General features: G+C 39.6%; 7 protein-coding genes and 1 long non-coding RNA gene across 19 annotated transcripts; 3 read left to right on the top strand and 5 right to left on the bottom strand.

Annotated features, from left to right (window-relative positions):
- The first annotated feature begins 37,274 nt into the window (after positions 1-37,274).
- Positions 37,275-40,733, top strand: LOC113026902 (uncharacterized). The gene is made up of 4 exons (XR_003272965.1): positions 37,275-37,386; positions 37,521-37,701; positions 37,887-38,337; positions 39,851-40,733. It is a non-coding gene; the product is annotated as an uncharacterized LOC113026902 (long non-coding RNA).
- Positions 40,734-67,491: 26,758 nt separating this feature from the next.
- Positions 67,492-232,831, top strand: shank3a (SH3 and multiple ankyrin repeat domains 3a). 9 transcript variants are annotated; one of them, XR_003272963.1, is made up of 29 exons: positions 67,492-67,869; positions 105,060-105,263; positions 108,930-109,001; positions 135,501-135,609; positions 136,123-136,274; positions 138,253-138,420; positions 144,499-144,615; positions 153,971-154,048; positions 154,373-154,439; positions 155,534-155,763; positions 155,896-156,065; positions 164,882-165,063; positions 165,514-165,537; positions 166,922-166,924; positions 168,463-168,534; positions 186,407-186,520; positions 212,921-212,996; positions 215,331-215,413; positions 216,501-216,625; positions 216,879-217,014; positions 220,813-220,893; positions 221,077-221,100; positions 221,464-221,591; positions 221,798-221,903; positions 222,516-223,042; positions 223,140-225,235; positions 225,785-225,831; positions 229,357-229,391; positions 231,445-231,474. XR_003272963.1 is itself a non-coding variant. In XM_026176174.1 (29 exons), coding segments are annotated over exons 1-28 (5,487 nt in total). In that variant the 5' UTR covers positions 67,492-67,563; the 3' UTR covers positions 230,199-230,233; positions 231,445-231,474. The 9 variants fall into 9 exon arrangements, 7 of the variants coding, with proteins under 7 accessions (XP_026031959.1, XP_026031958.1, XP_026031952.1 ...); XR_003272964.1 differs by lacking the exon at positions 231,445-231,474 and adding an exon at positions 230,197-230,214; XM_026176174.1 differs by lacking the exon at positions 225,785-225,831 and adding an exon at positions 230,197-230,233.
- A 5,233-nt stretch (positions 232,832-238,064) lies between these two features.
- On the bottom strand, positions 238,065-243,168 carry rabl2 (RAB, member of RAS oncogene family-like 2). Its single transcript, XM_026176175.1, has 9 exons — positions 242,760-243,168; positions 242,538-242,674; positions 242,424-242,453; positions 241,197-241,276; positions 241,007-241,086; positions 240,769-240,880; positions 240,503-240,600; positions 240,249-240,332; positions 238,065-238,681 (listed from the first exon to the last, which is right to left on the bottom strand). The coding sequence occupies exons 2-9, from the start codon at positions 242,642-242,644 to the stop codon at positions 238,604-238,606; spliced, it is 669 nt and encodes a 222-aa protein (XP_026031960.1). The 5' UTR covers positions 242,645-242,674; positions 242,760-243,168; the 3' UTR covers positions 238,065-238,603.
- Positions 243,169-249,248: 6,080 nt separating this feature from the next.
- On the bottom strand, positions 249,249-253,098 carry cimap1b (ciliary microtubule associated protein 1B). Of its 2 annotated transcripts, none has more exons than XM_026176165.1 (7): positions 253,016-253,098; positions 252,147-252,261; positions 251,845-252,048; positions 251,653-251,754; positions 251,440-251,558; positions 249,511-249,651; positions 249,249-249,421 (listed from the first exon to the last, which is right to left on the bottom strand). In XM_026176165.1, exons 2-7 carry the CDS (start codon positions 252,256-252,258, stop codon positions 249,329-249,331), a joined length of 771 nt encoding a protein of 256 aa, XP_026031950.1. In that variant the 5' UTR covers positions 252,259-252,261; positions 253,016-253,098; the 3' UTR covers positions 249,249-249,328. The 2 variants fall into 2 exon arrangements, with proteins under 2 accessions (XP_026031950.1, XP_026031951.1); XM_026176166.1 differs by lacking the exon at positions 253,016-253,098 and adding an exon at positions 252,830-252,991.
- Positions 253,099-253,352: 254 nt separating this feature from the next.
- Positions 253,353-257,862, bottom strand: LOC113026896 (protein tyrosine phosphatase domain-containing protein 1). The gene is made up of 13 exons (XM_026176164.1): positions 257,722-257,862; positions 257,260-257,451; positions 257,080-257,160; positions 256,717-256,835; positions 256,438-256,575; positions 256,077-256,348; positions 255,683-255,976; positions 255,310-255,564; positions 255,112-255,228; positions 254,930-255,031; positions 254,753-254,833; positions 254,541-254,651; positions 253,353-254,413 (listed from the first exon to the last, which is right to left on the bottom strand). Exons 2-13 carry the CDS (start codon positions 257,448-257,450, stop codon positions 254,291-254,293), a joined length of 1,884 nt encoding a protein of 627 aa, XP_026031949.1. The 5' UTR covers position 257,451; positions 257,722-257,862; the 3' UTR covers positions 253,353-254,290.
- A 1,684-nt stretch (positions 257,863-259,546) lies between these two features.
- On the bottom strand, positions 259,547-264,732 carry LOC113026895 (ADP-ribosylation factor 5-like). Its single transcript, XM_026176163.1, has 6 exons — positions 264,488-264,732; positions 263,769-263,849; positions 263,548-263,657; positions 261,732-261,803; positions 260,863-260,988; positions 259,547-260,747 (listed from the first exon to the last, which is right to left on the bottom strand). The coding sequence occupies exons 1-6, from the start codon at positions 264,552-264,554 to the stop codon at positions 260,661-260,663; spliced, it is 543 nt and encodes a 180-aa protein (XP_026031948.1). The 5' UTR covers positions 264,555-264,732; the 3' UTR covers positions 259,547-260,660.
- Positions 264,733-267,114: 2,382 nt separating this feature from the next.
- LOC113026894 (uncharacterized) lies at positions 267,115-272,515 on the top strand. The gene is made up of 12 exons (XM_026176162.1): positions 267,115-267,147; positions 267,273-267,316; positions 268,537-268,600; positions 268,717-268,848; positions 270,364-270,462; positions 270,537-270,586; positions 270,717-270,842; positions 270,959-271,004; positions 271,173-271,244; positions 271,342-271,495; positions 271,574-271,656; positions 271,748-272,515. The coding sequence occupies exons 1-12, from the start codon at positions 267,115-267,117 to the stop codon at positions 271,898-271,900; spliced, it is 1,056 nt and encodes a 351-aa protein (XP_026031947.1). The 3' UTR covers positions 271,901-272,515.
- A 79-nt stretch (positions 272,516-272,594) lies between these two features.
- On the bottom strand, positions 272,595-282,052 carry neto2b (neuropilin (NRP) and tolloid (TLL)-like 2b). 3 transcript variants are annotated; one of them, XM_026176159.1, is made up of 12 exons: positions 281,567-282,052; positions 280,378-281,364; positions 280,028-280,177; positions 279,440-279,688; positions 279,290-279,337; positions 279,011-279,138; positions 276,485-276,586; positions 276,099-276,225; positions 275,701-275,814; positions 275,086-275,216; positions 274,891-274,983; positions 272,595-274,802 (listed from the first exon to the last, which is right to left on the bottom strand). In XM_026176159.1, the coding sequence occupies exons 2-12, from the start codon at positions 280,463-280,465 to the stop codon at positions 274,356-274,358; spliced, it is 1,677 nt and encodes a 558-aa protein (XP_026031944.1). In that variant the 5' UTR covers positions 280,466-281,364; positions 281,567-282,052; the 3' UTR covers positions 272,595-274,355. The 3 variants fall into 3 exon arrangements, with proteins under 3 accessions (XP_026031944.1, XP_026031945.1, XP_026031946.1); XM_026176160.1 differs by having other exon boundaries at positions 280,378-280,734; XM_026176161.1 differs by having other exon boundaries at positions 280,378-280,434.
- Positions 282,053-288,358: the final 6,306 nt, after the last annotated feature.

Genomic DNA, 288,358 nt, shown 5'->3' with positions numbered 1-288,358 from the left:
CCCTGACTGGTTTGTCAAGTTAAAAGGAAATAACCCACACATCTGGAGTTCTTCAGTGCTAAACTTGACTGCTTGTTTAACCACAGGCATGAATGAAATTAATCTTACTTTGACAGCTCATGTTTTAATGTTTACAGGCTTGCTTTTTTTGTGTCACATATATCATCTTTGACTCTGTACACCATGGCCTAGTGTGTCTGTGTAGGGTTGAAGTCTCAGCAAAGCTTTATACACAGAATAACTGCTCTTGTTTTCAGATGGTCGAATTTTTCATCAACCTGATGCCCCCTTATTAAAAGCCCCACTAGTTAACATAATTAAATAGCTCAATTATAATCAGTGAGAGCTGGAACATTAGCCTGAGCTATCATGGAGCCGATGGAAGGCTCAGTAGCAGCTCCAACCTGCTGTTTACAGGCAGAAAGAAGTCACGGGCCTCAGTGTGGTTGGGCTCAGAAATGAAAAAAAAAAAAAAGCACAGTTGGACATTGATTGAGAGGCTGCAATTTACATACTGCAGAGATTTTGGACAAGTTCTCTGAGAATCTCGCAGCTTCTGCTCCTGAGGTTTCCATACATAGAAACAGGATGGAGTGATAGACAGACAGACACCGAATATGCTGGAAGGAAAGGACACACAAAGCCAGGTACCCATAGAAACAGACAAAGGAATAGGCAGACAGACAACAGTCGTGCATGATTGTGCACACAAACAAACTGGGAATGAAGTAAATCCAATTACAGAGAACAACAGGGGGGCACATAAAACAATACGGTTGTTACACCTTCAATATCAACAGTATTAACAATGCCTAGCCATTACAAATGGAAGAAAATCAGTAATAGGAATTTGATGATTGCAGACTGTTTCTGACTGAATTATTGTGTTTTGTTCATATGAAATGATCTTACTTAATTAACAGTGTTGAAGCTGAGTCCTGGGTGTTTGCCTTTGAAGTCTTGCCCTCTGCATAGAGTTGGAAAATGTGTCTCATCTTTGCAGTTTTCTACAGTCTATGCCTTGGTAGCACGCTCACTCTGATCACGATTCAGCTGTTGGCCAAAAACAAAGAAAACAGAGAAACTCATTACTGCTCTTCTGGCCTTCCAGTTGGATTTCTTTTCTCTTTTTTTAGGGTGGGGGCTGCACAAAGTTTTTTCTGCAAAAAGAAATAAAAACAACATATGACACTTAGTCATGTCTCATAGGGTGATATACATAAGTCTGACGTAGCTCTGGGAGTTGGCTGTTCATTAATATAGATTTGCCTTAATTCCTTTCACATCCTGTTTTTGAACAGTTTTTAATTTTTAGAACATTTTCTCCATGCATTTGTCTTTTCAGTGACCTTGAGATCAGTAAGTCCATTTTTACATTTATACACTGATAACAGGGTAATGCACAACTGACAGCTGCTTAGCTTTAGATTCTGAAATCTATATTTGGGCAGGTCAAATACAGCCCTACCTCCCTGATTAATCTGTCTCTGTCACATATCTCAGTTGTATTTCTCTTTATCAGATCTGGGCCCAAGTTGTGCCTTCATTGTCTGTCTCTGTTCTGCCAGAAGTGGCCACTGGACAGACATTGGTAGGCAGAGGTCTCATACTCTCTCATCTATAGCCAGGCAGAGGTCCAGATAATCCCTATAGAGGCAGCAGATCACTGTCTCTCAGTGGCTCAACAGCACCAAACTAGGAAGGCTGATAGGAGGAGTAATTAGTGCTTAACAGCACACTTGGTGTGTCTATGGGGGAGAGGGGGGAAAAGAAAAAATGAGACAGAATAGAAGCAGTGGAAAAGGACAGATGGAGAGAGAGGGCTTGTCCTTGTAAAGTCGCCATGCTCCCTTAGAAAACCTAGAAAAGTAATTGCATATAAGGTGGGTTTTTTTGCAGTTCTCATTAGCAAAATGGTCTCCCACAGGGTAAAGGTTGTGAAACAGAATTCAGGTTATAAGGCAATATACTTATAGTGGCTCTGCTATTGTATATTAGCCTTATCCTTATGCTCACATGCATGCATCTATGCATTCAGTTAGTCTGTCAGCCTGTTGACCTCAGCACATAGTTGCAGAACAGCTGTTCCTTCAAAAGTTTTGGTGCATGTGTAGGTCAGCGCTTACTGTGTCTTTTATTAAGTGTGTCCCTCAGTCTGATTCTGTCCTCTGAATGTCCTGTGCTGCATTTGTTACTAAGTGACAGCCCTGGACATCGAGGTCAGAACACCAAGGCCACTGAAAACTTCCTGCTGTCAGAAGTTTTAGACTTAGGACAAATTATAATTGGTGATGTGATTTTTGAGAGACACAGAGATCTTTTGTTTTAAACCAAAGCAAATATGTAAATGTGCAACATTTGGTAATGGGTTGTGTGTTTGGTTTGTCTTTTATTTTGTACACTTCCTTGTAGTGTTTACCTCTTTGTCCAAATACATGATGAATTTGATAGTAATAATCATGGTTAAGCTGTTTTGAGAAATTTTTTGAGTGTATTTTGAGTTCGTAAAACATTTCTTCTTATTAAATTTTAAAGAAAAAACTCTCAAGGGCTTTACTTTTCAGAGCAGCAGCTTTACTAAAATAATTTCTCCCTCATGTATTAACAGTTTTTTTTCTATAGTATATCAACAACTGCAAAATGTAATAAATACAAAACACTCATCTCCTTTTCCACTTAAGGGTGGCTGTTGATCAGGAGGTAGTGTGGGGGTGGATCGATGTCCTGTCTGCATATCTAAGTGTCCGTGAGCAAAATACTTGTGAGTGTTTTTGCTACTTGGACTGTATAAAAAAACGATGTTTGCAACCACCATTTATTATGTGAAGGCTGTGTGAAGGCAGGAGTGGTAGTAGGAGGACCCAATGTGCAGACACTCGGAGGCAGAACATGAACTCAAAAGGGTAGCAAAACTAAGACTCCAAGGTAAACTTTACACAAACAGACCACACAGCAAGATAAGGGTAGATCGCGACACCGACAAACTGAAACACAGGGAGGGAGCAATCAGGGAATGGGCAACAGGAGGGAAACACAGCTGGGGCAAATCAGGCCTAACAAGACAAAGGAAGCAAAACCAGATGCATTTACATGAGACATGGACTTTCAAAGTAAAACAGGAAACATAACACAGACTGAGCTTACAGACACAGACTCACAGGCAGGCACTACAACAGAGGGAACAGAGACGTGGGACCAGGGCAGACACAGACACTGACTGGACACGGGGATATAGCAACTAAGGATTACACAGAGACATAAACCATAAGACAGAACTCTAACAAAGAAACCAAAGACTAGAAATGATAAATAATATAATAAACTCAAAACCCTGGGTCAACAACCCAGGCATCCTAACACCATGATGTTTCAGATTGAGCATTTTTGCATTTTACTTCTCAAGTGAGAGGTAAAGTCTTTTTTTACTACCAGTCTTCCTCTGCTGCCCATGCATAAGAACTCAAGTTTAAGAGATTATTTTTTTAGACCTATAAACTATGCCCATCTTTTGGATAGTTTACGGTTTGTGTGACTAGGTGACTATAATAGTGTAAAGCAGTGGGTCACCCAAAATGCAAAAGATTCTCAGTTTGAGAGTGGGAGGAGACACACACCCGGAAAGCTTGTGTTGGGAATAGCATCCACCATAATAATATGTATCAGATCAAATATCTGGATCCATCCATTGTGGTGACCCCATGTGAATAAGGGAACAACTGAAAGATGATGAATAGTAGTATAAAGCACTTTAAGTGGTCAAAAATAGACAAGGAATCTATAATGCCAGACCTTTTATTTCAGTTTAAAAAGGCCAGTTTTCTGAGTTTCATGAACTGAAGTTGTGAAGCAACTAGAAGTTATTGTACTCTGTTGCAACACAGTCACTGACATTAAGGTCACTTGGTTTCGAGGGAAACAAGGGACAAGGAGTTTGATTTCCCTGTTGGAGTCAGGACCCTTGAGAAGTCTTTACCCTGGAAAACCAGTGAAGAGAAATGCTTTAATAATCACACTTTGATTAGACTTCTACTCCCAAAACATCTAACACAATTACACCGATTAACACAGGTAATTAAACTCCTAAAGGGATGCACACATCTGTTTGTTGTGGTTTTTATGAGTTGAGAAACAGAAGCGTACATGTTACTTTATCTGTAGATAAAGTCCATTAGTAGTTAGAATTTCTCACAAGTGAATACGGGTATGTGTTCAGGTACAAGATATTGCAGAATTGTCCACCAAAGGATTTTATTTAATCTATGTGGAGTTTATTAAACAGAATACACGCAACCAACTGATCCATTTTTGTGAGACAGGTGAGTGAAATGACTATTGAGGGATACCTGAGTTCAACTGATGTCAGCAGGAGTTTGAGGTGGATTACTTATACGACTGTCACTCTGCGACAACCAGGTGAATCATAGAGCGGTGAGAAGACGAAGAAAAGGCAGAGTGATGGACAGGGAGGGGGAAAAGAGGAAATGGAGAAAGGAGGAATGTCAGATCTGGTGCATTGGAAGTGATCTTGGCAGGAAACCCAAGTTACCATAGCGACCTGGTGAAAGCTCTGCAGCAAGAAGCAAAAGAAAGACAGAGAAAGAGAGGAAGAGAGACCTTGAGGTATTGTCTCTCCCGCTGCATTGATCTTTTATAGTAATATTTTGAGCATGTGTGGCACTTAATTAATGTGTATGAATACACGTGTTTGCCACAAGTGCACGACTGACTGTCAATACTCAATGCTTATTGACATCATTTATGTATTATTTATCATGACGATAATGGAAAAGCTTTCAACTATTACTTCATCTGTTCCATTATTAAAGGCCAGTGAAGTAAATCAGGGTCCCGTTAGGCTCATCAGTGCCTAGCTCCACAGTCTGGCAATCCCTGGTTGAAAGGATATGAAGCAGAACTACATGTCCATTTTATATGAGTGCAGGCTTTGTATTGTGGATAGTAATTGGTAGTCTTTGATTAGCTGGACTGCTAGGAGTGATGACTTTAATGAGCTTATTCACCAGCGTGAAGATTCAGATAGGGATTCTGCCATAGACAACCGAGGGGATAAATGAACAAATACACCCACCCACACACACGCACATATACACAGCATACAGTATATATCCGGATCACATCATATGAAGCTACATTAGGTATTTAGGTTGTTTTTCAACTTGTGGTAGTGTAGCTGTTGTTATGACCTTTAGTTAGTTTGTGTGTACATGTTTGTTCATCGTGGCAAAATGTGATACTGCAGCGAGAACTACTACTGACTTTGACAGGTGTTAAAACATCTGTTTTTGTTTGTTACCTGGCACATTTTGTCAACATGATTTCACCAGAATCGAGTAAGACGCAGTCGCTAAGGTTTACAGGTGTGTAGAAGCTCAAAGTAATAGCCTCTTTACTTTAACGCCCCTCCAGCATATTTTTTGTAGCTTAACACATTGAAACAGCACCTGTTCTGATTCCAACACAAAGCTGTTTTTGATTTACTCTTCTGCCACTATTTTCCAATGGTGAAAAAAGTATTCATATCAGTTACAAAGGTAGCAAAAATGCAAGTCTGCTAACTGTCACATAAATGCAGTCACCAAAAATGAAAAGCCTGGCACAATTAACCCCCAAAATTCTACCAAAGTACAGTATTTAGAGCGACGAAAAATAAAAATTTTAATCCAACTTAGCCACGTTCCTATAATTGGAGCTTAACACCTCTTCTTTTCAGGCTGAAAAACAAAAGCTTCTCTTGTCCAAGAGCACATTTTGGTTCAGAAATATTCCTTTGACAAATTTCCCTCTCTTTCTCCTTTATTCTCAAAGGACGTCCGGGTACAAAAAGCGTCCTTTGCCCTGTCTGTCACCCTACTTATCATCTAGGACTCTCGTGTCATTGCGCTTGCGTCTCTCTGTGATTGCGTGGCTGTTATTGAATGTGCTGGTCGACATTGCTGAAGGCTTGCTTTGTTTGTATGTTCTGGAGACGCTTAGGAAATGTCAATCAAATTTCAGTTGGCACTACATGACTTCATGTGAGCTTGTATTTGTTGAGTTACAAGAAGTCACCTTTTTACACAAGCAAGGATGGGTGGGTAATAAATCATTCCCTGTTCAATCACAACGATTTGAAATGATTTCCATTCGACTTCCTGTTCTCTTTGTGTGTCTGCATGGTCAAGGTGTTACTCATGTAGTACACGCCTTGTGTTACTCAAGGAATGTTTCTTTTTTTTAATGTGGACTAAAGTCCATAAAAATTAATCACGTTTTAAAAGGACTACCGCGTTTTCACAAAATTAAGATAAGTCAATGCAGTGTCCTCATAAGAATTGGATACACAGGTGCATACAAGTGTGTGTGTGTGTGTGTGTGTGTGTGTGTGTGTGTGTGTGTGTGTGTGTGTGTGTGTGTTTCTGTCAGTGTGTAGTGTAGTGACATCTGGCACCACATGTGAAAGAGATTAAACATTTCCCACAAAAATCTCATTTCTCTCCCGGGCTCTTTTCCAATGTATTTGTCACCATCGCAACAAATCAAACAATGCTGCTGAAGTTCCAATGAGAGTATTCAGTCCAGCCTTTGCCTATGTGTCTCTGTATGCTTGTGACTTTTCCAAGAAATCACTCAAAGTCCTCTTCAAACGTTTTTTGTTTTTTTTTGTTTTTTTTGGGAATATTAAATGGTTTAGACTGAGAAAGTGGGCATGGAAAAGAAATCCAAACAGAGCACTGGCAGAACAGAAGATCTATACAGAGAACCCCAAACTTGGTAAGCAGACAAGCAAATGTTACACTGATTAACTTATCACCACAGATATTACATTACTGTAATATATTAGTAATATATTGTATAGGTTACCCTTGTGGTGGCAAAACAGAGGTTTCATGTCTATGCTATGAGACCTATTATGGGTCCTGTTATGTCTGGTATGGGGTAGTTGGTAGCAGATTGTTTGGATCTTGTGTGGGAAATTATGGTTCACATGTGGTAGAACATGGGGAGTCTGTGACCAGCTTCAGATGCCCCAGTGTCCGATACAGTCCTGATCAAAAAGTTTAAGATTACTTGAAAATAAATAAAAAATTCACTGCGGCATGCTTGACACAAGCGTTTCCATGAGGTGAGTGGGAACATTTCTCCAAGTAGTGAAGACAGCCGCACCTACCTAGGGCATCTACTGTCTGGAACCATTGTCCATTTTTGTAAACTTCCTTTACAATCCATCCCCAAAGGTTCTCAATTGGATTTAGATCAGAGAAACATACAGGATGTCCAAAAGAGTCATCTTATTCTCCTGGCAGAAGTCCCTTGTCGTGCAGGCATTGTGTACTGTAGCATTGTCCTGTTAAAAAATCGAATCATTACCACAGAGACGAGGACCCCCAGTCATGAGGGATGCTCTCTGCAACATCTGGACATAGCCAGTGGCTGTTTGACCCCCCTGCACCTCCTGAAGCTCCATCATTCCACTGAAGGAAAAAGCACCCCAGACCATTATGGCTCCCCCTCCACTGTGGCACGTAGAAAACATCTCAGGTGGAATCTGTTTGTCATGCCAGTAATGCTGGAAACCATTAGAAACATCAAGGTTACATTTTTTCTCATCAGAGAATAAAACTTTCTTCAGCCTTTCAATGTCCCATGTTTGGTGCACTCTTGAAAAGTCCAAAGTTCTGTGGCGGTCAAGGAAAGAAGGCTTTTGAAGACATTTTTTGTTTTTGAAGCCCTTCAGTCTCAGGTGCCGTCTGATGGTTATGGGGCTGCAGTCGACACCAGTAATGGCCTTAATTTGGGTGGATGATCGGGTGTCTTGACGGACAGCCAGTTGGATCCTCTGGCTCACTGCTGGTGAAATGTTTTTGGGTCTTCCACTTGACTTTTTGTTCCATAACCCTCGGGATCATTTAAGAAATTCCAAATGACTGTCTTACTGCTTCCCACCTCAGCAGCGATGCCGAGCTGTGAGAGATGCTACTTATGCAGTTCAACAATCTGACCACATTCAAAAAGGGAAAGTTTTTTTGCCTTCAGAACGTCATGACAGTGTGAATACCTGACACAAAAGACAATGAATCCACATTTTTGCACAGATTTTGCCTTTTAAAGGCACGTGGTCCTAAACTTTTGATTAGCTGTAAAACAGCCTGTTTCACTTTAAGTGTAGTTTTCAATAAACTGCGTGCTCAAAAAAAATATTTTGTCTCACTCCCATTTCTTCTTCTTGCATATTGAAGCTCTACTTGGAATCTTGTTAAGATCCAACAATACAAAATATGATTTTCTTTTTGCCATTTTTCAAGTGGTCTTAACTGTATATGTGGCACAAATGGTTTGCGAGCTACACTTGCTTGTGTTCTTGTTTGTCCATCTGCCACCTACAGAGAAGAGCAAAGTTTTAAGTTACGAAAAACTAAAAGAGAAGCTGAAAAGTAACCACTGCAGCCACTGTCTGCAGTATTCAGCGTTCCACTGACACAACGTCATCCATGTCAAGCACCATGCACTTAGGATTTTGTAGGGCTAGGTGGAAGCACTATCTCCTGGGCAGATAATTCTACAAATGGATAGAACTGTGATTGGATAAATTAAGTATTATTGGCTGAAGGGCAGGGTGGTGGATCTGACTTGCTCCAGAACACCCTGTGGAGACTCAATTGGATTGGGATCTGGGGAGTTTTGAGGTCAAGTCAATGCCTTGGGCTCTTTGTTGTGTTCATTGAACCATTTTTCCACAGTTTTTGTGTAGCAGAGCCAAAGACTGTGTATAACCAGCCAATATGATGCCACACATTGCTTCTCAAACCCCCATTTTGAAGCCTCAAAATGTGAGTTCAGTCTGCCGCAATGTAGGGGTTTTTTTGTTGTTTGTTTTGTTTTTTGAAAGGGAGAAATGGGATATAGAAAAAGTAAAAAAGCTATTTAGAGACATTACTTGATTAGGGGCAGGAGTCATATCTAGAAATTCGCATCAGTGTCAATAACAAAAATGTGCAAATCTTCGTATAGAATATATGGCAGACAGTATAGGTGTTTCTGTATAGTGCTGAGAGGGTATTTATGTGGTGCAAGTGATCACTTATTTCCACTCAGCAATCATTACAACGCTCACTTTCATATTGCGCTGATAGTTAGTATTGATCGGGTCTTTCTGTGTGTGAGAGAAAGACTCGGGGTCATTTGCACTAGATATGAAACTAACAGAAAAGCTGCAGGGTCTCCATGGAAACTAGTAGCCATGCTTCTCCACCTTATGTTAAGGGGATTCTCATTCAAGAAAAAACACAATTTGACATATTGACCTGTGACTTCTAACTCTCAGCTTCACAGGAGCATAAATGCTTGTGTTTGTATTTTTGTCCCCCCGTAATACAATCACATAACCTGAAATTGAAATTGTTTCAACTGAAAGGTGGCTCAGCCAAGCTCTGAACGGTTACCTTAGAAAATAAGTCCAACTATCACACGCATCCAGTAAGCTATTGCTTTTTGTATGAATGAAATTCAAGAAGAGAAATTTGGGATGAATGACAGATCTATACAAAGTATGAATCTTCAGTCTGTTGGCTCTCAGTTACAAAGCACACACACACACACACACACACACACACACACACACAACACACGCACACACACACACACACACACACACACACCAAAACAAAAACATGGGGTGGAGACAGAAGATTACTGGCAGCTCCTCTTTCATGAGCGAGTGTTTGTTTTTATGTCAATTAACAAAACAAGGGTTCAGCATAATGAGGCTAATGAGGAAGCACATCATTTGGCCCAGCTACTTTAACGATCTGTCAGTGGAGACGCAAAACACACACACACATACACACATTTTCTACGCATTGCAAGTAAAGGTCAGTAGAAAAGCTGATTTGAGTTAAAGCTGAAACCATGTATTGAATTTGTTTGATTCGCTGAATAACACTCAAATCCCATTTTTCCACAGCCAATAGCAAACACTTGGACATGGTTTACAAAAGAAATGATTTCGAACCAATGACAATATATTGAGTAAAGATCGTAATCCACCAAGATCGAGCGACTTGATTATTTAAATTATTAATCAGTCTGAGTCATCATAACTAATAATGACTGCAATCAGTCTTTTTCATGGTTGGTGATAAGTACTCTCCATTTCCATTATCATCATCATGGGTATGGTTGTCTATGTTCCCTGTAGTGATGCGTTGAAGTCTGATGCTGGTGATAAGCCTAATCAGGCAATTATTACTGGTGTAGCAAGAGACTGTGTGTGTGTGTGTGTTTGCATAAGTGCATGTAACTGAATTTGAATGTGTCATTAAGAGTTTGCACAGACTTGCGTAAAAGCCTTTAGTGACAACCATGTCAGAGTTGGTTCAGGTCAGCGCTTACAGTGACGGTGGGTTTGCTCAGGAAAAACGAGCATACATTCTTGAAGCTCTTGTAAGAACTAAGAACTAAGAGAACCTTTAAAATAGTTCATAGAGCATAATTATTATTAATTAGTTTAATCAGTTCTAATTCATCTCTAAATTCAGTTCAGGTGGCTCTCAGAGGGGTCCAGGCTCATCTGCAGGCACCCCTTTTATGCATTTTTCTGCAAACCACTGATTTGCTTTTATGTGAAATGCAACTGATCTGGAAAAGGTTCAACAAAATGCTTTGTTCACCACAAAGTGAAAAATAGACTTTATTCATGTAACTAAACAATAAAATAAACTTAAAAAGCAAGATGACCAACAGTCTGTATTGCTTGCTAAACTCACAACCCACATGAATAGGGTTCTTTCATAGCCAACCATACTGTCAGGTTGCTACATATATTTACATAGTACATCCTTGATGTGGGCCAGACACTGAAATCTAGTCAAATGTGTGACAGCAGGTGTATTCATGGTGGTTTGTTCCTACCTTTCTGTTTGATTGCTGTTTCTGTGTTCTGCATGACTGAACACTGAGCCAAACAGTAACACCACTTTTCTATCTTTGTGCACAATACACACACAGGCACAAACACACACAGAGGGGGGAAAAAAGTACAGTCCAATTTATTTACACCACCAGCTGTTCTCACCTCTCAAAACGGGCTATCAGAAACACTTCAGTGTGTCGGAGACAAGATGAACACAAAATTGAATCTCTTTTGCATTAATTAATCCAAGCTCCTTAATAAATATGAAATGAAGTGACAACACAGATGGGAAAATGGCTGTTTAAACACAGTGAATATTGCAAAGTGAGTAAATGGTTAACATGGGCCCCTTTGGCCACACAGCAACAGTTGTGAGCCTGGGCATTTTTTCTGGGTCTGACCTTCATTTATCAGGTTGTTTATTCACCGAGGACTACACAGATTCCAGCCTGGCAGCATGGATGTGAGAACAGTTGATGATGGATTAACAGAGGAAGACACTTGGATCGGTTTAAAGCCAGGAGATGAACTCTGTGATTTGGTTCGTCCCGCTTCCCTCTAAAAGCTGCCACTTTCATTTCTGCTCCGGTTCTCATTTTTTGACACTCTATCCGTCAGCCCTCTGTTATTTTAAAAAAATTTAAGCAACACATTTTCCATATTTATTAGCCCTTTATCTTCATCCTCAGCCACATATTCACAAGCAACCAGAGCCCCATCTCTCTTCTAATCCTGTTATCTGACTTTATATTACTTGGTTTCTTTTCCATTATTTGTTCAATTTTTTTCTCCACCTTCATAAACAATTAATTTCTTCCTGCCAGGTGCAAGTCATATATTTCCTTCCATTTCTCCGCCCTTGTGTTCCTCATCTGCATGCTGTTCGCTCTTTATGCTCCTTTTCTTTCTCCATTCATTAATTCTTTCTTTCTCCGCGTCTGTGTTTTGAGTGGTTGTGTGTGGAATATAAACCTCACAGAGGAAAGATGTCATCTGATACAGTGTTTCCCCAGTTAGCTGTGATCAATGTGTCTTGTTGTCATGCTTGCTTCTCTTGACATCACAACAACTGATCAATATCTTTAGTATAAACACTCCCTGCTAACACTAACCTTCTCAATGCGTGTGCTCACAGATCAGTCACAGTTGTCCCACTCCATTTACATCCAACCCATTGACAAAAGAACCAGTAAAGAGAAATAATGCAACACGCCAGCTATAATTGAAACTGTAATGAAGGAGTAGCCCATTCACTAAAATGTAAAGGACTGAGGCTGCTGTATTGTTTGGTCTTAAATTGGAAGAGCTTGTTGAAGGGATGTTCAGTTTGGAGTCAGTTTTAAACTGTGTGAAATGTTTATATGTAACTATACATTTACTATAGACTAGTGTGCAAATGTTTTGGGCCACCTTCAATTGATTTTTATTTGAATGGGAAAATAGAAAATAGGTGCAATAATTTATTGAGAAGTGCAAACATAAAAAAGTGATAGTGTACAGTTCTACCAAGCTTGAAAGTCAGTATTTGGTATGACCAACTCTCCCACACTGTTTCAATACTGTTGAGGTCTGGGAAGACCAATCCATGATCCTACTGATCGGAAGGTCGGTGGTTCGATCCTTAGCTTCCCCAGTCTGCATGTCAAGTATCCTTGGGCAAGATACTAACCCCAAACTCCGATGCGTTCATCGGAGTGTGAATGCGTGTGAATGCAGGTTAGTTTGCACTTGTGTATAGAAGTGCTTGTACAAGTGGTGAATGAGGGTTATATATATGTTATAGAGCGCTTTGAGTACTCTGGGAGAGTAGAAAAGCGCTATATAAGAATCAGTCCATTTACCATTGTGTGTTTCTGCATCCAGATGTACTTTTACTGTCCTGGTTGTGTATTTGAGATCATTGTCATTCTGAAACATGAAACTGCTGCCAATCAGACCCTTCCCAGATGGCATTGCATGGTGGATCAAAATTGACAAGATCCCCAACCCCACTGGCTGACATACAGCCCCAAAGCATGACAGAGCTCTTACCATGGTTTATGGATGGCTGAACAGTAGACACTTTTTTACCTTCCTGACTTCCTCCCTATATACATGGCTTCTTGACAGCCACACTTCTAGAGAGACCATTTTAGATGAGGCTTCAGCAAAAAGCAGATGGATCAGCTCGCCAGATCTCAGGTCCTGTGTTAGGACTTTACTGTATTTTCTCCTATTTCCGAAGAACATGGCCTTCAGATGAGTTATTTTCATTTAAGTGGCTTAACAAACAAGCAAACAAAACATTCCTTTGAAAATGATCAGGTACAAGGACTAGACTAAAAGTGAGTGAAAAGAAAGCCAATGTCCAAAGAAAACTTTGGAAGACCTTCAGAAAGCCTGGGGAACTATTACTTTGCTTGTAGTGTGTCTACATATTTTCTTATAGCCATACTACAAGATAGTATATCTCTTTGAAAGTAAAATATAAAGACATGAGGGTGACTCATGACTTCTCCGTGGTAATTACAATAACTCGATTATATTTTTAAGGATATTCATGAGATCTTGTTTTTATAAAACCTACAAAAAAATTTTTTTGTTGTAGTTTCTTTTTTATATGTATTAGTAAACCATGCCTCTTCAAATCTGGTGCAGCACAGGACCACGCTGACATTCAGTAATATATCAGTGTGACTTTGATGTAATTTGGTTTCTTTTAAGCCATAATTTGCTTCACAGAAAATGACAGAAATATCAGAAAAATACAGGTTGTTCACTTTTTGAAACTAACTTTAAGAAGCAATTACTTAACAATTCATTTCTTAATTTTCAGTTATTTTACCAAAACGATATCCTTAATCCATCCATTAACAGTCAGCAGTTTAGATTCAAATATAACTTATAGGACTATGGTATAATATACAGAATCAGGCTGATACTTTGTTTTTCTCCCCTAAGTTCAGGGCATTGCTCCCAGTGATCTGAAAATAGACACGTCTGTGCAAACTCTGCTCCTCTCATGTAGCCACAGTTTGTTCTGACACTCATGTGATTGAGCGGCACTCAGCTTTGACATGTGAGGAAGCGTAGCATTGTTCAGAAGAAGTTTACAGCTGTAGATGAAAGCAAACAGTGAAGTGTGCTGGAAGAAAATTCTCTACTGTTGCAACACCATCAATGTGTATAAAGAAATGAAAGACCGTGAAACGAGAACAAGCAGCAAAACAAATGAAGAGAGGAGGAAGTAAATCCCTCGGATGGACCCAGACCCAGACCATCAGGTCAGAGACAAAGACAGACACATACAATCCAGGTCTCCAAAAAATACAAGTTAGCTAAAAGGTGTGTCTTATTGTGTTAACTAATTATTCTGGAAAGTGATTTAGTAGTCATTAAAATGTGTTCAGAGTTGGCAAATTGATGACGATTAATCTCATAAATCATGACACGCCACTCTCTCCTAGATAAACTACCATCATAAGTTGAATTATCTGTATTGGTATCGGCAATACTGGTCCTGTGTTTACTTGGCATCTGATTGATACCAAAAATTGCAGTATCACACACCACTACCATCTCTGTAACTGTATAAGTTGTTTTTTACAAGAAGCAATTTCAGTCAAATGGCAAACCATCAGTTCCCTAGTGCCAATTTTAAGTTAAATGTATTTCTTTAAATAAGAAAATTGATACACACATATTGTTCCACTGTGCCATTTAATATTATAGTTTATAGAATCTATGGTATATTCTACTATGTTTGATATATCACACACAATGTGATAAAACCAAGATTTATGATGTCATCTACTGATCCCTCAAATTCTATGGGAAACTGTCACATGCATAGATGCAATTGTGGAAGTGCAGCATCCATTCATTCATCTTTCAAGCTCACCAGTCGATAAAACTAACTTCAGACTATCGCACACATTTATTTCCTCTCCATTTGCATCTCCTCTCTCCTCACTCCTCAACTCCACAAAGTGCAATTAAGGAAATGGAAGAGCCCTCATCAGAGCAGAGTTGGAGCCATTTCTCCGTCATGGTGATAGACAGGATGAGAAGAAGCATGAGTTGGCATAGAAACAACCAAATGTGATCCATCTGTATCTTAACCACTTATTCAACTCAAGGTTGCATCCTAGTGTAACAAGCACGACAACTTCATGTTCCACACTCTTTTTGTGAGTACACTGAGTAGTTCATATCAGCAGAAAGGTACAAAGGTTTAGACACATCTTGTCTTTGCACTGCTTTCTGGGCAATGGTTCAGCACAGATCTGTAGAGATGACGAATCAGAGAGAGAATCGAGTACAAGAGGGGAAAGGAGGTGAATTGGTGGGGTGGAGGTGTCCTGTACAACTGCCCAGTGTGCTGCCCACACTGCCAAGGGAGCACAGAGGAATGTCTGTATCCGTGTTTATCTTAGTGGTCCCATGTGTCTAAATGAGCAGCAAAGGACCAATGTGCCACATCACAAGATCTGTTGTCGGGGTTCTGCAGCCAAGGCTAACACTGGGCTCTCAAAGCCATCTGTCTCCATATACTAACCACTCAGAGAGCAAACCTCTGCCCTCTGTTGCTTTATGCAGCCAGAGTTTAGCTGAATACTAAAGGCTTGATATGCTAATGTGACATGGTGTGAATTTCAATCATTTGAGTAGCTATGAGATAGTTGAGAGGGCATTGTACTATGGTCATTATTGTGTTTAAATGGCATCATATTCTCCTGCAACCCACCTCATTGCAGGCTGCCTTCAGGCCCAAGGCAATTATAATCGCTGGCAGAATCAAGCACATGCTTTATATATGACCCTCCAATAACCCCATGTCTACATCTGATAGTCAAGGTCATTCATTCTCATTGTTCTGCTCTGGTAAGCATGAACTAAGGCAGTGGCATCAGGCTTTTCTTCAGAGTATGTAGACCGAGGTGCATTGCTTTGAATAAGACGGTGCTGAATGTTGAATTCACTGTATCAATACAGTGGACAGGCTTTGATGGCACAGAAAATGTTGTTGTAATATATTTAGCTTGCCACATCTGTAATCTCTCCATTTAATGGTAGATTTGATTTTCTTGGTTCATTTTGAGTAAAAAGGATATTCAAAATTCAAAATAAATATTTTGTGTGCAAGTATGCTTACAAGATAACAGCTGGAAACCTCATTTTTGGAATGTCCTCTTTCTTGTTTTTGTAATATTGGCATAGGTATTATAAAACTATGTACAGGTAACACCTGGGAATTATTGACTTTGGGATGATCCATCCATCCATCCATCCATCCAGACATGCTTATCCTTATCAGGATCGCAGGGATGCTGGAGCCTTTCCCTTTGGCATCATCTTAAAATACAAAGATGTATTCATGTGTTCTCCTGTTTTACTTTGTCACACTCTTGAGCACAATATCACAGATACACACCCAGTCACCTGCTTGAAACAATACCGTGCATTCAAAATCTTTAGAGGCTAGTACATTTGTATTTTTCCAACTTAGTCTCTTTGATCTGACAGTAAGTTGAAGGAAGAGGAGATCAATGACTTAAGCTGTAGGGTGTACGGTATACAGACAGTTAGCTATTTCACTTCCTAAGGTGAATTTTATATTTATGAATCTTTTAGAGCAAACCACCTTCAACCTCAGGGAAAACAGAATGCTAAGTCAACTGTGAAGAAGGATCCGTTTTTTAAACTTTGATTTATTTATTTTATTTCAAGCTCACCCGGCTGCGGCGTTATATCTTTTTCATTCTGGGATGTTTTCGTAGACACTGTATTATTATAAATGAGAAGGAATTTGTGGATATGTTTAGACTTTACTGTTGCAGTATTGATGCAGAAATATTGGTAAAGAAATACCAAATATTAGAACAAAAATTCATATGAAAAATACGTAGTGAGGTAACTGTGACTGCATCAGCAATTCAAACTGATTTCTTCAGCTGGCACCAGTTGGAAGTAATGGTAATATAATGGGAAAACATATCTTTAGATTTGCTGGATGGTAATATGCAACTAAAACAGTTCTTCCGGGAAGATCCTGTAAAAAATCTGGGATAATTGCTGCATTAGTTTTCTCCTTTTTTTTTTTATTCACCTAAGAATTAAACTGGTGATAAATTAACTCAGTGATGTTATCCACTGGCTTTTCAAATTTAAAATGCCTCTGCTCTTATTCTGGTGGGGAGTGGGTCCATCAACAACTCTCATTTCTACATGCCTTTCAGATATAGCCTCTTTTTTTACTTGGTAAGGTTATTAGCTAATTTCAACTTCAAAGGCAAGATAAACAATTACTAATGCTGACTGTTTGGACATTTTACACTTATTTGGGAATATTAATCAACAGGTTAGCATCGATTGGTCAGCTAACCTTAAAGTGAAGATTAAAGTGAAGTAAACAAATCCTCAGTGTTAATGTCATAATTGTTTTTGGAAATGATGAAGGGGTTTAGTCATTTTGCACAGTCGTTTCAATATAAGACTAGCTGAAAGTAATTAATTTATTTAATGAAATGCACTTTGTTGTTCTAGAATGAATTGATATCACATTATTAGTTTTTACTGTTAATATTCTTACACTTTAAGAATGAAATAACACATATGTGTCAAAGTCAGACACAGTTCTAATTTTTTAAATTAGTGACAGTTGCAATTTGATACAACTTCATACAATGGTTTCTTCTGATATTTTGCATGTTGTCTTACTGCACAGCCAGCTGTCACTTCTCATTAGCAAGGTTGTTACTAAGATGACGGCTGCCACGCAGTGGCATGCATATTGGTTAGATCAAACGGTAGGAAAGTAGCAACGTTTACCAGGAATTTATAAAACAAATAACCATCGAGTAAAATAAATAAAGTTTAAAAAATTCCACAGCTCTTAATCTTGTTAAATTATTCTCTGTCAATTTTCAGCAGTTAGAGCAAAAAGCTTCACATCTTTCATGTACAAATTAGATCAGATTAAATATTTTGGACATATCTAGCAAGCAAAGCATTTTTTCTTGAATAATAACTGCGGACTTATTTATTTACTTATATGCTGAAAAGTAAATAACAACAGCCCAATAAATATATATTTAAAGAAGTTTAAATTAATCACTAAAAGAAACAAAAATATAAATATCTAAGTTTCAATCACACATCCCTAACAGCACTCAGGGAACAAGTAAATACCTCGATTCCATGGATCAATTAGTCCTTTTTTAAACGATTAGCCTATCACCATAAAATATTGTTTGCTTCACAGGGTACTTATAGACTAATTTGATTCGTAACATTATTTACTTACGTTTTTCGACGACTCACAAAATCCAGTCAGCCTCTGACCCCGCCTCCCCCCTTTCTATTTCATGATATGGTCTGGTCCAGGTGCACGCGCCCCTAGCAGACGCCGAGTGCTATAACGAAACCTCTCCAGGAGGACAACAGCATGGCTCAGATTAAAGTCTGGGTTTTAAAAAAGAAAAGGAAAAGGCAGGTTGGAAATTAAACTCACAGTAAACTAAGTCCACATGAAAGAAATGACTTGAATTTCCTATTATTAGTTAGCTTACTTCATTCCTAACAACCAGTTACAAGTTTAGCCAACATGCGGTGCCAGGCCAGGCAAATGGAACCTCTGGCTCAGGATTAGCTGTCTCTCTCCCATCTCTCCATACGTATACTTCTGACACAGGACCAGCCCCACTGATATCTGAAGGAGGAGGTGAGTTCTCTTATGTGAGCTTGTGAATAAAATTCAGGGACATATTTTAGTTAACTATGCTTTGCTTGAAAATGGATATCCAAAGTGTTATTAAAGCTGTATTTACCAATACCTAATAATATCAATAAAAATGTTTAAGCAATATTAATTTTCTTTACACTTTTTTATATTTGAGAATTTAAACGTTTATCCAAAAGTTTATTTTATACTTCATTTCTATTTGCATTTGGTGTACGGTACCAATCAATATAAAAACAAACAAAAGAAAATCAATAATGTTATAATGAAAAATATTAAAATGTAAACAAAAAACTTGCACATATCTCATCAACCTTAAGCGATTTTTTAAAACGTTTTTTTATAATGATAATAATAATGGATTGCATTTATATAGCGCTTTTCTAGGCACCCAAAGCGCTTTACAATTCCACTATTCATTCACTCTCACATTCACACACTTGTGGAGGCAGCTACAGTTTTAGCCACGGCTGCCCTGGGGCAGACTGACAGAAGCAAGGCTGCCATATCGCGCCATCGGCCCCTCTGGCCATCAACAGTAGGCAACGGGTGAAGTGTCTTGCCCAAGGACACAACGACCGAGACTGTCCGAGCCGGGGCTTGAACCGGTGTTGTGCCAAAAAGTGATTGTCTGCCAAAAACTGATTTCCAGTGTTTCTGTGTATTTTTTTATGTGTAATATCTTTACGTATGTTCGTAAATAGACTTCGGTGAACAGGGGATACAAAGGGGTTACATAAAGAATTAAAAAAATATCTGTTTTTTAAGTATCTTTACAACTTGTACTTACATCATAACCAATCCGGTCCTTTATCCCCACTTAAAATATTTTTACAGAACTATTGTAATATTTGCTGCCATTTCTGCTGTCCTGTTGGGCAACTTACTCTTACAAAATACATTTTTAATGTTAATGAGATTTTTTTTTTTACTGCATAAATAAAGGTTATATAAAAGTCGCTGCCAAAAACTGTTTGCGGCTTGTATCTTGCTACACGAATGTTGTTTGTGGCTCAAGATGACTTTATGTCATCCATAAGGGATGCATTTGACATATGTTTAACATATTATAGCCCAACAAGTTACTTATACCACTTTAAATATGAGCAATCGCTTTTTGGCAAATACCGGAAATCAGTTTTTGGCAGACAATCACTTTTTGGCACAACACCGGCAGCAACCTTCTGATTACAAGACGAACTGCCAACTCTTGAGCCACAATCGCCCCATTTATCTAAGCAAATTAGTGATCTATGTCTGCACAGTGTTATATTTTTAGTGTTGGTATGATTTACAGTGTTAAAGTGGTGGGGCCCAAATTTATATTTTTTCCTCAATCCCTGGTTGGCCCCTGGTTGAGAGTACCCCGTTATGTTACATAAACCTTATCTAACTGCTGTTCTTTACTCAAGCATCAGAATTATTCAATATTTTTAGATTTACTCTCACCATTAAAATGTGTGCCTACCTAAAGCTGTGAAGTGACCCCGATTTTTTTTTTTTTTTTTTAAAGCCATGTGCACAGGTGTATTCAAACATTCATAGACTCCTTACCATGGTTAATTTAAATAAGGCATGGTATTTGCTTTTTATGGATGTATTTGAATAGTTGCTGGATCTAAACCTTAGCGGAACAGCAGTAACAGCTCAGATGTTCTGTCTCTGTGTGTGAAGCATTAGATAACTGTTAGGTCACCCACATTTTGGCAACAAATGATACATTTGGCTCAAAATCGTCCCTGACATTCTATGTGTGTTGTCACTCCATGACACTTAGCTCCCTGCCTGCATTGATCTAGCTGAGCTTGTCAGCTGTTATTTGATGACTCAGAAAAATGTTCATAATTTGGGGCTGCCGTGTTCATTGTGACTTGCAGAACAAGGCACCGAGGCATGGGTTGACTTTTCGTTTATTATTAGATAGCTAGAAGGTGTGCTTACATTTTGGTTTCTGTAAACGTACGCAACTGCATTTCTTTAGATAGTTAGGCAGGTTAAAGGCAGAGTTTAAGGCAAAGGTGCAATCTATTTCTACTCTTCTTCCTGATCAATTAATTCGATTATTTTTGGCAAATAATCAATGATCTTTACCTTTTCCGACAAGTATAGATTAGCAGATATGAAGTAAAATAATGTCAGTGTTAAATGTTAATCGATACAGGGAATACAGTTCGCTGTTGAGTTTCCAGAAAAAGTGCACAGGGAGGAAACTTAATGGCACTATCAATCACTGTAACAAAATCTGCGAGACAATCTTTAGTCCTAGGCTTAGAGGGTTTTAATGAGATCATTGGACGGTGAACTATCACTAAATGCCAAATGCACTTTAGCTAAGCATATCATCACAGGACTGTGAATGTATGCTGCGGTATTCATGTCATGGTATGTCCTGTGCCAGGTTGTGTATTGTCACAGCCCAGATGAATAGCAGTACTGAAGTACAATGTAGGTAGGCAGCCATTCTGTCTATGTCTTATTAAATGGTTCAGTGCTGTGCTCGGCGTTTCTTAGCTCTCTTCTGTGTTTGATATCTCATTTGGCATTCCCTCTGTGCACAACCCTCGTTATCGTATTCCTATGGAGTGCACTGGCATTTGACACGCAGACACCAAAGACTCTAGCAGCATTACAGATCAACTGCCTTGCACAGCAATAGTCTTTCTCTGTCTCATTCGGTCTTTTCCTCTCCAGTCTATCTTGTCACATAGATCTCAAACAGGTGATGGACTTGAAGGGAACCAGAGGATGTCACTTTCCTAGGCCTTAATATAATTACATCATCCTATGTGTCTCTTGAGCGGTATGTGTCTACAGTCTTGAAAATGACCCTGAGGAGAGAAATGTATGCAGCTGTTAGAAAGTGAGCTCTTTGACATTTGAGATTTTTCTCATGTGTATATACTATGATGACATCTGTTGTTGCACATGAGGTTATATGACCCAGTTTCTACAGAAAATGTAACATCTTCTCACTATTACAAGTTGAATTTCTCACGGTTCAGTGCAGTCATTTTGAACTAAAACTAAAGGAAAAAATGTGTGATAAGTATGAAAATTTATTTTTGGCCTCATAATTATCAGAACTTTGTTTTAAAAAATTAGGTTAAGCCTTTAATGCAGGTCAGTTTTTTATACATCCCCGATTCCCAAATTTGTAAGTACAGGTTGTTAAATGAAGGCTAAATTACATTCAGTTTGTCTTTAATGCAATGCAATGCAATCAGCAGGCTATCCTATCCTGAAGCTTATTATCCATCAGACTTTGTCCATTTGTTATGGAGATGTCAAAGATAAGTGAAACTAGACAATATACTTCCACATGCAATCGATATTTACAGCAGCTATGTACAGTGTGCTAACCTTGTCCTCCGATTACACTTCTTCCATTAAGAGTCTTGGTGTTATTTTTGACAATGCTTTTAAACTTGATAAACAAATCAGCTCTGTAGTTAAGGGATCTTTTTATCATTTGCGGATTTTAGCCAAAGTCAAGTCTTACCTTTGCAGGAACGATCTAGAAAGAGTGGTCCATGCTTTTATTACTTCACGGCTAGACTACTGCAATTCCCTCTATGCTGGCCTAGATCGTTCCTGTCTACATCGCCTTCAACTGGTGCAGAACGCTGCCGCTCGCCTGTTGACCGGTTCAAAAAAAAGAGACCACATCACTCCGGTTCTCTGCTCTCTCCACTGGCTCCCAGTTGCCTTTAGGATTGATTTTAAAATCTTATTGCTGGCTTTTAAGGTTTTAAATGGCACTGCACCTTCTTACCTGTCAGAACTCCTTAGAACTTATCGCCCCAGGAGATCTTTGAGGTCAGCCGACCTGATGCTTTTAGATGTTCCCAGGTATAAATTAAAGACAAAGGGAGAGAGGGCGTTTGCTGTGGCTGCACCCAGACTGTGGAACAGTTTACCTCCTCACGTCAGACTCTCCAAAAGCCTAGAAACTTTTAAAACCGCTCTTAAAACTCACCTCTTTTCATTGGCTTTTAGAAAGGTTTAATTTATTTGTTTTATATATTTTTATTTTATTTTTATCAGCGAGGTGTTATTACGAAATTGTGTTCTATTGTATTTTTATCTGTATTTACTGTACAGCACTTTGGTCAGCCTTGGTTGTTTTTAAATGTGCTCTATAAATAAACTTGACTTGACTTGACTTGTCACCTCAGCTGTTATCTGATATCAATATTTATTATAGCTAGGCTTCTTACACTAATATTACCCAATGAACGCTACTTCTGGCATGAAAAATGACAGTGAAGATATCTGCCAGTTAAAATGATGTAAAAAAGGTCCAAAGGATAGCCAACCTTATGCTGTCGATGCATTGACCACTTAATGTATGCAGACGGGTAGGTGTGCCACCTGCTACAGATAGACTCTGATGATACTCTGGAGAGTTGAGGAGAGCTGAGGGCACCGTAGTCTAGTAGTCATTGAAATCCAGAGGTCTACATGCACCCTCACCCTCACTCTCACTGTTTGATTGCAAAGTTTACATTCCTCAGAGCCAAACAGACCTTTATGCACTTGTGGATGTGAAAACTATATCACCTGTTCAGTGCTGTGTGAGTCACAGGCAAAATATGAAGTTGAGTTTGTACTTTGGGATTGTGGCAAGTAGTACATCTGCATTTTTGCAGATGTTATCAGTGTTAACATCAGATGTTGACATGTGCACTTTTTGGTGGGGAGTTCATATATACTAGTCAGTAGGGCTGCACGATTTTGCATAAAATGGGAATCACGATTTTTTTTCTTAGAATTGAGATCACGATTCTCTCACGATTTTCTTTTCCAGTATAAATATTTATTGCGCTTATTAACTGCACATCAACTTCGTAACATTTGAGACTGAACATAAAAACAATAAATAAACATAAAAACAACAAATGTCTCACATTTTGTCGTTGCCGCAAAATGTTGTACTGCTTGAAATTCCGTCTCCACTGTTGCTCGACACTGCGTGTATAGAGCAGGTAGTGCAACAATAGAAAAATAGTTGCGGGACGGCACTGTGTAGCGTTTGTCTAGGGTGTTGATCATTTTCCTAAATCCCTCGTTTTGCACAGTGTTGATGGGAGCCATATCTTTGGTCAGGTGATAAGTAATAGCCTCCGTAATTTCTTTATGCCTGCGGGAGTTCGACGGGTATAGGGAAGCGCTGTATAAGGTTCCCGTTATTGATGTTTGGGTGGTTGACCGGGACGGATTTTCTCCAGTCACTTTCTCGTCATCCCTGACGTGCTCTCCGTTGTTTTTTTCCCTGCCACTTAACCTATACGGTGGAATATCTTAATTAGTGCTTGAGTTGATGTTGCATTAACACATCTTCAAGCATGTCACTTTGGTGATTGGATCTTTTGCGGCTTTAAAGGAAGAATTAACAGGATTATGTGAACTGCATGTCCTCACCTGGATAGAGAAAAATGTCGACATCATTCCTGTGCACTCTCATAACTCTCTCAAAACTTTGCCTTTCTCTCCTTAAACTCATATGCTTCTTATAAGTTCTCTTCACTGTACTTAACAGTTTTCCACCATAACCCTTTAAAGTATTAATCATGAAATAATTGCCATACAATTCTGTTTTCTTTAATGGAGTGTATTTTGAACTGTCAGAAATTGATTTACATATTTAACTATTAGCATCATATTTGCAACATCCAGCATTGTTTGGTTTTGTCTTGTAATACATTTTTCAATTTATTGCTTAAAAATGCGTTGTGCACTTTGATTATGGTTTTCAGTGAGAAACGAAATCACACTGATAATGTACAAATCTCAAAAACTCAAAAAACACATGTATCAAACATGCTTTATTACGCATTAAGTGTTAAGAGCGCTATTAAGGACTAAGATGCATTGTGAACAACTTTTATCTGCCACAATTAAGTCCTAATTCTTAGGAAATGTCAAAATGTTGAGTTTTGCAAAGCTTTGTTGTGGACTTCTGTATTGGTCAGATGAGATCATCCATTTTCCGGTGAAACAAATACTCAATGCCCCACTGAAATCTTTTTTCTGCTCTAATGATTCACTGCAAGGACATTCTAACCAGACCCTGCCAAAGGTGGAGAACTAGTTTTGCCATACCACATACCACACGGCTCTTTGGTCATGCAACAGTTTTTAGGAAAATCTCTAAATCTTGATGAACAGCAATAAAGAGTGTGGAATAAGTAAGAACTAGAAAGTTTTAATGTATTTATTGGAAAAGACAAAAAACAGCCTTATAAAGTGATCAGAATTGTTTGCTGTTCCTTAACGTTGATGGGTAGTGGATTGTGACAGAGTGAGGACAGAATCAGAAAACAACAGAATTAGCTGTGAGTTATTTAGAGCCTGTCGCGTGTCTTGGGATGAGGCCAGATGGACAACTGTGATCCTATTACCTCTGCTACACAGTTGTAGGTCTGCCTTCAGATCCTGAATTCCACAGTGAATGGGGTACACATGGACAGCTTCGGTTTTTCTGTTCATTAACTCTGAGAGGACCTCTGAGTGCCTTGCCTATCCATTCAGAAAACAGGACTGAACACAGTTTATGGTATGTGTCACTAAAGAAGGATGCTGTTGATCTTTGATGATGTAATTAGGTGCTTACATCAGTGCATTTTACTCTGTGCTGTTTGGTGCCTGTCTTTTAAGTGTAAAATATCTCTCTTTCACTGACATTAAACCCAGAAATATTCTGGTATTCATGACATGTCCTGAATAATTTTTACATAAAAACAGGTTACATGAATAATTAAGATTTTCAGAAAAGTAGAATAGAGTAGAACTTGTGCGTTATGAAAGCCACTTGAGCCAACGAAAGAGAAATGTTTGGATCATAATCCAATTATTTTGCATCAGTAAGGTTTGAAATGATGCGTAAACAAGTGCACAAAGAGGGGAGCAGGGTAGGAAGCAGTGCTGATCACTGGTTGGCTGTTGGCCATGCAGGCTCGCGGGTCAGTTGTGGTCATTCAAGCTCTGGTCATTCAACTGATTACGCCAGTGTCACTTGTAAAACATAAAACTGAGAATAAATGAAAAAGACTAAAGTAAACAGCAGTAATTTATTGGGCCAGAGGATGTTATGTTTTGCAGTTAAATTGGAGACCAAAATGTAGAATAACAAGAAAATATATATATTTAATTGAATTACATAAAACGGGCAGGGTTAGTCCTGAAAAGTAATGACTCAGAAGAGGCTAACAGAAAAACTAGACTGGATATACAGCATAGCTCACTGGGAAATGAGACACAGATGGAAAGTCAGCAAAGGGGGGAAAAAGGGTCAAAAATAAAAGCTCAACAAGGTACATGAAAAAAATCAGCCTGAAGAGCTGCAAACACGAAGACAGAGACAGCGAAAATTAGAAGCTGGTAAGAAATGGGAAACTAGAAAGACAAAAGAGCAGAATAAAAGTAGAAGATAACAAGGGGCATGAGAGAGACTGTTTTATTCCACATGTTGCTTTAAGTAAAATTATTCCAAAACTGCGTGTCACAATGATGGTTTTGTGCCTGAACTTGCATGTTTTTCCTCTGGTTGCTCCACTTTCCTGACACAGTCCAACTTGGCAGTAGGAGTGGGTGTGAGAATTTGTGGTTGTTTGTCTCTCTTTGTTGGCCCTGGTCCAGGGTGTGCCCTGTATTTTGCATTATCAAACCTGGGATATGTTCCAGCTGCCAGTCATTTTAAGGTGGATAAATGATTAGGCAAAAGAATGGGCAGTTTTGAGAACCTAAAAATGCAACGCAATACAGCAGCTCCCTACAAGAACAAAACTGTTTTTTACAAAAGACAGCTTTGACAGAAATCATTACATACATTAAACTTTTATAATATGCGTATGCCTATAATGCAAAAAAAATAGTAACACCACACCCTTGAACCCGCAAAGAAAGATGAAATGAAAGCATATAAAGATAAATGATGTGATATTAAACATTCTTTTTGTTATTTAAATGGATGGCTACACAATGACAACAATTGTCTTGAGGATTTTTTCTTATTTGAGGCATTTTTGTCATGTCCCTGTTAAATATTTATGATGACTTCATTTTGTTTTTTACAAAGTCTGTTTCATATTGCTTATGTTTTGCATTGTTTTTATTTTGTTGGGCGGAATGGGAGTAGTGATGAATGAAGGATAAAAGGTGTTTATCTTTGTTCCTGGGTGGGGGGTAGACAAATGGATGGCCTTAGATATTCAAAGCAGATTTTTTGAAAGGTAAAGATATGACTGCAGTAATTTTAATATAATTAGAAATGTATTTATTTATTTATTATTCATATTTATTTTTTATTATTAATAAGAATTGTATTAGTAATATTCACTTAAGTGATTGAAGCCTGAGGTACTGTATTTGAAATCTCTCTCTCTTTCTCTCTCCCTATATATATATATATATATATATATTTTTTTTTTTTATTTTAGGGGTGCAACGATACACAAAATTCATGGTTTGGTTCGGTTCGATACTTTGGTGTCACGGTTCAATATTTTTTCGATACAAAAAATGTTCATGCCTTTTTAATGTCATTTACTAAAATTATAAATATATATTTTAACTCAAAAGTACAGTTTTAAAATTTAATGTTGCTGAAACAACAAAATAAAATAAAAAAATTAATCTATCTGATCGAGAAATCACTCATCTTTGGAAAAGAGAGTTTATTACAGAGAAATGGCTCTTTCCAAAATAAAAGCTATACTATACACTTCTTCTGGGGTATACATATGCGTACCGAACCGAAAGCACTGTATCGAACTGTTCAATATCGATACGAGTATTGTTGCACCCCTAATGTGTTGTTGCACCCCTAATGTGTTGTTGCACCCCTAATGTGTGTGTGTGTATGTATGTATGTATGTATGTATATATATATATATATATATATATATATATACACATACATACAGTGGGGCAAAAAAGTATTTAGTCAGCCACCGATTGTGCAAGTTCCCCCACCTAAAATGATGACAGAGGTCAGTAATTTGCACCAGAGGTACACTTCAACTGTGAGAGACAGAATATGAAAAAAAAAATCCATGAATCCACATGGTAGGATTTGTAAAGAATTTATTCGTAAATCAGGGTGGAAAATAAGTATTTGGTCAATAACAAAAATACAACTCAATACTTTGTAACATAACCTTTGTTGGCAATAACAGAGGTCAAACGTTTACTATAGGTCTTTACCAGGTTTGCACACACAGTAGCTGGTATTTTGGCCCATTCCTCCATGCAGATCTTCTCGAGAGCAGTGATGTTTTGGGGCTGTCGCCGAGCAACACAGACTTTCAACTCCCGCCACAGATTTTCTATGGGGTTGAGGTCTGGAGACTGGCTAGGCCACTCCAGGACTTTCAAATGCTTCTTACGGAGCCACTCCTTTGTTGCCCGGGCGGTGTGTTTTGGATCATTGTCACCCAGCCTCGTTTCATCTTCAAAGTTCTCACTGATGGGAGTTTTGGCTCAAAATCGCACAATACATGGCCCCATTCATTCTGTCCTTAACACGGATCAGTCGTTCTGTCCCCTTGGCAGAAAAACAGCCTCATAGCATGATGTTTCCACCCCCATGCTTCACAGTAGGTATGGTGTTCTTGGGATGCAACTCAGTATTCTTCTTCCTCCAAGCACGACGAGTTGAGTTTATACCAAAAAGTTCTACTTTGGTTTCATCTGACCACATGACATTCTCCCAATCCTCTGCTGTATCATCCATGTGCTCTCTGGCAAACTTCAGACGGGCCTGGACATGCACTGGCTTCAGCAGCGGAACACGTCTGGCACTGCGGGATTTGATTCCCTGCCGTTGTAGTGTGTTACTGATGGTGACCTTTGTTACTTTGGTCCCAGCTCTCTGCAGGTCATTCACCAGGTCCCCCCGTGTGGTTCTGGGATCTTTTCTCACCGTTCTCATGATCATTTTGACCCCACGGGATGAGATCTTGCGTGGAGCCCCAGATCGAGGGAGATTATCAGTGGTCTTGTATGTCTTCCATTTTCTGATGATTGCTCCCACAGTTGATTTTTTCACACCAAGCTGCTTGCGTATTGTAGATTCACTCTTCCCAGTCTGGTGCACGTCTACAATACTTTTCCTGGCGTCCTTCGAAAGCTCTTTGGTCTTGGCCATGGCGGAGTTTGGAGTCTGACTGTTTGAGGCTGTGGACAGGTGTCTTTTATACAGATGATGAGTTCAAACAGGTGCCATTCATACAGGTAACGAGTGGGGCACAGAAAAGCTTCTTACAGAAGACGTTACAGGTCTGTGAGAGCCAGAGATTTTCCTTGTTTGAGGTGACCAAATACTTATTTTCCACCCTAATTTACGAATAAATTCTTTACAAATCCTACCATGTGGATTCATGGATTTTTTTTTTCACATTCTGTCTCTCACAGTTGAAGTGTACCTCTGGTGCAAATTACTGACCTCTGTCATCATTTTAAGTGGGGGAACTTGCACAATCGGTGGCTGACTAAATACTTTTTTTGCCCCACTGTATATGTATATATATATATATGATCTTTAACTATAAAATGTAAAGAGAAAGTCATCAAAAAAGAGAAGCAAGCGTACCATTAATTTACAATATAAATGTTTATTTTATAGCTGACATTGCTGCATTATTTGTATAAAGCAGATAACTCTGCTAGGTTAATTTTTGAAAGTGAGTTACTATTGCTTAGTTTTAACATTACATTTCATATCAAAATACATACATTTAATAGACATTCATAAGAGCAATAATTCTGAGGTAACAGCCACTCAGTGTCTTATGCTTGATAAATATCCTCTAGAGAAGATATTAAAAAAATCTTGTTCACAGGGTACTTGATATTACATGATAAAAATGAGGTGGTGGGTGATAAATGTACCCGAATACACCAGTGTGTTAATTGTGTTAATCAATGCAAGTTGGGGGAAAGCAGTATTGTAAAAAAACTGCCTCACGGACAATTTTATGAACTTAAAACCAAAAATTATTCGAAAATAATTAGAAATGACAATAACTAAGGGCCTGATTTACTAAGTAGAGTGAATTAGCATGATGTCACAATCTTAAAAATACACCAATATGAGAAAGTCCTGTAGATGAAATACTAAAAATGTAGTGTTTACATTTAAATCTATAGATACAGCCAGTTAATCTCAGTCATGACCAGCAATTTGCCAAGGGCTGCACATTAGCGGCACAAAACTAGCAGACCTGATGACAAAGTGAGCAACCAACATCCTTACAAAAATAATTCAGGTAAGCACAGGACTTATGTATGTGTTCCTCTCTGGAAACAGCGTGGCAATTTAGATCAATGAGAGGTAACTGAAGGAGAATCAATATGTTTTTGATATAAGAGCTAGCTGTTTTGTTAGAAATTGCTGGTCCTGAGGATTGGGACTCTGGAGGGAACACAGGATTTATCCAGAGGAAAGCTGTGTTATCATAAACTGTTCAACCATATAAACTTGAAATCTTTATTTAACAGATGGCCTCTATCATGCGTACAAGAACTCAAAACAATACTCGCTGTAAGATCTCTAGCTTTCCCTGTGTTAATGAAAAAACTGTTATTGTGCCACGTGTATAAATGCGTGTGTTTCTCTTGATTTCTCTGTAGAATGTGTGATGCTGTAAGTACATATCAAGTCAATATTACATGCAGTAACATGCTGACACTGTGATACACTGACACATCCCAATAATTGCTGTAGCTTGACAGACATCAATATGATGTGTAATAGCTCTGATAGAGAGTAAAAAAAAAAGGGGAAGAAATAAAATAAAAAACTACAGTAAATTAATTTTGTTTGTGCACACTACTGAGAAAAGACTGTGCCTGAAATACTGTAAACTGTAGTGCTCTGTGTGAAAAGTAGCTTGGCTGCCTGCAAACCTAGATATATCATCGGGATTCTGCTGCTTCCTCCCAACACTCCACCTTTTGTTTTGTTCAGTTCTGCTGCATTTGATCTAAATACAGGTAATATTGTGGGGCAGAAAGATGTGGTGCTTTGCTGTAAACTAAAGATGGAGTAAAGTGCATTATGTAAAAGCCAAAGTCTTGGCACCATACTCAGAGCTTTGAGCCATCTAGTTATACACTAGTTCTGATTACATCTCCCCCTTCTCATTCCAAATAATTGGACACTCCTGATGATTCACTACCACAAGGTAAAAAAAAATGACACATACTTCCTTGTTGGCATTAAATTTGGTGTCGTTTTCAGTCAGTGATATGCAATAATCCTTAGCAAATCATTTTTGTGGGTTACCTGAAACAATACCTCTCCCTGCTCATTTAATTTACAAAACTGATGCTGCATTTTTTTCAAATCTGACACGCCAAATGCAAGGGCATTATCCATGTACATACTTCATATGCAACTATGTAACTATGAAAGCAGCAGGACATGGACAGTCATTATAATGTATACAAAATAAAAAAAGGGATTTATATTGTGTGAGGAAGGTTTGCCCACCCATTACGGAGGAGTAAATACAGCCACATATATGTACATGCATAAGCTACGATGATTACAGTAAGAAGATTAAACCTTCAGTTTGATTGGAGTGCTTCTTTCAGTTAGCCCTCAAAGTGTTTAATTAGCCCTGCCACTGTGAGTGTGTAAAATGCTTTTAAGCAACCAATATAATTCTCTGAAAAAGGAAAATAAGTTTGTAACTTTCCTGTTCTATAATGCATAAAATATTCATTGTCACAGAAACCACTAGAATTACCTTAAGCTACCTAACCTAAGATAGTTTAGTCAGATTTGTATAAACACATATAATCTGAATCTGCATATGGCTCGTGGAGAATATTTTGGAGGTTGAAACATTAATGATTTTCAGCGCATATGGTTAATTGAGTTTCCTGTTTTTTAGATTATCTTCAAGGCTTCAAGAAAAACAACACCTCTCATGACTCAGAGGCCATGTCAAACACTCCGCGCAGCTTTATTAGTCATTGATTACTTACTTGATGTTCATGGGGCACAAGTCCAGTTGAACTCAAAAATTTAGGATTTAATGGGTTTGCTTATAAAAGTGGTCTTTCTTTGAGATGCTTGGGAAATTTCATACCCTATTTTATCTGTTTTATAAACCATCGTCTTTTGCAATGGGCATAAAACATCATTTGAATCCAGTATTTTTTCAATATGGAAAGGATGATCATGGCGTAGTTATATCAAAGCTAAAGTACTACATATTTAAGGTGTCAGCTGGTGGGGCAAATTCCTGTTACAGGCAATGACATGTAGACCTTTGCATGCTTTTCCTCAGTTGTTAGAGGATGTTTATGTTTTTTAAGCTGAGTTTAAGTTAACTGTCAATTTGTTTTGAAGTGATACTCATTTAGAGTCAGGGTGTAATTGTTTGTTTGCACATCTCTCTGTTCCTTGTCTGTCAGCCTTTTCACATTAGTCACTATCTTCCAGAACATGCAAATGAAATGATAATTATGCAGACATCTTAAAAGTGGTATGGAAGGGCTGCTTTCCGTCTTGTCGGGTTTATCATCTCTCCAGCACCTCTGCTTCACAGTGACTGCTTCCCCAGAGTTATGATTCCTTTTTGTATCTGGCCAACTGGTTTCAAAGTAATTTGCTGAGGTTTGATTTTAAAGAGCTATTTCTTTCCCCATGTTGGTGTAAAATCACCATCTGTCTCATTGTCTGCTCTGATTTGAGTGGCCTGGAGATGCATTCGGATCAAGCCTCGCACCCTGTTGCCTGCACAGTTTTATGCAATATACAATTATTAAAAGTAAAGTGACCATGCTTTCATAATTAATGCTATGAATACTTTATCTGTTATCTCCACACAGTATAAACGTCTGAAATGCCTAAAAGTTCAGTTAAAGGAACTAAAAAAATATGAAATTGTGGCAACTCTTTAAAAATAAATCAACACAATTTTTCTTTGGTTTCTTTAGTCTTTGTAACTCTGGATGTACATTGGGGTGATTGTAATACATCAGACATAATTTGGCCCCAGTTATCATCTTCATGATAATACTGTGGGATGCTGTGAATGTTTTTGCAGAGCCCCGTATATCAATCTCAATAAGGTCAATCATTTCTTGAACAAAGACACAATTTTTGTATCTTTGCCTCTGTGCACCATCACAGTGGATATGTGATTGATTTACAAACTTTCAGCTTTAATTCAAGGGGTTTTCTAAATAAAATTGCAGGTGTAATTTAAGTATTACAACCTTTTTCTAGCATTTCACTGCAATTTCAAGTATGAGTTGCTACTATTCAATTCAATTCAATTTTATTTATATAGCGCCAAATCACAACATAAGTCGCCTCAAGGCGCTTCATAGATACAGAGAAAAAAACCCAATAATCATATGACCCCCTATGAGCAAGCACTTTGGCAACAGTGGGAAGGAAAAACTCCCTTTTAACAGGAAGAAACCTCCGGCAGAACCAGGCTCAGGGAGGGGCGGCCATCTGCTGCGACCGGTTGGGGAGAGAGAAGGAAGACAGGATAAAAGACATGCTGTGGAAGAGAGACAGAGGTTAATAACAGATATGATTCAATGCAGAGAGGTCTGTTAATACATAGTGAGTGAGAAAGGTGACTGGAAGGAAAAACTCAATGCATCATGGGAATCCCCTGGCAGCCTATGTCTATTGCAGCATAACTAAGGGAGGATTCAGGGTCACCTGGTCCAGCCCTAACTATATGCTTTAGCAAAAAGGAAAGTTTTAAGCCTAATCTTAAAAGTAGAGATAGTGTCTGTCTCCCGAATCCAAACTGGAAGCTGGTTCCACAGAAGAGGGGCCTGAAAACTGAAGGCTCTCCCTCCCATTCTACTTTTAAATACTCTAGGAACAACAAGTAGGCCTGCAGAGCGAGATCGAAGTGCTCTAATAGGGTGATATGGTACTACAAGGTCATTAAGATAAGATGGGGCCTGATTATTTAAGACCTTGTATGTGAGGAGCAGGGTTTTGAATTCAATTCTGGATTTAACAGGAAGCCAATGAAGGGAAGCCAAAACAGGAGAAATATGCTCTCTCTTTCTAGTCCCTGTCAGTACTCTTGCTGCAGCATTTTGGATTAGCTGAAGGCTTTTCAGTGAGTTTTTTGGACATCCTGATAATAATGAATTACAGTAATCCAGCCTGGAAGTAAAAAATGCATGAACTAGTTTTTCAGCGTCACTCTGAGACAGGATATTTCTAATTTTAGAGATGTTGCGCAAATGGAAGAACGCAGTCTTACATATTTGTTTAATATGTGCATTGAAGGACATGTCCTGGTCAAAAATGACTCCAAGGTTCCTCACAGTGTTACTGGAGGCCAAGGTAATGCCATCCAGAGTAAGAATCTGGTTAGATACCATATTTCTAGGCTTTTCAGGGCCGAGTACAATAACCTCAGTTTTATCTGAATTAAGAAGCATGAAGTTAGCAGCCATCCAGGTCTTTATGTCTCTAAGACATTCCTGCAGTTTAACTAATTGGTGTGTGTTATCTGGCTTCATAGATAGATAGAGCTGGGTGTCATCTGCATAGCAGTGAAAATGTATGCTATGTCTTCTAATGATACTGCCTAAGGGAAGCTTGTATAATGTAAACAGAATTGGTCCTAGCACTGAACCCTGTGGAACTCCATAATTAACCTCAGTGTGTGAAGAGGACTCTCCATTTACATGAACAAACTGGAGTCTATTAGATAGATATGATACAAACCACTGCAGTGCAGTACCTGTAATACCTACAGCATGTTCTAATCGCTCTAATAGGATATTATGGTCGACAGTATCGAATGCTGCACTAAGGTCTAGCAGGACAAGCACAGAGATGAGTCCACTGTCAGAGGCCATAAGAAGATCATTTGTAACCTTCACTAAAGCTGTTTCTGTGCTGTGATGAGCTCTGAAACCTGACTGAAACTCTTCAAATAAACCATTCCTCTGCAGATGATCTGTTAGCTGTTTGACAACTACTCTTTCAAGGATTTTTGATATGAAAGGAAGGTTGGAGATTGGCCTATAATTAGCTAAGACTGCTGGGTCTAGAGATGGCTTTTTGAGTAAAGGTTTAACTACAGCCAGCTTGAAGGCCTGTGGTACATAGCCGATCATTAGAGATAGGTTGATCATATTTAAGATCGAAGAATTAATTAATGGCAGGACTTCTTTGAGCAGTTTTGTAGGAATGGGGTCTAAAAGACACGTTGATGGCTTGGAGGAAGTAATTATAGAAGTTAACTCAGAAAGATCAATTAGAGAAAAAGAGTCTAACTTAACATCAATGGTACTAAGAGTAGCTGTAGATAATATTACATCTGTGGGATGATTACTGGTAATTTTTTCTCTAATGATAAAAATTTTATTTGTGAAGAAGTTCATGAAGTCATTACTAGTTAACGTTAAAGGGATTGTTGGCTCAAAAGAGCTCTGACTTTTTGTCAGCCTGGCTACAGTGCTGAAGAGAAACCTGGGGTTGTTCTTATTTACTTCAATCAGTGATGAATAGTAAGATGTTCTGGCTTTGCGGAGGGCTTTCTTATAAAGCAGCAAACTATTTCTCCAGGCTAAATGATGATCCTCTAAATTTGTGACACGCCATTTCCTCTCCAGATTACGAGTCATCTGCTTTAGGGTACGTGTTTGAGAATTATACCACGGAGTCAGGTACTTCTGATTAGAGACCTTAGTTTTCACAGGAGCTACAGTATCCAGAGTCGTACGTAGTGAGGAGGTGAAATTATTAACAAGATAATCGACTACGCTACGACTGTTGGGGTAGCGTTCAGATAGCTGCTCTGCTCTATGTTGGTACAGGGCATTGAAGATGATAACAGTGGGTGGATTATATTCTTAAACTACTACTGGTTAGACTCAAGAAGAGCAAGATCAGAATACACGTTGCCAGTAAAAAATATCCAAAAGAATGTGCACTGTTTTAAAGAAAAATCAAGGTAAACTTGGACCAGAATGATAAGAAGAGAAATGTATGGAGGAGAGAAACGGCTCATGATCCAAAAAAAACAACAACATTCCCTATCAAACATGAGGGAGGTAATGTTATGACATGACAGAAGTAGAAGGATGAAATCTGAAGTGTATAAGGCTGTAGAAAGTGCTTCACAGTGCAAATGGATAATGAGCAAAGCAATCTGCTAAAGCAGCCAAAGAGTTTTTCAAGGTAAAGAAGTGGGATATTTTTCAATGGCAAAGTCAGTGACCTGTTCTCAACTCGACAGAGAATGCTTTTCAGCAACTGAGGACAAAACTAAAGGCAACTGAAGGCAGCTGCATTGATTGCTTGGTTTAAAATCAAAAATACAAAAAATGCCTTTGCTAAAGAAAGGTTGGAAGTGAGGAGTTTTAGTGCAGTTCGTAACTCATACAAAGTCCACTGGTACTACTAGTCTCATGAAAACAGTGCTTTAGTCATCAGACAATAACCAGTGGGTTCCAAGTTTGGGCCCTATGGTTTCCACTTTTAAGTATAGATGTTTATGTATGCAGTTAGACAAAGAGGTCACAGTCAAATGGACACACACAAAATAATAATTAGAAAATGCAGATATAAAGCCAGTACCTTGTAAATTGTTCCAACAGGAGAGAAGAGATTAACATGATTTGCATTAGCATATTTCTAAAAGAGAGGAAGAGCTGCCTTTCCACCGGCAGTTAATTGACTCAATTTCAAATGCATGCATTGCCCTCTCCCTTTCTTTATCCCCCCACCCTCCCTGTCACCCTCTGGGCTGAATTAATGAGAGATCAGTGAAAGGATGCTTACAAGATTAACAAATGCCTCAACACTTAGTCAGTGTATATGAGTGTCATTGGAGGCCTCTGTTGTCCCAAAGGGGCTGTGAGGATTACAGCAGCATACAGTATTGTTTGATTGATGTGTTATGTAAAGGAATTACTAGGGTGTATAGCAAATTATATAGAGGCCATGAAGTAATAGCTGTCTATCCTCTATTTGTCTTTTCTGGACAACACACCTAATACTGACACCAAATTCATTAATGTTCTCTACCAAAGTGAATCTTATTATCATAAAGTAATTTGTGTTTTTTTTTTAATGGGCAAACTTAGTCAGCTTTTTATTAAAAAGATGTTTGGGGTTTTTTTTACAGGTTTTTTTCAGGTGCCTTATGTCACTGTTTCCCCAAGATTTTCAAGCTTTTGGGATGATTTTAATGAAGAAAATGTTTATACAAAGCCTGTCATCTGAAACCGGGATTACCCTTTCATATAAAATGCAGGTTAGTGTTGAGATAGATTTTTTTTTTCTTGTTAGTCTCATTGTTATACTCATACACGGTACTGTACCACTTTGTATACATACCTAGGGAATTCAAATACAAAGTTATATAAGACTGTTTAAAAGTCTTGAGCCACCCCTCATTTCTTTAGAATGGAAAAGTGGAAATAGTTGTAAGTAATTTATTGAAATATGTGCAAGCCTAAATGAAAATGGAGCCTATAAGTTAAAAACTATTCTAAAGAGCTTGAAACTCAGTACTTGGTATGACCAGCTTGAACTCTTTTGAAGTTTTTGTGTAGTTTCTTTAACTTGTCTTTGGAATAATTCTCCAGAATTCTTGAAGGACATTCAAAGCTCTTCTTTCGATGTTGGCTGCTTTTTGTTCTGTACTCTTAATATGATTCCAGAGTGCTTCAGTAATGTTGAGGTCCAGGCTATGAAGAAACCAGTTTATGGCTGGTAGAGTGTTCCACTGTGTGTTTTCATGTCCATGTATCCTTTTACTGCATTACTACTGTGTGTTATTATTGTCATGCTGAAAAATGATAATTTTTTCCAATGTTTCTTGCAATTTGGCATAAATTGGTACCGTCTGTGAAAGTTGAAATTTCTTAGGTACTGAATAGCAGACAGCCACACTGTACACAACGATTGGCTGGTGTGTACTGCGTCTTTGCCTTAACAAGCGAGTAGAGCAAAAAATGGTGATTTATGACGAGAAAGTGCTCTTGAAGCACACTGGGACATGTAGCTCTGCAGGAAATGCGGTTTTATCGTGTTGGATTTTTTGGAAGCAAGGCAGCAAAGGTAAGATAGAATTTATGCTTATGGTTTTCAAACTTAAAGCCTAATTTTGTTGTTCTTTTGTTGCTGGTTCAGTGAGTTTTGGTTGGAGCCCGCTCTTTAATTGTTTGTTGCTTTTGCCGTGTTTGGTGGTCATGGAAATGGTTTTGTAAGTTTTTAGCTGATATTCTGACATTTCTGTACCATAGATGTCTGCATTTAAACAACAGACCTGGTGGTGCAGCCCTTGAAACCATAACCTTCCCCCCTTGGGCTTAACAGATTAAGAGTTTTTTGCTTGGGAGATGGAGAACAAAAGAAAACAACTGAAGAAAGTATCGCAGATGAACAGTCTCTGAAAGTCATGTAGGAAAAAATAGGAAGTAGAAAGAAATCCAGCGAAGACCTGACAGAGGATGCGAGAGATTCATCTGGTGCTTCAGTTGATCCAGCTACTCTTTACTGAACCCTCAACAGAACTGGTCTCAGTGGAAAAAAAGAAGGCATTCTTAAGAAAGGGGGAAAAAGGAGAAAAGATATGACACATTACACAAGAATCATTCTCAAAATAAGTGGCACCAGGTCTTACAGAGCGATGTGAATGACAACTGACAAAGAATTGTCAATCTGCACAAAGGAGGTCAGGAGAGAGATCCAACAGTAAGTTTCAATCCCATGTTTGTTTGCACATTTCAATAAATATTCCAATTTTCTTATCAAAATATAAAGATAGAAGAGAGGCTCAAGATTTTTGCGCTGCATATTGTTATAGTTTCAGTAAAGAGCAGGTCTTAATCAATCAATATACTGCTGCATTCAGCTGGGCCATTTTGGGACTGATTACTTTGAATAATGAGATTCTTAGAGCTCAATTCAGGTGCCCTTTATGATTAATTGAAAAGGGCCATGAAGTAATGAATTTAAAGTTACAATAGAAATACAATAAAGGTGTGTTTATTAAATGGCCCCGTGCACCTACTCACACAAATATTTACGCACCCACACAGCAAGTGTTCCCTCAAGTTTAGGAGAGCAGTGAGTAATTAGCATTGGCAAAAGGCATTGACACTACAGAGAGAGATCCATTGAGATACTCCACTGAATTATTCCAACTAATTAGTTTCTCTCTTAGACCTATGGGAGCTGTGCATGGATTTAATGTGGTTCACATGTATGTGTGAATTTGAGTGAAGCATGTAATGTACTGTAATTTTTGTGTGGAAGAGATACGCCTGTGTTGTTTGTCTCCCTGTGCCAAAGGGAAAGCTGTTGCAACAGTCTGTGTCTGGCAGAAAAGAAACTTCAAAAGCTTCTAGCAAGCTGGAGGCACACATACTCGCTAACGGCTACACACAAGACCAGTTTTAAATTCCTTTGAACACTGAATTACTTCAGCACTCTCTAAATTTAACAGTTTTGTGACTGTAGTCTTTGGTTGGTGTAATGGGTATTTCCTATAGCCTTGAGGTTGAAGCTTGTGTGAATCAGCAGCCTTTTGTATTAGTGGTAGCAGGTTTAGGTATTAACTAGCTTAACCTAAACCCAGTTTCCTAAAATTTTGGGATGTTGTTAACCCAAATTGAATTTCATTTAACCATACAAAGAAATAAATGAATATATGGGGTTGAGGTTTCCTGTGTTTAAAAGCTACAGTGTGAGATTATTACCAATATTATTACCATTATTAAGTTGTAGCCACTTGTCCATTTGCCTCGCGCCATAGCCCAGAGACCAAACAGCAGCTTCAGTGGGAGAGTTTGCAGTATTTAAGCCATTGGGTTAGACATGACCAAGAGAATGATCATTTTCATCATCATGGCATTGTGAATTTGTTACCCAGGGTCTCCCTGTCAGTGCTTATTTATAATGTAACATCCTTAGGCAGCTAAAATATATTGGGAGCAAATGTGTAGATGGAAATGTGTGTGTGTGTGTGTGTGGTTGGCTCAGTCTTAGTGTTAGCCCTGTGACTTGTGCACTGTACCCTGCCCCTTGCCCTTGCCTATGACCTCAAGTTAGATAAGTGGTTATGAAAATGGATGGAAAGATAGACGGGTATCTGTGTCATTTTCTTCCTCATATGAAGTTACCAAGGAACTTGTGACAGATTTTCAAAGCCGTTTTTTTGCATATCATTACCTAAGAAAGATTCTCCATATTATTTACATTACAGTTTACAAGGCTGCCTGGTCTTGAAGTGACCACTACAGGTTATAGAGGAACGGAGCTCCACTCTCATACAGAAGGACTGCATGCTACAGAAGTTCGTTCTGATGAAGCAAGTGTTTACAAGATTGGAAAGTCCCGCGTTCAGAAAATTGGACTGACTTCTGATCACTTTCCTGGGAGACGTGTTCTCTCATTTCAAAACTTGCTAGGAAAGTATGAGTTGAGCATTCAGGTTAAAATTAAATTGGACTTCAGAAATTGTTTTTCCAGGGCAAAAATGTAAATGATTGACTCCTCCATTTGTAACAGTCCCTTTTAATTAAGCAAAGCATACGCTTTAAGTCCACGTAGTTCATCTTTGCCCTTCCTAGCGGAGAGGCTATGGTATTTTTGTTGCCTCTATTATAGGGAAGAAAAGTGCTTGATGTGGTATTGACATGAGAAAAGTGCCCTCACTCCTGGTCATAAACTCATACTCTGTTCAGTATATTAGTTATTGTAATCGAGTTGTATATGAAGGTTATATTTGAAATAATATATCGCATTATAATAAGTTAAGTTTTACAATGCTGTCAGTCAAATTGACAGACTACTATATAAGAAAGTGCTGTCACGGTCGCCGAACCACTCCGTATCTACGTGTGTAAAACCTCACTCTCGCACCCCCAGAGTTGTGCGAGAGTGAGGTGAGGTCAATTTAAGGACAAGACCCTTCAACCCACACCTTTCACATCCCAATGGCCAAAACCTTGACTGGGCGGCACTGTGACAGTAAGAATAACTAGATTGAATATGAAGGTTGTTGCATCACTAATGCAAGAAAGGTGACTGTGGTCATTTCCATAGAGGAATTCTGTCAGCGAGAGCTTAAAAAAATGAGTTCTGTTAATTTGAATTAGAATTACAAATGCTTTTTTAATTTCAGAAGTTGAAATTACTCTGTTAAAACATTTAAAAAAAACTTAGGTCAATAAAAAATACAATATTACAGAACAGAAAGCTTTAAAAGCTAAAACCTGACATTAAAGAAGGAGTTTGTTTCAACAGAAAATACAAAAATGTTTTGTTTTGGGGGGTTTTTCCAAAAAAAGAAGAAACTAAAATCTAAATATGATACAATACAGTGGCGAGAGACAGAGGGGAAGACAAGCAGGACAGGAATGCAGGTCAGATTCGAACCCGTGTTGCTGCACTTAAGTTGTGAGTGGCCATAGGTGAAAGTATGAGTGGGTGTCTGCATCCCTGTGATAACCCCATTACCCTGAATTAGATAAGCATGAAAAAATGGATGTTTGGATCTGTCCTTATTCTCTTAGCGGAGACAGATGTTAGAGAAAGCATTCAGCTGCAGTGCAGAGGGTGCGCCAGTAATTATCCATAATCATTTTAGGAGTTTGGTTTAAAGCTGCGATTTGTGACGTATTTAAATGGCATTCATCCCCCTTATTTCCCTTTTTGTGCTTACACATCTCACTGGTTTGACAGTGATATGCTAATTTCATGAAATTATAATTAAATGCAAAGTTTCAAGGATTTCCCCTCCATCAAAAAACTTGCTATGTTTTTTAAGAGTTTCACTTCCTGGTTAAAAATGTGCTGTTTTTAGTTGGTCGAGACAAGTTGACAAATGAACCCAACTCTGTGAAAATATCATATTTTCCAATTTATGCTACTATGATAATAAATCATCTTGAATATTTGATACAAACACTATTCATAGCATTAATATTATTTACTGTTTGCAGAGTGTCAATAGGGACTTTCGTACCGTTGACTGGTTTTCTTTCATCTCTGTGTAACTGATAACAAATATGTTTAACTTACTGGAATATACTTCTTGAGTACATGAATATAAATGTTCTAAAGTGTTACATTTTTAAAATTTATGCCATTTAAAATTATAGCTATGTACTGTATGTGAGCATTTGTGGCAGCAAACAGCTGTTGGGTGTGTTATACATAAAAGCACACTGCTGACCTCATTATACTACCCCTGAAGACGCTCAGTGATTTATGTGGTAAACATCTGATTCATTGGTAGGGTGCTACACAGCGAGGTCGGTGCCTTAATGCAGCCCTCGTTTAAGCTGTGCAGTGAGGTGTTTTTTCTTACGCTTTTAATCTACAATACCTTTCAGTATTTTTTCTTTCTGTTCCTAGTGGTAGGTTTTTGAAGCAGGAAGAAAAGCATTGAATGCAACAGCTCTAAATTCACAGCCCATGGGAAAGAAGGGAATCATTTTTCTCAGCTGGCCGTTAGGCTGAAGAGCTACAATTTCACATTCAGGCAAATGCACAAACGTACTCACACACATACAGTTACACTCATGGGCAGCGATACACGTGTATATAAAACACACACAGATACATACACAAAGTCACAGAGAGCTCTGTGGACTCACAAGTGGAGGTATTAGGTCATTATTGTAGCTTTAGAGAAATGAACACTTCATCTCCAACCCCTCTCGAGCAGCTATTGATCAGGCTTCCCCCTGTAGAGTTGTGTTTTTCAGTTTCAGGGCATTTTGCCTCCTCAAGGAAATGCCAAATGTGAGCTATCAATTAGAATTTGACTAACATGCAGCCTCCACATGTTTTTTGTTTTGATTTTTTTAATGTGACATTTTAATACTTTATTTGATCGTGATAATGGATTAAAACAGGGCAATGGCTAGCAGAAAATGGTTTGGACACCCTGGAATTGAACCAGAGACTCTCAGCACAGGGTATTTGTGCACATGTTTTATGTACTCTAATCACTCAGCTTAATGAACGGCCTTGGGGGGTGTTACATCTTTAAGACCAGAGTGATGATAAGCTCAAACATTATCAGTTCTGGTTATGGCACCAGAGAAACCCAAAAAATAGATTTCCTATTTATTATTGCTACATAAATCTTGCACGTTATATCTCACCAGTTCTGTTTCTAATTTGCAGTAAGAGATTAAGTAATTTGTCTATGATACAGTTCTCTGTTTCCGATCCAGAAAAGATGTATCTTTCCTGACAGTCAAAGAGAAAACTGAACATTCAAAAGTGTTCTGCACTTTACAAGAGTGAGTTTTGACAGGCCGCAAAAAAACATCAATCTTCTCCAAACATGCAAAAAAGATCCATCATATACAGACTGATCTTTGCTTAGCTGATAGTCTTGCAGCTCTTGGTATATATTTATGCTTATTGCTTTGATTGGGTTGACTAAATTATGCAAACATGAAATAATGATTAAAAGTAACTACATACTGTGTAACAGCTTGTCTGTTCATATATTTAGCACCAAATATTTTTCAAAATGCTCAGAGGAGGAGTGAAGCACTCAAAACCCTTTTACTTAAAAACATTTGAATTGTAAACAGTAAAAGAAAAAGTTGCACACACATTATTTTTCCAAGTTCATGATTCTAACTGCGCCAGAGAAACCGCTGGTTTTAACCTAAGTGTCTTTAATTTGGCTGGACGTGTAGCTGGTAGCTAGCCAAGACTCTCTGCAGTTAAAAGGAGAGACAGAGAGACGCTGCCATTGCTTTGCATGTACTGGGCCTTTATTTGGTTGCAACAAACGAGAAATTAAAAGACAAATAAAAAGTCTTCTTCGGTTGCTGCAGTTCATCATACTTTTAATGCTGAATTCTAATGAATTTGTAACTAAGAGAAAGTTCTTGCTTCTATATTTTGTTATATTGCAAACATCATCACATATTGTATATTAAAAATGTCAGATTATGTTACAAGTTTATAAAAGTACATGAATAAGTGACTTACTAGTTCAATATTAAGTATCCATACTGTAAATAGACAATGGATATATTCTCTGTGATGTCAGCCATTTACTTTATGGGTACTTCCTCTAGTGACGTTTTGATTGATGCCATGTTTGTTTCAAAATTAGTATCAAAATGACGACAATAGGGTGGACTGCCAAGGTATTAACTGATGCTTATTAGCCTGGTTACTGTGAGTGCAATGTATAGATGGTTATACACGCTAATTACTGCATGTAAATGAAACACTATAAATTTGCTCACTGAAAAAGCAGCTATATTATGTGTCAGATAATTGCATCCAGTGACTCTAATTAACTCAAGTAATGAGCAGCAGACAGACTAGTTGTAACTCACCTGACTCTCAAACTGGCCACGCCCTTAATAATATAATTTAGACAGGTTTGTTGATACTTTGAAAATGAACCTACCTGGGTTGCAGTTTTTGGTACTCCTGTGTTATTTTTTTTATTTTCAGCTGTCCTTTGTGCAATTGAAACTTAAGGATATCCATGCCAAGTATTTACTTTTATTAGCCAACGTTTAATACTGTTATTGCTGCCATCAAACACTATTATCCGATCTTATTTGATACACCAGCCAGCCTCCCCTTTCCTAGACTACCAGTTCACATTGCCCCCATGCTATACTTTTAATCCACAGGAAACACTGTGGGAAAGTATCTTCACTCATGTGCATTTGATGATGAAGTTATTTTTACCCACACTTATTATTCCCAACATCATAAACTATCCAATGACCTGGGCCAACTGCCAAGACTGTCAATGCAGTGTAATAGGCAATTTATAAGCAAGTGTATGTGTGTGTTTGTGTGTCAGTAGGTGAGACAAAGTGGGAATGCGGGGATTGGGAGTTACTAGGTGACTCACAGTGTTTGTCTTTTTATTACTGTGCGTAAGTGGCCTGATAGCAAATTATGTACGCCCTACATTATGTTAAAAAATATTTTTAGATGTTCATTGGTATTAATAATAAACTCTAAATACATAGGGAGATATGAAGACAGCAATAGCTGTGGTCTGGTTCTCTGTGGCTTCGCAGCCTGTAGTTCTGAGAATGAGCTTTTACACCCAATGCCCTGTGCAGTCATGTTTGATATGCTGCTTCTCTCCCCATTGCTCAGCTCCTACTGCTGTACTGTAATTACTGCGCTTGGCAGACAGTCACGACACATCGACAACAGACGAGTTTGGGTGTAGGGAGGGGATAAGCAAAAGAAAAGAAAGATGTGGGGGTGGGGATGGGTGTTCTGAGGGAAAAGAGTATCCCAGTTTTTTTCTACAAACTCTCACAGAAAAGCTGCATCACTGTGAAAAGTTTAGCTCTTGAGTAAGCCACACAGGACGAAAGGTAACTTGTATTCATGTGGAAAGATTGACCGTGTATTCATTTGCATAGTGTTGTATGTTTTATGTCTGTTTAAGAGGGTGTCTTAGTTAGATTTTTAGCAGAGAGAAAACATTTTCTAGGTGAATACATATTGGAATAATGATGTCCTTGGAGAATTATGGCACTCTTCTTCAGTGTTGGGGTCATTTCTCAAGTAATGTATTATACATAACTTCTTACTTTTTATAAAATGCAGTAAGTTACTTAATTACTTGCCAGAGAACGTGACTTGTTACACTACTTGTTAAATATTTTTCTCATTACTCCATAAAATAAACTAAAACCCATTGTCACATAATTACCAGTTAACAGTATAAAGATGAGGCTACAGCTCCACACACCACCGCAAATCCTCAAAATGAGGACACACATACAATCTTTTTTTTTTGTATTTACGTATGGACACAAAGCCAACAACACAAAGCAACGTTGAAAACCAGCACACAGACTTTAAAGTGATCACCACGGTGACTCTGCTTTAGAAACATGAACAGATGGAGACAGAGGCTGCTGCCTGACTGCCTGTCACTGCTTTTGTTACCTGTTGAAGTTCAGGCTGTGGCCGCTGAGCTGGGGGTCGGCATACACTTAACTTTAAAATCACTCTGGGTTCTTGGCTAGCTTTGTGTTTGCATGCTTGCAAATGTCTATTAGCATTGTAATCCAGTTATTTCTGTCTTGAATGCTGTTTGCCCCTTCCATCACTCTCTTATCCTTTTGTGCAATAAAAGTAATGTCTCTACTCCCCAAAAACTGTACCTCTTCATCATTTTCCTCCTTCCGCTCACGAACCGAAATCAGCTGTTTCATCAGCTGATTTTATCAGGCTGGATGTGACAAAGGAGGACATTAGAGATAGGGTGAGCTGTAGGCAGATGATCCACTTAGCGACCACTAAAGGGTGTAGCTGAAAGAACAAAAAGAAATATGACAGGGTGAAAACATAATCAATAAAATCAATTTTGAGACCAGGTTTATCTTCTAGCCATTACATGTCAAAGCAATTTTTTAACATTTACTAGTACAGCTCATGGAAAAATGAACAACATTGGTGTTTACGTGTTTTATAAAATAGCTTGGACGTAACATATTGATCAAACAACTTTAGAGTCTGAAGACGTTTTTCATAATCCTTTGAGCAAACAAAGGATGAGTATGAGCCAGCAGTAGAGGAAGTGTAACACCAATTGAGTGTTCCCATATAAACTTTAATGAAGTGAATAAAATGGATATGCTGTCTTATACAAAAAGAAAAAAGAAAATTGTCAAAAGCTGAAGAGGCAATCAACAAATTATGAAGAGAATCCATCGATTTTAAGATCCTTTGTTTAAGATCCAGACTCTCATACCTGGTAAAATTGCAAGAATCTGATGAAAAAGAAACATTGTGATCTTTGACAAACTCCAAGTGGCCTCTCAAAAAGGCTCCTATATAACTCCCTGAGAATCACCTAATTTTGTTTGCTAATCCACATGAGTAAACGTGGATCCTTTTTTGCTATTGACGATTGATAAATTTTGGGGTTTCTGTAGTGAAGCAAGGCAGAAAACAGAGAACCACTGCAGGCAAGTCACATTGTGTCACAGCCTTTGGAGTCCTTCACAAAAAACTGACTCTACAAGCTATTTAGAGGTAACCATGAGAATTGAGGGAGCTGTTCTGGCATTTTTACATGAAAAAAGTTATTTAAATTTCAATACATTCCCTGAAACATATTCCTTTCACCTCTGTCTTTGAGAGAGAGGACACCTGACGTGACACTGCAGCTTTAAACCTTTGTGCTATCAGCTCCTGATTATGTTTCTGTATCATTAAAATCTGACTTTAAAATCAAATCACCATTATTGAAATCCAAGCTGCGTTAATGCCACTGGCCTAGGGAGTTGAGGCAAATCTTTTCATTTGCAAGTTTAAGAGATTGGCTCCTCCAAATAGTAACTCTTTTCTGAAGTGTATGGACATGTTTAAGAAAGATGATTTTTTCTCCTTGCTGTGAATGGCAACTTCATGCTCTGTGCATGATCTTCTTACTGAGGATATGGAGTAGTGGTTTATATTCCGATGTTGCCTACTTCCAAGGTGCATGAAGAAGAGCCAGCATCTAAAGAGACTGAAGGTCCAGCAACACTTGCAGTATGAAGAACAACTTTATTGCTTGAATAATGTGTTTCAGCGTGTAGCCTTCAATGGACTCATGCTTCCTACATACAGGAATACTCACCAGCTCTGGGGAAAAGATGAACTCAGGTTAACATGAAAATACTGGAAAAAAACAAGCTTAAGAGTGATAAACACTTTTGACTGGGTCACCTTTTACCACGAGGAAGTATACAGCCATGAAAACAGTCTCTGGTTGCCTATTGGGGGCTAGCCATATCTCAGCTCACAGTCACTTTTCACCAAATCCGATGAAACTTGTTAAGATTGGAACAAACAGCTCAAATCCAGGTGTGGACATACCTATCCAAATGTACAGACATACCTAAGAAGACTCAAAATTGTAATAGGTAAACAAATAAAGCCTTTTGTAAATGACTGAATTAAAGGATCTATATACTAAAAGCCTGCTTTTCTAAAAGTGGCATTTTTGCCCATTTTAATGTTAATCTATAAAATATAACATTCAAAAGTGAAAGAGTTTGAATGCTTTATGAGATTCAGTGTAGCTTCATTTGTTTCCAGCAGCAGCTGCAATAACAGAATGCAGTCATGCAAATCATTGCTAAATTCACAGATGTCACAAAATCTGGTTCATTTACTCTAGTCATGTGGCTAAGACTTTTTGCAACAAGCAGCCATATCTAGGAACTGTTGTAATAATGTGTGGCTGTTATGATCTACCATTTCCCCTCCTCTTTCCATTAGTCGCAGTGATTGGGATGGGTCGCAACTGAAGCAGAGAGGAACAGTGCAAAAAAGGTTGTTAGACGCACTGACTAATGCATCTGCTGAGTTACATAAAAACCTAGGAAAGTCTTTCCACAAAGACGCATGTTATTTGTGTCAGCTCAGAAATGATCACAAGAAGTTGGATCCAGTCACAGCAAAAGATATGTTAATAAAGGACCATCATTCCCCTGGTTACTATCTGTAATAATTTACAGATCTCTGACATCACACATGTAAGCTGTAGTGAAAATAAAATCACTGTACCTTGGCCTAATTACTTTCTTCTTTAATTCTTGGCTATAATTTTAATAACGTCAGTTATTTAATTTCAGGCTTAGGTGATTGGTATGTCCATATTGCACTTTCTCTGTGAAAATTGAAACTTTATCTTCATCCTTGTGTGCTGTTTGTGCAGTGCATGCTTTAGCTACCACTTTCAAACCAATTAAGAGCTGAGGGAAAGTCATGTAATTTGCTTCAAGCCATCTACCTCAAGGGTTTTAGTTTGATTAATTAACTGCAGGTTATTGTGTTATAGGCCTGCATGTTTCATAAACACAAATGGAAAGGTAGCTTTGATTGCCCCAGTGTCACCCCCACGTGCAACGCATGACTTCAGTGGGGATGATTTGACGTCTAGCTTCCAGGACTTTTTTTGCATTCACCCCCTTCTCTCATTGTATGCTGTCTAATGAAGATAGCATTTAAAATGCGATGCAAAAGTCTGACACCACTAATGATAATACTGTTTTTTTTCTACATGGTGGTATAGTGGTTAGCGTTGCTGCCTAAGAGAAGGTCCCCCGTTTGTACCTCCTGGTCGACCGGAGTCTGTGTGGAGTTTTCATGTTGCACATATGCCTGTGTCGGATTTCTTCAGGTACTGTGGTTTTCCAAAGACAATGCTTATTAGGTTATCTGGTGGCTTTAAATGTGGATGTCATGCTAAGTTGGATAAAATGCTCAGAAAATGAATGAATGGATGGATGTTCACATCATTTTAACATTTATCGCACCTTTGCTCCTTGTAAGCCACCACTACGTCTGGTTGGTTACTGAGCAGCTGCTTGTGTGTCTGGAACTTAAAATCCCACAGGATCCTGTGCTGTCTCTCAAGCCATTTCAGCGATGTGTTCCATTGGGACTTAGGGATTTGTAACCTACTCTCAACGCAGATGTTCCTATATACTATTTCAACAACATGGTTATACCTCTCAGCATATGCTATCAGTGTTTGCGCGTTACACCCAGCAGTTATGTGCTGGATTGTGTCATGAACAAATTTACTTGGAGAATAGGACCTGTATTCATGGATGACCTTGTGTCCTGTGTGCTGCTGCAGAGAGTGTCCAGCCTTCATGTTGCTGGTTCTTAGAGTTTCTGTATTTGTTGCTATGATGAGAGCTTCTTTGCTGTCTGTCAGGCTGTCCTTTTTTAAAATGTATTATAATGTCACCCACTTCCATATGTCCGTATGAGGGAATTAATTTTTCCTTTCACAAATACATTTTCGGTCAACAGATTTTTGCCATGTGTGATCTCTCATTCCTTCTGTTGCTCCCTTTGATGCCAGAATCAATAGTTGTCATCCAACTCCAAAATTAAAAAAAATAAGTTAGACTAGTTAATGTAAAACAGTCTTTTTTAAAAAAACAAACAAACCATTGTTTCCCATATTCATCAGTGGTTAAAAAAAAAAGAAACAATATTAAAGAAACCAAAGAAAAATAGTGAGTCAAAATGAAGCTTAAAAGTCAAAGAAATAATACAAACCTCTGTGAAACAAAAATGTGTCCTCACAGGAAAGTCTCTTGGATTATTTATTGAACAAAAACACAAACTGTATATTTTTCACTTTACTTATGCGACTTATCACTGCAAAAGCTTCAAAAGCTGTTGTTCTTTCAATTCTAAGTTTTTCCCAAAATATTGAATGTCTAATATAGGACATCATATATTAAAGCTAATATAGGGACATCTAAACATCAATAAAAAAGATGAAAGTGTGGCCTTTTTAAAAAATTAAAGATTGCTGAACTGGGCTTATGGTCATGCATACCAAAGCATACTGACTTATCTCTAACTCCATTTTCATGTGCTGATTTTCTTGATTTGGAGCTAACATCACAACATTTTAGTCATCCTTTGTAGTGTGAAAAACAGGCTTAATGCCTTGTGACAGTATTCTGTGCCAAAAATCTGAAACCCTACCGCTGTAACATATATTTGATAGCATTAATTAGAGTCTGGCACAGTGACATCCTTGACCTCCCCAGCATCCCCAGTCTGCCTTTTAAGAGCTGTGGTGGTGTGTGGAGAGATAATGCAGTGTATGGTACGAAACAGGTCTAATTGGCTGCCAGGCTTTATGAAATTCTCTCTGGGGAGCCCCATTGATTATTAATAGGCAGACTGCATCAAAGAATCCACTCCAGCAGCATCCCTGGAAACACATAGATCAACAGATACTGTATATTCGCAATTTTCTGTGGTCATACAGAGGGAATTTATAAACAGAGAGAGACAAAGAGATGGGGAAAGAATGACTTTTGTGAGAAAAAAGGAGAATAACCACAAAGACAGGACGCAAGGGTTTGATACAACAATGGTTGTTAGTGTACTTCTGTTTTCTTATGAATCCCTTTAGAAATTTTTCATTGATGGCTATCCTCCATAACTGTGTGTGTCTGTGTGTGTGTGTGTTTTATAAAGAAAGGAGGCTGGTGGGAGGGTTCTCCACGAAACCAGAGAGGACATATATACTCTGAAGCTAGCTAAAGTTTTTATTAGTTTATTACCACCTTCAATTAATTTTAATACTTTTACTCATTTACAACTTTTACATTTACAAAGGCAGAGCTCAACTTTGTAGGGATTTGTGATACACACTAGAGGAGCATACATGTGTTTGACACACAGAAAAGTGACACAAAATCTGTCACTTTGAGTCAGTTTTATTTCCTATGTTTAGTTGACAATAGTTCTTTGTGTTAAAACAACGCTATTCAATAGGATATTGAAAAGTTGGAAGGAACAGGGTCATCTTCCTTCATCTTTCCTACACAATGTAATCTCTGGTCATGGTATTGCAAAAGCTGAAAGTGATAGTCAGTTTCAGATTTGTTGGTTGCACTGTAACTGTTTCAAGATGCAGAGGTGGGGGGTAAAAATATTTTAACATAGGCAGGGACATGAGGGACTGGAAGACGCCCTGTAAGCATGTGTCTGTAAGTGAATTTACTCCCACAAACAAGTGTTAAAGATTTCTAAAAATCCTTTCTTCAGAGCACAGAAATTGCTGTGTTATCAATCGAACGCAGTCTTTGAAATGTACAAAAAAAAGATGCTAGAGGTTTTCCATAACACAAACATTCTCTCTCAGTTTTTTTCCAGTTCTGTCAGTGAGGTGATGGATTCAAAAGATTTCTAACTTACCAATTAAATCAAGTCACATATAGGTATTATCACTCACAAACACAATAACAGTATAATTAGCCTGCTGTGAGCTTGGTGATATTATTGTAGTTTTTCACATATTACAGAAATAGAGAGAGAGAGAGAGAGAGAGAGAGAGAGAGAGAGAGAAAGGGGAGGAGCACTGCTTGCTGTGTCAGCCCATGTGAACTGGATAGAGACAGCAGCTTTGGGATACGGTGCAGATACTGTAGAATATTGATTCCAAAAGCTTTTAGCGCATGGCTAATTTTCCATGTTGAGCCTCTGTGTGTGGTCCTGGGCTCTGGATGAGTCAGGCAGTGTTTTATTTACATTGAGTGGATAATCCATATGAACAGTATGTGTGTTGGTGCATCTCAGAGAAAGACACAGAGATTGTGTATCTGTCTCATAATACTTTGGATGATTCAAAAGACAGTGATCCATAGATGCTAATACACTGCATATACATCATCCAGACAACATGTGATGTGTACCACTTTCCAAATTGCAGATCACTGTACACAGCTACAAATGCCCATCTTAGTGCCTTTTGTCACTTGCATACTGTACTCTAGAAGATCAAGGACAAGGAGGTTCTTAACTTCAAGAGATGCTACATACGACTTATACCGGGGAGGGAGGTGGCTGTGGAGAAACACTCTCTCTGAGTTGTTCTCGATCTCTTCCTCTGGTACAACAGGGAGGCTTGCACACAGAGAGAGGATGCCCTGACCCTCTGTGGGGAACTATGAGGAGGTTTGTATGAGAACTGAGATGGAGTCTTAGGTACTATGCATCATGAAGTCTGGGGAAAAAAAGCATGCGTATAATAAGTATATTATTATACGCATTATATTATATAAGTGGGAAGCTCCACCTCTGCATGTATTAAAATAAAATAGTTGCATTTTTGGGAACTAGATCTTGTTTTACAGTGCTCCCCTGTTCCTCACTCATGTTACACACGACCAACAACCTTGCTTCTCAAACACAGTTGTGTCCGAGAATCCTCAAATGATAGTAACTAATACAGTACAATCCAAACGTCTTGAGACAACCTTCAAATGCTTATATTTTTGCTGCCAAAAAATATTAATGAATGAAGAATCACATTATAGAACCATAATGTTCTATGCATTACACCCGAGTGTTATGTAGCATATTCCCATCTTCTTCATCTTTGTCTTTTCTTTTTAGCTGCTCCCTTTAGGTGTCACCACAGCAGACCTCTATCTCACCCTATCCCTAGCATCCTCCTCTATCATCAACTCTCTGCCGGTCCTTCACTGCATCCATGAATGGTCCATGAGGTCTTCCTCTTTTCCATTCAGCATCCTTTGTCCAGTATATCCCCTTTCCTTCCTCTTCACACATCCAAAAAACATAAGCATTTTATCTGATATACTAATTTCTAATCTTGTACATCCTTGGTCACTCCCAATGAAAATCTTAACATCTGAAACTCTGTCACCTCCATCTTAGCCTCCTATCTTTTTGTTGGTGCCACCATCTCCTAACCACACATCATAGCAGGTCTCACTAGATCACAAGACTCTCAGATTGTGTTAACAATTTTGTTAAAAAGGCCACTTCTCTTTCTCCTGGAAACATCCATAACTCCATAAGTATTTTCTCTGGACCAACTACCTTACCATTCTGCATTCTCTTCATACCTGAGCTCACTTCCTCCTTACTAATACTGTGTATTTCCTTATTCACTAACTTTCCTTCATCTGTCCTCTTCTTTCTCTCATTTTCATCATTCATGAGCTCCTCAAAGTATTCCTCCTATCTTCTCCACGCACTCTCGTCAATCATTTGTACATTTCCATCTCTATCCTTCATCACCTTAACCTGCTGCACACCTTTTCCTGCCTTGCAAAGTGATGCAAGCCCTTTTCTCTTTCCTTAGTGTTATCTTATATATCAGTTCTGCTAAATATAAAGCTGCCTTGTTGCTTTGTGTGTTAGTCAACTTCCTACCTGTCCAATAGACTGGTAGCCAATAAAACTAATAAGAACTCATAAGAAATGAAATCGAATCAAAGCTTGATATATTATTCCAAACCATATTTATTATGCTAAGTTAAGTTAAGTATAATTGTGAAGCGGATGTCTAAGAAAATTAGATTCAGCATATTTATTCTATTTATTTTAAATTAAATTCCCACCGTCTTCTGAGCTCAATTGAAAGAAAGATTAGCCCATTACGTCTGACTGTGTTAAAAATCATCTCTGAGTTTCAGATAATGCAGAAACACCACAGCACACAGTTAAGACCACATCCTGTGTTTTTGTTTGATGCTACCAATGCGTCATCTTAATTTGGATTCCCTATGAAAGAAAGGGAGGTACTGTTGTAAGAACAGAAGAAAGAATAAATAAAAATGAAGAAAATGTCTTCTGGAACAGAGAGATAAAGTGTGTGTGTGTGTGTGTGTGTGTGTGTGTGTGTGTGTGTGTGTGTGTGTGTGTGTGTGTGTGTGTGTGTGTGTGTGTGTGTGTGTGTGTGTGTGTGTGTGCGCGCGCATAAATGTGGCCCTAGGTGACTTCAGTTTGTGAGTGGCCATGACATTTGCTTTACCAGGTGTAGAGGAGCGTGAAGCAGGCTCTGATGGGGTCTGTGAACAGTTATCACATTTACTCCAGGCCATGTGGCTATGTGTCTGAGTGTATGTAATCTTTCCCTCCCTCTCTCCCACCCTCTTTCAGGCTCTCCCACTCCCCTCTTTCTGTTGTTACCCCACTAACTTCCCCTTTTCTTCCATGCTTCACTTCTCTCTACTTTTTCTTGGCGCACTGACTATTTCAGTCACATTCCCTGCTTCTTTCTCTGCTTCATGCTACCTTTGCCCCTCCCTCTACCCACGCCTCAGTTTTGTCCAGCGTGGATGTTTTAGAGGGAAACAGGTAAAGGTGGCTGCTGGCTTGCAGTGGATTTTAGTTTAACTTCCTCTTGTTGAAGCTCGGCAGATGTTTCAGATACACACATACATTGAACTGGATCCATGCACACGCTGCTCTGTATAGTCATGAATTATTCACTTTGTTTTCACTGGACTGGAGCGCATGAGATGGTGTGAGAGGGGGTAGGGAGAAAGAGATCTGAGCTGAAGAGAGAGGCGCTGTTAGCTGAGACATGGGTGCTAGCCTCTTTATAATTCTAGACCATTCTCTTAATGCTCCCAAGATACGAGCGTAAGAGAATCTGGACTATAGTTTTAACCTGAATGTATGTTTTAGGTTAGCCAAGTTAGGCCAAGCCAACTTTATTTATAAAGCACTTTTAAAACAGCAACCAGTGACTAAAATGTTGAACATAGGAATAAAAACATGTTATAAGGGGGTTAGCACAGCATTTAGTTTCTGTTCAAATACAGAGTAAGGTTACAACTGATAATATAGAATATTCAGCTGTTGATAAGCCAATGTCATTTTTTTGCAAGCTAAAGTCAAGGTCCAGCTATTTCATTAAGTAGTTGAATCATTGCCAAGTACTCACTGAATATGTGCTTTTATCAGTAGCATAGCATGGGGTTAAACATATATGAAAGCTTGTATCTGCAAAGACTTTACAGTGCAGTAAGTTTTTAATTGTATTTTAATTAAGCCACAGTTTGTTTGTTAATTAACTTGGTTTCATATTTAGGGTCAAGTTGTATTTAATAAATACGAGAATTTCCATGAAAACAAGGAAATTGCTTGTTTTGTCTGGTAAGATGTCTAAAACCAAAAGCATTTTATTGTTAGTGATAACCAAAGGAAAACAAACAAAACCCAGTGCATCCTCACATTTAGAAGGCTGGTTGGTTGATTTGGTACTTTTCTTGGTACTCAAGCAGGTACCAAGTTTGGAATCAAAGTAGTTGCAGAAATGTTTTCTGTCCTCAGTGATTTTAGTTCACCAGCTATTTTCACAATAGTCACAAAGGTACCCTTTAAAAACATATGCAAATATCTAAAATATTGTAGGGTGATTGACTGTACAAGGCTGTAAAAAAAGCTGGAACATATTCTTTTATTTTTCAGTCTTAATTGTTTTTATTAAGTAAATGTGAACAACAAATGTAGAAAGCACAAGTTTCCAACAAAATGGAATAATAATAATAATAAAAAAAGAAAACAAGAAAAGGTGATTTTTACACATTATTTGACTTGAAAAACATTGTTTTTATACAGTATGTCGCAAACGTGATTAGGGCCTTTACTATGCCATATGGATAAGGTGACATCTGTCAGCGACGGGCGAAATAAATGGTTTACTGGTTTTAACCTTTTCATGCATGAATTATGACAACCTCAATCAGGATTTTTTCTGAAGTCTTTTTTATTCATCTTTAGGCATGAAAGGATGAATAAAAATACTGAATACTGAAAAAATCCTGATTGAGGTTGTATGAAGCACTTTGCAATGAAACACATTATACATCTATAGTAACATTAAAGGACCAGTGGGTGGCAGGGTATGGAGTGACACATCAGTGTCCAATGTAGTGGTTTATGTGCAAGTATACCATCAACACTGACACAAATAGCTTTAAATAGCTGTCCACTGTAGTGACCACTATGCGTGAAAGAGTTAAAGAGGAAGCTGAGAAGAATTTAAAATATTGCCTAAACCTATGATTGCTATTACCACTGGTTTATCTGTAAAACCAGAGAGGTTGGTTGGGAAAGGAAAAGTGAGCAATGCTGTAAGGGAAGAGGTAATGCAGGATTTTTCCATTCTGCAACAGGGGACGGCCGAGGACCTAAATCAAAATGTCAGCTTATGGATATGTGCAGACCAGTAGTGTAATGGTGGGTTTGGTAATGCAAGTTTCCCACCGACTTTACACCTCTGGACTAAAGATTTGTGAATCCTAGTTTCTTTTCCCACGCCACAGGAAAGAAGCAATGCTTTGATCAATTGACTTGAAGAATTGTTTCGATAAAATGAAAACATTAAAAACAGCCTTGATTAATTCTAAGGCTAAGAAGAAGACAATGGTAGATTACGCTGTCTTTGTAGGTCAGATTTAGTCTTAGTGATCAGAGGAAAAATAATTAAAGGACATTAGAGAAGTTAAGGTTCGGGTTACATTTACTGAAACGTTTACTGAACATTTATGAAAACATTTACCTTACTAGATAGAATAAGATAAGATATATATCAATTAATATCTTATAGAAAGAACCCAATCTGTCAAGGACAGGTAATTTTCCTGGGGTGGTATGAACAAAGGTGAAGACCTCAGTAAGATGGCCTGCAGTTCTGCTGCAAGAGCCAATAACAGTGGAGATAAAGGGCAGCTTTGGGTAGTCAATGAGATAGTACACAGTAAATAGTTGTACAGCATTAGTGCATTTGTTCATGGAGATGCATAAAGTAATAAAAGCTTTACTTAAGAAGTCTTGATGCATGCTCAATCATCAAGGTAAGGAAATAATCCAAAAGTTGATTCTGGTCCTCTGAATGTAGCTTTTTCAGTAATGAAATCTAAGAAATTAACTTCTCACTAAGATCAAATCTACATAGTAGAGCAAACAGGTAATTTCATTCTGCTCTATCAAATCTAGTCTTCTGGTTTTAGAGTAGCATTTTTAAATAATAGTAAGAGTAATTTGAAAGAGTAAAAGAGTTAAAAGAGTGTGCATATTGGTGAAAAGGTGGCAGCCATTAAAAAATCCCTGTTATCCAACCAAAGTGCTAACACCCTATTAAGGAGAGTGGTCTGTAAGAACTGCATAATATTATTCTTTCTCAAAAGCTAACAGCTTGGTTCATGGAGGGTGGCAAAGAACCTTGTTCCGAGGAATTATTATATACCACAAATAATAGAGGAGCTAATTTATCATGAAATTTCTTCTAGAATTTGACAGGAAATCCATCAGGACTGGAAGCTTATTTTGCATTGCATATTTGCAAAAGTAATTTCTCGTAAAGTTAGCAGAGAAAAACGGGTTTTTTTGCAACCTCGGTGCAAATGGTTAGAAACTCAAGCTTGACCAAAAACTGATCACTTCTGAAATATCGGATTGAAATTCTGACTAAGGAGACTTAAAAGATTGAAAAATACAGTTAATAAGATTGATAGTAAGTGAGCCTGATAGATCTTTAATTAGCAGGATCAAATGTGATGTTCCATAATGCTACCACTGATGTGTGAGGAGCGATGTTCAGAATAAGTTCTGTGAGAGCACTGAAGTAGGTGTAGCAATTAAATCAAATTCCATTTGTAAATCAAGTCAAAAGTTTAAGAAGAGTTTTATTCTGGTTAATGATTTAACCACAATTATTTGTTCCTTTTTTTTTTTTCTTGCCGTTTATTCTACTAGATAACTTATTCCTGGTATGTAGATCTCTTCAAGCGCTGTTGCCAACACAATTTATCCTTGCATGATGCAAGTAGGATGAAATGTCTGCCTGGCTCTTCCCCAGATATCTTTGGGGAATCGTTGCTTATTGGCAAGCCAACTTAGGGCTCTTTGTCACATTCACAGACTTAATGTGGGATCTATTGCTATTTCACGTCTATTAAATTCGATTATTCTGGATATCAGTCATTTTGAAAAATTCAAAAGTGTTGGATTCCAAACAGTGTTGTACTCTGAAATGTCCTAATGTAGTTTTAAGCCTGTAAAACCCATTTTAACCAATACTAATAACAACCAATAACACACAGCTGAGCAGCAAGGTTTAATGCTATCAATTTTCTGTACCCATAAGACCTGGCAGGCAAAAGTTACACAAAGCTGGAGTGACCTGCTTGATGCTGTAATGCATTAGGACAACCTGCCATACTCTTTCTTTGGAGCAAATGGGATTACATACTGTGAAGTGTCCAGCATTGGCAGCGGATTTGCATCTAAGCCTCTGTAGTGCTTGGTGCTGGGTAACCCCTCTGTTATTACATAGATACCGGTATGTGATTTAAGCTATTGAAGATGAACTTTACTCTACATTACCTGGAGATGACTAACCCTAGTACAAAATCTGTTTAATGACTAATTGTCGTCTTTGTGAGAGTAGGGCAAGTAATTCACAGCTAGGACATGTGTCCCGCTCAGGCTCAGCCCAGGGAGCAAAATCAAAGTATTTCTAGTGATGACCGCGTGTCTGAAGTGGATGACTTCCTGATATGTGCTTACTGTGAAAACAGGCAAGTGCAGGCATGCCCTAACTCAGATCTGCTGACAGAGGTGTTAGAGTTTGCAGTATGGGAACGATTTTAGAATATGTCCTTGTTTTCATCTAACCTTGCAAATGGGTTTATTTTATTTACCTAGACCTGCTAATATTTGATTTTCTCTTAACTGAAAGCAAATATATGCCTCCAAATTAGCACGTTATCAGTTGTGAGGCTCATATGCAGCCTGATGCTTACTTTTCCCAAGCAGCACAGAATGAAGCCCTTGCACTGTTGAGTGCTGAATATTGTTGAACCTGTAAGATAGCAGCATGATTGACTTCTAAACTATTTATGCTGAGAAGTTCTCGACAGGAATCAAAGGCTTTTCTGATGTCGTGATGCAGTGTGTGTGCTAAAACTCCCCATCGTAGAAAATCCCGTGAGATACACTGAAGCTTTCAAAGATTGTAACTATATTCCCTTCCTTCTCTGTCCCACTCATGTCTCCCTTCAAGAAGATTTGTTAACTAATAGCATTTAGCTTTTTATTTGCATTTATGGATCTCAAAATCAGAATCTTCCATGTTTTTAGGATAAAGATCAAAATATCTAACGACTGGTAGATCTTATTTGTTCTCATGGAATTTAATCTTGCGCTTCTCTTTCTCATAATTAAATTAGCAGGTCAGTACTAAGATTATAAAATAAAAAATAATACATACATACATATATATATATATATGTGTGTGTGTGTGTATATATATATGTATATATGTATGTATGTATATATATATATGTACACTGAAAAAAATAATCAGTGGTATAAACGTAAAAAAATTATTGTAATCGGTTGCACGAAATTAAGTTATGTTTGGTTAACCTTAGTTTTTTATGTTATACCTGCACACATTTTTCTGGTAACACAAACATGACTTTTTTATGTTGTTGTTATGTTTTTCATTCCGGTCAAATATTTATAGAAACCACTTGTTTATCAGACATGAACTTTTTGTGTTAATTGTATTGGACTACTATGTGTTATATTGACAAGATTATTTTATGGTAAGCTTATTTTATTTTATAACAAATTTCTAATATATAATATATAATATAATATAGTATATAATTGAGTGTTCAATAAATAAAACTAAATTAAGGCTGATCCTATTGTATGTACTGTACACTTTCTCTTCAATCAAAGAAATAAGCAAAACATTTTTGAACAATGACCTGTATTTTTGAAAATACTACACAGTTGTAACAATGGACTTTCAATTCAGGCTTCCAAAATATACATGAGTCATATTTGTACAATGCATCTCTTGAAAAACATTCCACAACATTCCTCAAAGTTATCTGCTGTAACCTGAATTCAACATTGTGGGGCCTTATGACATCGCGCTTATGTAAAAAATAGTTTTTTAAATGTAAGAGCCATAAGGTAATATGGCAACAGGGGTGTAAATATTAAAATGACACAAAGAAGAGACTTAAAATAACATTATAACCCACAGGCACACAACCAAGAGACCTAAACTGATTAGTATTGGCTTGCTTCTATCACTAAACATCACAATCACTAATACTAGACAATGCAATCTGTTTGTAGTGGTGCACCTTGGGGAAAAAATTGCAAACTGGTGAAATTGGTGCAAGGCACCATTTCCATTGAGAAAAATGGACATTCAAAGTTTGAATTTTTTTTTAAAAGAGTCATGGCTTGAAAAGTGAAAACTGCAGTAATAAAGGCCCCAAGTTGAAAAGTGCCAGAAAAATAAGTTTCACTATGTCCTGCAACTTTACCAGTGCTGGCTTAAAAGAAAGGATGGTACATATTTGAAGAGGTAAACATGTTGTTCCCACATCATAACTGGAAAACTGTTCAATTGTACAGTCTGGTCCTGAAAACCTGGGCCTTCTTTGAAAGGCTGTTTCTTTTGAGCTCCATAACCAGTTTCTATAATACCTCAAAGGTATACTTTTCCAGTGGGTAGGTGAGGTTCAAAGTGTACATTAGTCCAAACAGCATTGCAGCTGCTAGGGTATAGTTATCCAAATCCTGCCAGACTCTCTGGCCTTCAAGGACTATCCCGATGTCCTCAGGGCTGCCATTGGCATCTCTTGACTTTATGATGTAAATTCCCATGGTTGTTTCCTTATTAGATCGTTGGATAATGGCTTCATCTTTGGCCTAGAAAATGCAGAATTCCAAAATTTAATTAAACAGAACACTGGTCAAAGAACATTATACCAAATCTTATTTTAATCTGTGTCACTATTCCAAAAATATTATTTTCCCTAAAGTGTATACACAAATTAATTAACATTAACACATTAGGTGAACAAAAATGGATTCATTACAGCATGTGATTTGAGTCCTCAGAATGCTTAAAAAGGTAATGAAGTGAAATCTCCATGCAAAGAAGCAGAATACTGTCAGAGCACAGAGAGGTGTTCAACTATCAACTCCACACATAGAAAAATGCAGGTAAAAGAAAAAGAAAAAAAAACGCACCCATGGTAAATTGTGAAAATCCCAGGTGATTTTCAACATACTCCTGGCATAGAGTGACAAGCAGCATTTTGTTAAAATTATTATTTTCCCTAAAGTGTATACACAAATTAATTTTTTTCTTACCTGGGCCGTGGGCTCCAGAATGTTCTGAAGTCTTCTTCCTATTTGTCCTCCTCGCCTTTTGAAGACCTTTATTAGTTTGTCAGATAGCACATCTATCTGCGAGAGTAATCTGGACTGCAGTGGCATGGTGGTAATGCGCTTAAACTCTGCATTTATCTAAAAAGAGAAGTTGTCACATAAAAATGCTGTCAAAATCTCAAATCTCACAAGGTTACATCCACACAAAGTTATATTACTATTTATTAGCTATGGGTCCCATGTTGCTGAGCAGTTCCATAGTTGCCCTTACTTCCAAACCACCCAAAGCCTGTTTGCAACCACAGCAGTTGCCTCCTTCTGGCCATTTTGCAGTTCTGCCAAATGACCCAGAAACTACATCTATTATTGTCATATACACATCAAGGTCTTTCATTAATACTTAGTTAAATTAGTTAATTTGACCTTTCCAGAAAATTTACCTTACAGAATGTGAGATAACATATGCAAATCTTCACTAGTAAATAAAATAATGTTATTAAAACCTTAATAGTAACACCTCTACATAACAGCGCTAGAGAATTGTTCTGAAGCAACACCAATCTGCCCTTCAGCAGGGATAAGCACCATATATCGATACAGAAAAAATAAATTTAACATATTTATACTGTCATTATTTTTATCTCTTTAAGCCCTCCTCTCAGTCTCTCTATAAATCAGTTAAAATAATTTGTTGGGTTTTTGTGTGTCTTTAACATGTTATCAGTAGATTACATTCACTGCCCCAGAACATGAAATAAAGCCCCACGTCATGCACTTCCTCTCCTAATGAGTACTGCATAGGTGTCATGCCCTAAATAAACCGACTTTAGTGAAGACACCCCCCCCCAACACACACAGAGCCCACCCCATGGCAAACTAGCTTATTTAACTGTATAACTAAAACATTTTAGGTACAACCAGTTAACTAAATGGACACAAGTTTGTTAGTCTGTATTCACTGAGAAAAAACAAGCGGATGTGACTGGGCACACACTGAAAAAAAGCTAATGCACATAATATTGTCCCGCAGCTTAAGCTAGCATTATCGTTAGTTAACTTAAGGAATGACTTGTTTTTTACATTATGTTGCTCAACAGCAATTCATGAGAAAAACTTCCCCATCTAATGGATGTTCTCTTCGTTTCCTCTCAAACATGTAGTTTTCAGTTTACCTTGACAAAGTAAAGCTCAGCACCAAACGTAAACGAAGCGAAGACAAAAAATGGCGGACCGCCACAGTGAATTTTCCCTCGTAGAACACACCCTGGGGGGTGGAGTTTCAACAGAAAACATAACTATTTTCTGTTATTTTGATATGACTGGTTTTAAAAGACTGAACATCCTTCTAAAACAAGTGAAAGGCGTGAGACTTAATTATGTTTAGACCAAAAATATAAATGATTCATGTTGGATATATTTACTGTATTTTTACTAATTTAACAACCTCATCATTGCATTAGTCGCTTTATGCTATAGCATTACGCTTACATTAGCTTGAAGCTCAAGGTCGTCATTTTATTTAATTTCTTTTTCTGGGCTTACAAACAGGACACACAACATTTAGATAACCGTTACACTGAATCTTGGGTCTGTGTTGAGTCTTCCAGCTGCTGACTACAGAAGCTAGATTGACCTTTCAGCATGTTTATAGCGGCTGTGGCTATGTGCTGGTAATGTTACCGTGTGTGAGCAGTCACATTGGCAGCAGACATGTTTCAACAAACTAGTCATATCCCGGCCCTACATTAGCTTGTTTAATGGTTAAGACACTGCAGGTACCACCACTTACTACAGACACCGATGCAAGTTTGTAATAGTCTGTTAATTTAGACTGAAAGAATATAGAAACAATATTAACTCACATTATATATGTTAATTACTAATTTGCTTATCGCATAATTTCGGTTACCATTAGCTAACTGGAGCTAGCTAACATTGGCCTCTCATGGTTTTCGATAAACAGCCCACATACCTGTAAAATAACAACACCCAGTAAAAGTCCACATATATAAAGGGTCTACACTCGTTCTCACTGGTGTGTTAGCTTTAAAATCTTATTTACCTTCAAGTGTAAAACTCCAGATGGTAGTAGATTTTCCAAAGCGAGAGACAAAAATGGCGGACAGCGCAGCCGATTTTTCCTTTCCAGGGGGCGGAGCTTGAGGATAAAACACGACTAACTTGTTTCTTTTCAACATGATTTGTTCTAAAAGAATGAATATTCTTAAAGAATATGTGAAAATTAAAAGACAAAAATATGTTTAGATGTGAAATTTAAATTAGTCATGCTGGATATATGAAGTAATTCTATGCAAATTCAACAACCACCCTATTGCATTTTTTTCAGTGTATGTGTATATATATATATATATATACACCAAAAGAAGGCACCTGGACATTTGCAGGACTTTGTGTGGGGCAATGGGGTCGTTGGGGACGACTGACCCCTTAGGTGGGGGGCTATGTAGCGGGTCAGGGCTATTCGGGGTTCTGTTTGTACAGTTATGTTTTGTTTATGTTGCCATAGTGACGCTGCGACGTTGTGTCTTTCCGGGGTCAGAGGGCGCCCTGTGTTGTTGTTGTTGTTGCTGTGCGGTTGCCGCGCTGAGCAGTTAGCTAGCGGCAGTGTTCTTCTGCAGATGTCAATAAACGGCTGTGCTCCCTGGCTAGCTCACGGGAAGCAAGACCAAACGATACCTCCGTCTCCTCGTTGTCTGAGCTCGCCACATTGGTGTCAGAAGTGGGATGATGGTGGCACCCCATGTTCTGACCCGAGTGACTTTTCCCCCGCCGGTCATGACCGGCGGTGCAAAAGAAGGCACCTGGACGTTTGCAAAGTGAAAGCAAAAAACAAGCGCAAATTCAAACGCGATTTCAATATGTCACATATTGACAGTGGCTCACCGATGCCAATGACATAATTACCCAGCTACATTTCCGAAAGAATGCAAAAGCATTGACATATATTTTTCCTTCCTACAATAGCCCGACGGGCAGGGCAGAGATAGATTTTGGTAGCCCGGCTGGAAAAATCGCTAACCCGTCGGGCTAGCGATTTTGCAAGCCCTGTGTTACAGGCATGGCCCTTTAAGGATGAAGCCTGATGGGAAATGTATTCGGGATGTGTGTAGCGGGATTGCCTGGTGTGTGTGTGAAGAGAGAGAGCGGAGAAGGGGAAAAAGTAACGGTTAGCTACAGAAGAGACGAAAAGAAAATAAATAAAAGGAATATAATAACTCCCTCGACAGCCAGAGTTGTGTCGGCGATGCTCGCTGTGAGTAAACTGTTTCAGCCCACTGTACACGGTGTTCGTGCCTTAGAAAAGAAATAAAGTTCAGTGAAGCAGTTTCCTACGCCTCCTTCGATCTTTTTGCTAGCGGAGTTGACCTGTATAGTAAGCTGTTGCCGGCTACGAGTCAGTTACGGAACCTTCAAGTAACTGCCAGAGGTTTCCTTACTATGGTTCGGGGCCGCGGATCTGGCGCGGTAACACCTGTATCTGATTGAGGAATCACTCATCTTTGGAAAAGAGAGTTTATTACAGAGAAATGGCTCTTTCCAAAATAAAAGCTATACTATACGCCTCTTCTGGGCTATATTCTCAGCAGCATATTGTAGCGGGTCAGGGCTGTTCGGGGTTCTGTTTGTACAGTTATGTTTTGTTTATGTTGCCATAGTGACGGGTGACGGGTGACGCCCTCTCTCTGCGACGTTGTCCTTCCGGGGTCAGAGGGCGCCCTGTGTTGTTGTTGTTGCCGTGCGGTTGCCGGGCTGAGCAGTTAGCTAGCGGCAGCGTTCTTCTGCAGATGTCAATAAACGGCTGTGCTCCCTGGCTAGCTCACGGGAAGCAAGACCAAACGACACCTCCGTCTCCTCGCTGTCTGAGCTCGCCACATTGGTGTCAGAAGTGGGATGATGGTGGTACCCCATGTTCTGACCCGAGTGACTTTTCCCTCGCCGGTCGTGACCGGCCGGTGCGCCAAAAGAAGGCACCTGGACATTTGCAGGACTTTGTGTGGGGTAATGGGGTCGTCGGGGACGACTGACCCCTTAGGTGGGGGCTATGTAGCGGGTCAGGGCTGTTCGGGGTTCTGTTTGTACAGTTATGTTTTGTTTATGTTGCCATAGTGACGGGTCACGCCCTCTCGCTGCGATGGTGTGTCCTTCCGGGGTCAGAGGGCGCTCTGTGTGTTGTTGTTGCTGTGCGGTTGCCGCGCTGAGCAGTTAGCTAGCGGCAGTGTTCTTCTGCAGATGTCAATAAACGGCTGTGCTCCCTGGCTAGCTCACGGGAAGCAAGACCAAACGATACCTCCGTCTCCTCCTTGTCTGAGCTCGCCACAATATTAAACATATCAGGTCCCCATAAGGAGAATCATGTGCTAACGGCTGTCTAAATGACTCAGGTAAAGTTTGTAGCATGCATGCTTGTTGTTTTTGTCTGCTTCCACTTGTCTTTGCACTAGGATGATGTCGGCGTAAATGTGCAGTCATATTCCTTGTGTTCCCACTAGTGCTGTCAGCGTTAATCTCGTTGAAATGACGTTAACGCCACAACACGGTAAATCTCTGTTAACGAGCTACCCCTGCGTGGGGATATATATATATATATATATATATATATATATATATATATATATATATATATAGACCAAAAAGTTTTATTGCTAAAAATAAATGAAGGATGCCTTCAAGGTGGTGTTTATTCAGTATTTGTGCTGTAAACAGAAATCCTCTAGGGTTTGGTCATACAATGTATATCAAGTGTACAGTTTTTCAAGCTCTTCAGCAAGTATGCTGCCCTAGTCATTGCTAAGAAACTTGCTACAGTTTTTACTGTGTGTTTACACTGTCTTGAGATTGTTCTCTATCTCATATGCTTCAATGTGATGTGATGGTGCTGGATACATGTTTAGAGTTGTTACTATACTGTAGAATCTGGTGTCTGTTTGATGGACATCCTTTGACGGATAACAACTCAATCCACTAATGCCTAAAACCTTTGCAAACTATTGCATATATGCACACGTACTCAGTTGCTCGCGTTATCCGCTTGCTTTCATCACTTTCTCATTCAAGCGCTCTCTTTAAATTCCACCTAATAAGAAAATGTTGTCTTGGGGCCGTCTGGTCAGCTTGAACTAGGATGTCAGTGAGAACACAATGGGGCATAGCACTGACTTAACATCACGGTTAATAATTTACAGACCTGCTGCAAATGTTTCACAGCACATTTTTTTTCCCATGAGGAGATCACTTGTTTAAATTGTGGTGTGAATAACTGACTATATTCAAGCACAGCTCACAGAGTCCAATTACTAATCTCAGCAGATAAGCATTTCTGCTGTTATCTGGAGTTTTGAATTCAATTGAATGTGAGAACAGGGGCCACGCAAGTTGATGTTGGTCAGTGTAATAATAATGCATCTTTGTTCATATACAATGGCAAACTTTGAAACGCTCGGGATCCCTGCTTAACAAAGCATTTAGATGGAAATCAAGGTCAGATTGATGTTTATTTGTTTTGGCCTTAGGACCTGTATGAAAATAGCCCTCAATGAGGAAAAACTCCCACGAAAACCTCATCAACATTAAAGGCAGTTTGTTCTGTTTGTGTGTTGCTGTTTACCAGGGAGGCTTTTGATCACTGACACCCCCCATAGATAAAGTGAAGCATGAAGGCCAAATCCTGCCCCGCATTGATCTGAACAAACATCCCCCTCCCGTTGCCAGCATACACGCACACACGCACACGCACACACGCTGTCCTAATATTACCATAGTGTTAGTACTCTACAGCAAGATCAACAGTGTGTGACAACAGCTGTGTCACATTATGAATATTGCAACATCAATGGGTGCAGAGGTCATTATACGAATTAATTGGCAGTGGTGCTGTCATTAACGCTATCCAAACACGCCTATAGTTAATGCGAATGATCCGAAAATGTTTTATCTAATTGTTTATTCATGCTGTCCCTCCATTATTCGTTTTCAGCTTTTGCTAGTAGCATTAGGGTGATCCTGTGTGTAAGTTGCAGACAAGAGATTTTGCACTATTCTGTGAATGTTATTTCTTCAAAGTTGCCCTGCATTATTAATTTGAGTGTTAGTTTCAAGTTGCCTTGGGTACTTATCTTTGTGTTTTTACCCTCCAACCCTCTGTAATCTCCTATTACCCCCTCCACTTTGCCCATTCCCCCTTTGCTACCCTCCTCTCTCTCCCTCCCTTTTTTTCTCTCCCAGGCGAGTGATGCATGCTGCAAACGGTGCGTGCGTGTAGTGTGAGCGAGAGCCATCGGTGTATGCGTGTGCTTGTGTTGCGTGTGTGTTTGACTGTATGAGTGTGTGTGCTTGAATGTGTGTTGAGAGAGCGAGAGAGAGCAAGAGCGAACGAGAGAGAGAGAGAGAGAGAGAGAGAGAGACGGATAGACCGAGCCTCTAACACGGAGCATGCCTCTGCGTCCGGCAGCCGGCAAACATGAGCCACCGAGCCCTCCACGGCAGGACCAGCAGCAGCACACACACACACACTCACACACAATCACACACCCTCACACACACGCAGCAAACGGCAGCCAGGGGGCCAGCACTGACAGCAGCAGCTCCCGGGAAGAGGACAGTGGCGTTCCCGTTCCTCACGGTGTTCCGGCTTTCCGTCCCAGTGCAGAGCGTAGCAACAGTGCAAGAGCACCCATGGAGGAGCCAACAGGCAACACGGTGGTCATCCGCATTGGAATCCCAGACTTGCAGCAGACGGTAAGAGCTCATTCTGTAGCCAGAGTATAAAAGAGAGGTAATCTGCCTCTCCCCCTTCCTCTTTGAATAGGTGCTTTCTACCTCTCTACTGCTGGCTTTATGTATTATCTGTCCTTTTAAACATCGTCAGCTTTTAATTTTTCGTCTTTTCCGTCAGCTTCTCTTTATCGTTATCACCCATGCTCTTCTTTTCCCTTGTTTTCGGTTTTGGTTTTTTTTGGTATGCACACTTAGTAGCTGTGTTTGCTTGCTGGCTTCTGGGGGTTCCACTCCTCCCCTCCCCACCTTTTCCACTGTTGCCTCGCTAATAAATCTACCTCTTCATTAACTGGGCTTCAGCTGACTTTGACAACTGGCCACTTAGGGTGAGAATGGGGGTCTGAGGGAAGGGGGAGGAACGGAAAAGGCATCAGGGGTAACGGAGGCTGTGAGGTGATTGCAAATGCCCAAGAAGGCACGAGGTAGAGAATCATGACAGTTATACCTAAACAGTAAAACTTTACCTCATCATGTCGTCTTCCCACTGTGTTTGCTCTGTGCCCAGAGAGTATAACAGGTCCAATCATACACTGTTCCTCCACTAATGAAGCTGCAGTTTCTCTGAATGTGTAGCCTGTACCTGTGTAGTATTGCAGCCACTGAAAATAAAAGCAGAACCATCAGACTGTTGAAACCATTTGATCGCCTTCACAAGTGTGTCCATATCTGTATGTGATTGCTGCAGAGGGTGGTGTGAAACAGGACAAATGGGCACATAGTAAATTAGTTCTGTCATTCAGTTTTCAAGCTATCTCATTCATGTAGATTCAACAACATTGAGTAATGCAGTGCAGTGGAACATCTGTCACTGAAGTGTCAAGGTGCCAGTTCTTTGAGGTTAACGGGGATCTTCAATTTGATTGCCTGGAACTGCACTTAACTGCAGAGAAATAGCATTTTACTGTTTGATTGGCTGTAAAATAAAATGTTCAGCTCAACATATCTTGACCCCATGTTATATGTCTGCAGCTATTGCTGCTCTCTCTCTCTCTCTCTCTCTCTCTCTCTCTCTCTCTCTCTCTCTCTCTCTCTCTCTCTCTCGCTCCGTGTATATATATATATATATGTATATGTATATGTATATATGTATATGTATATGTATATATATATGTATATATATATATATATATATATATATATATATATATATATATATATATATATATGTCAGTAGCACATATAAGATCACACTATTAGACAAATGAAGTGACTTTCCTCTGGAATAACACATGACTCTGAGTCAACACTTATCAACTTATCTAGCCATTCACCTTCTGTTTCACATTAATACTCGAGATATTGTCTATTAATTGTAAAGCAAAACACAGATTATACCCTGGCAGCCATTCGCTACATACTTGTGCTCAGTTACTAAGCTTTTTGCAAGAAGTTAGGCTGAGTGTCCCGTTTCTATTCATTCTGCAGACATTGATGGCGAAGGCAAGAGGCTGGTGCTCTGTTTGTTGTTGTTGATTACCTCATTGTCGTTGGATACTTGGCTGAAATGACCCATTGTATCTTAGTGAGGCTCCAGCACCGAATGCCAGGAATAAAGGCAGGAAATAAAAGGAAGGCAGCTGAAAAGAAAGTAGAGAATTCCCCAAAGGTGCTATAGAATAGCCCTGTGTGGACAAAAATGTTTTCAAGCAAGCTCAAACTCAAAACTCTCAGCATGCAAATATGTATAATATAGAATAAGTATTTGCAGTTACATGAAAGAATATACACACACACACCTGGGCATGGTTTTACAAGCTTACACAGTTACACACTCAAACATGCACTCATGTTCATGATTCCTAATCCCATTGCCCGGGGAATTGCCTTAATGTGGTTATGTAACGTTAAGATGCTCCACGAATTATTAGTTTCAGTTTCAGTCACATTTAGTCCAGTATATGGATAAGAAAGCAAGAACACATATGGGATGACACAGTGATAGAGGGAAAGACAAACAGAGAGTTTGCCTGAAGTCTGACAGACAAACATAGAGGCAGCTGACAGATGGCCAGATTCTGACAGTTTGAATCTTTTATGGAGCAGTCAAAAGTGACTCGTGTGTACTCTGAGTAAGCAGGAGATTACACTAGAATAGTCTGCCTGAAGTAGGATTACACATCTCCTGCTGTGTTTCAAGCCTAGATCAGGAGAATGAAGCACCATGCAAAGATCATGCTGGGCAACATTTTCCCTTTTCTGCGAGAAATTAGGGTGGAGCACAGCCCAATATGCAGTAAAGCCAGAGTATAAAATAGTTAATAGTTCCTTCACAATTCCTTTCTCAATCTCTGACCTATTATGTTGAGTTCCCAGTATTTTTTCAGCCTAATTAATCTGAAGTAGGGGTATTATTTCTGGTACTATTCTTGCATGTGAACTGTGTTTTGAGAATTTCTTCTTCAGGTCTGGTTAGGTGATGGAGTAAAATAAAGAGTGGTGTTAAAATTATGGAAGACAATTATGGAAATTAAGGAAGAAAATTAATGGATTTTAGTCATTCAGCTTGCAATTTATTCTAAGCAAGTCCGTCATTACATAAAAGTACTGTTCAGTCTTTGGCAAACATTTAATCTCTAACTGTATTTTGGCAACAGGAGATAGTACAGTTGCATTAGCAGTCAGTACCACCTTTTGTTCGGTCGGGGTGTTTGGGAAATTATTTGTAAAGATTGTACTTTTTTCCCACCATAGGTATCATTTGGTATTCATCATACCCAGCTTCACAAAAATTCTATTTTTGTGATAGAAGCAAAAAAGATAGATTCCCAATACCGCTAATGGGTGTCATTCATCTCTCAAAAGAGAGGGAGACACACACGTAAATAGTCTGCCCCACTATTGCCTACCTGCTTTAATCCATCTTCTCCATTTATTTTTGTGTTACGTCTCTCAGTGCATCCCATTTCTTTATCCATTCACAGAATACATTTTTCTGTCAGATGCAGAAATCTGTCACGATTATGATGTTGAGAAAATAATTTTAAAAATAAACAAAAAACAAACAAAAAAACCCCTCAAGTCTTGTTATATAGACCTTTGGGTTTGAGGGTTACACGCAGTATGCTTTCTCTTTGAAAAAACATTTGTCTTGTGGAAGCTCGAGGTTTCAGCTCTCTTGTTTGTAACAATAGTTGCTGCATCTTATTGGGTCGAACTGAAATAGACATCTTGAAGGCCCTTTCATTGTCTCTGTGCATATTTTCCTGTTCACATGCTTGCATGTAGCAGCATATGGTGTCCCTCCTTACACTTTACATCCTTTTGTGCTGGACTTAGCACTTTGTGATGCCCTCTTTGTCTTTTCTGTTGTTTTTGAATTTTTTTCCACCTCTTCTGTCTGCCTGTGTAGTTGGCTTATAAGGTACCCTGTTTTTCCTGTCTGCTACTGTCTTGAACTGCTGTCTGAGTAAGTTATTTTCTGGAAACATTTGGCACATGTACATATGTAGGCTTAATATTTCATGAAAGACATTGTCCTTGACATTTTTCATTCTACAGTACTCTTCAAAAGTCTTGAGTCACTGCTAATTTCGTTATATTTTGCTAGGAAAATACAAAATAGGTGCAGCAATTTATTGAAGTTGAGGCAGTCTTAAGAAGTCTTCAGGAATAGTTCTCCAGGCTTCTTGAAGAGCATCTTCTTTGGATGTTTGCTGCCTTTTGTTCTGTTCTCTGTTAAGATGATCCCACACTGCTTCAATAATGTCGAGGTCCACATGCTGGGGAGTGTTCCATTGTGCGGTTTTCTCTCCATGGTATAGTTTTGCTGCATTGGCAGTGTGTTTGGAATCAATGCAAAAAAATTATGCTGTTGCCAATCAGGCAGATTCCAGACTTTACTGTGTGGTGTTTAAACATATGATTGCACTTTTCAGTGTTCCACCCAAAACCGATGGAACCCATTGAACCCAAAATTTCAAACTTGGTTTCATCACTCCATTGATTTTCACTCCAGTTCTTGTATAATTTGGCATTGTTCAGTCATTTCTCCCTGTTTCCCTTTCTTTAAAATGGCTTTTGCAAAGCGACCCTTCCACTGAAACCCTGAAGACATAACTTTTACATACTAGTAAAGTTTTCGTTTTGCTTTTTAGGCCTGCCCCACTTCTCCTTGTTCAATTTCCTGTGCACGACAAACCGTTCCAAGATAGACCATGTTTTCAGCTGACTGAGGATGGCTTAGTTGGTGCAAAAATCCAGCTTTATACCTGTTAAACTCTGTTATTTTTAGCATTTTTCTTTAAGCTAACTAAAGAAATTCAAAGGCTGCTGACAGGATGCTAGAAATAAAGTCACTAAAGATACTTGTCTGTTATGTGTAAATCCAATGCTGGTTCATCCCTGCTGTCTTTTTTGTGCTGTTGAAATTTTTAAAAAGTCTGTGCTAGTGACTAATTGTTCAAACGCCATCTCAATTATTCAAATTTAGAATTTTTATTAGTCAAAGTAAAAAATGACAGTTTTTGTCGGACTGTTAAATTTAATTTTGATCTCGTGATGTGGAAAATAGACTATAAGTTTAAAAATGTCTCTTCTCCATTAACCCCAAGGCTTGTCATTTTGACCTTACAGTTGTAAATCTGTTGCTGAATAAATAATAGGATTTTTGTTTTCAAGTGGAAATTTCAGAAACTGAAAAAAAGCTAAAAAAAAAAAAAAAGTTCAAGTTGTTTTTATATCACCAGCGTCAAATTCTTTTCTTGGCCAATTTACCGAGTATATATCCAGTGACAGTTATGCCTTATGTCATTTTTGTACTCTGTGGAACATGTGGCCATCATGTTTTGAGTACCTGCTGTGTAGCCTCCTGGCAGATTAATCTCTTTTGTCCCTTTTGTGTGTTCTTGTTTAACTACCATCTGCCTGCATCGTCAGTCCAGATGATATTTTGACGTATTTCCAAATATGCAACTGTTGTTTTCCTTAGCCAGTAAGAGTGGGGACCTGTCGTTTAGTAACTTGTTAATCAGTACTGCTACCTGATTTACACTGTAGATTGGTTGAATGCAGGCTGCAAAATTTAGTAGCTGAAAAACAGATATGATTTCAGTTCTGTTATCCTGGTGTTACCCAAATTAACAGTTCTGCTGGTGCCTTTCTGAGTAGAGAAGGGATTTCCCTGTGTATCTAGTAAATTGGTGCGGGTGTAGGTGTGAGTGGTAGTCTGTCTCTCTGATGACCTGCCCTGGCTGTAGCTCATCTCTCACTCAGTGTCAGCTGGGATAGGCTCCAGCTCCCTGCAACTCAGTTGGATAAGTTGTTAAGAAAATGGATGGATTGAGATTTAGAAGCAGAAACCAAATATTAACAGACCTGGACTGAGCTCAAGCCCCCGAAAATAATTCAGGACTAAGAACGCAACTTTTCAGTCCAAATACTGACACAGACACCTTGACTCAAACGATCTGTTTCTTTAGTTTGTTTGTTTTTTATTTTTTGTCCAGTTGATACTATTGTTAAGTGTTTTTTTTTTTTTTTTTGAGAAGGACAACCGCTGCCCAAGCAAAAACCTGTAGTGATCCCATATGTGTCAGGAGTATCGGAGCACTTGAGATGCATTTTTTCTAAACACCGGGTTTCTGTGGCTTTTAAACCCCAAAACACGCTGCGCCAAAAATTGGTCCACCCCAAGGATCGGGTCCCCCGACACAAACAGAGTAACATAGTGTACGCTGTTAAGTGCCAGGAGGATTGCCAGGATTTATAGCGGATGGCACAACACAGAAGAGCTACCTCATCAGGGGCCCGTTCTTCGTACGTCGCTTACTACATCCAAGATCAAATGACACATCCAAGATCAAATCATCGCGCTAACCGTGAGCTCGCTAATCCGGTTCCCCGAACACACCTGCTGTTGACGATTACTACAGCTGGACGCAGGAATGTGACATCACTGGGTGTCGTAAAAGGGGCTACGCATCGATAGTAGAAACATTGATCGGCAACCCGCTGATTGGTCGGCGAAAATGTCCAAGGGGCGTGCTCGGTATTTTCCGGCAGCAGAGCAAGAACTCATGAGTGAGGGATTTCAGGAGTTTCAGAGTTTAATTAAAACGCAAGAGAACACTGCAAAGGCTGCAAAAGCAAGGAGAGAGGGCTGGCAGAAAGTTGCTGACAAATCAAACTCGTAGGTAATTTAATAATAATAATAATAATAATAATGGATTGGGTTTATATAGCGCTTTCCAAGGCACCCAAAGCGCTTTACGATACCACTATTCATTCACTCCCACATTCACACACTGGTGGAGGCAGCTACGGTTGTAGCCAGGCTGCCATATCGCGCCATCGGCCCCTCTGGCCAACACCAGTAGGCGGTAGGGTAGATCTATCATATGACACTATATTGTCCAATATCATATGGCATTATATTATATTATAATATGTTATATTATATCCCCTTTCACATTAGAGCCACAACAGGACCCACAAGAACATGGGAACAAGTAAAAGTGGAATACAGGAGTATTCTACAGAATGGTAATATTTATCTCTTAGATTGCTTTGCGTCTCTTGGCAAGGTAATACTGGCCTGTAATACTCTGTTAGTTTGTTCATAACAGCAACCAAGAAAAGGGCAGAGGAAAAAAAGACAGGTGGTGGTCCTGCACCCCCTCGTCAACAAGTTGGTTAAGTGAATAATACCCTCACGGGAAAATCGATCTCTCTCTATGAGCACACTGTCGCGCTGAGCTAAAGGATCCTGTCTGTCCCGCAATATACGCTGAATTCTGAGGACTCTCCTTATCAATCTTGCACCTTCCGCAATGGGTTGGTCGCGTATACGGACAGGACATGGCTGCGACAGGCTTCCCAAATCCACCTTCGCTTTTATAGCCGTGGTCTCTCATCTTGATTACACGAAGTAATTTGCAATTACTACTCTGAAATCTGAATTACATCTGTAATAATCACATACATGTAATAGAATGTTAATAGTACATTTCCCTTTTTTAGGAAATGACCTGTATGTATCTGTGTGACATCAATAAAAGGATCAAGTGCTGCATTATCTTTAGTTACATTGATAATATTTATTTATGGTGAAACAGTGGAAAAATATCGCTGTTGCTTTCGTATAAATGAAGCGGACATACCTGCGTGGCCGCGATCTAATCCTGTTTACATAAAGTAAACCTGCTCCCGAGCAGGTTTACGCTTACGGCTCTGTTGCTATGACAGCAAGTCCCGGATGAGCTTCGGGGAACCGACTGATCCAGGATCACGCGAAATCGTCAACAATCTAATCCGGCTAACCTACTTAGCGAGGTACGAAGAACGGGCCCCAGGCCAGGACTCTGCAGTCTATTTACACCTACAGGCGAGTGGACACTCTTTCAAGGATGAGGATGTACACATCCTGGACAGGGAGGAACGCTGGTTTGAGCGCGGAGTCAAGGAGGCCATTTACGTGAAAAGGGAAGGACCATCTCTGAATCGAGGAGGGGGCCTAAGGATACATCTTTTGCCATCTTACAATGCTGTGATTGCAGCCATTCCCCAACTCTCTGTGAATGGTACTCATGGCTATAGGGCTTTGGAGTTGACGTCACGCCGCAATGCATTATGGGAGCGCAGCGCCATTTTCGGGGTCTACGAATCAAACCAAACACACTGTGTTAGAATGACGACTACAAGAAAGATGCTTAAAAGCGGCTCAAAAGAGAATGAACTGTATAGAGACCGATTGCGTCCAGAGGCGAAGCAGCGGTACTTGCAGAAAATAGCGTGCATTGGAAATGTGGACCCGTATGAAATACGGCCGTGGAGTAGAAACCCTGAAGACCAACCGCTATTGATGTAGCCTGACATATTCTCGTACCTTGTCTGTGGAGTCAGCGCGTACAAGTCGTCATTCAAGCAAAGGTAAGTCAGCTCGAGTACTGCGAGTGAAATGCGTTTGATTTCCCTGCAAACATTCAGATTAGTGCAGCATAAATTCATTCATGAGGGGAAATTACAGTGAGAACATGTGGAGGCTGTTAGGTGGATAACATAGTGAGTTCAGTGCATTGATGTGACACTGTCCTGAAGGATTGTTATTCTTTATGGTTAAAGAAATTGCACTAATTTATTCATATTTATTATAAATAATTCTAATTATACATCTTGCTTCCATGTTTGTATCTTGTGTCACTAAAAATACATTTTATTTTAATTTTATATATTGATCAATGACCTGCAGAATCTCCTTATCATATTAAGTGATTCATAATTGTCACTTTATGCTTTCTCCATCTCTAAAGTGATGACATCCTTGCATTACATCCTTTAGGTTCATTTTCTGCAGGCAGGTTTCTGACAGAGAACAGGCAGATTTAGAATATAACATGCAGCGTTCTATAGATGGAAAAAGAAATGAAAAATTACATGTATGTGCTAACTTTCTAAACACTTTGTTACATTTATGATAAAGTAGATTAAACACATTTATGTCTGCCTTGGCTCATTAGTTCTTGTCTTTAAATGAACTTTGTCTGTGTGTGTTTCAGGTCCTGCACTCTCAAAGACTGAATGAACCAGCATTGCAGCCATGGGTCACTGTGAGCATCACAGGAAAGGTTGAAGCCGCGCACTGCACCTGTATGGCCGGAGTCGCAGAGACCTGCAGCCATGTCGCTGCTCTTCTGTTTAATGTAGAAGCAACAGTGTTGATCTGTGGCACAAGGACTGTTACAGATGAACCTGCATACTGGGTTTTGCTGGGTAATATGACCAAGATACAGCCAGAGGTTGGCCATAAGATAGACTTCTCCTCTTCAGCTGCCCAAAAAAAGGCTCTCAATCAAAACATAATAATAATAATAATAATGGATTGGATTTATATAGCGCTTTTCAAGGCACCCAAAGCGCTTTACAATACCACTATTCATTCACTCTCACATTCATACACTGGTGGAAGCAAGCTACAGTTGTAGCCACAGCTGCCCTGGGGCAGACTGACAGAAGCGAGGCTGCCATATCGCGCCATCGGCCCCTCAGACCATCTGTAGTGACAGGTAAAAGGAGGGGTCCTCAAAACAGAAAAATCCCACCTGCTACTTTGGAGGAGTTGTCACTGCTATTGGATACTTTGCTGGAACACAGTAAAGCTGTGGGTTGTGGGAATGACCCATAATGTTTTATCTAGGGGTCTAGATTTATGCCTGTAGTGCACTGCCGTGTAAATAATTTGCATTTACTGAATATATACTGACTGAGTACCACTGTTCAAAAGTTGAATAAAGAAACAAACTAATTTTTGCCTCTTTTTTTTTTTTTTTATTGAAACCACCTTATAGAACATCACATCAGTTACAATGTAGAATCCATGTCATTTATAGTTTACAAATGACAAAATGTTTACACAAAATCATGAGTGTTTACATGACATCACCCACTACTAACATTATTTACTGTATCTTTTGAAAAAATACAGCAATTTTAACAGCACAATACTTAAGAATATTTAACAGGAGCAGGTTTCATTTTTCCCTGGTTTTATTATCACACTGTTCACCAAAACGCAGCAAACCTTCACCATCTTATCCAGGAGGGTCACCTCTTCACCCTCACATGGAAGAAGTAATCTGATTGGCATGGTGGTATGTTTGAAGCAGGTCCCTTTTGTAGCACTGGAACCCAGTCACGATGTTTCATCCATTTCATAGGCTGGTTTGCTGCAATAATGCCAAATAATTAGCATCTCTATTGATAGAAGGTAGTTCTGCAAAATCACTCAGTAGGATGTTTGTTCTAATTTGCTATGACCGCAGAGCGCATAGAAAATAAAACTAATAGGCTATAAAGAGTGATATGAACATATTTAGAACTTACCGGAATGAAAATGTCTGGAGCACCAACAGATATTTGGAGATGGAAGAGAACTACACGTCAGCTCGTCTCACAGCTGCTATCCAGGCTGGACGCCTTCGTTTGGTAACATCGATACACGAGCTGCCTCATGTTGCTTCCGGGTTGGGAAAGAATTAAAAGATAAACCCTTTTCAAGCTTATTCTCTTGCCGGTCGTGCGATCGAACATTGCAGCCGACCACACAGCAAATACGAACCATGGCTGTTGTGTGTGACTTCGCTCCCTTTTCACTTGCGCTAGACCCCCAAAATGGCGGATCGGGCCAAAATCCTTTCCACGCCCACCCCCCGTGACATCACGCTCCAAAGCCCTATAGATCAGTGGGTTTGGTCAGTGGTCATGAGAATTTGCATAATTAAGATTAAGGAACTGACCTCCCAGCCCATTGTTCCTTCAGTGGGCTGGTTTCAGTCATTATGCAAATGTACTGTTTATAAGATTGGGGAAACCTGCAGTCAGCTGAGACTGAAGAAGTCACTTGGATGAGTGACGAAACGTTTCTCCCACAAAACGCTACGTCCAGATGAACAGTATTAACCTTTGGAGATATTGTTAAGTTTGTAAACTGTTAATTTTGTTAACTACCTTTTTAGAAGCGTTTTATGTGTCTGACAAGCTTCCATGTTCAACAGTAAGTTGCTAAGAGCATGTTTTGGCTCATTGGTGCTGAGCAGGTATTCTGCAGTGAGCTTACCACAGAAAGCAGAGGTATTACAAGCGAGAGTGAATGAAAACATCAAATTTGTAGCAGGATAGCTAAAATAAGCTATCCACAAAGCCAACCCAAGACCCTCCCAAAATGTAATTACTCTCATCTTTATTGCATAGCTTTTACATCTTGATGCATAATAATGAATGAAAATAATAAAAAGTCATCTAAACGTCACCCATCCACCAATATGAGGTGTTTGTTGATATGCTGTGTTTGGTTTTCTCTAAACATGGCACTGTGCTTTATGATTAAACCTCTTGGTCTCACCTGTCCAGAGGACATTGCTCCAAAAGTCTGGTGGTTTGTTCACCTTGGGGTGAATTTGGAACATCCACTCCTGAGAATATTGGCGACTGTGTTAAATCTCGAACTCTGTTTCTGTAATTGGGCTTAGTTGTGTGTTGTTATTCATACGATCTGGGTTAGTTCGATTAGTTATTTCTTGTTGATATTATCAAAATAATAATAGTATAGACAATATTAGTGTCCTGAAATGATCAACCAAGGTTATGGTTATTCTTAAATTATTATTATTATGTCAAGTCATAATAATATAGGATTTTTAAGACTGATACTAATAGTTGGTGATTTAAAAATGCTTTATTGGCTCTTTTTTTTTTCTTTTAGACACACAAAACATGAACAGGTTTCTCTTAAAGTTTTATGTGTAGTTATTTATTAACTCATTCATGCTTTAGTCAACTCACATCAGCAGGTTGTTGTGTTTGTGACATTATAAACATTGTTGCTGTCAGGGATGTTGAAGAGTTGCCTGTGGTAGACAAGCTGTACATTATCAACACTTGTACAGTGACTGAAGGGTGTTTGTGCAAATTCCCTGCTGACTCGGCCTCAGGATGTCTAGAGGCAAGAACCAAGCGCACCCAAATGAGCGCACCAGTGATCATGTGCGCATCACGCAGAGGGAGAGTGAGGGACGAAAAGCAGCAGCAGAGCATGGCAGTTGTATCGCAGTTTGTGTGATTCCATGTGCATTAATGAGACCACAACCATACTTATAGTCACCGATACTGCACCTGCCACAATTATAAGTGCATATCTTCTGTGAAGCTTCATTAAAGACGGTGAACTAAACTCCTGGACCGCTGCAGTCTTTCTGACCGAAGACTTAGGCCAGACTTGTATACCCAGCACTTCCAGTATATATATATTCTACAAGTGGTCCTTCGAACCCAGCACTTCCAGTATATATATATTCTACAGTGTTTCTTCTTTACTTTAACATTTTTCATTACAATATTAGTTTGAATTGAATTGAATTGAATGAATGCTTTATTGGCCATATGCAGGTTGCCCCGGAGAGGAATAGGACCCCTGCGGTCAAGCTCTAACTATAGGAAAGTTATTTCTCATTAAATACTGTGATTGTTTCATTGATCTTTTTATACCAATCCATTGCTTTTTTTCCTCTGTATTACTTTTTTAGCCCTTTCTGTCTTTTGTGTGTTATCCTCATTTTTATCTTTTTCCTGAGTCTAGTCTGAGAGAAGCCTGGGAATATAAAGAGATATTAATATTAGCCCAGTCAGACTGACCTTTTGTCACAAGAGTGGTCTAGATATTAATTGTGTTTGTGCAGGGAGGACATCCCTCTCCATTGTAATATTATATCTATAACCAACAATGCTTATATAGATATAGATGGCTGGCATGTCCTGTGTTTCAAGCCAAAAGCATCTAATTGCATAAGCCTTCAGCTGTTTGACCATCAAGTTAAAATCAAATGCTATGTGCAGTAGATAGTGCTCTTGGAGACATTTTAAACACAATACTTGAAGCCAATACAGTAAGACTCTCTTCTTTGCAGCCAATGGGAAAAAGGAAGCCCCTAGGCAATACAGACATTTCCAATAGCCTGCACTACAGTAGTGAACTGCTACAGCCCTCTATTCTCAGCAGAGGAGCTCAGCTTCTACTGTTTTAACTGTAGTGAAATAAATCACTTAGCAACAGATAAACAGTCTTTGTGGCTCATGAAAAAGAATAACCATGACATAATTAGTTTTGGTTGCATATAAAAGACAAAAAAATCTTCTGTCTAAGTGTAGGTTCGCACACTGTCTTGATGCGGTGCTAAAATTTTTAAAAGATTACGCACACAGTGTTGTCTTACCTACCTTGAACTCTCTGCTTCTCTAGATCGAATTGATTTTATCACACGGATGCTTATAGAGCAGCCAGGTTGTAATTTCACAGTTAGCTGCTGGATAAATCAAAATGGGGTTTGGTTAAAAATACAGTTTTTATAGTGAAGGTTTTAAAAATGTTTCAAAGTAATCTAATCCAAAATGCAAAAAAGAGTAAAAGCAGGTACAAACGTATTTATTTATTGCAAATCGCTGTGTAGTATCTAAGTGTTTATGTGCCTATGCAGTTCTGAGTCTGTGTCTTATTGGAGTGTTCATATCTCAGTGATGACTGGCGTTAACTGTAAATCTTGTTGGCATATCAGTCTCGCCTGTCAACAGTAATGGAAAAGAGGACTTTAATCGATATTTGTTGCGTGTGCTGGTGTGTGTCCTTGTCCAATTATGCATGCATAAAGAACATGGTGTCTGAATGAGACAGATGGGAAGTAGAAGATTCTAAAGAGTTCTTATAACATGGAGTATACTTGTCAGTGGCATTTTTTAACAAGTTCGGAAAACGTACTGCAATAATAAACCATTATGATACCATTTCACAGTTGGCGAAGATTTGTAGGTACATCCCTGGTTTAGATCTGGTGACTGTGGAGGCTATTTAAGTAAACTCATTGTCATGTTCAAGACACCAGTTTGAGCTGAGCTGAGCTTTGTGACATGGAACATTATCCTGCTGGAAGCAGCCATCCAAAGATGAGTACAGTGTGGTCATAAAGGGATCGACATGGCCAGTAATAACGCTCAGGTAGGCAGCGGCGTTGGAATGATGCTCATTTTATGCTAAGGAGCCCAAAGTGTGCCATAAAAGTGATCTCCCACACCATTACATCACCAACAACCTCAGCCTTTGATACAAGGCATATTTTCAGCAGAAATTGAGAGTTATCAGTCCAGGGAACATATTTTAGATCTTCTATTTTATTATTGAAAATTGAAGGGTCTTTACCTTGTTTAGTATAAATTGTCTTGAGGTGACTGTGATTTGTGCTATATAAATAAAATTGAACTGCACTGAATTAAATTATTGTCCAACTTTTGCAAGCCTGTATGATTTATAGCTTCGGTTTACTGCTTTTAGTTGACATGAATGGCTTGAACTTATGCTGCTGTGCGTCATCTGCTTCAAGTTTTGAAGTGTTGTTCATTCAGAGATGCTTGTCTGCATACCTTTGTTTTAGAAGTTGTGATATGAGTTTGGATTGCTGTTATGTTAGCTCAAAGCTTTTTTTAAAATTGTCCTCTGAGCTCTGACATCAACAGAGTATTTACATTCAGAGAACTGCACAGCACTGCCTATTTTTCTTTTTTAAACCATTCTACATAAACCCTAGAGATGGTTTCATGGGAAAATCCCAAGAGATCGGTAATTTCTGAAGTACTTAGACCAGTCCATCTGGCAACCAGCACTTAAATTGCCTTTCTTCCCCATTCTAATGCTCGGTTTGAACTTTAGCAGGTCATCTTAACCATGTCTACCTGTCAAAATACACAGAGGTGCTGCCATGTGATTGGTTGATTAGATATTTGTGTTAAAAAGCAGTTGGACGGGCGTGCTGGTGTGTATAAATACAGCACTTTTTAAGTGCAGTTGTCTGTGTGTGAACTCCCAAGTGAAGACACAAAGATGTGAAAGAAAGTGTCGTGCAATAACAAATTTGACTAATATGAACAAAACTAAAGACAATGTATCCTATTTTAGCTAGTTTTGTGAGTACCCAGTTATTTTTATATTTTATAATAAAATAAATAAGTGCGCAACCTGACATGTGCCTTGACCCCCAGTTTTAGCTTTTAGCTTAGTGCTAATAATTTCTCACGCTTCTTCTGTGTTCTCCTTAGAGTCCCTAATTAAAGTACGTCTCTGTCTCACCCTTAAACTACTAATGTGTGAACTCATATCATGTTGTGTGTGTTCGTATGCTCAGTAACTGGGTAATTCTGGCTATATGTATGTAAGTGCCATGACTTTGTGCTGCATGAGAGAACATGTCAGTGTAGATCAACAACACTGAGGTTTGTGTGATGCAGTGATCTGAATTTACTGCAACTGCCAAAATGTTTGGTCATAAGATAACCTGACTATTCCCAGCTGGCATACATGGTTTTAGTCATATCTTTATGAAGGTTGCAATATTGAGGTTTTTGTTGAATCTGTTCTGAAGAAGTGACCCTTTGGATTTATTTAGCCTCAATGATAAAATTTAGATGGACAAATATAATAAAATATTTATTTTAAGAGCTGTTACTAATAGTTTTATGCAAGTATAGGACATGAAAATGATATCTACTCACCAGTTAATAAAGACTAAAATGATAAGGTTATTCTTTCAGCAAATTAGAGAAATTGTAACTTGCCTAAAGGACAGGAGATGAATCCAGGGATTTAAAAGTTACATCCATAATCATTAACTGTTTATACTGTGTTTTTAGATTTTTAGAAGTAACAAGTTGAAGGGTCGCTCTAAGCAGTAACCCACCTAAATGCATTTTATCTCCATTTATGCTGCTGCATTTTTTAATTCTACTTGACTTTATTACCAGAAAAAAAATACCAGTGTGGTCTGTGACTGACTCAACTGCACAGCTTGGGCTAGACTTAGATGTGTGGCTTCATGGTGTGGTCATCCACTTTTTCCATTTAGGAGTTGTTTTCTTTGTACTGCAGACACATCCAAGTCTCAGCAACCTGGCAAAGAGTGAAATCAGTAGCGATAAAAGTATCCGAGATTCTGCATGCAGGTAAGCTGATAAAGTGAAGGGTTGTCGTTTGTGGAATGACAACAGGGAAGGCATACAGGAAGCAGTGTGACCTGGGACGCACACTTGCATTGTGTGCCACTGTACTGATTGTTTTTATAAAGCAAGAAACACAGTGGATATTATGCTGATATTTCTCCAAGAATTTACCGGAATGTCTGAAGACCCTGGGCTGTGACTGGCATCTTTCTGCTGTCATACCTCTTTGTGCTGTGACTCTTGGTAAAGAGGCACTCGAAGGATGATGTCAGTTTCATTCAAGCCCAGCAGGCATCTCAAAAAGCGAGACATAAAGCTGAGAACGTTATTCATCCTCCAGGGAGAAGTGAAGGCCCACAATGAAAACATTAGTTTTTTTATTAGGAACAAGATAATGTGATTTTAGATCTCATTTCAGTCACTTATGCAGATTAAGTAAAGCACGCATGCCCTTTTTTCCGCATTTTATTAGGCAAGAGAGTGCCCAAACATGCGCACTCACATTGGAACACATGCAGAAGTTAGGAAATTGCTTTGAATAGGATGATATTCACACCTGGAAATATGCATCTTTTAAGCTGATACTTGAAAACTTGTCACTCCCTGACACATCCTTGAGACCACACTCTTAAAAAAATCTGTAAGAAGCGATCCAGCTGTCTAAAATCTAACATCACCACAGTGACATGAAAAAGATTAAATTTGATGAAAAGCAGAGAAGGGTTATTGACAGGTGATGTACCTGTATCATGACATGAGTTCAGGCATGTCTACAGCAATTTCACAAAAAGGTCTGGCAATACCACAAAGGGGCCTTAAACTTTGACAGACTCCATCACTAAAGAGTGACTGTGGGCTATAGCAACAGTGGACAGACAGGCAGGTCTGGGACAACATCTCATATTGTCAGTTGATAGGAGGTTGAGTTTAAAGAAGTCTGCTGAATTGTATTCTTGCTTCGGGGACATAGTTTTGAACTTATTCATAAATAGAAAAAGTATTTTCAATCAAAGGATCTGTGGCATTGCTACACATTTGGCTAGATGCATGTCTTACTCAGGAAGGTTAGTTGAAGAAATTTGCTTAAATAGCTTTAATCAGAGAGGCTGGTAAATTTCAGCAAGTTTCCTTGGCAACCAGCTGGGGTGCACTGCTCTTTGGCACACCCCGAAAAGTAACTGGCTGATGTTATGCAAATTTAAGAAAAGAGACACTAGAGCGAACACAGACAGGCCAATAGGCAGGATAAATCTGTCCCTTGAAACCAAATTGTTTCCTCTCTTAAAAAACTGTGTAAAATGTATTATGTAAGCTCACACTGTTTACTGACTGCAGACAGCGTCGTGCTGCACCTGCCTGATGTGATTGTTAAGATGCAGGATAGCCCTCTGTATTGCGCTCGTGCTTCCACGGAGGATGCAGATAAATAGATTGTTCATTTAAAATGCACCGTGTGTTTTAGAGAGGCTGAGGGAGACACAAAGTTTGGTGTAAGAAGAAGCAGAGGAAGCTGCTGAAGAATATCTCTGCAGCAACACCTTTTAGTGTGTGTTTGAGGTGGTGCACTGTACTGTACTGTAGATCACGAGTGATCTGAGTGAGTATTGAGGCTCTCCCACTCCCTGACAAGTTTCTTTTGGTGCTTTAAGTCTTAAATAATGCAGTTCCAGTAGTTTATTTCCATGTGCAGTTATGTTTCTGTGTGTAGCAAGTAGGGCTGCCACGATTAGTCGACTAGTCACGATTACGTCGACTATCAAAATCGTCGACGACGAATTTAATAATCGACGCATCGTTTGAAGCTTTGTAAGATCCCAAAGACGCAGGAATAATAGCAGGATTTAAGAGTGTAAAAACGGACTGAAACAGAAGATGGCAGCACTGCATGTACAAGGATGCCAGCTGCCGTTAAACCCCGAAGAAGAAGAAGCTGTATCCCAGAATTCATAGCGCAGCCCAGCTCAGTTTCCAACAATGGCGGCAGCTAGTTAGTTTTAATATTACTCTTATTATTCTTTCTGGGTCACAAAATAAACGTTTAACATATTTTCAGGCGAGAATGTAGCTGTGTAAACCTCAAATATCTGCTCAGTTTATCAAGACACCGCATATTTTCAAAAGCGCTCCGACGTTTTCGGAGACGTCTGTTACCCACTAGCTCGATAGCTAGCCGGGGGCGAGGCTAACTAGAGCCGTGAGAACACCGGACTCCCGGCAGATCGTTTTCAAACCCACCACCGTCTTTCGCTACTCAGGTTAAACATGATATACAAGTCACTTAGATAACTTGAAATGTTATTGTTTGGCTTTTTTCAGTATTTTATTTGTTCCTGAGTAAATCGGTTTGGCTGAGATTAAAGTTATAGTTTTTACACAGCTGAATAAATGTCAAGCAGACAGCTGATTATCAGAAGTGTGAGATGCTTGAGAATTTACTCCGGTGTCCTGTTATATTTTAGATAGCAAGGAGTTTATTAAACTTCACCAAAACAATCTGCAAACTTCATTAAAATTTAATAAACTATCATCTTGTCTTTATATTTAGGTAGCACAGACCTTAAACACTTAAAGCTAAAAGCTAATGATAGTTATATAAGAGCAGATGCTGCTGGTGCAATAAGCTGTACGTTTTACGTTCAATGGATGATGATCTGATTAGTCGACTAATCGCAAAAATAATCGGTGACTAGTCAACTATCAAAATAATCGTTTGTGGCAGCCCTAGTATAAAGAATACGGGTTATAATGATTCCTCCTCATATAAAAATCTATCATATTTACCACCTGAACTTCATAGGGGTTTACTACAAAGATGGCTCTGCAGTGACCGCTGACTGGAGATTACAGCCTGCTATCTCTTTAGAAATTCAGGTCCAGGGTTCCTTGTAGATAAAAAAAAAAAGTAGGGTAGCTCCGAGTTTCATCTTAAAGCTACTCGATTTTAAGTTGCTAGAACTACACATCTATCTTTCTCTTGCGCGTGCACTCGCCATTACAATTCCTGTCTTCCTCTTTCTACGCTCTTATAGGCATTGACACAGTCCGTCCTTTACACTAGTACTCTTACACTCTGTTCTTCCTCTCTTTTCCTCACTTGATCATTTAGCACCTCTCTTCTCCTCCTGATAACAATATAATCAGTACAGTCTGCAATTATGTTAAAAAAGAGATAAGTAATTGAGGCAGCCTCAGCTTACAGAAGAACTGTAGTGAGATCACCAAGATTTTTGGAGATCTCGTTATTGTTAAGCACTTGCCTCGGAGAACTGGGGCTGTTTTAAATGTAAAGGTCGGTCATAAAGAAGATTAATTTGATTGATTTTGTTCTGTTTGCAGTTTGTTATCTGTTTTAGGGAGCAAAGAGGAGAGTGTGACTTAGTAATCTATTCATGAAATTATCTTTAGAGTAAGCTTACCTTGCTTTTAGTGCCTAACATTTTTCTGCAGATCTGTGTATGTCTTGCTCTGGAGTGGATAGTGTCAGTATAATTATATACATCATTAGCTCACAGAAAGAGATCAGCAGACAGAAATAAATATTTTTACCAATTAATTGATCTCTGTTGTCTGTGAAAAAACCTCCATGCATGATCAACTTTTTGAAGTTAAAATAAAGTTTGCTATCTTTGTAGATAACAATTATGAACAGGAAGTAGACATTAAAACCCCTTTTGTCATTAAGATTCGTGTAAAACTGGTAATGTGGCACTTAGGACAAATTACGAGCACACACCTATCCTTTTCTGTTCTACTTTCCTTGACAGCATCACCACTTCAACACAAATTAAACTCAAGTACTCGTATCAAATCGACAGCCTGAATCACGCACCATTGTCCATAATTAGGGATGGTCCAGCCTCAGCATTTTCCTTGTGAACAGAGTCTGCAGCACGTGTGTGTTAATGCAATGTCTCCCAAGGTGTCTGAATCTTGATGGTAGCCCATTAATCCGAGTTAATTGAATCAATCCCCCCCCCCCCCCCCTTCATCTCAGGAGTGTAACGTGGTGGTAGTTCAGATGTAAACCCTTAGATGGTGTCTCTACTTTACGCTATGGGATTTAGTGAGGTAGTTTAAAATGGTAGTCTGTTTCCTATGGCCTGTAAATCTTAAGATTAAAATAAGCGTGTTTATTAGATAATGATACTCAAAATCGAACTGAAAATCTTGCGGTCACATGTAGCATGTAATTATCAAAAGGAGTCAGGCTGTCTCATTTTATGTGTATGGATGCTTGTTATGATAGACACAAATTGAGTTATTTTGTGTTTATATTAGTTTTAGAGGAGCCAGATGTGGCCTCGTGCCGTGTTCACTTGTAGCATCAATGTTTCATGGTTGACTTGTTACAAGCAGAGATGGAAGAGTGAGAGAAAAAAGGTGACTGCTGTTTGTTATCGCCAAAATACCTTATCCCATTTTAGTGATAAAAACAAAAAAAAAGGTGTTTGGAAATAGACAATCCTCTTATAAGGGACTGTACTGGGACCAGGTTCACGTAACCCTGTGAGGTCTAAGTCATCATTAGTGTAGACCCTAACTCTATTCTAACGCTATGTTTTGGAGAAAGGCGAAAAGAACAGACTTTTCTGGAAAAAAACATCGAATTAGTTTTAGATAAGTATCGGTTAGAGGGTCATGCTTTTGTTAATACGAGAATAATTTTAAAGAAAATTACATTTTTGGTGCGATGTAAAAAGCAATGTGAAGGATTGTCAGTTAACATGGCTAAACAGAAGGAAAAGGACTTGTGTAAAACACGTCTCCAAAGACCCAGAAATAGCTAACAAAATTTCTGACATTATTTTAATTTTGTTTTAAGTTCACTCTCCAAAACTGCAACCAATTTCTACTCAAATAACCTCGGGTTTGAGGAAGTTAATTTTTACCTATTAAACTATCCATCCATCTTCATCCGCTTTATCCGAGGCCGGGTCGCGGGGGCAGCAGGCCTAAGCAAAGAGGCCCAGACCTCCCTCTCCCCAGCCACCTCCTCCAGCTTATCCGGGGGAATACCAAGGCGTTCCCAGGCCAGCCGAGAGATATAATCTCTCCAGCGTGTCCTGGGTCTGCCCCGGGGCCTCCTCCCGGTGGGACATGCCCGGAACACCTCCAGGAGGCGCCCAGGAGGAATCCTTGTCAGATGCCCGAACCACCTCAGCTGGCTCCTTTCGATGTGGAGCAGCAGCTGCTCTACTCTGAGCCCCTCCCGGATGGCCGAACTTCTCACCCTATCTCTAAGGGAGAGGCCAGCCACCCTTCGGAGGAAGCTCATTTCTGCCGCTTGTATCCGCGATCTCGTTCTTTCGGTCACTACCCACAGCTCGTGGCCATAGGTGAGGGTAGGGACGTAGATCGACCGGTAAATTGAGAGCTTCGCTTTTACACTCAGCTCCCTCTTCACCACGACGGACCGGTGCAGCGTCCGCATTACTGCAGCTGCAGCCCCAATCCGTCTGTCGATCTCCGGCTCCCTTCTCCCATCACTCGCGAACAAGACCCCGAGATACTTGAACTCCTCCACTTGGGGCAGGAACTCATCCCCGACCCGGAGTGGGCACTCCACCCTTTTCCGGCTGAGAACCATGGCCTCAGATTTGGAGGTGCTGATCCTCATTCCCGCTGCTTCACACTCGGATGCGAACCGTTCCAGTGCGAGCCTATTAAACTAACTAAATTAATTTATAGTTAATTTCAGCTGACTCTGTAATTAGTCAAGTGATAAAGAAAATGAATTGTTAATAATACAGCATTTCACCTGTTAAAAAGAGCCAAGTCACAGCACTAAATTATATGAAACTATTTCAAAATGCAGCTGACGGGTACCTTTAGTGTTGATTGTTTGTAATGATTATAGTTCTGTTCTTTATTGTTTGTGCACTACGATGATACAACTTTCAAAGGTCTCCAGTATTGGCTTGAATGTAATACGTGTAAGTTTTTAACAGCTTTCCTCTATAATTTTACAACTTAACTTGTCACAAGTTTTTACATCATTGAAAGCTACTGTTTTGGGTTTTTTAAGTAGAAGCAATTTGAGAATGTGCAAATTCATTCAATACAGTTTAGCAAAAGCCTAGATGTACAGATACACAGGCCTTTCGATTTCATTGGTTAACTTGTTCTAGGTCCATGACACCTGGGTTTACATTTCAGTGCACACTATAACTTACACACAGTGAACCCCACAGTTAAATGCCTCCCATGCTTGAATCATTTTTGACTTCTCAGAGAATAATCTTGAATTAAATTCACTGAATTTAGTAATTCTTCATCTTGACAGATTTCCAAATTATTGAGAATTTTCTTGTTATTGTAGCAGATTGTCTAATAAATTTGTTAAGCACTATAAACATAACCAGTTAGCTTTTAAAGTGGTTATTAGTGATATTGGTAGGATTTATTGCTTAGCAACATATATTATTTTGTGGAAGTTTTCCATTTAAATAAAGCCTGCAGACGAGCGGTGAGCGGTAGCTAACATTCTTTAATCAAAACACACAAAGAACAGACAACCGAGCTTGTGGAGAGCCTACATGACCGCGGGGCAGACGGTCAGCAGAGTCTCTCTGACTCTAACATACCATAATACCTTCTCCAGGAACAAAAGGCAGTACACAGCTGTTTCACACCTTAAGGTTCACCTCCCAGAGTCCTCCAAGAGACAAAAGGCTCTTCCTGTGGAGTTGTCTGCTTCCCCCAACTTCCTTACTAGACCGCTACCATTTGTCTTGTAGTATGAGTGTGAAACATGCTTAAAAACCTAGTGGCACCAAGGCATTATACAATAAAATAATGTGATTAATACATAAGTAAAAGAAATTCCTATACAATTGCTTTTCCTATTTAGGGTTCAAAATGAACTTGGGGAACAGGTGGAGATGCACATTATGAATGTTTATTATCTTTTATTTATCCAGATGAAAAGTCTCGTGGAGATTTAAATCTCATTTCCAAGAGAAACATTATGCAGTTATTATACACTATTATACAGAGATGATGGAGAACCTGGCTAACAGATCTACAGGGTGACTTTGAGGTATAATAGTCAGTCAGAGGCTGGTCATTTAGTGTATCCCAAAAACCTAAGCTTGCATGTAGTTGATTGCAAGCATACAAGTAAACATAAGTACCACACAGAAGTATCTGGTGACTGAACTCACGTATTAAACCGATTCCATATATCATCTTGTTTATAATGGAACAAACACATGTTAGTTGCGCTGTTTTACACTAAACCTTTAGGATACTGGACAGGACCCGTAGCTCTCCCTGCGTCCAGTAGGAGGCTCAGCAGCGTTAATTAGTGCATATGTCATCTGGGCAGCGACAGCCAGAGGTCTTGGGAGATGGAGACAGGGCTGTGTGAGAGTCATTACACTCCATCATCTCTGCACTCCTTTTTCTTTCCCTTCACTTCACAACTACACAACTGCATCTTTCTCTTCTATGTCAATGCATCACTTTGTGCTAAAAGGCAACGACAATGACTTGTCTCTTTCTATTCAGACTGGATGCCATCTGTTCCTTTAGAGATACTACAGTCATGGCCTACTGCATGCATCATCCTCCCTTACATAATCTCAAAAAACACACACAAACAATACATCTTAATTAGTAAGACACTTTTGGACTTTGAATTCAGATACTGAAAGATGCAAGGTGTGCTTGTGCTTACTGACACTTACTCAACCTGTTTGCACTTACTGTACCTGAACTTGAGTCCAAATGGGCTTGGTTTTTTTTCTGACTCAGATAAATGTGCTCAACCTATATGCCCTTTTCTGAATGTTGTTAAGCATGTAATGCATTTTGCCAGATTTCTGTGGCATATACAAGTGTTTCCCACACTTTATTCTAAAACAATTTGCTATATTATATTTAGCATTATTTCTTAGATAACTTGTAACCTATTTAGATTCAACATCTTAAGACGCAGTGTGCCACGTCTAGCTTTAGGCCATAATAAAACAGTGATTAATTGAAACCATGCTGCCTTTTTTTGTCTTCCTTCATGCATCCTTTGTTCGTTGCCCCTTCATAGCCCACAAAATGTGACCTACAGTTTGTGTCTCATCTCTTCCTTCAGGCCTATCTTCTCTTTTCCCATAATTTTTCACTTAATATCTCTAATTTAGACAGACAAAAGATCAAGGCCTTAGTTAAAAGGGTGTGAAGACAGGAAGGAGATTAAATAGAAGAATGATATATCCCAGTGTGTCTGATCTCATCCAGATTGTGAATGAGTTTGACATGGCGGCACATAGATAAACAGACCAGGCCATAGAGACAGCACATATGACTCATCACTTTGACCCCTTTTTTAATAGTTTATTTCTCCTTCTTGAACTTGTTCAGGATTCTTGGCACCTTGTTATCTAGCAAACTGGCTCATGTTTCCACCGGTATTTCGAAACCATACAACATGACACACTGACTGATGGTATCAGAGTTTGCACTTTACACCAGACTGGTTTGTCACTGGCACCATGAACTAAACAGATCACATTCTATTTTGATGTATTGGGAATATATATACATATATATTGAAATCCCCTCTCACCCCTGCGGGCGGTCTATCCTTCAAGCTTGGGTCCTCTACCACAGGCCTGGGAGCTTGAGGCTCCTGCACGGTATGTTAGCTTTTCCTAGGACTGAGCTTTTCTGGACAGATATCTCATATGTAGTTCCTGGGATCTGCTGGAGCCGCTTGCCTAGCCTGGGAGTCACTGCACCTAGTGCTCCGATTACCAAAGGGACCGCTGTTACCTTCACCCTCCACATCTTCTCGAGCTCTTCTCTGAGCCCTGGGCGTCTCCCATTTTGACCTCGGGACTTCCAGGCCATATCTGGCACAGATTTTTCTGTATACTATGCCAGGAGACCAGCTGCTGGACTTCTGGGGGAGGAAGGTTTTCCCATTCTTGTCTAATATAGGAATCTAGCTGCTCAAAGAAATTCTTTGGTGTACTTTTATGATGGTATTTAGGAATTTCCTGAAAAAAAAAAACATCATCTAGATGGTAGGATATGTTGCTTAAAAACCTGTATATCTTTTAGCAATTATGATGCCTTTCCAGATGTGCAAGCTGCCAGGTCCATTGGCACCACCAATATCAGAATCAAACCCGTTTTTAGTATAGTGCTGCCTGAGGGCCTGGAGATCATCACTGAAGGCATCCAATATTGATTTTTGGCCTTGTAGGGACTTATAGTTGGGGCTTATAGTTGGGCTTTGAGGACTTGCACTCTACCACTGTCTCCATCATGAAGGAATGTGATGTAGTTAAGCACCAGAGTGCAAAATCAGCATGGAAAGTACATTTGGCATGGTCACCCTTAGCAAACTCATATCATAAGTAAAGTTTCTTTGGGCTAAACCAGATAATAAAACTAGATGCATGCCCATTCGGATGATTTGTTTCTGCACTTTTGGTAATCAGATGTATGTTAGATAATTTTATATAAGTAAGCTTGGCGTATTGTCAGTGTTTGCTGTTGCCATACAGGAACCTTCAGCAGTGAAGTGAAAAAATGAAATTTCCTCAGGCTGGGGAGGAATCATAAGAGCTCCTGATCCTCGCTCATTCTCGTTTGAGTTGTGCTTCACGCAAAAATGGTGATAGCGTTATACGTTTCTAGCCTTTACATTCTTAAATTGCATTATTTGGTGCTTTTGTGTGGGTTTCTACTTCCTATTGGAGTCTTTTGAACAGCTTAAGTTTTCCTAATCATGAATAGTACAGCATTCTCTCACTGTTGAAATTTCATAGAATTAATTAAAAATATAACTGACTGATTAGCTTAATCACTGAAAATAATTTGTTGCATGAATAATGTGAAAGGAGATCTGATGCTGAACCATTACCAATGACCTTGCTATTTTCTTCTTAATGAATTAAACATCTGTCTTTCCAAAACCCAACGGGCAAATAATTGCTAACCCCATTGCACCAATCACACTGAATGTCAATATGTTCAATTGTTGTTAAGTATGCCTATGTTAAAACCATTGCCAGCAATACTCTGAATACCAAAAGATATACTGTGAGAGGGTTGTCGAAAACAACTTGGTCTAAATGCAATGTGCAAGGCATTTGGCAGCAGAAGATAGGTATTGATGGAGGCAGACTGTCACATTCTTGCCCAAGTGTATGAATGTAACACAGGGCTTTTCAAAGTTTTTCCTAGTATATTCTTGATGATTTAGCCGTAAAGAGGCTTCAAATGATCAAGTATAATATATATATTACACTTTGGGAATAAACAGTTCATTCATAGTTCACCGATTATACATTCTGTCTTTTTCTGCTTCTTATGGATCATTCCCCAGTTCCCCTCCGTTTAGAAACAGTCAGCAGCTGGGTATTCAATCTGCATGACTTCTTTTAGTCATGCTGAGCGTTTATTTAGTTTTGTCTTTTAAAACACATTTTATACTATATGATGACAATGGACAGCAGGAGCAACAGCTGGCAACAGTCACATATCAAGACGAAGATAAGATGTCAAGAGTATGAGAATGACAAACTAGTAGTGGCTCACATTGCTCCAATCCACTTCAGAATCTGCCTAATGGGTGTTTCAGCATCTTGAATTCCTGTGCAGATGTGTTTCTAAGTTATTACTGCCCCTGTATAACTGCTGACAGAGTGGTTTGAGTATTGCAGTAAATGCTGATCTTTTGGGGTTTTCCCCACACAACCTTCTGTAAGGTTAACAGAGAATGGTCAGAAAAGAGAAAATATTTGGTGAGCGGCAGTTCTCTAGGTACAAATGCTTTGTTGATGCCAGAGGTCAGAGGAAAATGACCAGACTGCTTTGAGTTTATAGCAAGACAACGGCAACTCAAATAACCATTTGGTCAAACCGAGGTATGCAAATGAGCATTTCTAAATGCACAGTACATCAAGCCTTGAAGCCGATGGTCTATGGCAGCAGAAGACCACACCAGGTGCAACTCTTGTCAGTAAAGAACAAGAAACTTAGGCTACAGTTTTCATGAGCTCACCAAAATCAGACAGGAAAAGACTGCAAAATTATTATCTGCTCTGATGAAGCTCTGTTTCTGTTGCGGCACTCAGATAGTAGGCTCAAAATCTAGCATATACAAAATAAAAGTATGGATTTATCCTGCCCTGGTTCAATAGCTCAGAATGGTAGCCGTATTGTAATTGGTGTGGGAGATATTTTCATGGATATTTTCTTTTTATGCCCATTCCTTTATGACCACAGTGTACTCATCTGTCCCATGTCACAAAATGAGTAATTTTCTAGAAACATGTTGAATGTAAGAAGAATTAAGCAGTTCGTGAGCCAAAATACTAACACAGTACCAGTAATGTGTACTTTACTAGATGAAATGTTTAGCCGTATCATGGGACATGTCACTAGCTGTCATATCATGAATCAGTTTTCTGGAAAGAAAGTTTAAGACCTTACGATAATAGAGGTAAAACCCCAACAATCAAGCAAGACCCTATAAACAAAAGACTTGGTGACAGTGGAAAGGAAAAACTTCCTTTAAATGGGAAGAAACCTACAGCAGAAACTTGGGGCGGCGCAACATCCGGTGCGGCAGATTGGAGGTGAAGGGAGGAAGATAAGATAAAAACACACTGTGGAAGAGAGCCAGAGATTAAATGCATACTGGTGTATAAGCACATAGTGAGCGAAAAAGGTGAGTGAAGAAAAACATGCGGTGCATAATGGGAAGCCCCCAGCAGCCTAGATCTATTGTAGTGTAACTAAAGGTGGATTCAGGGTCACCTGCTCCAACCCTAATTATGTATAAGCTTTAGGTTTAAAAAGTTCCTTTTTGATCATCTTAAGTAGAGAGAGTGTCTGTCTCCCAAATCCAAAATGGCAGCTGGTTCCACCGAAGAAGGGCCTGAAAGCTCTGTCTCCCATTCTACTTTTAAACATCCTAAGAACTACAAGTAAGGCAGCAGTCTGAGAGCAAAGTGCTCTAATGGAATGATATGGTACTATGAGGTCTTTTTAATATAATATATAATGTATATTTTCTACCACCTAATCCTAGGCAGATATGCGCACGCACACACACACACACACACACACACACACACACACACACACACACACACACACACACACACACACACACACACACACACACACACAGAGTTGCATATTCTCAATAATTGCACACTATGGTTCTTATTGTGTGGAGGCATTTTTCATTATCCTGCTGTTTTTTTTCTACCTCCCAATTCAATGGCTATTTGTCTCCTTCTACTGCACTTATGTTCTTTCTTTTGCTCTCATTGGTTTCATTTTGATATTCAGTCTGGAACTGCATTGCAGCTCAAAGCTGAGGAGCAAAGAGGACTCATTCTTTGATATTTGTCATCTAGATTTCTGTGAAACTTTGAGGGACCTTTGTTTTAAGTGGCAACAGAAAAGTAATAATAGTTTAAGACCTGGTGATATGATCTATGCATAGGCGGACATGTGCGCGTGTGTGTGTGTTTGTGCAACCTGTGATATGTCAAATGAACACAGTATTTCTCTTAATCATTCCTCACTGTTACATCCTGTGAGGCTGTGGGAGTGTGTGGGCGTGGTGTTGTCTTCTCCCTCTCCTCCTCCTTCTTTCTTGCCCCTCCCCTTGTCTCTCTCTGCCCCTGCCTTCTCCTTTAGGACACACCTGCTGCTCATCTGCCCTCGTTTACCACCAATTACCCTCAGAGGTGATATAAGCTGGAGAAGAGCAGTGTGGAGGTGGGAGAGGCTTCTGGTGGAGGTCCTCTGTGCTGGTCAGTGTGTGATACTGGTTTAGGTATGGAAACGGCCTGCTGTGTGTGACCAGCCCCACTGTGTGTGGCTCTTTGTGAGTAGTGCTTAACTGAGCGGTGGTTTCCCATAAGTGATGGCGGCCTCCATTAGTTTGTTTGGCCTGCCTGGGTATTGTTACTAGCAGCGTTGCTGTCTTTTTCTGTTGAAGCCTTATAGTTGTTTTCCTTTGTTGAAGTGGTCACTCTCTCTTTGGGTTGACCTGTCTGATTTATCATTAAAGCAGCAGTGCTGTCTCTTTTTGTTGTTACCATTTATATGATTATTGAGGTATTTGATTATAATAAAGATTTATTTTGTGTTAAATACCTCTGCCTGGCGTTCTTTTCATTTCACCCGGATCCAACTGTTACTGTCCCCCACCCTCATCGCCTAGCTTTTATGTGGGGACGTAACACTCACAATAATAAAAATAATTCTTCTAATGGATTTATGAATAATTTTGGTATTTCAGGTTGGCATATGCACAGCTTATAAAAGCACTAACAATAAGAAGGGTTCAGTTCCAGAACCTTGCTCAGCAACAGCCATACAGTCCATCAGAGGCCAAATAAAAGCATTTTACAGTCAGCCACAGTAAATCAGCTTCTGTTGACGACAAGAGTATTATTCACTTTATCTGTCCAGTTTTTGGCAATGAGACTAATGGATACTGTGGATCTGATCTTTTAAATTTTCACGTAAATTGCAGATATATAGTCACCTTAAATAGCAGATTTTGAATGGACACAAAACTAAACTGCAGTAATCGCAACATTATATATTATTACATTAACCACTTTGTGCATCACCTGCAATAGTTCTGGTTCAGTTTTCAAGATTCTGTTCAGTTCATTTCTTAGCAGCATGACTGAAAGACTCTGAAGGATGTCAGTTGGTATATTAAGTCACTCTTGAAGAGCTTCGGTCGATGCCCTTTAAACTCCACAGACCCAGGCTTTTTTTTCCTTGATTTAACAATGGGGTAGTTGTACAGACGTTTTCTGTTTTGTATGTTGTTTTGTTCGAGTCAAAAAGCGATACAAAAAAGTAACACAAACTATAATTTGATTTAATTTTGTGTGCACTCCATCTTGTTTTGTTTCTAGTAAAAAAAAAAAAAAAAAACCCTTCAAGACCTCATCTTTTTACCCGCTCTTGCCTCAACCATGCTTTTATGTGACAGAAATGCAGTCTTATGATAAAGTAGATGTCTTTAAATACAACTGTGTTTCCAGAAAGTGTCCATCTTAATATTGGAAAAGGCTACGTGGATGATGTGCAAAAGCTAAAAGGATGAAAATAGTACTGCACACAAAACCAACTAAACTGTTAAGCATGGTGGATTACTATTTGTGCATCTTAAATGGGCCGCAGTAGCAGTCCACACATATGGAAAAGATATATAGAAATCTTATAAAGTTTGTATCTGTCTTGTGTGAAACTTGTATGAAAAGCATACAAAAGTGAAAACAGATATAAGATCCCTTGAAAAATTATATAAATGAAACTTGTATGTTTTGGATACTTACTAAAACAATATATAAAAGTAATGAGAAAGTGGCCACTTTCATGAGTAGGGATGGGTATCGTTTAGGTTTTATCCGATACCGGTGCCAAACCGGTACTTTTGAAACGGTGCCGGTGCTTAAACGGTGCTCGAACCGATGCTTAAAGAATGGAGAACGCAAACTTTGTCCAAAAACCTCTCATGGTTAGCTGGTTTTTGTAAAAAGATAACAATGTTAGACTTTTCTGCAGCTATAGGGCATATATGGTATCAATCTTGGCTGGAAGCAGAGCTTAAACAATGGAAAAAACACAAACTTTGTCCTAAACCTCTCATGTTCAACTGTTTTCCAATTTTCTTTGGTCATTTTAGCCTTTTTGGCCAGGGTGAAGGGAGCATCTGCCATCAAACAAGAAGACAGCCGCATGTAACTATGATGATGTTTGCTAGTTCACCTTACATGCATTAATGTAATAACGTGGTTAGCCTACTCAATGTAAATTACACACGAACAACATTAAGCTACTCACGCAGAGAAGAACGGCTGCTGCTACCACCATCATCCGTCATCATTTCTGCTACACTGACAGGGCTGAGGGCCAGGACTCTCGTCTTCGGGTTCTTGGGGGAGGTTGCTAATTCCGGGTCCGAAAGCAGGCACCACACCCGTAGTAGGTACGCTGCATTTCTCGGCTTTAAAAACCCCCGCCATGCGTCGCCAGGTGTTTCATCAGATTCGAGGTGTTACCTCCTTTGCACAGTATCACCTTAAAGCACTTGTTGCAGGCTGCTGAGTTTGCATTTTTTGCTGTGAAGTACAGCCAGACTTTGACCACTTCGCCTTGGGCATTTTTAATCTGTAGCGCTGCTTTAAAAGAACGTACGTACCTGGGCCCGCCTACTATCCTTGGAAACGTAAAACGATTGGCTAGAATCTGAAGTGTATCACATCTCAGGAAAAAAAGTACCAAAATAAAGCACCAAAATGTGTGCTGCTTTTCGGTCTGGTTACTACCGTTTATGTCAGAACCGGTGCCATAATGGCACCGGATTCCGGTACCCATCCCTATTCATGAGTAAATCATATAAGCCTTATATGATTCACTATATGAAGTAGGCCACATCTTATGCAAGTCTTTTAGAAGTTTTTACTATTTCTTTTCCATATGGGCATGATGAGCTTAGAAAAGGTTAGGTGATTCTTATTTAATTCTATGAAATTTGGTAAAACTGTTGAATCAATCAATGACAGTAATGCAGTATTCCCATTGTGCATCTCAAAATCATAGCCTGCAAGCTTTGGCCACATCATTTTCCTTGCTAAAAGCATTTCTATGATAAATAATACAATGTGCCTTCATACAAACTTTGTGTGTAGAACTGTGCTTTATTAGAAGCTCTCCGCAGACTTAGGTCAGCCTGACATACTAGACTGGCATACGAGCTGCGGCCCTAAAGTGATTTTCTAGCATATTAAATTTACCCTTAACAAAGTTGCTGTTATGGCTGATATATTCGGTTGTATTTGGTTCAATAATAGAATACCTATCACTAGGGATGGGTATCGTTTAGGTTTTATCCGATACCGGTGCCAAATCGGTACTTTTGAAACGGTGCCGGTGCTTAAACGGTGCTCGAACCGGTGCTTAAAGAATGGAGAACACAAACTTTGTCCAAAAACCTCTCATGTTCAGCTGGGTTTTTTTGTAAAAAGATAACAATGTGTGCCTTTTCTGCAGCTATGTGGCATATATGGTATCACTCTTGGCTGGAAGCAGTGCTTAATCAATGGGAAAAAACACAAACTTTGTCCAAAAACCTCTCATGTTTAACTGTTTTCCACTTTTTCTTTGGTCATTTTAGCCTTTTTGGCCAGGGTGAAGGGAGTATCTGCCATCAAACAAGAAGACAGCCGCATGTAACTATGATGATGTTTGCTAGTTCACCTTACCTGCATTAATGTAATAACGTGGTTAGCCTACTCAACGTAAATTACACACGAACAACATGAAGCTACTCATGCAGAGAAGAACGGCTGCTGCCATCATCATTTCTGCTACACTGGCAGGGCTAGGGGGCAGGACTCTATTCTTCGGGTTTTTGGGGGATGTTGCTCCGGGTCCGATAACTGGCAACCCACCCGACGTGCACGGTGTGAGGTCTCGCAGCAAGCTATCAAATACGGCGCATTTCTCGGCTTTTTAAAAAAACGCTATGCGTCGCCAGCTGTTTAATCGGATTCTTGGTGTTACCTCCTTTGACAGTATCACAGTATCAGCTTAAAGCACTTGTTGCAGGCTGCTGAGTTTGCATATTTTGCTGTGAAGTACAGCCAGACTTTCGACCGCTTCGCCTTGGGCATTTTTAATCTGTAGCTCTGCTCTAACAGAACGTACGTACCTGGCCCCGCCTACTATCCTCGGAAACGTAAAATGATTGGCTAGAAGTGTATCACAGCTCAGGAAAAAAAAGCACCGAAATAAAGCACCGAAATGTGCGTTGCTTTTCGGTCTGGTTACTACCGTTTATGTCAGAACCGGTGCCATCATGGCACCGGACACCGGTACCCATCCCTACCTATCACAGTCTAAAATGGTATTATTATTATTATTATTCTTTTAATACATCAGAAAAAACTCAACTCAAGCAGTGCAGTAAATGTCTCTTTCTTTCAGTTTTTAGGGAAGACTTTTGTTGTCATTCCTTTGTGTTGGGGTAGTGTGCAGCATGGAAATACTGTTCCTTCTGATCAGTGATATAATTGTGCCCAGACTCAGGCGAATCCTAGAGGTTTTGTTCAAAACAAATAAAGAGCCATGTGAGCCTTTCTTTGCAAAATTCAGTTAATTCCAACAGGAATTAATCTTAACCCTTCAGTAATCCAAGCTCTTGATGAAAAATAAATTACAGCCTGAAACAGAACCAACATACAATGTCTCTGAGTCCAACATGACCTGGCCATGGGGTGACGCACCAGTTCAGGAGACTGAGTCGGCCACAAAAGCTCGGTCCAGGATGTGGCCAGCATCGCCTGTGGAGTGGCTCAGGAGGCTGGCCATATGGCCAGTGGAGTTATGGGAGGAGACAAAGAACTTCTCGAGGTTTGCCCCGTTGCCAGCGGCAGAGACTGAGGAGAGGCAGAGACCCTCTGGCAGCTTGGGTTGGAGGCCAGGGTTGGTGGTAACGGGCCTTCGACTCCAACATCAGTAGAGTCCTAATTCATTTAGAAATTTTAACAAATCTCTGGAACTCCTCCCATAACTCATCACCTAGCGCTATTGCAATGCCTGCTGGGTCCAGTGTGGTTGCATTGTTTTGTCATGGTTATGGAAAATCTGGACCCAAAAAAGCAGAAAACAGGACAGGATTTAAGAAACAAAAAACATACCTTTATTTAGGTGAGGCAGCAAATCCAGATGACTGAGGAAAGTGGGGTTCAAAAATAATCCAAAGCAGGTAATACACAAGGAAAATGCTTATGCAGACAAACAGTACAATGCATCAAAAAACTAAGGAGAACCGAGGGTTTAAATACACATGAGGTAATCAGGCACACAGCTGGTGAAAACAAGGTGCAGGTGAACAAAATGAATTAACTACCATGAGGGGAAACAAAACTGAATATAATGCACATGAGATGAGAGATTATCAAAATAAAACAGGAAGCCTAACCACTGAGATGGATCTTGACAGACCAAAGTAAAGACAAAGACAACAACTAACTAAACATGGGAAACATAACAGAAACAGCGACTAGGCATGGAGAACATAAGAATAACCAAGAAAGAAAACTATGGATACAAAATCAAAATGAAAACACAACCTAAGAAAAGATCATATTCAACTCAAAACCACAACAAAGTCAAACAGAAAACATCAAACAGAAGAGCGAGTCTAAAACTGAAAACACTGGATATAAAACCAAAGGATCATGACAGAAATAACTATAACCGTTGTTTTAAACTTTACATTTAATGATGAAATGAATAGTTGCCAACAAATATTCCCCTTAAAGCAATACCAAAGCGATTAACTAAAGAGACCTTGATGGTAAAATCCCGACTGTTTTGAAAGAAGAAAACGCATAGTAAAGCCAAATAGTAGAGAATTTGAAAGGGGACCTCTTTCCTTGGAAATCCCAGGTTAGCTGTGGATTGCTGGGTTGATTGGTACAGTAAAAAGTACAACTTGTTGGATAGCTAGAGGGATATAAATTTTAGTAATAGTTTTATTTATTGACCTCATATAGCCAGACCTTTATTTAACAGATCTTAATAAGGAATCCAAATAACCTATTAACAATTATCAACCTAAGAATAATTGGTTAAATGATATCATGACTTGCTGGCTTCAAAAACCATTGATATGGTCACCTGGTATATAAAGTAGGACAGATCAATTCAGGGTAGACAGAACCAATATTTTTCTCATCTGATTCTCTTGACGTAACTGAGGGTTACCATTTAAATTCAATAATCAACAGCATTATCAATAGCAATTTGCCATTTTTAAATATTTTCTTCAGTTACTTCTTAAGGTGACAAAGTCTTACACACTGGGGACAAGCCAATTCTTAAACTGTTAAATGGTCTGTAGCAGTAATACCTCTGGTTCAGGCACATCCTCTGCAATTCTGCTGGTTGAGCTGAGCACAGAGCACATCATGCAGGCCAAGACTGTAGAATGATAAGGTCCCATCAAAGCCCGTGTGATTTTGATTCAGCTGATTTAGTTGAACTTTGGAGCAATGCATGAAAAACGTGGTATAACTCAGTAATATTAAACACGTTGTTTAATATTTTATAACCAGGATTCCTATATCTCTGAATTTTGCATTACCGTGTGTCTTTGCTTCTGCAACTACTGTAATGTTTGCACTTTCATTTTTGACTCATTTATTACTTTGCCAAACTCAGAATATTAAAGAGATTAACTAATATGCCTCTGCATTTTGACACTTACGTGTGGTTGTTGTTAGTGATGTGTTGCTGTTAGAAGATTTTATTGTTAACATTTTCATCTCACTGTCAGAAATACAGTGATGCTGAATGGGTTAGAGCTGAGGTTTGGAGTTTATATTGCACGCAGGAATTATTGATTTATCACTTATTGGTTTGGTACTTTCTCTGCTCTCTGTGCCATTTATAGCTTAGGCTCTGCAGGTGTTTGAACCTGCCACAATATCCATACACATTTGCACACTGGAGAAGTTGGTTGCATAGCACTGCATATACTGTTAACTAGCCAATATTTGAGTTTTAATTAACAGTTGGCAGACGTTTACAATTTTTGAGATTTTTTTTTTTTTAGACAGGAGAAGTTTATGCCTAAGAGGCAGATTTCCACTGTATACAGTATGTATTGCATATATATGCGGTTGCTTATCAGAGCACAGAAATCAGCAGAGTGGATTGTTTTTCCACATCTTTCCCACAGGCATCAGAACCTTTGAACTCTTGCATTTATGACTAAAGACAGAACTCCTGCTGCTGTTGGTGTAGCAGTTACATACTGCCTTACTTCATTTTTCCTAGAATAATAAATAATGCACATTCACGTGTTGACACAACATTATGTTGCTGAAAAATGGATGTCGACTTTATGTGTAAGAAATTCTGCTTAGTTTTGTTTACTTTAACTACCACAGGCTCTTAGGGTGAACAGTAATATATAACTGTGAAAAGCCACCATACCTATGTGAATTGCATATTATATTAAAAAACCTGGCTTTTACCTCAGGCGTGACACCAGAAGTTTCTGAAAAATTGATGTCAGCAAAATAAAGGCTTTCTGTGAGAGCTTTTGCCTATTATTCTCTAGTTTTATTTACTGGTAACTACCACTGACTGTTAAGATGACCTTTCGAAGAAAAGTCTCAAAAGTAATTCTGAAGCTATTACTATACTTAAATTACTGCACAAAATCTTGAGCCAACCCTTTATATTTTGTTGAGAAAATGGGGAGGTGGGTGCAATTATGTAATGAAAGGTAGAAATATATATGGAGATACAGTACATAAGGCAAAACTGAGTTTATACAATACAATGGCCATCTGTACACACATAGCCTGAACTCTATCAGGCAAGCTTTCCTGTAGTTTCTTTTGAGTAGCCTTCAGGAATAGTTCTCCAGGCTTCTTGAATTGCATTCAAAGCTCTTCTTTGGATGTTGGCTTTCTTTTGTTCCATTCTCACTGAAGATGATCCCACACTACTTCAGAAATGTTTAGGTCCAGGCTTTTGGGATGTCAGTCCACACCTAATCTTCCTCTGTTGTGTTTTTCTGTTCAGGTATGCGTTTACTACATTGGCTGAGTGTTTGGGATCAAAGTCGTCATTGCTTTCCAGATGGTATTGTATGGTGGATTCAAATCCGATGGTATTTTTCTGTGTTCAATTTTGACAAGATCTCCAACACCACTGAAATGCAGCTTTCAAACCATAACAGAGCTTCCACCATGTGTGACAGATAACTGTAGACATTCAGTGTTGTCCCTCCCTTCTAACCTCCTCTGTATTTGTTGACGGTGGTATGAATTCAAAACTTTACATTAGTATTTACAAATCCAAAAGGCCTGATGCCACTAAATTTTAGTCCAGTTCTTGTGTAACTTGGCACACCTTTTCTCCCTGGTTCACTCCCTTCCTGACATGGCTTCCTAACAGCTACATTTCCACTGAGACTCTTTCTGATGAGGCATCTCTGAGATCTTGTGTTTCAGGTCATTGCTGGATCTTTTTAAAGGACATGACTTTGAAATACTATTTTGTTCTTTTACTGCAGAAAGTTTTTTAGGCTGCTTCTTGTGTCCTCCACTTGTCCAGTTTCCTCACATGTTTTAGGAAAACTGCACACCATGAAGAGATTTGTCAAGTTTTCATCTAATAGCTGTTTTGGACTTCACCTTGTTGGTGCAAAAATACTATTTTATGTCAAACTGTGCTATGTTTTCCTTGATTTCACTAAGAAAGTGGGAACAAATTATGTGTTTTTTGTTTTTTTTTGCGATAGGCTGCTAGTAACAAAGTGTCTAAAGATACAATCTAGATTTTTTTATACTTTTTCTCATCAGCTCTTATATATATGCAATATATATGTAAGTTTGGCTTCTTGGGAGCAAAGTAGAAAAGTAGAAAGAAATCAGGTTTGGTTTAAGATTCTTGTACAGTACTGTATGTGAATTGGCATTTTCTTATTCTTATGATATTGGACATCCAATGTATGTCTCTGTGATGAAACAGGTCCTTATATTTAATGTTATATGTTCTTATTATATGTTACATATCAGTCTCCTAATTCCGCTTAAGTGCAGTATGTGATATGTTTAAACATGCCGTGAAGTTAACCTTCTTCCCTTTTTTTACTCTTGTCTCTGCAGAAGTGTTTAAAATTCAATGTGGATGCTCCAATCTGGCTGTCCAAGCAGCGAATCCTGTGTACTCTCAACCAGAGCCTGAAGGATGTATTAAACTATGGCCTATTCCAGCCGGCATACAACGGCAGGGCTGGCAAGTTTCTGGATGAGGAGAGACGGCTAAGGGAATACCCCTTCCCATCTATTGCTCCTGTACCTTACCTTGAGGTAGGTGTGGATCGTGTGCATTTATAAGGCTTCCACTGATGTATGATAGGAAGAGAGAAAGAAGCTGTATATGCAACAGCACCATACATAATCGTGTATACATCTTCAAAAAGATTTTTGACTCTGTGAAAAATCAATTCACATTAGAAATGCTTTTATATTCCTCCTATATTTTATTGTATTTTATATATTGTCCTAATAATTATCTTTGCATGATTTAAGTAAAGCACTTTGTGAATACTAAACACACGATCAAAATGAGTATTATTAGGAAAAGCTGAACAACAGATGTTGATACTGGCAAACAAGCCGGCCAATCAGTGCCTCCTGCACCACTTAATGAAACAACTCTGTCCATATCCTGTTTTAATTTGGAAATTTTACAACAGTTCAGCGTTCCCAATAATGGTTGTTTTATTTATTTTGTATGTCACAGAAAAAGCTGGTTGTCGCTGCTTCAGCTGATTTCAACAAGAATGCATACTACTGTAGTTATGGAAGTAGGGCTGTCGAAATATGAAATATATAGAGCTTAACGTTTTTTATTGGAGGTATAAGAAATATGTTTGGGAAACTGAACATGCTTAACGCTGGCTCTGCAGTCTAGTGGCCTCTCTAGCTCTGTTCTAGCTAATAACTGCCAGAGAGGCCATCATAATGCTGCATGAACAGTTTGTTCAATTCCTTTCTGGGGCACAACATTTGGATAACTGAAACCTGAGCTTATTAAGACACTTCATGTTTGATTAGAGTAACCTAATCATTCCAGTCTGCAGTAACTTCACAGCAGCTGAATCTTGCTACACAACAGTGAGAGGTGCTTGCTTCGCATAATAGGGGCCAACACTGCACACCAGTGTCACTATGCCTGCGCACAGTGCTGATTCATTCATATACAGCACGTAGTTTTTGTTTAATTTACCTTTGTTTTAGTGCACTGTTGTTTTGATGTTATATAAATACTGATGCGTTATATTTTATAGGTTTTATCCTAGCATACTGTAGACATCTGTTTTTTAAACCATATTGATGAATGTGTTTTTAGTCATAGTCCCTTTAACCTAATAATAAATACAGCATCTTGCACCTGTGGTTTTTCGGGGAGGGGTCCTTGTTCCCATGGCAGCTTGATTCAGTTTATAGGCCAGTGTAATAGTTTCTCTTATCATTTTTCTCACCATGTCATTTGTCAGTCATATTACAACTCATTGTTGTTCAAAAGTCATATGTCTATATGTGTGTTTATGCTTCACATGCAGGCTGATGCGACATTTGGATGCATGTGTCTGCATCATTTTAAGTGTGATGTATGCTTTTTCTGATGTGCCAGTCAAACCCGATGGCAATAATGCTGTAGTCAGTGACAGTTTATTGTCTGCTGCAGCTGTCATCTCTCAAAGATAATTACAGTGCTTGTCCATCAAGCTTTTTGATCTGAGAGAATTAGAGACTGTTTAACAGACAAGGGTGTAAAGATGACGGCTAGGTTTTCTTTCTTTTTTTTCCCTGACTGCCTTTGTTTTCAGTGATTTTGTGACATGTCAAGAGCTTGAAATAAAGCGAAATAAAGATCTACCAAAGAGTAAATTCTTCCCTGAAACATTAAGAATTTTTTGTCTCGTTACTTTGTTATAAAACTTTGTTATGAAATTAGCTATGTTAGTTTTCTAGAGTCTTGACTGCAAATCAAGCTTGAGATTGTGTAATGTCTCAGCTTAAGGACGAATAATACTCATTTAAAGTTAATTACGTTGATTTTGGAGTTCTACTAGACTATGTCTACACATTTTAATGTTTCTACTTTCTACTACCCTCTCTCTAAAATTCTCAGTTTTAGCTCATATACTTCTACAGAAGTCACAGCTTATCACAAAAAAACAACAACACAATTTTCTGCAATGGCATTACCAGTTAGGTTCCTTTACCAAACCCCTTAACATTCATTCTACACAGCATTTAGGATGTTACACAATTTAAGAGGCAAAATGATGCAAGAGCTGACAGGGTGGGTAAGTTGTCAGTGCCATTTGTCCATTTGTTTGTCTAGTCTGTACTGTATCTAATTCTATCTGGATTTGTGGTTGTACTTCCTAAAACTTACAATTTAGCTCAATAGGCGTGGATTGATCAGTTTGTGTGTGCACAAGTGTCTGCTGCTACTTTGCCAGAACACTATGTATTGACCTGCAGTTATTCCCTTAGGCATGTTGGGTGTAGAGAAGATTGACAGGTTCGGATTAGCGGCTGAAAATCCTGTGCTCTGCTGTGGATTTACTCTGTTGGTGAATGCCACACATCGCTGGAGAAGCAGACATGCACACACGTACACACACAAGCACAAAGAGACCTGAAATACATGGAGTCCTGGGCAGTGAAAGTCGCAAAGTTTTAAAGGTATTACAGGCTGTCAGTGTTCAGTGAAACCTTTCTACAAAACAAGCAGTTTGCATCAGACCTAATGAATGATCTGGCTTTTGACAAATTCCGGTAAAGCTGCTGACCAAAGTTGGATGGTAGAGGCAGAAAGCTTGATGAATTAGTTTGCAGTAGTGAAAGCTCAAGTCATCATGCTACCTGAACTCACCACTGCCACATCTCTAACCTATTGTCTGATTACTAGACCACTTGTGCCTTGGATCTGTCTTCTTTATGATAAAAAACAAAACAAAGAAGCTTTGTTATAATATTAGGAAACGTGCTGAAATAGTTGAAATAGTTGTGCTCACATCCTCATCTGCTGCTGGAACATTTTCTGGTTAAGCACCTTCGTGCATTCGTCATTTCTTTTATAAATAGCTGGTTGTACTCTATATATGCCAAGCCATGTAATTAGCACACTTTCTCCAACGTATACATTTTTTTCTTTTAAAAAGCTATATTTTGTCTCATATTTGTTAAGCTACAAGGATCCCGACCAAATTGCTGACCACTTTCTTGCTCTGCTTCTGAAAAAGTCATCTTCTGTGGGATTCTCATTTTATATGCCTGGTGTTAATTTATTATCTTGTCATGGAGGATTGTGAGGAGTTGTCAGGTGTGATTTTAGTTGTCTTTATCGCCTTTTCTGTGTACAGCTATACTTATTTATCTGCTATACTTAAGTCAAGTAGTTACTTTTTGACTTTTATTTTGTCAGATTTTCTACTTTTTATTACATAATGTATTGATTGGTTGCCTTCAGAGTTCAAGTTCAACTTTTGTTATGCTTTTCTTTTCTAATCTGATTTTCTAGCTGTAGAAAATATTTTATTTAAAAATGGTGAAAATGTCTTTTTTGTGCTTTTCCTATACATGAGGTGTTTAGCTGATATTGGAAGACTTTTTTTTTTAGCTATTTATGTTTCATATTCAAGCTCCAAGTCACAGTTTTTGGGTTTTCAAGCAAGATGTAATATATGACAAACATGACATGAGTGCTGGAAAGAGATGACAGCAAGCTGCAGATAGAAATTTCATTTCATAATGACTTTGAAAGTTATTAAAAAAGTCCAAATATGTTTGTTTCTGCTCTCACTTTCTATTTCATAGGACCAACTAATAGAAAATAATTTATTTTACACAAGCTAGGCTAAGCAGATGATGCTGCATGACAATTTTAGTTAATAACTTTTAATTTTTTTTGCAAAGCAGAGATAAGAGCCTCTTATATTTGTTCTTCTTTTTCAGTTCCGCTATAAAAGACGTGTCTACACTCAGACCTACCTGGATGAAAAGCAGTTGTCCAAGCTCCACACTAAGGTAAGCCCAAATAGTCGTGCGGTTTTCAATTCCACAAGCTTTTTGTTTGTGCAACCTTTTGAACGCAGTGATACAGGTACAGTAATACAGTAATTAAAACACTGACTGGATAGCATAGTGGCACAGTGGGCCACTACAAGGAAAAATTGTGTCCTTTTTTATGTTTAGATGGTGAAAGTAATGATGGAAGCAATGAGTGTTGCCTATGAAACTGGTCTACATATGTTAGATTGAAATCTAGCTGAAGCGAAGCAAAGCCAAGGATCCAAAATCATGTTGAGACCATTCAGTAATGCCCACATGCTTGTTCCGTGTTCTGTTTTTTCAGATTTTCCTTGTACACACGTCTGTACAGACTAGAGATGTCACAAGAACCAATATTTAGCTGTCCAAAGCCATATTTTCAGAAAATATGGCTATTATACTGAAAGTGCCAAAGGTATGATTGTGGTTCCATAGTCTTGTGGTTTACACATTTGCCTAACACATAAAGTCCCTGGTTGGACACAAATCCCTTCGGGGATGTGTCAGGAAGGGCATCCGGTGAAAAAAAATCTGTCAAATCAAATATGCGGAGCTATCTGCTGTGTCGACCCTCTGTGAATAAGGGAGCGGCTGAAAGAAGCTTTTACTAAAAGTACCAAAGGAAGCATATTATATCATCATGGGAAATAGTGAGTGAACATGCAATTAATATAACATGTGAAAACACACTAAGAGTATATATATTTTTCATTTCAGACTGATTCATGCTGCTGAAATGAAACAGAACAAAGTTACAGAGGCTTTAGTCAAGACGTAGCTATGCATTTTGCAGTTTGGCATATTTTGGAACCATCTGTGAAAGTTGATATTTCTTAGGTATTAAATAGCAGAAATTAGGCTTCCTTTTTAAAGTGTTTTTTGTAACATAAATAAAAGCTCAAATTAAAAAGTGGACAACAACGCTGTATACAATGGTAGACTGGCATGTAATGCATTTATGCATAAACAAATGAATAAGACAGAAAAAATGCTCTCGGGAAAATATTTTCAAGCCACACTGGGAGATTGAGTTGTTCAGGAAATGTGGTTTTATCGCATTTGATTTAAGTTTTGGAGGCAAGACAGCAAAGGACAACTAGAATTTGGGTTAATTTTCTCAACATGAAATGTATTATCTTTTGCTGATAGTTTAGTAAATTTTGGCGTGATAAAACTTGCAATTTTACTGGGGCCCTTTCATTTTGAGAGGTTTATATGAAATACCTCCATTTTAGTTATTTATTCCTGGTGGATATTGAAAATAGTCATTTCATGGTCTTGGTACTTACTGCCTAATTTCCTGTGTAGTCGCATTTCTCTGGCAAACATCGCTGTCAATCTGATTTTAGAGTTGTTTCGTTTTTTCTTTCCCTTTTTATGTTTTCCCACCAGCAGGCTGATCAGGGTGCTAAAAGTGTTTTTAAAGGTAAAATTCAAAATAATTTCCAGCTGGATTTACTGATTCTCCATTAAGATTATAGAACGGAAATGTTTCACATCACTAAGACAACAAAGCACTTTAGAAATTGCTTACTTGGTACTGTCAGCCAAGTATTTGCATCTGAGAGGCTCTGGTTGAGTTTTATTGTGTAATTTTTTTTATGAGATGGTTGAAAAGAGGGCCAAAGTAAGAGTGCTGCTCTTTATGTTTGTTGGTTCATTCATGTGTAATTGAAGTACTCTCTTTAGGCCATGTCAAGCACTAACATGCTTGCATAAGGACAGAGTGTGCTCATACACAAAGAAGCATGGTAGATGTCACATAAACATAAACTAGATCTTTTGTGTGTTACTGTGGCACAATAAAATATTCAGGGAAAAAATAGGGCCACATTCACTAGTATGATTCATCCCGAGCTTTTCCCAAACTTGTATAATTGCTTTTTTGTCAAAATACAACTGAAATTTCTTTTGTAAAATGCATGATTTCCTATTCAACTAGGAAACAGAACAGGAAACAACATGATTTGCAATCCTGAACTAATTTTGTTCACTTAGTATAATTTTTTGTCAGAAACAATATGTTCTTAATGCATGTATAAGTGCAAGGTAAATCAAATTTCAAATCTTTTGTGATTGAAATGCAACTTTTAATTCATATATTGAAAAATATGTGTAAGGGCATGTTGCTAACCGGATGTGAACAGACTGCAGAAGAGAAGGCAGGTTTGGTAAACTAAGCTTGGTGGATCAGCAGGCTCACAGACACAGTATAAAGTGGCAAACAGAACCAAAAGGCTAGTGTTGGCAGACATTTGTGAGGCCCAGCAGGTGGTCTCAAATACAGAAAAGAAGAGCAGGATAAATGTTGTCTTCTGGGCAGCCTAGATAATCTGGCAAAGCATGCATATTTGCTGGGCACTATTAATATTATTCATGAAATAATGGGAACCAGGTGTGCACACAGGTGACTGATGATATAATTGCTTGCAGCAGGAATTTAGTGAGTACAACTGTGGCCTGTTCTGTGAAGCTGGATTTGGGTTTTTCGGGTAACTTTAAGGTTGTCCATGGGTTTTCAGTACTAAGGAAGTGGTTCCCTCCATACCCAGCTGCATCTCCATGCTTCAAGTTATGTTCAAGATTGGAAATCAAAAGGCATGAAAATATCAACCACTGATCAATCAGATGTCCATTCCTGTAAGATCCCTAGGACTAGGGTCTAAAGTTTTTAAGTGGTGTCTAAAGTTTTCCCCTGTGAGTATTAAATTATATAGATTGAACTTCATCCATTAACTTTTGCTTTGCTGCTTTTGTAACCAGTTTCTGCTTCACCCTGCTGTAACAGTTCGTCCCAAACAGGCTCCTCGACTCTGCGTTGTGTTGTGTTTTTAAGAAGACAAGGAGTCTCTGATCGATCGTTGCCAGTTTATTTCCTGAATGCAAACAACGGTGTTGTATCAGTGCAAAGGGCTCGCCACACACCACTCCGCACAGCACACTACGGCAGAACATCCCATTAGCATTCCACTTTAGCATACAGTTTCACACATTAATAAACAAATGAAAAGTACATAAAACTGATGTTGCACATGTGTCCACTAAGCACTTATTACACTCGGTGCCCATCAGTTGATCATACATGGTTTATGTGTCTGTACTATTTAGCTACATTGTGTGCGGTAAATACAACTCACCTCTCGTATGGCTACGGCAGACTGGCAGCGATTACTGCAGCCAGCCTCACCTAACCAGCCACACCGAGAGGCGGGGCGCTGTTTCCCCATTACACTGATATTTGTGGCAAGTGGAATAATACCACATAAACACTGTTACACTTTCTCCTTTGTTGGCTGCAAGCATGCAAAAATACTTTTTTGTGCTGTAAACCTGCAGAGCTAGCTAGAATGGGAAACCCTGGGTTTACTTATTGTGCTGATAACCACCTTTATGTGATGACTTAGCCTGCTTCATTATGTCTGGTTACCTGAAGCCAGATAACAAAAACAGACATCCTGAGTATCTTAAACAGGCTTCGTAGTACAAGGCTGAGGTGGACAGGTGCAGGTGGCAGGTGTGGTATAGCAGGAGATGACAGTAAATAGTTACTTGTGAAGTCCAGGTTTTCTGTGTGTGTGTGTCTGTAGACTGGAGTGGAGCAGACTAGAGAGAGACGTGAATGCATTTGCATCAGACCCCATCAGATGGCAGGAGATTTGCACTGGAGAGAACGCCAGAACTTCAAACTGTGTTTGTGTACTTTTGTCTGCTACAGAGGGATGTAGAGCTGCTGCAGGGAAGAAATTCTGGAAAAACTGTTTTCATCATTTTCTTCTTTTCACCCTTATTTTATTTATTTATTTATTTATTTATTTTAAAAAAGCTTCAATTTTAACTAAACTCCATGAGAAAATGGTATGTTTGTTATTTGGCATGTGCTTTTCTTGCAGGCAGACATTATTGAAAAATACTGCTTCACATTACAGTTTAATGAAAAAAGAAAAACAACATTAGATCATGGAGTGCACTGCTGTTACCCCTAATGTGTGGCTAATGTTCTTAGATATGCTCTTTTTTTTTTTTTTTACAATTAATCGACTAAGACTTGTGAGAACAGTTTAATAGCTGATTATACAGAGCTTTGTGTAATCCCATGAGAAAATTTAATTGTATTGCTAATCCTCACAATCATAGAAACTAACCCAACTGCCTAGTAACAGTTGGTGGTTTAAAGCTATTGATTAAAAATCTGTTGTGTTTTCCTTTTTTTTAAATGTTATTAATAGGGTAGTCAAAGTTATACACATTGTGTTACTGAGTGCTTGTGTGTACTACTTGAATATTTAATGTTTGAGGACGTTAAGCAAGTGTCCCATTTTGTTTCAGGGATACATTTCATATGAAAGATTCTCTAGTGTTGAAAATGTTCAACACTCTAAAAAAATCACTAAAAAGAAAACAAAAAACATAGAGGGCAAAATGTTGCCTCATGGCAGTGGTTCCCAAACTTCTTTTGCTAGGCCCCCCTTTGTTTTACAAGAAAATGTTTGGCCCCCCCCCCCCGCGCGCACGCACAAACACATCCTCCAACCACACACACCCATATTTTGCTCCATTGCGATTTATTTCACACCTCAAACATTTAGTAAACAATTAAGCAAATACAAGTAAACTGCAATAAATGACAGGTAGTAATAAAAATAAACTACTAACTCTTTTACGTTACGTCCGCACCTACACGGGTATTTTTGAAAACGCAGCTGTTTCGTCCACACGTAAACGGCGTTTCGAATCACCGAAAACTAAGATTCTTTTAAAACTCCTTTTTTGCGTTTACGTGTGGACGAGGAATACAGAGTTCGTCGCGCAACGTCAAAGGTATGTGCCTTTTTTCACGTCACCCTGTGCGCCACGTTATTGCTTACATGAGAGGAATTGCAGAGAGACAAAATATTGTTACTGTTAATCTCACTATCTGCAGGTTTTACACGCTTACATATACACACGCAGTTACTGTCCCTCTATTTACAAAGGCAAAGGCATCATGGTGTGATTATTTTACGTGTAGTTGGTTTTTTTTCCTCTTTAAAAATATTCAACATTGCTATCAATACATTTTTCAAAAAATGCCTCTATGTGCAAAATGAGTTCAAAAACATAAACAAGTGTGGGATACTGTTTGTCCGTGATTTGAACAGCCCAGCGCTGCTCCCAACACAGGGAAAACTAATTCTGCAGGGGAGACCTACCTCGGCACTTGTGCAGGTGAAGCCAAAGGGAAGATATGCTTCACCATATTTTCTAGTCTTTGGCTTAGAATGAAGTTGGTTTGGAAACATACTCAGCAATGTTTCATCTCCTGCTTTGCGTTTGTGTGGGAGCCGAGCAGTGTCTAAGCATTTTGTCCTCCCCCCCTCCCCCCTTTCATACCGCGCCCCCCCAGGGGGTGGGCCCCACACTTTGGGAAGGCCTGCCTTATGGGATAGATCCTCAGGTTTGGAGCATTCATTGCTAAGTTTTGAATTTTACATATAAATGTTGAAAAATTGCAGAGTAAGCATGTGTGGGACAAAAACGTCACTGAACTTGGTTGCGTTTGCATAGAGAAACTTTGAGTTAATTGATCATGATTTTTGGCTTTGATTACTATCATCTGTACATTCACGGGGTTGTGAGGGTCCTCTGCTGCGCTGTTGAAAAGTGTCAAACTACAACAAAACACAAAATGGTGAATGAGATGAAGATGCAGAAAAGCAGTGACAAGTATGAGTCGTGCACTCAATTATTTCTCTTGTTAAGGCAGTCTGGTGTGAAGTGCTGTATTCTGCTTCTGTGTTACACTGCTGTGCCAAAGTGTGAGTGAGTGGTGCTCAACTGACAAACTCAGCGAGGATCAATTTCTGCACGATTGCAATTTAGAGTCATTTCATGCAATAAATCACCTATAAAGACACAATTTGTTATGTGCAGCTCTATGTAACACTGTCTTACAGAGTACAAAGCTCAAAGTGTGAATGGGCTGTGAAGGCTATGCTATATTTCACAAGTAAGTATTTAGTGACAGCTGTTTTATTGGAGAAAATAAGTGTGGTTATTTTGCCGCATAAGCTGCAGAAGCTTAAAAGATTCTTTTTTTCCACTAGTGGATTTAAACTTACAGTTATCTCCCTAGATATTCACAGTGGCACAATTTTTGTACATTTTTGGACCCGGTATAGACAGCTCCAATGAAAAGCAAACAAATGCAGGTTTCACACAAGGAATGAGCTCCAGATCTTTTATTTTTGTCATGGAATAATGAGGGAACAGACAACACGTGGCACATGAGCCTCTGAAAATGGGGGAGAATGTATAAAAATGGGTGTAAATCCTGAACAGGTAATGCACAACTTGTGTGTACATTTTTTTTTTAATCCTTGAGTTAAGCCTGAGAGGATAATCTTAAATTACAGCTTTACTGTTTGATCTGTGGTTTACACAGGCAAAACTGTGTCACTGTCCACATATTTACTTAAATATTGATCAATGCCGTATCTGTCACTGTATACTGGCATTTATGTCAGTGTGTTTAAAGAATTTTATATTGAATATTAAAAGGTTGTCACTGCCAGTCGCTGGTGTAATTGTCCACAGTAGAGCTCTTAATCTATAACAAGGTCATGTTCAAGTTAGATTTCAGCTTGCTCTGTTTTCTCTATTTCTCAGAAGAATGTCAAACGTTGGCATTTACTTAATCCCAATTGTCATTATCATTTTTGAATTATATAAGCTTTTTGAGGTCAGAATATGTGTTTGCATCAGTGAGCATGAGCTTTAAGCAAAAAAAAAAAAAAACAACAACTTTTATTTTATTCCTTTTTTTAAATAGCAGATTTTCTTTTATGACATAATGACTTAAGGGGTAAGAGGTGGAATCCTGCTCTGGATGAGTCTTGCAGCCTTGGCTGGTACTAGGGTATTCATTCTGCAGCAAGCAGGGGTCAAGCATTACCCTAGTTTGCTTGCATGGAGTTCATTAGCCACAGGGTAAACTATAAAATTGGGTCATAGTTGATAGGATTTTCCCTTTCATTTTCTCCCTTTGCCCAACCAGGCCTCACCCTGCAACTGTCCTGGTTAAGCTTGGTGGCTTCATGTAACATTTATACCATATTCTTTTTGTAATAAAGAGTGCATGTGTGTGGGCGTTGGGTGTAGGCGGTCGGCCACGTAATAGACCGACGCGCTGAATGGGGGGCTTTCTTACAGAGTAAAAAAGGCCTTCCAGTGATAGAAAAACTTTATTATCTTTTAAGTAACTTAGTCACATAGACCCAGTGTTTGTTTGATACTTTAAACTTGATTTGTACTTGAAAAACCTCTGTCTACAGTATTTTACAGCATCAAATACATACTGTATGTGCATGTATATAAGCCCTTTTCCATAAAAGTTTTGTTTTGTAAAATGTGAATAAAAAAGAATGATTGCAAAGTGATTTGCTTATCATCTAAACCTGGGTCGTGGCCCTGAGTACAGCATGTCTGTGTGGATTTGCAGGGAGTTGTCTGTTTTCTGTGTATGAAGTTTCACTTACTTGTAAAATAAATGCTAAGAAAGGTTATTATTAACATCCTGCATTGGACTGAATGGAAAATGATTCGTCTTATACTTGAGAGTAAATAGTAGCAGTAAGCTGCAGGGCAGTGCAAAACGCATTTAGTAATGCACTATTTGTTAATGTGGTCATGATGCCAAAGAGCACAAAGTGGAGCAAGAGAATATCTTATGCGCTATTGTTATATTTGCATTGTTCATTGGCACCCGATATCAAAGTGTAAAATGTGCTCGGAGTTTGGGTAGAAATCTGTGTTCTTATGTGCAGTTATTCACAAGCTAAGCCATTATGCCACATTGTTGTTAATGTGCAAGTGTAGACAAGCATAATGCACAAAAGGCTCCATCATATAATCTATAGTAATTCTAATCCCCCAGCACTGCGGCTCTGTATTTGTGCTAGCACTTCTTTGTATTTATGAATGAGAATTCCTGCATTATTTTCAATTTAAAATAAAACTACACAGTGAATGCAGCCCATCGTGGGTGTGATATTGTTATGAGTTTCCACAAAGCCTTTGTTGAGTGCCTAAACTAGCCTAGCATGCTTCTGTTTTTGCAAACACAGCCAATATGATACACGTATCTGCATGGCACAGGATGAAAGTATATTTCCAGTTGGGAAGCCCTCACATGGAAAAGCGCCCCTAATGGATAAGCCCCTACCAGGAGAGAAATGTAGCTCTTTGAAGACAGTAAAGACAAATCGGGTTCGAACAAGAATACTCCCGGCTCATTCGAGCTCATCCACATGCCCCAAACAAATACAGACATGGAACCTGGGATTTAAAAAATATCTTCCCAGTCAAGGGCACGCCCGCTAAAATTGATGTCACTGATTCTAATGCGAAATGCTCTTGATGTGTTTAACCATACAGTGTGTGCATGCATGCATACTGTATGTGTCGAAGCATGTTTAGTGTAACTATGGACAGTTTGTGTTTTCAGAAACACGTTAGTCAGTTGGCATAAATTCCTCGACTATAACGAATAAGACTTTTAGCAGGTTGCTATATTAATGCAGACTGAACCAGCACCTGTTGTATATTTAAGAACACACTTCTTTTTTTTCTTTACACATTTCTGTTTGCATTTGATATCCATACCTTCCCTCAGCATGGTATCCTCTCTCACTCTCTCTTTTTCTCTTTTGGTTTTCCCTCCCCCTATCACACACTTTCTCTCCTCCCTCTGTGTTCCCTCCCTCTTCTCTTGCTCTCTCTCTCCCCCTCCCTCCGCACTTTCCCTCTGTTCTCTCCAGCATCCTGCAAAATAACCCCTTAACCACCTCTCCGTCTGTCTGTGTATGCACAGGAGTTTGTGTGTTGGTCCAGGTTCGGGTGAGTGTTTGTTTCACTGACCAGGTGAGTCTGCACGTGCTAGACGAGACGAAAGGTACTGAAGGAGAAGGAGTGAGAACAAGAAGAGAGTAGACAACAAGGAGGAGGGTGGGGGGCTGGATATGGCCATGTGGAGGATGTTTTGGCATTCAAACTGTAGCTGACCTACGGGACTGCGCGTGTGGTGGAGAGTGTGTCCATGTGTGTGTGTGAGATGGGATCCATTCTGACCAGAAGACAAAGACAATCAGCTGAAAAAAAGGAAAGAAAAGCTAAAGAAGCCAGGAAGGCCAGGCTCAATAGTAAGGTACCCCAGTTGCTTTCATCATCTCTTTAATTTAATTTTGCCATTACCTCTGTTGTAAAGACATCCTTTTTTACCCTCTGTTTCTGAATTTTTGTTTTTCAACTTTCTGTCTCCAGTTATTCACAAACACTTCCTTACCGTTCCCAGACTACCTGTCTATGCACTGGCTTTCATTCCGTTGTTATGCTCTGCTGCATGTTGGCTGTGTCAGGAGCTGGTGCAGTCTTGTCTGAAACCCTGACAGAATGCTAATGTTTTTCTTTGCACTGGTTGAGTTACTCACTGTGGGCTCGGAACAGTATTTGTATGTTTTCGCATATGTGTGTATGTACCTGATATGTTGGAGGATATGTGGATGCTCGTGTCTAGCTGTGCGTTTTTCCTTCAGATCTGAGCAAGCTAAACACACACTCTGTGTGTGTGTTTGTGTGACAGCTATTCCTGTATGCCTGTGGGTATGTGCACTGTAAGTGTATGGGTGTATAAAAATGTGTTTACGCATGCACATGTCAATGTGTGAATGCAAGGAGCAGCCAGAGCTTCTCCCCAGGACAGAATTTGCCTTGTGGTCTTCTATGGCGTTTTTTTTGTGCCGCTATTCTGAGCGCACGTAAAAAAAAAATTTGAGCGCAAGTAAAAAAGTTTGCAGGTGCAAGTGTTGCATTTTGAGGAGAAATTTATTTTGAGCGAAGAAAAGCTGAATTTGAGTGAACAAAATTATTTGCTGCGTGCAAAAAATCTATTTCAGTGTTTGCTATTATCCACACACACACACAATAGCAGCCCCTCTCGCTCAGTTTTTGTATTTGCGCTCGCTCGCAATGTGTTGCTCGCGCTCTCAACATTTCTGCCTGTGCGCGTTCAACTCTTTGTGTACACCGTTATATTTGTGCCACAAAACCAGCCAATCACAGACTTGGATGCAAAAATATCTGATTGGCTCTTCTGGTCTACAATCAGCTCGAAATGATGAAATGCAATATCCCAGAATCCATTTAGTCCAAAACTCAAACGAGGCAGTGGCGGAGGAACACAGAGTGGCGGAGTTTGAAATATTACTCTTTCTGGGGCACAAAATAAACTTTTAAGATATTTTCATGCGAGAATGGTGCTGTGTAAACTTCAAATACCTGCTCGATTCATCAAGACATCACATATTTCCATAAGTGCTCTAACGTTTTCGGAGATGCCTGTTACCCACCAGCTGACCGGGTGGGAACTCGGGTTAAACATAATATATAAGGCTGAACTGACAAAAAAAATCACAGACTACCCCACCAGGTATTATAGGAAAAACCAAAAAGCCTTTGAACGAAAACAAACGCTGTTGTGACAGTGATGTACACTGTCTTGTTGGTATATATGTATGATTTGTATCACCTTCATGTTTCCAAACCGATATCATGAGCAGCAGCTTTTACAGCTGTGGCTCCCACAAACATCAGCTGATACTAGAAAGTAATTTTAAATAAATTCTAACAACAACTTATCAAGCTTGAACGTGCTGCTGTTGTTGTTTAGCGTAACATCCGCTGGTTTCCTGTTTCTGGCGCAAAGTGGGAGATAAACAAGAGAGACGATCAGCTGATCATTGATCGGTTTCATGATTGAAGTAGCAACAGGAGAGGGAGGGAGAGAGAATGAGGGGAGAAGAGGCAGCTGTGCAACGTAAAGACAGACTAACTCCAGCTTTGTCTTTTTTTCATTCTAGCTAAAGTACGGTACTAATCGCTTTCCTTTTCCTCTCAATACGATGTATTGTAATTGGTCCAGCCCAGAGTTGATCATGACCAATTGGCTAATTCACCACCTTTCATTGTTCATACCGTTACAAAAACAAACATAAAAATGAAAAATCACCATCAGCCCACCAGCCCAATGACCAGTCCAGCTATGCGGTCAGCGAGCAGGTATTTGAAGTTTACACAGCACCATTCTCGCATGAAAATATCTTAAAAGTTTATTTTGTGCCCCAGAAAGAGTAATATTTCAAACTCCGCCACTTTGTGTTCCTCCGCCACTGCCTCGTTTGAGTTTTGGACTAAATGGATTCTGGGATATTGCATTTTGTCATTTCGAGCTGATTGGAGACCAGAAGAGCCAATCAGATATTTTTGCATCCAAGTCTGTGATTGGCTGGTTTTGTGGCACAAATATAACGGTGTACACAAAGAGTTGAACGCGCACAGGCAGAAATGTTGAGAGCGCGAGCAACACATTGCGAGCGAGCGCAAATACAAAAACTGAGCGAGAGGGGCTGCCATTGTGTGTGTGTGGATAATAGCAAACACTGAAATACATTTTTTGCACGCAGCAAATAATTTTGTTCACTCAAATTCAGCTTTTCTTCGCTCAAAATAAATTTCTTCTCAAAATGCAACACTTGCACCTGCAAACTTTTTTACTTGCGCTCAAATTTTTTTTACGTGCGCTCAGAATAGCGGCACAAAAAAAACGCCATAGTCTTCAGCGTTTGCTGTCATAATGCTGATTGTGTCACAATGCTGTCTCAGCCAGCTATTGATGCTCAGTGATGGAGATTTTCTCACTGTGTGTGTGTGTGAGAGAGAAAAAGCTGTTGGAAATATTACAATAGTTCAGGCACAGGGTAATCTGGTAAAGCGAAGTAACCACCACGAGTATATTCTGTGAACCTTCTCTGAGAGTCTCAGAGCTGTCGGTCTCAGTCAGCGAGAGTTCACCAGGTGGCAGCTTTTAACAGGATGCCCTGTGGACAGCCTGACTTGAAGTACTCCCCAGGTGGACAGCCTGACCAACCCACTTTCATACAAATGTGTTTTTCATCTTCATATTAGGCGTATTACTCAGTATTAATGGAATGTATGGGCTATAAAAACTCATCAATTAGAGCTCAAGATTATATCTGTTGTATCTTCCATCTTTGTTTTCTGCCTACTTACAAATTCAGACAGTGTAAGTAACATCCAGACTACAAGTGCATTTTCTTTCAGTTTGCTTCGGGTTGGTTTAAAAGGTAACTTATTCACAAATAGCTCATTTTTCTTTATACAGTGGTATACTGCTCTAATGCAAATCTGTTTGAAATTGCAGCATTGTACTCTATCATACTTTTGCTACCAAAAACCTTCATAATGTACCATCATAATTTTTACTTTATCTGAGATGTATGTTTGTAAGGGAGTATATGGATGGGATTTTACTTTCTTGGGAGTAAAACCTGCAGCGACACCGTGTTCAAGTTGTTGCCCCTCTGGGGTTGGAGGAGAAATGTGTATTTGGTGTCCTCATATTGGGCAGGCACACAAACATCCTCACAGAACCTCCTGCTCACCATGTGATGGTGAAATATACGTCACTCACCCAGTCAGACCCATAATGGAAACTATAACACTGGTGAAAAAGAGAGAGAGAGACTGATTACACAGATTTGAAAAAGGAATTGATTCTGTTTAGTTCAGTATGCTCTGAAACCAGGCCATGTAGAAATCATAGCCTCAAGCTCTGTAAAATACACCTCGCTAATCTGTATGTGGGTGTCTGTTTATAGGTACTGATGATACTAATTCATTAGACTCTATTGTTGTAATTCAGATAAATTTGCACATTTGCACACCCACAACAACACAACACAAAAACTCTATTTTAACCTTTGTCTTGATGCATTCTCAATCATCCAGGAAAGTAAATCTCCAAAAGTTGATTCTGTTCATCTGGACGTAGCGTTTTGTGGGAGAAACGTTTCGTCACTCATCCAAGTGACTTCTTCAGTCTCAGCTGACTGCAGGTTTCCCCAAATCGTATTAACAGTACATTTGCATAATGACTGAAACCAGCCCACTGAAGGGATGATTCAGAATTGAGGAGGGGGCTATAGATCAGTGGTCTTTGATCAGTGGGTTTTGGTCAGTGGTTGTTGATCAATGGTCATGAGAATTTGCATAATTAAGATTAAGGAACTGACCTCCCAGCCCATTGTCCCTTCAGTGGGCTGGTTTCAGTCACACAAAACGCTACGTCCAGATGAACAGAATCAACTTTTGGAGATCTACTTTAACCTGTTGAAGTATTAAGTTGGCAGGTAGGTGGAAATCTGTTCCCACTGTACAGATTTGTTCTATTGTGTTCAGATTGTCTACTCCAGGGGTAGGCAACTCCAGGCCTCGAGTGCCGGTGTCCTGCAGGTTTTAGATGTGTCCTTGATCCAACACAGCTGATTACCTCCTCAACATGTCTTGAAGTTCTCCAGAGGCCTGGGAATGAACTAATGATTTGATTCAGCTGTGTTGACACAGGGTGATGTCTAAAACCTGCAGGACACCGGCACTTGAGGCCTGGAGTTGCCTACCCCTGGTCTACTCAGTCATCCCCTATGCAGTGTTTACTGAATAAAAGATAAAGTAGGGTGTAATGGGCAGAATTTGCTAGGTAATTACATAATTACATGATTGTGTGTGTTATATAATTCTGATATTTGTACTTTCCTCCGTCACAAAATATCTGCACCACATTTCAGATCATTCATAATGGTATTACTGTTTCTGGATAAGTATATTTATAAGTAACAAATCTTGGCAATATTAACCACTGAATCTTTAAACGTGAGATTTTATTTAAAAGTTAGACTGGAACCAGCTTATCTGCCAAAAGGCCCTGGACAGTTCATCAGTCCACATTGGGGCCAATACAGAGAAACAGGCAGCCTCTCAAATTCACACCCATGGCATTTAAAATTACCAGTTGGCCTATATAATTCCCAAAGGAAGCAATCAGTTGTTTGTTTGGCATGCCAGTATTTCATAAGCGAGCTAACTTAAAATTTAAAATACGGTTTCCTCCATCAATCCATCCATTTCTGCCTTTACTGGAGTAAGACTTGCTGTTTAGTCTTGATGTTTTTACATCTCATTGCCCAAGTCTTCACAATGAAAAAAACAAAAACATTGCACTAACTGGAGAGTTGTCATTCTAGGTCAGGCTCCATGAATAGATGGCTGAAAAATAGGATGCCAGAGGCATAAAGTACAATGGAGTTTCTAATAATCATCAGGCTGAATAAATTCACTACCCACATACCCCCTGCTTCAGCCTTTGGCTTTCTGCCTGCTCCCTTCTGTTCTCTCTCAGTAACCTGTAGGCCTGTTTAAGAGAGAAAGGGTACGTTTTGCCATATTTTAATTTCTATTTAGACAGAAGTTTTACTCAGGTTTGACTCAGTTGTGTTCCATCCCCTGAGTATATCCCCGCGCTGTCCATGTGACTCTGTCCTGGTGTCAGTTTGAAAGCACGTGACTGGACCTGATTCAGCTCTTTCTTTCTCTGAACTCTTTGATTCTGATGACTGCATGCATTCCCCTCATCCTCCCTGACCACCCTGCTTACAAACACACAAAATGACAGTTACCCCTACAAGCAACAACACAGCTGGGTTTTCATATTTCATGTGACGGAATGTATGAACTTTATCTCTATTAGTTATTACTCATCTGAAAACCACTATGGGGGGGTCGGGTTAGTTACAGTAGATATTACTGTAGATACTTCTTTTACTGTTGCCACACTTACTGTATATATGTACCAAAATGTCAATTTATTTCGGTCCTCAAGTATATATGTTACAATCAGGTAGTTTTAAATATTTGCCTACTATAGTATGTTTATTTTGATTCTATTGCACTGTAACTGGCATAAATTTAGCCACATACCAAGCCTTTGTATGGTGTATTACAGTAGAACGATGAATATGCTGCCTTGTTTCTATATATGCCTCTCTATATAAACCGTAGACAAAGCTCTACTCTCTGTTCCTGTTTATGTCTCTTTGTCCATTTTTTTTTAATGAATTGTATTAAACTGTTGGCAGGTATGCCAGAGCGCACTTGTCCTGATGGGAGGGACAATGCTGGACAAAACTGTACTGCCAGTGTGGTCAGGAGGGTGGGTGGATTTGGTTGCTGCTGGATGGGTGGGTGGGTTGGGGGTGTGTTGGATCCCATACAATAAGCCTTTGCTCTGCAACTTTGTGTGTGAGTTGTTGAGCGGGAAAGAGGCAGTGGCTTTATTCTGCTTTGTTCAAGCCTTTAGCTAACCCTTTCAGAAAGCTCCCACTGTCCCACCCTCATAAACTGTACTTCATCAAGAGGAGTGGTAGTTATTATACAGACGTCGAAAATCTGTCTTTTTTTCTAAAAAGGATTACTCAGGAGGAACCATGCTGCTACGTTCAGAGAAAGCTACGAGATACCGGGCCACAGAGGTTAGACACAGCACACTACTGCTAAAATGACTCATGTTAATAGTAGTAAATCTAGGTTACTGTTACAACAGGCTCTGCAGGTGCTCTGGCATTGTTCTTATTTCAATACCCAACCTGCGACAGTAAATGCACAATAGTTTGTGTTGTAGAAACTTGTTTGTCTTGAAGTTTATGCTCTTCAAATTTAGGATTTGTATGAAGACGTGTATTGTTGAGTCCTGCTATTTTACCAGGAGAATTAGCCCAAGCAGCTATTTTTGGTACTTACAACAATATTAATGATGAATAAATGGTGACAAATTGTCACATGCTAAAAAATGGCATGTTTTGAATTGAATTGAATTGAATTGATATACCTTTATTAGTCACACAAGGGGAAATTTCATATGCATGTTTGCATGTTTTCTGACAGAAGAATTGCGTCAGTCATTTTGTCCCATTTGAAGTAGCAGTAGGTAACAGAGTACCTATACTGGCATGTGCAAGCAGTGTCAGCAAATGGCAGGAATCCAGCTCGAGCCTGGCTTTAGAAAGCAGAGACTTTTTTTTGTAACTTCTCCGTTTGTGTTTCCTTTCCTTGCTATCCTACACAATCAGAAAGAAATCTCAGTTAAAGGACTACATAATATTCTACATTTCAAACCAGAGAGAACATGCAGGGGGCAAGTTGTTTAGCTATTGCAGTTATGATGATTATGATGATAATGACTGTGTCTCATATGATTTCCTCATAGACAGTTTAGAAGATAGATCTACCTACCATGATGCAACCGACTGGTTTGCAAAGTACTCAAAATTGGCATTTTCGACATAATCACCAGTGAGCATACTGTAGGTATTCCCTGGGGTCTTTGAAACACAGCATAAGCGAGATTTACAGACTTGATTTTTACTTCAATGATCCTCAAAATAAGTGAAACTCACCAGAGAAGTGTTTCCTGAGGTCAAGTCAGATAGCTGTAAAGCCGTAGACTTCTATAGGACCAAAAGTCTATTTGCAACAACAGGTATCGCCGCCTGGTGGCCATGAAAACGGTGTGCACTAGAGAGGTGTAAATGTGACTTTTCTGTTATACAGAAGCATTTATACCAGTGAATTATGTGTTAGATGCTGCTGCCATGGTAACAGCACTCCTCACTATGTTAGAGTGCAGGCTTTTTTACTGCACTCATACATCATGAATAAAATGTGTGTGTTTAGTGCGCTAAATTATGAATTAGTGTTTTTTTCCTGTGTAGTTGTGTGTTTGTGTGGGTCCATATGATTGTGAATGTGTCCAGGAAATTTCATCCTTAAGCCTCTAGTGCCATTTTTTTGTGGCGTTTGACTCACTGTAAGCTTAAGACTGTATCAAATTACTCAGCGATTTATTTTGCTGCAATATAGTAAAGGTTGAAGATTCCCTCACAGAAAATCCTCCTCTTTAGGATCAAATCCTCACTCTGTCATACAGTATATTGGTCATTTTGTAGCTAAGAGCATTACACTTTAAGCCTGTTAGGTATGGATATTGGAGATTACTGAAGCTTTTGTGCTCTCAGACAAACATGGGCTGAGATCCAAAGAAGCACAAATAGAGACAGCATATTGTACTTATAGGCACACAGATAAAGAAGAATCACCACAATCTGCAGTGACAGGCATTGAGCGGTAAGCAGCAGCTCTTTATCTCTGGGGAATTTAAGCACCCGCATTAAACCAAAAAGGTTAATGAATATGTTCTTTAATGGGTGGCTTCATTAAATCAACCAGCCGGATGTTATATTAAACACATTTTTACAGTGAATATGAAGGCAAGCGTCTTGTTTTGTTCCACAGCAAAAAACAGATTTTGGTTAATTGAAAGAAAAAGTGCACAAAGCGACTGCATTTCAGTAGAAAGAATAAGAATAAATGTTTTTTTGTTCATGCATCAAACTGAAATTTAAAAAATATCTATGTGCATTAGGAGCTAGTCATATCTCTTCAGGTTGTTAAAACATTGTCAACCACCCTAAGCAGATTTGATTTTCTCATATCAGTCAGTGGAGACCAGTGTGTACTGCACATACTTAGACAGCCTTTGAGAACAGCTACAGCGTTAATCCCACCTTTGGTGGTGATCGCCTAATTGTGCTAGAAAGTTGATTCAGTTAGAAGTCAGCTTGGTGGGGTGGATGGATTCAAAAGTCTGGACTCTTCAGACTGTCCAAAGAAGTCTCAGACCGCGTCGTGTTAATTTTCTGTTACTGTGGTTGCTCTCTCAGAGTAAGAGTAACTGAAAGCTTCCAGTCCAAGAGACTTGTTCCTGTAATATTAGTCACGTTATGTGGCTGCTACCAAATTACCAAAACTGCAATGTTTAAGAGTTTTTTTTTTATGGGGAGCTTTTTCCCGATGATTAGATGTTTTTTGCCAAAGTTAGTTGGTCACGATTGTTGCGGGACCAAGGGATGCTCATGAGAAGTGGACTACTAGAACAAGACACACATGGATAAGGGCTGAGAATATGTGAAGATTGAGCTGTTAACAATAATAAATCTTATTGTAAGACATGCTTGTAGAAGAATACAACATGCATTAAGTAGAAAGAAGTAAAAAATTAGGAAACCAAAAAGGTCTCCCATAGATGTCCAATGGCATCTGGTGACTGAGAAGCATTTATGATGCAATTTACATCATAATCACATTTAATGACCCCTATGGATTGGGCCATTGTTATTCAGCAAGAAATTGCTCCCATCAGATTAATAAAAGATACAAGAACTTTGTATTGATTTGCTTTGACCCTTCCCTCTAAGGGAACAAGAAGACCCATTCCACAAAATTGGTTATTTGTGTAAAGAAAGCGGCAAAAGATTTAACATAATCCGTCAGATGCTCAGACATATGGGTCCAGGTGCTTCGGTTAGGCACAAGCAGACGAAGGCCAAAATTAATGAAAAAACATAATGTTTTTGCCCAACCTTGTTTTAATTTATTCAAAGACCATTATTAATGACTAACAATAACCTGAGATTAATAGAAGTGACCTTTACCTTGTTTTATGATCATCAGTTCAGGCGAAAGTTGCTACAACTTGCTGCTTATCTGGTTAACCTGCCTCTCAGGAAGTAACTGGCCAGTAGTGACCCATCACTGTATCTCCCTGATATGAGAGGTTTTGTGTTAGACTCAAAACTGAAACAAATAAAAAAATCAGAAACAGCTGAAAAATGAAAAGTGGGAAAAAAATGGCCACAGGGAGAAAGAAAACACTGAAGGAAATGTGAGAAATATGATAATTAAATAATAATAAATAATAATAAATAGTTTCATTTTATTGTTTGGAAATTTAAAAAGAAAGTGTGTGGCATGTACAATAGATTTTATTGTTACACTGACTGTGCTTGGTGCGATCTGCTCATCAAAGCAGTTGTGCTGTGCCTTTTATTCGCTTTAAGAGTCAACAAAAACATCAGGCAGAAAACAAGACTAACGCTGTACTGTAAACAGATTGCTGCTTTGCTCTCGCATTTCTTCTCAGTATTTTTCCTCCCTTTATCATGTTTTGTGCTTCTGTCTTTCTTCCCATTCCTCCCCCTCACGTGACCCATTTTTCTTGTCTTTCTTCCATACGACTTCATTGTGTTGCATTTTTAATGGGAACCTGCTTCTAGACCTTCATACTCTGCAGTAAATTCATGAATTATGAAATAAACTGACAAATAAAACTAGTTAAACCATTAAACTGCTTTTTTTTCTCTCCTTCTTGTGAATAGAGCTTTAAAAAAGAGGAGCCTCTGTTTTGATACTGAGCTTGAATCAAATGGAAGATTCAGTCCACCAGTGGCCGCCTCCTCTTTGCCTGCTTAGTGGTTTTGCCAAAGACCTGAGGTCTACGCTTTACAAAAAAAACCAATCAAACAATGAAATGGAATCACTGTCCCACATCGGTGCTAAAAGAAAAGCAAACAGCAATAAATTATATGCGTATGTGTATATAAAATAATGAAATATATATACAGAATAAAATATATTGCACTACATGGGAAACAAAGCTCATGTTTTTCAACTGAATTAGCTTATTAATGATGTGGTTACAGTTTCTCATCCTTATACTTTAAAACCTCTCTCCTCCTGCTTTCTTTATTAATCAGTCGTACCTTGTCCTGTCTTTAAAATAGACAGTCTTGTTTTTTTTTATTAATTCATTCATGACTCATCTTGGCACTGTTTATTATCAAAGTAAAACCTACTTTTGTGTTATCTGCCACTGAATACACCTCCCTTTCACAACGAAATGAAATCCAGTCCTAACCAGTACTTTTTAGTCTTACTCACAGCATGCACTCTGAGGCTTAATCATTTGTATTTTTTAATTACACTGAAGCACATTAATCTAAAGCCACTGTTATTTCTGTTTTACTGTTTTTTTTTCATGAAATGGATACTAACTCATTTCTTATTGCTTTTAAAATCTGCACGAGCTACAAAATGTAACTGCATGATGCAGAAACCGTTCTGCATGTATTTAACAGGGAGTTGTGTCTCAGTCAGTTGCTGTGTCTAATTAAAATGCAGTGCCCCTGCAGCACTCTGTACAAAGCATCTGGGAGACAGGGGTCAAGGCCTGCTTGCTCTTGCTCTAGCCTTTATATAAGTGGCTGTCAACAAAGAGTAGATCGGCGTAATCGGGAACTCTCTTTGCCAGATAAGGCTGTCTGTGTTTGCTGATGTGGCTACACAAAAATAGGCAGTTTTCCCTTTTTAATGGTTGACTGCTGGTGCCAAAAACATATTAAGTACATCTATTTCACATAATAAAGCATAGACAGCATTTTTTTTGTACTTCTGTGCTATTCACATTTGGAGGGATTTCATAGATATGTTGTTTCTATATTAAAAAGGCTCTTACCAGTAATTACATCAAATTGAGCGTCAGCTGTTTTGCTGAGAATCTAAGTGACAGTGTTGGTTCAGGTTTGTCAGACTATCACTCACAGTCATAAATGTTTTCTGCATTGCTGTCATACTGAATATGTCTGACAGCTCCCTGATGGCAGTCTACACCTGATAAGTTGAAGTGTAACCACATATGAGTCAGTTGTGTTGTGCCAACAGTAAGCTCAGTAACATTTTTTACAGTCTTTGTTGCCAAATATTGGGATTATATCGTACCATATGCATGTCTTTACATAGCTAGCACTGTCAGCTGGTTCTATGTTGGGTGAAGGATTCCTTCCATATCTATAGTGGGGCTATGTTCTTCCATAATGTGTAGGCCAGTCCCTAGAGATTCTCCATGACCACACCAGTGTGGTAGTTCTTACTGCAGTTATTGTCCAAGAAGTTATGACAGCCTAAAGCATGTGTGTATTTTATGAGCCAGCTCAGATTAGAGAAGCATATGATGCTCCTGAACATGTATCATGTTAGCGAGCACTGCAATTATCACTCACCCATGGCAAAGCGTACTGTTGGCCAGCTGTGGGACCAGGGGCTATGTAGCCATGTGGTAGTGAGTGTAAATATGGGGCAGCGACAGTGTCTGACACACTTCCTGTAGCTGTGTATGATTTCTTTATTTGTGGCTCATCTCTGGGTTCTGTTTAAACCTGAGTGTATATGTGCTATTAAATAGGACATGAAGTGTTCGCGTCTCTTTGTGTGAAGTTATGAAAAATCTTTTATGAAAGGGGAGCAAAAGACCAAGAGAAAATAGCTGCACAGGGGGATTTGTGTTGTCTCTATAATTTCTGGCCTCCTTCCCTGGCTTTTATGAAGTAGTGGCAGATAATCCCTCTTTAGTGGTGGAAGAGACAAGAACCTCTTCGGGGTACTGAAGTAAAAGAAGAAACCTTTATCCTCTCTTCTCTTGCCAGCTGGAGTAGCTCTTCCACTCACTGCTTGCCACTGATTTGTGACCCTATTCAAAGTCACCTATCCACATATGACAAAATGTATTCAGTTTTCAGAATCCTCAATTAATCAGGGACAAATCCCTCCACTTCATAGATGTTAAACGTTGTGGGTTCAAGAATAAGAACGCTGCCCTTATTACCAACTTATTACCAAGCCTCAAGCAGGAACAAGAGGATATATTCTTGATTTATTGAGCTGGTAAATTGCCATAGATTATACATACTGCCATTCAGTTCTTCCTACCTGACCCTCTCTCTCATTCTCTGTTTTCTTGATCCAACACTGCAGGGGTGCTTCATCACTATTGTAATAGTGTATGCACAAAATCCGCTTTGACCATTTGTCTTATTTTGAAAGTTCAAGTCAAAGCTCAAGACACATATTCCTTATAAAATAAAAACTAGCATGTACTCAGTTTGCAACATGAGGTATTCTAATGACACTTATAGTAACTACTTACAGAAAATATGTTTAGCCGTTTTGTGCAGCAGAAACTCTGAAATAACACATTTTAAAATTCTGTCATTGAAACAGTATGTATGTGTGGCCTATGTGTGGCCGAAGCAGAGCAGAATAATGTCATTTGTTCTCTCAGTGCTTCTCTTTGCTGGGATTACCTTTCCTCTATAGGGACAGAGGTTACTGTGATGTTGTTGCCCATGCTCTCATGAGTAAAGCTGATGCATGCAGGGATGTGACCGTGCATGTTTTTGCTCAGTTTGGGTGATATCTCTTGAGATTGCAAACTGTGGAACTGTAAGGATGTTTATATGAGCAAGGCAAGCCGAGAACAAAAAATGTGTACAGACTGTGTGCAGATTTACTGCTTCTTCTTCTTTGCCTTCTTTTTCTTCTCCTTCTCACTTTAGGTGTCATTGAAGTCGATCATCTCCCTCTATCTCACTCTATCCCCATCATCCTCTTCTGTCACACCAGCCTGCTGTTGTCCTCCTTCAGTACATCCAAGAATCTTTTATGCAACTCCATATCAACATTCTTTGTCCCTCCAAACGTGTCCAAACCATCTCAGCCTTTTTTCCAAACTGCTCAACCTGATCAGTCCTATGATACTGTCACGGCGGGGTACGCCAGTGTTGTGAACAGGGCCCAAAAGCAGATGCGGAGAGAGGAGTTGCAGGAGCCTTTATTTTGGCTGAAAGCAGCAAAAACCATGAAAACTGTGGCAAACTATGAAAAAACTGTGAACACAATGATAAACTATGAAAAATGTGGCTAGAATAACAGACGACCTGACAATGAAACACAGAAAACAGGAGGTGATCAGGGAAAGTGGGAACACATGGGGAAACAGCAGAAATTAACATAATGACGGGACGCGGGAAGGGAAACTAGATACAATGAGCAAAGAACAAAAGACTCTTTCAGAATAAAACTCTTTCAGAATAAAACAGGAAACATGGAGACGCAGACATGACAACACAAGAACTAATAACCACAACCTAGCATGAGAAGCTCAAAAATGCAGAATAAACTCAAAAACGCTGGGTCCGAGACCCATATATCTTATATGGGTCTTATCATACTCTTATAAATTATAAAACCCTTACAAATCTTATCATGCTCAACTCCTGGATTTTGTCAGTCCCTCCATCTCCGAACCATACATCATAGCAGGCCTCTCTATCTTCTTGTAGCTTTCTCTCTTTCAATCCTTCTTTTGGAAATCACCTCTGACACTCATCTGCCTGTGCTTTTTTATTCGCCATTGCTCTCTTTCTCTCTCTCTCATTTGCTGATTTTTCTGGTTTTTTCATTGTTTGTATGTTGAGTATTAAATTTTGATTTTTCCACTATTGTTCTTTCTGGAAAACAATGGAAAGAATACTATATCTAAGACTGGATCAATGATAACCAGTGACTAATAAGGAAGACTTGCCACAGTAATGTGTAAATGAGCCTTGGCAAATGATTGAATGAAATGTGAACACACTACTATGGAGGAGACTCTTATTCCATGTGCCAGTCTGCTCTGTGTATATGCACAATCTTGCATAATGAAGTAAAAATGTAGACGATAGAGTCAAAGGAGCTTGCAAAGAAAAGCGTCTGGACTTCTTTAAGTTGCTTGAAGACGTTTCACCTCTCATCCGAGAAGCTTCTTCAGTTCTAAGGTCAAATGGTGGAGAGTCCCAGATATAAACCTAGTGGGAGTGTCCCCCCACAGAGGGACAAAAGGACCCCCTGATGATACTCTAATCGCCTGAGCCAAGGTGTGAAACTGGGTGTGGGTCCTGTGAGCGACCATCTTTGAACAGAGGCAGGGGTTTACGACACCAACTCTCTGCCATCTATAATCCAGTTTTGAGATCCCTTCCCAGACGCCTTAACGCCCACTCACATCCTGGGCCATCTGACCTCAGGAATTCGCATGATAAGGTGGGGCCAGGTTTCACAATGAACACACCCGAAACTCTGGCTGATTGGGACCCACACCCAGTTTCACACCTTGGCTCAGGCGATTAGAGGATCATCAGGGGGTCCTTTTGTCCCTCTGTGGGGGGGTTACTCCCACTAGGTTTATATCTGGGACTCTCCACCATTTGACCTTAGAACTGAAGAAGCTTCTCGGATGAGAGGTGAAACGTCTTCAAGCAACTTAAAGAAGTCCAGACCCTTTTCTTTGCAAGCTCCTTTGACTACGATGACCTGGATGACTGAGAACCTTCACAGACATGTAGACGATAGACTTATCTACTGTTAAGTGGTTCCTAGTAAAAGTAATAGGTAATCAGTGCACAAATGGTTGAAGTAAATTGATGAATGCTCTCCTTGAGCCCACTGAAGTCTTTTCTTCAGTATTTTGTTCAAGCTGGAAAGATGACAGGAAGTTTTTAACTTATTCGGGAAGAAAGAGAATTGCAACATCTAAAGGAGGAGACATAAAAGAGGTGCAGAGATTAAAGTTTGATTATTTTTTTTTATCTGGCCCAAAGATAAAATCAGGATGATTTGTGGAGTATTTTTGGTTGAGCTGTACTGTAAATCTGTCTTGCCTACTTTTTTTCTTTACCTTTATGCTTGTTTAGTTGTGGCACTCAGTTAACATTAGCAAGCCATGCCATGTCATCATTTCACTTCATTATGATAGATTTGTAGACCAAGTCACGCTAATCTGGTTGGGTTGTAAATAAACTGTCTGTTTGATATTTAGCAGATATTTTGGAATAACTGAACAAAATCTTTTGACCTTTGTTTTCAAGGTAGAGATTATTAAAATGTATTTTCATTTGTATTATGGCAAATTACTGGCCTTACAGGTAAAGCATACTGAGTTTAGTCGCAGCGGTTTGGCGTTTTAATTTGATGTATGACAGACTGTCACCATTTTAATTATTTTCAGAATTTTTAGTCAAACGTCAGCATGTCGAGAAAATAAAAAAGTGTGCATCCTTCTTTGTGTGTAACACTGACAGAAAGACAGCAAAAGGGAGAAGAATATAAAGAGTTCATTAAGACCTTCACCAAAGCAAATAAATCATTATCCAGGCTTTTTGTCTGTCTTCTGTTCAACAGGCAATAAAACACACATCAGATCCAGCTGATCACTGGCAAATCATCCCTGAGCCTCTTCAAGGCATTATCCTAGGTTTTATGCAGGACACACAACCACACTCGTTCGTAACACATTCACAAACCCAACCTCAATGCTCTTCCCACTCGTGTACATTGGCTGCCAGAGCTGTCTTTGTATCCCATCACCATAACAACTGCCTCTCTGAACGTTGTAAAAAGAAAAAAAAAGGGAAAAGCCAAAGTGAATTTCTCTCAGTTTGACTTGGAGATAGTGAGAGTAGCAGTCGGCAGCTGCTCACAGCATGTCAGTGGTGTCTGTCTACAAGACACGGGCTTGTAGAGGCAAGCGGGTTGCAGATGACTTGGTGAGAAGAGAAAGGAGGTGTGTGATGTGAAATTTTGGAAGGTGTTGTATCGTGTGACTTTCAGAGCGTGGGATAAACAGTATATGATGCTGCACATGGTGAGTGTCAAATGGCTGCTGCTTTTTGTTCTCGTTACTGCATGTGAGTGCTCGTGTTGGTAAGCACGCGTTTAAATTTGTTGCGTTACATGTCTTCATTAAGTTGTGTGAAATGTAATGAGTTTATGAGTCTCGAGGCTTTAGTACATGCGGATATTATGTAATGAGAGAAACTGGAAGACCTTGAGAGAATGAAGGAGTAATGAAAGTTCTCTGTAAATCTCATTTGGGATGCTGCAGATATTTTATAATTACATCCTGGAGATGATATTAGGCAATCATCCATGTTTTTTATTGACAGTTTATGTGTTCAGTATTAAAATTTTGTTTGGTCAATTTCTCTCAATAATTCCTTTTGTCTTCTGTAACTACAGTACATTCTTATTGGTACAATTCTAGGCTTCACTTTTGCATTTTAGATTTATTGTTGCCCTGATTCGTCAGACTATTTTAATCTATTATGAAGTGTTAGCACTGGTGCCTTGCTCACAGCTTCATTTCTCGCTTTATACTCTACAGGCTTGCACTCGTATTGGTAAAGGTGATGAATATTTTTAATCATAAGTCACAAAGGAAATTAAGTGTTGTGTGTGTCTGTGTATTTTAGAGTGGATATGATTTACATGTGAGCTTGTGCTTCTGACTGTGTGCTTGTTTTATGAAAGTGGTTTTAAACATTAATTGTAGAGCCATTGTTGTGTGTGTGTGTGTGTGTGTGTGTGTGTGTGTGTGTGTGTGTGTGTGTGTGTGTGTGTGTGTGTGTGTGTGTGTGTGTGTGTGTGTGTGTGTGTGTGTGTGTGTGTGTGTGTGTGTGTGTGTTATAACCATTACATCTGAACTCAAAATATGACGTTAGCCTCAGGATCTCATTTTCTTGCCGCTAATCTCCAAAGGAAAACTCTCCCTTTCAGTGCTGTTTTGCAGCTCTGTCCATTTCTTTTTTTGGTCTGTCCTATAATAGCTTATATACCGTATCTTCTGAACATGTTCCATTAGCTTGCCATGACTGAACAGAAATAAAACCTTCAAACACAGAAGGAGAGTAAGCAATGACTTCAGCTTTCATCTCTGGACTGCATTATTAAACATCCCCATCCACAGGAGTCTGACATCATCCAATCACAGCTGTTTCTTCCTCCTCTTCCCCTACTCCCCGTTCCCTTGTCTCCCTCCATTAGGCAAACCTGAAGAAATTCATGGAGTATGTGCAGCAGAGGAACATTGAAAAGGTCTCAAGGTTCCTGGAAAAAGGCCTGGACCCTAACTTCCATGATCCAGACACAGGAGGTGAGCAAGTCTGCTAAGATTTCCATCCCTGCCATACTTGAGTTTACTTATTGTTGATGATTGTTTTTCTCCATCCTTGATTTGTCATTTCTCTCCTTCTGTCTTCATCACAAATGACCATATATGGATTTTCTGAAATAAGCCTTCTGCATAGCGGGTAAAGCTGGATTACTCTCTTTGCTAATCTCCTCGTGTATATGCAAATGTTTGTCCAGTCATAAAGGAGATTTCAATGCTGGGTGACCTGTAGTGTAGCAGATGAGCTGCGAAGTGAGGGAAACATGAGAATAGGCTGATTTAACACCAACTGGAAGCAGCCAGCAGACAGGAGGGTGACTGAAAAAGGCAGTGATCCAACTGCAGAGTCATTGAAAATGTAAAGCCACAGACAATTTTGTCCCAAAAAAAATGCAGCGATTCAAGTGGTGGATGTTTTGGGGGAAGAATGCACAATAATGTCAGTGGAAATAAGCTGAGTTTTCAAAAGTGTTCTTTGCTTCCTTCTGCTTGCAGAATGTCCTCTAACGCTAGCAGCACAGCTGGAGAGCTGTGCAGAGCTCATCAAGGTGCTGAAAAGTGGAGGGGCACATCTGGACTTCAGAACAAAAGATGGGATTACTGCTCTGCACAAGGCCGTGCGCAGCAAAAACCATACAGCACTTATAGTGAGCACATTTCACACGTATATACAGTTCAGCCGGCTCAACCACATTCATGCAAACTCCCCGTCTAGAAAAGGAGAATGTATGGGCAGGTAATGTCTGGCAGCAGGTGCTTGAGCTATCGAGCACAGAGGGCACTTACTAAATGTGTGAGATTGAACTTTGAATATGCTGACATAATCACTGAATCACTGAATGGCCTTGCATGTGTCTGGTTTGAGGAGGCTTGTAACCCAAATGAAATGGGTTGTGTGAGTCATGTTTCCTGTTGAAACTGAACTGTTGAAACTGGAATGAGTTATTTCCACTTTTGATACCACAGTTATGGTATTGAATGATCCTAAAGATCCAATAGGAGAGAGTTACAAATTGCAGTAGCTACAGCCTAAAAAGTACTGCCAGCTTTTTCCTGAGCCTCTCAACAAGCCTTGATTGGATGATGTCAGCTTTCTACTGGCTTTCTATTATAAGCCTACAGTAGCTCTTTAACATAAACAGGTGCCTGAACATGCAAGGTTCAGCATTTGAACACACAAGAATTATAAATTTAATGTTAAACAGTATAAAGAACTGGCAGCCTGTCCAGTGTGTGCCTGATCTCTCAGCCTATGACAGCTTCATGCTATCAGCTTATGACAGCATGAATGGATGGATGGATGGATGGAATTAAGTGAGACCTTTAGGGTGACAGAATTCAAGAATTGGAAGGAAAATAAGTGGGAGGAAAGGAGGATGCTGATTAGGGCTGCCACGATTAGTCGACTAGTCACAATTACGTCAATTATCAAAATCGTCGAGGACTGATTTAATAGTCGACGCATCGTTTGAAGCTTTGTAAGATCACAAAAGCCGCAGGAATAAGTAGTAGGATCTAAGAGTGTAATAACGGACTGAAACAGAAGATGGCAGCACTGCATGTACAAGGATGCCAGTTGCCGTTAAACGCCAAAGAAGAAGAAACTGTGTCCCAGAGTTCATAGCGCGGCCCAGCGCAGTTTCCAACAATGGCGGCAGCTAGTTAGTTTTAATGTTACTCTTATTATTCTTTCTGGGTCACAAAATAAACGTTTAACATATTTTCAGATGAGAATGTAGCTGTGTAAACCTCAAATATCTGCTCAGTTTATCAAGACACCACATATTTTCAAAAGCGCTCAGACGTTTTCAGAGATGTCTGTTACCCACTAGCTTCTTAGCTAGCCGGGGTTACAGGCTCACTAGAGCCAGTGGACTCGTTTTCACACCCACTGCTATCTTTCGCTACTCAGGTTAAACATATACAAATCACTTAGATAACTTAAAAATCTTATTGTTTGGCTTTTTTCAGTATTTTATTTGTTCCTGAGTAAATCGGTTTGGCTGAGATTAAAGTTATAGTTTTTACACAGCTGAATAAACGTCAAGCAGACAACTGATTATCAGAAGTGTGAGATGCTCGAGAATATACTCCGGTGTCCAGTTATATTTTAGATAGCAAGGAGCAGACGGCTGAGTTTATTAAACTCCACCGAAGCAATCTGCAAACTTCATTAAAATTTAATAAACTATCATCTTGTCTTTATTTTTAGTTAGCACATATCTTAAACACTTAAAGCTGTAAGCTAATGATAGTCATATAAGAGCAGATGCATTCTGGTGCAATAAGCTGTATGTTTTATGTTCAATGGATGCATGATCTGATTAGTCGACTAATTGCAAAAATAATCGGTGACTAGTCGACTATCAAAATAATCGTTTGTGGCAGCCCTAATGCTGATATTCTTAGCGTCATAACAGCAATAGAAAACAACTTTAAAAAAGCTTTTATCTTGTATCTTTAACTAGTAAAGTGTAAACATTAACTTGTATTTTAATTCTTATTTATTATTTTTGGTTATTGTTATTCATCCATGCAAAGGTCTCTTTTATCTTCCCATTTCACTGTGAAAATTCAACCAAAACTGGTGACTTAAAACCTTAAACTTGCCTCTTTTCCCACTAGACGCTGTTGGACTTGGGTGCATCTCCTGACTATAAAGACAGCAGGGGGCTAACTCCTCTCTACCACAGTTCGATGGTAGGAGGAGATCCCTACTGCTGTGAGCTGCTGCTGCACGATCATGCACAGGTCGGCTGTGTGGATGAGAATGGCTGGCAGGAGATACACCAGGTAATACACAGTAATACACACATTACCCTAACCCAGACCTTCCCAAAGTGTGGGGCCCGCCCCCTAGGGGGGGGCGCAGAGCCATGGCAGGGAAAAGTGGGGGGAACAAAACGCTTGGACACTGCTAGCACGGGGCGCCTACAGAAACGCAAAGCAGGAGATGAAGCATAGCTGAATATGTTTCAAGACTAGAAAATATGGTGAAGCATATCTTCCCTTTGGTTTCACCTGTACAAGTGCCAAGGTAGGTCTCCCCTGCATAATTGGTTTTCCCTTCGTCGGGAGCACGTGCTGGGCTGTTCAAATCAGGGACAAACAGTATCCCACATTCTTGATTTTTAGTTCACAAACACTTGTTGTAATGACTAATTACTCCTGACATTTTGGAGATGTTAGCTCTTTATACAGTAAAGTTACAGCGGGATACAAATAATATCAGGCAGTTCCTGCCACGATTTGTTCCCCTGGTTCAAATCACGGACTAACAGTATCCTACAGCTGTTTATGTGTTTAAACCCATTTTGCACAGAGAGGCATTTTTTGAAAAATGTATTGATAACAATGTTGAATATTATTACACAGGAAAAAAAACAACTACAGGTAAAATAATTACACCGTGACGCCTCTGCCTTTCTAAATGGAGGGACAGTAACTCTGTGTGTATGTAAGCGTGTAAAACCTGCAGATAGTGAGATTAACAGTAACAGTATTTTGTCTCTCTGCAATTCATCTCATGTAAACAATAACGTGGCGCACAGCGTGACGTGAAAAAAGGCACATACCTTTGACGTTGCGCGACGAACTCTGTATTCCTCGTCCATACGTAAACGCAAAAAGGGAGTTTTAAAAAATCTCAGTTTTCGGTGATTCGAAACGCCGTTTACGTGTGGATGAAACAGCTGCGTTTTCAAAAATACCCGTGTAGGTGCGGACGTAGCGTAAAAGAGTTAGTAGTTTATTTTATTACTACCTGTCATTTATTGCAGTTTACTTGTATTTGCTTAATTGTTTACTAAATGTTTGAGGTGTGAAATAAACCGCAGTGGAGCAAAATATGGGTGTGTGTGGTTGGAGGATGTGTTTGTGCGTGTGGGGTGGTGGTGGTGGTGGGGGGCACGAACATTTTTCTTGTAAAACAAAGGGGGGCCTAGCAAAAAGAGTTTGGGAACCACTGCCCTAACCCAAACCACATGTTTACCCTAAACCAAATTAACCACAGCCAAATAGCTGAATCTTAAGCCTTAAACCTCTCTTTGAAATCTTCAGGACAGAAAGTGTCTTCACTATAATGGTTTTGGACTTAAACTGTTCTGCTCAGACATGCGCACTTGCATGCACACACATACACACAGATAACATTGTAGGGCTGTGTACAGACTATTTTATAGTTTTGAAAACCTGTGACTCTTTATATAAAATCAGTTTAACAAAAGCATTGTATTAGGGATATACTAGCTCTATCAATAGATTAAAAAAATGATGTAATTAATCTCACAATTTTCTGTAATTAATTGCGATTAAACGCAATTACTTGATCAATAGCCTGGTTGCAATTACATTTTTTCAACTTTATATTTAAGCTTGTAACTGACATTTATGCAATACAATAAAGTAAATGCAGAATAAACACAAAGAATGTATCCTTAAATTCAAAGAGAATTTGAATAGATTTCTTGAATCTTTTAACACAGGTTCTCTCCTGTGAAATACATCTTTTTAAAAAACCTATATACTGATAGGTAAGTATACACTAATATATAACATATACTAGTGCTATCAAACAATTAAAATGTTTAATCAGATTCATCACAGGGTTACAGTGGATTAATTTTGATTAATCACAATTTAAATCACAATTAATATTTTTATTCTGTCGACACTTTATTCACCTTTAGTCACTTACAGTTATTTACTCACGTATTCAGTCAATGTAATTTTAAAACTGTGTATATACTGTATATTTTAAGTTTTTTTTTTTTTTTTTTTTTAAATCTCATTCTTATTGCCTCTTTATGCCATGTCCTTATTTTTAGCATCATGCTGCTCTGTTGTATCTTAATTGCCCCTTGGGGATAAATAAAGTCTCTCTGATTCTGAGTAAATATCCTTCACTTTTATTCTATATTAATCTAATTTCATTTTGCATGAGCAAACAGACTCGAGAAAAAAGGGAAAATATACGCACTTAACATGTTTATTGAACATCTCGAACATTCATGTTAACAAAATGTATCCACTCTCTCTCTCTGTCACTCTTGGGGAGGCGCTTCAAGTCCTTGAAACCAAAGCTTTTTAAAGCGCGTATTCTCAACAATAATTAATAGGTCAGTAGTTTGTTGCAATCCACTTGGCAATTGTGTCAGTCAATATGTCAGAGATAGACTTACTGAGTCCCCGATGCTCCGTGAGTGGTTTGTGGCAAGCTGGCTGACACTTTAGCCAAAGTCCGAGCAGCATTCCCGATTAATGTGTGCTTCGCGTCAATGTGATATTTTAAGCTGGAAGTGCTTTGGTGAAAAGAAAATTCCTTCTTGCACAATGTGCATAATACTTTATGTCGGTCGACTGTTCTGTCTTGTTATTTTTTTAATACTCAAATTTCCCGTCGATAGGGCAAATGTGCATTTATCATCTTCCATATTGAGTTGATTGTTTCAGCTGCCCGTCACTACCAGATCTACTGCCCATTTGCGCACGTGCGAGGCTAACTCTACTTGGACATTGTAATCGCGTTGACCGTAATGGCGGATTAGTTTACGTTAACACGTTAATTTTGACAGCACTAGTATATACTATCAAAAAGGCATGAGACCTGTGCGTTAGAGGTTTTGGCTAATCTTTTAAGACAAATTACTTACACCACTGTTGTATAGGCAGCGTAAATTGTCCACATAATGCTAGACAGGTCCAGGCTCTTATGTCACCTCTGGACAACTCACCAACATATGTGTGAAGTGGGTGCGAATGTGAGTCAACAAATAACTGTAGTAGGGCACACTGGGAAAGCTGGTGAGAGGGGAGATCAATCTGAGTTTTATGAAGTGTGTCTCCCGGTGCGCAAATAATCTGCAGGAGTGTCAACAGAAATCTCTGAGCACAGATTGCCTCCGAAAATAACAAAAAACAAACTGAGCTACTGTTTATACATAACTGAGGCTCAGGACCTGTGAAATTTGTGCTTCCAATTGTTTGGGACAGTCATTACCGCAGTTATATTGAAGTATTATGCACATATACTTATGTACACACATATCTTGCTCGCTTTATGGAGAAGTTCATGTCATATTTTGCACCTGCTTCCCTCCCTCCTGAAACTGTCCATGGTGCTGATTTTGTTTTTCTACTTGTTTTAATGATGAATATACCTCTTCCAAAGCACGTGTAAAGAGTACACAGGTGGAAAGACTTACTGAGTCTGATTGTAGACCTTTTATAAAAGAGTATAGCCATGAACAATAACTGTATAAGAAGACCTGGAAAGTAATAGCCTAGTTTATAGAAAGCACATTATTAAACTTGGGCTTTGGCCAAGAAAGCCCGTGAAAAATAAGTAAGGTTGCTTAAATTAACGGGCAAATCGAAGTGCTTTTAACCACTTGTTGCCTACTGTCCTAGAAAATATGCAGTTGTGTCTGAGTTATTACCAACCTAAAGTGGCTGTAAATACACATTGAGTCATTTATGGATACTTTTAGTATTTCGACAGTATTTTTTTTACTGTATTTACTACCTGCTTACTATTAGTAGAAATATAATGTTAGACACACACACACACACACATACAGGTTTGTCATGCCCTATAAAGATAATGCATAGTCCCTATATAGTGTTTTTATTTGTGTCAGGATTTTTATGTCTGAAAGTTCTTGCATTTCAAATGTTGAGTGGCAACATAGTAACAGAATCAAGCTTAGTGTATTTGAATGGGAACCTTCTTTGGCTTTACAAATGTTTATGGCTTTATATTAGGAGGAGGGGGGGGGGGGTTGTGTATTCCTCCCATGAATATAATAAGAAATTTGAAGTTAGGACCAAGAGGAACGCGGATCATTAAAGAGGGGCTGCGTGGATCATGTCAGTATCTGTTTGCCTGTCTCCCACACAAACCTTTTTTATTACATGTTGACATGAATTTCACCTTCATCTGTCTGTTTTTCTTTTTCTCCATAGTTACTTAGACAACACTGCTTAAGTGTGTTTGATCTCAAGGTATTGCAATTATTCTTACTTGGAAGTTATTATGAGCAAGATCAAACATTCTCAATTTGTTTTTGATTGCAGAGATTAGTTAAAGTGAACTTTGTTTCCAAGGAAAATAAACAAAATTAATAAAAGTCTTAAACGAAATGTAAAAGTTATTTGTGAACTAAACCAGCCTTTGTGTTTGTGAGGGTTTTATTGAACATGTCAGCTCAAAGGAAGCTCGCTGTACTGGAAAGACGAAAAGGCCTCATACGCGAAGGGATATCTAGATGCTGTTTAAGAGATTTTATGGCATTCACTCAGCCTCTACATTTCTGTAGTGAAATGTCAAAACAGTCTACACTTACTTACTTCTCAAGCATACTGCTTGTACAAAGCTCTTTATCATGCACTTTTCTTTCAACCGTTCACACAAACACTGACACACCAATTACAGCAGAGAAACTTGGAGTTCCGTATTTTACCCAAGGACACTTGAATGAATTTAGAATAAACTTTTTACTGTTTTACTGCATCTGTGGTTTTGTGTATGGCCTTCCGGGGCCTGGCCACACAGCCCAAGAAAGACATCCACAAAGCAACTTTAGTGCAGATTATGCTAATAACCACATCTCACCAACACACACCTTCTTACTTTTTAAGGAAGTGGTGTTAAAAAGCAATTCATGACAAGATTGCGTAAAAGAGTTTAGTGAAATCACCCAGGAAGTCTCTTTGCTGAAAATATAGAGGGGGTTTAGGATAAGAGAGCAAAGATGCTTTTACAGTTATTTGTTCTTATGTATGTTTTCACTATTACCCAAAAATAAAGTAAATCTAAGAATTCTTCAGTCCATCACACTTTTACTCCAATCCTTTCATTTTAACTCTCCTTCCACATCTCTCCCCCTCTCTGTGCCCTTCCGAGCATTAGCATTCCTTGGGCATGTATTGTGTACAATAGGATACACTGCAAAAGGGCTGATAACCAACAACAATCCCAGAATCATTTGTGCACATTCGCACTGCTGTCACACACTGTTAGCGAGACAGAATACAGAAGTGAGAGAACAATTGCTGGGGAGAATCGTGTACCTCTTTGTCAGTAAGGCGCACAAACCACAGATTTGGAGACAAAAAAGAAGAAGGAAAAGATAGAGATTAGATGAAAAGTTTATTGCTCAGAGTTATGTGAAACAAGAAGCAGAAAAAGTAGGAAACGGCATAACTCTTGCCAGCAGAGCTTCACAGATTTCATTTAGCCTTAGGTGATGCAAATAAGATTTCCTCTTCTGTTTAGAAACTGTTAGCATAGGTGAGAATATTTTTTAGAAAGGAATTAGCTCAAGGAAAAGCATGGTCTGAAGATTAGCTTTCAACCATTTAGATAATCTGTATAAAGACATAGAAAGATATCTTGGCTTCTCTTTGTATTATGATTATGATAAATTCAAACTATTCCAGTATACAGTTGTATATTGTGATGAAGAAAAGATTAAGGTTACATTATATTAATTTGGCCATTTTAAAGAGAGATTTTTCTTGGCTTATAACAGTTCCTTGCAGGGGTGATGGGGCATTTAACAAGCAACAAGTCTCTGTTACCTTGTTGGCGAAATTGCTACATTTGCCTGTTATTTTGGACTATTTTAATACAGCGATTATTGCCCTTTGGCTCTTGATGAACCTTAAGACCCGAAAATTGACTAATTTACTTATTTAAGTTGCAAATGCAGATTGCATCTGTGGTTCATTTCTGGACTTTGTCATTCTTTAAAACGTTTCATTTCCCTACATATATCACTGTTATCCCATTAATTTGCATTATTTTCCCAGAGACCGTGTTTACTTCTTTTTGACTCTGTTAGTGTAAATGTTTTATCTCTGTCCTTTCAGGCATGTCGCTATGGCCATGTGCAGCATTTGGAACACCTGCTATTCTATGGAGCCGACATGAGTGCTCAAAATGCATCTGGAAACACGGCTCTGCATGTGTGTGCGCTCTACAACCAGGTACAAACACTTGTTTCAGGAAAAACATAAATAACATTTATGGACTATTTGCTTGGAGAATGAAGGGAATTGCATTTGTGTTGTAGCCCTGTACGTTACACAGTTTACATCCAGTGTAGATGTTTAGTGCCAGTACAGCAGAGAAATGTCACATTCAGTAGCAGGGTGAAAAATCAAGGACATGGTGGTTAATGGCTCTTTGATGCATTTACATTATACGACAGGCACCAGAGCTAGCTTCTCAGCTGAGTGTGTTGGCTTTCTTAATACGCTTTAGACTAGTGATTTTTGTTGTCTAAAAAAACTAAAATTATACATAAATATTCTATTAGGAATAACTCAAAAATCTTGCACTGTACATCTGTTGTCTGTGAAGTAGGTCTGAGAAATCCTGCATGTGCACAATCCTTTATTGGACTTCATTGTAATGTTTTTCATATCGGTAAATACTCAATAACCCATAAGGATGAAGTAAACAAATATATGCATAAAACAAAAGAAAATGTATTTACAAAGGATTTCAGATCTTTTCAGACACTTGGGAGCCAGTGCATTCTTGAGTCTTCTTGGTTAAGCCTCTACAGGCTTTACACACCTGGATTTGGTCAGTTTATTTTAATCTTCCTGACAGATCCTCTCAAGCTCCATTTGCCCTTTGGCTGCACCAGTCACAGTCAGAAACTTGTCCTGAAGCCATTTCATTGTTGTCTTGATCTTTTACTAATTGATAGAGTTCTGTTATCCTTTCAACTGCCCCAGTCTCTGTAGAGGACTTCTAAACCTCATTTAGGGCAACTACTGGGTTTTTGGTTGACTCCTTGACTGTGACCCTTCCTCTAAGCTACTCAGTTTGTCTAGGAATATGCTGCAGGATCCAGGCTTAATCTTTTTTCCGATTTATTGAGGGCTTTGTGGAAGAATCAAAGGATAAGATATATCCTTGCTCTGATCAGTGCCTTATTTACCAGTGTGTGAACTGTGGTACCTTTACAAAAACAGGGTCTCCTTTTCTATACTGTACCCTACTAGCTGAATACCATAAAGCATGCAAAAGGTGAAGGATTTGAATACTCTGACGATATATTCTTTCAGTGTAAGTATTTGTCTATGCCTGTTTTCCACGAATAGTAGAAGCAATGATTGTGCTACAGCACTGAACGCTGTGCCACTCAACTTTCTTGGTCAAGGACATATATTAAGCTCAGAGACTCCAGGGATGTTACTTACAGTGTCTGTAAAGTTACAGAACAGCCACCACGCTGCATCGAGTGTTTGTGTGTGTTTCATAACGTCGACGGATTCATAACGTCGAAACCACAGGAATAATCCACCTGGCAATTTTCTCCATTGTATGAATTTTGATGCCAGGCTAAAAAGGCCAACTGAAGAGAATTGGTCTAAGTGTGGTTGTGCCACTGAAGTGAGCAACAATTAGAGATATTTATCAGTTGTGGGTTACTAATACAGTTTGCATTAAAGTATGCACCAGGCAGGGATAGAATGTAATTTAATTCTTGATGCTTTGCAGATCGTGTTTCTAAACAAAGATGCATTTGAGCCTGCTTATAATTGCCATACAGCTTCCATGCCCCGTCTATTGCTCTTAACGCTAAGCCCACGTTTCTCATACTGAAGATGTCAGTGCAGCGCATATAAACATGCCATTCACTTCTTTTGGTATACCTTGCTGGCATTGGGTTGGACTTTTGCCTTCACAGCAGTTTTAATTCTTTGTGGTGTAGATTCAATAAGGTGCTAGAAACATTTTCTCAGTGATTACTACTGCCATGATAGCATCACACAGTTGCTGCAAATTTACTGCATATCCGTCCTGTGAATCTCCCTTTTCAGGCTTTTTGAATACAGTGAACACATTGTCACGTTCAAGAAACCAGTCGGATATTATCTGAGCTTTGTGAGACGGTTCGTTACCTTGCTGGAAGCAGCCTTTAGAAGATAGGTGTGGTCATACATGCATAGGGATGGACATGGTTCAGGCAGACTGATGTATTTAAACAGTGCTTATTTGGTGATGTTTATTTTCCAATCTTCTGTTGGCTCCATTTCCTGTTTTTCAAGGAAAAGGTTTTCAAGGTTTTTCGTGTTATAACAAGTGGATTTTGAGTCGCCTTCTGACCAACTCAGAGGAATCATTCTCCTCTGACCAGCATTAACAAGAGATTTTTGCACTGCACTGATGCTCAATTTAAACTTCAGCTGGTCATCTTGACTATGTCTAAATGACTAAGTGCAATGTACTGCTGAAATTTGATTGGCTGAGCAGTTATAATGTGTCCGGTGAGTACGTATTCATAGATTGTTTAATTTTTAGAATAAAACTTTGTCTGACAGACTAGGCATTATATACTTATTTAGCAAATCTTACTCAAACAGTAAATGGTGCATGTAGGGCACTATTTCCCACTTCGGGTTTGCACGCATTAAATATTTATGGCAGGAGAATTGTGTACCAGTTTTAAATACGCTACAGTTTCCATTCCCATGTTAATAAATATCACCCAGTCTAATTTCACTGTTTCCAACATTTTCAGATAATTGAAAACTTTTATCAGGCTATAGTACGATAGTAAATACTTGTTTATAGAATTAGTTTGTATTTTGTTCTGGTGAAACCAAACAGAAAAAAACAAAACAAAACTGCACAAATCCAAGTATAAATCTGTGAATACGTGCCTACCAGCTTTCATAGTGCCAGATGGCTGTGAGTCTTAGTGAGTTTGACATCCGTGTAATCTACAAGAAAATCTGCATGTAGCTTCAAATCTAGATATAGTAGCTTCAAATAAAACAATATTTTAATAACAATAATAATAATATTAATAATAATGAGGATAAATGCTTGATGTTAACGTGCAGTATTTCGTAATATGAATGAACAAAAAGTAGATTAGGGTAGTGGGAGATGAGGGCAGTATAAACCAGAATTCTCCTGAGCAAACCATGTAGATGTAGAGCAGCCAGGTGCTTTTTGGTTTAACCCCATGAAGCCTGAACCTTGAAAATTCTAATTTTTGAAAATGGAGAGTTTATTGAACCATCTGACAAATTTGTTTTAAATAAAATTAATGAAATTGGAATTTCCGTGAATGACTTTTGAATTGTATTGTATTCGCTACATCTGGCTGTGCAATTTATTTTGTTTTTTCAGGGGGTAAAAATCACACTGATGATGTAGAAGTGTCAAAGAACTGCATGTATTAAATGTGATACACTAGGCTAGGTTAAGGCTTCTCAAAGAGAAGATGCTTTTGTACAGCTTTGCTGGGAAGCAGAGATTTGATTAACATTAAATAAGTGCTTTCTCCTCTCGCTTTCTCTCTCCCAAATGAACTGAAACGTGTGTGTTTGTGTGTGTTGGAATGTTGTGGTTTAACTTAGTGCTGCACAGCTAATTTCAGTCGTGATGATCAACATCACATTATCTGTGTGTGTGTGTGTGTGTGTGTGTGTGTGTGTGTGTGTGTGTGTGTGTGTGTGTGTGTGTGGTGAACACAGTATAAATACTTAATACTTATTGTTTGTAACACATTCGTGTGATTTAAGGCACTTCATGTTCACTGCTCAGAAGAGTGTGTGTAATGTATTACTCATGTAGTGGGAACATGGACCTGTTTACACAATTACATTGTCACGGTCTCTCTTTTTAGACCAGGAAATTCCCAAAACATCAATCATTAAAATTTAGTATGAAAAAAAAATAGTATGAAGACTTGGTTTGAGGTTTAGATCTTTACCTTTGCTCTGAATTAGAGGTATCATCCATCCATTTTCTCCTACTTAACCATTTCAGGGTTGCGTGGAGTAGGGGGCTTGAAGCCTATTCCAGCTATCACTAGATTTAATGCACCCATTTTTATATCTATCGTTTGTCTTATTTTTCCAGCGTTTTTCTTCTTTCAGCAGTGAAAATGTCACGTAGCTGGTCACTGTTCTTTAAAAGGTCTAAATAAAAAAGCAATATCTTGACCTAAGCTTGTGTAATTTAAGGGCCGGTGACTTGAAGATTTTAATTGTATGAAGGTGGTATTTTGCATGGCCGCACTAAATATGCAGGAATGATTATGGGATACAGTAATTCTCAATCTGTGACCACAAATGTATTCCAACATCATTCCTACTTTGCACCTTAGCTATGAGAGTGGACTTTTTTTTTCTTCTTTATTTTTTTCATCACTTCAAAAAAAAAAAATCAAGGTATAAACTTAACAGTGGTTTTGAAGAATTACACCACTAGCAAACAGTAGTTAGCTATATTTTCAGGAAAATATTGCCAGTATAAAATCCTCTGAACTGATTGAAACTCATGTGTGCCTGCTTTTTTTGCAGCCACAGACAGACTGGGTAAATAGTTTAATTTACAGTTACTTGTGCAACTTTCTTTTTCTGCAACTTTAAAGTCTTTAGTTTTGTAATGGATCTTGTCCAAGCTCTTGTGATGAGGACTGCTGTTATCCTGCCACTCGAGACGAATACGACGTTGAGCTGATCAATCCCAGGAAAATTGTGTCGAAGGGGGGTTCAGAAGGCCAAAAGCAGGCCTACATGAATGCTTATGTGCAATAAAAGTAAGAAATGCACTGCTACAATCAACTGGGAAACCAGTTGTTCTAATGTCAATAGATCCATACAGATGGATGGACAGAAAGATGAAGATGGAGTTTGCTGAATAAAAAGATTCAGTAATCATCAATAAAATGTACTTGAGCACTGCCCCGAAGGCCCTATTCTTTGGGTCTGACTGGCTATTTAAGTTACTTAGTGGGCTTTCAGCTTGGCAGAAGCAGTGAATGAAGGCAGGGCTCACATGCTTAGGAGGTCATGACCTCTTTAATGATTTAGAAGGGACAAAGTACTGTAGAAAATGGCAACACTGATGAGTGAAATTAAACAGAGGCTGTGCAAGACACAAACGGATCTATCCAAAGCAGTCAGACCAATGATATCCTGCTAGACCGTTAATTATTATATTGTTGTTGCACAGAAGAATAACATATTAGCTTGATATAAATGTTTCAATTTTAAATCCTCTTTGATGTTAATCACAAACAACTGTAAAAGCATGCTCACTTTTCAGTGAAGGATGCCAGATCTGCTGCTTCAATTTTAAGGGCAAAAGGAATCCTCAAATGTATAAACATGTCTGTTAGAGGAACCATCTGTCACACTTTTTACACATGACTGACCTGATCGTTAGTGAAGAGTACTTGATCTAAATCACTTCTGTTTGTATGTCTATGAATCTAAAGTAATCACATCTAACAAACAGCAGTGAGAACTGGATTATGGATTATTGTAGGAAGACTTGCAGAGAAGAGGAACACATGTGGTCCACATTGTAATTAGACTGTGTGTGTGTGCGTGCCTGTGCATGTGCATAATGACTTTAGGTTAATTAGAACACACGTTTGAGTCAAGACACATACTCAAGGTTAATACCAATATAACATGCATGTTTACCTTGCAGGTTAAATGCCAAAGTTGCATTAATAAGCAATAATTAATAATGCTAAAGTTCAGGTCCACCTGGTCTGTGTGACAGACACTTATTATCGCTGCTTTCTATCTCCTTATAGAGACTGCTTGGAAAAGTTTTGAAACTTTTGAACTAGCCTGGCCTTGTTGTGTCATTGCTAGAAAGAAAGACTGCGGTGCGCATTATACTCTAAACGACCTTCACATAGTCTTTGTATCTTCCTCTGTTCTTTCACTTGTAGCATTCCTCTCTAACCTTGATATATATTCTCCATTCTTCTCTGTTGTCACACCAAAGAGATGATGGAAATATATTTGTACATTTTTCATATGCACTCGAAGGCCTGCGTGAATGAAAACCTGTACCCATTTAGCGTTCTCGAAGAATGATGATTATGAGGCTTTACACTGAAAAATGTCTGCGTTTATTTACCTGTGTATGTGTGTGTGTGTATCTGTGTGTGTGCAGCTGCCTGAGGTATGGGTGATTAGCATTACTTAATCTAATAGCCATAGGCATTTATCTATATAGCTTTTTTGGCAATTTTAGCCTCAAGTGTGTTTTAGATATTAGCATAAAGAGTAATCATATATTATGCATATAACACTCGCTCTATTTTTAAATATACTCGGTGTATTCACCATCAGTGTTTACAGAGACTTTTCCTATTTCTTTGTGTTTCACCTGGCGTCATGCCTAATATACAGCCGTACTCAAATGAGTACATTTAGCAATATCAGCCAGAAAGTGTGGAAGCTCCAGTAAATATAGTAAACAAAAAGTTGTTGCACAAATACTTGTGGCATGACATTTTGTAGGTGGTTTGAAAAAGTATTTAACATAATATATAGCTTGTTTGAAAAGCAACAGATTAAAGGTGTGATCCATCACATCCCCCGCCAATACTAGCATCTGTGTTTTACCAGAAGAGGGTGCTCCAGTGCATACAGGAGTGGATCATCTGCTATAAACAGCCTGAAGAGTAAAACCACATGGATGTATTAACTGAACAACAGAATAAATGAATCTGGGCATGCATGTTCCTGAATGTGTGTGACTCACTAAGAGTCACTAGAGTCACTTTGCTGATTTTAGTGAAAGGTTAGTCCTATTAATTCTGCTCTCTGTGTTAAATTACATATCGACCCTCAACCAGCCAGCACATGGACACACAATCCTGTCAATTTACAGCTGGGCTTTCTTGCCTAGGGGTGTGTACTCATTTACACACAGTATGTCACACTAGTTCTACACAGAGTAAAACGGAAACTTGTTGTTGTGAACTAATCAGGAAGTCTGTTCTGTAATTGTTAAGATTCCTTCCTCTTTTTCTTCTTCTCCTTCTTTTAATTATTATTAAATTAAGCCCATGTTTTTTATACCCACACTTTTTGAATTCGAATTAATCTGTTGCTTTTCAAACACGCTATATATTATGTTAAATACCTTTTCAAACCACCTACAAAATGTCATGCCACAAGTATTTGTGCGACAACTTTTTTTTTTACTATATTTACTGGAGCTTTCACACTTTCTGGCTGATATTGCTAAATGTACTCATTTGAGTACATTTGAGTCCAAAGACATGTGTGTAGCGCAGCCAGACACAGTGCAATTAGTAAATTCAATATGTACTAAACATTTGCTTAGATGGAAACGTCCAAGACGTAATACACAAAGTCATAAAAATTATTATTTACTGAAGCATTTACAAAGTGGAAACATTTATATAGAAATACAGTATGTAAAGTTTGTACAATTAAAACATACATGAAAGTCAGTATTTGGTATGACAACCTTTATTCTTGAGCACGGCCTATATCTTGTAATTTTTTTAACTAAACTTCAGAAATGGTTCTCCAGGTTTTTTAAACTGTACTTCTCTTCTCTGGAGTTTGGCTGTCTTTTGTTCCATTCTCTGCCAAGATGACCTCACACTGCTTTAATAATGTTGAGATCCTTGCTCATTTTCTGTCAAAGTTAGATTCATCCCTCCATGTTGCCACTGATTTTTAGTCCGGTTCTTGTGTAATTTGCCAACTCTTTGCCCTTTCTGCCTTATTTCCTTCCTTAACAATGGCTTCTTGAAAGCTACCCTTCCATTGAGACCATTTCTGATGAGGGCTCACTGAACAGAAAATCCATCAACTGAAGGACCAGATGCTTCTCTCATGTTCTGTTTCAGACTTTGTTGGATTTGTTTTCTTTTTCTTTCTTTTTTTCTTTTCTTTTTAAAGATAGGACCTTCAGATACTGTAGTTTCCACGCCAAGATATGTTAAGTTTCTATTAGTGGTTTTAAAATCACTGTCTTAGTGCAAATATACAAATTATCTGTCTGGCATTTTTAGTAGATTTGCTGAATAAATGGGAGCAAATGACTTGACAGTAAAGTGCCTAAACATACAATTTGAAATTGGGTCTTTGCTAAGTTGGCTGTTACATGTAGACACATTTATACTTAAATGTTTCATAGGTTAGTGTTAAGTTGCTTAACAAGCAAACAAACAAGCAAAAAAAAAATGCAAATATTCCTCTGAAAATGCTCAGGACTGGACTGAAAAAAGCAATCAGTGTCCAAATAAAGCCTTTGAAGGCCTTCGAATCATCTTAAAAACTATTGCACAAAAGCAGTAAAAAAAAAATACAAGAAAGTCTAGAAAAAATGTTGCCTTGTACTGTATCACTGCAATGACGTGGATATAGGTGGGGATTATTTCACATATTGTGGAAACATGAATCTGTATGCACAGTCACACTATGAGGACCTGTCTGTCTTGGGTTTTAAAAGCCATAATGTAGATCAAGAAAATTTGGAGTGAAGCCTTAGTGTCAGGGCTAGACTAGTAGCAGTTATGGTTAAGGTTACTGTATGTCTATAGGAATAGTGTAAGCCTTCTGAAGTGGGAACACGGCATATGTCTGTGGCTAACTTCTCTTTGTACTTTAGATCATATTTTTGTTTAGATTCAACCTGCAGCAGTTAAAGTGTTCTTCCACCAACGCTTCTCGTCATGAAATAGTGCCTTAGTTGTCAAAAACTCATTGAATTCAAACATGCCTGCCTTGTATTTTTTTAAAAGTACCTCATGGAACGGGCTTCTTCCTGAATTCACAAATTCATGTTTTAGCCACAGGCGTTTCTCAAGAGACATTCTTGTTCTTTTTTTTACACTGTCACCTCTGTCAGACTCATTTTCAAACAGTTTTGTAAGTCTGTTTCTTTTAGAAGTGATCAAAGAGGTTGCTTGTAATGCTGCCTCTGGCAACCACTGTCATGCTGCATAGCACACAAATTATTATACTCCTCTTGATATTTGACTTTCTAAAACCATGTCCGAATTGTTACAAAGTTTTTCCTAGTAAATTTAAAATAATTCATCTTGCCTCCATGGTGTGATGTGCTTTTCTTGGTCGTCCTTTTTCAGTAGCATGTGATGTTAGAAAACAGATTCTGGAGACATACAATTTTCTTTGGCCCATCGCTGATACGCCCATTAATAGCTGCACTGGTTAACAGACGAGGAGTTAATTTTAGGTGCACTTTGTCTGATCTGACATTCAGAAAACTATTTTTACTAATGCAGATAGTAGATGTGAAGCAATTCGTTAAACATGACTTATACTTCTTAAACTGTCCGTGTCTAATTGAGAGGACAATTAGAAGCTGCAAAACAACATCCATAAGTGCTCCAAAGAATCACATATGTAAGTGATTGGTGTGTCTATCTAGAATCTGTGTTTGGGAGTCATCATGTGTATTTGTTTGCATATCTGTATGCTGTTGCATACAATAGAATGAAGGACAGTGACATGTAATACTCCTATAGGTAAACACACACAACTCTCTGTTGTCCTTCAGGAGAGCTGTGCACGGGTTCTCCTGTTCCGGGGAGCCAATAAAGAGATAAAGAACTACAATAGCCAGACTGCTTTTCAGGTATGTGAGGTATACAAAAGGTTTACACACTAGTACGTCACAGCTAAATTAACTGAAATATGCAACCTGATGTTGGAGTCCAGCCTTTATAGCTGATGAAGCAGAAAATTGATACTGACATACTGACATTTGTTTTATGCACATCAAATATAATTTGCTTGTACATAATGGAGGTTGGTCAGTGTAGCGCTATACAGATTTTTACACAATCTCCTTCAACAAAGTGTTGAAAGTGTTGAATATTTAGTGAAAAAGTTAGGACGGAAATGTTTTTTCATGTTGTTCCTTTCCACTCCCTGTACGTTTCTCTGTTCCCATTTCCAGGTGGCTATTATAGCTGGGAACTTTGACCTGGCAGAAATCGTTAAGGTCCACAAAGCATCAGATGTTGGTAAGTTGACAGAGTGAACTTGGGGTTCCCAGGGTATTTAAAAGTACAATCTGAGGCACAGCCTTCAGCTTTCAGGCTTTCTGTGGAACCAGTTTGGATTTGGGAGACAGGCACTGTCTCTACTCTTAAAATTAGGCTCAAAAATTTCCTTTTTGATGAAACTTACAGTTAGGGCTGGATCAGGTGACTTTGAATCCTCCTCTAGTTACATTGCGAAAGGCCTAGGGTGTAGGGGGCTTGCCATGATGCACTAAGTGTTACTTCTTCACTCATCTTTTTTTACTCACTACACCAATCTGCATTTAAGTTATTAATGATTATTAAACTCAGGCTCTCTTCTATAGTGTGTCTTTTGTCCGATCTCCTTACCCTCACCCCTTACCAGTCATGGCAGATGACTGCTCCTCCCTGATCCTGGTTCTGCTTGCAGTTTCTACTTGTTAAAAGGGAGTTTTTCCTTCCCACTGTTGCCAGGTGCCTGCTCATAGAGGGTCGTCTGATTTCTGTATTAATGTGGGCTTTTCCTTACAATACAGAGCGCAGAATTGAGTGAATAGAATTGAATTGAATTAAGTGAAGGTAGACTTGGAGAGGCATCAAGCTCGACCTAGATAGCGAAGGAGGTCACGGAAAGTGATTATAATTTAAATACAGTGGAAAATACAAAGAAGAAAAAGTGAAAGAGATGAAAATGTAACAGAACTGGAAAATGTTCCTGAGGATTATTGGATCCCTGCTGAGTTTAGTAGTTTCTCTCTCTGAAATAAAGTACAGGAAAACTCTGCCATCTGGTGTGAGCAGGATGTAATGCCTCACTCTCGTCATAAAGGCATTGTGTCTCTTCTTACATTCAGCATGCTGAAATAGAAATTACAGTGAACTTCGTAACAAATTGCATTTTTTTGCAAACAAATTCCAAAAAGTCCAGTGATCCCTTTCTATATACTTTTTTATCTTATTCTGTATTTGATCCTTCAAAGTTAAAATATGGTAATTGCTAAGATTTATAAGCCACTTCAGTGGATTAGGAAATCCATCTTAAGGTTTTACTGAAATGCCAACAGTGTATAATTATGTGTAATTTTTCTTCTTAGTGCCTTTCAGGGAGACTCCCTCCTACACCAACCGTCGACGTGTGATGCCTGGCCCCCTGCCTTCACCCCGTTCCTTACTTCGCTCTGCAAGCGACAACAACCTGAACGGGGACCACGATCACATCCATGCTCAACCAACCAGAGAAGCCCGTGGCCGCCAGGGTCACTCCCCCGTCCCTTCACTACGCAGTCTGCCTGCTTTTGGGCAACAGCACAGCAGCCTTGGAGAAGTAAGCGAAGTCGCGCAGATATGAAATGTAAACCTAAAAAAAATGAATGCATTCATAAGAAAGAGTGAAGGAGTAAAAGAGAAGGATGATCTCAGGGAAGGTGATTGATGTTTTACACATGTCTTATATCAGAGTCGTCATGGAGAGATCCCTGACAGCAGTCTCCAGAGTACTGGCAGCTCCAGATCCTCCCATTCCCGTTCACCGTCTCTACATCACATGCATGAAGATGACAAACCAGTTCCTAGACGGTCCCACAGCCACGGCTACCCTCATGGGCATGGCCCTCGTGGAAGACTCAGGTTTGTAATAACCTGCGTTCAGTTGCGTTTTTTTTACTCAACTTAGCAGAGAGCTTCATAAAAAAAAGTGAATCTGTTTTTATTTCCTGTTTCTAATTCATGTCTCACATTTGTCAGTCTTGGCAGCTATTCACTTAAGTACATCATTTTTATTGCCCTTGTGATTTTGCTAGCTACTTTGATTTTTAAACCTAATTTCAGAGAGCAAAGGGCCCCATGTGATGTGTCTGAATCACTTGTTAGTCACCAGGCAGCCTTCTGCATCCTATTCCATCTGCTACAGTCTGCTGCTTGTGATAATCATGACATAATATCAGTCAGTACAGAATCTTGTTTATTCATTCAGGCTTTGACATGTGAAAGTCCACCCTGGCTACAAAACTGTGTATTGGATCTAAAAATGTATGTTAATAATGTGGTAGTGACAGATTGAAATACAGATCGGTATCGGTTCCATTTGGCGTAGCTGTTGGGTGGCCCATGGGTTGTAAGGGTGCTTTGGTATGATCAGTGACATGATGAGTGTTAGGCATAAATAAAAACCCTGTTTATGTAACAAGCCCATCTGCGGTATCGTGCTGGAATCACAAATAACATACTTCAGATGTGGTATATGTAATCGTACGTGGAGACACAACCACGTGCACAGGTCAGAGACAGACAGATGGAAAGGGACTAATAATTATCACCACCGGGACCAATTGACAGCTGCCAATGTGTGTTTGTTCAGATGTTGGGTTGTGTGACAGATACTGAGAGACAGTGGTGACATTCTGAAGCTACATCTCTGAGTAATGTCATGTAGTTGATAGATAAATACAGCAGATGAACTGGTGCTGCAGGATGCTGGGACGAATTTCTTCCCCTCTGAACCACCAGATAAACTGCACAGTAAACTAGAGCTCTGATCACATCTTGAACCAAAAGATTAAACTGGTTTGCAGACACTTGTTAAGCTTTTTATTATGGTCATATATCAGCACAAGATCACCTACATAGAGCGCCCACCTAATGTGTTTCCGCGATGCCGCACGCTCTGTGCAAATGTACGTGTGTTTGTGTGAAACAGCTTGATGTCTGTCAAGGGAATTGCATTACGGACACAGCTCCAGCCGTACTCCTCTCTCCTCTAATACTCTCTTGTCACTTTACTCCATCCATCAAAGAGACTCACACGCGCACGTTCACAGGCGCTCACGTTTTTTACCTCATTTTCTGTCATTAACACACAAACACGCAAACACTGCTCCATAGTCTTGTCATCCGTCTGCAGTTTGCAGCCAGAGAACATTCAGCATAATCTGCTAAATCATATAAAAGACTTGCACGCATCACTAAACACTAAAACTCTAGAGTCTAAAGTGTATGCACTAAGTGTACCACAATCAAATAAAATGAAACAAATGAAGTGGAATACATGAAGTAAATTTAGTTAATTAAAAAAAAGTCTCCCCGCATCGTTAATGTACCTTCCACTCTTTCTGTGAAGCATGTTATGTCCAATAATGATAGCAAAGTAAGTGCGTCCTTTTCTACTATATCTGGTGCTGCGTTGGCGTGAACAGTCACTGACAGAGATATACATCTTTTGCTGTTGTCGTCACTGTGCACAAGGCTTACATAAAGTGACACAAAAGGCAGAACGATGAAAGTAAAGAAAAATGAAATATCGCAGTCTTTTGTACACAAAACGTTGAGACCTTTTTTTTTTTTTTTTTAGTGTGCCATGGATTAAAGTGAGAATGTATAAAAAGCCTAAAACGAGCAGCTGGTCTCCATGGCCAGAATCTGCACCCAAGTGAGACTGATGCTGTCCTTGGATATTTTTTTCTGTAATATTTCTCCCTCCCTCTCTCCGTTTCACTCTCTGACCTTCTGTTTATCCCTGTGGTAACTCTAGAGGCATTATGGGTGCCAGGGGAGTGTGAAATTAGTTGGCCAGTCAACAGCCAACTCTAGCAGGTTCCTGTGGAACTCACCATCACTTCCTCCTCCTCACGTGTGTGCAGTGTTGCCAGGATTTGGCTACCCTTCAGCTAAAGGTTTAGATGGAGACAATAGAAAGGGTAAACAGGTTAGACTTCTGTTTTTTAATTTAAAGATCAAAATCTAACAATAATCAAAGCTGTGGCTACGATTTTCACTCCAACTCCAACTGATGTAGTAGACAGTATGATTAGACATGATTCATGATGTTAATATGATAATATGGCACAGTTTTATCGGGACAAAGCAAATTTGGCTCTGTCGTAAAAGGTTAATTGGCTACTTGCCGTAATGGGCTGACAACACAAAGATATAATTAATCATCAAGAATGGAGCATTGTCTCGTCAGTGTCATTGTCAGAAATTGTGATGTTGAACTGTGCACCTGAGCTCTCAGTTATTTGTCTGGGTTTGTAAGAAAGATTTCAAGCAGCCAGATAGACACTTTGTGATGTTGTTGAGCAATAGATACAATATTTGATCTTTTGTATCCAACTTTCCCCACAGTTGCAGTAGGGAAATATTTCGTCAGTATTTATTTAGAAGTGTATGTATATGAGATGCCCTCTGACCAGGGTACATTAAATAAGAGATGAAGCTGTTCAGTTTTTCGGAGCCAAGTTAGTTTTTTTTAAACTCAGCCAGCACAGGCTCCGTTAGATCGTTGCTTGGGCTGTTGGTTGTTTCCGTCCTTTTTTTTCTCAACTCACGGGAGGCTAGGGGACAGTTTATTTTAAATAAAAATTCAGTCACACAACATTGCCAATAGTTAATGAGAAAGAATAGGCCTCATTTCCCTGCTGATATACTGTACAATGACCATTATGTTACAAATAAAAGTGAGAGGTGTGCTGCTCCCTTCAACTTTGAATTACTTGTTCTGTTACTGTTCTCCTCACCTCTTTTTCAACTTCTATCCTTCCTTTCTATGCATTAGTCACACCAGACACTGGCGGTGTGAAGATTATTCATGGCACCTCAACACGGCCATAGGCCCGAGGTATGCATAGAGGACAGGAAAAGGGTAGAGAAACAAAAAGGAGAAAAAGGAGTGTTGAGCTTGCTCTGCTTTACCTGCGGAAAATTCATACATCAAAGAAGGACACAGGGGAGAGGGACTGATCTTTTAGAGTAATCCAACACAGATCCATTTAGCAGTTTCTCTTCCATCTTTGTTTAAAAGAGTACTGCCCTCTGGACTGGGTTAGCCACACAGTAATTCCACATTATGGTAATTTCATGCAGTATAGTGCATTATGTGCAGTCATTTTAGTGTTGTTTTGTGTTTCGACTGGCAGCACTGTCATCTCACAGCATTAAAGTTCTTATTTTGAACCTACCGGTTGGTTTCTCATCTTTTAGGTCCTCCAGTTTCCCCCCCCCCCAGTCCAAAGGCATGCATGTTAGCTTAATTAATAGTTTTAAATTAGTGGTAAATGTATATGTTAGTGTGAGTGGTCGTTTGTCTCTCTATTTTAGCACCGTGATGAACTCATTTCCGGTCCAAGGCCTTCATAGCCGATCTTTGATTGGATAGGCTTTTTAAAAACTAGATGTATGGCTTTCATTTTGTTAAATGTTCAGAGTCAGGTCAGTATTCATCAATAATGTAGATGTGGTTTACTTTTAGCTGGTCTTTCTCCAAAGCTGTTGGCATTGATCTGTAACATACCAGTTCTTCAAGTAGCTTAACCTCTGTTCAGCACGCTCTGACACTCATTTGCGGTAGAAGCTTGATAATTATGATAGCCTTGATGTTGTTCCCACTAGTCACATCCTCCAGCTCTACTTTGGGGTTTCTGAGGTGTTTCCAGTTCACATTCAATATGTAATCCCTTCACTATATTCTAGGGCTGCCCCAGGGTCTTCTCCTGTTTTATGTCCCCTCAAGGTTTTTATGCCAAATCCTTTCTGCATACATTAGTCCTTCATCTTGTCCCTGAGGGTCCAAAAACCTGTGAAGCAAACATAACTTTACTGCCTTGTTTTCTGTCAGTTTCCAGAGCTCATGACTACAGGTGATAGCTGAAATTCTGATCAGGTCCCTTTTCACAGTACAACACCTGTATCGCTGCAGGTGCCACATCGATAAGCGCTGGCAATCTTTGTTGCTGTTTTAGGCTGACTCGTGAGCAAGGCCACGGGATACATACAAATCTGTCATTTCAGTTAGGAATAAATTGTTTATCAAACTCTTTTAGCTATGATCAAGGACTTTCATGGCTCAGTGAAAGGCCTCGGTTCTCCATATTCCCTTTGCACCTTTATAGGAACATGTTGAGGTGTTCTTATAGAAAACGTCCTCTACAAATAGAGCACATCACCTATCTACAGGCTTATGGCCCATTGCCAAGCATAATGTGAAGGAGTTCACATGTGATGTAAGTTACTATAAATCACACCTCCCATACTTTATTTCATATCTTGGGTAAATTTTATATTACAGTGAAAAGTGAATAGCGATTATTTTATGAAAAGACGCAAGACTCTCGTTATAAGGGGTTTGTTTAGCTGAGCTCCTCCCACATATGAGATTGAGGCGCAGTTTAGAGTTATGTGTTAATCACACCAGTTGACTCTTGCTTCTAATTTAGTTTAATGTTAAAGACCCTGCAGAGCATAAGCTGTCTGTGTACAAACAGATTTGCTGTCTAAGACCTTAATATGTTCTGCCCAGTGAGCACAGTCCAAATTCTGCTTTGGCCTTGATAGCCATTAACACTCCCATGTTGCCCAGGAAAGAATGAGAGAGCATATAGCATGTCCATTCATGTGCAGTAAAGCAAAGGACAGACTGATGATCATTACGATGCAAAGTGTGATGCTGATTATGACTGTGTTTATAATGAGCTCATCTCACCTTAGAGAGCTGTGCTATTTGAGGAAAAAGCCATTTACCTGAGAAGACAAGGCAGTCATGTGAGAAAATGCTACACTGAGGCGGCTTAGTTTTGATGGCATCTGTAAAAATGGCATTTGCAGTTGCATCTTTGGACTTATGCTGGGATTTCACGCACAGAGACAAACTGAAAGAGCTAGATTTATTAACAAGCTGTTCAAATATTAATCTGTTTTTTTAGCTGTCTTTGCAAAAAAACAAAACAAAATCAATCCTAATTAGGAATCTGATAACTGACATGGAAATGTTTGCACTTACCATATGCAGAGCTTATTCAATTTTTTCCTCGTACACTGAAAATTAAAATGACTTTTTTGTAAAACCTATACACTTTTTCCCCAAAGGGTTTTATCCCCTAAACTGGAGTGTAATCACTGGGATAACATTTATTTTTGGATCTTATATTATCTGACATCGCCTTTTTTACTGTATTTGCACATGGAATAAAATCATACTAAGTGTCAAGGTCAGTGTGATCTGTGTAAACTGAATTATTGCTACAGCTGCAGTGCACTTTTTTTTAATCAGGATGGAGCTTTATATAAATCAAATCAAATATTTTATGACAAATTTACAGTTTCAGTTCATGTTTTTGACTCTTCGGGATTCTTTTTTTTTACCTGAATTTTCTTCTTCTCAAATTGATAGTTGCCATCGTAACGGAGACAAATCCTGGTGTCCTAGGAAACGATGAGTATCCATCATACTGTAGATTGCATTAGGAGTTTGTGCACAAGTGCATGCTTAAGGGTAGATGTAATGGGTCCTACATTTGTATTTTTCTGAAGCTACGCTCAATATTGCAGCAAAACAAGAGAAAAGAAAAAAAGCGCAGTGAATGTTTTTGATGATATGGACTCTATAAAGCTCCAGAGAAAGGCAAGGACCCAGCTGCCTTTGCTGAGTGCTGCCACTCAACACCGCATGATAAATCAATTAGAAATCCCTTTAACATTTTTAAATAGTCAACTTTTTGTTGTCCGTCCATCTCAGACTAATTTTAGAAAGCTTATTGATACCCTCTTCCAGGAAGCTGTTAAACAATATTATAACCACGGAGAACACAAAACAATCTAGGATATACCCGAAGCAACCAGTTAACTAACTCTTGCAATGGAAATTGCTTTCTATTGAGAAATGTTGATATACAACATTGACAACGACATCGAGAAAGTAGAAAATGTAATAAAAGCCATTTAGGCTCGTCTTGAGTCAGGCAAATCAAAGCTTGGAATAATTTATTACAGCAGAAGAGTATAATTACAATTTGGAGTTTGGGCTCCAAGCTCGTCACTTCCCACAAACTTAATACGCAAACAAATTGGGAAGTGATGAGTAAAAATCCCCCCGGTGCCTACAGGTGGATGGTGGTGTGCTGGAGGGGAATAAATAATGCAGCGGAGCCACGAAGCAGGGGAGCAACACCAATGACGTGGCAGAGAGGGAAACATGGGAACTTTGCAGCTTAATTAGACCACTAAATTTAGAGGGCGTGTTTGATAAATTAGGTGAGGAAAAGTGACACAAAGTGAGTCTTATGTGTGCAGTTCAGCTGTAGTTGTCTGCTTGACTTAGCTCATCCACTTTGCTTTTGCTTTTTTTGCTTTTTTTCTTTCAGGTTTATGATCATTAAGATTTTTATCTGAATTTTTCTAAGTGCCGTTTAAACCTCATCCTTGGCAACTAAAGCAATTTATTACAGGCAAGGAGAGGGCAAAAACAGCTCCAACATCTCCCTTCTGTCTGACACATACAGTAGATAATATGTGTCACCCAGGTCCGGTCAGCTTAATTGCAAGGACCAGCAAAGGTTAGGCTGTGTACACAACCTCACAGTAAGTGTAGTGGATGGGAGGAGGTATATATGAGTTATTGAAATGGATGAAATGGTCCTTTAAGGGGGTTTTTTCCACATCTGTGTCATTCTGACATAGCCTCAACTCCTTGCTTCTCCAATTGTGCACGCTTCCTCCGCTGTGCACGCTGCTGATGTTCAGTGCTCGGGCTCTGACATTAAAATGCGGCAGCCATTCTGGGCCTCAGTCCCGGCGGTAATTGGAAAGCCGTCAGCGAGCTGTTGTTTCGATAGAGAGGGAAGCAGAGAAAGAGAGGCTGGGTCAGATGAGGAGAGCAAGAAAAGCAATAGAGAGTGTGGGCGAGAAAGAGACAAATAATGCTTGAAATCAGGGAAAGAGTAGACCGAAGGATTTAGAAATAAGAGGAAAAGGCACATGAGGTTGGTGAAGGATCGAATGAAGGCTTTAAAGTGACTGATACAATATGCTGAGGGAGAAATGGCAAAAGAGTGAAAGAGAGTGAAAGTGATGAAGAGGTTTAGAGATTTCTTGTCTTTTAAGTAAACGTTGCAGAGAGTAGCATCAAGGTCCAAGTTCAGGGCATAAGAAAACCACTTGTTACAGTAAAAATACAGTCTCCTGTCTATATGTGAAACAGAAACAAGAACATCTCAGATTGGTGAAATGCCATTTTAAGCATTTGATTTTTATTAATCTCCTATTTGTGATTACTATAGATGTATTGCTTTTTGTTTTTTGACCTATGGTGAAGCTCTGATCAGACAAGAGGCAGAGTGACGCTGAATGCAACTTACAGAGCGGTGGCAAAGAAGTGATGAATGAAGACTAGGCGGAGCTCTGCTGCTGCTGTATTAGAATTCACCGCCAGAGAGAGAGAGAGCAAAGATGGAAAAGGAAAGAGAGAGAACGAAGACGCAGCAGAGAGAAATGTTGAGGAGAAAAGGGATAACAGGGTGAAATGAAGGCGAGAGAATGGGAGAGAGAGGGAAAGGATTTGAGACGAGGGAAAAGAGGGAGGAGCGACAATTAAACCAAATCGGCTGGAGCTTTTTGACCCCCACCCCACTGCACACAAGCACACACACACACACACATACACATACTATCACTGCCTGCCTCAGGGAGCCATGGTGCGTGCACGTTCGCAGGCAGACAGGCAGGAGATCAATCGTGCTCTGGGACGAGTGTGTATGTCTGTAAGCGACGTGTTAGCAACATGCTGGTGGCGGCATGTGCCGTGCTAGTGAAGGTGCAGTGTTAGCGGGAGCAGAGGGGGCTGTCTGTGTATGTGCCTATGCACACAGCTAGAATGCACATAGAGGGCTTGTGGTGTGTGAATGTGAGCGAGCCGTCAAAGGGGAGGGGAGCCACGGAGCAAAGCAGCAGCAGCAGTAGCAGCAGCATTGCCAGAGTGTGTGCGAGCGTGTGTGAGAGAGCGTGTATGTGTGAGGGGTGGAGGGGAGAGGAGAGGCAGACGCGGCGGGACTCCCGGGAGAGGGAACGGGAGTTGGGGAGCAAACCCAGCCTCTCTCCTCCACAGCAGGACAACCAGGACTCAAGGACGAGGCAAGATCTGTAACCCAGCCTGGAGCATCTGGAATTGGGGACGTATGGGGGATTTCTGTCCCTTTCTGTAGGGGACTTCTGCTGGACACCCAACTCAGGATGTGTTGGACTAAGGGGAGGGGGCTTCCAGACGGATCTGGCAGAACCACACAGAAAAGGAAGCAGTGCAGTTCCTCTAACCGTTATGTTTCTGCTTCTACCTCGATTAGGATGCGAGGGAGAGGGGAGAGATAGAAGGAGGAGGTAAAAGAGAGCAAGGAGGATACTGTCTATTGCTATTAAGGAGGGAAGAGAGGGAATAAGAAGAAGGGAAAGGTGAGGTAGTGGCTGTGAGGGGTGTGCTCTCCACTGATGACTCTCCCATGGAACACTAACTATTGACCCTTCATTGGCAGGTGCTGGAACTTGTTTATGAATCCCTCCCTGGCCACCATAACAACCAGGGGGTGTCACCAGGTTTCTGTCCCGCTGACGAACATGTCGGTGACCACAGGCTTCAGTTACCAGCTCCCTGGAATCACCACAGTGACATATGTATTTGTTTACAGCCCTGGCTCTGTGCAGAGAGACCCAAGCCCACCTCATCACACGCCTCCAGCACTGTCAGGCTCCCGCGGGCCCAAACGGAAACTCTACAGTGCCGTCCCAGGACGTACCTTCATTGTGGTCAAGCCCTACACGCCACAGGGGGAAGGAGAGATCCAACTCAACCGTGGAGAACGGGTCAAAGGTAGGATGGCTACTACATGTTTGACTAGCTCCCTAAACCTACTAAAGTAGGTAGTAATAACACTACTGTTGTTAACATGTTGTATTTCATAGCATGACAGTAACTTTCCATCATCACCAATGTTTACGATGTGCTGCAAAGTCCAGAACTACATGTGGCTTGCATGAGTATCAAAGTTGGGTTTCTTGCAGTGTAAGAAAAATCAAACATTCCTATGCTCTCATACTTCTCAGAAGCAGACCAAACCATTACTTCACTACGATTTTTTGTTGCATAGCAGTTATGTAATCTTTCTGTCTGGGAGTCATTTCGCTGATGTTTGAGTTTGACATTTGATTTATCATTTCATTAACCTCTTAAATGTGCTGTTTTCTGCTTTACACAGAGGTGCAGTGGTTTTCCTTTCATGTGTTTGTGTGTGCTTTTGTCTCCATTTATGCTTCACTCAAGACTATGACTGTAATGACGTAGAAGGTAAACGCAATAATATTCTTCTCACCCTGTACCTCTCCCGCACACCACAGTGTGTCAACCCTACACCTACAGTGAAGCAAGTAGCTCTTGGCCCTGTTTGAATCCACTTGTGATGTGTGTACAATCTCAGTACAAATTTGTGATTACTTCAAGGAGAGGGCATGCAAATTCAAACAGGTCCCGTGTGCTATTGGTTGCTGGTTTGCATACATATATTGTGTTCTTCCTCCTCTCTTAGAGTGCTTCTCCCTGAACACACAACTGCTTTTCTCCCTTCTCTTATCGCCTGTCCACAGACACCCAGCACCGCATTGACCCCACATCCCTACATCCTGCCACTTCACATACATCACCATGGATCAAACCCACATTAGCTTAATGGAAACAGTTCCCTCATGTCCTTAGAAAGACCAGAGAGAGTAGGGCAACACTCATGCGGAGACCTCTTATGTTGCTCTCAGATCTACAGAGGCACAGGAAGTACAGATTAAGGGTCAATTTGGCATTTCAATTTGGATTTTGTGCAAACAACCAAAGCACACAAATGTCCCCACACATGATCGACATGCACAAACACACACACATACACACACCATACCTTTTCCCTCTTATTCCTTTCTTAAAAACTTTCAGTAGCGTGTCACTCAAACACTACTCTAAACCTAGTGCCACGATGCCTTCACTGTCCTTACACATACAGAAGTATTCACCAAAATGTTTTCTGTCTTCTGTCTTCCCTGACAAACTTTTTTTTCAGCAGACCTCCTCCTGTGTGTTTTGACGCCTCCTTTTCATAGTATCATGTCTGTTTTGTGGAAATACTGCTGTTGTTTAAAGCTATCAGAGTGCTGTTTTTCCTGTAGAAAACCAAGTGATACAGCATTTTATGAAACAGTGATGCATACTGAGGTTGACACAAATGTTATTGTGAATGTGATGACTCAACAGCAGCCTAGTATGCTTCCATCCACTGAATGGATCTGCTGTCACTAGCTTTTCTGTCTGTGAAACCAAATCCATAACCCTGCCACTAATGTGAAAACCCACTGCTTTGTCGTTATTTCATGTTAGCCATGCAGGAAACGAGCTTATCGTTGCATAGCTGCCAGCACCCCGGCCCGGCCAAGTTAACCATCTGGCTCCCTTATGCAACAGTGACCATCATAACCATAACTATGTTGCGTTTACTGCCTTTATGTAGTCTCAGGATATAAAATGAGAAATATGTCACTGATGTCAGCTGGTTATTGAAAGGCTTAAGGTCCTGGCCGTTCAGGTTTAATGAGTTTTGTTTTTTGTGGTTTCTTTCTTTTGTGTATAGAACACTTATCTTGTTAATCAAGGTTTCATGTAATTAAGTGTAATTCACTTTTTTATTTATCAGATGGTCAGAAAATTCAAAAAGCTTTTTATCAAATAAAGTAACACAGAGTAAGTCTGCACTCTACTATCGTGCCACCCCACAATGCCCATTCTGAGCCTGGAAAAACCCTGTTTAGTAAAAAAAATAGAAAGAAAAATCTGTTTAGTGTTTTTACAATCTTAAAAAGAATGACCAGCTCTCTTGGCACAAAGGGAGGCTCAGCTTGAGAAGCCGTTTTCTTTAGGGATGTATGACCTTTGGTTTGATACATAATGGATCTCATCTAATCTGCATTCATAAATGAATGAGCTGCTAATAGTAGTAGGGCTCTTTAACAGTGGGAGACAGGAAGACGTAAAACAAGTAAAAGAGATCGTGGAACATAGGAGGATCTTTTTTCTTTATCTTTTCTTGTCTGATTATCATGACAGATCAAAAACACATTTAGGGATGCAAGAGTAGTTTCTCTATGTGTGCTTACATGAATTTGCATGCATGCCAAGCAAAAATCATCAGTATTATTTGTTTCCCAAAGCTGAATAAGCTACTTCGTTGGACCTCTAACATGAAGATGATTCATTTGTGTTTAGATAATTAGCTCCCGCCCCCAATATCCAACCAAAGCTAATCTCTGTCCTCCTGTTAATGTCCACACATCCTTGCTAATCACCTGCTATACCAGAGGAGCATCCCTATTGTGAGATCAGACTGGGTAAATCTTACTAAATGATTTCTGTGTTTCTGTGTTTCTGTGTGAGTAAGTCTCTGGCTAGAGTCCATGGTTACATGAGCGAGCACAAGCTTACACATGTAACTTTCATTAGCTCACCTGTAAGACTGGCAGCCTGTTGAGGCATAGATTGTTGTATGTTGTACAAGAAAGAGTTTAAAACATCATGTGATCATTGAAGATCTTTACTGATTAGACTCATAGTGTTGTTCTACACAGTAGAATGTAGCATGTAGTATTCCCATTCCATTATGTCTATGATTTTCTCATTTTCTGTTACAATATAATGCATCTAATCCAAAAAAAACTGAGAATAGTATCAACAGTGTATCCATTTCTTGTGTCCTGTCACTTTTAGTGAACAATGATTATCTGGATTCAGATGGTAAATACAACAGATCTGTATTGCAACACATCCCATAGCCTGTAGTTAAACGTAGAACCCATAGTTCAAGTAGGAACCATATGATGTCTCTTATATGTATCCACAGTTAATTATTATTGGGGGTTTTTTTTGCTGCAAGATATTAATTGGAAATTCTTTGAAATAAATTTAAAAATCGAATAAAAGCAAACTATTTAAACAGCTTCATTTGGCAGTTGAAGAGGGCTTGCAGCAAAAAGTGAAGAGTCATCCTTAATTACTTTTTAAATATTTTTTTTTCAGACAGTTTGCAAATTAAAACGCAACAAAAATTTTACAATTTGTGTTGTGCTTGTTAGGATAAACCATACAAGTTAGCTGTTATTGTTTGTGCATTTGCTTGTGCCATTTAAAGTTCTAAAGTTACACGTTTATCAGCTCTTTATTGATTTCTGTGGTGGTTTATAGCAGACAGTCCATGCTGTGAGGATGCTGATGATTACTCTCTTGACAATGATGATGAATATGATGAACATGAAGGTAAAATGATATATTATTGTTTGAAAGAAGGATGACAAAGTGCTTGAACAGCTAAACCATTAACAAGACAAAATTGTGTGCCATTATTTCATGAAAAACAAATAGTTTGACTGCTGGAGGACTGTATTCTGTATCTGTTTTCCTCAGTGAGTGGGGATCTTCAGGCTTTTCTTTAAATCTAATATTGCAGTGTTGATTTGTGGTGTTGTCTAATTATAAAAGAATGTCCAATATTGTAATAATGTGAAAATTTAAAGTCATTCCACTTTTTCATCCTTCATCAGTAGATGAGTCAGTTTCAGTGACTGAACTAAACAACACTGTAGTCACATTATCATGTACTTTATCATAACCAGTTTCTCTTTGCTTGGAAAAGTTCCCGTTCTTCACTATGTGCTTGTCAGTCTTTTAGTCTGTTGTCTGCAGTCAATGTCTCTAGACAGCCTTGTTCTAGACAAGCAGTCCCTCTGTCCTGCATTTAGCAGGGTCATCCACATCCAGGTCTCCAAGCAGACTGTTAGTGTTAGGTAATGAGTACTGTTCATCTTTTGTCACTCTCTGACTGGTACTGGTATCATGTTGTATTTGAAGGTGTGTTTTTGATTGTGCATCTCTGTGCTCAGGCCCGTAATGGTGGTTCAAGGAAATTAATCTTTACAAGACAATCAAGTATTGTAGTCAGCCTGCGTGTGTTGATCCCTACATTACTTTAAAGGCTCCTAAGACCCTCTCGCATCCCTGTTTAAACTCATTCCCTCGCTCACCCCAGTGTTTGTTTCTGCTCTTTCCCTCCATTGATGTAATCTGATCTTATCATCTGGATGGACATCTCTTGAAGGCCACTTATAGTCACTATGGTAACAAATGAGGACACAACCAGGTCAAGCATTTTGCCAAGCATGTATCCTCACACACATGCACACACACACCCACACATGCACACACCAGTATAAACACACACATTATATAGACTTGCTTAAACTCATTTCACGTAGAACACACATTTAAAGTAATGGATGTGTGTGTGTCATCGTGCTGTCTCCCTACCATCCTACCTCCACAGGGAGCATTAACCGAACGTTCAGGACATTCTTCTCCTCAACAAGGTGACACACTTAAGAGCATGCTTCCGTAACAGTGTATTACATCTCTTGCACACACACACGCGCACCTGTGTGCACACACACCACATACACCTTCTCCAAACGCCATTATAAATCTTGCAGACAGCCATGAAAATGAAACCAGTGCAAGTAATGTTGAGATTAGACATTCACAAACATGATTAATGGGGTTTGGCCGCACCCAATGTGTGCAGAATATTAACACTGCTGTGGGCAATGGAGGATACCTGGACCAGCTATTGGGGCAAAAATACAAAAATACACACCCATATACTGGGGTTTAATGGATTACCCCGTGTCTACTTTTACACTACCTCAGAAGGCATCTGTTACTGCAGTCGGGTTCTTTGGGAACACACACAGTAGCTTAGCCTTTATCTAAAGTACACATGCTTAACAAGGCCATTGAACTGCAAAAATTTCCAGTTGAACCCATGTTCTGAAGGCACGCTGCTGTTGTACTTATTGCTTTCCAACAATAGCTATCAATGCGTTATTGTGTACATGCGTTTTTGTCAGGGCCAAGAAACAGCGTATTACAAATGAAACATTTAACAGTGCATTATGTTTTTAAATAACACAGCTTGCCTGTATTAACACTAAAATGCATATGGATCTGTCAGTTACCAAGCAACAGGTGCTAAGTGCACTTTACAGCTCTGGCAGGTCATTTAAGACAAAAATAAAAATGATGAAATAGTGGCTTTAGCTAGTTTCTGAAAAATCTGATTTGGTTCCAAAAACCAATATTCTTTTACATGCATTTCATTTTTAATTTTTAAGCTTTATAGTCAGATTCCTCCATTGTCTTGTCTGCAAATCAAGTTGGATAAAAGCCTCTTTGCTAAGTGTTGAATTTAGACTAAATATCATTGTTAGCTTCCAACAGTGAGCTGAGGGTGAATTAATTATCCTTCTTCTCAGTCTGGTAGTGGCATTAAGTGAACCCTCTGTGTGCTTATGTTTTGTGTGTGTGACTGAGCCTGCCTGGGTGGGTGTGTGTGTGTGCGTGCGTGCGTGCGTGTGCATGCATGTATGCACATCTTCTTATGCATTAGCAAGTGTGAGCATTTCTCCGTTGTTTTCATCACAAAGTGTGCATGGTGTACACATGTATTTCACGTTAGTGTGTGTGTGTGTGTGTGTGTGTGTGCGCGCGCGATTGCCTCTGTGCAGCATAGTGTAAGTAATTGCCTCCCACAAGTTAGATAAACAGCATCCTTCAAGTATTCAGCAGCCAGCTGTCCTAATATCCGAGGCACATATGGGCAAAATGTCTCTCCCTCTCTGTCTCGATCTCTCCGCATCTTTTTTCTTTTTCTGTTTTTATTCTTCTTGCATACCTGCATAGCACCCTGTAAAAATATGTCCATTGTCACATTATGGTGACGCTTGCTTCTTTACGTCAGTGAGATTCAAAGTAACAACAAGGAGACCATAGCTAAGAGATCAGGCTTTAAACAATTATTCTACAGTATTAAGAAGTGATTATCTTGATTACCTGAAGCTAATCTGAGGATCGTGTTTGGCAACCAAAGAGCAACAAATTCTCTTATGACTGGGATGCTTCACGTGACAAGTGTTTTGAAAGTTAATTCCAAATGCATCTATCATTGCAAATGGTAGATGCATTTAATTAGTCAGTGTCAATTAGTTTTTTTTCCTCGTGCTAAAAGTTTGAGATCCCCTGCCTTAAATAATTAAAGATTAACTACAACATCAAGAGAAACCAGAGTCACATGACCTCTGTTTACCAAGGATTTTACTCTCAGATAGAAACTGAAAAGACAGAAGTGAAGTAAACATTTATACAAAGATAAACTATGATGAAACACTTTTTTCTATGTGGTATTTTTTCCATATTTGTGAGCTGTTACAAAAAAGCATTTTCACTAAATGTGCTTAGAGAAATGATCTCTGATTAAAGGCAATTTCTACCAGCAAGTTACACCTTTTATTTAATAAAATGTTGATCTACTTAACAGAGTGAAACTTAAAAATATTTGCTTGCGTGATTCTACAAGGAGAGCCTGAGAGATCATACAGATATTTAATAAAATATTGCAAAAGTGTTTGAGGGATAAGGGACTTGGAGTCTGTGCCCAGTGTCTCTCAGGAGCAATTAATGTTATCACAAAATGGACCTGAAGCTAGTCAGTGTATTAACAGATTTCACTTGTTGGTCATTCATAATGTTCCAAGCTGTGCATCTGCGCTATTGATACTGGACAGGGTCACAAGCCTGAGGCAAGGACATTGCTGTCCAATCAGAGTAGCAGTAGGGTGCAAAGTCCTGCCCACGCACCTACCTGCTCCCTGCTGAACACACCACCTGTCCTCATATTCCACTCTCATCCTTTTTATTTATTTATTTATTTATTTTCCGGTTAGTTTGTTTGTTTTCCAAATATCCCCATATGGTGCACCCTGGCTGACAGGATCGTCCCACACTTGCCCTCTAACTGAAATTAAAACCCATGCTTGCCTAACATACATCTAACTTAGTGAGATGTAGCCTGATACAAAATGCTAATTAGAGACACAGCAGAAACAGCAGTTGCAGAGTTAATCAGCGTATGAATAAACATGAGCAGGAACACTGCTGCATAAACAGGAGCCATTGACTGATGCAGATACATATTCAACAGAAACATTGTTATGCTTCTGACTAACAATCACTCTATCATGTACAGTGTGGCACACAGTTTAAGTTGAACAGACTGCGGATGTTTGTTACGAACAGGAGTTTCCTGTTCTGTAAATTATCAACCTACTTAGCAGTCGCGAGCATGGAAATGTGCATATAAAGGTCATGTCCTAACCTGCTGGTGTCAGCTAGGGTGGCTTTTAGCAAATTTCAAAAAGCCCTGTGTCTTGACCTCTTCTTGATCAGCTCTGTTTTCTAATGCATGCAGTTACCCTGAAACTTAAAACAATTTTGCAAGAATTAACTATATTTAAGGCATTAAACTAGCAATTAGACTTTAGTCATAGCATAAATGTATACTAAACAACCACAGCACTAAACCCACAGACAGGTGAAGCGAATAACATTGATGTTCTGCTGGGAAACCTTGGATTTTGGCAGTTAGTTGGATGTTATTGATGCATACCACCCACCTAAGTGTTGCTGGAGACCAAATACCTCCTACTGACACAGGAAACCCACAGTGGTACCATCCCAAAGCATTAGCGCTGTCGCAATGAATGGCATATGGTTTTATTCGTTTTTTATCGATAGATGATGATACTGGCAATTTTCTTTGTCGTCGTGGCAGCAATATCCTACTGTTATGGTCCTTCAAGGTTATTGTTATTACTAATGGCCTTAAATTCAACCTCATGTTCACTAGCCAGCCTGAATCACGTGCAGTTTTAGTCAGCACTGAGCATTTTTTTGGCATGTAATGAATTGTGTGCATGGGTGCAGCAATTTATTTATCACAATTGAACACTATCATTCATGTGAAACTGGTCAGTGACTAGTCGGTCAAACGAATAGCTATGTGATTGAAGACTCAGCAGCAAACAATCCATCGTTGATCTATTTAAAAAACAACAGGCAATCAATAGCTATTCTGCAGCTAATCAATCGCTGCTATATTCTGGTCCTGCTCATCAGTATGTCAAGTGATCCAGATATGTTTTTTTTCTTCAGTATCAATGTGTGTCTCTGTTTTCATTTTAGACTTCCTTTTATTTAATGACAAACAGTATTTTATTTAATATATTTTTCCTTCATTCCTTTAAAATCTAAGCTGGAATTTTATGTGGCTTTGCCCTGGAGGAAGGGAAAAATAGAACCCAAGAAAGACGGTAAATATTAAGGAAGCTGTTCCTTCTATTTTAATCTCCACCTGAGGGTTGATACAGAAGGAGTGAAAGAATGAATAAAAAGCAAATGAACATGAAAGAATAAGAATGTGATGTAGCTTCCCTTCAAGCCTGTGAGGAAGGTAGGGAGGGAGGAGTTGAGATAAGATGAGAAGTGAGAAGGGATCCCTCTGAGTCAGCCTTGGAGTTTTCCTCACTCCTCTCTTCCTGTTCCTCCTCCCACTATAATTTACGACACTCCCACCCTGTTACTTTTTCTCCAGCTTTCTTCCTTTGCTCCACTCCTTCTCCTGTCATTCACAAAAAGCATCCCCCTTCTGTCCATGTTTCTTTATATTTTTTCTTAAACTTGTCAAGTCTTTATTTCTTTCAGTTTCTCTCCCTCTCCATTCCCACCTCTCTCTCTTTCACTCTCAGTGGAATACTCATGAGCTGGAGACTGCACCACTCTCTCACCCTCTTCTAAGCAAAAGAAGTCCTGTGAGGATGAACAGGGCACAGCACATATTTGACTCTTAGCAGTGTGACCATTCCTCTTCCTTGTTATTTATTGGCCCTGTACTCCATTCTGTCTTGTATCTACTCTGGGGTCCACTTGCCCTTTTGCGCACCTCCTTCTTAATTGCTTGCCACCTCTATTCCTTTCTGTGTCCACCTTCATCTTTTTCAGTGTCCATAATTTTCTTCCCCAATCATTTCTTACATTTTTTCCTCTGAGTTTTTAGAAAAGCTACTTAATCTTCATCGTTCCAAGTGTCCTCCCTTCATGCAGTCCCCGTCTCACATATTGCAGGCAATAACTATGTCCCTGTTGCATTTCTATACAAAGTACATGGTCCTCTTTGCTCTTGAGTGTGTGTGTTTGTGAGTGTATGTGTGTGCGTGCACATGTGTTAGCATGTCTCTGGTTGTGTCCTCTTGTTTCATAAAGATGCAACTCTGCTCTCACTCTCTATTACAGAGAACTGAACTGAGGTTTAATAAAGACTGCAGGGATCCAAATCTAATAACAGCTGCACTCTGCTTATTGGAATGCTCTCATTCACCTTCACACACTTTGTTTAATGCACGGACACACTCGCACTCATACACATTGCTATGAAGGCTGAGATATAGTCATATCCTGACTCAGCCAGTTCCTATTTCACATCACATAACATTTATTTAGGCTTTCAGTAATGTTATCAGTGTAACATATCAGTGATGCTTAATGAAGAACAGTTGGATCTTCAGTCGGGGCTATGGGAGCTGTTTCAGTGGCCATATTACAAGTGGAGTTACATTGATGCATTCTGGTACAATACAATACAATGTACACTCACTGACCACTTTATTCAGCTTTTTCAATGTGATAATTGTACTTTTGTTTTCATTTCGTTTTATTGATATTTAGCTTCAAAGGAGCTAAATTTAAAAAAAATCCTTGAGGAATAGTTCTCCAGGCTTGCAATGTTTTGGGGGTTTTTTTTTGGACATTTGCTGCCTTTTCACGCATTTTCAGTCCAGTCCTTGTACCCGACCATTTTTAGACCATTTTGTTACGCCAATTAACAATGAGCTTAAAAAAAGGCACTTATCTCAAGATTGAACCAGAATGAACAAGTGTTGTGTTGACAGATAACAAGCAATTTAGTAAAGAATCAGTTTTAAATATTTAGATAATTTGTTACAAGCAGCCTGTTGCAAACATTTTCCATTGCTTTAGCTGAATCTTTGAGAAATGCCAACAATAACAGTGTTTGACAGGCATAAAATAGTATTTTTTGCACTAACAAAGTGATTCCCAAAGAGCTGTTAGCTGAAAATTTGGCACATCTTGGCATGGTGAATGGAGAACAAAAGGCAGCCAGCATCCAAAGAAGAGCTTTCAGTGTTCCTCAAAAAGCCTGGAGAACTATTCCCGATGACTACTTAAAGAAATTATAGGAAAACCTGCCTAAGAACGTACAGGTTCATGTTGAAGAATAAAGGTGATCATACCAAATATTGACTTTCAAGGTCATTAGAATTGTACAAGCTTTTATACTGTATTTCCATGTATTTTTGCATGTTTACGTAAATCACTACACCCATTCCCTTTTTTGTATTGGATTGCATGCGGTTTCATCAATGCACCAAATAAAGTGGCCAGGAAGCGTAAATACACTTAAGTCTATTTAGATCAAGTCTTCACATTTGATGCAATTAAAGCTGGACTATTGAAACTGCAAGTCACTTGAAGTTTTTGTCTCACACTCTAGTACCTCCGAACACTGGTGATCAGAATGTGCTTCTCTTAATGCCTAAGATTCACAGAGGAAACAGAATAAAGGAGCACAGCTCATAAAGTGAACAGCAGGGAGCAGCAACAGGATGGTGAAAAAAAAATTACAATAGCTTGTGTTTCATCAGAAAGCTCCTAGTTAGAACAGTTTAAATGTAACTGTTATCGACTGTGAAACAAGCTTCTACCAGGCAAAGTGTATTCACTCTGTCTCATGATATTTCTGTCTGTGTCCCTATGCTATTATGCAGCTGTGGCATGTGACAGCAGACATATGCAGACCATCATTTTTAATGTGACTCTTTTAGATATTTGACTGCCTTAATTTATGTTGGCCCAACAACCAGAGTTAATACATGGAGACTTTGAAAGTAAGAGTGAGTTACAGATCACTTTATAGCATACTTAAAAATAATTATTACTGCAACACTCCAAATAAATTCAGCAACAAATGCAATATTTAATAATGCCATCATACCATTTCATGGAAATCAAGGTGTACTTTGGCTTTGGCAAATCTTCTGCGGCGTTTCTGTCTGAATCAGTGTGAGTGCATCAGTGGCAGAAAGCCATCAGCCTCTCTCAGAACAGCTGCATCCTTTGTCTGCTTCTGTGGGCAAATACAAGAGTTTGACGCAGCACCCCGTTACCTGGGAAACATGTTTGTGTGTGTGTTTTTAAAAATCTACTCATTTCCTCATCATCTGCCATTCACTGATTCATGAAAGCGACTCTCAGTGGTTCGTGTGTGTGTGAGGAGGGGGTGGTTGGTATAACGAGGAACAAAGACAATGAGAGGCAGAGAAACTAAATGAATGACTCAGCTCAAAGCATTAGAATGACACAAATCATGAACTAAAATGAGCTCAATCACTTGCCAGAAACACACTCGAACAGGGGTGCACTGAAGCCAGCAGGAAGGGTGTGTGAAGCGTATAAATAGCTCTGCATCCTCACTGATGCTATTTTTAAACCAGGAGTCGTGACTGTCTTAACGGAGGGCAAAACACAGTCATATCACGAGCAAGAGACAGAACAATACTGTAAGACTTCACCACAGACTTCTTGGACAGTCATGAATAACTAGGCGTCTGTTGAAACATGGCTTTTCCTCTTTGTCAGCTTGCGTATGTCTGGCTCTCATCTCTCTTTGTCACTGCTAAATGCAAGCCTCTGCCTGCCACTTAATTTGCCTTTGTTTCATTCTCGGGTTCTGTTATGCTTTTCTCCTTTTTTGGTCTCACTTCATGCTTAATTTGTATTGTGTTTCTTTAAAGAATTTTTCATTAAAAGGCTGGCGAGGAGCTGCACAGTCTACTGTGGCAAGATGCTTTGAATCCCTACGAGACTTTAAAATATTGTATGTAGAGTACTGTACACTCCACCTGAGCGTATTTAATAGTTAGTCTGTGAATTTTTAAATCTATCAAATGGTAAAATCTGGGGTTTTGCATATACAGTAGCTGAAACACTGTTTAGATCAGGGGTCGGCAACCCTGGGTTGGAAGGGTTAACTGATGGCACGACCATAGCTGGACTGGCCATCGGGCATACTGGGCATCTGCCTAGTGGGCCGATGTGATTTTTCGTTTTTATGGGCCGATGGTTTTTGTTTGTTTATTGTTTTGAGTTACAATAACTCATACTGCGTGCTAGCTAGCATGTTTCTATACAGCTGGGTGGGTGCTATGATGTTACTGATAGTGAACTTTATATTATTCATAAGGTTAGTTAGTAGAGTTGCCAACTGTTCCATAAAAAAATGGAATCGTCCCGCATTCAGAGAAAAGGAACACAGTTTGTCCTGTACTTCAGCTAGAATGGAAAAAGACACAAAGCTGGAGTTATTCTGCATCTTTACGCTGTCAGCTGCCTCTTCTTCTCTCATTCTCTCCCCCTCTCTCACCTGTTGCTACTACAATCATGAAACTAATCAATGATCAGCTGATCGTCTCTCTTGTTTGTTTATCGCCCACTTTGCGCCCGGAAGAGGAAACCAGCGGATGTCGCGCTAAACAACAACAGCATCTTTAAGCTTGATCAACTGTTGTTAGAATTTATTTAATATTAATTTCTAGTATCAGATGATGTTTGCTGGAGCCACAGCTGTAAAAGCTGCTGGTCAAGATATCGATTTGGTTATCTGGTGAGAGGGAAACATGAAGATGAAACCAGGAGATGTCCTTACTGAATCATCAGAGCTGTGATGGAGAAACAGGTTTACCCTTTAGGTGACATGAATGAGTTGAAGGGAAGTTATGAACTGTTTCTGAGAGACAAATAACACCAGGATCCTTTTCTAAGTAGCTGACAGCTGGTAACTGTGCAGGGGTGGGTCTAGAAAAGTTTTGCCAGGGGGGCAGGTAGGGCATTAACAGGGAGAGGGGGGCACAAAGAAATACTTTCCTTTCTTATTCTCATTTAAAATGTCTCACTTTTATTAAATAATTATCTGAATCTTACAACCAAAGTTTCTATCCAATGGAAAATGTATAGAAATCGTACATATACCAACAAGACAGTGTACATCACTGTCACAACAGCGTTTGTTTTCTTTGTTGTGAGGAGACCATAAATAGCATTTGCATTGTCTGTTTTCTGTTGTTTTTTGTTTCGAAATAGCTGATAACTATTCACTGATAGCTGCCAACATCTGCGAACAAATATAATTCTGTCAAGTTGTTCTATATAGTGTGTAACTGTTCATGTAGAGCGTTATTAAATTTATTGCTAATGCAATCATATGGCACATTGACTTCTGAGGAAATTTTAGACGGCACTCGTCATCAAAAAGGTTGCCGACCCCTGGTTTAGATGTTGCTTCTTTTTTAGACATGTGCCCTCCACCTTTAACCAGCTGTGCCATTCCTCACGTAGTGACAGTATATCCATAGAATTCTTTACTTCAGTGAGTTATTCTGATCAGTAATCCTGTGGCCAAAAGCAGCTCATAGTTGTGAAGGTCAAAGGTAGAAAAGTGAGAATGCAAAAATACTGCAACCTAGAATTAATTAAAAGATTCAGAGAATAGAAGACATTTCTGTAAGCCGGTATTCAGAGACCCTAATAAGCCAGTACTGGGGCATGATTGTGTTGTGGTAATCGCTGCCTGGGCTCAGGAACATTTCTGAACATCATTGTCAGTTACCAGAGTTTGTCATGCCATGCATGAAATATAAACTAAATGCAACAAAGCATAAATAGAGAAGATCCAGATTTTCTGTCTCCTCTGGCAGACCTGAGGTGATTTAAGATGATCATCCTGGGCTGACGTGAAAAACTGTACCGTGGGCTGAGTAATAAAAATAAATGTTTTTTGGGGGGAAATGATGGACTCTATAAAGATTAAAAGGACAGTTTAGCTTGTTACAGGTATCAATGCAGAGATAACTGGCACAATTGTGACTGCACCATGAAAGCTGAATGGTTTATACTGGTCTGTAGCATCATGTGTTGTCATCTAGAGAACATCTTTTTCTAGGAAGTATTTGTTTATTTCAGCAAGGCACACAAAATACATTTCACAGCACCACCCACAATGGCTTTAAAGAGTCACAGTGCTAATCAGAACTGTTTGCAGTCAAGACATGTCACCAGCTAAAAATACCAGCCAAATATAAAGCTGTTTGAGAAAAAACAACTGGAACTGGTAAAATATTTTGCTTTCAAAGCTATACCAATTGTTATTGACACAAATTAAGAGGGGATATGCATCCTAGATTTTACAGAGAATTAACCACGTAACTTTAAGTACATAATTTCACAATATTTCATGTCTCGTGACTTCTTATCCATGCTGTATGTTGTTATAATCTATTGCCATTAAAGTATATTGTATACAAATCATTTCTGATGACACTCCTGTGTAAAGATGAGCTATGAGATTCAGTGAAACATGAAATTGTTGTTTGAGTACAATACTGTAAACAGTTGGTAAAAGAATTTGAAAGCCAGATAAAAGGAGAGTAAAAATGTTTCCTGTCATTTTGTGTTTTTGTCTGTTGGTTTAAGAAACAAAACAGCAGGTTCTCAGCAGGTGGCCTGTACAGTCACAGTTCCTCAGTGCAGGGTTGGCTTCGGCATTTTAATGCAATCCTGCACGATCACAGTTTGTGAGGTTATTTAGGATTTCAGAAACACTGAGTTATCAGTTCGTGTCTAATCATTTAGCCACCCATAATAACTTATAGAAGAATTAAATGTGATTATTTGGAGAGCACGGTGGCACGGTGGTTAGCACTGTTGCAGCGCAGCAAGAAGGGCCTGAGTTCAATTCCACCATCAAATCTATGTACTTTCCTGTTTTTTGACCATTTCACATACAACATGCATTTTATTATCGATTAAATGAAATCGAAAACGTTTTTGTCATTTTCTCTTGCATGTGCATGCATGTAAGGGTACTTTCACATAAATTTAAACTTCCTTCAGGAGTCACCACAGCAGATCTTCTCCCTCCACACTATCCCTGGCATCTTCTTCTGTCACCAACCCTCTGCATGTCCTCCTTCACTACATCCATGCCTTTGTCTTAAGCAAATAGTAGCACGATTTCCACCAGCACCCTGCTGGCCAACACCATCAGTGACAGTAATTGTTAACTCAGGCCGTGACAGATTCAGTGGGGAAATCTTATTGATTATCCGCATGTTTGATTTGGGATAGATTTTGTGCCAGCTGCCCTTCCTGACACAACCCTCCCCATTTATCCAGGCTTGGGACTTGCACTAGGAGTACACTGCCTTGGGGCTGTGCCTGTAGCTGTGCTTCTTGGACATAAATTTAAATAATCATGATTATTATTACAAATTATGACCATTAGCTTGTCAGTGTGCCCCTCGAGCACTTGGTGCCCTACATACAGTTTGTGAAGAGTGTGTGTGTATATAGAAAAGCAGCACTGTTTAGACCTCAACCCTGCTGTGTTCCTCTGGGATGAGCAAAGTGAGGTTTCAGTATGACTGTGCAGGGAATTCTACATTGCAAAATATTCCCCTTTAATGCATCCATCTCCACTTTGTAGATTTAGAGTACCGGTAGTAGCACGGCTTGCAGCTAGTTTCTTAGTGTGAAACCATGTGTGCAGTGGTGTGTTCATGTGAAACTGTGTGTATGAACGAATGTCACCACATGCCACTCACACTGGTTTACCTGTGGAGGTGATTATGACTCAGTGTGGCAGGTCACGCCTAGCAGTCATACAGCTGAGATAGGACTGACCTTTCATCATGCAGTAGAGTGAAAGGCTCATGTCCAGCTGAGGTGTTGATTACAGTGTGTAGCACAGTGTTGTTTATTTAAGCCATGAAAGACCTCCACAGGAAGCAGGACACTGTTTGGGATTTCATAAGTGCATCTAAAGAACCCCAAAGTGAAATTCAACACCAGCAGAGCTCAAAAAAACAGAGAGTCACATTTTGACCAACTGGACTTAAAATGCAAAAAAGGACACGTCTTTTCACTTAATTTATCTTGCACTTGCCCTGACACATTGTAGAGTGAGACAAACACTCTCACACTTATCTAGAACTTGACTGTACAGTAGGGAAGCCTTTTCCGAATGCCGTCTTGAACTGTGGCTCACCATTTGGCAGTTGTAGGAAAGCAGCCTTGTTAATCCAGCGCAGATATGCGCTGTTTGCATTCCTTCCTGTCACCTGGCTTCTGTGTGCCCACATCTGGATCACAGGGACAGCTGTCATTACAGCTTTTACAAGTGACAAAATGTAGTGGCAGTGAAAGGTGGAGGGAACTCACACAGCAGAGAGCTCTGGATGTTATACCAGAGCATGTGCTCGCATGCACTTTTGTTTTGGTGTTTGTAACGTAGTACACACACACGTTTTTTGTGCCCCATGTAAACAAAATCCAGTAACCGTGATATCTGTAGTACTAGTTCTGTTAAAAGCATGGTACCATTTAACACTTTAATTGCCAAATATTACTAGCACTAGCTATATAAATATAATAGCTATAGCTTTTATTATTAAAGGTGCTAGAGAGTTAATGAGATTTTGTTTAAAACAATTTTTTTATCCTCTCTATTTAAACAAATTAGCAAGCATGGCATGCATTTAATTACATCTATGCTTGTGCACACATTTTTGTCACTAATCTTTCTTTATTTCACTTACAAGCAATCAGTTGGATTGATTTCAGATTTCATAGTGGCTGGGGCGTGATTAAAGTTCAGCAAAGAAAGATGATTGCATATACAGTGGGGCAAAAAAGTATTTAGTCAGCCACCGATTGTGCAAGTTCCCCCACTTAAAATGATGACAGAGGTCAGTAATTTGCACCAGAGGTACACTTCAACTGTGAGAGACAGAATGTGAAAAAAAAATCCATGAATCCACATGGTAGGATTTGTAAAGAATTTATTCGTAAATCAGGGTGGAAAATAAGTATTTGGTCAATAACAAAAATACAACTCAATACTTTGTAACATAACCTTTGTTGGCAATAACAGAGGTCAAACGTTTACTATAGGTCTTTACCAGGTTTGCACACACAGTAGCTGGTATTTTGGCCCATTCCTCCATGCAGATCTTCTCGAGAGCAGTGATGTTTTGGGGCTGTCGCCGAGCAACACGGACTTTCAACTCCCGCCACAGATTTTCTATGGGGTTGAGGTCTGGAGACTGGCTAGGCCACTCCAGGACTTTCAAATGCTTCTTACAGAGCCACTCCTTTGTTGCCCGGGCGGTGTGTTTTGGATCATTGTCATGTTGGAAGACCCAGCCTCGTTTCATCTTCAAAGTTCTCACTGATGGAAGGAGGTTTTGGCTCAAAATCTCACGATACATGGCCCCATTCATTCTGTCCTTAACACGGATCAGTCGTCCTGTCCCCTTGGCAGAAAAACAGCCCCATAGCATGATGTTTCCACCCCCATGCTTCACAGTAGGTATGGTGTTCTTGGGATGCAACTCAGTATTCTTCTTCCTCCAAACACGACGAGTTGAGTTTATACCAAAAAGTTCTACTTTGGTTTCATCTGACCACATGACATTCTCCCAATCCTCTGCTGTATCATCCATGTGCTCTCTGGCAAACTTCAGACGGGCCTGGACATGCACTGGCTTCAGCAGCGGAACACGTCTGGCACTGGGGGATTTGATTCCCTGCCGTTGTAGTGTGTTACTGATGGTGACCTTTGTTACTTTGGTCCCAGCTCTCTGCAGGTCTTTCACCAGGTCCCCCCGTGTGGTTCTGGGATCTTTGCTCACCGTTCTCATGATCATTTTGACCCCACGGGATGAGATCTTGCGTGGAGCCCCAGATCGAGGGAGATTATCAGTGGTCTTGTATGTCTTCCATTTTCTGATGATTGCTCCCACAGTTGATTTTTTCACACCAAGCTGCTTGCCTATTGTAGATTCACTCTTCCCAGTCTGGTGCAGGTCTACAATACTTTTCCTGGTGTCCTTCGAAAGCTCTTTGGTCTTGGCCATGGCGGAGTTTGGAGTCTGACTGTTTGAGACTGTGGACAGGTGTCTTTTATACAGATGATGAGTTCAAACAGGTGCCATTCATACAGGTAACGAGTGGGGGACAGAAAAGCTTCTTACAGAGGACGTTACAGGTCTGTGAGAGCCAGAGATTTTCCTTGTTTGAGGTGACCAAATACTTATTTTCCACCCTGATTTACGAATAAATTCTTTACAAATCCTACCATGTGGATTCATGGATTTTTTTCTTTCACATTCTGTCTCTCACAGTTGAAGTGTACCTCTGGTGCAAATTACTGACCTCTGTCATCATTTTAAGTGGGGGAACTTGCACAATCGGTGGCTGACTAAATACTTTTTTGCCCCACTGTACACTGGCAAACATGCAGTATATATAAATATATATATATATATATATATATATATATATATAAAAACAGTGAATTTTTCTTATAGTCTCAGACTGGTCGATTCAGTCTGTGTTCTGACCAGAAATAGATTAGTAGTGTGGTATAAGAGAGTGAGGGAATTAAGTGAGGGCGGCCTCAAAGATCAATCAGAGGTCTCACCTTTTCTTTCATTTCTGTCATTGGGGAACAGAAAGCACAGCCAGCACCTGTCTATTGCAGCGACATGATTACAGTATAGGCAGGCACATTGTCAGAGACAAAAGGGTGGATGGAGGTGATAGCTGGGAAATTATTCAGAAGCTCGGAGAACGAAAGACTCGTATAGTAGAGAGAGAATAAAGGGTTTGAGCATGGAAAAAGGAGACAGAGTAAGTCTGTTCTCAGGAGACAGGTGGGGTAAAGTTGTGTTAAGCTGAGATCAGAGAGGGGGATCAGTCCACGCATCCTCTGTGTGCTGAGTGTCATGTTTTTTACAGCAGGGAGTGGGGAGTCAATAAACAGCTGTTCCTTCCTCCTCCACATCGCTTTCGTCTAGTGAGTAAGTGAATGTTGAGCCTGAAAGAAGCAGCTTTTAGAGGGGTTACATGTGTATACAAGTGAAGAGGCAGATTTTTTACAAAAATATGGGATAACCATACCATCATCATAATATTATTATGCAAACTAAGAGCAGCACAGTGGTATTGTGATTAGCACTGTCGCCTCCTGGGTTTCGACATTTCAGTTCGGTTCAGTTCAATTCTGCTTTTGAATGTAGGTTTATTTATATAACACCAAATCATAGCAACTGTTGCCCCAGAGTGCCTTATACTCAAAGGTAAAGACTTACAATATTCTTGAGAAAACCCCAGCAATCTAATGACCCCTTAGCGCAACCGTCTTGAGATGGTAGGAAGGAAAATCTCCCTTTTAACAGGAAGAAACCTCCAGCAGAACCAGGCTCAGTGAGGTTCAGTCATCTGCCTTGACCATTTGGGTGGTGGGGAGAAAGGAGAGTATAGGGAGACAGGACAAAAGACAGACTAACAAAGAGAAAAATTTAATGGCATGCTGCAGTGGTAGCACGTGGGACGTGAGTAGAGAATAGGTGCTCAGTGTTCTCTACTAACAGTATTACTGGAGGCCAAGGTAATGTCATCCAAAATAAGAATATCCTTTCTAAGATTTTTTTAGGAAAAAAACTTGGTTTTGTCTGAATTTGAGAGAAGAAAATTATGGAACACCCAGGCCTTTATATCTTTGAGTCATGCACATAGTTGAACAAATTGCTTTGTCATCCTTCTTCATAGATAGATATAGCTGAGTATCATCTGCGTAGCAGTCAAAATATATACAGTTTTACACTGCCTGAACCCTGTGGAACTCACATGTATAGAAGACTCCCCATTTACATGAACACATTTAATGTAAATGCTCTGAAAGTTTCAAAGATTTCAGAGCATTTCCTTTAATGACTTTTCTAATGCCGGGCTCTAATCTGTGATAGACTGGTGACCTGCCCAGGGTGTACCATGCTTCATGCTCTATCACACACACAGGATAGGCTCCACCACACCTTGGAGCCCAATAGTATTATGAAAACTAATACATTATCTAGTTAACTAAACTTTACCTTTCCCAGAGGAGAAAATAACAACATTCGAGAAAGTCTGCTTTAAAATTAAAACAAAAAGTTTAATTTAACAGGGTTGGTTTAAACATCAAACAGTATACTGAAGCACAGTTTTCCACTCTGGTCTGCTGCAGCCCATGTGCCTCTGAACATATAGTAAAAAAAAAAATAAACTGGGGGTTGGGGGTCAGTGGGGGATTTCTGTAGATCTAGGCCTAGTAAGTCAAATAAGTCATTGAGAAAATGTGTTTTTTTGTTTGTTTGGGTTTTTTTTGCAAGATACAGAAAGGAATCCTGTGAATGACTGATATTTGAACATTTACTATCATTTCAGTCCAGCTGGCTGCTTCTCAAAGTGCCCCAGGTTACACCACCATGACATGTCCCCATGCCAGAGTGGAATATAGTTGGAGGAAGCAGACTACATCATTTAGCAAACTGTCTGCTGGCTGCAACATCACACTGGCGTATCCTAGCAACCAGTTTAGAAGAAGGGCTCACTCAGGCAAAGCTTCAGTTCCACCTGGTGATCTCTGAGGAGCGTGTGTGCGTGTGTTTGTGTCCGTGTGTGTGTCTGTTGGCTTGCTGGGATAATGGATGAGTGTTGTAGAAATGAGTGTGCTGGCTCAGTCCTGCAGGGAAGATCAATATCAACTATACATTCATCTCTAATTACCACAGCAGAACTTAGAAGGGATCTCTTTCTTTTTCCTTCCCGCCCTCTTGTTCTCTTTCACAACCTCTACTTGGTCCTTTTTTTTTCGCCTTTTATTAACTCCCACTTCTTTTTTATCATTCCTTTCCTCTGTTTTAAAATATCAGTTTGTCCCTCTACTTAGTTACTGGTATGAGGGGGAATGAAAATATGTTGCCCTTGGTGTGGTACATAAGTTACAGACCAGTATTTCTGCTTCCCAATTTCTTCTCTTTGTGTCAGTGGACTTCGTGTCGGTGTGTGTTTGTGAAACAAAGTCTTTCACTCCTGTCCTTTCTTCCCATTCCCTGTGTGCACACTTCATTGTGTAATTTATGAAGAAAGAACACAAAAAAACTAAATACCCAGTTGGTTATGTGGCCCTTTGTCCTTTTTGTTCCCTTTCCCAAGACTCCACAACCTCACAATGATGACAGCTAAGGCTCATTTAATGAAATGTCCCCATACTCTCTCTCTTTGTCAGTGCTCAGCATTGGGGAAGGAGGTTTCTGGGAAGGCACAGTCAAAGGGAGGACAGGATGGTTCCCAGCAGACTGTGTGGAAGAAGTGCAGATGAGACAATACGATCCACGACTAGGTAAGACATCTACATGCACACTGACCCATACATGCATGTGCATACTGTGCAGTGATGGTGTCAGAGTCTGGCAAGTTATTATAATCTTGCTCTAATGGTCAGAGTCCTGTGTAGCTCTCTTTGTGGAAACAATAGTGTAACATCTGTGTCTCTGTGATGTAATCATCAATTAGTTGGAAATACCCTGAAACCAGAAATGAAAAAAGGTGCACTATAAATTAATTGGCAATTACATTTTTTAAATTGACTATAAACTGCTTTCATTCTAATCACTTTCTTGATTTTTTTTATCATTTAAAATTTCAGGCTTATTAATTAAACGCCTGTGCCAACTATAGAAATTCTGTCAAAAAAATATCTCTCCTGTAACCATCGCCTGCTGCCTAAAATTAAATATTGATCTTAATGATAAATTCTGAGAGGATTTAAATAATTTGGGGAATACTGAACAGCAAAAGCCAAAGTAATAATGATATTTTTTATACATGTGTCCACAAAAAGCATCACCCACCTCTGGCAGTGTAAATACAGTGTTAAGGAGCAATAGTTACAGAGAGGATACTTGGGCTGAAATGGGTTAGTCACTGAATCCACTTTGACTTCAGGTTGGCCATATTTTTGCTGCATGTCAGTCCCCTGCTGTCTGTATGACTACCCTGCACTTTGTAAATAAATGCAAAAATAAAGCCCGTGTTTGTTGAGGCAAGGGTTTTAAGCACCCAGTTGTACTTCAGAAATATACTTCAAAAGTAAAATTTGCAAATAAATAAGTAATAACAAATAGTAAAAAGTTTATTTGTTCCAGATTCCCAACTGTTGCAAATATTTACAGCTGCTTTGACAGTAAAACTGTATCATCAATAAAATATTCTTACAGTAGCAGCTGAGGTAAATCTCTTGAAAATGTCTAGGCTGCCTGGAAAGACGGTTATGCCGATGCCGGAGACAGTATACTGGCAACAGAGTACTTAAATCTAACCTTCCCTTTTCATTAGTTGACATTTGACTGTTGAGTTATCCACCAAAGATTTTCAAGCTTTTAGGGGCACTTGATTAGTGCATAATTAAATGCAGGTGTACTGCAAAGCCTGAATGGTTTAGCCTGCATTAGAACATGTAGTCAGGGTTTGGATCAGAGGAAAATTCTCATGAAATTTAGCAGTCGACTACAAGTTAATGGAAAATACTTCCTGTATATTTTCCTTCTTTTTATAAAAGGTTTGCTTTTAATTTTCAGTCTTAAAAAGTGTAAAAGCATTGTGTAATAGAGCTGTATGTGAATGATGTGTTATCATTTGTGGAAAGCCCACATGAACAAAAACATACATAAGCATTAGTGGTGACAGACCTAGTTTAGTAAATTAGAGTTTAAGTAGTATTTCATGCTTATCTATTAGTTTTGTTAAATAATTAACCAAAACTTTGAAAATTGGTTTTGTATGGGAGTTTTATGGAGGTGAATAATTCAAACACGTGTAGCCAAACATCTTTTAGTCTCTGTAGTGACACTTGTTGTGGCTGAAGGATTCATGTTTTCAGACTGTCAGTTGGTACATCAGTCATATAGGCCAGGATCACACTGAGCTCACAAAACGTGTTTTGCTAACCATGATGAAATTTCACTCAAATGTCTAGTGGGGGAGGATGATAACGTAAAGATCTTCTATATCCAAAAGGTCAAAGGTGAAGTCTGCAGAGAAGTAGATTTAAACAGTAAATCGATTGTTTCATAGAGGCTCACAGCCACAAAGGGATAATTCTAGAAAGAAATCACTTTCACTCCAATTACCCCAAAATGCACACAACAGATTAATAGTCAGCATTTAGCTGGTGTTTGTATTGTTTCATTTGTTTGGCTGCCCATTTTTGTACTAGTTTATAAATGTCTTAATTGATACTGAGGTGGCTATTCTCGACATCAGATTGTCCGTGTTGGGAAGGTTTAGTCTGCTTTCTGTTTGCTGAAAGTCTAGTCTGTCTCACAGATGTCAGACACTGTTAACCTGCAGTTCTCTCAAGTAATCTGCTGACGACTGGATCGCTTTGTTTTTAAGAATCCTTTCTTATCATTATTTATTGACCTTTACATAAACTCATTGGTCTTGAGGAATACAAGCAAGTTTTTAAAAGCTGAAAAATAGTCTACCAGTAAAATGTATTGCAGTAGTATGGTAATGGAATGCATTGCTGTTTGGCTGTAACACACGGAAATGATACAGGAACAATAAATAAAAAAGACCACCTAACAGTAAGGCAGCTCCTGCCCTGCAGTAGGTAATAAAATGGTGTAAAACTTCTATATTTTTTGGCATGCCATTTTTTGGGTGCTTCATAATTGACCTTCACATCCATGTTGCAGCATTTAAAGACAACATTGTAAACTTTTCAAACAACTCAGAGTACTTCAGATTAATGTGAACGCATCTCCATTTAGACTGTCGTTTAATTAGCAGCTGGCACATTTCGTTTAGTGCAGTCCCAGGGGGAACAACATGTGCAGTGGGGTTGCTGGATTCAAATTTTTGTGCAGCATCATAAACAAATATCATGGAAACCATCTGGTCACTGGGTGAAAACGTTTACCTTGGCATAAAAGGCTGCAGCAGGTTCATAGAGTGGAAATAAGGCAAGGGCATTTTTGGTTGTGAATATCATCCCCTTCCTTGTGTGTTAGTCGTGCGTCTCCTGGGGCCTATTTCTGGAGCAGCTGGGGAATTTTCTTTTTTTAAAGGGGTTGTTGAGGGATTGAGGTTACCTCAGAGTAGGTGTGGAGTGATGAGAAAGGGCGGAATCTCTAAATACTCCATTTAAATGCATTGTGAGAAAAAGATAGGGGAAGGTGGGAAAGAAAGGGCCAGATAGCAAGGGAGACGGATGGTGGAGCATACTCTAAAAGACAGCAAAGTGGAGATGGCAGAGCGTGTCTTTCAGAGAGGAGGAAAAGAGGGAGGAGGGGGGGGATCTGAATCTCAGTCCCACTCACTCATAAATCCTAAAAAACTCAGAACCTAGAAGCCCTTTTTAGAGATTTGAAGTGATGTCTACCTTCCCCACCAGTAAATAGTTCTTTTTCTTTTATTTAACCAGATGCTAATAATTATATTTGCCTATAATTATATAAATGAAAATAAATTATGCAGTACAAGACAGGGATTTGATATATCAGTGATTAACATACAATTTCTGAATCTACTGAAGCATTTCAAAACTAATCTCATCCTCATCCCTAGATTCATGTGCAATACAACAGCAAGACAACACAAGATGACATAGTAACACACACTGGGACACACTACAACACCCACAGTGGGTTGTTTATCTGAAGGCAGCCACTCAGGCATCACTGACAGTAAGGGCAATATGTCTCGGCCTAGTGAAGCAGGAAAGACAGCCCTGTCTACAATTAAGTAACCCAAATACCATTATACACGCTCCCTTTCTCTCTGCTCCACTGTGCCATGAGTCGTGAGGTCTAAACTCGAAAAAAAGCCCCCATCACTTCTCTGTTTCTTCTGAGAGGTTTGAAAGAGCAGTGCAGATGGAGGGAAAAGAAAAAATGATGTTGAATGGAAAAAAAGGAGTAGTTTAAGTCTGGGATGGAGGATGTGAAAACAGAGGGAGAAAGTGTGAATGACCATGTGACAGTTTAAGCCATCACCGACTCTCTGGCTGTTATCTGTCACCACATGGCTCTCTGCTCTCAGCATGGAAGGAGCTACCTGCAGCCAGCAGTTCATCTTCAACCAGTGCTCAAGGGGACAGAGAGAGGGAAGTGAGACAAAGGCTGAGTGTAGAAGTCAAAGAGGGAAACAAAAGCAATAGGAAGACCAAAATATTGATTGGATTGATCTACGGGGCCCCAGTAGGCTCGTGTGTCTGTTTGTCAGTGGGTTGTACTGTGTCAGTGTGTTGTTATTTTTCGGGTTAAAAAACAAAACTTGGAAAAGGAAAGGACTTTGTTTTCCAGCGCTGCTGAGAGCCTTGAATCATTTCAGTAAGCAGTAAGCAACTCCCCCTCCCACATACACACACAGATGCTGCTGGCCTGTATCAGGGGGTTAATAGTAGATGTTTACCCGTGTTAATGGAGGGAATAATGATATGAGTATGAACTGCTTTTCCCTTTCTAATGATGCTAACAAATTACCACGCCACTCATTTTTAGCAGTGGTACTGTTAATCTGTTGGCTACCATCTGTTGGGCTCCTACAACCCACCAGCCTAAAGACCCCACCCACCATCCTGCTATCCCCAAACGAGAAATCAACATGCAATAACCAAAAAGACAAGTTGTCCCTAATGGTAAATGAAACAGAGAGTTGTTTTTGATCAGCCTCATTTTCTATTATATTAGCCTTAATTTTCTTTTTTGCTGCCCTGCAGTGTCAAGTGTCCTTAAGGAATTAGAGGCACACGCGCTCACAGGGGATAAAATGCACATTTTTCTCATTGATGGGATAAGCAAGGGCACATTTTTCAGCGGTTTTATATCTTAACAAGCGTGCAAAGTTTTATTTCTTTTCTTTTAGTGCTCATTCACTCCATTCCCTTGCTCTCCTCACACCGCGGCACAGTTGAATGACTCACAGCCGCATGAATCAGCCCAGTCAGATCCAGCCTGAGCTATTTTTAGCCTGCCCATTAAGAAGTTTTGGAGTGTGTCTGCACTCCCCTAGAATGCTTAAACATCAGTGTTGCTGCGGCAGCTGAGACTGACATGAACAGAGCATCACGGAGGGTAGGGTGGAAGAGAGAGGGGTAAGGAGCGATAGGGAGGTAGTGCAATGGACTGAAGAGGAATCACACAGGAAGTCATCTGGTCACAAGTGTGGAATTTTCAGCGCAATTTCCCCTTTGTAGCTCGGTTCTGCAGGCATATCTGAGGTGCAACGGCAATACTGTAATTATCTGTGTCTGCTTATTGACAGTGTTTGATGATGCAGTATAGTATAATTTTCTTGGCATTTCAGAAGATTCTCAATGCTCGGCTTTGGTGGTGCAATTGTAAATACCGTGCAGCCTACTTTATATTATTGAAAGATCATTATCAGTCAGAGGTATTTATTTTATAGTTTTCATATTAGGCTAGAAAACAATAATAATTGTTATAGCTATATCAGCCATATTCTTTTGGAGGATGAAACAGGAGACAATCCTGTACACTTGGAACAACATGCTACGATTTAAATATAAACCCTCAATGAAAAAAAAGTGATTAATGAATGACGTCAGTTGTGGAAATGATTGCTCTTGAAGCACTGGGACAAAGAGACAGAAAAGGACAGCCCACACATAAGCAGGAAATGTTCTCAAAGTCCTTGAGGACTGCAAGGGGAGCTAAAGAGGATTCAGTGAAAGAAAAGAGAAGGAGACATGTAAATGCCTGTGTTGTGTAGCTTTTCCCTAATAGCTTATGAATGGATATCTGATGGTGTGGCAAGTGAGCCATGGGCGTAGATTTGGCATGGACAGAAGGGAGATGTCCCCACCAATATCCACCGATTATTGAATTGCCCCCAGCAATAATTTGATGTCTTCGAGTAAAGAAAAACAAAACCAATAGCAAGAAAAAAATGATCTGTCAACGTCTCATTCACTTAGCGGTGCAGAAAGAGTCAAATTACGCTCTCTGCTGGAGTCCTACCTTAGGTGACAAATATGGCCAATGCGATTGGCTGTGCCTTTCAGGGAGCTCTGTTTAGTTTTAGCAGCGGCAAGCCTGCGCTGCGAGGATCTGCAAGGAGGAGAGGGGGATGGCAGCAAAAAGGAAAAACCTGGATATAAGAAAGTAATTTTCAAAGAAACCTGTATGTGACTTAAAGTCAAGTTCACTCATAAAATGTGTCCGTCATAATAATGTTACAGGCTATGCTAGGCCATACATGCCAACACTCTAGTGATGGGATTGTCGGCTCTTTTTAGAGAACCGGCTCTTTCGGCTTGGCTCAGTAAAAAGAGCCGGCTCTTTCGGCTCCTAACCGGCTCTTCAGGTTGTTTTGTTGCTTTAATTAATTTATTATTAACAATAATATAAAATTATGCACAAAAGGAATTACTAATGTAAAAAAAGTGGTCTTATTTATAAATGTTTATATATAGATATATGCGGTGGCCCCTTGAGACAAAGCACGTACAAACTCCAAAACACATTTCTAGCGTTAACTGAACTTCCGAAACACAGCTACCTAGATCACTTAAATTATACAATTGAAAGCATGAAAGCATATGTGTATTGTTTGTGTATTTATACACAAGCACTCATATATATTCAAATGATTAAAAAAAAAAAAAGTTCATTTACCTATTACTACCACACACCAAATACGGTCGTTGGTACTTGCTGGCTTGTGTAGCCACTAGGTAACAAAAGTTCAACACTGCCCCTAGCATTCTGGAGCACTTCTGTTGTGTTTTGTACGTGTTTTGGAGTTTTTACGTGTTTTGGAGTTTGTACATGCTTCAGGGTTTGTACGTGTTTTGGGGTTTATACGTGCTTTGTCTCTAGGGTACCGTAAATATAATTTTATTTATTCACTCCACATAAAATGTAATAAATAAATCATATAATACAAAAACCAACTATTCACATTTCAACTTTTAAATATTTAAATTTTCAGCTTTTTCCTTTTAAACAAATTTAAAGTGAAACAACACAAAACACTGCAAACCACAACACAATTAAATATAAATTAAAATATGAAAACAAAAAGAAGATGCACATTCTCTGTCATATGGGCCTGCATGAATAAACTTTCTGAATCCTTTATCATCCGCAACTGAAAATAGTTGTGGATCATTACTTAGTGTTCCCTTAGTGCTAATGTACAGGGTGAGCCATTTATATGGATACACCGTAATAACATGGGAATGGTTGGTGATATTAAAGTCCTGTTTGTGGCTCATTAGTATATGTGAGGGGGCAAACTCCTCAAGATGGGTGGTGACCATGGTGGCCATTTAGAAGTCGGCCATCTTGGATACAACTTTTGTTTTTTCAATCCGGTTGTTCAGTGATGACGCGACGAATCCTACTTCCGGGTCTAAAGTAGTCTGCGTTTAATATGGCTTTTGTGTTGTTAACATGTTTAATGTTATGTATTTTCTTCTATTTGATCTCAAAAAGCTCCTAAAACAGTCAGTGATCACTGTTGACCTCCCTCGGCTTTTATTACCGCTAATCATTTATTTAAGCTCAGTTTTTAAAACCTTAGGATGTAACTACAGCCCAGCCCATGCAGCAGTATATGAATGACTAACCTTGTATTGTGGATGGATTATCTCAGTTGTTCTCCTGGCTGAAGTTTGGTCCTTTTACAGCATCCTGCCATGCGATTACATTTGTTCCTGACCACCGAGAACACTCACGTTAACTTTTATCGAGTGGAAAAAAAGTTAGCTTGTTTATATTATGCTAACATAGCTGTGTCGCTAGTGGTCACGTAGCACATCATTATATACCAGCTAGCCCAATTTCAGTAACCCTACAAACGTCACTGCTGTTTAGTTTTCTGTCTTCATTTATGCTGGAAGTGATAGCAGAGCTGTACGTTTTAATTTGTTTCCAAAACCCTGCAGTCAGGACATGCTATATTGTATTTAGATAGAAGCTAGCGAGCTAACTCCCTGCTAACTTCTAACTCCGTTAAATGTCATAAATTCCGTTTTCATGGATGCCTGGATGTTAAACTCAATTGTTACACCTGGTAGAGGAGAAGGCTGATCATTTTATTAAAGATGAAAGACTTTAGACAGTTTTTCAACTCTCAGTAATGCCATAGTGATCGTTTGATATATGGACCTGCAGCGGAGTTTAGACCCAGACACGGCTAGTGACGTCAGACTGAACAACCGGATAGGAAGAGGGCCATGTGACACATCAAACTTATTGGTAATGTCACAAGAAAAACAATGGTGTGCTTGGTTTCAACATAACTTTATTCTTTCATCAGTTATTTACAAGTTTCTGACCACTTATAAAATGTGTTCAATGTGCTGGATTCATTTGTTCACAGTTCATTGTGTTGGATTGTCAATGCAACCCTCTTCTCCCACTCTTCACACACTGATAGCAACACCGCAGGAGAAATGCCAGCACAGGCATCCAGTATCCGTAGTTTCAGGTGCTGCACATCTTGTATCTTCACACCATAGACAATTGCCTTCAGATGACCCCAAAGATAAAAGTCTAAGGGGGTCAGATCGAGAGACCTTGGGGGCCATTCAACTGGCCCACGATGACCAATCCACTTTCCAGGAAACTGTTCATCTAGGACTGCTCGGACCTGGCACCCATAATGTGGTGGTGCACCATCTTGCTGGAAAAACTCAGGGAACGTGCCAGCTTCAGTGCATAAAGAGGGAAACACATCATCATGTAGCAATTTCAAATATCCAGTGGCCTTGAGGTTTCCATTGATGAAGAATGGACCCAGTATTGTTGTACCCCATATACCACACCAAACCATCACTTCTATTGTTCCAACAGTCTTGGAGGGATCCATCCATGTGGGTTAGTGTCAGACCAATAGCAGTGGTTTTGTTTGTTAACTTCACCATTCACATAAAAGTTTGCCTCATCACTGAACAAAATCTTCTGCGTGAACTGAGGGTCCTGTTCCAATTTTTGTTTTGCCCATTCTGCAAATTCTGTGCGCCGATCTGGGTCATCCTCATTGAGATGCTGCAGTAGCTGGAGTTTGTAAGGTTGCCATTTGTGAGTAGCTAATATCCGCCGAAGGGATGTTCGACTAATGCCACTCTCCAGTCACATGCGGCGAGTGCTACGCTGTGGGCTCTTGTTGAATGAAGCTAGGACAGCCACTGATGTTTCTTCATTAGTGATAGTTTTCTTGCGTCCACATTTTGGCAAATCCAACACTTGAACCAGTTTCACGAAACTTAGCAAGCAGTTTGCTAACTGTAGCATAGGAGATGGGTGGTCTCGTAGGGTGTCTTGCATTGAAATCTGCTGCAATGACCCGGTTACTGCATTCACCAGATATCAACACAATTTTGATCCGCTCCTCACGTGTTAACCTCTTCGACATGTCAATTGCTGTGAACAAAGAGAAACTTGTAAATAACTGATGAAAGAATAAAGTTACGTTGAAACCAAGCACACCATTGTTTTTCTTGTGACATTACCAATAAGTTTGATGTGTCACATGGCCCTCTTCCTATTGAAAAAACAAAAGTTGTATCCAAGATGGCCGACTTCTAAATGGCCACCATGGTCACCATGGAGTTTGCCCCCTCACATATACTAATGAGCCACTAACAGGACTTTAATATCACCAACCATTCCCATGTTGTATCGATTATTTCCAAGACTGTTTGCGTCTCAACGTTTTCTGGATCCTGCTGATGCCTGTTTGGTGCCTGATGATGCTCCTCGGCCTCGCTGCCCATGCCCTCCCAGGCTAAACTTCCGCCGTCAACATTATCGGAACCTGAGATTGCTGCGGCGGGTTTCTGGACCTCCTGAACCTTGAGCGCCAACTCCAGCTCCTGCCAGGATTGGTCTGGTGAACGCCAGATCACTTTTAAACAAAACTTTTATTCTTCGGGACTTCTTCAGTTCCCGTGATCTGGATTTTCTGTGTGTGACTGAGACGTGGCTGAGTGTTGGTGAGTCCAGTGCTCTATCTGAACTTTTACCTGTGGATTATTGCTATTTTAACTCGCCACGGAAATCAGGCAGAGGTGGAGGCACAGTGACTTTTTACAAAAAGGATTACAAATGTAAGCAGTGTTTTCTATAGCCTTCATTCTCCAGCTTTGAACTTACCTTGTTTGAGGCGAGTCGTACAAACCCGGTTTTCTGTGCTGTCATCTATCGCCCCCAGAAATACAATAAGAACTTCATAAACAACTTTTTTTTTTTTTAGCTGGGATTATGCCCAATTATGATAGTGTTCTTATTGTTGGAGATTTTAATATACATGTATGTTGTCCTGATAAACCACTGGTAAAGGACTTTTTAAGCCTTATTGACTCTTTTAGCCTGGCCCTAGCCCTACACATGAGCACGGACACGCACTGCACCTTGTCCTGTCATATGGTCTGTCTGTCACTAACCTGGAGATTTGTGACTGTGCACTCTCAGATCATATGCCTGTGTTATTCAACGTTGGTGTGACATATACTGCAGTTAAATCTGGCGCTGCTACTCGGTGCTGTCGTGTTATTAACCCCTCCACTGCCGCGCAGTTTTCTGCTGCTTTTAATCAGCTCGGTGGCCCTTCTGACTTTGTTTCCTCTGACACAGAAGAGCTCAATTCCTGGTTTTATTCTTGCTTACAAACAATCATGGACTCTGTGGCTCCTTTAAAAACCAGGCAGCCCAAGGCTAAACCTGAGCCTTGGTTTAATGAGAGCAGTCGTGCTGTTAAGAGGGAATGTCGTCGAGCAGAATGGATGTGGAAAAAGGATAAATTGCACGTATCATTTCAAATTCTCAAAGACTGCTGGCATCGCTACCAGAACACTGTTAAAGAGGCAAAAAGGGAATATTTTGCAAATATTATTTCTTCCAACTGTCATAACCCACGTGTGTTGTTTAGGACCATTGACACTGTTCTTAATACGCCACTGAATGTTTGTTTGGAAGTTTCTCCTGAGATTTGCAATGATTTTCTGAACTTTTTTATTGAAAAGGTTGTCACCACCAGGGCTCTTATTACACCTCCCGACTCTGACCCCTCTGTCTCTGTCCCTTACACTGCTGTTTTTACTCAGTTTGAGCTTGTGACGCTCTCCACTTTAGAGGATGTGGTTCGCCATATTAAGCCCACAGGTTCCCTTCGGGATCCTTTCCCTCCACAATTCTTTAAAGAAATTTTTTCCAGTATACAACAGTATGTCCTTGACATTATTAACAGCAGTCTGTCTTCTGGTGTGGTTCCTGAAAATTTCAAACATGCAGTAGTGCAGCCACTGCTTAAGAAAACTGGCCTTGATCACACAGTTTTAGCGAACTATAGGCCTTTTTCCAAGCTGCCTTTACTCTCCAAGGTTTTAGAGAAAATTGTTTTTAGTCAACTGAAAGATTTTCTAGATGATAATGGCATTGAGGTTTTTCAATCAGGTTTTAAAACCCTTCACAGCACAGAATCTGCATTATTAAGGGTTTTTAATGACATCCTTCTGGTATGTGATTCTGGTAACCATGTTGTTCTTGTCTTGCTTGACCTAACTGCTGCCTTTGACACCGTAGACCACAATATTCTAATTTCTCGATTAAATGATGTAGAGGGTATTGGTGGCACTGCACTTAATTGGTTTAGGTCTTATTTGTCAGATAGAACTTTCTCTGTCAGCCTTCTCGGTTCCGAATCATCTTCTGCTTCTCTGTCATGCACACAGGGCTCAATTTTAGGGCCACTGCTCTTTTTACTGTATTTCTTGCCTCTGGGTTCCATCCTTAGAAGGCATGGGATCTCATTTCATTGTTATGCAGATGACTGCCAAATTTATTTGCCACTAAAACACAAGGATGGCATCTCCATAAAACCTCTCTTGACATGTCTAGATGACATTAAAGCTTGGTTGGCTCTAAACTTTTTAAATTTTAATGAAAAGAAAACAGAAGTGTTGGTGTTTGGAACCAGTGGTCCCTGTGAGTCCTCCTCCTTGTTTTAGGATCCCTGGAAGTCTATTTTAAGCCTGTTGTTACTGACCTTGGTTTTAAGTTGGACAGTGATTTTAAATTGGACAACCAAATCAGAGCAGTGGTGAAGTCCAGTTTTTATCATTTAAGGCGACTGGCAAGAGTAAAATCTTTTCTTTCGAGGCAGCACCTTGAAACAGTGATCCATGCTTTTATTTCTTCCCGCCTGGACTATTGTAACTCACTTTATGTGGGGGTCAGTCAGTCATTGCTCTCACGTCTGCAGCTGGTTCAAAATGCGGCTGCACGACTCCCCTAACAGGAACTCGAAAAAGAGAGCATATAACCCCCTTGCTAGCCTTAATTTACAGTTAATTTAAAAATTCTCATGTTTGTTTTTAAACTCTTGCCCCACCATACCTCTCTGAACTTCTTCATCCCCACACACCCTGTCGGTCTCTCAGGTCAGCTGACCAGCTGCTCCTGGAGGTACCGAGATCCAGGAGGAAGCTCAGAGGGGACAGGGCCTTCTCTATCGTGGCTCCAAAATTATGGAATAATTTGCCCTTGCACGTTAGAGAGGCCCCTTCACTTTTAAATCGCGTCTTAAAACCCACTTTTATTCCTTGGCTTTTAACCTCAGTGAGACTTAGTTTCTCTTTTATTTGAAGTACCGTAGTTTTCGGGTCATAAGCCACTACTTTTTTCCCACACTGTGAACACTGCGGCTTATACTGACGTGCGGCTGATGCATATTTTTTACAGGCGCTGTTCGAGGAAAAAAAGCATTTGCAGTATGTATTTTTGTATGTTGCCATAACGTTTATGTTATTAACGTGGGTGGCTGTAGCTCAGGTGGCAGAGCAGGTCAGCCACTAATCAGAAGGTCGGTGGTTCGATCCCAGGCTGCATCCTGGCTGCATGCCAAATATCCTTGGGCAAGATACTAACCCCGTGTTTGCCTACTGGTGGTGGTCAGAGGGCCCGGTGGCGCCTGTGTCCGGCAGCCTCGCCTCTGTCAGTGCGCCCCAGGGCAGCTGTGTCTACAATGTAGCTTGCTATCGCCAGTGTGTGAATGTGTGTGTGAATGGGTGGATGACTGAATGTAGTGTAAAGCGCTTTGGGGTCCTATGGACTAGAAAAGCGCTATACAAATGCAGGCCATTTATGTTACCATGTTTATGTTAAATTAAACGTTAAAAATCCTCACGTGTAATATTTCTGTGTAAATATCTCATATTACAAGTGAAACGCATACGGTTTTCTTTCTACAATTAGAGCATGTGGCTTTTAATCAGGTGCGCTCTGTAGTCCTGTAGTATTTAATTAATGGTTTCACTCTTCTTTTATTTTGTTTTTATTTATATCTCATGTAATTTTAATTTACAGTTCCAATGTACAGCACTTTGTGTCAGCTGTGGTTATTTTAAAGTGCTTTATAAATAAAGGTGATGATGATGATGATGATGATGTTATTACGGTGTATCCATATAAATGGCCACCCTGTATAAGAGATGTTGGTGCACTATAAATGAAGTAATGTTGTTAAGTCCTTAAAGTTATATTCTTTTATTGTCTTGACTGTATTTGAAGCTATTTTTATTTTTGTATGATACCTGATTTATATGGAATATGGCTCAAGTAAACTAAAGTCTAAAATACTTAGTCAGTCATTTGTTTAATAGTAATTTAACATTATATAATTCACACATAAAACCATTAATTGTAATTTTAAATGGTTTAAAAGCATGTAGAATAGCATATGTAGGCAAGTATATTTCTCTTTTTTTATCAAGAAGCAAAGCCAAAAATTAAAAAAAAAAAAGAAACGGGGCAGGGTTCGGTGGTTGAATCATCCGTCCCCACCAATGCCAAATCTACGCCCTTGAAGTGAGCGCCACTTATGCCGTATGTATGAAGCCTGTTCTTTCAATGCATCGCTCTGCTTTGAAAATGAACAGTTGGAGCTCAAGGACATCAGCTGCTGATCAGCTTCAGCTTTAGTTTTCATTAGGAAAGATGTACCGGCATCTGTTTTGCTACTGTCAGCTGTTACTTTATTTTATTTCACAGCATTCAGCAATATCCCAAATACACTTAAGCAGATTTTTTTTTTACATGTTTAAATGGCTTCCTCTTTCTGGAAAAGCCTTTCATCACATTCAAATATAAAATTCATGAATACAGTACATATTGTATCCTCATGAGAGTGTTGTAGGACTATTACAGCTTGTTTCTCCTTCCCTTTCTCTTTCATTCTGTAATCTTACCTTTTCCCTGTATGTTTTTTTTTCCTGTCTTTTCAGTTTTTCTTGTTATCAGCATTTCAAGGACAGGGCCAGTCTTCGCCCTTCACACCTTGAGTGTCACCCTAACACAATAAATATGAATGTTTTTGTGTGTTAACAAGGCCAGTCAGGCTGAAGACATGTTGGTAGCACCTTCTTTCTTATCACACTCTTCCCTCTGCTTGCTGCAGGAGACAAGGAGTCGCTGTCTTCAACCCCCCCACACCTCCCACACCCCACCTTTATTTTATACAGTTTTATAAACCATGTGTGCTCTAGGCTTAAGGAAAGAAAGGAAAGAAAGAGAAGAGCTTAATGGTACCTCATCAGTGGCAGTAAAGCAAAAAACTTTAACAGGTTATTTTTGAGAAAAGGTCTGTCTGCGTTGACCTTGGGTAAGACTGGTGCAACACCATAAAAGCATCAGTGTCACCTCAAAGGGAGGCTACTTAATTGATAAGCTGCATCCCATTTTTCTGAGCCAGCTCAGTCTAATCCTAAATCATGAAAACCACAAAGCTTAAGAATACATAGGATAGCCATTTGAGCATAAATAGTTTGCTCTTATTGGTGTCCTTAAGCACTCTTGGTCACCTTGTCCATGCGTTGTTGTGATTTATTATAGCGGCAATTCTACAACTTTGAGTTAATATTATTACAGTCGGTAATTTCAGTGCGATACTGAGCAAGCTCATAACAGAAAAAGCATTCACCTTTCAATGACAAACCCCTTTCGTTTCCCTCATGGTTCCATAAATTAGTCGGTACAGGCCCAGATTACAAATTACAAAGTGAGTTCAGTCAGTAACTCTCTGGTGACAACTTGTAAAATGCAGAGTGAGTATGCAAATGCTGACACGACAGAGCTGTGCGTGTGCATTCAAATGGACAGGCTTTTTTAAACCTTTATGCTTACACACACGCACGCACTTAAGTTATTGTCTCGAGTCAGCAGATAGATTAGCATAGCCAACTAATCCATCTTATTAGCGAGAGAGAAAGAGAGAGAGGGAGAGACAATAAACCACAGGTTGGAAGGCATGTCTTAGGTATTAAAGTTTAGCTGAGTCAGTGTTATAGACTGGCAGTTCAAGAGAAGTCCTACCATTTAACTCTGGAAAAAAAAATTACACTAAGTGTCCAGTGAGTGTGTGCAGGGCTCTTGTGTTTGTTTGTTCGCCACAGAGTGATGGCCACTATCTGTACTTTTCATCAGAAGTCAGTCGAGTGTGTTGAGCCATCTCTCTCTGGAGGACAGATCCATATCAAATCATAATAGATGGCGATGCTATTTGAACAATGAATCAAAGCTGAAGCAGGGCTGACAGTCGAGCAGAGACATATTACATCTGACAGGGGCTGCACTGGATGAGAGCGGGTCACAAGCGCAAACTCGCTTGTACACACGCGCATGTCCGCACACAAAAGTAAACATGCACATACACACATCGACGGGTTAAGGCACTCTTCTGAAAGTCTAGTCTATTTCACAGTGTCGTGGCGGCTCTCAGACACTGTTCACCTGTGGTTGTTTAAAGTCATCTGTAGATTGTTGGTTGAGTTGCTTTTTTTCCATGAATCCTTTCACTGCCATGACTTGATACCCACTGGGTGTCATTATTGTGGTGTGCTACAACAGTCTTGCTCCAGCCCTCTTTCTATTTTGCTTTAAAGGAGAAAAACTTTCTTTTAATTTTTCAAAGTGGTTTTAAACAGCAGTTTCACTGGCTTTCTGGAAGTCTTTCAAAGTTTTTCTTTGGACATCAATCTACTGTCCTGTGAAGCCTCATCAGAAACGGTCTCAGTGGAAGGGTGGCTGTTAAAAAGCCATTCTTAAAGAAGGCAAACAGGGAGAAAAGGCTGAGGTATGCCATAAGAACTGTACTAAAAATCAGTGTTAACAGGTCTTATGAAGCAATTGAAGTGAGAAATTTTAAATATTTGGTTCAAATCATTATCATTATATCAGTGGAGGTCAGGAGCGAGGTACAACTCAGTATAGTGTCATCTGGAAAACAGCGGAGGCTCTCTCTTGGTTTGGTCCACAAGTGGTGTTGGGGATCTTGTCATATTGGCAAAAATGTCATTAACAATGATCACAATTACACTGCCAGTGCAGTAAAGGTATACTTTATATCATGTATTTCCGTATGTGTTTCTGAATTTCAGGCACTTCCCAGTTTCCTAGTAAGATATTGTAAATGGCCTGTATTTGTATAGCGCTTTTACTAGTCCCTAAGGACCCCAAAGCGCTTTACACAAACAGTCATCCACCCATTCACACACACATTCACACACTGGTGATGGCAAGCTTCATTGTAGTCACAGCCATCCTGGGGCACTGAGGAACACTGGCGCCACCGGGCCCTCTGACCACCACCAGTAGGCAATGGGTGAAGTGTCTTGCCCAAGGACACAACGGCCGAGACTGTCCAAGCCGGGGCTCGAACCGACAACCTTCCAATTACAAGGCGAACTCCCAACTCTTGAGCCACTTTCGCCCAGAAGATATAAAGAAATGAGAGGCGGTTCGATAGAATAATCATCCTTGTTTTCCTCTTTCACCATATTTCACTGTCTTTCTCTTCAGTTTGTGTCACTCGGCATCCCTCTCTCACTCTCCTACGGAGCTACATAATAGAAATTCTGAATCTCTTTTATTATTTACTCCAGCCCAAAGATGTTTCACATTACATTGGTCTTTTGTTTATAAAGTAAGCTGTTCAGCTCCCTTTGGGGATGTTTGTGTGTCTGTATGAGTGATAGCGTCCTGACCTTGACTCAAAAGTGTACTGCGGCGTGCATCACAGCGTTTGAGGGTCTTATACAGTAGTTGCCTGTTGTTGACTGAATTTGATTGAATTATTCAAGGCTTTTGATAGAACTGAGGTATTTATAGGCGTCGGCCTCTGCCTCTGACACTTACGTGGTAACAGCAAGCTCTCTGAAGGCTCTTTAACAAAGCAACCAATTCTGAGGCAGAGGAGGAGGAGAAAGACAGCAGAAAGGCAGAGATATGCTGGAGTTGTTTGCTCGAGGCTAAAACAGAAGAGGACACTGAGGCCACAGACAGTTACACGCAGTTTAGTGCTACTTGTCCAGGAATTCCTGTTTCCTTGTTAAAACGAAGAAAGGAAAATGGTGCTGAGGAAACAGCTGTCACTAGTTTTTCTGCATGAAATGGATTTTTCGGGATTGCTTTTAATCGCCTCAAGGTGAAGACGAGAAGATGAGCAGGAGTTCAGCTTGTCTCAGGGATTCAAATGACAGAGTGGAGAGACAACCTTCTTGTTCAGGTCTTAGCGAGACTGAAAGGTGGAATTGAAAAATGGACTGTTGTCCAGTCATGGTGTCAGATTTGCCTGTGCTGTGTAGCAGGATAGATGGAGTTGTCACAGTTGTGAAGACAGAGCAAAGCAACTCCTCGTATTTTGACCTTTTCTGGGGTAAGTTTCATTGCACTGAGCACCGTTTAGATGTAAACACTCTTTTCAAGACTGAAATAGCCCATTTTTGCAAATGTGAGAAACTTCCAATGTGACTCAGCATACGGAGTAATGTAGTAGAAAAAAGGATGGTGTCTGCTAGCGTACTACTGCTTCCATTTTTAGAAGAGGATGCTCACTACGCTGCACATTTAAATGTGACTTAAAGCTTAATACAGAGCAGGAAAAAAGTTCAATCATCAGGCTATCAAACTATTTGTTAGGTAACAATTTTAAAAATTTACCAAAAATAACTAATTAAAAGTTTTCCAGTTGTCACTCACTGTCATTCTTAAAGAATTGTTATCTTTTTTTAAATTTTCCTTTGTTCTTGCTGTCAGTCTTCTCCTCATTGCAGACCTACTTTCTTCCAAAAGTGGAAAAGCTTTTTTCTATTATCAGATATTTGTTTTGTATTTCTAGTTTTAGACTCTGTTGTTGTTTATTATTTATGTCATGATGATCAAATATTCAAACGGCTCGCTCTTCTCATTGAAGTAAGCGACAGAAGATGTGGCATTTTGACTCGCAAGAACTCAACAAAATGGTCAAAAGTTTCACTGGATACTTGATGATGAACTCTTTTCCTATACTGTTGCCATCACTTGATCTCATCTGTCTTTCTCCCTATAATCATTGGTATTTCAATGCCATTGTCGAATTCTTATCAAAGCGCGTTGTTAGACTGTGACTGTCCATGCTAAACAAAGACTGTTGAACTGGTGTTCATAAACAGCCTCTGGCCACACTCTCCAGTTCCATTTTTTTTTTTTTACTATTGCACCATTTCAGACACCCATCTAGCATGCCTCAGTTGACCATAGGTGCTATGCAGAGCTTCGTAGGCCCACATCTACATGTTCTAGCATATACTCTACCATGGCGAAGACAGAAATCCTATGTGAAGGTCATATTTGTCATGAACCGGCTGTGTGGAGGCAGATGAGGACCCAAACGCAAAACTCACGGAGGCAGGAACTGAACTCAAAATCACTGCTTTATTGCAGGTTTCACAAAGGAACAGAACTAAACTGGGAATACTAACAGAAACCCGTGGGAACACAGAAAGACACACAGGTTCGGGGAGAAGACATTGACGACGCGACACTGACCTGATGGAGATATGCACATAAATACACAGAGGGTTAACGAGGGAAGTGGGAGGTGGGCGTCCGGGTACACACCGGCTCACTCCTTGGCGGCCGCTTGTCGGGGCCTGGGGCCTGGGGCTCGCTCGGGCCCCTTTGGAGGTGGGGTGCCCCCGGCCTCTCGGCCTGGGGCTCGGTCACTCAGGCACAGCTGGGGGCCGGCGGAGCTCACAGGCGCGTCACTGCAACTCCCCCTGACTTCTGCTCCGCGGCTGCTGGGCGAGCCCTCATCTGGGACTCTCCTCAGCTCTTACTGGAACAGTGGCGCGGCTGCCCCTCTGTTGGTCTTCCATGGTCTCTTGTATTCTGGGGGCCTCTGGATGTCTGGAGTTTTGATCTCCTCCATACCTGCTTCACACCCTGGAGGACGGGGCTGTGGCCCCCCCACACTTCCTAGCAGATCATTACATGGAGAAACCTTTGGAATGCAAGCATGCTGATCCACACAGGTATGCACACATGGGTATTCACAGACGCGGACTAAAGCTTTCTTGGCTGCTGCCTCAAAGCACACTGTGCGCTGTCTATCTTGCGTGCTGCACAATATCGTTTATTATTTAGTAAATATTGATATCTATGACTAGCTAGTTTATTGTGATGGTGCTTTGTTTTCTCTATTATTATGTTGCTCTTTGTTGTTTGCTGTCTCCTCTGTTTGTTTTTTTTGTTTGTTTGTTTTTTTTCTCCATACAGGTGACCCAGGAGTTCTTTTTTTTTTTCTCTCTCTTCCCCCCCCTTCTCACCGTCTCTTCTCCCCTTTGGTTTTCTTTCTTTCTCTCCCCCTCTTTCTCTCATTCATTCCCCCTGTCCTATTTATTAAAAAAAAAAAAAAAAAAAAAAAAAAAAAATGACAAAGGATGAACTGAAGCTCTGCCATCACGTAATGTCGCATACTGCTGTTTCTGATGTCATTTAAAAAAAAAAAAAAAAAAAAAAAAAAGGAAGTGGGAGCACACGGGGAACACAGCTGACACAGATAATCATAACGAGACAGGGCAGGCGTGAACACAACATGACGCATACTGACGAGAGACTGTCAAAGTAAAACAGGAAGTACACAGAGGTTCAGACAGGAGGAGAGAGAGCACGGGGAGAACACAGACATAACAGGCTGGGGGAAACATGGAATAAAACACAAGGAGAGACGAGAGCTCATAAATACACAGAGGGGCACACAGGAGGTAACCAAATAAGGAACATCTTAACTAAATAACCTAGGAACCAAGGCATAAATAGGGAACAAAATACAAAAACACACAAAAACTAAGAATACTGGACCAACATGGCCCAGGACCATGACAATATTTGTAGCAAACTGATGCTGAATATTAAAAAAATATCTAATCTGTCAACTGCAGCTAATGTCTGAGGTTATCATCAAGTGTTGATGTTTCACCTCACTCCCTTTCCATGCACAAGTTAAACTTGACCACAGTAAAGTAAGTAAATAAAACTTTATTTATATAACATTCTTTTAAAAAGATTTTAACTGGCTTTTAAAGGAAACGGAAGACTACAGGGAAAAAAATCTAAGGAAATGAATCCTGCAATACTGTTGGTGTCTGAAAGGCTCAGGCTTTATATTAGTCAGCTAACATGAAAATGTCATCACTGTAACAAAATTATAACAAAACACAACTTTTTCTTCTGTGTATCCTGTTACGAGTATGAAAAATTGTTCTTCGGGAGCAAAATTGTTGGCATCATAACATTATGCTGGACCCTGGTGTTTGTGTGTTTGGCACCTGCAACTCACATCACTAATAAGAGCACAGCTGGTTTAACACTGTACATCTCATAAAAAGCGACTTGCCTGTCTGTTTATGCTGCACTCAAACAAAACAGCTATATTAAATTCGTGATGGATTAAAATGATGCTTGAGGATCATTCCTGTCCTGATGAAAGTTTTGTTGTTTGTTTCGTTTGTTGGATTTCTCTTTTCTTTTCTTTGGTTGATGACTGGCTGTCAGTGGCACAAACTGGGTTTTCGTGCCAAAACACACTCTTTGCTTTGGTATCTTAGAAATAAAAGCCACCATCTGTTTCACCACTTGAGTGCTTCACATGAAGAAACAGAAATGTAATGTTCAGTTTGAATTAAACTCAAAAAGAGCTGATTTTTGTTCGTAGCGCTTCTGATGGACTATAAAATAATGAAGCTATTAGCTGTAATTTGTCGCTCTCGCAGGGTCAAGTCAACAGTAAACAACATTAAACAGTGAGAGTTGTGTCACTTCTCATTTTGAATACTACCCTGGAGTTCTAACCTTGAGCAGTGTTTGTGTGTATCCCTTATATGTACATAGCAGATAAATATTAAACTGGCACAGCGTCCACTTCCAGCCTCTCTTTTATGCTGTTTTCTTTTCCTTCCTCTTTTTCACACTTCTATATATTAACTGTGACTAATTTCACTCCATGAAGAATAAAAGCGTTCGCCTTTCTTTCAAAACTCTTACTGAAGATAGCACTAAGGAAGAAGAGCGAAAAAGAAAATGAAGACATTGGCCTGTCCACTATACTGAGGACAGTTAGCCTTGTATCCACCTGCATGCTCCAGCAACTCCCTGTTGGATCTGTGCAGTGACAGACACATTGTGTGACAGCACAAAAGAGAATGAGATTTCCACAAGCTTCTCCTTGCAACTCTTTTTTTAAACATTTTTTTATTTTTATTTTAAACACTGTTTTTCTTCTCCTATACACCAGGTTTAAGAGGTTAAGAAACAAAATTATGAGGAGACAGAAAGAGGAAAGTAGACATGAGTGGGAGAGTGGCAGGGAAGAATTAAAAAGTCAATGGGGCTTAGTTGATAAGTGTGTGTGTTTGTGTGGATGTGTTTGAATGTTTGTGTGCAGCTCTTATCAGTATTAAAACAGCATAGGTTAATTCCCATTCAGCGTGGACACTGTGTTTGTGCGCGTGTGTGTGTGTGTGTGTGTGAGTCCACGTGTATGTGTGATGGGACTCTGGCGTCCTTCAGACAAGGACAGCAAAGGTGTTGCAGTCTGTCCAGAATAGAGAAGTGGGAAAGATGTAGCATGTTAACAGTGTTACAGAAAGCGTGACTTATCGCTTGATGTGTAAAATATGCTTTCATCTCAACAGATGATCACTCATAACACACAAAAAAAAACTTTCAGTCAATACCACCCTTCATATATTTTTGATAGTAAAAACATCTATATTTCTGCTCAAATTATAGGGTAGAAGTGCTATTATCAACTTTTACCCTGATTAGTTACGTTTTTTTGAAAGTGGTTTAATAAATCTTACTTTATTGCATTACTGTACCAAGATGACTTCACTAACAGGATATTTTAACAGAGCATATGTCAGAAGAAGACTTCATCAAACAGTGCAGGCTGTAGGCACTTTGGATTTTACTGTCCTAGAACGTTAGACTATATTAGTCCTGTTAGAGTTGATGGTTCAACTTTACGTTAGTTCCAAGGTACGCATTGAGACAACATTTGATTTCATTCAGTGTGGTTATTATTGTTATTATCGTTGTCATTATTATTATTATTACCATTATCATTTTTATTATTATTATTAAGGTGAAAAGCTTGAAAGCTAAACAGTACTAGTACTACAGTACTTCTCAAACTTTCTGTTTTTGTTTTTCTCCATAAACTTTTTGCAGCAAGTTCAATAAGTCGTTTCAGTTTGTGACAGAGATCAGATGAATCTCTATCCACTGGGCAAATCAAAAGGAACTTTGACTTTAGCCAAATTTTACCATTTAAATTTTGCCCACATTGTTTTATTCAAGAGGCAATCCAGACAAAATGTGTTTCTGCTACCAGATGTCGAACATTGTTCAAATGAAAATGTCCCTCGCTTTTGATTTCTGTTTTATTAAAAAGCATTCAGAGGTCAAGTTTTTTTTATGTTCTCAAAGGGAAATGACCTTCCTCTATTTCTTTTTCTTTGTTTTTTTAATACTATGACGTTACAGTTTAATTTTGGAACTGGATGTTTCACTTGAATTTCAATGATATCTCCAAAAAGTAGAATTTGGTTTGAAACCAACATTGTTCTACTGAAAATGTCCTTGTCTCTCTATATCTCTGTTATTAAAAAAGCATTCAGAGGTCTCTCTGTTTTAGACCACATTTGTCTTCAGAGAGAGAAAGTAGTGCATTCAATTTTAAATTAACAAAACCAGATGGAGATTATTTGAGCTTTGTGACACAGCCATCAAAAGATGGGTATACTGTAACCATAAAGGGATGGATATGGTCAGCAACAATACTCAGGTAGGCTGTGGAGTGTAATTATTCTCAATCGGTACTAAGGGGCTCAAAGAAAACACCCCGACACCATTATACCACCATTACCACCAACCTGAACTGACGATATAAGGCAGGATGTATCCACGTTTTCATGTTGTTTAACCCAAATTCTGACCTTAACATCTTAATGTTGCCCATCTAATCGAGACTCATTAGACCAGGCGACATTTTTCTAATCGTCCATTTTCCCATTTTAACGAGACAGTGTGAATTGTAGCCTTGGTTTCCTTTTCTCAGCTGACAGGAGTGGCACCTGGTGTGGTCTCCTGTTGCTGCAGCCCATCTGCTTCAAGATTTAATATTTTGTGCATTTAGAGCTGTTCTTCTGCAAACACTGGTTGTAACAAGTGGTTATTTGAGTCACTGTTGCCTTCCTATTAGCTCAAAGCAGTCTGGCCATTTTCGCCCAGAGAACTGTCGCTCACCGGGTATTTTCTCATTTTCAGACCAGTCTTTGTAAACCCTAGAGATAGTTGCATGGGAAAAATCCCAGTAGCCCATCTGGCACCAATAACCAATCCACATTTAAAATGAACTGAAATCACATTTGCTTTCTATGATGTTTTGTTACAACTAAAGCAGGTTAGAATTGGTTAGAGCAGGTTGTCTTGACCATGTCAGCATCCCTAAATGCACTGAGGTGCGGCTGTTGGATTGGCTTATAAGATATTTGCCTTACCGAGCAATTGAGTCTCTACATATAGATTTAATATTAAAATGAATCTATATGTATAGATTCAATACATAATAAAAATGATAATAGCTTTTTGTTTACAGTGGAGCCCTGTGTCTCATCTTTTGTTTTCTGCTTTTGTGTGTATGGGTCTGTGATAGATGGAAGTATATTGGAGGTTATCTCTGCTATGAGGGCCCTGTCTTTAGATGCTCCTGGGCTGTACATGACAGTTGTGATGAATAAGTTGCATTTCACACTTCTGGACCGTATCACATGGTACACATGGTGCACAAACACACATACACACACAAACTTAGATGCGCACACTCTAGTAGAAACAGAAATACAAATGCTGCATCTGTTGCTTTCAAGCACTATTCAAACAAACAAATGCAGTCTTCTTAGCTAAACCATTACTAAACAAACAAGTGCTCAGCAGGAACAGCTTTTGCGTACGACATCGATGACCACTGGATGAAAATAATTTACATTTTCGATCCATTGCAAGTTAATCACTTCCCTGCTGGCTTACGCATCAGATAAAATTCATTAACTCTGCAAGTCTAAAAAGGTTTACCATTACAAAAATGTAGTGTCTAATATTGTTACACGTTGAGCAATCAGGATTTCAATTACATCATTATTGAAGCCCTTGATAGTCATTAATATTATGCTGTGTTTTCTGTAGACATAGCTTGTATTGATGTCGATCATTGTGTTACGGTCATGTTGTCATTATTGTGGGTGTTCAACAAGGGTCCATTCTTGGTCCTCTTTTTATTCATGACAGCCGTAATGCCATGACCATGGACCTGTTTCCTAATCTGGCCAAAGTGCAACCTACTTTTTATACACACACACACACACACACACACACACACACACACACACACACACACACACACACACACACACACACACACACACACACACACACACACAAATAATGTGTGTGTGTAACTCCTAAGGAATTTGTCTCAGGAAGGGCATCTGGCACAAAAATCTACCCAATCAAACATGCAGAGCTACCTGCTGTGTTGAGCCCTTGTGAATAAGTGTGTAGGCAAATCATGTGGTCACTTAATATATAAATACAGAACCTAAGATACATGAAAGTCTGTCATTAGCCATAACTCTTATTCATATTCAACTGGTACGTGTATGTGTGCATGAAAGCTGAGTCTAGCCCTAAAAGAAAGCCTCTGAAGGTGTGGGAGAAGACAAGTCCTGACTCATCTATGACTTTCTCCCCAAATATCACCTCTTTTTTCATTACGACTTACCTTTGACAGGCTGTGCTAACAAAATGCCATGTCTTTCCTCCCCAGACCGGATGTAGAGTAACCTTCTAACCTAAAGAAAATACCAACTCACCCTTCTTTTCCCTTTACTTTAATTGATAGATGTACACTGTACAGTAATTGTATTTTAGTTGGATATTTTGAACTCTATACATTTTAAGTTGACTGGGCTTTTTATTTGGTGTCAGAGAATTCAGAGAATTTATTTAATTACATTTCTCACCTGAGCTGAAAAAGACATTCAGATTAACACTCATTCTAACATACAAAGGATGAAGAAAGCCACGCAGTTGGAATCATGCTGAAACAAATCTGCAAGATTCAGAGTGATTCAGATTCATAGAGCACAGCTTGATTATGAAAAACAGGCATGTTCAGGCAAACAAGATAATTGTGAAAACACAGATATAAAAAATGAAGAGGAAGGTCAGAGAGTAAAAACAGTGGCTAAGAGGTTAAAGTTAACTGCTGCTAAATCCCTTTTCATTTTTTGCCCTTTTGCCGTGTCACCAAGTGTCAGTGGATGCACTTATCAAAGCTTCAAGTTGTTCTCAGCTGACAGTCGGTCACTCACACAGTGAATCAGATTGACAGGATAAAGTGGATCTGGAGATGCCAGCCAGTTCAAGACTGCTCACTCACTTTGACCTCTTTCCATTTTCGTTCTTTGCGAGTCTTCTTTTTCCTTTTCACATATACATCTTCTCTCGTTTGCCTGTATTGGAAAGTAAAGCGACAGGAGGCAAGCATGCGACCAAGTTTGCCAAGCAAAGTCATAGGAACATGCTGTGTGTCTCACATCAACACCACTCTTGCTTTCACAGCCTCATCCAATTAAGAGCTTGTGTGTGCCGTGCAGTGTTTAGTCAGCCAATCGGCTGTTTAGTGGAGATGTATTGTGCTGTGTATTATTGGGATAGAAAAAGGGCATCAGCACTCCTATAGGATAACATCACATATAGTGACAGAAACCACATGCACACGGTGCATACACACACAGTATTCAATGAGCGTCTAATCAAACACATTTGCCTTTAAAAGAAACACTTTGAGGGCAGAATTAGGCAATTACTTCACTGTTTCAAAAGCAAAAAATTACCATAGAACAATTATACTCTATGATAAATGAAGCATGTTAATGATAATTGCTTCTCTGTGGTAGCTTAATTCCTCTCTGTGCTCATCGAATTAGATTATTACTGACATTTTTATACTAACATGCTAAGAACTGGGGCTGACACAGCCTTGACATTTTTGGAATCTTGTGGATTTGTATAAAGTCATTAGCTGGACTAAATCTGATTTAAAAAAATCAACTGTGTACTTCCTAAAACATATTCAAGTAAAGCATTATTGGGATATTTTTAATTTCAGCTTATTTACGGAGATCTGTATACACTGGCAATGTGGCTTTTAAGACAACACACTTCACTTGAACATCTGTTATTAAATCATAGTAATAATTTAGGCAGTTTGATGATGTAAGTGTTTAATGGTCTATATGACATTGTAGGTAGATCAGTTACCTCCAATATATGTTTTTATAGCATCAAAAAGTATATCACTCAACCAATCCTTTAAATCTATTTTACAGAGACACGGGAGGACCGCACTAAGAGACTGTTCAGACACTACACTGTGGGATCTTACGACAACTTCACCTCATACAGGTACAACCTCTAACTCTGAGCTAGCATCCTACAGCATTGTCTAGTAGTGTATATTGTACTGCTCATTGCACTGTACTGCTGGTCATATCACACACGGTTTCCTTGTCTTAACAGGGTCAGTGAAGTTCATTTGTGCTGTAGAGGTGCTGCCATCTAAAGGCATGATCCTGCTAGTGCACACAGTTCTGATTCTAAAATGCACACAAATGATATTACATAACTCTCTTATACTGTCTGTATGTAAGGGTGTTCACTATGCATGCATAGCACATACTCTCCATTTATGTCTGTCTTCACATTCATCAATTTTGATTCACTTGAATTTCTTCATAATCTAATCTTTTATTCTTTTTTAAGTTTTGTTATCCTGTCCAAATCTCGAGATGACATTTATTATGTACAGAGTGTGAGTGATCCCTCTCTTCCAAATTAGATGTACTAGCTGAGCATTTTGTTGTCATGCAAATTCTCACTCTAATGCCACAGTTTATCGGTTAGAGACACAGAGCTGGTCTGCACGAGCATTGTTTCGACCTGCTTCCTTTGCCTTTCATAAAATGTCATCTCCTTGCAATCTAGGTTTTAGTCAAAGTAAGTGTTGCTTCTGTTTCCACAGCCACAGACTTTTTGAGTTACCATTACTAAAGCTGTGAACCTGTGATAGTCTGCATATACGTTTTTGTTTTAGAATGGGTGCTAACTATAACTAAACATAGTTCTGTTTCTGTTCAGAGGCTCTGAAGTACAAATTAAAGTTCCTTGAAGTCAGTAAAGTACCAGTTGCACACGAAGGACACACACTTGAGTTATACTTGAGTTTCTTCATCCGAGCTATTGTCTGCAGAATATTAGAATTGCAAATGTCAAAGGACAGGTCTATTTTGAGGAAACATTTACCGTTGATATGTGAAAAGTGAGTATTTTTTCTTTATCGAGTTATGTAGGCGGGTAGATGTTCTGAACAAGGACAGCGAGCACATTGCATTAATGCAGTATTTCGTGTCATAGAGCAGAGATGGAAGCATACCAGATAAAAGGGTTTGGACTGAAGCAAAGTATCTTAGTGGTGCTTAACCAACTCATTTTCCTGTGCATAATAATTAGTGCATAAGTGGTTTCATATCTCTTTATGAAACCAAATCTTTGACCTCCTTCCTGCAGAAAGGTTTGTTATGGTTCTCCTGGCTCCAGCAGCAGGAGCTCTGGGTAAGTCTGAGAAAGTGGAGTGTAACTAAGCTAATGACTCTGCAGCCACCCACTGAGTTGCAACCTGAACCACAGCCCTTTCTAGATCTGCATCTTCTGTCAGGAAAGATGAATGATACTGCTGAAACTTTCAAAATTCTGTAAAGCTAATAGATTTTGTAAAGGCGTTCAGGGTGTAAAGTGTGAGCAGTCCCCCTCAGTCTGTGCTGTTAAAAGAATGGAACATTTATTAGATTTATTAGATTTGAGTTAAGGAATATTGCATTATTCAGGCCACCTTTCTTCAATTTTCCTTTCTATTAAAAATTTTATGTTACCGTTTATCATAAGGCATGATTAAAATATCTTTTAGTTAACTCCCTTCCTTCATTTCACATCTTTGGGCATCAGAAATTTTGATTTAATCCTCACACAACAATCCATACTGCAGATATTTGCTTTGCTGCTTTACTAACTCTACTTTCTGCTCACAGGCTTTAAAAACATATGCATGAGCACCTCAGCTTAACACCGCCTACCTGCCTTCACCACTGAACTCTCAGAAAAATCAGACAGTTATGAACTGCTCACTTACTGTTTCCACTGCCATTAGTCAAGCCACAGTATTACATCTGAGCCAGCTCTGTCAGTTTCTTTCACAAAGTCCCTCAACACACTCCACAGCTGCAGTCTCATCTGAAGGATCAGCTAGAAGATTGATTCACTCTTAGGTTTTATCCCATAGATACTTCAATCATGAGGACTTTCTCTCACCTGCTCATTCTCTAGCGCACTTTTTCATGTTCTGTCTTTCTACTTGTGAGTGTGTTTGTGTGTGTGTGTCTTGCTTTCTTTCTTAAAATGCTAGTGCGGCACCTGGGAAACCTGAGCTGTGGTGTCTTGCTTGGCTTTTAACTTGATTGAGAGAGGAAGTACATGTACACGTGTGTGCGCGTGCGGTTTTGTGTGCGCATATGTGTGTGTGTGTGTTTGTGTGTGCGCGCCTCACCTCCACCTCCTCCCTCTTCTCAACTCCCACCGACCGACCCGCTTTACTCCCCTGCCCTTTCTCTCGCCCCTCTCTCTTTGTGTCCGTGTGAGGAGGATGTTGGATTCATACCTGCTATCCCCCTGCTCCTCTCTTCACAGTGACTATATCATAGAGGAGAAGAATGCTGTTTTACAGAAGAAAGAAAATGAGGGGTTTGGCTTTGTCCTGCGGGGAGCCAAAGGTGAGCGATGCACATACAGATACACGCCAGTGCCATTCACAAGGTTTTCAAGGTGTGCGAGTGTTTTGGTCTGAGAAGTAGCTTGTTGATCTGAGTCACTGACTACGGCTCAGTCAGTATTGTTACCGTGTGAGTCAACAACACAACCAGCTTTGGTCAACACTCAGTTTGTGTACTCAGTTGCACTCAGGTTTCTGGGTATGTGTTTGTGCGAATGCATGTGGCCCCTTTGGTGGTGTCATCCTTGGCTGAGCTGTCATCTAGCTGTCCCATCTGTTCCCTGCACATGGCGTTGAGTTTTAGTAGAGAAACACTCTACACTCTCTCTCTCCTCCTCTCTCCTCTTTGTCTCTTCTTGTTTTTGTTCCTCTTCGCTCTCCTCCACCTCCTTCACATCCTTCCTGTTCATTATCCTCTCAAAATATTATCATACCTTCTGCACTTTAACCGAAATCGGCTCTCTACTCATCTCCATCACCGCAAATTCGTTTTACTCACGCACGTGCCAGCTCCCTCCCTGCTCGGCATGGTTACCATGGTAACCCCTTTCAGACACCTTGCCGGGAGTCTTAGTGTGCTTTACTGCTCCATCACTCACCACCGTGGGTCTTGGCTCGCCCGTCTCTCTCTTTCAGTCGGTCTTTTACTCCTCACTACCCTTAAACACACACACTGCAGTTCACTTAGTGGTCCTCTGAGAGCTCTCATATGTCAGTGATTTAGCTGGATTCACTCCAACATTAAATGGAGTACATGAAAGCCCGCTCACTTTACGAAATATTCTTAAGTATTGCATGTCTGCTTTTTAGTCATGCTATAATAATTATGTTTGTATGGAACTATAAGCTTCAGTAACACTGTTTAGATGCAGCAGAAATAAACTCAGTGCTAATGTGTTCATTAAATAAATTGGTTAAGAGAAATTTTAATTATTGTTGCGATTATTGCTTGAGAGGAAAATAAAGGAGCATTTGGAGCATGTGATACATGATCTGTTCTAACTTTCCAGTGAAGCAAAAGGAAGCTATAAATACTTCTTTATTTGACGACGTGGGTTTAAAACTTTTTAAAAACTATTTCTTCCCAGCTGAGACGCCCATTGAGGAGTTCACTCCCACCCCGGCGTTCCCTGCCCTTCAGTATCTGGAGTCTGTTGACGTGGAAGGAGTGGCCTGGAGGGCCGGTCTAAGGACAGGGGACTTCCTCATTGAGGTGATAAAAATTGCCTCATTATTCATCTTGATTTGTATACATTTCACTCCTGAAAGAAGTGTAAATGTCCATAGATCCAGATGAAAATGCAAAGTAAATGTATGGTTTAATCGTGTAAATTTCCCTCTGTAACTGAATATAGTGCTTTAACTATGCTTTTATCAGCATAAAAGCAAAAAATTTAAATAAAACAGGAACTAAGTTGTATGTTTCTTGCTTCCTGTTCTGTCTTTGTTGGTGCATTTTCTCTCAGGTAAATGGGGTGAATGTTGTGAAGGTGGGTCATAAGCAGGTGGTATCCTTGATCCGCCAAGGGGGCAACAGACTGCTGATGAAGGTGGTTTCAGTCACTCGCAAACCAGAGACTGAGGAAGTTGTTCGCAAGAAAGGTACATACTTATTTGTACTCAGCAAAATCATAACACAGTAGTAGGCATTTTATAAACATTACTAGTAAATTAATCAGTTGTGCTGGAATGTGTGAGAAAACATGACCTTACGCATTCTCAGGAACTGTTTTGGTCACTTGAAACAATTCTGTTAAGTCTTGGGTATGTATCAAGGACAAACGCTTTCATCTGTTCCTTTCAGTTGGAGAATAAAGTGGACAACTAAAAAATTTTGCTCTTATTGTTTTGGGATCAAGAGTTGAGAGCGTGGGGGAGTTGTAGCTTTCTACACTGAATATGCAAAATGTATTCACACGTTGGCTCAGATATATCTAGACCATTAATGCAACAATGGACGGATTTTTAAGCTTATTCATAAATTTACAACATATTCTACATGGCTTGATTACATTAGATTGCCCTTCGAGATATTTTATGTGGTACGTGAAGCTCCTGTTGCGATGTTTGTTATTTGTAAATTAATTTTATCAGGTAATGGAGACATATAAGTTGATTTTTGTGTACAGAGGGAGATACGTGTGTATTGTCTGGGTAATTTCTACCACGTTTCCCTGCTGTAAATTCATGTAGTTTCCATGTCAACCACAGCTCAGATTACTCAGCTCCCACACAGTCCTGGCACAATGACCTCAGAATTGTGTACACTGCAGCGTGTCCGTCTGTGTGTGTGCTTTTATGCATGGTAGAGTGGTGTGTGCACGTCCTTTGTGATTTTTGAGATACAGACAGTGATAAATGAGTTTGACCTAGTTTCACTAGGACAGTACTGTATCAACTTAATTCTGCTACTCAGGGCTTAATGGTTTCTTAATCTCTCTTTCTTCCTCTTTCTGTCTTTCTTGCCTTAATATCATTTCTCATGCTTGTCGCTTTTAAATAAACCCAGTCTCTTAGTATCATTCATTCATGTAGAAGTCAAATTAGCATGTTTTGACCCCAGAAAGGTCCACTTATTAGCTTTTTCTTTAACCTTTCAACTTCCCATCATGGTGCCATTTTGCCAATTGACTACACCAATCGTAATTTAATTAAAGTAAAAGTTGAAGGTTTTGGAAATCTTTTGTACTTCCTGGTGTCAGTTGATTAAAAAAGACACTACCTCTCTTATTCTTGTCTCTAATGAGAGGCTACAGTCTTTGCACGTAATTCAACACAAAGATAAAGTCTGCCTCTAAAATCTCACTATTTAACATGCCGATGACAAAAACACAATCCATGCAAAAACTGAAATGTAAAAATAGCAGTTTTTCTTTTTTTGTAGGTTTTGTGAGCATCCTCTTTGACTCTGAAGAAAATACTGGGGCAGTGCCATTTACACCTACAATTTCAATTCAGTTTTATTTATATAGTGCCCATTCAAAACAACACTTTGTATTGTAGGATAAAAACACAACAGTATTAGAGAGAAAACCCCAACAGTTAGACTACCTGCTGTGAACAAGCACTGGGCAACAGTGGGAAGAAAAAACTCCCTTTTAACAAGAAGAAAACTCAGGCAGAACCAGGATGATTGTGTTGGAAGCTTAGGGGGAAGAGAACAGAGCAGAGGGAGAGAGGATAAAAAACACACTATAGGAGAGAGCCAGAGTTGAATAATTACTAATTCTGCTTTAAATGTCTGAATAAATTAGTGGTGCATAAACACATGGTGAGTGAAAAGAGCTGAGTGAACAAGAAAGTCAGACAGGTATGAAAAGGTTTTATACTTGGGCTACACTCGGGCTTTTGCTGATAGCACTAACTATGCTAAGCTAGGCTAATTTGCTGGTGCACAAATGTAAATATAATATTGATCATTTAATTTTACTCTTAGACTCAAGTGAAAAGGATTTTCCCGAGATGGTGTTAATTTTTTTTAATGTAACTTGTTATTATTTGCTTTGTTTTGGGGTTGTTTTTGTTTTTGGCATCCCCATCATGCGTTTGGCACTTTGTTAATATTTTATAAATATTTAATTAATGAAATTGTTAAGTGAGACCGCATGACTGCAAGGATTTGGGATTAATGTGGGTTGCAGAGGGGCTTGCACACCAATTTTTCCAAAGCTGCTTTACTGTAGCCAACGTTAAAGCTTTCTTACCTCTGCTTATGTCAAAGCTTCTAAGGCCAGATATTTAGTAGGTGAAAGAGAAAGTAGACAGTAAAGATAATCACTGGTAAGATTCCTTTATTGTCAACTGAAGAAAAAATGTGGAGACAGATTGAAATGATGAGACAGACAGTGCAAACAGCTATAGAGTAGATGGGGTGTATCTGGCGTTTCATGGGTGGGAATGAAATTCTTCATTCCTTTTTCAAACTTCTCTTAAATGCCTTTTTTTTGCACCCTAATCAATATTGAACACCCCCTCCTGCTGCTCATATCCTCCAGTGGGACTTGGTGTGCTGCACCTTTACACAAACGCACAGAAACATGCAGACACACACGGACCCGCGAGCGAACACACATTCTCTGCACCATGCGTGGCCTCACTACTGCCACCGTTGCCATGGTGACTACACTGCATGTTTGAATTAAGCATTACATTACAGCAAAAGCAACTCTCTCTCCCTCTGAGTCTGTCTCTGTTCCTCTCTCTTTCGCCTTCCTCCTCCATCTCCTCTGCTCCCTGCTCCTGTACCAGAATGTGCAGGCTTGTGAGGAAATGAAGATGTTTGATAAGGACAGTACCCAGGATGGCGTATGTACACTAGATCTGCGGCTGCTGGCGGCAGCAATGATAGTTATGCTCTAGTAAGGCATTGAGGCAACTGTGGGATTTGGAGATCTATCGCGCTACAGTGGTGCATTGAGTGGAGTGTTGGCTGGTCTATCTCAGATAGCGTGAGCTCATCTAGTTCTGTCGTGTGGTATTGTTGGGAAACTTGGTTATAGCATGTAGAGAATGCAGCTATATGTGGTTTCACTGTCAGACTGCATGGCATTGGTGTTGTTACTGCAGGTTTAACATGATTTTAAAATCAGTTGCTGCGTTGTTTTTTACATTACGTTCATTTCAGTGCTTAGTCTAACCTATTTTTAGTCCCATAACTCTATAGTTTGTTTTTGAAGCTAAGATTTGGTAGATATGATTTACTGCTTTGACTGGGACGATTGCCCTGTGTGTATAGTAGGATTGGGAGGCTCCCACAAGCTGTGGGATATAAAGTCTGCAGTGCATCGTTTTCCTTAGCTGTTGAATTTACTATCATCTCTTCATCTGTCAGCCCACATGTCATTATGTGCACCCTCAAGGAATTTTCTCTGGGGGAGGATATGCATGTTTGTATAAGCTGGTTCATTAATGTGTGCCTCTGTCTGATACACATCTGCTAAATTCTAGGCAGGCAGCATATTAAAAGTAAGATGGACGACTTTCTCCCTCTCCTTTCCACACATTTCTTACTTTTTCTGCCTATTGTGGCGGACAAACTCTATTGTTCTTTGTTTACTGGGAGGACTGACCTGTACATTTCCACCCAATGGGCTCCTCAACAGAGAGGAATTCTTGCAGCACAGAGACTAAAAAACTAAAAGTCTTGAAGACAGACTGATACATTTATAAGTCATCTGACAAACAGATAGCAAAATATGAAGAAGCTGGGCTCCAACCGTAGCGTGAACAAGGTCCTGACTAAGTGTGAAGCATCCAGTTCAACCGAATTTGACCAAATCAAATCAGTGAGGACAGGATGGGCTGGCCGTCTCGGGGATGCCAGGAGGGCACTGAGCCGCAAAGCCAAAGGATTTTCATCCCCCTCAAGTTCATCCTCAACTCCATGCCTTTTCTCCACAGCGCCGCCACCACCCAAGAGAGCTCCCAGCACCACCCTGACACTGCGCTCTAAGTCCATGACCGCTGAGCTGGAGGAACTAGGTGAGTGCCAAATAAGTGGTATGCAAACTCGACACTCTTTTTTTTCCCTCCTTTTCTGTCATATTTCTGCTTTGGCTTTGTCATTAAAACTTGGTGTGTCTCCTAACTTTTAGAATAGTCACTTCTGTTGGCTTGTTCTTGTCATTTTCCCTCCTCTGCTGACGCTATCTTTTTCCCACCAAGCTTCTGCTCGGAGGAGAAGAGGAGGTGAGTCTGAGACAAGAAATTGACATCTCTTTGGACGTCACAAAGATGATTTATCAATGATGTGTCAATTTGAGAACCGCTTATTAGAGCAGATGAGCAGAGCAGAAGAACACACGAGCCATGTGGACAGTCTACACTTTTCTGTCACTTATCGCTTCTTTCTTTCGTTCTTTTTTTTCTTTTTCCTGTATTTTATTGAGACAGGGTAGTGATTTTGTACAGTACCACAGAGCATGACCCCACACATATAGCTACATCTTAGAGGTGCCTTTGTATTCTTTATGGCGATATCAACATTTGGAATAGATGCCACAGCGTTTTTATGTCTCAGTATTTAGTTCTGGCCAATTTTCTTCTTAACAGAAAGACTAGATGAGATGTTGGCATCACAGGAGTCTATGTTGCGTTCTCAGCCCTCTGAGGCAGATTACAGAGCAGCCACTGTCAAACAACGGCCCACCAGCAGGAGAATAACCCCAGCAGAGATCAGTGTGAGTGCACCTACACACAGCACATTGGCAGACAGCATATGCTGCTCTGCTGGCATACATACAAACTCAGCGCACATACAAAAATACCTGGCCAACACGACATGCACTGCTGCGCACATTTATGCATATTCTTTGAATTAACCTATAGGAGTCATGGTGTGCTTTCAAGATTTTAAGATACTTTTCTTGTTTTTTTTTTCATGCAGTCACTGTTTGAGAGACAAGGGATGACTCTACATGGAGGTCTCCATCCAGGGATTGAGAGAGGTCACATACAACTACCAAAGGGCATGTCCAGGACCAAATCTTTTGGTAAAGCAATCACCCATCCTGTACATATTCAAATAAGGTGAATGATAGTGTAATTGTACCTAAAGTAGAGACTAGAATTTGAGGAAGCTTCATTGTGTTTTCATAATTTGTTTCAGGAGAACGACTAGGCAATACTGAGACTGAAGCTCGTTGTTAAGTCGTAATGTGCCATGTCAAAACTTGACTGATTAACAAATGTTGTCAGTTGACAGTGTGGGATATATAATTACTTGGCATTGACTGTTGAAAATTTGTAAATATGAATACTGGATACTGGAACAGATTTAGAAAGCAGTTGTTCAAGTAGCACAGAGCTTGTTTCAAAGTAGCTTAACATATATATTATTAATACGCAACTTTATTATTAAACATTATGCTTTTTGTAAGTATACTCATTAAATGAATCCTATGTGAGTCAAAAATAGAACTGTATGTTTTATTAAACTATTTTAATAATCGTGTTTTTTGACACCTGATACATATTATCTATGTAAGTAAACAAATTTACAGATGGATGCAGTACATTTTTTTATGTGGACCAGCTTGGCACTTTTTCAAGAGCTTGTTTATCACCAGATGATCTGTGCTCTTTGCTCTCTTTACCGTCATCAGGTGCCACTGAGGAGGATCGGCTGTCTGCTCTTGTAGGCGAGCACCGATTTCCCCGCAGTTCCTCTATGACAGACAGCCTCCGAGACCACTCACAACCCCACCCTATCCCTCCCCCTCCACAAACGGCACCTCCTCCTCCTCCTTACTATCTAGACACTGGTCCTCCCCCAGCTTTCTGCCCCCCTCCACCTCCATCGAGAACACAGAGTCAGGGCCATGAGCCTGCAGGACGTTCGAGCTTCAAGCCGTCCTCCTTGGACCTGCCTTACGAGGCCGCTCAGCGGCAGGCCACACACATTGAGAGACAGAAGAAAGCACGCTCCATGATCATTCTGCAGGATTCTTCTCATTTACCTGTTGAACCTACAGAAATTCCACGTCCTTCTGCTGCTACTCCACCTGAGCGAATCAAAAGGAAAGGTCGGGTTATTGACAACCCTTACGCAAACGTGGGTCAGTTTAGCATTGGACTGTACACACCTACCAAGCCCCAAAGAAAGAAGAGTCCTCTGGTGAAACAGCTACAGGTAGGTGGAATGTTATTGATGCTATCTGATTTTGTTGCTTTCATTTGAATGTAAAAAAAAAAGAAGGAACCTGATTTTTTTGGTCTCTACACTGCAGGTGGAAGATGCACAAGAAAAAGCTAGTTTGGCCTTAGCTGCTGCCCACTCGCGAGAGAGCTCACCCTCAGGACGACACCCACTTACCTACGGGCACACACACACCAGCCGTGCAGACTACTACCAGCAGCAGCTGATGGCTGAGCGAGAGCGTATGCGTGTTCAAGGAGAGATGATGTTTCAGGGCAAGGGCCCCTTTGCCGCTGCAATTGCTGGAGCTGTAAAGGATCGTGAGCGTCGCCTAGAAGAACGGAGGAAATCCACTGTCTTCCTTTCTGTTGGGACCATGGAGGGGGCATCTACCACCAGCTCTGATTCCCCCTCTCTGACTCAGTCTCACTCCATCGATGAACGGATGCTGACACGAGAGCTGGGACAGCTGCCTCCCCCTGCCTTGGCTCTGAGCCCCTCACCTAGTGGGACCACCTTTATCCATCCACTTACAGGAAAGCCTCTGGACCCCAATTCACCACTGGCTCTTGCGCTGGCCGCAAGGGAGAGGGCACTGACCTCCCAGAGCCAGTCCCCTACTAGCAGCCCAGAGCCTCGGACTAAACAAGAGCAATTAGGCCAGGGTGTAATATTCATTGACACTCAGACCAAAGAGTCTCCACATGGGGAAGGGGCAGCTACATCTCCCCCTTTTTCACCTAAAAGCGCCAAGGTAGCGGGTTTCGGGGTTGGATCCTCCGCAGCATCAATTTTATCCCCGCAGCCCACCAAGCCACAGTGGGCTGCATCTTCGTCACCTGTATCATTCCGGCAGGAGATGGAGGCCAGGATAGAGGAAAGGAAGGAAGAGAAGAGGTTAGAGGATAAAAAGAGTATGTTGATCAGTATTATGGATACATCACAGCAGAAGACAGCAGGGCTAATCATGGTCCATGCCACCAGTAATGGGCAGGCTGTTGGAGTGGATTCAGAACAAGAGCAGACACCTGCCCCAGCCTCCATGGAGCCCAGCAAATCACCAAGTCCACGCGCTAAATCCCCCAGTCCCAGTGTCGCCCAGCCCCAGACCCAGCTCCAAGCTCAGAGTTCTGCCAGTCCAGTCCAAGAGAAGGGTCTGGCTCAGGGAAGCTCAGAGGAGGATGTGGATCCGTACACAGTAACCCTTCCCCCTGCCATGTTATCCTCCAGCGATGAGGAAACACGAGAGGAGCTACGTAAGATTGGAGTTGTTCCGCCACCAGATGAGTTTGCTAATGGGCTACTGGCACAGGCACAAGGGGCGCCAGTGTCTCCAGCTAAGCCTGCTGTGTCTCCCGCCACCCCTGCAACACCAACGCCACAAACGCCCTCAACCCTAGCAACGCCAGCTGTGACCCCCACTCAGCCTGCTCAACCCCTGCCTCCACCCAGTGCAGCAGCTGTCTCAGGGAAGCCCTCTGACCCTCTGGAGCCCCCACCGGTGGGTGAGTCTGGCTCTGCGGCTGACTCAGGCGTGGAGGAAGCTGACACGCGCAGTTCCAGCGAGAGAGAGCGAGACCACCATCTCGAGACCACCAGCACCGTCTCCACGGTTTCCAGCATGTCCACATTGTCCTCAGAAAGCGGCGAGCCTGCCGACACACACACCACGCACACCTCCTATGCCGACGGGCAGACATTTGTGCTCGACAAGCCGCCAGTGCCTCCTAAGCCCCGACTAAAATCCCAGATAGGAGGCAGTAAAGGCCCCGTCACTTTCAGGGACCCTCTGCTGAAGCAGAGCTCTGACAGCGAGCTGCTATCACAGCAGCAGGCTGCTGCCCTGGCTGCTGCTGCAGCTGGAGGAGCTGGACTCCCCCCAGGTGGTTCAGCCTCAGTTACTGGTCTAGCCCCCACCAAGCCACGCTACCTCTTCCAGAGGAGGTCCAAGCTATGGGGAGACCCAGTGGAGCCCCGTGGCCCAGGAGTGGGGCTAGGTATTGGGAGTTTGGGAAATCTTGGTGGGCTGGGACTGGGGCTGGGTGCAGATGAGGGAGCAAAACCATCTGTTATGGGAGAGCTCAGTTCACGACTACAGCAGCTAAATAAAGACACCAGATCACTAGGAGAGGAACCTCTGGGAGCATCACTTGATCCAGGAAGGAAGTCACCTGTGGCAGGTGCCAGGTAAGACATGATCTTATAAAGTAAGAGAACAAAGGGTTTTAATTAAAAAAAAACAAATCCTTTTAAGTTTCATTCTTATCCTTTCTTTATGTAGTGGTAGAGTAAAAAAAAATCAAGCATTGTGTGTTTTTGATTTATTTAAATTACTTCTTGACACTGAGTTAATTATTTTCTCTAGTTTATCAGCATTTTTATTATATCACTTTATTTGCACCAGTGTCTGTTGTTATCTTCCATTGTGCATTCTTTTTATAAGCTAGTACATTTATGTTTTAGTTGTTGTGATGGTAAATAGTAATGATATCAGAGGTCACTACCATTGTTGGTGCTAGTTTCCCTGACAATATTAGTGGAACAGCATAGTTAATATATCCTATAACATTAGCAGGTCATGTTTTGGTCTTTAACATCCGTAAGAAGAAGACTTCTCACATAGCAGCAGCTGTCTCAGGGTTAACTGAAGCACACTGGTGTTTTTGTCTGATATCTGTGGGTTTCTTTTTTCACACCTTACCTGAAAGTACAATGAAATCCTTTATATTTCTGCAGATGTGAGGACACCGAAGAGAGTAAACCTTAAGGTTATAGACTCTAGGGTAAACCAAAGCTTTTTTTAAAATATATTTTACATAACGAGTCTATCAGCCCATTGAAGGAGAACAGTACTTATATACATCTTTTTTTTCATTAATATTCTTTGTACTGTTATTTGTTACCTTGTTTGCATCAGCTGATTCCCTCACTGACACTTGTACAGTCCCTCAAGAATCATTAAAAAAGACAATTGAAGTATTACTACACCACAATGTTTTTCAAGAAATGATTGTTTTTAGAGATACAGTACAGTAGTACTACAGTTGATGGCTCCTTGTTTCCATAGTTACAGCTGTACTCCTTTGCTTCCTGTTAAGTGTTCTGTGTTGGTAAGAGTAGACGGTAGCAGTTGATAAGCTAGTGGTGTGTGTGTGTGTGTATATGTGTGTGAGTGTGTGTAGTAGATTATCCGTTGGTGCAAACAAGGTAACGGGGCTTGGAGGCACGTACTTCCTGAAAGCTTCTCCTCATCTCTTGCACAGTCTCACTTCTGGGTTCTAACCTATGACCCTGCTAGTAGCTCCCCTTCCAGTGTTTCCCAAAGCCTTTGTTCAAATAGTGCATAATACATCCTCATATACACTGCTCTTTGCGGTCATCGCTGATAATAATTGATAAGACAAGAGACTTTATCATCAGTGATAACCTCAAAGGTTCAAGGATGTATTTTAACAAGTATTTGAACCTGTCTGAACTATAATGGTGTGTGCCATGTTGAAATCCATCCACTCACAATCTCAGCATTAACAAGGCTGTTAATGCCGAGATTACCAGACAAAGTCTGACCCCGTCAAAAGTCTTCAAGAGTCATGTTGTCATAAGTGGTGGGATCTTCTCTTTTGATTTCCTCCAGTATAAAGCAACCGGCTTCAGACTGGTTGTATTTTTGTGGCTTGACAGGCTGGTAGTTAACATCTGAGGTTAGAAGGACAGATGGTATCTTTTATTGGCTGCCCACTGAAGTGCTACTCATTTAATACAATTGACAGGACGGGATGTTAAATGCATTGTCATGGAGTCGTGGATCTGTCTCAGCCTTACAAAGAGCTCTGTGGTTTGTGATCACTTTTTTAGATGCAGTTGAGTTGGATTTTCTTTCACAGCCTTCTTTCAGCTTCTCTGATTTTTTTTTCTTGTATCATATTCTCTCTATGTGAATATTGGGAATGGAAGAAGTTGCTTCCACCATACTTCACTGCTGCTAAGAGGAGCTGAAAGATATGAACAGACGATATTACATTGACAAGATGTCAAAACATACTTTTCATAGTCTTCTCATCATGGTGACATCAGCGAAAGGACATGATCAACTTCACACACCAAAGCTTGTGCATCGCATTTTCATGTTTCCATCCACGAGTCAGTGGAATCAGTTACAGCGCTGACTGGGAAAGAACAATGAGAAAGTCTTTGTAGAACTAATCACCATAGAGCTACAAGTTAATGTCCATTCACAGAATTTAATCCTTACTGTTGCTCTAGACAAGTATAGTTTGATGTTCCAACCCCTTAATGCCTAGTATATCATATTTGATACATACAGTTTTTGAGACTTCTACACAATCTGTGTTTTTTTTCCCTCAGAAAAACAAAATAAATTGTGCAATACATTTAAAAGAAATAGTTTTCAAAAAAAGGCCAGAGGTACGGTGGCCCTAAGGGGCCAAACGGACTGCAACTTAAGAAAACACCAGCAAAAAGAAAAATGCTGCAAAAGCACACAAAAGACAACGGAAATAGGAAAAAAGAAAACAGAAATAGGAAAAAACAGATCCAAAAGCACAAGGGAAGTGTTTCTGGGGAGACAATAGCCCGACGGACCAGTTGCAGGAACCAAAACATGCTAGGTAAGTGTGTTTTAATCTCATGATTCATATAATCGTGATGACGGATTTTTGGGCTAATAGTTAGGCTAACACACTTACCTCTCATCTTTTCTTTCCTCACAAAACCGATAGATCCTCTACTTCTTTTAAGTGTCTCCCAGCACAATTCTCAGCATATTTTGGTTCCTGCAACTGGTCCGCCGGGTTATTGTCTCCCCAGAAACACTTCCCTTGTGCTTTTGGAAATCTGCTTTTTCCTATTTCCATTTTCGTTTTTCCTATTTTCGTTTTTCCTATTTCCGTTGTGTGTGCTTTTGCGTTTTTCTTAATGCTGGTGTTTTCTTAAGTTGCATTCCGTTTGGTCTCTCAGGGCCTCCGTACACATGTAGCAAATATGATACAAAACTACACAACTAAAATATGCAAATTAATATTGATTTTGTTAAAAATAATTTTAAAAAATGTGACTTTCGGGCAATTATTTAATGGTTCAGGGTTAAAGCAATGTGTCTTTACAGAGGAATTCATTACTGCTATTAGAAACAGAAATGTGCTGTCCTAATACTTTGGTGTCCTAAATCCCTGTTTGTACAAGACACTGGACTTTTGGATGACCATAAATTAAATATGAAGCTCGAATTATATCAAATACAACATATCAAGTAAGACCGGTTCAGACTGGATTCACACCTTCCTAATGTTATCCAAATGAAGAGATCACCACTATCTACATGCTGACAGTTGATTGCCCTTGGCTGTAAAAAAGATGACTGCGCACACCATTATTTCTCTCTCTCTCCCTCTCTGCCTCTGTGTCTCTTCACCTGCTGTAGCATTTCACGTAGAGCATCAGCATCTCCGCACTCTTAATTGTCACGTTCGTCGATCACTTACCCCATCCCCTCTGTGCCCCATTTAAACCCCTTCAAAAACTACACTGCTGAATTTTGTCTCCACCTTGTTCATGTGCTGTGTATCAGAGCTTTGGGTCACGTACAAAAGTGTGTTTCTCATTTCTGTTGTGCTTTTTGGTTTTCTTTCCTTTGTTTTTTTATTTTATTTCTTTTTTAATGAAAGTTGCATAACTTTGTTTTGATTTTCAGTGTTTGTGTTGAGGATGGCCATGATCCTTGACTGTCTTGTATTTTAAACCATGATAAAACAGAATATGCTCCACCAAAACACACGTGCATTCACCGCTTATATACTGTGCTCTACATACAAATCCATGTTAAAAAAAAAGATTATTTTCTTATATAAATGTATGTGAAACGAAGTACAAAAGCAGCTTTAAAAGTCAAGAGACATGTGCTGTCCTGTTGTGTTTCTTTATTTGTTCGTTTTTCTTTGTGCAGTGTTTGATATGTGAACAGTGTGCTCATTTCTCTCTCATGTAGCCCACTGGTCAGACCTTCAGGTGCTGAAACCCACTCTGCTGTCTTTGTCATGCTGACATGTAGAGCAACCCAAGCACAAAAATGCATTCATGCCCATCTACTGATGAACAGTCATACACTCACACAGTCACATACACCTATACATGTAGATGACGCACAGCAAAGACAGCGGAGCGGGCTGAGGCAGATTATAAGTCTGGTTGGCAGGCTGCGTCTCATTGAGTGATGCTAACATTCTCTCCCATTGCTCTCTCTCTGCTCACCTTGCATGCTCCGCCCTGCTGCTCTGATCTGATTGGTCTAGAACTGACTGTGCGCCCAGGAGGGCAGGACGACTGTGTAAGTGCGCATGGAGCTCATCTCATATCTGTCGGCTCCCCGTAGTCTGAACATTTTTCCAGCCCGAGTGCTGCTTAGCTACCGGTCTTTCATTACACTCTTTTACTCCAAATCTCACCCAATAAAAAAGTTTCAAAAACATGCAGGAGATGGAAAACGTGTGCTACACCTTCAGACATGTTAACGTGCATGAAAAAGACACCACTGTAGTAACTCAGTAGTTTAGTTTCTCCTATCAGTTTTTCCTTGCTTGCACAATGATAGCTAAAATTTCCTTAATTGTATCCATCCCTCTTTCTTACTGTTCTTGTTCTTATACTAACGTTCAGTCTCTAAGACTGTCACAAATTTATGCTTCTAATAACTTTCAAAAAAAGAGTGATATATATATATGTTAAAAAAGGTGACTAGACTATTTAAACTATTATCCCATATCAGGTCACTATAAAAAAATAATAGTTATACCTCAGTGTTTACGTGAGTACGATCCTTCTTTCTCAGAGTTCCTAAATGCTAAACGTATTGCACTGAATTAAGTGTTAGCCAAGCTTCCAAGATCATTTACTCCTTTGATTAACAAGTAAATAATGCTAATTAGTGTTTAACAACAATTCCCACCTGTTTCTTCAAACAATGTAATTCGTGGTCATGAAATTGAATATTTACTGTATCCATTTTTTTGAGTGAGTCAAAATGTAACTAATGTGCAAGAGAGCTGAAAATCAAATTTAATATTCTACTTTTAGATCTGCCTTCTGCATCTAAATTTGGATGTGTGTGTGTGTGTGTGCGTTTGTTTCTACAGAATTTGTCACACATTAGAAAATGAATTCTGCTTTCAGGTTAGTGATATCAGCAGTTTCAGTGTAACACAATACATCTGTTTAAACACTGTATTTGTAATCTAATGTTGGTCACACTAACCTATTCAAGGATGCTTATAGTAGGACTCAACAGCTTTAATTGAATTAATCATAGCAAAAACACGCTCATTAATGTCACAGGGACTAGGGGGTTTTTATGGGTGTGAGTAAAAATTAGGGCTAGGGCTCTTATTTTGGAGAACTACCCTGTAGTCACTTGCATAGCTAGATGTTCTTAGTCTGACTAGTTTGATCTTTCTAACAGCCATTAACCTCTCTTCTGCACTAACCTACTTTAAAATGAATGACTGCTGTTTATATACATGCTGTGAAAGAGTATTTGCCCTCTTTCTGATTTCTTTTTTTTTTTTTGACATATTTCTCGTACTTACATTTGTCAGATCATCAAACAAATTTTAATATTAGATAAACATAACTCAAATAAATACAAAAATGCAGTTTTAATATAATGATGTTATCGATTAAGGGAAAAAAGCTATCCAAAGCTACCTGGCCCAATGAGGAAATACAATTGCCCACCTTGTTAAATCACAAATTCATTGTGACTAAATGTTTAGTTTCACTGGACATCCAAGCATGATTACTGCCACACCCTTGAATCAAGAAATCACTTAAATAGAACCTGTCTGGCAATATGAAGTAGGCTTTGAATGGCTAAAAACAAATAAAAAATGAATTTTGTAGTGGCCTAGTCAAAGCTTCAATCCTACCAAGGTGCCTTAGCATGACCTTAAACAGGCTGTTCATGTTCAAAAACCCTCCAGTGTGGCTGAATTAAAATAGTTCTGCAAAGATGAGAGGATCAGGATTCCTCCACAGTGTAAAGACTCATTGCTCATGCTTGATTGCAATTGAGTGGCATAACTAGTTATTAGGTTTAGGTGGCAACATTTCACGTTTGGATAAATTTTTTCCCTTAATAAATGTAATCATAATTTTAAAATGGCATTTTTTATTAACTCTGGTTTTCTTTGTCTAACATTAAAATGATCTGAAAAATGCAAGTGTGAGAAATATGCAAGAAAAACAATGACTAAGAAATCAGGAATGGGGCAAATATTTTTTTACTGCACTCTATAACCCAAAGTGTCATTTTTTCTTCTTTATTTTATTTTCGTTAACAGTCTTCCTTATTCTTAAAGCCTTGTGCCTCTGTCTGTTTCCACCAGACTTTTCAGCAGCCTAGGTGAGCTCCACACCATCTCTCAAAGAAGTTATGGAACCACATACACCATCCGCCCTGGCAGTCGCTACCCCATCACCCGACGCACCCCTAGTCCAGGCTCACCTGATCGGGGCGACCCTCTTGGACGATTCTCAGGCTACGGCCTACCAACCTCACCAACCACACCGCCACAAACTATCCTCAAATCCTCGAGCCTCAGCCTACCCCAGGAGCCAAAGGAGGTCCGCTTTGTAATGAGGAGCTCCAGCGCCCGTTCCCGCTCTCGCTCTCCGTCCCCGTCACCTTCCCATTCACCTGGGTTAGGTTCACCACTTTTAGCTCTACGACCCTTTCACCAAAAACCCCTCCACCTCTGGAACAAGTATGATGTTGGAGACTGGTTGGAGAGCATCAACCTGGGGGAGCACAGAGCAGGGTTTCAGGAACATGAGATCGAAGGTTCTCACCTCCCTGCTCTAACCAAGGATGACTTTGCAGAGCTGGGAGTGACACGAGTCGGACACCGCATGAACATTGAGCGAGCACTGAAACAGCTGCTGGAGAGCTGACCCCTGCCCTGAGACACAGCCACAGATGGAGATCGGTGAAGACAGACAGAAGATTCGGGGGTTAAGGAAAATAAGCGATGCGATAGGGGCCGCTCCTCTTTTACTCCGGCTGCTTTTATGTTCGGCATCACAAATGTTGACCTGCAGCTCTTAGGCACACTCTGTTTCCATTCTGCATTAACACCCTGCACTTGGCAATGCACTGAAGAGGAGGAGTCGATACATTCATTTTTCTTCTTGCCCACCACCCTGCTTTTGTGGCCAATTAAATCAGGCCCAAAATGATATTTGGCGTTTTTATTTAATTATTTTTTGCTAAGACGAGCCAGACGAGCTCCAATTAGAACATTTGATTTGTGAAAGGTTCACTTGTTTCCTTAGTAACATCCCCACTTTCTCGCTCCCTCCTCTCCTTTCTACCTCCCCTCCCAAATAACCCCCCAGGTCCCTCTATTAGGCTGCTGAAAGCCTTCTTGCAGTTCGAGTAAAGGAGGAGGAGGAGGAGGCAGAATTTTTTGTTCCACACAGAAAGCTCAGTTGCCTTTCAAAATATTTATACAGAGATCAACAGCAATGAACACAGTGCTACGGACACACAGCCCTGAAAAAGGTGTGTCTTCTGTATACGTGCTGTTTTTAAACCGAAGACTTTAGAGCCCAGAGTCGGAGCTCCACAAAGTAAACCGTGGGAGAAAACCCCCTCTGCCTTGGTACCCAGACTGTGCTATCTATTATATTTGGAGAATGTTTAACCAACACTCGTGGCTTTTTTTCATAATCAGTTTCTTTTTTTGGTTTTCCAAAGGGAATAATATATATAGGTATTATATAATATATACATATATATATATATATATGTATTTAAATATAGCTTTCAGGAGAAAAGACAATGTTGCAAAGAGGAAATATAATAAATTAATCTGCACCTGTTTTTTTGGTTTTTAGTATAGAAGGCAGAGAGAAATCTTTAAATCTATTCCACTAATAGTTTACTCATTTCTACCAATTATATACATACTTATATATATACGTACATATATATAAGTATTCTATATATATATATATATTTGAAAGGAAAAAGTATATAAATATGGAAATGAAGTTTTTGTCATAGGTATCCAACTTTCCTTATGGTCACTCCTTTTTTGAACCGTAGCATGACGAGTTGCTTCATGTTTTTGACAAAGAGTTTGTTGTTTGTTTTTATTTTCTTACGGTCTTCCTTCATACTAAAGGGCATCCCGTAATGTGAGGCTGAGACCCCAGTTGACACCCATCCCTACTGCTTCAGCAACAGATCCCGCTGCCTGTGTATCCACAATAACACATCAAGGGCACCGGCCACCTATGTGCAAGCTGACTGGCTTTAAAGGGGCTCTTCATCTTATGCCTGTTTATCACTCAGGGATGGAAGTTTGGGGCACCAGCATGAAGAGGTTGCTTGCTGTTTTACTACTAGAAATTGAATTTTTCTTACACTTCAACAGTTAAACACCACCATAGTCTGTTAGAGAGCTAGTAAAGATTCCATCCCTGTCCCCGATAGTGTTACTTAGACCAGTTTGCACAAGGTCTGGTATCAATTTCCAAGCATGGAAACCTGGAGAAACAAGCTTTAACTGTTCAAATAATTTTTTTTAAAAAGCTAATAATTGTGTTCCTTTACCTGTATAACCAATAAAAACTTGCCATACAAGCTTAAATGAGCTTGATGTGTATGCCCTTCTGAAATGCCACTGCAGGGAATGTCTGTAGTTTCTCAGGCTGTGGGGATGGGAAAGCCTCTGCAAGGTCTTAAGAAAATTCAGTATTTTACAACCTGACATTATTGCTGCTTTCCTCGATCTTTACCATTTTCTAAGTGAGTAAAATATCATAAACAGAGGGACAGCTACAACTCAAAACAATAAGGCGCAGGTTGTTTAAAAAAAACCACTGAATTTTCCTTTAACAATACAAATCTACAATTGTACTCATGAGTAGCTTCTGCTGGCAGTGAGAAACAGTGAGTTTTATTCACACAACGAAATGCATTTTATAGCTTTTCTCTGACGGGAAGCCAGTAAATGTCTATTACCAGTAAAAAAAGTAAAACCTCTGTGCATCAGCAGAATCCAATCAGTATGCCAAGGCACTTACACCTGGCGAAAAAGTGCACGCATGTTTAGTTTCTTTTTCTCACAGTTTGTAAAAGCAGGTGGGGAATTTAACGGTGTATGTGGGTTGTAGGAATAGCACTCACTGCCTCGCTGTGACCTCACTGATTATTCTTTTGTTTTTGACGTAGATGTCACGTCCTCAGACTCATTTGAACACTTCTTTTTTTAAATTGTTCTTATCAGTTCTTCTTTTGTCGTTTGATTTGTTACCCTCGGACACTGTGGGTAGATTTTGTAGCGTGTGGATCATGACTCATCTGAATTTTAGAGTGACTGAAAAAGAGCAGAAAAAAAATCTCCTGTCCATTCTAAACATACTTACACTTGTAAAAAATAAACAAACTACAAATATTTGCTTTTTTTAATCACAAGCAATGTATATATAATAGATTTCATATAAATTTTTGAAAAACAAAAAGTATATAGATCTATATATGAATGTTTGGCATATATGCATAGTTAACCACCTGTGAAAAAAAGGTGAGCAGATTTTATTCTTTCTATGAACTCTTGAACTTTTGAACTCTGAACTATGAACTAGGGGATGATTTGCACAAAACAAGGTGACAAGGTGCTAACATAAAAGCCACCCATCGTCCAAGAGCATGCGTGCATCTGGATTCCCTGAATCTCTCTGTGTGGTCGTTCTTCTTCACTGTGTGTATGGCAGTGTGTATGTGTGCAATCGCTTATTTGTTTCCATTTTTGTGCGTTTGTTTGGGATTGAAACAATGAGAATGCGTGTGACAGTGCAAGAGCGTCAGTGTGTGTGTGTGTGGTTAATTGTTAGGGTTTACATCACTGGAGTTGGTCCACTATAGCCTTACTGTATTACCATCAGATGGTGGCTGTGTCACACAAACACACGTGCTCACAAAACGCACACACACACACACACACACAAACATAAAAATGCACACATGCATTAATCTTCATTTCAAAACTCAACATCATCGTCCGGCATTCTTGTTTTGTACTAAGTGACGTCTTCATAAAGTGGACTGCTCGGCTCAAGAGCAACAAGACAGACTGAGATTACCACATTATTGATGAACACGGTCACATTTTATATTGCAAGACAACCACAGCTCACCTTGTAACTGTGTAGGCACGGCTTATGCAGTATCACTGTTTTGTAAACCCATTCCCAGATGGCATTTGTGCTCTTTACCCTCCACTCTGTCTGGCAGCACTCCTCTTTCCTTTTTCAGACCTTCAGTTTCTGAGTTTTGGATATGCTATATGAAGTGATCCAGTGAGGAACAAACAACACAAAGGAAAAATGTGCCAAAAAGTAAATAAACTTTTCACTGTATATTTGTCTTTGCTTTAGGACTATCTTAGTTACAGCACTCTAAAGCTGTTAGATAACATGATAACATGGTGCCATCTCCTGGAAATCTTGAGAACAGATGTTTGTTAGATCCTTCTGTATTTTCCTGCAGCTGGAAGTACAGTCATTACTTTTATTTTTTGAAGAAGTAGTACATATATATATATATATATATTCTCATATTAATTAATATCTGTATTATTAAATTATTGATTTAAATGAAATTTGGAGACAACTGCTTGATTTACTGTGATAAAGGGTGAACATATGCAGTCTGAAGTTTGACACAGCCTGGCCTGGTTAGGAGAATAAGTGCTGTACTAAATAACTGCTTGGACCGGTGGCTAAGATTACCACAGATACAGACTCAAAATGAGCAAAGTGTAACAGAAGTACACATCATTTGGTCAAATAATTTCCTTTGTCTTATTTTGTAATCAACAAAGCACAATCTACATAGTATAGGGGCAGCAGCGTGACCTTTTTTAAAAACCCACTGGTGTCCAGTGACCAAATGGAACCAGTGATCTTATCATCAAAAGGGTTTTTTTTCTTTCATTGTCAGTTTTCTCCTTGTTTGCACTGTGAAGTTTAGATTGGTGGATGTATCACTGCAACACCTCAGCCTTGTCTCACGGGTTAAGCTTCCCCTTATCGGCATCAAATGACCAGAAAACTCATCTGCAATTATTCTCCCTTTGCACACTTAAAAATATTCATATAAAAGTCCCTCTGTATTTTAATACACAAAATCCCGTGTACAAATATGAGTTAACCAGAAGCTACCTAGTATTCCTCATGCAGAGTAAGGGAGATAGTAAAGGTTGAGGCAAGATCTGAGATGTTGCCCAGGATATCTCCACCACAGAGATATATGTTTGTTATATTATGTAATAAATTTATAATTAAAACATGAAAGAGTTTGTCTACTTGTTTTGACTTCAGTCTCTTCAGTGGTTTATTGAACGGAAATACGACACAAAGGGTAAACATGCCAACATATCTACAGGATTTTGGACAATACTACTTTTACTTGTTTTGCACATCACCACAGTGGATCTTAAACAGCAAAACTATATAATATAGCCCCCCATTTTTTAGACACTCAAAAGTAAGATGATTTCCTACGATTGAGAGTCAGTTTGATGCCAGATGAGGCTGTTCAGTATCAGGTCCAAGGATCATCAAAGCAATTGAAGGAACCCATAATTAGGCTGAAAAATGCAAAACAATAGCATAAGACAAAGAGCACAAACTTAAGGAAGGGTCGGTCAAATCACCAACTTAATGGTACATTCTTAAAGGGAATAAATGTCTATTCAGTGACACTAAAAAGGCCCAAAAGATCACAGAAGACAACTAAAGTGGATGATTTCAGAATTCTTTCCTTGGTGGGGAAACCCTTAACATCTAACTAAGGCATAAATATTCATGAGGAAGTAGGCGTGCCGTCCATTAATCAGGAGATTTATATTATAGTTTATGAATGGAACTATAATGAGGTGCAATCCACTCGGTACACTCAAGGAAAAGAAGGCTATATTAGACTTTGTCATGAAACATCTAAGTATCCTGCACAGCTGTGGGGAAAAAAATCTGGTTGAACAGATAAAACTTTATGTCTATAGCATAAAGTGTGCTATAGAGAGCTCATCCGAACCATCATCATGCTCTCAGGAGGTAGATCTGGCTTCTTGCATCTGCATGACCTTGGGCAAGATACTCAACCCCAAGCTGTTTTCTGGTGCATCCAATGGAGTATGAGAGCACTTAGAAAAAAGTTATTATGTGAATGAGGCATACTGTATAAAGCGCTTTGAGTGCTCCAGTTGTGTAGAGAAGCGCTATATAAGAATCAGTCCATCTACCGTCAGACAATGCTGTCTCATGGGCTTATATGGATACAGTGCAGCTGATGTGACCGGTGATAGAAGTGTACGGGGCTTTACTCTCTGCCCGGAATCAGCACGTCACATTCCAAATGGATAATGACCCAAAGCATACTGCAAAAGCAACCCAAGAGCTTCTCAGGGATATTTTTTAATTGCTAAGCCATAACTCTCGACACTCTTTTCATGAACTGAATACAGAATGGCCCACAAACAAGCAGAAACTGGAGGCATCTGCAGTGAAGGCCTAGTAGAGCAGCTCAAGTGAGCTGGGCTCTAGACTTAAGCACTGAGTGCAAAAGAAGTCTTACATCCAGTCTTTGTATTTAAAATGAGTGAAGTTTTCCAGACCTCTGAAAATGGGTGACCATGTATGAAAATGGCAATTATTCATAGACGCTAATGAAAAATTTCAATACACCTCTTGCATTAAAGTCTGCACATCTTGACTGATTTAAAATCCACTGTGGTGGCAAAAATACAAAATTGTGTAACTGCATAAATACATTTGTACCTAACTTTGAATATTAATTAATATCTCTGTTATTATCTACTCATATCACAGGCAGCTTGTTGTCATTTTCTTTTATAAAATGGTGATGAGTTGATTATTTAGTGCTCTGCTCCTATTGCTGCATTACAGCAAGATGGAAAGAGGCATGATAAAGATTTGGTTACATGGTACATTAAGTTCTCATTTATTGAAAAGATAAAAAACACAAAATTTAAATCATAAAATTAATGCAGTCGACAGATGCAGCTCCCCTGCTGGCACGGCACACAACACTACACACAAACACTGAGAACAGCAGCAAGTACAGTTCATAATCACATGTTCTCTTTGCTGTGCGAGTTACTTTTCAATGCTTCACATAGTAATTTTTTCACACTTAAGCAAACATTCATTTTCTACCTTAAGAATAGTAGATATTGTTCAAAGTATGAATGACAGCAGCTAAATGAGCTCTGTAAACAACAGAAATCCTATTCATTCCACCACATTTATTATTCCCGCTACCGTCACTAGACAGAATAGAGGGCAGTAATTTAAAACATCTATAGATTACCGTGCGCCATCCTCCAATCAATTAAAAAGCAGACCACCAAAATTACAATTAGCATTCCTGCTGATGGTGTCGGTCACGGAGATTAAGATGTCTTGACACCGGACAGAAGCAGCAGAAATGATCCTTCAGGTGTCATCAGAAATGTTTTAAACTAACTCTGGACTCTCTGCCTTCAATCCGTCCTCTTCTGCCTCTGAATTATCTTTCTTCTCGAGGTCAAAATTCTGTAAGAAAGCAGTGAATGGAGGATATCAGCACTATCACCAACAGTTATTAGTAAATTTTCTCATAACTACACTTTTTTTTGCCAAAAACAAATGCTGTTTGTACATTTTGTACATTTCTTTATATCATAAATTTGTACTGATTTTGTTACAGCTTAAAAATCGGAACCACTTTAAATGACACAAGTGTAAAGAGGCAGTTGTAGTCTGCAGATGTTAACTAGGTTTCACTTATTTTGAATGCACTAATCTGACAAATGATATTGATTTTTTTATGCTTTTAAATGTATTAAGAATTCTGATCTTTCAGTTTTGCCCATTGAAACTCGATTTCTTAACACTATTAGCAACGGGGGTTAAAGTGGGCTGGAATGATCCGGAACGGTGTTCCGGCACCTTCATTAAATGCGTAATTAAATCTGATAGGAAGAATAATAGCCACATAATACTGTTGAGAGATTTAATTTTTCATATGCTGCAGCCTGGAGGTGCTTCCAGCTGACAGCATGTAGTAATAAGAAAATAATGACATCCCACAGTCTCACTTACACCCTAAACACACACCTCTTCACTTTGTATCCCTGTGGTGCGTTCACGGTGCAGATGTAAATAAAGTTGTGGTTCTGAAATTTGTAGGAAGTGATTTCAAATGCTGCTTTCACACAGCTCAACAAACATCACCAAATTCAAACAGCTTTTCTGCAGATTGTACCATAGTGTGTTTTGTTACCTAAATCTACAGTTGCTGTATTTCCCAGGGAGAGATAAAGACTGGATGGGAGAGGAAGATGAATCATTTTCAAAGGTAAGAACTGCTCAGCAAGCAACATTTTATAAAGCTGAAATTTAAAACTTACTTGTAAAGTCCTAATTCATTTCAGAAACAGGGATTGGATATAAAGATGATGTGTTACTGAAGTTATGTATTTTTCATAATGCGAAATGTCTTGCTAAACAAATTAAAGTACAATATTTTTTGTTATTCAAAGTTTGCATGAAAACAGGTTAGTTTGCAATACTGTGGTAAAGTAGACAGTGATGCACTAAGTTGAATGGGTTGCAGTGCAGACTGTGGTGTAAATGTAAGCTCTTGATGCTACATTAGACATTAGATTAAATTCACTCACTAAATTCAAACTTTCCTACTAATTTTATATAGTCTATGAGTTGGAAATCAGATATAACTTAAGCAACATCTGCTTATATCTTGTTGAATTCAGTCAGCTAAATCCAAGATCAGTGAGTCTCAGCAGCAATACAAACTGTGACTAGTTTCTAAGTAACTTTTCCCCATGCTGCACACCTAATCTTAGGATTCCACCTCTTTTCACCTCTCCATCTTTGATATCCAGTATATATATATAGTTCGTCACTAGTCCTAACTCTATGATTGTTGATTTTGAGTAGAGAGGATCTCCAGTAATCATATTAAAACAACAAAGGACAATAATGAACTCATTATATTTCCTACTTTAAGTACCGCACAATCAAATATTTAATTCTTTGAAGTTAAAATTCTACAGTTGCTTAAGGACAAGCACATTAGAAATCAGAGAAGCTAGTGTACCTCTAATTCTTGCATCACTTCATCCATGAAGTCACTGGGGTTTTGCTTGTACTCCACTGCTCTTTTGATCATGTCTCTGAACATCTGACGAAAGAGGTACAGTCAGAGCTATCAGACGGCAGTAGAAGTTCAGGTGGTGTGAACATGTTATAATGACTACACTGACTGAAGTTGATAATTGGCTTATAAAATGAACACTTTCACTCCAGTCATATTATGTAAAACAGCAGGAGAAGAAAGAAACCTGCTCAGACCTTAACTACATTGGTTCCATCAGCTGCTGACACAAAGTAAAACGGGAGTCCTTGCTTCTTCCCAAAATTGAAGCTTCTTTGAGTGACCTTCATGTCGGCTGCAGATGTGGAAAAACAATCACAATCACAAAGTCCAGTTTGCTGGACAAAACAGTTAAAAAAAAATACTGCAACCTAAAGAAATCATGTCACACATCGAACTCTAACATTACCATTGCATACAGTCATTACAAGAACTCCACACCAACTTTAATGTGCAGACTCACCATCAATTTTGTTGGCAACAACACAGCAGGGTATCTCTGGTCTGTACTCTCTTAGTTCCTTATACCAGTTGACTAAATTCTTATATGTGAGCTTCCTTTGAACATCAAAAACCTTAAAAAAAGAAAAAAAAAGATGAAAGATTTAGCAAAAGTTCACCTTGGTTGCTGACAACATAGTTACATTTTTCAGACTATTTTTAATCCTCACTTCTTCATGCACACTTGAATGTGTTCTTACCATAATGCATGCATGTGCTTTGTGGTAGTATGAAGGATGCATGTTTTGAAACCTCTCCTGACCAGCAGTGTCCCAGAAATCTTTGGATCAAAATAATAAAAAAAGAATTTGGTAATTTAAGATTTGCAGATTATTATTTTAAACTGGTTTCAAATATTTTATGTTGTCACAGCAAGTGCATGGTACTTACCAACTGCTATGGTCTTGTCTCCTACAGTGGCTGCGTGTTTGTAGAGAGTCAAGGCATAGGTTGACAACTGCTGGGGACGACTGCACGAGGAGTTAAGGATCTTAACAATATGCAACTTGTTTCTTCAAAGCATCTTAAGGCTAAGAGAATCTTTTTCCAAGTCTTTGTTCCTAGCCCACCTGCTTGAATTTAAAATTAAGTACTCAATTTATAAATTGCTTCTTCGTCTTCTTCTTTTGACTGCTCCCTTTAGGGGTTACAACAGTGCAGCCATCTCACTTCAAAACTAGTGTCTTTGTTTCTTTTATTGTTGAAATTTTACTATGTTTGTCTAAAACAGGTCTCTCTTGTGTAATAGACATTGGCTGAGATTCCCTATATAAATAAAAGTTAAATAAAATCTTCCTCTGTCACAGCAACCATCCACAGGGCCTCCTTCACTACATCCATAAACCTCCATTGAGGTGTCTCTCTTTTCCACCTGTCTGGGAACTCCACATTCAACATCCTTTGTCCAGTGTATCCACTATCCCTCCTCATCACATGTCCAAATGCTCTCAGGCATGCCTCTCTCACTATGTCTCCAAATTGCTTAACCTGCGTTGTCGCCCTAACTGCATTGTCCTCTAATGAAGTCATTTCTAATTCTGTCCATTCTCATCCCTCCCAATGAAAATCTTAGCATTTATCTTTCCAACCTTCCTTCATATCTACCTCCTGTCTTTCTATTAATGCCACTGTCTCCAATCCATACGCCATAACAGGTCTCACTACCATCTTGTAAACCTTCCAGTTGACTCTTGCTGCTACCCTGACATGTGTCTTCACCCATTCCACCACACCAGCACTCTCTTCTGCAACTCTCTTGTGCGCTGTTTGTTGCTTGGGATGGTTGACCACCAAAGGTATTTAAACACATCTACCTTCACTACCCTTACTGTTACTCCTGTTTACCTCTCATTCGCAAACATGTATTCTGTCTTGCCTCTATTGACTTCAATTCCATTTCTCTCCGGTGCATACCTCCAACCCCTCTTCCACCTGGTCATCTGTCACTCCTACACCTACCTCACCACTGTCTCGCTGTCCTCATATATGTCCTGCATCAGCCTCACAACACTTCTCTACCACTCTCGTTCTTCACGCAGTACCACAGTTCCTCTCTTGGTACCCTGTCACCTGCTTTTTCTAGATCCACAAAGAACTGTATAAACTGCTAAAGGATACTATTCGTCCATGAGAAACCTCTCCATTAGCCTGCGAAAGAAGGAGAAAAGTGCCAACCCCACAATGTTAGGAAAGCTCAAATGTTGTTGATCGCTGCTTCCAGCTAATACTCACTTAGATTTACCAACTGCGCTGTCTCCCAAGCAGATGATCTTCACCTGTTCGTCCGCATCGTATTTCTTTTGGTCCAGTTCAGGGATGCTGCCAGCGTCAACAGCCATATCTCCCTTTTTGATTGCTGCTATAAATACCTGAAAGAAATTCCGTTATGCTCCCACAGGAGCTCCGATAGACGGATAATACCCAGGGAGTATTAGCTAGCTTGCCATTAGTTACTTGAGGTTCGCCTTTACTTCACTTATTCCTGGTTCGTCACGGTTCACGTCAGTAAAAACAGATGCTCACAGAAACTGACAACAAAACTGAGCCCGTCACTGATTACATTCTCTTTCTGAAGTGCTGAAGTGTACCTTTCACAGCGCACTCAGGAGGGAACGATTGTTAATCGCAAGTAAGCTAACAGAACTAGCGTTGGCTGCAGTTGTTAAGCCCGGTTAAACGTCGCTTGTTATCGCGTGAATATCATTCTTTCCCGATATGAAAAGGTGAACGATTTCCTTCATTTATCAGGGTTAACAGGTAGCTCAAGTTTGTAAATGTGCGACGTCCCCGACAATTTTCGTTTCTATGCAACGGGGACGCCCGCAGGACCACTTCGCACTGTATCCGGCTGTCTTTACAGGTGCCTGTCTAAAATCCTCAGTCATTCGCCTCTTCTTCTTCTTCTTCTAAGGAGTTTTTGGAGGTTCACAAACAACGATGTGGTGCATTACCGCCACCAACTGGTTTGGAGTGTGGACCAGAATCCGCTCATACCAAATAATGAAAATGAATAAATTTCTTCCTGATATTTTTTGACAATGCAACAGAAAATGTTGAATGGTTTCACTTATTCCACAGCGACTAAATTTCCCCATTTCATGTTTCCCTATAATGAATAGTGAACTGTTTAATCCAGTGTGTCCAAATCTGATTCGAGATATTATTGTCTCTTCTCTTCTGGTTTTCCTTTGAATAGAATAAAACTATCTCCCCGTCCTCTCCTCCTCACACCACTTTTGCCATCTTTCCCTCATTTTCTGTTTTATCGTGCTCCTCATTTCAGTTTTGCTAATACTGCTATGTAAACCGACTTGATCTCCTTTAGCAGCCTGCGTTGCAATTTTATCTGCCACCTCATTGACAATAAAATAATGTGCTGGTATCCAGACAAATTTAGCAATCACTCCCATCCAATGACTGTAGAAAACAGCAGTTTGTCTGGTCAGGCTTCTGAAGGACTGTTATCCAAGCAGGCCAATGATGAACTAGAGTCTGAAAGTAGTGGTGCTACTGGTAATGGGACTACTGGGCTTATATTAATTTGATCTTTTTGAATTTCTATTGCTTTCTGGGTTGCTGTCCACCCAAAACTCTTTGACTTATTTACCTCTTTCTCCTAACAAGGAGCCCTGTTCAATTCTGTTTGTGTAAATTATATATTTAGTAAATCATTAGTATCTCCCTCTTGTCTTAATAATTATCCATTCTCTGCCAATGTCTGTCCTTTTCTTCTTTTCCTTTCCATCGATTTTGTCTGAACTATGAATTTTAGCAAATGATTTTGCCATGATATTAGCCTTCTCTTCGTTTCTAATTGCTGTTATATCTCCATCACTCAGGATTGGATACCTATAATCTCTTTTAATCCCAATCATTTCCCTTATCATTGACCATTCCTGATTTATTTTAGTCTGTCTTCCTGCTGAATTACAGAAATTCCTCCACAAATCTCTCTTTGCATTTTTTACAACTCTTCTCAAATTACCCTGTAACCTTTTATACTCAATAAGGTTCTGAGCGTTACAATTTCTTTTCAACATTTTGAAAGCTTTATTTCGAGCCTTAATTGCTTCATCACATTTCTTTGTCCACCACGGTAGTCTTCTTCTTGGTCTTACCTCCTTTCTCCTTTATAAATCAATTTGCTGCTGATTTATAAAATGGCACAACACACAGATAAATTAAAATCATCAACACCAACACTTAAATCAACTTTTTGTAACTCCTGTTCACTTATGAGCCTAAACGATTCCCAATCAGTGCTACTGAAACACATCTCTACTGCTCCCATTCCATACTCTTCCACATTCAAACTTATTTCTGTCATTATAGGATCGTGATCACTACCTATTGTGTTATCTCTAATTACTTTCCATCTACTAATGCCTGCTAGTGACTCTGAAACCAAAGTGAGATCAATTACTTCTTCTGTACCCGCTCTTGCATTCACTCTTGTTCCACTTCAATCATTCAAACATACATACTTTTTGTTTTCCGTGAGTTCCTCAGTTACATTTCCATTCTCATTATTATACAGGGAGTGCAGAATTATTAGGCAAGTTGTATTTTTGAGGAATAATTTTATTATTGAACAACAACCATGTTCTCAATGAACCCAAAAAACTCATTAATATCAAAGCTGAATGTTTTTGGAAGTAGTTTGTAGTTTGTTTTTAGTTGTAGCTATTTTAGGGGGATATCTGTGTGTGCAGGTGACTATTACTGTGCATAATTATTAGGCAACTTAACAAAAAACAAATATATACCCATTTCAATTATTTATTTTTACCAGTGAAACCAATATAACATCTCCACATTCACAAATATACATTTCTGACATTCAAAAACAAAACAAAAACAAATCAGCGACCAATATAGCCACCTTTCTTTGCAAGGACACTCAAAAGCCTGCCATCCATGGATTCTGTCAGTGTTTTGATCTGTTCACCATCAACATTGCGTGCAGCAGCAACCACAGCCTCCCAGACACTGTTCAGAGAGGTGTACTGTTTTCCCTCCTTGTAAATCTCACATTTGATGATGGACCACAGGTTCTCAATGGGGTTCAGATCAGGTGAACAAGGTGGCCATGTCATTAGTTTTTCTTCTTTTATACCCTTTCTTGCCAGCCACGCTGTGGAGTACTTGGACGCGTGTGATGGAGCATTGTCCTGCATGAAAATCATGTTTTTCTTGAAGGATGCAGACTTCTTCCTGTACCACTGCTTGAAGAAGGTGTCTTCCAGGAACTGGCAGTAGGACTGGGAGTTGAGCTTGACTCCATCCTCAACCCGAAAAGGCCCCACAAGCTCATCTTTGATGATACCAGCCCAAACCAGTACTCCACCTCCACCTTGCTGGCGTCTGAGTCGGACTGGAGCTCTCTGCCCTTTACCAATCCAGCCACGGGCCCATCCATCTGGCCCATCAAGACTCACTCTCATTTCATCAGTCCATAAAACCTTAGAAAAACCAGTCTTGAGATATTTCTTGGCCCAGTCTTGATGTTTCAGCTTGTGTGTCTTGTTCAGTGGTGGTCGTCTTTCAGCCTTTCTTACCTTGGCCATGTCTCTGAGTATTGCACACCTTGTGCTTTTGGGCATTCCAGTGATGTTGCAGCTCTGAAATATGGCCAAACTGGTGGCAAGTGGCATCTTGGCAGCTGCACGCTTGACTTTTCTCAGTTCATGGGCAGTTATTTTGCGCCTTGGTTTTTCCACACGCTTCTTGCGACCCTGTTGACTATTTTGAATGAAACGCTTGATTGTTCGATGATCACGCTTCAGAAGCTTTGCAATTTTGAGACTGCTGCATCCCTCTGCAAGATATCTCACTATTTTTGACTTTTCTGAGCCTGTCAAGTCCTTCTTTTGACCCATTTTGCCAAAGGAAAGGACGTTGCCTAATAATTATGCACACCTGATATAGGGTGTTGATGTCATTAGACCACACCCCTTCTCATTACAGAGATGCACATCACCTAATATGCTTAATTGGTAGTAGGCTTTCGAGCCTATACAGCTTGGAGTAAGACAACATGCATGAAGAGGATGATGTGGACAAAATACTCATTTGCCTAATAATTCTGCACTCCCTGTAATTACCTCATGCTGTGCCGTGAGCATTAAAGTCTCCACACCATTCCACTTTTCCTTCTATGTACGTATCCATTTCTTCCATAAAATATAATGACAGCCTTTTATATGGATTGCAAAAATTAACAACTTTAATACTTCCTTTCTTTGTCCATGTTTCAATTACAATATATTTCAACTGCATACCTATTGCTAGAACTCTATACTGAATACCTTGTTCTACAAAAATTACACATCCTCCTCCTTTACTTTCTTTCCTATCTCTACCTACACTGCTATATCCTTTGATTACAAAATCTAAATTTGGTGTGAGCCATGTTTCCTGGATGCAAATGATATCAGGTGTCTTATTAAAAAGAATTTTATGAATCCTTTAAACTCTTGTCCATTTTCTAATAAACTTCTGGAATTCTATTGCAACATAATCGTATTATCTTCTCTTGTGATGTTCCTGGCTTCCCATCTTCCCTGGTCTTTTGTGTATATGTTCCCATGAAATCCCTCTCATAAATGATTGTGCTCCCCTCACAACCATTTAGATTTTTTCTGTCTTGTATTTTACTTGATCAGCACAGTTGACTACATATGCAATGAATATCTTTTCCACTGTGCTTTCAGTATCTGTTCTGTCTAATTGAGTCAAACCTGGTGATGACATCTGTTGAAGTCTTCCTATCTCCGTTTTTCCTTTCTGTTTTTGCACCTTTTAACAGCCTCGGCATAGCTTATGTTGTTACCCGCTTTAACCTGCACAACCTCAGTGGTCTTCTTCCTAGCTTCACATTCCTCATATATCACCATGTGCTTTCCTCCAACACTAAAAAATGTATCTGGCCCAATATTTCTCATACCTATGTTTATCCACACACCTACTACACCTTTACTGTCCTCTGTAGAGTGCTGCTATATGCCAATATCGCTGACAGTTGTAGCATGTAAGAGGGGGAGAAATATATGACCAAACTATGAAACACATGAATTCTATTTTGACTTTTTCTGGAAGCATAGGTTCTTAAAAGGTTTTACATACATATTAAAAAAATGGCTACTTTTTTTTTTTTTTTTACCAGGTGCTAGTACTGGGTCCATTTGTTTATAGAAGGAAAGGTCAAATGCAGAAGCAGTGTGTGAAACAATAAGCACACTAAAAATCATTAAATTACATCTAAAATACAGGGTGGGCCATTTATATGGATACACCGTAATAACAAGGTTATGGTTGGTGATATTAAAGTCCTGTTTGTGGCACATTAGTATATGTGAGGGGGCAAACTCCTCAAGGACCATGTGACCATGGTGGCCATTTAGAAGTCGGCCATCTTGGATACAACTTTTGTTTTTTCAATAGGAAGAGGGCCATGTGACACATCAAACTTATTGGTGATGTCACAAGAAAAACAATGGTGTGCTTGGTTTCAACGTAACTTTATTCTTTCATGAGCTTGAGGACTTTAATATCACCAACCATTCCCATGTCATTACGGTGTATCCATATAAATGGCCCACCCTGTAGTAGGGGTTATTAGCCATTTTGTTGGGCATGTTTCACAGTGGGTACTCTATCTTGTCATATTTGGAATGAAAAAACAGTGTAACTACAGTACTGATTTGGTTGCCTCTAACCAGCTTTAGCAGCAATAATTTGAAGTAATCAGTGACCCAGTTTTGGCCATGCTTAATTCATAGGACAGATGGCATCACATTTGATTCTACAAAACTTTGCTATACAACAAAACCTAGGAAAGATGCCCAAGATGCAAAGTCCCCAAGTCCTGTGGCTCCAAAACCAGCCAACATCATCACTCCTCCACCACTGTGTTTGACTGTTGGTATGAGGTGTTTGTACTGATATGCTCTCTTTAGTTTTCTTTAAATGTGGTGCTGTGAACTTTGGTCTTCTCTGTCCAAAGAAGATATTTCCAGGAGTCTTGTGGTTCGTTGAGATGCAAAACTAAGCTTTGCTGCAGTGCTCTTTTGAGAGAAAAGGGGGCTTCAGTGAAGCCATGCTTGTTCAGCCTTTTTTGGATTGTGGTGCCATAAACTTTAAACATGATATAACTCAGGCCTGTAGAGTCTGAGATGTAGTGCTTGGATTTCTTTGCAGTTTGTCTGAGCATTGCAATGTCTAACTTTGGGTTGATTTTGCTGGGAAATACATTCCTACAAAGACAAATATCTGGCAACTGCCTTGAATAGTTTTTCTCACTGTAGAATTAAATTGTTTGGAAATGTCCTTATAACCCATCACAGAGTGTACTAGTGTAAGCGTGTACTTAGGTTTTCACAGGATTGCATGGAGTTCTCTGAAAACCCTTTTCACAGCTCTATTAGGCAGTTTCACACACTTTTTTTCTTTTCACATAAAGCCAACAATCTGTTTCATAAGCTGCTAGTATTTGGCCAAATATAAAAGCAAAATAACATTATTCTTGCACATAGGCTATGTCTACAGGTATTAAATCTTCTGTATCGGCTGACTTTAACAATTTAGTGGCTCTGTGGATAATATAAATAGCAAAAGCAAAATATCACTGATCATGTAGTTTGTATGTATCATACAGCCTGGTATGAAAGTTGGATGCACATTAAAGTGGCACTTTGCAAAATACCAAATGACTAACTCAGGAATTGGGATTGCAGAGGTTCTGCTATAAACTCTGTGCAAAAGGCTAAACCGTAACCTGGAAATTCCACAAAGTTGAGACATAAGACAGAAACAGTAAATTTATCTTATTCTGTAAAAAGACGAGCAATTTCTTAAAGTATTTTTTCCTTAACTGACCTCAAATATGACAAATGGAGAAATCTGGCCTAAATTCTTTGGCATCAAAATACAATCTCACTGTTGCGCTGAGCAGTTTGTATTTTATGCTTTATTGAAAAACTTCTGTGGTCATTTCCAGTTAAATTAAGAGATGACAGAGGACACTATTCCATAACATTCCCAGGAGCTGGTAGGATGTACTCAGAATGACGCAATCCAAAGGTAAAGCTCGGGGCTTTGGTTTTTGTGAGGTTTACCTAGGAAGGAAAAATCTTGATGAATAAAAAATGTTCATATTTGTGGAGCATTTAGGATAATAAGAACACGACATGATCAGGTTTCTTACTTGCTCAGGGTTGTATGCTCCTGGTCCTGGTTTCGCTGTGGTTTCACCGGGAGTGAAGTTGCGGCCTGTCATGCTGAATTGAGGAGGCTTCTGCCCATAAATACTGGGGTCCACAACTTTATAGGCAGCAGGGCCAGGAGTCTGCGGCCAAGAGAAACAAAAGTATAGACAACAACAGTAAACCACAGTTGCTAGGGGTTTTTTTTGTTTTGGTTTGGTTTCAGCTTTTTAGGGTTTGCTTGAGTAACTTTTATACCTGTATGTAACCAGTCTGGCCTCACACTGTTCTGCTACAGTCTGTGTTGTGGTTATGGTTTTGTTTCATATACATAGGGAATAGAGCCTGATGGAGGATTTTTAAGATACCAATATTTGGCAATTTATTTTTTTTCTGTCAGACACATGGAACATAAACAGATTTTCCTAGCATTTGTTGCGTATCATCACTTATGAGTCCTTACTTAGATAATATGACAGTGCAGTTTAAAAATAAACTTGTTCTCTGCTCCAACAAGCTGTAGGTTACTCATTTACAATCTGCCTATAGCTGCTTGGATCAGCTGGTTGTTGTATTTGTGGATTTGCAAACACCTGTTGCCAACAGGTAAGTTACAAAGTGCCCTCTAGTTGACAAACTACACAATATCAACAACCACAAGATGGTTGAAGGGTGTTTCTCCCTTCTCATCTTAACTTGTCTTAGCAAATTTCACTTATGAGCCATTTCAAAAGTAGATCAGTAAATGAGATAAAATAGAAAATTTGTTAATATATAATCATGATGCAATGCAATTTCTGTGCAGGTTTTTATATGTGCTTTGTATATATTTTTGGAATTTGAGTAATGAAATTTAATGTGATGGCACACACCTTATCAGTCAGCTAGTGGTCCTGTTGGGGGAGAGGTGTAATAGCTATATATAATAGCTACAATGATTTAGATAAATTTTAATGGAAGTGAAATTTGCAATGAAATGCAACTGTTAAACACTGTTTTTACTAGTCACATGAAAAAGTTTTTCACAGGCCAGTCTGAGCACCTCTACAAAAACAGACATTTCAGGCCTCAGTTAGCAGGTTAAATGAAAAAGTTCATGACAGTAGAATTAGAGAACAAAGGAATAAGCACAGCTTGTTTGGAAGTGTTGCCAAAAGAAATAGTCTTCTCTATTAAAAAAAAAAACGTGGCAGCATGGTTTTCATGTGTAATTTTGCATTGGATCAAACCACAAGACTTCCAGAACAATTCTTAACAGACAACAAAGACCAGTGTTGGAGATGTTCGTCCATACCGCACAGCACCACATTTGGAGAAAACAAAACAGCGTATCAGCACAAATGCCTTAAAGGGGCTTTAAAAGAGCTGTGCATAAAGGAATGCCTGCAGACTTCTATGAACTGAAGCAATATTGTAAAGAAGACTGAGATAAAATACCTCCACAATCATGTCAGAGAAACGTTATACAGGGAGAGATTACTCCATGTTGCTTCACGTTATTGCTGATGAAGGCTCTACAAGCTATCGAACCATGGGGCTTACTTAGTTTTTTAGAGGACTACATAGAGTGATGTGTAAACTCTATTTTTAATGATTATATTAACACCAAATCCTCATAACTACCACCAATATTAACCTGTATTAATTCAATAAATATTACTTAGAAGACATAAAAATTGTTTACAGCAAACTAATACAAACTCAGCCAAAAACAAACACTTTACACTAAAAAGACAAGATGTAAAGTTTATACACAGGTTTAATCTGTAAACAGGAGTACAGTGGGAAACTACTGGAACTGATGTCCATGAGAAGTCAAAGGTCACACAAAGAAACTAAAACCTCCCAATAATATAAATTCATTAAAAAATGACAAAATTTTTCAGGGAACTATAACTCTTAAAAGACATGTTACATATATAACTCTGCACCTTGCTTTGGTCATCATAGAAGGTTCCGATTTTGTTGCGGCCACGTAATGAGAAGCAGGGAGCAGAAGATGCAACCGCAGTGTTCCCTATCATGGGAGGCAGGGAATAGGTTGCAGGACCTGCAGTAGGAGCAAGAGATAAAGCTTACAGATTTTGTACTATGAAACTTTTTTATTCATAGTACAAATACAAAACAACAAATACATATTTTACCTGGTGTTTTGTTGCCACCTAATTCCTTGTGCCTGGCTAACAGTGAATAAGCAGGCGCAGCGCGGTAGATCCACTTTGCTGAGTGCTCTGGGGAATATTGACCTGACAGCAACAAAGAAATTTGTATAAAGACACTGAGACCAGGAGTAAAGCATCTTCATATGCGTTTAATGTGTTAGGAGTTCTGCTGACCTGGTCCAGGAGGCTCGAAGAACTTGGGCTCCTTTGGACGGCCGTGGAGTGAAAATGAAGGCATGCTGCTCAGGCCCTCTCTGGTCATGTTGGTGGGAATCAGGTATCTTGGCCCAGGGGAAACGTTATTATTGACCTCCTTACGACGCATCCCAAAGCTGAACATTGGGGCTTTGCATTTGGTAGGGTCGTGCTGAGACACACCTTTATCATAGAAGAAGAACACACCCTTATTGAATACTACTGCTACTACTACTAATAATAATTGTGCTGATAACAAAAAAAAAATTCTCTAACACTACCTGTGAGTCCAGGCAGTGCATACTTGGGCCCCGGGCTACCATAGAGGGCAGCTATAGGACCTCTTGGCTTGTGGGGCCTCCAGGTGCCAACCCAGGGATCAGCCTTCATCATTACCTTGACAGAGAAAGTCATGGAAAAAAAATAAAATGACTAAGGGGGGTTTGCACATTAAAAAAGAAAGAAAGAAAGAAAAAAAAGATAAAATCACTCATCCTTCTGTGGTATATATATATATTCAGCTGATCCCTTATTAACCACAGCAGGTAGGTCCACATGTTTGATTTAGCAGATTTGCCATGTCATGAAAGTGCATTACTATCGATGAAGGCTCTTTAAGCGTTTGCCAACTCAAAGTTCTTTCAAATCCTGCACCTTTCTGAGTGGCTCAGTAGTAACACGAGTGTGGCTTCACCTGGAACAGCAACACCACGGTGCTAATCATGGCAACAGATTTGGAACAATAATAACAATGACAACCATAACTCATTTCATATGTCATATGAATAACAACACTAACGCCAGAAAGAAACGTTAGTCATTTGCTAACTCGCACTGATTGAGCATAAGTGATCAATAATTATAAAACAGCTTTGCGCTCACCTGTGAAAACAAGCGCTAGCCATGTTAATGAGTTATATAAAGCATCGAGCTAAGTTCATGAATCATACATGGCTTTACTTACGCTTGACTTTTGTTTGACGGAGGCCTGGTTGATTATGTTTTTAACAGAAAAAGCTGTAAATCTTTCACCAAAAAAATAAATAAAGAAAAACTGTTTCTACCGTTTGCGTTCCAAACTAACGAATCACTGACTGCTTTCAGTTTTATTCAGTTGGTGAAATAAAGTAAACAGATTCGTGATTTTTACCTCACAAAATCCCGATCCTGCTTAGAGTCCGTGACAGGCTTTTTCCACAGAAATGAGCATGTGCGCTGAACCCAAACACAGATTGTTTAATGGTTGTCAACTTCACTATGACAACGTTTCCATGGCAATGACTCTCTGACATTTATTCTTAATATGTGTTGGATATAATGTTCTTTAACCAGTTTGACCGATAAAAAAATACTACTAATAATAACAATGAAAAAAAGGGAAAGGTTTCTAGTCAGCTCTGTTGGGGTGTCTTGGCTCCCTGGTATAATATCTGACTCACTCACATTTAACCAGAGACATGCAAGAAGTATATACATGCAATACATTATGCAGATGTTGTAAATGATTTATTAGGTATGAAATGCTGTTCTGCTACAGGGTCACACTGTGGGCACACTGCTTGGATTTAACCTCTTAGAACTAATGACAGGACCTGATATACTATTCAGTGCTAAACTCATTAAATGTTTGTTTTTTAATTCTAACTTTATTTCAAGTTTAACCACTTTTCTAGCACTCTATGCAGGACTGGTCCATGGCACAGATGTAGTTTTTACTCTTTGCCTGGTAACTGTTTCAAATACTTCAAATCATCTTAATCCACGGAAACAAACAAATATATGACTTAATCTTAATGCCCTCTACTGGAAATATCTTAGGCTTAATTTATAGACATTGGCACATTTTCATTGTCCCCTGTGAAGTGTGTAACAGTGTAAGCAGGACACATCATAAACAAAATATTTTAGTGCCAGAGGGGACAGTTACAATTGAAGCACATTAACACGGCTTAGACTGAAAGAGTAGAGCAGGTAATAGTTCTCGTTAGATTGTGTAGGTGATACTTTATTTCTTACATCTAAATCAGTATAGGTTATTAGCAATTTTGTTAGGCCCACATTTATTGTGAAATAGGGATATTTTAAAAAAGGGAAGATAAATATGAGACATGAAGGGGGTCTTTATATATCAAATTCTGCTTTAAATGCACTCCAAAAACCAAACTGTAAAGGGCATTTTTCACAGTGGGTGCTCTATTTTGTCATATTTGGAATTAGGGAAAAAAGTGGCATCTCAGTGTGATGGCAAACACTTACAGGATCCTACAACTAAAGTAATTAGACAGAATTAAGCAATCATTTATTTAAGTGCTTGCACCTCAATTTTTTTTCCTCTGATTTGTCAAAATGTCTCTGTGGGGGGGGGAAAAACCCCAACAACAACAATATGCAGTATCAGTTTTTGTTTCTGTATAAACTCTTGTCTTCAAAGTGTAGCATTGGTGCTGCAGGCTCTAGTGAAGTATCTGTAGTTGTGGAAGGTTTCTCTCAAAGTGGCCTTCATGACTTTCATTAGAGGTGCAAGGCTTTCCATTTCCTCTTGGGAGCGCTGTAAGATACATGTATATATGTGTGTTTATTTAAAAAAAAAGGAAAATTATAACACTTGAAAAAAAGTTTTCATATTTAGAACAAATGCAACATGATTTACTCATTGAACTTCCACTCTGTCTTACCCTTGTAAGTGCCCGTATCAGGCGGTGAAGCACTGCCTCCTCTCTGTGTGGACAAAGGCTGGTGACTGTGCTCACGCAGCTCAGCAGACAGTAAATGGTGTGTCTCTGTGGCTGTAACAATGTAATATCCCAAATAACATCTTGCATCTAAGGAGATCTACGTATAAATGTATAAATGCTTAGTAAGAAAGCCCAGGAGATTGTTTGCTTACTTTCTTGAGCACACTGAGAGGATTCCTGTTGCTTGCTCTAATACTCAGTCTTTCTATGTCCTCGGCACTGAGGACAGGGTCCTGAATGAGATTGGAGAAAACCAATAAAAGTGAGAGACAAATGTTTACTGCAGTACAGGGTGCTTAATCAGAAATCCCTTGTGTGATGCCACTAACCCTCAGCTTCTCCAGCCAGGTCCACAAGAGACAGCAGAGAACATGAGGATCTGATTCAGTGACCAGCAGAGCCCAGCCACACTCACTACTATTCAGTTCCTCCTATAGAAAAAGTGAGTGGTAGTATTAATTCACTGATATGTTCTGATTCATAACAATAATTACTTGTTTGTTCGTTTTACCTGCAGCAGAGCCGACCTTTGCAGAACTGTTTCTCCTGGAGGACCCTGCTCTGACATTGCTTTAGCTACAGGACGAGCCGTCGAGGTCGGGCCTAGGTTATGTGGATTTCTGCACAGCTGCATGTGACATTGGTTAGAACACATCCACAGCAAAGCTTTCTTTACTGTTACCATTTTTAAAAATAAATGTAAGGTTACCTCCACATTGGAACTGTATTTGGGTAGAGCCTTTTTAGCCTTGCACTTTGACTGCTTAGCACAGCTGCTGTTTGTTCTCATGCTGGACACTGGAATATTGAGTATATGAGTTTCCTTTTTGGTGGTTTGGTAGCCTGATGAAAGCCCACCAAAAACTGGACTAACTGGTCTGAGATCAGTTCGCATACGTTCCGGCAAACACCAGTGGTTCTCATCTCCAAGAGCTGTGGTGCAGTATGGATTCAGCTCCGATCCCTTCAGTACAAAACGCAACAAAGGGGGACAAATCCTTTATAACCAGACCCATTTTACATTATTATTCAAGAATTTGAATAATTCTGTGTGCACAATTTTAAAATTTGACCTCATTTACCTTGATCTTGCTGAGATCAGAGTCACTGTAGCTGCGTTTGTCCATCAGTACCTCCCTCTTCCTCTCCAAGAATCCTAACGGGTCATCCCATGAGGACATTGACCCCGAACCTGCCCACGAGCTTCTATGACCTTCTCTCAGCAACGGCAAGTACTGCTTGGACACCAGAGTCTCTCTCACAGTGCTGCTCAGGACCCTAAGTGCGGACCTCTTGTCCAGTTCAGTATAGACCTCTGGAGGTGAAGGAAGACCCAGAGCCAAGCAGGAGAGACGCACACACAGGAGGTACACCACCTAATCAAGTGGAAGTCAGAAAAGAGGAGAAGGTTAATTGCTCTACAATCCAGGCATTTCATGACACAGGATTAATGTATTATGATGACAAAATCCAGACCTTTGGTGTTTGTCTGAGATTGCGAGCCTCCTTGCCGTGCAGTAGGAGTGCTTGTCGGTTTAGATAGTGCTGCAGGGTGAAAGGGGCTCCGTGTCTCAGGCTAAGGTCTGGGTATTGAACCAGCTGTGTGCTAAGCAGGCGAGCAAAATCAAACACCTTGCTTATCTGTGCCCGGGTTTGGATAGAGCGAGGTCGTTTAATCCGCACAAAGTGGACGGCCTCACTCGGGCTGATGCGCAAGGTGTAGATTAAGTAGCAAGCTATCAGGACACCTGGCGATCAGGAACACAGCAAGAGCATTATATGTGGCCAATCTGCAACATGCAATACTTACTTACATGGAATATATTTTTAACCCTACCTGTCCTCCCCAGGCCTGCATGACAGTGCACGGCCACTCTTCCTTCCCTCACCGCAAAGGCAATAACCTTCACTGCGTCAATTAACCCAACAAGAGATGACACTCCAAAATCTGGCATCCCAAAGTTGTAAAAGTAAACTGCACATAAACATATGTACATAAGAATAGTGAGCTGAAGGAAAGAGCATTAAAGCCATCAGCATAATGTTTGCACACAAAATAAACTGTTTTCTGTATTGAAAATAAATATGCTTTGCTTTCAGTGTTTTAAGATCTCACTGTCATTGTCCATGAAGATCTGAGGAGAGTAGGTGAAACCACTTTCAGGGTCCAGAGGAGGTCCACAGTGAGCATGCTCGCCTGGGAGCTGCATGTTAACGATCGACCTGATGTTTAACCTGCAAATAAAGTCAAAAACTGGAGGAAACCTGCAGACACTTGGTGTTCATCTCAAAGGTTTTTTGTTTGTTACTTGCTATGTGTCCACAGTTCCAGAAGTTTTAAAACTACTACGATCGTCAAGTGTCGTTGTAAAAAAGTGATACAAGATGCTTTATGTCCTTCCTTTTTTGCAGTAATTACTGTAAGGTTGCAGGCGTCATGCATCAATTTACTACACAGACAATACTGACCAGTGATTACCTTTGAAACTGATCTATGATGTTGTACTTCTCAATTAGATAACTTGATGGTCTTGCCATGGCAACTATGTCATCTGTTACCCTGAGACAAGTAGAAGTTCACAGTCAGCATGGACTCCTTACCGTTTTGCGAAAACACGCGCAACACAAAATTATGTGTGAGATTGCCAAACACTCTCACCAGGAGGAGAAAATGCCTCGAATAACTTGCTGGTTCAGCTTCCAGCACTCTGGTCCCTCGTAGCGACAATCTTTACCTCCACAGGCCAGTAGACAGAGGAGCTTGGGTGGGATAGCTTTCACTAGATTCTCCCTGGCCTGGGAATAGGTGGGCTGTGGTACCGGTATGTGAGGGGTCAACGTCGGCATCATCCTGCACATGTAAAACCTGCAAATCAGCTTTTGCTAACGTATTATATCTGTGAAGGATGCCTCACCTGGAAGAAATAGCAGCTTCCTTCGTCCTTCAACTCTGACAAACATGCAGCTTGCAGTCTGACAGTATTTGTATTACTTTTAGCTGTCATTTTACTTACTGTGCAAGGATCTCATGTCTGAAAGTGTTCTGCTTTAAGAACAGTCCAACTATATTGTTTTTATATAGCTTCATATGTAATAAACAGCAATTAAATGTAATGCTTACCTTTCTGTTTATGTTAAGAAGTGATGGTTTAAATCCCATTTAATGTATTTCTATGAGGCTTTAAGAAATATGAAGAAAAAAACTGATCAACAAAGCAGAGTACACATGGGCTCATCTGTCTTGATGCACACCGCTTGCACTCACTCACAAAACTGTGTGATGACCCAGCTCCACTAAGCCTGATTAGCTGTCATAAATACATTAGAACAGACACTCATGCATCGTAGCAAGCCAATTATATCCTTACACCTTCACCTATAAACACTGTGTATGTCCTAATTACTTAGCACCTGGCGTCATACATGATTTTACTCCACTTGATATGCTGAGAAACTGTAACAAGCACCAAAAGAGAGACTGTAAATGTTGTGCTTATACGGTGATCTCAGATCATCTCACACCAGATCAGTCTGACGACTATGGTAACTGATTTATTGAAAATTGATTGACTATAAAGTCTTCATGGCAGAAAATTGCCACACATTTTAATCTTATTGCACACTAAACTGCTGTGAATTGGAGATAAACGACGATATGTGCCCCTGGTTCTCTGTCTGTATATGACCACCTCCTGCACTACAAGCTGTTTGTGCAATAAATTCACTTCTCATTAGTACACTGGGATCTGCCCAGCCCGGGAGCCGCCACCAGTCCTCTCTGAGGCCTTTCCTAAACCGCAGCCTTACTTCATGCTCAAGCCATCTGCCAACATCTACTAGAAACACTGTCAAACTTAAATGAGGATTTGGTCGCAGCTACTGACTCCCCTTTGACATTATCGCCCCCTGCAGTGCTGCAACAGTAACTACATGGTAATGATGAAAAGATGATAATACAACTTTTTTCTATCCCAATTAGGGCTCATCTCCCATTTAAAAAATGATTACTATATGCTGGATAAATTTCACACATCTGCTCCTGCTCAGCACAGGACATGCTGGGGGAACAGAGCTACATTACAAAGCTTTTATTTGAAAGCAATTTTATATTCTAGTCATTTAACATTTCATGTCCACTTTTTACCCTTCCTCTTTACTTGACAGTGGTATTAATTTAAGCAGATGCTGTGAGTGAGCTGCTCTCCCTTTATGCCCTTTCCAGTGCACCATCTGTCATTATACTTCTCTATTATTCAGTCCTTTCAACTTGAATCCCTGCATCTGACAGCCTGGCACTTAGCTTTGACATTTTCCATCCAAACTGCTACAAAAGACCAGACACTCTTATTCAGGAAATTGCCATTTACTAACATTTAGAAGAAATCCACATAACTAATCCTGCTTTTCTCTCCAAGTCACCATCTTATACCACTAGCAGTCAAAATGAAGGGAAACTGCATCAAGGTCACGTAGGCTGAATGTTTTACTCAAAGCATTGATAGCTATTTTCCTCCAGCTCAGTTTGTTAGTTTACAGTCAAATCGCTTCCTCACCTTTAACTCTTTAGTTACATTAGTAAACAAAATTAATTAATTAATTAAAAGAAAATCTTGCCTGCCTGAGGGCCATTCTCAACATGCAGAAGCCGTACAGTTCGCTGTACAGATGACCTTAGGTCATACCCAAACACCAAGGAAGACGTGCTAGGAAATGTGGTGGCTTGAAAGCAAGTAATATATAAGCAAAGACAGGCAGAAGGTGAGATCCGTTTGCAAGGTCTGTCCAAGTTACAGCGCAAAACATACTGGTACTTCCGCTCAGCCTGGTTCCTGATAAAAAGATGTTGACTGATGATGAAACAAACCTGAAAGCCAAGAAAGACCTGGCCTGAAAAAACACTGACAAATTACACCGAATGTCGTCAACAATGAGCAGAGTCGGAAAAATATCTTTAAACACTAACTTTATTTGGAAAACATTGTTAGAGAATATTTTTGACAAGTGTCAACATCTTAAAGCACAAGTTGGAATGTACCCAGATAAATTGATGGGTAGGTATGGGATATGTAACACAGTATTTGTAAAACAGTACAACAGCTGAGAAACAGACAAAAGCAACAAAGAAAAAAAAAAAAAAAAAAAAAAAAAAAAAACATGCTGCTTTACTGTGTTGCAATGACACTGGTGGTGTGTCAACACTGAAAAGATGCTTCCTTCCTCCTTTTAGTAAAGATTTTTTGTCGGGAGGATAGAAGATCACAAGATAAAAGAACTTAAGTTCCCTCTTTTTCCATTGTGGTTCATAAAAACAAAGTGAAAAAAGGCAAATGAGCCAAATTCGCAGATGTTCAAACAGGATAAGTTGCAGAAAGAAATCTGTCCTCACTTTGGTTTTGCTGCACCCCAGCATGCAATCCACCACATCTTATTGCATAATTTTATAAGCATAGAGAGACAAAAGCATATTAGGAGGGAGCATGACCTAACAATGTGATAAAGAAAGGATTACTCAGATTTAGGCAAAGAGGGACCAGAAGGCACGATGCTCCTTTGTGGATACATGTGATTCCACACTAGTAACAAAATCACTGCAATCCTCCTGCACCTCAGACTAAAAGGCACAAGCCTTTTCAAAAATGAGTTGCCATTAGATTAAGGACACAGAGGTGAACCACAGGGCTGGGTCTAACATTCACAGTTTGTGGCCTATAAATTGTCTTTAAATAAAGTTTTTTATTTTGTCATATCCCTCCTAGTAAATGGTTGAGGAAGATAAAGTCTAAGTACAAGGAAATGATTACTGCAGATGCTGCCTAGACAGGAGCCAAGGCATTAAATGGAAATGATAAGTGGTGATAAGTAGGAACAAAAAGAGAATAGACACTAGGTCAAGAGATAATGTAACTGATAACACAATCAAAAAGAGGAGTTATTAATTTTTTCCACCAGCCTTATCCCTTGTGTGATCACTAATGCTTGAAAGTTTCTTGACTGAATGTCTGTGCCTTCAGTCCTATTTTGTGGCGTTTAGTCTCTTTCTTCTATCCAAACAGTCCTTCCTCAGTTCTTGGACAACTCTTGGGATAGCCAGTCAAGTCCTTCATATAGCCCAGTTCCCTGGGTAGCGCAGGTAGACTCAATGTGCCACTGTGGGGGTGAGATAATGTGAGATTGTAAAAAGAGCGCCAAACGTGCTTGTTTTTTGTTTTTGTGTTTTTTTTTCTTTCTGGTGTAAAGACTGTTTTCTACTCAAATTACTTACAGTTTTGCTGCGAAGGGCATGAAGGCCAAGTTTGTCCGTCAGCTCGCTGACCGATAAGGCGTTGGGAAGATCTTGTTTGTTTGCAAATACCAGCAAAACGGCATCTTTCAACTCGTCTTCTTGCAGCTGCAGAAACCAGATTAAAGATTTCATGTTATAGCAAAATAAACGGGGTGAAACTACTGAGTTTAGATCTTTGTGTGGCACCAATGATTCGACTTTACTGTCGTTTCAAGTCCTGATAAACTTGACTGTTATTTTTCTCTTTGACTACGGGGACCTATCGAGGCAGCAAAGTCATCTTAAATCATGATGCCACCACCTCCGTGCTTCAATTTTGGGACCACGGGTTCATGGCTCTACACCGTAAATATTGTTGCATGCTCATCTCAAACAGTACAACTATTTGTCCACAAACTCTATGATTATTTTGTAAAACTTTACAGTTTTACATACCTCAATCCATTTTCAATATGTAAATGGGGACAGGCTTTGGGACAGGCTTATGCACACATATACTCACATCTTTCATTTTCATGGGCTATGCCAGTAACAGTGAGGCAACACTAGAAAGTAGACACTACTTGCTTCTGGATGGCTCAGAAGAAGTAAAAATATGATGAGAAATCCATGTTTCTCCAAGGCACGGCCAAATCAATCAGCACTTCAAACTACAAACAGACTCCTACAGTAAGGAGGACAGTCATCTAACAGTAAAAAACAAACAAAAAAAACAAAAAAGGGGACAAATATTTAAGGATCAAGTACATCCTGTAAAGACTAGGTTTATGTTTTGAGTCCCTGTAAAGCATGATGGGAACAGAATTACACAGAATGAAACTGTTTTTCTTATTTAGCCAAGAACTCACCATCTTAGACAGCTCTTCTGCTGATTCAGCCACTCTTTCTCTGTCATTGCTGTCCACTACAAAGATGAGGCCCTGCACAACAAGAGAGGTTTTTGAAGTGATTACATTAGAATTTAATGTTGGTCATTTAATGAAAAGCAAATATGGTCAGTGTACTGGTATGTAGATTTTAAGATCAACTCAAACATGCCACAAGATAACAACTAAAGACATGTTCATACAGCTTTGGTGAAACTGCAATGACTTAAACTACAAGAAATATAAGACATAAAATAAAACCAGTCATTATGTATTTTGACAAATACTTTAAATGCTTTAAACATTATGGCTGCGTTGCCATCATTTAGTTTTTTTTGTTTCTTTTGCATTTCTTAGCTGCCAACTGCTACTATTGCTCAATGACACATTGTTATGCCAAACATGTGATTATGTAATCATCAGAAACATTGTATCCAACCAGATGATTACTTTGAATCCCATTAACCTGGCCTCCAGGGACACTGCGAGGAATCTCGGGAGTTGTTTGTGATCAGGACGTGTCCTTCAATGTGCCCATTAAACAAATATCTAGGACTGCTTTCTTTCACCTATGTAACGGCACTAAAATTAGAAACACCCCATCTCAGAGCAATGCTAAAAACTAGTTCGTGCTTTTATTATTTATAAATTAAACTGCTGTAATTTATTATTATCTGGTTTTTCTAAATGTTCCCTGAAAAGTCTCAAACTAATACAAAATGCTTTAACAGAAGTATTAACAGGGACAAGAACGAGAGCTCATATTTCCCACATATCGGCTTCATTGGCTCCCTATTAAGGAATTAAAGTAAAGTGGGAGGCGGAGCCTTCAGCTATTTAGCTCCTCTCCTGTGGAACCAGCTCCCAGTTTGGATTTTAGACACAGAAACCCTCTCTACTACTGAAATTAGATTTAAAACTGTCCTTTTTGATAAAGCTTACAGATAGTACTGATCAAATGACCCTAGGGCAGCGGTCCCCAACCCCCGGGCCTCGGACTGGTACCGGTCCCTGAGTCGTTTGGTACCGGGCCGTGAGAGTTGAGGCTCAGGTGTGAAATGTATGGTTTTCAGGGTTTTTATTGGTTTTCAGCATTATTTTGTTATCATTTTTATTGTTAACTCGGTTTTCCTTGGTCTTTTCACGTGTGTTATGAATAAATCTTAAAGGCCGGTCCGGCCTTTAAGGTGTCGCGGATAAATACAACAAAATAAAACTAGTACCAGTACCGAAAAAAAGAAGATTTATTCATAACACAAGTGAAAAGACCCAGGAAAACCGAGTTAACGATAAAAACGATAACAAAATAACCCTGAAAACCGATAAAAACCCTGAAAACCATACATTTCACACCTGAGCCTCAACTTTCGCGGCCCGGTACCAAACGACTCACGGGCCGGTACCGGTCCGAGGCCCGGGGGTTGGGGACCGCTGCCCTAGGGCATCCATTAATTGCGCTGCTATAGGCTCAGGCTGCTGGGAGACTGCCTCCGGTACTGCCCGTCTCACTTACACACTTCTTTTTACTTTCTCTTTCACTCCACCTCCAACTGGATGGCTTCCTTGACCAAGTGTATTTCTGACTGAGTTTTTTCTTCCTGCTGTTACCTAGCGCCTCCTCTTGAGGCTTACCTGACTGTAGGAGTTTTCTCTCTAACACTGTGTGAGCTTTACCTTCCACTATAAAGCACTTTAAAGCAACTGTTATTGAGATTTGATAAGCTTGAACTGAGCTAAATTACCTTTAGGCTATTATTCCAAAGTTGTCACAAAACTGCATGACGGTCATATTACATACCTGTGTGTTCTGGAAGTAATGCCTCCAGAGAGGCCTGATCTTGTCCTGGCCACCCACGTCCCACACGGTGAAACTGATATTTTTAAATTCTACCGTCTCCACATTAAAACCTTTACAGAAGAAGAAGAAGCTCTTAACACTGCTAAACACTGGAGGGAACCATCAAAGAACCATAACTGAACTTCAAGTTGTAAAAGGAAAACTAAAGGAAAGTCTCTCACCGATGGTTGGGATGGTAGTTACAATTTCACCCAGCTTCAGTTTGTACAAGATGGTCGTTTTTCCCGCAGCATCCAATCCAACTGCAGGGAAACAACGTGGTTTAAATACAAGTCAACATTCATATTAAAAGTGAATACAAGTCAGTGCTGAACATTGAACTGATTGCGTAACAGCGTCTTCCTCCAGTCCAGTCACTCACCAGAAGTCGACTAATATCGTGCCCTGTCACGCCATTTGCGCAAATAAACGTCATCAGAAGATAATTGCTTAATTACTCGAGTTAAACAACGTGAAAACGCCGTAACGAGTTACCGTCAAACAACGTATGTTAGCATTTTTAGTTAAAACATTTACAGCTTTAATCGTCGCACTGTTATTCTTTCAAGTGCCCATTTGCCAATGACAATAACATTTCAATAAGATTTTTCTTTTAGTATTTTAACGTAATTTCTTTTAAAATGATGCTTTTTAACAGACTTTACTACGGAACTTCTTTTAAACCACACACATAAAAAATTAAAACCCACGACGACAAAAATTTTTTTACTTTTCTCAAACAACAAAATATTAAGAACAACAATAGTTATTATAATATAATTGTCTCTTCTTTGTGCTTTTCCTCCTCTTTCTCCCCCCAAATTTTAGAAGTCTGGGAAGTGCTCTCCCACGAACGCTCATCAACAACTAGCTAACAGCGCTATCTAAAGCTAGCACTCACCCATCAAAATCCTCATCTGTTTTTTGCCAAAAAGCCGACCGAAGATGGACGAGATGGTGAGCCCCATAACTGTCCGTGGATGTTTAACTTTGTGGGAGTAGAAGTGACACAAGCCGCAGCAGGAACACACACGTAGACTGTGTTGCTTTATCTCTGATCCGCTTTTTCACCGTGATTTCCACACAGGAGCACTGCCGACTGCCACGTCCGGGCCAACGTGGAACACGCACACGTCACAAGTTTGAATCAACTTTATCAACTCAATCTCTGTAAACACCACAACTCTTTTGTACGGTGCTGCGCTTGAGGTCTGTTTGTACGGTATAAAGAGCGGTATTACACGGGATATGAGAGAGTCTTTAACCATTCAAGAAAGTTTATTTAATATAATTTAAATAATTTTTTCCTGCTCTCATATGAACAAAATGCAGAGCCCAATTCTTACCACTAGATGTCCCTGTAACACAGACGTTCAATTACTGTAATCTAATACACCGACCAGTCCTCATCCTGTGAGTGTGTGTGCATCTATAGAATATACGAATGGCAAAAACGGTTTAGGGCCCTTCTATGATCAGCATACATCCCAAAAAGCCCTTGTTGGTTTAGCACAGGGGTAACACGTTTCTTGTAGTTGGTCACCAGGTTTGCACACATCTAAAGTGGGATTTTGACTAACTCTAAATCCTTGAGGTTTGGAGACTGGTAAGCCCACTCCATTACCTTAATATGATTCCTCTTCAGCCTTTCTTGCCTTGGCAGTGTTCTTTGGGTCATACTCTGTATTTCTCTTCCTCCAAACACAGCAGGTTGAATTGATGCCACATAGCTTGTTTTAGGTTTCAGCTGACCACAGCAGTTTTTCCCAAGCCTTCTCTTAATCATTTAGATCAGGGGTGTCATACACAAGACACAGGGGCCAGAACTGGCCCGCCACAGACTCTAATCTGGCCCACAGACAGCAGGAGGGCATATATTTGGCACTTTTCATACTTTTTTTTTTTTTACACCTTTTTGCACTGATAAAGACCTCCCTTATTGTCATTTGTTCTATGCCATTCATACTACATAAACAGAAATTTTGCTAGTCCGACCCACTCAAGATTTCTTGTCGACTGTGGTCCCAGCTGTCTCCAGATGATTAACAGTCTCCTTCTGTGTAATTTTGGACTGATCCACCACTTTCTGTCATGATCATCTTGACCCAATGAAGATCTTGTATGATGCTCAAGACCAAGGCTGAATGAAGGTAATTTTAAATTTCTTCCATTTCCAAATGATTGCACCAATGGTTGTCACCTTCTCACCAAGCTTCTTGGTGATGGTCTTGTTCCTCATTCCAGCCTTGTGTAGGTCTACAAATAATGTCCCTGATGTCCTGTCACAGCTCTTTGGCCTTGCTCATGGTGATGGAGATGTTGGAGTGGAAGAAACTGATTCTGTGAACAGGTGCGCTTTGCACACATAATGAGTTGCGGTCATAAGTATCTGTAACTGATTGATTGAAATCTGCATGCAACATGGGCACACAGCGAAACTGTGGGTGTCAGAACTCTGGCTACATTGTCTCAAACACTCATTTTATGTAATTTTTATGTAATTGTTTTTCTTGATTTTTACTTGATATTCTACCTCTCTCCTTTTAAAATGACACTACAATAAAAATTAGATAGTGTTCATTTCTTTAGAAATGAACAAACCCAGAATTTCAAAAATAGATCAAATAATTATTTACCCAACTGTACTTGACAAAAGCGGTAAACAAATTAAGCACTGTGTTGACAAAATAAAAATTGAGTACAATTTTTTTTTAACTTTTAGAGAAAAAAAACTAGTGACTTTCCTGTTCTCCCAGAACTAAAAGTAAAGCAAGTCTTTACAATTTACTATAAATATACTGTGTTAGATAACAAAGTGTGAGAACAAACTGTGTTATTAAACCATGTAATACTTAAACAGGGTAGGATGTACATATTCAGGCTATGGCTTCCAGAAAAAAGAAGCAAGACACACTGATTAGTCAGCACTGCATCTTACAGAAAGTCAGTAACCCAGAATACAAGTGAAAGAAAAACGAAATAGTTAGAATATTTTTTTATTATCAGTATTCATTTTTTTTTTATTGCACATGTGTTTTCAGCTGTGGACTAAGTCAATAAGATTAGGATTTAGGTTTCCATGAAAACCTTAAAAATATTTGATCTGCTGTATGCTTTCATTTTATACTAGACTAAGACATGACACCTTTACTGAAGAATGTTAGGGATGCAAAACTTTTCTCAGACTTTCTCTATTATTTTCTTAGTTTGCAATAATCAGAAGAGGGCAAAACCTCAAACAGTGCAGAGAAACTCCAGTTTCATTGTCTTACTATATCTTCTAAATGGGTCATTATCTTGGAAGGCATCAAGTAAGGCGCAAACTAATTCCACTCTACCTGGGGATTACCAAGTATTGTCACAAACACACACACGCACTGAGTCAAGCAGGCGGAGTCACAACATGTGACAAGGTGCACCTTTTTATAGATGCACTCTATACACAAAGAAGTCACATTTTCATTGGCCTGTAATGAGAGCAGGTTATGGAGCTGTGCACATGCCGAATGTGACTTTTTACTTCTCAGGATGGAGCTAAATACTTTGCTGAGTGGAGCTCAGGTAGGCACTACATTCATTGTTTTTAATGGGCTTTAATCAATTTTTTTTTTTTTGAAAAAAAAAAACTGTATAATAAAATCTTTTATCCTTGAAATGACTCAGGCATTTCCAAATTTTGCTTTCAGATCGATGTCCTCTCTACAGTGTACATAGTTTTACTCACTCCCAGGTACTCCTATGCACTTCCTCATATTATTATCATCATAAATATGATCATAGCAAACACAAGAAACTTTATTTTGCATGTTATTACCTTTATGACAGTTTCTAATTTTTTTTAAAAATCAACTGAGACCAGCAGGGCACCATGCAGAGATTTCAGGGACTTTCTCTTTGAATTCTCTCAGTTATCTTACATAATCCATCGTCACTGTCTGATATGTTTGCGTTTTAGGTTATTTAGTGTAGATGATACCTGTAATTTAAACACTTCCTTAAAGATCAATGATACTCCTAACCCTTTGTTGAAGAGTTTTTGTGTTTCTTTTTGTTTCTTGACAAAAGCAAAGCAAGAATAAGGGAGAGAGGAACTTTTTTAATGAATTACATAGTTTGTAATTGTTGTTGTTGACATATGTCTAAGACATGTGGCAACATGTCTGTTTAACCCCCCCCCCAAAAAAAGCCATCATGCTTTGTGATGTTAACCTGGATGTAAGCAAATTTAGTCTATCACTATCACTAAACTGAGATATCGTACTTTAGTCTTTTCTTGCCACTTTCTATTTCTACTCCACCTCTCAAAAGGCAAATATTGAACTTTTTTATTTATCTGCATTTATCAGCTTTAGTTACTTTATAAAATCATAAGTTCACCCATTTGCTGCAGAAAATTTAATGGGAATCATTTTGCTGATATTTTGAGTTATCTTTCATATAAAAAACAAACAACAACAAAAGATGTTGGCATTACAATTGTGACAGCTGCTGCTTTTCCTTTTCATAATTTTAACAAGTTTTAATAAATTTAAAAATCTAAGCATTACCTATATTTACCCAGAGTAGTTAAGATTAGCTATACTTTAAGTTAATACAGCAAGAAAATCCTGATCTTGCATGAGTACTAATAATAATTATATGCATTAATGCAACAGTGTCACTTTTCAGGGCTGTTGACGTCTTTTAATACTAATACTAATACTAATAGTGAGTACATTGTTACAATACTTCTTAGCTAAGTAACATTTTCATTGTAAGACTTCTGCTTGCCACAGAATGCTTGAATAATAGTGGTATTACCTGAATAAAGGGTACGAAAAGTTAATGTAACCTGAGCAGTATTCGGGTGAACTGTGGTTTGGCACAATGTTAGTTGTTCATTTCTTTTAAACTTTTCCTTCAAATGACCTGCGGTCATTTAATAGTTTACATATTTCTTATTAACGTCAGTGTGATTGGGAGTTTCTCCGTCCTGGTGGTTTCCATAGCAAGATGGCAGCATCTAAAAGAGCAGGTGAGTCTAGGTGTATGCATTACTAATGGATTATTTAATGAAATTAATATTACTGTGCATAAGGAACTATGTAGTTTGTCAACACTGCACAAGCCTTCATGCGTACTGTTTTGCAGGTACACCTCCTGGTGCAGCTTGCTCTCGCCGACCTCCTAGCTGCTCTGATCTTGATGTCCACGAGTGTCATGAACAAAATACCGTTTGACAACAGTATAGTCATCTGCCAATACGGCCTGCCGCTGTCACTGGTGAGAAATAGTTTATTTCATTGTTTGATCAGGCTTTTACCACCGCAAATAAATCATTAACAGGATTGCGTTTTGGTGGGGGAGTAGTTTAATCTTAAACAGGTTGGCAACGTTTAGGTGGTTTCACATTCCTTTTGGTACTTCCTGCTATAACAATCAACATTTACAGAGTAAAAAATCAGATTATTGTCAAATAATATAACGTTTTCTAAAGGCACTGAGGACATATCACGTAGTTCAAGCAGTAAAGTAAATCAAAAACACATGTTCCTTATATTGCCTCTATAAAATGACATAGTGAGCAGTTTTGCTGTGTCACGTTCCCTGTTATGCAAACATGTTCACATTCATCCCTCAGGCTGAGAGGAGGAGCTCCACATGCTTTTCATAACAGTTGTTCTCAGCATAAATTTCTAACTGGCAATGTCCATTGTGAACTCGGTTGACTAAAGTCTTTTGAGTTCTCGTTAGAATTTAGATTGATAAGCATTAAGGACAGTAGATATTGATTGTACATAAAAGCAACAGAAAAAGGAAAGAAAAGAAAAGAATGTATTGTAGGACCAAACTCTCAAATTCCTCTAGCTCAGATTGTGGAATTCTTTCAAAATGCAGATATGGAAAATATTTAACCTTTTTAAGAGTTTTTAAGAGAGGTAACTTAAGGTTACCTTATTTTGGGGTTCAGAGTCTTTATGCACTTCAACAGACTCATTAAATTCCAAATTTAGTTTACATGCTATAATATATAGACAGGGGTCCCCAACTCCAGGCCTCGAGGGCCGGGGTCCTGCAGTTTTTAGATTATCCGTGAGCCAACACAGCTGATTCAAATGGCTAAATTACCTCCTAAACATGTCTTGCAGTTGTCCAGAGCCTGGTAATGAACTAATCATTTGATTCAGGTGTGTATAGACCCAGGGTGAGATCTAAACCTGCAGGACACTGGCCCTCGAGGCCTGGCGTTGGGGACCCCTGCTATAAGATAACAAACATCCACTGCAAATCCTAAAGGAGCATGGTATTAAATCATTTTTATATGGCCCTACATTTTAAAATTCAGCTAATGTAGCATCTCATTTTTATGTCTGCAGGTATGTCAGCAGAGGTTTACTGTACCTTACATTTACATTTAAATAAATAGCTGTATTTATACTTCATATCCTTCTTATACAAAGAAGCATGTTTAAAAAAAGAAAAAAATATCTCATTTCATTTTACAAGCAGCAGATGTAAAATCAAATAATAAAATGTCCTCACGTTGCTTCATAAAGATCGTCCTCGTAAAGATAAAGGTCCTCTTGCACGTTTGTCGGACACTGGTCCTAAGAATCAGCATAACCAACTGAGAAATCTTCAAGTATAAAGTTGTTCTCTGAGAACCAGAGCTCATCAGTATTCACATAAATTATATTTAACTGACATTTACTCTAAAGTAAATATTAATGCTTGGTCTAAAACTACTTTATTGGTAAAACTGTCACATTTTGCGTTGTTCTTTGTGTTTTGTTCCAGACATTTTATTTCATTTCATTCCTGCTGGTGGTCGTTTACGCCTGGAAGTCAAAGAATGCAATCCAAGGATGGAGAGAAAGACCAGCGGATGATGATCTGGTGAGGCATTCGCTGCATCTGGTGATCATAATTTGTCCAGAAGCCAGATTCACTGACATTTTCTTGTTTTGCAGAATACATGTCGAAGACCAGAAATAGTCATACCTGTGTATGCCATTGTGTGGTAAGTTTTAACCACTTTTTCAAAAAATAAATGAATTAATAAATGCTTTAGTTTTTACCTAACCCACCATATGGTATCCCATGTGTGCACAATTTAATTCTTCTTCTCTATCTTCTGCCCAATATAACAGGTTGATCCCACTTGCACTTTACTTAGCATATGTGCTCACTCCTTTCATGAAAGCTACTTTGCTGATTCCAGCTACCAGCAGCTTGCCAAATCGGGTCTCCAGTAACGATAGCACGTATTGCACCAGGTGAGCATACAACCCAGAGATTCAGCCTCCTTCAAAATCTTTCAAAGACGTCACAGCAGTGAAATGGGTCTGTTCCCTTGTGTTTCTCACCTTTTTTGATTTTCTCTTTTTCACAGTTGTATTTTGTTCTTGCACGTCTGGAGGGAATCCTGCTCAGATGTTGTGAGTGTACAGCTGTCTTATGAAACCCTTTAACACACTTTCTTTTATCGAGGCCTCTGTTGTAGTGTGTGTGCGTATAGTCTCTGTTTAACAGAATAATAATGCTCTTTAGCATTGTTACATTTTGTATAAGCATATTTTTGATACATAATTCTCTTTTGCCCACAGGAGATAATCCATGACGTTTTCATCAGAGCTTTTCCTTTCATTGTGGTGATACCGGTGCTGGTGTCTTGCTCTGTGAGTTACTAACAATCACATTGCTGTAACATAACAAGCAAGTTTAAATACCAGTGTAATCTGATGAAACAAATGTTTTTTTCCTGTTTTGGTTCAGATTATTTACTATAAGGTTGGTAAGTGGTATGAAAGACGAGATCCGGAGGGGCTTTTTCCAGTGGAGGGAGATGGGCGTTCAAGAAGAAGAATGAAAAGAGCAATTTCTACCTCAAGGAATATGGTGACAGTCATCCTAATCTGCTGGGCACCAGGTACACAAATGCACGCACAAAGCTAGTGTAAATATCAACTTTAAGACAAAATTAAACTGATGTTTCTTCTTCTTGTAGCGCTTTTCCTCATCCTGCTATCTACCTTGTTGATGAGAACAAACGTTGAACAATACAGTTTATTTGGTGTTTATATGCTACAGGTATGTTTTAGTTACAGCTTTTCAGTGAGTAGGTTAAAATGTCCTCAGATGGCAGATTTGCAGGCTAAAATATTGCTTTTGTTTACTGCAGGCTGCCAGCGTGTCTCTACAAGGTTTCCTGAACAGCATGGTGTACGCCTGGAGAAGGCCCAACTTCACAGAGGCTGTTCTTGGAGAGAGCACACCCTTGGTGGCCTATAATCACATGCCCTTTTTTGAGGAGTCATTGAGGACCTCGTTTTAATGCTTTGGACTATAAACACATGGATGGACCATGTCGTGCTGCAATACATCATTCTGGCCTTAGGAGCCCGGTCTGCCTGCACACTTTGGACTGAAAGGAGTTTTTTTGTGGACTGAAGACCGAACAAAGTGATGAAGGAAACTCAAAGACTTTAAACAAGCTGTTGCTATATTTTCATTTACAGCTGCTGATGCTGACGTGTACTAAGTCATAGTGCAGCAGCACGTTTTCTTATCAATGAGGCCAAAAAACTGCTTGTATAGTTTTATTAAAGACTTATAAAGATGTTATTTTACAATTACAGACCTATTTGTGTTTAATTTCTATGTTATTATGTTTTACCACATTTATTTATTTTGATCAATGAAGTGCTTTTTATTCTTGACTCCTCAGCATTGTCTGTAGTACAAGGCAAAAACTGTGCTAAACATTAGACGTCATTCTTTCCAATCATAGTTACAGTAAACAGTTTTTATAAACATTTCCCAAGCCTTCTTGTCTGCCTCTGGATACTCTGAATGGTGGAAAAACTGCATGCCAACCTGCTGCTCTAATGTAAGTTATCACCTGACTTACTGTACTGCAATCTAAAAGTAAACTTGAGGTTCAGTTCTGGTCAAGCATTGTTGTTTTTTCCCCATCCCAGACACTCACCTGCAGGTGATAGATGGATATCATGAAGCATAAGCAAAAGTGTTTGTAGAATATTACAGTTTTAATTTGAAAGGAATCAGCCTAACCAACTGTGACAAAGTAAAAATGTTTTTATAAATGAATTAAAAGTAGTAAAAAAACAACAACAAACAAATGATTATGGCTTTCAAACTATTTGTGGTGACTATAAGCACACAGGGCTTGTAACAATCTAAAAAAAATCAGACAAAAAAACCCAACTTAAACTTCTTTAGCTCCTTAGTGCAGATATTTTCCCAGCGTTGATCAAACTGAGAAAAGAATGAGACACACCTTTGAAGACAGGCTTAACTATTGTCACACAGAGAGTTATTATATAGCAATAATCCTACATCTCCTGTACCTTTTGACCTATTTCTCTGGAGTCATTTATTACCTGAGGTGTTCCAGATATCGTGCCTATTCATGGATGTTGAGATAAAAAAAAGAAAAAAAAAAAGACTGTGTACCGGAGCTGATAATGCATATTCCCTACAAACAAGGTCAACTTATGGAAGCATATAAAACAGAGTACATTATCATGACTGACCCATTTACGTTATCTATCACTTGTTTGATCATAGCTTTTATTGTGTACAAAGTAGCCAGTGCATAGAAACTTAACTGGAAGCCTTTAATCGTGAGTTTATAAGTCTATCCTTAGAGGTCAAATGAGAATTGTATAACACTGTGTTACCAGCACACACACTAGCACTGAGAATGCACTGTCAGGCTTTTGTCTATGTCTATGCAGACAAACTATGTTGCCCCATTAATTATTGGTCCAGTGAATTTTTTTGAGGATGACAAATAAACTGCAGAGGTATGCTGACTACACCGCAAGGCTTTCCAAATGAGGTTTGTGCCAGCTACAAGGTTATGTAAGAGGTTCTGTGGGAATTTCAGAGACACTGTGTTTAAGATCACAACACATGAAAACATTGGAATACAGCATTTTAGATCCACTGTGAAACCAGGCGAACCATGTCTAACTTTCTCCATTCAAACACTTTCTTTGAGGTCAGTACTCACATGGTTTCATTTCTTATTAAATGGTTTAATTCCTAAATACCCTCCTTGCTAATTAACAGGACTATGTTGGCTTCTCCCCCACTGTGTTAAGATCTGGTAACCCATTTGTTTTTAAAGATTGTAAAAAGAAACCTAGTTTTCCGGTTTTCATAAGGTCAGGTGTGTCACTGAAGAGTGACATAATTGTAAAATTTCCAACCTGTGTACTTGTGCAACATGCCCAAAAGGGGATTGCAGAACAACCAGACTTTCCTTCAGTAAAACTAAAACCGACTTTAACTCGGAGCTGACTTTTCCTAAGTCAGAGGTGTGGAAATTACCTTTTTGTTTTTAACCAATGTAGTTTTTTCACTAATACTCAAAATGTAATCACACTTCTTCTACACACTGACTCAAAACATACTTCCACAACATCTATTCGCGTTACAGTTAAATGTATTCAACAAAATACATCAAGACAAGAACACTATACAGCTTTTTCTTTTAGTTTCACTTTTACACCAGTGTCAGAGACTTGATAACAGCTCTCTGTTTGCTGTTTCAGTATATAAGCAGATTTGGCAGTGCCTGAGGATCTTCTTGTTGCTCCTTAACAGAGCCTATGTTTTCCAGCCTTACTGAGAAGAAGGAAAGTGTACTTGCACAAGCCACTGGTTTTCTTTCTTTTTCCTTTTTCCTGTAAATTTGAAAAGCTCCTCCCTAAAGTTGAGGCAGTGTTTACCTACCCTAACGCAGATCTTGTGTTTTCTCCTCAAAAGTCCATGGACAGGGATCTTTGCTGGGCTATTTCATAGCCTCTTCGGCTTCCGCCTCTCCGCACATACACATCATACCTTCCGTCCTCCTCCTCTTCTTCCTCTTCCATTACTCTGTCCTGCCGCCCCAGAGCTCTCTCTCCCATACCATGATGGCCCTGCATTCGGCCTGATTTCATACTGGGCCAGCTCTTCTTCCTCAGACTGCTGTTGAAATCTCTTAGGGGAGGCAAGGAGTTTTGGAAGTCTACTCTGAAAGGTGGAAGCTCCATGGATCCCCTTCCCAGGCCTTGCGCCCCTAGGCTGCCTTTAATGGAGTTGATAGAGGCCAGAGAGCCACAATGGTGTTCGTGTATGCAGCGCGATCCTGACGAGGACCTCCTGAGCGCTTGTAGGGACTGGAGCTCCTCTGACAACTCCCCAAGGTCTCTTGAAGAAATCTCCTGTGAAGGACAACGTTAATAAATTAGTAGTTTTAAAACGATATAAACATGTACCAATAATATAATGTGTAAAAGCATTAAAACTGACCTTGTCTCTGAGATTAAAGAGTTCATAGTGAGGAGGGTCAAACACCTCCTGGAAGTCAGCACGAGGAAACAAGTTGTTCTTACGAACCAACACCTTTAAAATATGACAGGGAATCACTATTTTATTTGTAGTTTCTATGAGAAAAATTTAGTGGGATGATGTTAGAAGAATTCGACAACAAATTTTCTTAAATACCTTCTTACGTGGCTGCTTGACTTGCACCAGAATGGAGACAATTAGGAGTAACAGCACCACCCCCGTAGACACACAGATTATTGTCCCGTGAGTCTTTGTGATCTGGTGAAAAAGACCTTTGTTCTTTTTCTCTGGAGGATTGAAATGACGACATAAAGAGTTAAAAATATCAGAGGCTTTCAAAGGCACCGAGAGTGCATTAGTCATTTACTTGTTCCCTCCTGTGTCAACACAATTCGTATCTCTGGATGCCAGGAACAATTCAAAGCAGTTACTAAAAGCTAAGGCACTGATAAACACCCATCCCAGCACTAGAAATGCTTAAGATCCACTTATTAGCCAAAAAGCCTTGAAGGCCTTTCAGTTGGAAACGCGTCAAAACTATGAGATTGTGCTTTTCCTGCCAAGTGGAAACACATCGATATTAACTGTTCTGTAGTTGCTGCAGCCGGTGTGTGTGTTTCATAATGATCCTCAAGGAGACTCAATGTGACACAACAAAGGCAGACATGACATCCATCATTTCACAAAGCATGACAGAATTACACAGCATAACACATCACAGCAGACCAAAGAAAGCATTTCTGCCAAAAGGCTTCAGCAGAATCGAGGTACCTTTGCAGTTGCTTTCGTCCCAAGGAAAGACACAGTTTTGTATGCCGTTGCACACCAGAGAAGTGTTGATGCACATGTTAGTGTGGCAAAAGAACGCACCGCTCATACAGGGTGCTAAAACACAAACACAAGTGTATATGAAGTATGTGTACAACCTGACAAAGCATCGAAAGCTACAAGCAGAAAGAATGTGGCATGTCCTTATCAGAGATCCAACTATAAAATGCTTATCAGAACTATTATTATTTCCTATTGCTAAGACGTACTATATAAGGTGCAGTGATTAAAAGTAACCACCAAAATATGCACCGTATCTTTAATACATGTACTTTCCCATCGCAGCTGAAAAAGCAAAATGCTGGGCAGGGGGGAAAGAATAATCTGAAGGAGACACTCACGGTCAGCAAAAGATGTGAACAGCATCCGGAAGCGGCTGAGACGGCTTGTCTCATCAGCCCACATCCTCACTACTCCCACACCAGTGTCCAGCATGATGTCATTAGCTACTGTACTACAAAACTTGGCCTGCAAGAAACCACACACCACTTTCTTTTATGGATGTTGATGTGCGGACTCAATGAGGCCAAGGTCTGTAGAACAGTTGCTACATATTTGTGATTTAAATATGGCATTAAAAAGGAGCATGTATGTCAAAGAAAGAAAGATAAATCCTGTAGCAGAAGAAGAACCTCAGACCTGAAAGCATAGTGCAATGTAATGCGCAACAAACTTAGTGCGTCAGGCAGAGACAGAGTAATATTTATGATGTTATGCAAAGAATTACCTTTAGATCCTCAATGGCATTACTGCCATCATAAACAGCCACAAAGTTCTTCTTACATTCATTGGAGTTTTCCATCTGGTATTCCAAAAATCGCAGGTAAATCTGGAATGAGTAATGGAGAGGGAAACAGTGTACACTTTTCATTTTTCACACACAACCTGATTCCAAAAAAGTCGGGATGCTGTATAAAAAAGGAATCCAATGATTTGTAAATCCCATAAACATGAAAAACAAGTCAACTGTTTAAACTGGGAACAATATTCCTGCCATTTCCATAGAGGTTGGGGTCTACCACACCAGGCAAGACCCCAGCTGCATGCTGGAGCTAGCAGGCAAGGACATACGTGGAACGCTATCACCAAGTGGCTGTTGTAGTCTACAGGGCCTGGAAGTGGCCTGGAAGTCCTGAGGTCAAAATGAGATATGCCCCCTAGGGAGGTTGAGGATGACCGAGCTAAGATCCTGTGGGACTTCCAGATGCAGGCAGACAAACTGGTGATGGCTAACCAACCAGACATAGTAGTGACAGCTGTAGTGATAGATGTAGCTCTATCGAGTGATAACAACATCAGGAAAAAGGTACGCGAGAAGCTCGAGAAGTACCACGGGCTGAGAGAGGAGCTCAAGAAGACGTGAAGGGTGAAGGCAACAGTGGTACCCCCATACGGGACGAGTGCCTCCAGCAGATCTCAGGAACAACATCTGAGATCTCTGTCCAAAAGATCGCCGTCCTAGGAAGCGCAGGATCAGCTGCTGGACTTTTAGGAGAGGAATGTTGTTCTGTTCATGCCTGATGTAGGATTCTAGCTGCTCAGCAGTCCTGGGCATTCTTTGTTGTAGCTTTTGCTTAATGATTCAAATGTTTTGATTTAATGAAAAGTCTCTGCTGCAGACAGGCCGGTTTGGCATCCGAGAAATTCTGCTACAAAGCTATGATGTTGACATATGCGTGCAGTACATTTAGTTTTGTCTTGCTGAAATATAGAAGGCCTTATCTGAAAAAGATATCATATACATGGTACCTGTACAGCCACTTCCATAGGTACTACTTCACTTCCATCAAAGATTCATGCTTTTTAAGTCTGCGCTCATAACAAGACAGATGGTCCCTCTCCTCCTTAGTCCAGAGAAAGCAGCGCCCAAGTTTTCCAAAAAAATAGTTTGAAATTTTGATTTGCCCAACTGTGTTCACAGACAGTGATTTTGGAGCTCATGCAGTTATTTACGTGGCGGACTCACACCTGTTTTTGATGCAGTGCCATCTGAGAGCCTGAAGATTATGGGCATCTGTCATGTTCCAGAGTTTGAGCCTTATTAACTGAATACTATTATTTTATGGTTCTTAGTTGACTGTTAAACTTGATCTTTATGTATCTTGGGCCTTTCAGTTTATTTTCTGGTTTGGGTCGATTTAGCATAGTTGTTTCATGTTTATTTTCCTGGCTTTACCTTCATGTCTTTGTCAAATATGAGTGTGCTAAGGTCTTATCTCTGTGGTAGGTATGTGACTTCCTTTTTTTGTGTTTTATTTCTAGTTTCACTTCTGTTGTCTCTAATTTGTCTTTAGCTGTTTCTCATTTCCTACCTCTTCCCAACCCTCATGATTAGCCTTTAGTGTGTCAGCTTGTATAGACAGGCTTAGTGACTCCCTTTGTCTCTGTCTGTATGTTAATGTTTCTCTCCCTGTGTGTTCCCAACTTTCAGTTGCCTTCTTAATGGACGTTTAGCATTTTTGGTTCTTGCTACATCGAGGCCTGCCTGTCAGAGTCTGCATTTGGATCCTCAATCTGCTAAACTATGACAGCATCCAATTCTGGCTTTCAGCTTTGTCCCTTGCACAGAGATTTCTCCAAATTCTCTCAATCTTTTGAAAATGCACTGTAGATGGTGAAATATTTAAACTCTTTACCATTTAACATGTTCTCTTGTAAATAACATACAGCATGAGATTTGCAAAGCATTGCATTCCCTTCCTATTTACATTTCACAGCTTTTTACAACATGGGTTTGTAATTCAGCTAGTTTCTGTTTGCCAACAGAAGACAGTTGAATCATCACTGATATAAATCATTTTGACTCAGCTTTACTGCAGATGTACTTAAGCTGACTGTCAGATTATCGATGCACATGTTTATTATTTATATGCATAAGCTGCAGATTAGTAGTTGCTTGATATAAAAAAAAAGATGCTTGGGATGCTTTGTTTTTCAAATAAAGTAAAGAATATAGAAAAATACATCACAGCAGATATGGAGAGGGTGAAGGGTGAAAGCAGAAAGCAAAATAAGCTGCAGGCTGCAGACTCATCTTTCATTCCACTGTACTGTTTGTCATTTTGTTCCCAATGAATTATATCCCCTCTCCTTAAATTCATTTTGTTGAGAAGAAATATTTCTCCTTTCCTTTATTTTCCTTTCCTTTCTGCTTTTCCTTTTTAAAACTTTCAGTTATCACTCAGTTGAAAACGCATAAATGGAGAACTGGATGTATAAATGCAAATTTAACGATGTCATTTCAATATCTTACCCTGTTCTTTGTTGGGGCACGTATAGTCCAGATGCAATCCACTGCCTGGTCTGGCTTCACTTTGGACTCTTCGTCCACCTGACTTGAACGGATTACACCGTCAGCTCCAGACAGCTCAAACTGACAATCTGACCCAGAGACGACAGTTGGCAAGAAACAAAGTGGAAGCAAAAAGGAGGACATGTGATCAGATGGAAAGTAACAACTTTATTTCACATGGCAGTCTAAAGATGTACACCTGGAGCTGCATGGGTTTTCTTATACATGCTGTTGCACTACCTGGGATGGGGTTTAAAAGTCCTCCCACATGCAGATGAAATTCAGGATCTTCGGGGTGAGAAATAAGAAGAGCACAGAATCACTGGTCCGGAAAGGCTATTTGTTTTTGAGCAGTGTGAAAATGGTACATCCACTCTGCATTTTAGTCACCTGCAGCAAAGCTGTACTGGACCTGGAAGCCAGTCCCCTCCAGCTCTTCATCACTGAAGAAGCGGATCCACATGAAGCGTCCGCTCGACAGGATGAGTCCAGGACTGGCTGATCCGCAGAAGCGATTGATGAGCGGGGAGAAACTAAAGGGACCGTCCCGCACTTCGATGTGGTCGAAGCGACATTCGAACGACGCCTCGATGTGGAAGACTTCGTCAAACATCAGCTCTATTCTCTGGCGAGGCAGGGCTGGGGAACAATTGGCACTCTTTTACTGTCAGAGCCGATTCAGGAATACAAAACGCTATAAAAACGGCAACAAGAAAGACACGTTTGCTCCTTTCAGATGCTACTCTGTCTCGTATGTTCTTTATATATCATTACTGGTTGAGAAGTTAATGAACGATACATTAAAATAACACAGTTTTGTCTTTAATGACAAAAGAGGAAAATGAGGCATTGTACATAATAGGTTTTATATGTGTCGATGGCATCGGATTCCCGCAGAGCCAATCCGAGCCAATACAAGAATATGTCCCAATATCTGAACTGTTTTTCAGCTTGGGCTGTGTGCTTCTCATCAGTTACCTTCCAGCACATAGAGGCACTCCTTGTTTGGAGGGTACGTATTTGGATAGTTTGGGGAACTGAAAGTGCCGCCATCAGTGGTTCGTACCCAGTTTCCACAGTGACGCGCTCGTAGAGAAGGGTTAACTGCTTTCGACCCTGCACCTGAATCTGCACATTATGAAAACCAAGCAACACAAGGCATTCAAACCTACAAAAAATTATCCGGGTAAAAGCTGCTGACATCTAAAATGCAGTTATGGACACAATTGTGTAATAAATAAATAAATACATCGCAAATTAAAGAAGAATATGGAAATGTATAAAGGAGTCCATTTGTCAAAGGAGCAGAATAAAGATTGCAATCTTACCTTTAATCTTTTGCACCAGTGCAAATCCCCCCTCAATGAATAGGAGAAATATCCAGACTGTACAGAAGTCAACAGTGTGTGAAATCATAGTAAGGAGAGGTACAATCAAGGAATAAAGGAAACGAGAGCTTAGCAGGATTTCTTTGTCTGTGCTTTATGTTTCAGTACACTCAGCAGAATCCTTGAATGTATATTAAAGGCAAGGGTGTGGGGTTCAAAGCTTGGGAGTGAGAGAACAAGCTGCTTCTACCATCTGCTTCCTTAACTCTTACTCTTATCTTTGCATCCTCTTTTTTTTCGTCAAGATTTATGCTGGGTGAGAGGACTGCTGTCTGCCAAGAAGCTGTTCAAGGACACCTAATGGTAAATATGCATTAAAAAAAGAAAAAAAAAGTTTCATGAAATCATATCTTGCACCACATTTGTACCTATTACATAAAATGTGACCCAAATAAATCATCTTGCCCAGGGGCACCAGTCTGCTTAGAACTTGCTTTGAGTTTTCACCAAAGTGGCATGTTGGCATGTTGCTGCACATCCAGGGACAAAAAGCAAAACAAAAATGACAGTTATGATATAGGCTGTGGACGTTCGTGCTGCATGTTCTGTCTGTCACAGCTTGTGACCTGGGAAACAGGCAGATTTATAACTTCGGACTCTGTTTTCAATTCATTATTGTTGTAGAATAAGGTAAATAAGATGTGTGGCTCACTGCCATGCTGCATGTAAAATTTACTTGCAGCCCTTCTTCTGAGAACATATTAAGTGGGTGCAGAAGAGGAACAGAGGCAGCAACAGCAGCCCAAATCCTCCACTCGCTCAGGCACTGAGCCACCACACGCTGACGCAAAAGGGGAAAAACGGATTTCCTACTTTTTTTTAAAGAAAAATCCGTGTTGCTTATTTTTCTTACTTTTTTGGAGTAACTGCACCGAGCAAGTGTGGGGAGCTGTTACTTCAGCACCACGAATCGATGCACAAGAGAAACTTTCAAAACAAAGAAAAAAAAAACGATTTCTTTGCACAAAGTAACTACACAAACATGTCAGAAAACAGCCAAGAAAAAACCCCTAAAAACCAGATTTGAGACACCCGCGTTTCTAACAACTCTCTCTTTCCCCCTCAGACATTTAAGTAAATAAATACGCGATCTGCTCTAAAGTGCGAAAATATGGATGATTTCTCTTACCTGCGTACATCCTCGCCGCTGAGCTCCTTTTTATGAGTTTTTCTGTTTTCAAACTTGTCCCTCACATCCCCTGTTTATGTCAGTAGTACGGATTACCGCACGTTAAAACTACTGATTTAGAAAATCCGAACTTTCATCCTTGTCGTGTTGGTCAAACTGAGAGCGACTCAGGTGCGAAAAAGAGCAGATTAACTTCTGATTCGTCATCAGAATCAGAAGTTTGCACAGTTTTCCTGCCCAGCTCGGTGTATGAGACTCAGCCTCAAACAAACGGATGATCAGTCTGCAGCTGCTCGCGGTTTAAAGATTGAGCTCAGTTGGCGCTAGACTGTAGGGGAAAGCTGATTGCGCATGTGCCTCATCAGTTATGAGTATTGGTGATATGATAAACCTCCAGTCGCCCGTTTGGCATGGGGATGAATTAAATTGGGATTTCCCATTTTTCAAATTTTAATTAGCTGATACTGGCTGCCGCACTCACTCTCCCAGACAGACAGACAGTCACGCGCGCGCGCGCGCGCACACACACACACACACACACACACACACACGGCGGGGGGACCGTGCCAAAAAGCCCACTGAGCATAAGTCTGTCGGTGCATTGCTGTGAATTCCTATTCAGAGCAGAGAGCATGGACACATTGGCTCTAGCCTTCTCATTTTTCACCAAGGACACTCATCACCTAAAGCCCCAAAAAGCTGGCTATAGAGCCAGAGAGAGATGGAAATGGAAGCCAAGTGTAGGTGGGATAGAGATTTTCCTTTGATGTGTTAGCTTTTAAGACAAAAACGACTCACCACATCCACTGGAGGATTTGTACTGTATCTTATAGGTGAATGTGCTTGCTTTAAATCAGAAGCTTGTCACAAGAAGTGGGACATTTGCCAGTTCTCCCTTCAGTTGATCAGTTGTATCAAAACCTTCCTACTTGTTTTTCACATTCAATGCATGTTTACAACCAATCAAAGAAGCAGACAAATCTGAATATATTAAGTTGTTATACCATTTATGAATACTTTTGATCTGATAGTGGAGGATATTCCTCAGACTTTCCTTTAGAAGCTACAGGGAAATTTCTTTAAGTAAAAAGATAAGTACTATCAAGAGTTCAAAGTACTTCTACTTGTTACAAGTAATAACATATAAGAGTATACGTTTTAAATATGTATTTAATCGTTGGATTGATATTGCTTATTTAATAACATTCAAGCTGAATTAATGTAATTTTAGCTTTTTTAATCAACGTGGGAAAACTATTATGGTAAAAAGTTAATAGTATAAAAAAGCCTCAGTTTACTATATAACTACAAGTGCTATACAAACCCAATCACACAAAAGAAAGTGAGACAGTGTATAAAATATGAATAAAAAAAGAACTCAGTGATCCGCAAATGTAAATTAACCTGTATCTTATTCACAGTAGGCCATAGAAAACCTATCAAATCTTTAAACTGAGAAAAAGCAAGTGAAGTTTATTTGTAAAGCGCCTTTTGCAGACACAAGACAAGTCACAAAGCACAATCAAAATAATACGATTAATCAAAATCAGTTACTAACAATAAAAATCTTAACAGAAAGCTGTTAAATAATAACTGCTTTTTAACAGCAGGAGACTATTCCAAAGTCTAGGTAGTAGAGATTAGGAAGCTAATCTACAACAGATTAAAAACACGCCGACACGCTTCAAAAAACACGCTTCAAACCACAGAGCAACACAAACCAAAGACAATCCTTATTTATTAGGTGGGTAAGAAAGTCAGCAGGAGATAAAAGCTCGCTCACACAGCATGTGGACTCTCACAAAGCTGCATCCTCTGGGCTTGTGTTTGAAAACAACACTTTCCCCTGTGACTGATTATAAAGTGAAGGTGTTGTCTCTGAGTTGCGTGAATCGTTTATTATCGGCGTGTGTTCGGTTGGGAAAGAGAGCTTAAACTCCACCTCAGCCTGAGCCATGTGAAGTCTGAACTCAAAGTGTCCACGCAAACCTGCTGTTACACACACAGCCAGTCCTCTGGTCCTCTGCCTGCTGCTCGTTCACTGAGACGCATGCAAAACAAGTACACATACAGGCACACTTTCACCACACATCAAGGGTATTCAAATCCACATCCGTTACCATAGCAACCAGACTTTAGTCTTGGCTGCTTCTTCTGAGGTAATCAGACACCTAGAAAGCAGAGGTTTGAGGGGGTTTGACAGAGACGGGGATCAAAGTGGAACAAAAGGTGTGCTGCTGCTCCAAGAGGCGAAAAGTACTGTTGATTTTTATTCCCCTGCTTTGAACTTTCTGAATAGAAAAGTAGAACAAAACACAAGTTGGCATGTTTTTCTTGTTTCAAAGTGTTTCTTATTTTTCAAACATTAGGAAGGAAGGAAGGAAGGAAGGAAGGAAGGAAGGAAGGAAGGAAGGAAGGAAGGAAGCAGGGATCTGTTCTTTAGTACACTGCTGAAAAAAATAAAGGAATACTTTAAAAACATCACATTTCCATAGGAAAAATCACATATATATTGATATGGAATTAAAGGATGCCACAGAAATGGATGAAAATGAAAACGATCAACCTACAGACATATGATTTCAAAAACACCCTGAAAGTGAAAAAATGATGCACCAGGCTAGTCACAGCAAATAAAAATGTTACTCAGTAGTTGGTATGGCCCCCATGTGCTTGTATGCATGCCTGATAATGTCAGTGCTCCTAATGAGACAACAGATGGTGTCTTGGGGGAACACCTCCCAGATGTGGACCGGGGCGTCGCTGAGCTCCTGGACAGTTTGAGATGCAACCTGGTGGTGTCGGACGTAGCAAAACATAATGTCCCAGAGATGTTCTGTTGGATTTAGGTCAGGCAAACGAGGAGACCAGTCAATGGTATAGATTCCTTTAGATGCACAATGTTCTCCACAGCTTTTTCAGACCATTTCACAGCTGTCACATGTGTTCAGGGTGAACCTGTTCTCATCTGTGAAAAGCACACGGCAGCAGTTATGTACCTGCCAATTTTGGCAAATATGACAAATACCAATGGGGGTCCTGACGCCCCCAACTAGAGGATATCAGGCTCACAGGTCAACCTTAATGAAGTCTGCTTCTGATTGCTTAGTCAGAAACATTCACTCCAGTGGCCTGCTGGAGGTTGTTTTTGTAGGGCTCAGGCAGAAAGACAATGTGCTAGAAGACCATGCTACATATTGATCCTAGTGGAGTTGGTCTGCCTGTGCAACGTCTGAATATCTATATTCCATGTGGATTGAATGGCATGACAACAGTCATAGCACCCTCTGAACAGCTGTAGAGTAAGATTAGATAAAGTCCAGCTGGAATTTTGACATTTTTTGTAACACCGCAGTGTTTTGGCAATTAGATGCAAAACTGCAAACACTGAAAAAGACACACAAAAGAGGATAATGAATTCTAAATTGTTCATTTGCAGGGCCGCGAGTTTTAATTAGCATTTTGACTAAAGTCTCAACGAGGCAAGTGATTGCTCTTATGCGCATGTGATTACAGAGGAAATTAGCATCTTCAATTTGCAGAGTACACGGATGAGTGAGCCAGGTGAGTTGGTGAAATCAACTTTAGCTCATTTAGCCTTTCTTTTCTCATTAGGAAAACGCACAAGCCCATGCACAATTTTGCAGTTTTATTAATCTGAATGAGCTGTCATGAACAGGTTCAACTTTAAGGTCATGCATCACACACAAGGACGTTTCATGGAGTTCAACAGTAACATGTTATGACACGGTAAAGCAGTTCCAGTGGATCTTTAACCCTTTCCAAGCACAATACTGCCACAGAAACACGCTGCCTGGACTTTGAATCTATGCCACTGTTTCCTTGAGCTGCATGTCTGCGTGTCACCATTTTAAACGACAGATTGATGAACGAAAGAAAAAAAAAAGGCAGTTTTATCAGCTTCCAAGGGAAAGTTATTAAGATCCCACCACAAGCCTGTGATTGGCAGGAAATCCCAATGGATTTGGCCTAATACTGCCGATGAAGCAGCACAGTAGCCTTCAAGTCTCAAGTTCAACAACAGATTACTGCATCCCAGCAACTCCTTATTTATCATCATAAAGTGGGGGGGGGGGGCTCTGGAGATTTTACGGCCTTTGGGCACTGGATGTTACAGCCGTAGATTATGTCACAACCAATCACCCTCACGCACAGTCTGCGGCATTAAATCCTACACTCAGCCGAGGAGTCCAGCTTGGGTCTTCTAGTGTGGGCCATAAAAAATCTTTAATCAGCAGACCTGTGGCATAATTGACCTTTTCCTTTTCTTTGTTCTTGGGGTATTTAAAAGCTGTTGGTGCAAAACCTGATCTTCAAGGAAATTTAAACTGATGTTTAATCATCCCCATAGATGAAGCCTTACATAAGAACCAGCTTAAGGTTCAAAGTCACGTTGACCCAGGAGACCCAGCCATTGACTGTGAACACACATGTCCCATTCCTAGAGAGATTTAGACATATGTGATATCAGGAAGCACGAAGCGCTGACACTAAACAATATACTGATCTCAGGCCCGCATGACAACAGATTAGAGAAAGAAAGAAGGGCAAGAAAAACAACCCTATTAGAAAGAACGTGGGAAAGAGAACTATAGGTTAAGCTTTTAGAAGATCACAGGGCAAAATTCTTATGAAATCAGTTTTGGTTCTAAATATACCAAAAAAAACAGCTTTTTCTCTTTAATCTCAGTCTTGTGTTTTTAAGTTGTCAGTACTCTTCCTTCATTTCTGTTTATGAAGCAAAGCAAAATGTTAAAAGGAATTACAAATTAACGTGGGAAACCACATCGTAGCCACGTCATGATGCATTCCAATCAAACATACATATATGCAGACAAACACAAATAATGCATTCACACATCCTACGTGTAAACACATCCAGAACTTGGAAAATGGGAATGACTGGCTCCATTATGTTTTGTGGGAACATCCAAACGCAACCTGAAAGATAAAAAAAAATGTCTCTGCTTTTCCTTAAGTGTCAGGTTTTCTTCTTTGTGTTCTGCTACGCACACAAAAAAAGAAAAATGTTACATTAAGTATTGCCAGACCTGCAAACATACTCTTTCATGGTCCTGTATATCCACAGCTATGCCATAGCGAGAAGGCGTTGTGTCTGTGCCAACAGATAAGGTCATTCAGTGGAAAATTTTCATTCAATTTAAACATTCTGCTCTTCATAAATCTCGCTCTCTGGCGCCATATGGCCAATCACAAGGAGGGCTTCTGAGCCAGATGGCCAATGGCAATGACCCTTACTCAAATCAGGGTTAATCTCAGGAAGACAACGATAAGATTACTCTGCTTCATACCAATTAGAGCAAGAAGAACATGTTATTGACAAGCCTATGGAAAATCAGATATTATATAATTACACTTCTACTCTGATGAGCCACAAGTTTAAAACCACCAACAGGTGAAGTAAATAATACTATTCACCTTGTTGCTGAGAAATCTTAACTCTTGGCTTTTGTATGGCTGCTACTTTGACACGTGTCAGCCATCTAAACATTGCCATAGATCCAGCCACCTCCCGCCATGGCACTCTGAAAGGACAATGCACCTCGTCATACAGCTAGGGCTGAGATCACAATGATGACGCAGCCTCAAAACTCATCAGATCCCGGTCTGACTGACTCCAAACTCCCAGTGCCAGACATCACAGGACATCCCCAGAGGTGCCGTGACTGTGCTTCAGTGGGTCAGAGCAGGGGCCCGCACAATATTAGGTTAATGATACTGCTGATCAGTAGTAAGATAAGATAAGATAAGATAAGATAAGATAAGATAAGATAAGATAGAACTTTATTAATCCCTCGGGTGGGTTCCTCTGGGAAATTCGACTTCCAAAATATACGATATAAACAGCTGATAGGTTTGTTTAAAATGATTCGACTTCACAAAAATCTACCGTGTGAAAATTTAATATAAGAAGATGTTACAAAAAATGAAATAATTAATTAAAAAAAAGAGGGTTACTACTGAAAAAGACATTTAAAAAGTGTTTAACAAAATCATGGTGGTGATATTCAAGTTTAGCACATTTCGGGCATGTCTGACCCACAAATTCAGCAGGCTAGAAAAGCAGCGACAAGATTTACTCTATTGGCAAACAGAAATCTTCTTAGCACAGCCTGATCTGTGGATGTGGCAGCAAGCCTGGAGGAGGATGAGTCCAATACTATATTGGGGTCTACACAGATTTGCGTGCGTGTGTGTGTCTTTACGTTTAGATCATTTATATATGATTTTTTTGATTTTGCAGTGATGCCACTGAGTTAATGATGATGATGATAAGTTGTAAATACCGCACACAGAGTTAGTGAGGCGTTTTAAAAGTGACAAACTCATAATTCATGCTTGGTGGATTTAAAAGCTATTCCAAATTATAGTCACTAATACAGTTTGTTGCTGGTTAAAAGCCCCTTTTCAGTGCAATCTGTAAGAATAAATAAAAATAATATCGTGGGAGATTTTGAGGATTTTTCTTGCCAGTTCAGGCTGCTGGTTATTGTTTTTTCTTAAAATGCAGTGAACTTAAGAGCTTAAAGGAAAATTACATTGTGAACACATCTTGCTGTTAACATGCTGTTTGCCTTGAGATTTTTTTTGTGTCCCTTTTTTCCACTTTTTAATTTAGTCAAACATACAAAGCCGGTCCTTGTAATCAAAGCCTAAGCGCTTGTAGGCAGGGGCTTTAGAGACATAATTAAAAGGCCAGAGTGAGAGAAGGCAGTTTTGGTGTACAAAGTGACAGAAAGTGACAGTCTG

This window comes from Astatotilapia calliptera, chromosome 7 (genome assembly GCF_900246225.1).
Source record: "Astatotilapia calliptera chromosome 7, fAstCal1.2, whole genome shotgun sequence".
In the NCBI taxonomy this organism is placed as follows: Eukaryota; Metazoa; Chordata; class Actinopteri; order Cichliformes; family Cichlidae; genus Astatotilapia; species Astatotilapia calliptera.
The sequence above is the reverse complement of the archived record's forward strand: the minus strand, read 5'-3'. Positions and strand labels throughout refer to the sequence as shown.

What these genes read in the sequence shown, in the direction of transcription:
- shank3a (XM_026176167.1), top strand. Translation starts at nt 67,564, where the DNA reads ATGCCTCTGCGTCCGGCAGCCGGCAAACATGAGCCACCGAGCCCTCCA. An exon ending in CCGTGGAGAACGGGTCAAAG is followed by an intron (nt 165,064 to 165,513) that starts GTAGGATGGCTA and finishes GCTTCACTCAAG; the next exon opens with ACTATGACTGTAATGACGTA. An exon ending in ACAATACGATCCACGACTAG is followed by an intron (nt 186,521 to 212,920) that starts GTAAGACATCTA and finishes TCTATTTTACAG; the next exon opens with AGACACGGGAGGACCGCACT.
- rabl2 (XM_026176175.1), bottom strand. Translation starts at nt 242,644, where the DNA reads ATGGCTGTTGACGCTGGCAGCATCCCTGAACTGGACCAAAAGAAATAC. An exon ending in AGACAAGACCATAGCAGTTG is followed by an intron (nt 241,087 to 241,196) that starts GTAAGTACCATG and finishes TTTGATCCAAAG; the next exon opens with ATTTCTGGGACACTGCTGGT. An exon ending in TGTTGCCAACAAAATTGATG is followed by an intron (nt 240,601 to 240,768) that starts GTGAGTCTGCAC and finishes CCACATCTGCAG; the next exon opens with CCGACATGAAGGTCACTCAA.
- cimap1b (XM_026176165.1), bottom strand. Translation starts at nt 252,258, where the DNA reads ATGATGAAGGCTGATCCCTGGGTTGGCACCTGGAGGCCCCACAAGCCA. An exon ending in CTTCGAGCCTCCTGGACCAG is followed by an intron (nt 251,755 to 251,844) that starts GTCAGCAGAACT and finishes TGTTGCTGTCAG; the next exon opens with GTCAATATTCCCCAGAGCAC. An exon ending in AGGTGGCAACAAAACACCAG is followed by an intron (nt 251,559 to 251,652) that starts GTAAAATATGTA and finishes CTCCTACTGCAG; the next exon opens with GTCCTGCAACCTATTCCCTG.
- LOC113026896 (XM_026176164.1), bottom strand. Translation starts at nt 257,450, where the DNA reads ATGATGCCGACGTTGACCCCTCACATACCGGTACCACAGCCCACCTAT. An exon ending in TGCAGGCCTGGGGAGGACAG is followed by an intron (nt 256,349 to 256,437) that starts GTAGGGTTAAAA and finishes CCTGATCGCCAG; the next exon opens with GTGTCCTGATAGCTTGCTAC. An exon ending in AAAGGTCGGCTCTGCTGCAG is followed by an intron (nt 255,032 to 255,111) that starts GTAAAACGAACA and finishes CTTTTTCTATAG; the next exon opens with GAGGAACTGAATAGTAGTGA.
- LOC113026895 (XM_026176163.1), bottom strand. Translation starts at nt 264,554, where the DNA reads ATGGGGCTCACCATCTCGTCCATCTTCGGTCGGCTTTTTGGCAAAAAA. An exon ending in AACTACCATCCCAACCATCG is followed by an intron (nt 263,658 to 263,768) that starts GTGAGAGACTTT and finishes TCTTCTGTAAAG; the next exon opens with GTTTTAATGTGGAGACGGTA. An exon ending in ATGCCCTTCGCAGCAAAACT is followed by an intron (nt 260,748 to 260,862) that starts GTAAGTAATTTG and finishes TCACCCCCACAG; the next exon opens with TGGCACATTGAGTCTACCTG.
- LOC113026894 (XM_026176162.1), top strand. Translation starts at nt 267,115, where the DNA reads ATGGAGCTAAATACTTTGCTGAGTGGAGCTCAG. An exon ending in CTTTGCTGAGTGGAGCTCAG is followed by an intron (nt 267,148 to 267,272) that starts GTAGGCACTACA and finishes TTTTGCTTTCAG; the next exon opens with ATCGATGTCCTCTCTACAGT. An exon ending in GGGAATCCTGCTCAGATGTT is followed by an intron (nt 271,005 to 271,172) that starts GTGAGTGTACAG and finishes TTTTGCCCACAG; the next exon opens with GAGATAATCCATGACGTTTT.
- neto2b (XM_026176159.1), bottom strand. Translation starts at nt 280,465, where the DNA reads ATGATTTCACACACTGTTGACTTCTGTACAGTCTGGATATTTCTCCTA. An exon ending in GTGCCTCTATGTGCTGGAAG is followed by an intron (nt 279,689 to 280,027) that starts GTAACTGATGAG and finishes ATTGTTCCCCAG; the next exon opens with CCCTGCCTCGCCAGAGAATA. An exon ending in GTGCCCCAACAAAGAACAGG is followed by an intron (nt 276,587 to 279,010) that starts GTAAGATATTGA and finishes TACTCATTCCAG; the next exon opens with ATTTACCTGCGATTTTTGGA.